This window comes from Condylostylus longicornis, unplaced genomic scaffold, assembly GCF_029603195.1.
Source record: "Condylostylus longicornis isolate FDR11 unplaced genomic scaffold, ASM2960319v2 ptg000048l, whole genome shotgun sequence".
Lineage (NCBI taxonomy): Eukaryota > Metazoa > Arthropoda > Insecta > Diptera > Dolichopodidae > Condylostylus > Condylostylus longicornis.
In genome coordinates, this window is record NW_026578017.1 from 8,767,078 (window position 1) to 9,016,977 (window position 249,900).

General features: G+C 25.0%; 8 protein-coding genes across 14 annotated transcripts; 3 read left to right on the top strand and 5 right to left on the bottom strand.

The window, feature by feature from the left end:
- Positions 1–8,573: 8,573 nt before the first annotated feature.
- Positions 8,574–19,812, bottom strand: LOC129610800 (nuclear pore membrane glycoprotein 210). Its single transcript, XM_055523523.1, has 22 exons — positions 19,655–19,812; positions 18,446–19,529; positions 17,877–18,393; positions 16,421–17,819; positions 16,267–16,363; positions 16,025–16,157; positions 15,651–15,857; positions 15,475–15,585; positions 15,286–15,414; positions 14,877–15,190; positions 14,542–14,808; positions 14,341–14,466; positions 14,140–14,245; positions 13,946–14,061; positions 13,785–13,883; positions 13,481–13,720; positions 13,187–13,333; positions 12,766–12,918; positions 10,392–10,533; positions 10,067–10,117; positions 9,452–9,580; positions 8,574–9,295 (listed from the first exon to the last, which is right to left on the bottom strand). Exons 1-22 carry the CDS (start codon positions 19,810–19,812, stop codon positions 9,177–9,179), a joined length of 5,844 nt encoding a protein of 1,947 aa, XP_055379498.1. The 3' UTR covers positions 8,574–9,176.
- Positions 19,813–20,867: 1,055 nt separating this feature from the next.
- On the top strand, positions 20,868–112,354 carry LOC129610950 (tyrosine-protein kinase Src42A). 2 transcript variants are annotated; one of them, XM_055523793.1, is made up of 11 exons: positions 20,868–21,851; positions 22,195–22,289; positions 98,801–98,922; positions 100,218–100,302; positions 100,371–100,449; positions 103,296–103,322; positions 109,414–109,582; positions 109,673–109,831; positions 110,576–110,744; positions 110,855–111,021; positions 111,119–112,354. In XM_055523793.1, exons 1-11 carry the CDS (start codon positions 21,585–21,587, stop codon positions 111,325–111,327), a joined length of 1,548 nt encoding a protein of 515 aa, XP_055379768.1. In that variant the 5' UTR covers positions 20,868–21,584; the 3' UTR covers positions 111,328–112,354. The 2 variants fall into 2 exon arrangements, with proteins under 2 accessions (XP_055379768.1, XP_055379769.1); XM_055523794.1 differs by lacking the exon at positions 103,296–103,322 and having other exon boundaries at positions 20,869–21,851; positions 111,119–112,351.
- Positions 112,355–118,267: 5,913 nt separating this feature from the next.
- LOC129610832 (GPI ethanolamine phosphate transferase 3) lies at positions 118,268–122,395 on the bottom strand. Its single transcript, XM_055523586.1, has 7 exons — positions 122,091–122,395; positions 121,676–122,038; positions 121,338–121,618; positions 121,068–121,251; positions 119,364–121,011; positions 118,751–119,298; positions 118,268–118,693 (listed from the first exon to the last, which is right to left on the bottom strand). Exons 1-7 carry the CDS (start codon positions 122,241–122,243, stop codon positions 118,499–118,501), a joined length of 3,372 nt encoding a protein of 1,123 aa, XP_055379561.1. The 5' UTR covers positions 122,244–122,395; the 3' UTR covers positions 118,268–118,498.
- A 6,938-nt stretch (positions 122,396–129,333) lies between these two features.
- Positions 129,334–131,109, bottom strand: LOC129611098 (CCHC-type zinc finger nucleic acid binding protein). 3 transcript variants are annotated; one of them, XM_055524046.1, is made up of 4 exons: positions 130,868–131,109; positions 130,411–130,629; positions 129,823–130,039; positions 129,334–129,770 (listed from the first exon to the last, which is right to left on the bottom strand). In XM_055524046.1, the coding sequence occupies exons 3-4, from the start codon at positions 130,034–130,036 to the stop codon at positions 129,520–129,522; spliced, it is 465 nt and encodes a 154-aa protein (XP_055380021.1). In that variant the 5' UTR covers positions 130,037–130,039; positions 130,411–130,629; positions 130,868–131,109; the 3' UTR covers positions 129,334–129,519. The 3 variants fall into 3 exon arrangements, with proteins under 3 accessions (XP_055380021.1, XP_055380022.1, XP_055380020.1); XM_055524047.1 differs by having other exon boundaries at positions 130,411–130,658; XM_055524045.1 differs by lacking the exon at positions 130,411–130,629 and having other exon boundaries at positions 130,868–131,108.
- Positions 131,110–136,305: 5,196 nt separating this feature from the next.
- LOC129611188 (titin) lies at positions 136,306–161,003 on the top strand. 4 transcript variants are annotated; one of them, XM_055524180.1, is made up of 6 exons: positions 136,306–136,326; positions 137,668–138,385; positions 148,469–148,624; positions 148,707–148,774; positions 149,480–149,544; positions 149,638–161,003. In XM_055524180.1, exons 2-6 carry the CDS (start codon positions 137,684–137,686, stop codon positions 160,851–160,853), a joined length of 12,207 nt encoding a protein of 4,068 aa, XP_055380155.1. In that variant the 5' UTR covers positions 136,306–136,326; positions 137,668–137,683; the 3' UTR covers positions 160,854–161,003. The 4 variants fall into 4 exon arrangements, with proteins under 4 accessions (XP_055380155.1, XP_055380158.1, XP_055380157.1 ...); XM_055524183.1 differs by lacking the exon at positions 136,306–136,326 and adding an exon at positions 137,330–137,347; XM_055524182.1 differs by lacking the exon at positions 136,306–136,326 and adding an exon at positions 137,340–137,368.
- A 13,681-nt stretch (positions 161,004–174,684) lies between these two features.
- On the top strand, positions 174,685–176,895 carry LOC129610836 (protein wech). Its single transcript, XM_055523590.1, has 3 exons — positions 174,685–176,433; positions 176,496–176,648; positions 176,725–176,895. Exons 1-3 carry the CDS (start codon positions 174,685–174,687, stop codon positions 176,893–176,895), a joined length of 2,073 nt encoding a protein of 690 aa, XP_055379565.1.
- Positions 176,896–180,539: 3,644 nt separating this feature from the next.
- On the bottom strand, positions 180,540–215,739 carry LOC129611001 (uncharacterized). The gene is made up of 7 exons (XM_055523898.1): positions 215,293–215,739; positions 184,942–185,062; positions 184,762–184,872; positions 183,741–184,680; positions 183,121–183,643; positions 181,832–183,045; positions 180,540–181,766 (listed from the first exon to the last, which is right to left on the bottom strand). The coding sequence occupies exons 2-6, from the start codon at positions 184,988–184,990 to the stop codon at positions 181,873–181,875; spliced, it is 2,796 nt and encodes a 931-aa protein (XP_055379873.1). The 5' UTR covers positions 184,991–185,062; positions 215,293–215,739; the 3' UTR covers positions 180,540–181,766; positions 181,832–181,872.
- A 14,775-nt stretch (positions 215,740–230,514) lies between these two features.
- On the bottom strand, positions 230,515–235,219 carry LOC129610999 (beta-1,4-glucuronyltransferase 1). The gene is made up of 4 exons (XM_055523896.1): positions 234,956–235,219; positions 232,828–233,966; positions 232,590–232,743; positions 230,515–231,057 (listed from the first exon to the last, which is right to left on the bottom strand). Exons 1-4 carry the CDS (start codon positions 234,956–234,958, stop codon positions 230,845–230,847), a joined length of 1,509 nt encoding a protein of 502 aa, XP_055379871.1. The 5' UTR covers positions 234,959–235,219; the 3' UTR covers positions 230,515–230,844.
- Between the last annotated feature and the right edge of the window lie 14,681 nt (positions 235,220–249,900).

Sequence of the window (249,900 nt, forward strand, 5' to 3'; positions counted from 1 at the left end):
AGTACATATAACTCGAATATCTGTGTATATATCCCAACAACAAAAACAAAAATTATTTTTTTTTGTCTAATCTCCCCACTTTACCTGGTTTTTTTTTTGTGTGCGATTGTTTTTAGATCCTTGTCCATGTTGGAAAATAATTAAATAACATTAATATTTTACGTGAAAACTGTGTATATATTGTTAAATGATAAATAACGTATAAATATAAATAAAATTTGTAAAAATGATTAACTTTGTCAACCAAGAGATATCTAGGTTATTTAACAGATAACCCACATATTTCAAATTTCATTTACAATACAAATTTCTTTGAAGCATTATACATTTTTGAATTATCTTGTTGTTTAAGAAACAAACTGGAAATTTTTTCAAGGATACAGAGACTTATTTTGTATTTTTTCAAATAGAACAATTTAATATTCCAGTTCCGTTTAGCACACGAAACTTTAAAAAACTTTTCATTTCAATTGAGTTCCAGAAACCAAACCACTATGAAGAATCAAGTTTTTGGGGGTAATAATAAGAGCTTATTGATTTTCTTAATATGCGAAATAAATATAAAAAAGAAATTTTCACAATTTCATGTAACCCTTTTGCTTAACTAATGGAAGTATATGGCATTTGTTGACATTTTATTTTTTTTATAAGAAAATATTCTACTTGCTCCGCATTGTTTTTGTAAATATCTGGCAAGTTTAGATATTATAATGAATTGGATTATTAAATGCATTTAAAATTAGGGTAAAAAGTTCGACTGATTTACAATTCCTTCTATTTTACATAGTGCATTGCATACAACAAGGAAGGTGTTATTTTGTTACCAAATTTCATATGTCAAAAATTTAACGTCTGATCGTCTATCTCGCTATTTTACTCGGAAAGTGAGAAGAAAGTGAGTAACTGTCATATACTTGTATAATGCAATTTTTGAGTGAGAAGAATCATACAATATTGCGTATCTCGTTTTTTTAAAAATTGTATACAAAAATTTTTCAATCTGTTTTTGAAAGTTAAACATTCAGTCAATAATTTGAGAAAAAGTGCTATAATCCAATTAAAAAAATGAATAATCTTATTGGAAAAGTTAAACACCCATTAGAAAATACTTATAATTCTGATTTGATAAATTTCCATTTTTTACATGTTAAGGGTTGATTACAATAATAATTACCAATCGGCTAATGCTGTCGTTTAAATTAAGAAAAACATATTAAAAATGTGAATATGTGAAAAATTTTATTGATTACGATATTACAATTTTAAAATCATTAATACATAGACCCAATTAATTAACAAAATAACTGATTACTTAATATAAGCAAAACTATTTCTAATATTATTTGATAAAGTGTGTATATTACAAACGAAATAAGGCATTACGATATTCATTAACTCACTATTTAAGGTAACTTTTTGTAAAGCAATTTTCTGCTGTCAGAATATATTTGAATTCTATTATGTTTTATATTCCAATTTTTTTTTACAACACAAGCATACATACATAGGTACTACCAATTCTTCTTATACCCATTTAATATTATAAAAATAAAGATCATGTGAAATTTTAGAAATTAAATAGTTTAATGTCATCGGACAACACACACAAACACATATAATAAACGAAAAGAGAGCATTTAACAAAAAAAAAGAAAGACAAAAGAGCAAAACAACAAAGACACAAAAAGGACCCACAACACGATATTATTTAAAAACATAATGAAATTCCATTCTAAGGCATTTTGTCAGCTTTAACTTGACAATAGTAATTTGTTTCTTGAATATTTTAGTATTTTTTCATGTTCATTCTTAATTTTTATATCTTTCTTTTCTTGTTCCTGTTATTTTTGCTATAATCTTTTTTTCATTTTATTCATTTTCATTTTATATTTATCGTTTCTTGTGCTTATTATAAAAAATTGCATATAATTTGGTGTGTATGTGTGTATGTTGGTAGGTAGAAAAACGTATAACAATATAAATTATGTCCTTTTAAAGTCTAGTAAAAAAATTTTTATGAAGCGGTCAAAATATTTTTCCGAAAGCTCTTAAATTCTACTTTTTTTGTTTTCTTTGTTTTTGCGTTTATTCTTCATAAACAAATTAAACAGAAACAAAAGACAAAACAAAAATAATTTTCATATATAAAAATAATCTATGTATGTATGTATATTTCAAAATTTTTATATCATTCAATAAGGATTTATTCCCGTAAAATATAATCTAAAAAAAAAAAATTGTCATTTTTATGTCAAAATGAGATAGAAAGTTGAAAATACGATATAGATAATTAGAAAAAGAAAGTACGTTTACTGAATTTTTTTTTGTACACTCATCCCCAATTGGCAAAATACGGAATTTTGTTAAAATGGCATAAAAATGATATGCGGCGAATTATTAATGTTTATTAATCAAAAAAAAGTTCTCTAATTTTTAAATTGTTAGTATAACAGTAAGTCTTCAATTTTTCCGGAAGCCTCGCTCCTCCAATTTTTTTATAATAGCAAAATACATATTCAGTAGCGCATTGTTTTTTACAATTTTTAACCTAATTATTTATTTTTTAAAAATTTAATTCAATTTATTAGTTTAATATATTATTATCGTATACTAAATATATTATTATCGTAACTGAAATCAAAATAATTTTGAAAAATTTTATGATTAAATAGAGAAAATTTTTTTTTTTTATTTAAGAAATCAAATAAGTCAGGGAATAAGTGTATTTATTGTATATTTTGAGCCAATTTATATTAATATTTTTCTTCTTAAAAATTATAATTTACATGCACACATATATTTTTATGTATAAAATAAGTATTGCTTGTTAATTTTGTATTCGATTACATGTACATATACACATACATACATAAGAAAACATGAAGTCGTTTATTGTAAATTTGGTTTCTCTGTCCGTAGGCTATTATATCTTGAATAATATACAAATTGCTATTTTGTATGCTTTCCAATCAGTTCAACAATAATTTTAAGCTGAAATAATAGGGCGTCTACCAAAATGCATTTCTAAAATCGTGTAACATTCTCAGTAATTAAATTTGTATTGATGAAAATAACATTAGGTCTGCACTTTGTTGGGCGCACATTATATTTTCCTTAAAAAAATATGACCACTCGAAAAATTATGGAATCTATCCAAAAATTTTGGAATCCATCCATTCAGCCCACTGGATCACTGTTTTAGAGTAATTCAATAGAACTGGATCTAAGATATTAACATCGATGTAAACCGTAAAATGTTTTTAAATCATTAATTATTAAAGGAAACTTAAGCAATACATATTACCAAAATATAAAATTCTGAAAATTCATATATTTACATTAGCATACTTATAGGGGTTTGATATGATACATGTGCTATGTGCAAATTATTCAATCAGTATTTTTGCTTTATGATTAGAATTTTTAATGTTATAAAGTTCCGAAAGCAATTTCATAAAAATGAGATTTTAATAAACAAACAAATATAATATGCAAAAATATTTTATATATTAAACAAATATAAAAAATTCTACAAATTAACGATTAAATTTTAAATATTAGAATTTTTGTGTTACGTAACAGAAATGAACTTTTTATACAAAAATTTGGAAAGTAAAGTAATGAAAAATATGTTTCAAAGATCCTTTATATGAAAAGATCCGACCTTATTTTATTAGACCACTTCATTAGATTGTATTAGAGTATAGAAATCGGTATAACATCAAGCACACCAAAGTTGCTACTAGATATAAAACTTTCTGTTATTAAATTAATTAACCCCCGTCTACTAAAATAAAAGATCTGTAGTCAATTTGATGTTCTTGGTTTTGGTACAATCTGAATTTTTAACGAAAGTAAGAATGTACTAAATTTACTTTGCACCATTATGTCGAAAGCAAGCAAAGTTGATGCCAACTTGACATATTTTTGGAGACAAAAATTTCAATATGCATTGAAAAAATAATAGGAGAGGAACATCAAAATGATATTTTTTTTTTGTAATTAAAGGTACACAGCTGAGTAGAATTGATATTCTACATTATATATTTGCTTACCAAAATGTTTAATAAAGAGTAGATTGCATATTCTGCGTAAAAATTTTGCAGTTTTGATAAACGTCCAACTTTTACGATGTAAATTAAGCTTGTACGCTGCGATATGAAACTTATAATTTTACTCTAACTTCAATGCTGAAAATCTTTTGTCCTATATTTGTACATATGCATATTATTTCTTTAACATATTTTAGATTATTACAAAACGTAGGTTTTCAAAGATTGAGAGTATTAATCTAAGATATATGTAAACATACTCGTAAACATCCATAAATATTCTTTTAAAAGCGAAAACAAATTTTTAACTAACATTTAATACGGCCTTTATTTTTAAGCATTGGTTTTTAAACAAAATAAGTAGGTATTTAAGATAAATTTTAAATTTTATACTTGAAAATTTTGGATAAAGCATTAATAACACATTTAACTCACAATACATACTGTGTATAACAGTTTTTATTTGTGTTTTATACAATGTGCGTTTAATTAAAATTCGGTTACACTTACATTACCACTCGCTACATTTCTAGTAGATTTCAAATTGAAAAACCAAAATTTCAATTGCATAGAAGCTTACCTGAAAAAGAATTAAATTGTATTTTCGTGTAAAATAATTATTTTGTTAATGATAGCATGATTCAAATGACATTCAACAATGTAAAACACAAACATTGATTTCCATAAATTCGTAATTCATACATGTATGGATATACTTAATATTTGTATAAACTAAACATGTAATGCGGTAAAGAAACTTTTCATAATTCCATTTGAGCTTTATTGCATAAAGTTTTTACTTCATTATAGCATTTGAGTGAATGGATTCTTCAACATATTACTCAATTTTACCGCAATTCTATTTCAAATAATTAATCTTTATTTGTAATCGACAACGTATACAACTTATATACAGGGTGATTCAGAAAGCTATACAACAACATATACAATTAGTTAGAAGATCGAAAATGGGTAAAACTTTTGTTCCAGATTGGGTGCCAAATTTCAAGGGCTTCCGAATTCCAGGGATTTTAACGAATTTTCACGAAATTTTTACTTATCCAAGTTTTTTTAAATTATAACTTCTATTCTGAAAAAGATAGGAACTTCAAACAAAGAATTTCTTAAAGGCCTTGTAAAGGGCTTAATAAAACATGCTGCTTGAGTCTATACTTTATGTACTTTCGGAATACCAAGCTTTCGAACTTTAGGAAAAATCAAATTTTTCCCTTGTTTTATTGTTTTAGTTTTTTCTAACAGGATAATTTCATAAGAAATTTTTTAAAACCTTGAAACTTTTTTATAGAATTTTGGCCAGCTGTTTAAGATTTAATTTAAGTGATCAAGCATTAAAATTTTTTTTATGGTACAGAACCTCATATAGCACAAAAATCACAAATATTATGAACCACAAATTCAATTAAAATTAAACCAGATGTTGATAAAACTAAAATTAAATTCAATTTAATATTCCTTTATCAAAAAATTTTACAAACACAATATAATTTATCAAAACAAACACAAAATTGCTCTATAAAATTCATCTATTTCATCAAAGTCAGTTCTTTTGTTTTTCTTCTTTCAAATTTATTTTCTTTTCACATCGCATATTTTAAATTAATTACTTTACTGAACCTCTTTAGTTGCATCAACCGTACATCAATTTTAGTTTTTCTAGAAATATGTTTAAAATTTATTAATCCCATTAACTATTTATTAGCTTAATAATGTTAATACCATTTCATTTACAAACTCCATTTTGATAAAAAAAAAAAAATTTTCCAATTGAAAAAAAAAAATTTTTCTATTATAATAAATGTCAAAATTTGTATGGCATGCCTTTAAAAATTTGCTCCAGCCAGATAATTTTAATAACTTCAGATGCCAAATGATGTCTAGATATTGAAAATATTTTTTTCAAATTTTTAAATTGCACCCAATCCGAGAAAAATGCATTTAAAAATTTTAAACCATATAGGTACCATTTCTTATAAAAATTGGCAAAAATAAAAAACCTATCAATTTTCTTTACCAAGAAAAGTTTCGAAAAAAATTTTTTGATTACTAGATTTTTTTTTTGTTTTTCGTAATACAAAATTCTAGTTTTTCTTTTCAAAAATTTCAAATTTTTCAAAATAAATTTTTGTTTTTCAAATTAAAAGTTTATATAAAATTTCGTTTCAATTTCTTTATTATTTGTTACATTTCAATAAAAATATTAAAATTCAGATTTTTTATCAAAACAACGGCTCTTCAAAATGTCAACTGTTTTTTCTAGTGAATCTTGTTACCAAAAATTAATTATAGTTGATAATTACTGCGCTTAAAATCAATAAAAATCAAAAATAGGGAAAAATAGGGCCTTTAAAATCTTGACATAGAAATGGTTTTTGTATAATATCTTCTGTACCATAAAAATTTTTTCATCTACCCTTGAGATCTGGCACCCAGTCCGAAATATTAAATTTAATATTTTTTACGTTTTGTTGAACTTTTTGCGCTTTCTTCTTGAAGTGCATTCATAAAATTTTATATTGCATTAATATCTGGGCTTTAGAATATGACAAGAAGCACTTTTTTTTTTGCAATTATGGAACAACCACATAAAATTTATGTTTTGGGTAATTACAATAAATGAAAATTATAAAACCCAATAAGACAAAACTAATTGATTCTCGACTCTTCAAAGAATTTATTTTTAAAAACTCAATTATTTGTTCTTACTTACATTCCCGCCAGTAATGGTTAAAACCTACCCAATAGAGTTGGCTCATCATTGTAATATAACATTATCTTACAATACAATTGCAATTATCTAAAGAAGCAAAGGTTCCATTTGTTCCAGGTTTGTAAGGAAAAGACATTTTTTTAACTTATCAATACAAATTAATTTTATTAATATTATTGTGATTTTTTTTTAATTTTAAACCAATTTACATTTTATAACTTATATAACATGTATATGAATTTATGTTATTGAAATTTATTTTATTCTATATGTACATAACTACACTGATTTAAATTTTATATTACATTGGGGTACAACAATTAATTATCGATGTAGAAATAGATTACTGATATGCTACCTTTAAGTACTAAGATATCTTTATTTCCTGATCAATTTGAAAATAATTTTTTCCTCAAAAACACTAGTTAATCTCAGTGATTCATTTTTAAATCCTAATCTTTCATTAATAAATTGAATTCTTCATTATATATCTATTATTCCAAATATGGCTGTTAAAAATAGTTATCTATAAGAAAGGCCTGCACATACCTAAATTAAGAATTGTTAAAAAAAATGTTTAAAATTTACATATATTTATTATTATGATTAATTTCTAAATTCTAATATTTTCGAACATTTTAATAAACGAAAAATTTACTTTAACAGAAATTTGTGCTGCTCTTTAAATTTTAATAAAACTTATGTGTTCTGACTAAAATTTACTACTCCAAAATTACTTTTAGAAATGTATCAAAAGATTTGAGAACTGAATTCAAAGCTACAAAAAACGCAAAAATAAATAAATTCTTGAAAAAATAATAAACAAATCAGTGAGAATTATAAATCAACAACATAAATTAACTAAAATTTTATTATAAACCATTCCTAAATTAATCACGACATGAATTGAGTCGTGTAAAAATACCAAAACAAATTGAATACTAAAATTAATTCTAATTCATTAAATTATTTTAAATACTAACTATTAAAAACAAAAAAGCAATTTAAGAATTCGTTTATAATAATTTAAAAAATTTCTTGATTTTTATTTTGCAAAAAAGAATAAAGCCTACATATACGAGTAGTAATGTAAGCGAGTAGTAATGTAGAGCTTACATATACGAGTAATTAAATTGAGTGCATATTATAGTGTAACCAAATATTAAACAATAAGTGTAAGATTGTGAAACTAAAAAATTATTTTATTTCAAAATTTATATTAATATTTTTAAAAAATTTTTGCAAAAATAAAACATTTTATAAACCAAATTACCAAAACGTACACGTTATTTTCAGATTTGATAAAACAATGTCAAAATTTTTATTATTAGTTAAATTAAGTAATCCCTTGAATATTTTTTAGTAGAGAAAAAAATAAGAATTGAACATTTTTTTGTTAGATATACAAATAGGAAAAGAAAAAACTAAACCGAACATCCTTAAAACTAAAGATTAAATACAATATCCAATCATTTTTAATAAACTATCGAAAATTAACTTAGCTTACTAATTAAATTTTGCATTTACTGGTTGTAACTATAGTTGTTCAAACAAATATAAAATAATATTTCCTTAATCACCTGTATACGTTATTTTGGTATCTTATTAATCCTTATTTTATTAACTTATACTAGTGTTAAGTATTCTTAATTATTATTATTACAATAAACGTTAATTTAGTATCTTGTATAAATATACCTATTAATATTTTTTTATTATAAAACACTTTAAATTTTAATTTGACTAATATCCTTTACTCAAAAGAAAAGCTGCAAACATGAAATTATTATTTTTTTTTTTGGAAATGATAATGTCCTATATTGTAATTTTATTTTAAAAGCTATTTCATCAATTTTATAATTTATTTTAATCAATTTTAATATCAAAAATGAAATTTTAATTAGTAATTTTTGTAAAATTATTGAGTGTTAAATGAGAATAGCAGAGGTTATATTTATTACAATTCTATTTTTTTTTATATTGAACATTTCTTAACATCAATTAAATCAAAATATAAATACTTAAACACAAAATAATATTTAATAGTAAATAGTAAATTGTCTAAACAGTCAAATAAGTATTGTCAGTCAGTTAAGTAAGGCAGTTCCGTATTTCGTTATGTGGTTTGAATTTATTTATTTTATTAATTTTTTTATTATATTAAGTAATATTGAGTCACGCATCATAAAGTTATAACTATTTAATATAATATTTAGTATGTTATAAACCGATGTTTTAAACTAAATTGTGGCACATCTTAAATTAATATAATTTTTAAAAAAAATATAATTTTCGTTAATATTATTAAAAAAATAAATTTTATATTTTATTTAATAGGAACGATTTGATGCAAGAAAATAGCTAATTTTTTGGCTCTTATTTTTAATTTCCTCATCCTATAAAATACGTGGATACAATCTTCTTTGTGGAGAAACTATTGATGTATCACCATAAACTGGTGATTCATTACCAGATGATAAACTTAAATTAGCACCTTCATTCCGGTATGGTGAATCTGTGAATGGATTTAAAAAATTAGATTAGTCAAGAAGACTATCAATCAACTGATTCAAAAATTTATATTTTAAAAAGTTATTGTCATTGACAAACAAACTACTGACCTCATTTTTCTACCAATATTATAATATGAGACAGTATTAAATTAACTTACCAAAATGAGAATAATAAGGACGCCTTTGACCGCTCATATTTGCTCCACTCTTATCAAACTGACTTTGATCTAACGCTGCACCACTAATATTCGTAACATTTGTATTATTTTTTGATGACGTTGAGAATACTGTAAAACAATAAACAATTTTATAATAAACGAAAATAATAATCAAACTAGCAAAAGTTTCAAATTTTAAACTTAATTGTAATTTAAAAAAAAAAGGAATCTGTCGCTGAAATCGATGCCGGAGGTTTTATATACGGAAACAAAAAATATCAGTTATTTGCAAACAAAATAATCTAGATTAGTAAAATTACATAATATCTAAAACCAGTTTACATATCCAAAACAAGAAATTGGTAGCCGACAGGATTTTTAATTAATAATTGTTAATTATTAATCATTTGGAAGCTTTGTTCGGACGTCAGTCTTTAGATTGTAAAATGGCAAACCGTATAGATTCAATTGGACCCAGTCGGTAAACCAAATGAAGATAATGAAACAAAACCAAGCAGCAAAAAAATCACCCATCTCAATTATGTGGTTGCATATGATTGATCCATTATTAAAGAGTTAAACTCTTTAAAATATTTCTTTTTTTCAAATACTTACCATCAGGGTTGATATCTGCTCTACTACGACCAGGAAATCCAAACATTGCAACTTAAAAAGACAATAAAAAAGTATTTTAGTTCATAGTACTAAAAAAAATTATTTTTATAGTCTACATAAATATCTAGTATTTAAAATCAATTAGTTATTTTGAATAATGTAATAAAACAGAGAAAAGCACTACCTTACAGCAGCAAGGATATACAAATAAATAAACGTCGAATAAATTATGGAATTTTTGAAATTAAAATATTGTTTTAATTTCAATTTAATTCAAAATTATGAAAATTAAATAAAAAAATTTCGAAAAAAATATGGTACTTACTCCAAACTATTGTTGCCACAAGAACAATTATTGATATAATAAAGCCAAGATTTGAAATAAAGTTCATCAAAAACACTGGCGTTGTTTTAAATGGTTGATTAGAACATGTTTGAATTAATGTACTGGGCTTAAGAATTGGTATCTGTAAATATTAAAAAAAATGTTACTAGTATACATATTAAGTACATACATATTAAGTATTCAATTTTTTTTAAATTTTATTACCGCAATTCTTAAAGTATATAAGTTGACTTCTTTGAATTCTAGATAAATGGAAACCAAATTTTAAATTCGAGAACAGCAAGCATGACATATAAACACTTTTACGTGCATACCCTAACAAAAATTTTTCACAAATGCTAAATATATTCTTTTATTAGAGCTTGTTTCCATTCATTTCATTGAATTCTTATTGAAAAACGTAAATAGATTTGGTGGGCCATCTAACATAATCATTTACTAAAAAACATAATTATTTGCATATGGTCACTGGCATACTAAATTTCTATAATACTGCTGAATTTTTTCTTATTGCTCTCTTTATTCTTATTTCAATGAACACATTTTAAAGAGAAAAGGGTTTGTATAACACAAAGCTAATATTCCATTATGCTAATGGAAATGGAAAACAATATTCTTTATAGCTTATCATTATGAAACTGAATTTATAATTTCCTTCGTTATCAGTTATTTCTATCGAATAATGTTGATATTGTCAACATTATTCAGATATTGTTTTTGCCATATTGCTTTATCAAAACTAAAAGAGCTTTTTTCCTTAGTCTTAGTATTTAATATATATGTATAAAGAGTAAGCTAACATATCTAGTTATCGTATTTTGGAAAAAACATTTATCAACAGTTTTTATATAAAATTTTCTACTCGATACCCCGATAAAAAGACAAAATCATTTTATAAACTGCCATAAAATGTCGTGCTAAAAATTAAAATTTCTATACCGCGGCAAGGAATTGGATTCAAGCCCTAATATAAAAAATACCTATGATTCTTTTTCGTTCCAAATTTACTGTTTTATAGTATATTCATTAATAATACGAAAATAAAACAATATTGAAATTCTTTCGGTAATAAGGAGGAATATCTCTTAAGCATAACTGAACAATGGTTTGGCTAATCATATGATTTAGCTAATTGAATATAAAATCAGAATAATATTAAAATTTAATTATCAAAACTAAATAACCTTCAGTTACTCTTTATTTGTAAATGTAAAACAATCAATTTTAGGAATTTATGCCTTACACCAACCACAAAATGTATTTTCTATTTAATATAGAGAAAAAATTAATATTGCAGATCAAAAAGCAAATATACACAAGTGAATTCAATCAATTTTCATTAATTTGTTAATTTTTTTTTTTCATTAAATTCAATTTATACATTAATTATATTAACACATACAAAATGTTAAAACAATTTCATTTATTAAACTAACGTATGTATACATTAAGTACACAGATATATGTTAAATAAAAAAAAATGATAAAGGAAAAATTATAGGAACTAATATGAAATTAATTTGATTATCATTAAGTTAAAAGGCCACCCCTTTATTAATCCAAATAATTTTATATTAAAACATTAATTTACACGTATCCTTTATTGATGTTCTCCTTGTTATCATCATTATAGCAAATTATTTTCAATATACAAACAAGTCATGTACATAATAAAGAAGGATTTCCTTTGGTTTCCTTAAAAGTTTTTCGATTATATCAAAGTAAAACAAATAAATTTTTTTGTTTCTTTATTATTTCTTTTCTCGTTGTGTCAATTTAAGACATTAAGCCTCATGACAGGCTGTGAATTTTATAAAAGTAATTTTATTTATTTTTGTTTTTATTTATATTAAAAAAATGCAAGTAAAAGGGAATTAATGTACTTTTGTATGTACATAATATATTTGTATATAAAAATGTGTAAATATGTACACATAGTATGTAGATTAACAAGATTTTTTTACAAAGGTGAATATAATATTAAGGTTCATATAAAACAAAAATTAATTGCGGTCGGTAATCAATGAAAGATAAACTGCTATAATTCTTAGCCTATAAACATTGGAATAGGTAAACTAGAGTTTTTGTACTCAAGGAATAATTTCTTTTAATAACTACATATGTACGTACATACAAATATGAAGAATATTTTATTTCCAATAGTAATATTGTAAGTGAAACAAACTAGAATCAGAGAAAACTATAATATTGAGCCTTCGAAATTTTATAACATTTTTTTAATTTATTCTCTGTTGTTTCTCATTACCGGACTTTTAGTCATACAAAAGAACTAGTAATACATACGAAAGAATTGTCTAAAAAATTATATGAAAACTGAAAAATTATGGCTTACCTCCAAATTTTGTAAAGTTAATGGTGATACTATATTAACAAAAACATTTTCATCTGCAGGAAATTCACTTAATAATTTTAACTTAAAGTGAATTGAACCATGTGCTTTAGCTTGTGGTGAAATTTCCAAAATTTCTTCATCGGATGATTTAATCTATTCAATAAAGAAAAAATGAATTGTTATTATATAAAATAATTTTAAGTTTTCTAATGCTATAAAAGGCATTTTCTACCAAATTTAAAAGTTTATGAATTATATCATGTTTACTTTGAATTAAATTTAAAAATTGTATTTTTACAACATTGAATTGCAAAAATTAATGCTTTAACAACATCTTAATATCTCGTAACATAAACAGAAGTTTTTCTTAAATAATCTTAAGTAACTAAAAAAATTTAACATTATTAATTTCTAAGCTTACCTCTATTTTTTGTAAAACTTTATCCAGTCCAGTTACTATAAGACCTTGATTGTGTATTTGATCAACAGTAATTACTTCTGGAGTTACTTTGATTCCCGGAACTATTTTTAGCGTAACGATATCATTAACACCATTTGATAATTGTGCCTAATTCAATAATGCACATTTTATATTTTCATTTAAATTAATGAGTGGTCGAGTGGAATAAAAATTAGTAATATTAACAAATTTATGATTACTTTATAAAACGCCTACTTGACATAGTTTATATTTAAAAATTTTACAAACTCTTACCTTCAATTCAATATTAATATCATTATTTTTTACAAAATTAACAACATCTGCTATTCCAGAAAGTAATTCAATTTCACACAAGTACATTCCTTGATTTATATCAAATTTCGGAGAAACCTTATAAAATTCTATAACTTGAGTTCCTAATTGTTGTTTCGATGATAAATGACAAGTGAAAAATTTTACTTCCGTAAATAATTGATCTGAATTACTTGAACATTTCGAAATATTTTTTGCAAACTGAAAATAAATAATAAGATATTTAATGTACAATTTAACAAAATTTTAAAAATTTCATTTTTACCATATTGGAATATTTGTCTGATTGCAAATGATTTTTGATGACTAAATATGCTTGATATGATGTGCCGCTAAATATATCGTATGTTTTTTGAAATTCAATCTTAAAAATAAAAATGAATTAATTTCAATTTAAAATTAACAATAATCAAAAACAGAACTTACCATATCAGATTCACGAATTTCTAAATCATATTTGATAAAATTTCCAGTAGATCCCATATTTGTTATTACAACTTTTTCATTGAATTTATTACGAACAGCAATCACTTTAGCAATTCCTTTACAAATTTAAAAATTATTATTATTCGATAAAAATTTTTAATTAGTTTTATAAGTAAGAAAAACATTGAACAAACCTGTAACAGAATCAATTTTTACTAAACGATCAGCTGAAGATGTCCAAAAAGTTTCCAAAGTTAAAGGTGATTCAAAACAAATTATATCGCCAGAAGAGAAAATTGTCTAAAAGTAGTATATTAAAAATATAATTATTTTAATCAAAAATTGAACCTCTTCTGTGTCTATTTATTAATTTCTATTTTGTTTATTTATTCTACCTTTGTTGGGTAAATATATTTTGATTCGGAAACAGATAATTTTATATAATCTTCCGCATATTTTACTCCAGTGTTATCTTTCAGTGATATAGAAAGCATGTTATTTGTCTCACGCAGAAGATTTATCTATGTTTATTAATAAAAGTAAATATTATTTCAGAGAAGTTTTAAAAAAAATTAAGCAGATAAAGCAAATCTTACTGCAAATGTTTGATTATTTCCAATTTGTATGTCGACCATATCTTTATGAGATAGTTCGTACTTAAAATTACTTATATCCTCAATATTGTGAGCAAATTCATTACCCAGGTTGTCATGAAGTGACACTTTCAATACAAGATTCATACCACGTGGTATTTTTTCTTCTGTTTGTTTCAATTTAAAAGATGGATTTTTTAGTGTAGCTAAGATATATTGAATGTTTTTCACCTCAATATCGATGGGTAATGTTTGTTCATATGTTTTCGCCTAAAAATAGGAGTAAATATAAATCATCAACATACAGCTTTTAAAAAATAAAACAAAATTGTACTTACAATAATCAAATCTCTTCCCAAAAGTTCACCTGATTTGACAATACCGTCAGGTGACACTTTAACAATTTTAATATTATTGATGCTATCTATATTTCCGAGTTTGTTGGTTGCAGAATTTTTCATAACTGAGCTTCTTGTTTTACCATTATTCCCATTACCACTACCAGCTCCATTGAATGTAGTGTCCAAAGAACTTTCAGATTTATATGTAACATCATCCAAATTCGCTTTCAATTGAATTGTTGAACGTGGCGCCATCAAAATTGAATCGATTCGAATTGGTTTTGGAGATTCCAATTCCAAAATTTTGAAAACTTAAAAAGAATTTTGATAAATTCATTGCATTTGATCCATAAAAATGGAATTTAAAATACTAAAAATATTTATATAAAAAAAAAGAATCTAATACCAAATATCTCCACAGATGCTGTCAATTTCTTGCCGCCGGACAAAATGACATTTGCTTGAATTTTAGCTTTTCCAGGATTTAAGGCACGTACTCGTACAGTAATTAAATCACGATCGCTATACTCAACTCCTATGGAATTATAAATAACATAAAATGTTGCTTTTTAATTGTGTTAAGTCAATTAATTACCTGTCTCAGCAAAAGCACCATATATATCAACAACATCTGGTTGGTTAGTAGACCAAATGATTCTCATATTTTCCAAAGTTCCTAAAATCATAGGGGACAATTCTGGTACACCTTTGAGAAAATTATAAAAAAGAAATCATTAAAATACATTTCTTATATGTATTTAAAATAAATACCCCATATAAAAGCAGGCATAACTGCTCCACTCTTAATTTTTAGAAGAGGTGTACGAATTTGTATCTTATCCAGAGGTACAACAAAAATTTCAATAGTATCCTCCGAATACACAACTTGTTTACCAGTTTTTGGGTTGATACCAACACATTTGCCTGTTATTTTAGTATCACCAAGTTTTGTACCAGAAACTATTGTGGAATCCATTGCTAAAAAAGTTAAAATATATTTTCAGTTGCAATAAGTTCTGGATGTGTATAAGACAAGGTTGGATGTTATTTAAAAAATTTTACAAAATAAACCAAAACTATTTATTGCACATGTTACGTATGTGCATATATGATTTATACATAACTTAAAGACTTTTTTTACTTACAAACTACATGTTGGTTATGAATTGTGTATACAACATTAACATCTGGATTCGGGCCACCATGATAATATATTTGTATACTTGATCCTATAACTATAGTAGAATTTCTTGGATATAATTTTAATGGAGGAAAAACCTAAAATTATTTTGCAAAGTTTTATTCATTTGATACAATAGTTCAAAACTTTAATAAAATAACTTCAATGCTAGTACATATTTATAAAAAAAAAATTAAAACTATTTACCTGAATACTTGCAGCTTCACTTGAAATTAATTGATCGCCATAGCCCGAACTGAATATTACTTTTGTTTCTCCTAGCTCATTCCCAGTCACAAGATAACTGAAATATTTGTAATATAATTAAGAACATTAGCAATAGTTTCTTATTTAAGAATACCTTATTTCACCAGGCTTCAAATCATTTTGATTATCATTTAACCTAACACTAAATATCGTTGGATTAAAAATATGCTCATGCAACTCATACTCATGTAAATTATTATGATCAATTGCAAGCACATTATCATTAGAATCATACAATTTAATTATAGCTTCTACAGTTTTAGTTTTTTGAACACGGTCTTGGACATCAACTAACACACGACCAACAGAAACAACAGACACAGATAATCGAGCCGCTTCCGACATTAAGCAGCGGTCTATTAACTCAATCGTAACATGTCCAATTTTCAAAGGTTTTATTAACAAATCTCCACTTTTACTATCAAATTCCATAGTCACAATTCCGTCATCACTTGGTTCAAATTCATAGAACCCACTACCTTGTGAAATATGAATACGTTCAACTTTATTTTTAGTTAAGAGCACTGATATGCTGTTAAATGGCAGAAGGGTTCGGTCTACTGCCATGAAATTTATTTCATTTTCAATTAATGGTTTAACAAGAGACCCACTTTTAATATGTGGAATTCCAAATTCTGGGTTTTCGGGAGATATTTTGTTTTTATTCAAAACATTGTTATCATACTTAGTAACGATCGATCTAATTTTGAAGTTATTTAATATCTCAGGAACTGGAGTCTTAAGAAAATCTTTCGATGGAAATCGTATTCCTTCAAATAATTCTTCTTCCGTTTCTTGTTTGTAGTTAATTTCTTTAGAATAAACTTTATTTCCTTGAGAGAATTCCCAAGAAATCACTAAAGAACTAATATTCATCAGTTTCCTGTTTTTAACATCCAAAACCTCTATTTCAATTTCAAGATTATCTTCGTTTTGATTTTTGACGTGCATTATTGAGTTTTTCATTTCCAACGGGCAGTTTTGTCTAATTTTTTCAGTGGGGTATAAGTTAATAAATCTGGGTTTCACACAATGTATTTCAGTCACCATTGTAGATACATAAGGGACAGCATTTTTATTTGACGGTAAATTATAAATTTTAAAATCTAGCTGTGTATCTCCTACTTCTTTACATAAAACTTGTAACCCATGCAATGGTTTTGAAGTGTCCATGTTAATTTGTGTAATTTCTGCAATACGGCTTGAATAGTGAATAATTTTAGTTAATTCTGCGTCTACATTAAAGATACGTTGTGGTCCATTATAATATAAAATGTTGCGAGATGATCCTATAGGTAACACTATTTCATTATTTACTGGATTTATTATTGATAAAGGATCAAAAACAAACAACTGAACTTCATCGAATAAAATTTTATCCATAATTCGATAAACTAATTTTAAGTTTGTTTGACCTAATTGTGTGCTCTTCAGGTACAACAAATGACAAGCGTTGTATTCTAGTTCATCGCTGATATGTTCTTGTATGGAACCTAAAAAAAATAATTATAAGAATTTTTTTCTCTACTACTATTAAATTTGCAATTTACCTCCTAGAGGATCCAGCTGGAATATAGGATTTGAAAATTCTAATTCAAAGTGTAAATTTTCGCAATTTGTAAAAGGTGTATAGCTTCCATTCACATACGCATATAATGCAATATGAGTTTTGACATAGTCTCTTAGAGAAGTTTCAAAATTATATTTGACGATCTCTAATTTTACTGGAGGTAATAAGAAAATTTCTGCTGAACGTACAATTTTTGTATTTCGGGACATAGCAACTTTTACATTTGTATGCTTAACCAGCTTGGTTTTCAATTTCTCATCATAATTATCTTGCGCAGAGAAACGGGCTTCTGTATCAAATTTTATTTCAGCTAAACCATTCTGATTAATGTTAACCAAGTTCGGGGAATGAGAAGACCAAATATAGCTTCCATCTCCACCTTTAGCCAAAAACTGAATTTTTTGGGTTTTTGGTGCATTAGGATCATAAGGAAGAATAACGAGTTTCGGTGACAACACCAATTCCTTATAAACTTGCAATTCAGCTTTTGCTGAAAGCTAAAAATTATATTAATTTTAAAATATATATTTCATATGAAAATATTTTTACTTGTTTATACGAGCCATGAACCAAACAGCTGCCCTCCTTTAGGGTTTGCCCAAAAATTCGACTTCCGTTTTTACTGGTTTTAAAAGGATAAAATAAAGATTCGTCAAATTCGGAATCAATAAAGTATTTCGGGCCCAACAGAATTTTTTGATCTTCGTTTGTATACAAGTCTATGGCTATTTCATGCTTTTCTCCTTCTACAGTAACCCAATTGTAATAAGGTAATAAGTTAACTGTAATTTTACGAGGTGTTGTAACAGTTAACGTTGCCCTAGGGACTGGTGATTTGTTTTGACTATTTTTATTTTGCACATCTCCTACAACATTTCTGTCCCGAAGTACAACTACGGTTTTACCCAAAGCTCTTCCCGTGGCAAATTTTTGGTCCATGTAAGCTATTTGAGAATCTAATATTTCTAAATAATATTGATCATTTAAAGATATTTCATGCAATTTTCCTTGCTTTAATTGTAAGATCCTAAACTCAATAGTGTCTCCAACTAAAATATTTACGTCGGTTGGATCTAGAATTATATTCGCCAAAACCATAATATCCACTTCAATCACGGGGACCACATCATACTCTGGATATGGAAGACGAACAGAAACTTTCGCGACTCCTGTGTTAATAGCTTCTAATAATACCATGTACCCTTGTATTCCCAAAGATTCAAATTTCGACAAAGAACTGGGTGTTTCATGATATTTACTTTCGCTAAATGTTAGGAATCTCAGAACTTGAGGCCAATTCCCATCTGGTTGGATAATTTGCCATTGAAACTCTACTCCTTCCAAAGTAGTGAATGCATTTCCTTGGGAATCTTGGGCCCATAACTCAAAGGTTTCTGGTGCTTCTTCTAAATATAATTCTCGAGTTGTCGTTAATACACCAAGCTCACCAATAATATCTAAAATTACATCGCAACGTAAAACTTCAGAATTAGATAAGTCCTCCGCCAATACAATAGCTGTATTCCTTCTTTTCTCTTTAGTCAAAACGGTAACTATTACTTTTGATGAACAATCGCTGTCATTATTTTCATATTGAGGTGAAATTTGAATTAAATCTTGACGAGATGATATCCTAAAAGTAAATTAATATGTTTCAGATGTATAAATAAAACTTTATCCATCTTCAACCGGTATTTGACCATAACAGACAGGTTATGTGGTCCCTAATGTTAATACCTAATGCATTACTTTACCTACCATTTAAAACAACCTTTTTCAATAACTTCCAATGTAAAATTGATAGAAATTTTTTCAAATATTGGTAATAACACACGTGGATAATTTAATTTAGATGATTGTGAAGATCTTAGCACACAAATCATTAACAAAATTATTAAAAATATTTTTTCCTTCATGATTAAAAGCGCGCTTTAACAAAACAATATACATATGAAATTTAAATATAAATTAAGAAGTGAATAAAATTTGACAATATACTTTGAGTCATTTAAGTGTTACCGTTGTGACCGAATTGGGACAAACTAAACCCATTTGGACGATACAAGGTTGAGGCCGAATGTATCACGGATGAAAATATCCAATTAAATTGTAAATAATTGAAGTTATCAGACTTATAAAATTGGCTCTATGATATTCAATATCCTAAAATTGTTTTGACTTAATTTTTTTTATTTTTGTACGAGTTTTAATTTACTTTTCTCAATTTCCTCTTTATTTTTACTTAAAAATTAGAAAACAAAGCTTTCAAAAAAACTTGAATTTTCACAATTTTTTCATGTGACTTTGTCACAATTATGTTCACATTAGCAAGATGCGACAACAAATTTGTTCTCACATTGTATTTTTGACAATATGAAATGATGTATTCAACAACTTTTAGAAGAAAAAATCATGATCAAATCAATCAATTTTAAAAGTTCTAAAAACAATTCTCTGAAAAGTTTATAGTATAAAGTACAACAGAAAATGATTTGCCTTATGGTATTAGAGTTTAAAAAAATTAAAATAAAATTTCCAAATGGATACCAAATTTCTTTTTTGAAATTTGCAAAAAGAATTCTATTAAAAAATTAAAGAACTAGAAAAGCGATTTTATTAATACACGTTTTAGTAATATTTTGATATGTTGAACGAGTATGACCACTTGATAGTTGTTGGACAATGTTAATTTATAGACAATTTTTGTTTTAAAAAATAAACTTTAAGGACAAAAAAAATTATATGGCATATTAACATATCTAATTTTCGAAGTGCGAAATATGCATAGTTTTGTACTCCAAAATTTTATCTGCTTACATGTCATGATGAAAAGTTTGTGTAAACTTTGTGTAAAACGTTGTTGAATGAATCAAAAAAATATTGTACTAGAGCGCTACATTCTTCAACATGCACATCCCTTTTATGGAATGTCAAACTAGTACAATTCTATATTAGACTGTCAAATTAGTAGAAAAATTTTTGAATACATAAAAATAGAAAAAATTTTCTTAAATATTTATTTATGTTTAATATAATTTTTAATGAGTTAATCTTGGGCTAATTAACTGCCATTTTTAGCAGTATTAAGTAGTTTAGTAAATTTTATGTGTTGTGAAAAAGTTTTTGCTTGAAACATCATTCATAAAATTTGTCGAAAACTAATTGACTGGGATGTAGTAAGTGGTGGTGGTGGCGAAGTGAAAATTTTTGTGTAAAAAACAAATCTGAAACAAAAAATAAAGAAAATGCAATAATCAATATAAAATAAGTAAAAATATTTATTCGGGATTTTCAACATCATTTTTTTTTTCTTAATTTTAGTATCTACAATGAATTTGTAATTTAATGTTTTCTATATTAGAAGTAATTAAAACAGTTTTCTAATTTTTAATTTTGCGTGCGTGTTTGTAAGTGTATTTCAGTGTTCGAAATAATAAACGCCCAATTTAATAAAATAGGAACATATTTTTATTAAGTCAAATACTCAAAAATAATAAACAATTCGGTTATTAAAAATTTTTTTATAAAAAAATAAAATCTTAAATTTTGTTAAAAATAAAATCATTGTTGATTTATTATTATTTGTATTGGAGAAAGTCTGCTGCCAGTTCAGAGTCAACACATTAATTATATTCCAAAATAATATACAATAAATTATTACACATTTTTTAAATAAACTCATTCAAAAATGGGAAATTGTTTACGTACACAGAAACAGGAGCCTGATAAGGACAAATTAGAACATAGACCTCCTTTACATGAAGAGATGCCTGTGCTAATGCCTCAGCAAACTCCACCACAAGAACAAATAAGACCAGTACCACAAATACCAGAAAATGAACCTTCAAATGCAAATGCAAAAATATTTGTAGCGCTATACGATTATGATGCAAGGACTGATGAAGATTTAAGTTTCCGTAAAGGTGAACATTTAGAAATTTTAAATGATACTCAGGTGAGTGAACCAATGTTAATTCAAAGCAATATATTGGTAAAATTTTATTTTATTCAATTTTAATTTGTTATTGATGATCAATATGTAGGTACGTAACAATCATGATTATGGTTTTTTTAAATAATTTGTTACTTATCAATCTAACTAGTTAATTAGAAGTAAAACTTCATTGCCTCTTATTTTTTTCATTCTATAAGACAAGGCAAGTCCTGAGTCACACCTATAAGAATACTTTTAATTTTAAAATTGTGGAAATGATAAGGCTAAAATACTACCCAAATATTATTCCTTTTAATTTGGTGCATATTAATTATTTATATTAATCAATGTTTGTAAATTTTAGGGTGATTGGTGGCTGGCACGAAGTAAGAAATCAAGACAAGAGGGTTATATACCATCAAATTATGTTGCTAAATTAAAATCAATCGAAGCTGAACCGTAAGTACAAATATTTTATAAATTTTTCAATAAATTCCAAATATTGATAGCAATGTTGCTTACTTAAAACGAATAATTAAGGCAATAACCAGATCACAAATTAAATTTAATACCAAAAATCCATTATGATGGTTTGTTACGATGAATGATGATCGTAATTTATTATTTGTAAATTATTGGTTAAAGTATGTTCATTTTTAAATTGCTATAAACAAATTAGACTTTTTCTTTTAAATTTAATTACTTTCAATTAATCTAATATAAATTTATTCGTGCAGAAAATCTTTCTGTTTAATTGCTTACATACTTTATTATTTGATAGTTGTATGCAACATGTTTTTATTACTAGACAATATCTGAATATACTAAATTTTACTTTTAACTTGAATATATAACTATGCGTTTTATTGAACTTAGCATCTAAATTTAATGTAGGTCCCTTATTTAGAAAATTGTTGAAACGATCATAGATTTTACTATAAAATAATGATAGATACTATGCAATTAAAATTCTTATTCCTTATGTTAAAGCGTATAAGTTGTACATGATTTTTGTACTATTGTTTTGTGGAGTATTTGTTTGAACTTTCTTGAACATTGATAGATAATTTAAATAAGGTGATTTTGTGGGTACATTTTCTGTTGAATTATAATAATAACTTTTCTATTGTCTCAGTCAAATTAGTTATTCGCGAATTATTGAAGTTTTTCGGCATTTTTGGAGTTATTATTAAAGTCACTCAAAGTAATAAGTTTTACTTGCTAAAGCTAAGAATGGCTTTGGAAGAGATCGCCTAATATGTTTCTTCATTAGGAAAAGAAGTGGAGTGGATTAATGAATATTTCTATTAATGTATTCACACAATTTTTAATAATAATAGAAATTTTTAAATATAATTTAATATAAGAATATAAATTACTGTCAAGAAAACAGCTAATTCACTTGAACTTTTGTAATTATCTCAAGCCTTATTTTATATTCAATTTTTTATTGTTTAATATATATATATACTCCTATCAAAGGTAATGCAACTCATAAGATATTATGCAACTTCCATAGTAATTGCAAGAACTTTTAAGAAAAATTTATTAGGCATCTAATAATATTCTTATTTAAAAGCCAAATTATAGGGGAAAAAAGTAGAATTCCAAAAAAATCTTAATCGACCCTGCATTTTATTTTTTGTGTATACGCATATCATTAGTTGGAAATTTTCATCTAAATGAATTTATTTAAGGTCTTTTTAATTTGTTTAAGACTGTGAATGAATTTTTTCTCTGAAATTCTAAAAAACATTTAGGGAAGATTAAAGAATTTTGCACCCCTTTAAATTTTTTTATTAGGAAATATTTTCCAGTGGGAGAAAAATTTAATAAATTCAAGTACATACATACATACATTTTTTTTCATTTTGTCCTAGTGATTCCGATATTAGTCATAGTACATTCCAGGAACAAATCATTTTTTGACTAGACGAAATCGTTTTGTGTGATGCTTTATTTTTGTTGATTTTTTTCTTGTTCTCTTTTTTTTTATAAATATTTCTAAACTATAAAAAAAATGTATTTTTAGAAACAGATTTCATTAATATTATTTAATGTTGTCCAAATATTTTGCAAAAATTTTAGTACTTAAATTTTAATATTCATGCAAAATTATGTTTTGTAGGTATTATAATTTTTCTATTCCATTTATACCATTTAAGAATGGATAAAAAGCAGAACTTAATATTTTTTCTGTATCAAATGTCGTTGAGATTTAAGAAAGCTGCAGAAAACTTCAATTCAAGGTAGATCTAACAAAAAATTTTTATATTTTTATTGAATAGTAACGAAATTTTTTACGATTGCCCTGATTGAAGTAGTGAGAAAAATATTATTTTGGTAATATTACCTTTGGTTAGAAATTCTAATTTTAGTAATATAGCTTGAGATTGGCAATAGCTTATGCTAAAATTGTTGAATAAATCGGTTTTTCGTTAAAAGATCTTTAACAAGAAATGTGGTTAATAAAGAATTAGCTTTTAAATTCTCCAAAAACGCAGTTATTTCTCCATCGAATAGGGCTAAAGCAGATTTAACAAATATTTTAAAAATGGACGGTGATTCTATCAGTCCCCGTTTTTTTTTTTTTTAATTTAAATCAAAATTTTACTTTAACAATAACTTTAATTTTGTATTCTCTTATTTACATTTTTACATTATACAAACCTTATTATGATTATTTACCGTTAAATAGTAGCAAAACAGATAATTTGCAACTATTTGATATTTAAAAAAAAATCTACTGGGAATATTTTTTATATGCTTAGGGATTTTTTATAGCACTTTTTTTTTAGTACTCATAAAATTGTAAGGCAAGATAAATAAATAAACAATTATACAATCTAGTATAGCCTAGCCAATGATTCATGAATATGAAAGTACTTTTAAGTACGAAAGTCACATGTTGTAGAGAAAATTATTTTATTATTAGAAATTTTGTGTACATATTGTAGTGTGATACAAATGTATGTACGTATGTAATATTTCCTTCTGATATTTTATACCCAATAAATTATGCAATATTAGATTTTAATGTTTCGTGCCAGTTTCAAGATGTTTATAATAAAAAGTTTAAAAATTTTAAATTATTGTTAGTTTTTTTTTTTGTTTCTTGGAAAAATTTCGATAGACCAATTTTTTTTTTCTTATCATGTTCATTTTCTATTGCAAGGCTTTTCTTTTTTTATGTTATTTTTTAAAATATAGATTTTTACAATATGCTTGTTATGATAGCCAAAAAATTGAAAGAACAACTTTACAAATGTTTTATTCTATTTTGCACATTTATTTCTTGTTCTTCTAAGTTTTTATTGCTACAAAAAAATATTCATATTGAGTATATTTTTTTTGTATCGATTTAAAATTGAAATTCAATTTTATTAGGAGTTTAGAAAAACTTTTGTTAGAAAAAACAATATTAAATACATACATACATATACGGGAATTTATGATGAAAAAAAAATCGCTTCCAAATTAATTTATAGGTTTGTTTTTCGATTCAATTTTGTATTGACATTAAAGTTGAAAGAAAGGGTTATGACACAGATTAAATAATATGGAACGATGAAAGATCAATATTTATATTTTGTAGATTAAAACTTTATACATTATACACTTATAAGTGAACAAAATATGAAAATGAACAAAAATGGATTACCATGAAAAGTGAAGAGGTAATTATGGTATTTGTATAGTTTCCTAATTGTTAAGGAATAAAACATAAGGTATTTTGTGCTGTGAATATTTCTAACACATTATTCTTCTATTAATTCGAGATAAGAAGGGACAAAATGAAATACTTATTAATTATACATTTTAATGAAAATGAGATTTTCGAAATACACAAACCATACACAATCGTGTGGTAATTTATGTAATTTTTAATTTATTAAGAAGCAAACATTTGGAATTTCAAAAAATTAAAATTGATATTTAATTAAATCAATTGAGCTTTTTTAGGATATTCATTGAAGTAAAATTTTAAAATTCTTGAAAATTATGTAATTTTTAATTAATGCACTTTATGTATTCTAATAATAGAAGAATATACACTAAGCATACATTGTGAGAGAACATTGGTAGCAATACACAATTAGTTAACTATTTAATATTTGTTGTGTAATTGCATCACAATTACTTTACTCATTAATATTATTAACTTTAGTCTCCTTTGATATTTTGTAGTATAAAGAATAACGTATAATAAAATCTAGCATAAAAATAAGGACTCAGTTTTAAAATGATTTTATCTTCTGTAAAATATTTGTTAAGGTCGTTAAATAACTGAAAATTATACTAACTTATATAATTTTAAATTACCAAAATTGTTACTTATATATATTATGAATAACATACGAGTATTATGGAAAATTCTATATAATAATTGTAATAATAGTAATTACACTCTATAGTAAAGTCTAGTCATTGTCTGTTTCATAAGTACTTACCTTTTAAAAATAAAATCCTCTATCAAAATATATGAAATTTTGAAGGACGTTAATAAACCAATATGTTGCTATACCAATATGAAGTTATTAAACCAATATATTTTATTTGATCTCTTCAATTTTTTTTTGCAATTTATACAGGGTGTTTCGCATAATATGGCAAATAATTTCAGGTTTTTGAAATTATTACTCGTTATTGAGCTAAACGAGCAGATGTACTCGTCGTCTACAGTCTGTTGAAAAAAAAGGTTCTTGATTTTTCCTGCATATAAATAAATACCTATAGATTCGAAACGATGCGCTGTAGAGTAACCATCGAGAGCTTGTTTTGTAGATAATTGGTAGCTCCCCTTCCACCAATACAATTTTTTGCTGGAAATTTATTAACGAATCACCCTTGAAATGATTATATGGAAATTCATAAAGATTATTAAAGATATTAAAATTGAAAGTCAATTACAATATAAGTATACCAATCACTCATTTTTGGCCTTTAAGTTCTATTTTGAATTTTCAATTATTGCCAAATAATACGCCAAATAATTACAATTTACAAGTAATAGAGAATTTATTTACTTATACTACTCGTACTTTTAATGCTATTATTCTAGAACTTTTACTTTTTTCCTCATCTACAACAGTTTTCAACATTTTTTATTTAATTTGAATCGCAATTGTGTTGTAATTTTCTCAAAGGATGGTCCGAACCTATAATTATTAATTACAGTATTGTTAAGAATAGTGATTTGAACGGAAACAATATAAGTTCACACACATATTATAGGTGTATATTTATATATGTACATACATATATGAGATTCATTTGTTTCTACAAACAACAATAATTATTGTTGTTTACCCACAAATTCACGTACAAAAAAAAAAAGAACAAAAATTAAATAAAAAATTTAATTATTTGATTTTCTTTGTATGCAATACAGATGATTAACTTCCGAATGCACGATATTAACTGAAAAGGTCGTTCTTTATCTTTTTTTTTAAATAAATAACAAAATAATAATAATAAAAAAATATTTATAATTCTTAATTTAAAAGAAAATTATTCTAAACATGTTTCTATTGGGGTCTTTTTTTTTTATTTTTCTTTATTAAACAATATTAAAAAAAATATATATTGCAAAAATAAAACTAATTTTAATAGAAACAACAATAAAAGAAAAAAAATAATAATTTAGCAAATTACGAAACAATAATTATAATATCGAACGATTTAGAATTTCTGCAAAAAGTTTTCATAACAAAAATTTGTCCATGAACTGCAGTTTTTGAAAATATTCTCACTTCATAAAACCCGATAACTATCTAGATTTTCTATACAGTGATAATTAGTCACATTTTATTAACGAACAAATATTTTTTGAATTAGAAAGTTGTTTTGTTGTTTAGGAAGATTTGTTTTAAATCGTAAATTAAAACCGAACATTTGAACACCATGTAAGGCTACTCTACATGATTTCAGTTTGAATGTAAATTAAATGTTATGTTTTTCATTAATAATGCTATATATGTTTTGTATTAGGAGACTAACTATGTCATCACGAACCCTACTATCTTAAATAACAAAATCCTTTTTAATGGTACTGAAACCTCAAGATAGTTCAATTTAGGAGATCTTAATTTTAATTTTCAAATTTCATTAATTTTGTCAGCTTTGCGTAATATTTAAATCATTGTTCAATATTTTTTAAACATGTATGTACTTAAACATGTATGTAAAATTTTTGGAACAAATCTGTGCTGCTCATAATATGTATTTACAGTATATTGCTGTGTTTCTCAACTAGTGTGACTTCTTGTCCAGTTATTCCGTCTAGTCTATTATTTATTATAGTTTAATATTTTTCCACAGAAACTTCAAAATAAATATATTGTATACAGTACAACAGTACTTACAAGTGTATGTTTTGACGATGCTAAACTGAAAAATATGTGAAAGTGTCTTTTATTTACTTTAAAGAAAACAATTCTTATTTTTAAATATGATAAATCAGATTTATAAGAAATTATGAGATGCATGAGAAAAATTGTTCATTATGTTTCATTTCACCAGAACCACAACCCAAAAATACAATTCTTCAATAAAATTTTAACAAAAAATTGCAATTGTTCTTTTAAATTGCATATTACAAATTTATATACGTTTTATCAGTGATAAACTGTTGAGATAATTGAGAGATTATTTTAAATTAGGGAGTAGAATCAAATTAAAATTAAAGAAAAGGATTTCATTAAATTCATATTTGAAATTGATCGCTATATATAACGTAAATTATTTCCTGACTTTTAAATTGATATTTTGCTCAAACGCACTACTTTACTCCTGGTAAATAGATTATAATGTCTTAACATTAAGAATTTAATGAATTTATCGTGATTTATGAAGGAATTATGAATATTGTATTTTCGAAATATTAAATTTTTTGCAACTTGCATGTTATGTGAACACATTTACTTTATACACCCTGTGCACAATTATACATTATCTTATACAGTTTCTTTTTTTTATATGTAAAATTTGCAATATAATTTTAATTGTTTAAAGTTTCAATTCATGCGATTGCCAATGTCAGATTAAATCATTTACAATTGAAATTTAATCGATGCTCAAAATTAGTTTATCACATTTTAATTTGAATATGAAGAAATGAAAGTGATTCTGATAGAAAACAATTCAATAAAATGATATGACTGATTCAAAATGTCGTTGATCAATTGATATCGAATACAAGAGTACTTAATAGTTTTTGAAAATATCACGTGAATAATTAATATTGATATGTAACTAAGTTTTTTAATTTACACGCTTCTATTACATGCCATAAATATAGAGTACCAATAATATATGCAAATTTGTGTATACAATGTAAAGGGTGTTTTTTTTTAATAGAAACATATGACTACGATTGAATCAAATGAAATGTAATGTAGAAAGTAGGTTTTCAACTAGTTTTATGATTATTTGATTGTCTTCTAAAATTTCAATGGAATTTTGTTTAGTTGCGCAGAAAGCACTAGTTTTATGTACAATAAATATATTTATATATATATATGAAATTCATCTTCATTTTAAAACAATTTTGTATTGACGAAAATTGATTCGATCACAAAACCGTGGTTCTGTTTGATTGAGAAGTCATAGACTAAAATATCCGGTTTCTACTGTGGTTACGGTTAGCTATAATATTTTTGGAAGCTTGATTTTTTAATATTAATCAATTTAACATCATTAATGAAAATAACATCGCTAGACATAATGAGCACAAAATCTAATATTTTTTGAATATATCTGAATTTTCTTCACTTGGTCGAATCAATTTTCCGCCTATTTCTTAAGCCATTGAACCAGAGCCTCTAATTGTTGTTTGTCTATTTATCCATTGTAAAAATGGTAAAGGAATCTGAAGCTATTTAACATCGTATTATCAAATTTGACAATTTTTATAACATTTCTTCTAATCAAATTTGAGAAATGGATGACAGTTTTGTTTCAGAGAGAAACTAATAAATAATTAAAACAAACACCCAGTAGAATTTTACATTTGTTAAAGTGTATGTAAATTAAGTTAAGATTAGATTTTTCAACTTCAACACAATCCACCATTAAAACACCATTGTTGTTGTTTTTTTTATGCACATTCAAATTATTTAATTGTTTTATTTCTGTTTTTGTTCTCTTTTTTTTTTGTTATTTTTTTGAATTAAAAAAATGAACTTTCAAGGAAAAATCGCGTTGTAACTGTTTAAAAGCTTTTGCGATAAATAAGAAAAACGTGTGAATGTGAACGCGCTAAATGTAACAATTTTTTATTTGCCTTTTTTTTTCTTTATTTTTAACATTTCGATTTCATATTATGTGTAATGGGTGAACAAACTTTTTCAATATTGCAAAAAAATAAGAAAAAAATTTAAAATAATATTTTTGCAAAAAAAATTTTTTTTTTTCTTTATGAATATTTGTTTTGTGTCCTTCAACTAACTATTTAAAAACTACGAGTATATGGTGATATTTAACACTAGCTGCGAATATTAAAATTAAATACATGCTCTTCATATTAATCCTGGCTATATTATTATTGCACATATGCATAAATATTCGCGTTCTTATTTAAAGTTAATGAACTTTCCAATTCATTTTTGAATTGATCATCGAGAAGCGCATATATTATTCATACATATACTTAACAGGTATTTGATTTGGTTTAAAAATAGCACGAGTGGGTGTTGAACTTCATAATATTGAAGAAAAGAATTTAAATTTTTTATTAATATTTTATTGATATTTGAAATTTGTTTAATAAAAATTTAATTATATATTATCGATTTTATGTTAAGGAGCAAAATTAAGAATATTTTTAGAAATAAGTGCTTTTCAATTTGCAAATATGAAAAGTAGAGTGATGGATTCAAAATTTCTATAATTTTTTTACGATAAACCATGAATTTTATAAGATTTAAACGGGTCCTTATGGTAATGGATTTTCAGGATTAAAAAGAAAATTTGTATAAAGCGCCAAATACTCCCAACTCTCAAATATAGGCAACAAGTGTTTAATAATATTATTTTTAAATAAAGTCTGTTATTAATTCGCGGAACAAAATTGTTAAATGTTATTAATTTAATTGTATCCATTTCCAGTTGTTCGTCTGCGTGCCAGTTCACAGAACTTCTACAACGTTTAAAATAAAAATTTGAAATTTTATTAACAAAAAAAAAAAACAAATCATATTCTTATTTCTCTAAAAAAACATTTCCAACTCAATTTCCGATGCCAAACAAATTTTAATTCCCATCAATACTGCTAAAAATATGTATAAACATTATTTATCGTGCGCTGACCTCATTCCGGTTTGTTATATAAATATATCTCGGATTGTTTCGGGACCTTAAAGAAATTCCTCAAAAAAAAAAAAACCTGGTGGCTTAGATTGATGATCTCCAATTCAACGTATGATTTCTCAAAATCTCAAAAATTCCTTTTTCTGGCAATTTATTGTGTCTTAACAGTTTTAAAGTTTTGTTAATCCAGAAAAATGGCAATTACATCGTTTTTCTCTTGAATGCTAAGGTGTAGAGGTTTTGATATTTTAACGGTTTCATATAAACATTAACAAAAAATTTGTTTTAGTGGAATAAATGTATTTTTATCTCCACAACACTGGAGCAATCGCCTTACAATATTAGAAAAATTTCAATTTTCGGCAATGATTTCCTTTAAACTATACAATCTACGCTTTCAAATTTTTATGGAAGCAAATAAATTTAGCAGTCAAGTGTCTTCTTATCAGAAAAAATAATTATGTAAATATTAAGTGAACCAATCGACTTTATATAAATCAATTTATTACGAATTTTAAAATTTTGTTCTCATCCTAAACGTATGCAATAAGAAATTATTATATGATTAGTTTTTTAAAAGACATTCTTCTTTGTAAGTTTTATACTTTACCAATGCAATAATTGCTTTCTAGTTTGATCCGAATTATTAAAATTAATTTTTAATTCTCAAGATGCATGATTTAAAATATCATGTGTCATCAAAAATCTTTATTAAATTCAAAAAAATTTATGTATATATTTCGCAAAATGCAAATTTTTTCTTGAACCCGTACAAAAAAATATTAATAATAGGTTGTGTAAACACTCGTATTTAATGCAAAACAAAATCCTACCACATGACCTTCATGTTTTGAAAATTAAAATACAATAACAACAAAACAAACAATTCGGTAGTTTAAATATTTAATTTCCTTATAGTAAAGCGTCTTACTTTATTTTAAAATTTCAAAATAATTCATTCATTAATTCTAGAATTCTCACACGATATTTTTTTTTGTATTTATTTTATTAATTGTAATTCAATTTCTCAATTTCGTGCATCGCATAAAAAAGTCGAAACCATAAGAAATAGTTAAAAAGGCACCCAAAATTTTATTTTAAAAACCATAATGAGATTTGTTTTTTTGCAAAAATTCTAAAGAATTTTCAACACATGTAATTTTTAATACGTTTAATAACTTATGAGATTTTTGAAATAATTTGCATAATTATTGTACTTGCTATACATATTTAATATTTTTCTAACTAAATTAATTGTAATTAATATACAAAACAGTTAGAGTAAAAAAAACTATTATAACAAATTTTTTTTTTATTATTTATTTCCGATGCTTATTTAAAGCGAATTTTAATATTTAATTTGAGAATTCAATAAATTAGTATTTTTTATTTTTAAATTATTCTAAGAACGTATAACAAAATATTGTATGTATTTTATGATTACAACAATTATTTTTATTATTATAGCAAAATTACGATATAAAATACCGCAAAGAACCGTCAAATTAAATCTTAAATAATATTCGATTTCAATTTGTAATCGAAAAATCCGGAAATTTATTAAATTTTTTGTTTTTTTGTATTTATTCTTTGCCTGTTTTATTTTTTATTTGGTCATAATTGAATTGATTTACAACATTTTCCGAATGTAATTTAAAATATATTATTAATATGTGTTTATATTATTAATATACACACATAAATGTGAAAATGTTTGTATGGATGTATATACCTAGGTTTTTACGTACGATCGACTATGATAATTGATTTCTTAAAAGTGCTTAACAGTCATGTTTAATAAAATACTTTAAAAATTAATGGAGACTTTTTGCAAGTGAATCTTCCAAAAACAAAATATAAATATGTACATATGTTTATAGTTATATTTTGAGTAATAAAAATTTGAGAATTAAAGATAATAAGAATAACATCGGAAATGCATCAGTGACGTTTCAAACACAGTGTGGAAGTTTAAATAAATCTAAGAAGTTAAATAATCACATTTTACATAATCTTATCACTGGGAACACATTAGTATAAGCATTATACGCGCATACCATAGTGTTTTTGAAATTCATACTTTGAAAATTTTTGTGTGCGAAATTTTGAATTTAATACCAAATATTGTGAATGACCCGATGTAAAACAAAATATTGTGAATAATTCTTTTTTTACTTGAAAGAGACACAATATGACATTGGAATTATTTCAAAGTACTTATTGATTTAAAATTGCCATACTTAACAATTAATTTTAGTTAAAATCTTGCCACTACAATTGTAACTTGAATTGCAACAAAAGAAATTGAGCAGTTCATATTATAAATTGGCGCGTAAGAGTAGCTTTTCCTTTCCGTGTTATGATTTCGGTTTGAATATTTGGTTATTAAAAAGCCAATTTGGTTATCAAAAAGTACTAAATTTCTTTATTTTATTTCCTAATTCCATTTTTGACAAGGAAAATTCCGAACAGGGAATTTTGCGTTTGTGAAAAAAAAACACTAAAATTTTAAAAAGTTTTGATTCACAATTTAACTTAAAATAACATTTTTTTAATTGCAGCAAAACAAGTGATGAATTTAAAAATTAAAACCAAAAATATTTTAGAATTGTAAGTTTTGCCTGCACTTACGAAATTATAAGAGATTTTTTCACGAATAGAAGTGATAAAATTAAGAAAAAACCTTGTGATTCATACAGAAAGTGCTGTTGCATCATATTCTTTAGTATTTTATATGTATATGTGTATGTACAAATGTATGTATGTATATGCATCACGCTTTATTTAACAAAAAATATACTAAATATTTCACAACATATTGTGTGAATATAAAAAAAAAGTTCGCCGTAAAATTTTTATCAAGAGATTAATTTCAAAATTCTTTTGTATTTTTAAATTATTTTTTTTTTTTTGAGAAATTTAAAATTTTTTAAGTTCAAATTACTTATTGTCATTTTACAAGGAAAATGAAAGCTATAGCTGATGACATTTTTGTTTTTCATCAAAACCGAAATTGCATATTTACAAGATATTGTTTTGTACAATAATATAGCTTTGTTTTCAACGAAAAACAAATTTCGCTTTAACTCCTCTGAAAATCGATATTATGTAATTTAATAATTCTCCTATTAAACCACATTATTGTAATGTAATATATTCGAATTGTATGTTATTAAACTTAAATATCTGTTTTTCATTTGGAAAACAATGATTTTAATTTATTTAATCAAATTCTTATTTCTTAAATGCATTTTAAATGCTCTTAAATAAATAAGGCATTTAAATTGAATATTTAATAAATTTTAGAATATTTTCATTTTTATCGGCCGTATTGCATACAAAAAGAGAGGTATTGTGATTGTAAAATTTTACATGTCAAGTTTTTAATATAAATGCAATTCGCCGTCACAGAAAAACGAAAATACATTATTTTTAGCGGAATGTCGAGTTTTCAGTCTTTCTATGCACCCAGTTTAAATGATTTTAATGAAAGTTCATACTTGATTTTTTGCCAAAATAACCAATTTTCCTATTATCTGATGTACTATAGCTTTTACTGGGCGCCAATTTTAAAATATTTGCCACTTCTGAGTTGATATTTAAGGAAATAATCAGCAGATTTTATTGAAATTTTGAGTTTCGAAGCTGGTTTACTGGACGTAAATTTTCAATTTCAATGGTAGCTAACAATGAGCTAACAAAAGCTGTTGAAAATATGAAGGTCCTAAAACATAACCTTTAACAAGGATCAACATTGTTAACAATATTTTAGGAAAGAATCACCGGAATTATTTGAAATATATTATTTGTGCTCTGTATGTATACGACATTAACTGAAGAATTTGTCTCCACAAACTGAACTTCTAATCAAATTTATACATTTTTGAGAGCACAATAACAAAAACGAAATTGTCTTACGTTTTGGCAAAAGTGTTAAAAACACATTCACAAAAGATGGTCACTAGCTATAAAAAGAATAAAATTAAATTGAAATTTTAAATATTATTCAAAAATTACACTATGTGGTCCAATTCTCGTCCGGTCTATGTTGATCACATCAGATTTTTTATTTCATCATTCTTCCTTTTTAAATTAAATATTTCATTCTTGTTTTAACAAAAAAAAAAATAATTGTATTTTTAAAGTTGTAATTTTCAAATAACAAGCAAATTTTAAATTACAAATTTTATATAATTCGTATACGTGTACCGTTGTATGTAAATATGTCCAAATGGGCACATAAAATAAATGCAAATTGAATTTCTTATATAGAAAAAGAATTATTAAATAATAAAATGAAGGCCATCCCAATATACGTTAAATAATGAAGATTAATACAAACCACTTGCATAAACCATTAATGTGTATAACATTGAAAAACAAGCAATTTCTATACAAAATTGTTATATAACTTTTATTTTACAATTATTTTATACTAAATAATAAAATTAACTATTTTATTGGTCATTTTCTAAGCGAGAGACAATAATTATCATGTTTTCTCTTCTCCTTCTTTGTTTTTATTTCAATCTTTCAGAAAGGATTTATATCCTGCTGATAGTTAGTATATTATTACTTCACGTTTGCAATGACAATAAAAAATAAAACCACGTAAATCAGTGCTAGTACACTGATGGAACTTTAATATCAAATTTATAATATCAAATTAAATTTGTATTTTATTGATTTTAAAAATATACAAGAATTTTTTAACAAAATTTTTTTTGTAAATAGCATCGCTTTTAAATGGACAAGTCTTTTATTAATATACATATTTATGTATTTGTACAGTAGAAGGAAAAATTTATGTAGGTTTGAAATTTTCAATTAAATACAAGAGTTTAAGCAAATCAAAATCAGTTTAACTTCAGTTTGAATTAAGAATTTACATTAGTTAAAAGACTAATATTTGAGAAGTACGAGTATTCAGGCTGTCTTTTGAAGTATTTTGAAAATACCTTGCAATTGTTATATTGAAATGGAATACGTTGGAAATATTGTTCTTATACATAAAATGAATTGAGTTAGTCGCAAAATTGTCAGTTAAGGAGAAAATTATTGGAACGCATGAACACTTGCCTCGTATATAATAGTGTGACTTTGCCCTCTTTATTTAATTTATACAAAATCCAAATAGTTTTGCAAATAATTATTGAGACACACAAATAGATTTTGCATATTTGATTGCTAGCTATTAAATTTTTTAAAAGTGTTTTAGTATTCGTTATTAGACTTAAAATGCAGCGTATTTTGATTTCAAACTAAGTATTTATAATATTTCGTTATAAATCATTGATCCAATTAAAATTATCTAATTCAAAGGAATTCGAAATGAGCACATTAAAGGCCAAGAATGAAATTTTTTTTTTACAAATTGGTATCAAATTTTCTAAATTATGAATAATTTATGCCCTCCCTCTTAAACTTTATTGCGATGTACATATATTCATGTTTTCCGATATAAAATGCGGTTGTAATATTCAAAATCAATTTACTAACAATTATTTCAAATTTCGTGCTTCTTTTTGTACAAATATTTATTTTCGCTTTAATTTTATACTTTATTAATTTTTACAAAAATATTAATGGACTTTGATTAAATTCAAATTACTTTAATATTACATTGTTGAAAGTATCCACTGCGGCAATTAAATAACCAATTAACATTAAAATATCAATAAATTGCAGAGTGAAATGTGTGAAAGTTTCATTAATCGTTAAAATTTTCACTCGAATTTATACAAAGTTTTTAATTTTTTTTCTTTTCATTTATATTTTGTGTAACTTTGTAATTATTAATGGTACTATTATAATGTGTCAACAATTCTTCTGGCAAATAATTCTTCTGGCAAATGTTCGAACGCATTTTTAATAGTTTAAGCATTTGGAGACTCTAGTTATTTATCGTCTATGATCTAATAATCAAATAAAAATATTTAGATTACATTGAAAAGAATAACGAAACTATAAGAAGATTGCAACTGTTTTTAATAGTCATATTTAGGTTATAATTTATAGGTCTGATTTCAAATAGATTTTTAATTTAAGTCTATAGGAATCAATTAAAATTTTATTTTTTTAATTTTTTTTTATAATGCAAGATAGCTAGCAAAATTTTTAATTTTGTTAATTGGTATTCGGAATACAATTATTGTAATTGATTGATGAGTTTTAACGTTCTACTAAGTATTGTTGACAAACAGTCAATTGTGGTTAAAATGTGAAATAATCTGTTTTCTCGTTTACAATATTGACCACAATTTTTTATATTTCTTGTGTTATGCACCTCTAAAACTAGATAGTGGTAAATTTAAATAAAAAAATTTTGAAAACATAAAAGAATTGATTTTCATCGTTTATTAGAATTAGGTTTATTTAAACTATAAAATATGGGGTAAAATAATTAGATATGAGTAATTTAAGTAGAACCGTAGATTTGCCTCATCCTTTATGTGTTCATGCGAAAAAGTAAAATCAAATAGATTTTGAATACTTGAAGTGAGTTCGGATAAATTATTAAATTTTTAGATGTTAATGCATTATTGTTAACTTTTGATTGAAAAACGAAAAAGTCCAAAATTTCAGTCACCTAAAATTATAAAAATTAAGTCACCTTACCTCCTGGAAGAAAGCGATGTCGAAAATTTGAAAAGAAAAAATTATAATTGAAAATTTGAAAAGAAAAAACTAATAATATACTTAGAAAATGGTTAATTTTAACGGCCATTCAGCAATTGAAATGTTTGACTAAACCACTTCATAGGAAGCCAGCCCCTACTAATTTTGTTACGTAATTTAAAAAAAATATTTTCTACCGTTTAAAATATTTTTAAAAAAAATATTTTCTGTCAATATAAATGGGATGATGGGGGGAACTATGAGGAACAATAAATTGTCCAAAATAAATTTGATTATTTTCAGTTCTAAAAAGTACTCTTGCAAGAGATATGCAATAGCATACTTGTAGGGGTATCATTTGCGAACCAATAAAATATTCTTGATTTGCTTTTTTTTTCTTTTTTTTTTTTTAAATAGGAAATATGCAGTTTAACAGTTATTTTTTTTTGCAAAATTTGGAATTAAATATTCTAGTAACGTTATTATTTGTTTTTTTTTTTTTTTAAATCAAAGCTCTTTACTGAATTGTTGTTGAAAATAGTTCTTTATTAAATTCAAAGTATACACACTTATATACATGATATGTGCACATGTACATATGTGTATGTGAACGTATTAATATATATTAGAGTACGTATATGTGTATAGCATATATTTTTTTTTTGAAATTAGCAAATAAGAATTCGATTTAAATGGAATTTCGTTAATGGAAATTCACTATTTATTTTTATGTTGCTTTAATGACATTGAATCTAATTTACAGTTCAGTCTAAAAAATAATTTTAATTGTCTGTTCGAAAAATTATTATTATTATTTTTTCGTGTGTGTTCTTTATAACAATTTTTTACGATTATAATTTAGTTTTTATAACAAATCAAATTAAATTTTAATATGAATGCAAAAAATAAGAGAAAAAAATTATTACCCCATTAAAATGAATGCCTTTATTATTGAAGCTTATAATTTTTTTTGTATATTAATAAAATTTATTTGGAAATTTTTATAATAATTTAAATTGTATATTTATTCAAAATAATTATAATGTAAATGAACTTGCATTGTTCTTAATTTTAAAACACAAAATATGCTTAATTTTATTTACAAAATGTTAATTATTTGGTAAATAGAATTTACCGATATCGCTAGGTTTATTGTGGGGAGTCCTAAAAATGCAATATCTTGTAATACTTAATAAGTTAATCACATTAAGAAAAGTCAGATTAAACTTCTGTTTATTATTTGATTATGATGATATATTGGATTTCTGATTCTCATCCACTTATTATTAATAATTCAAGTATTACTAAAAACCATTAAGGCAGTTAGGAATTTATTCACGATTTTATAATAAAATACCAACACTATTGTCAGAACAATTTTATTTTTCTATAGTCGGGTGTAATATTTATGTATCATCAAAATTATAGTTGATTTGTTTTTTCGTCTATATAGTATAAGATAAAAAATCTGATGTGGTCAGCACATAACCGACCGCATTGTATATTGTCTAGTTAAGTGAAAGTGTTACAGAATATTATAAAAATGTCTGTTAAATACTTCTTTCCAAATTTAGGACATTAGTAAGCTTATAGTTAACATACCTAGAAAAATGTAAATTTGGCTCTTACTAGAGTTTCGCTTTGTGCTACTCGAATTCCCTGAAATGCTCGCCAGTTAGTTTCGGTAACAACCAGAGCTCAAATATCAAATTTCAAGAAAGAAAAATGTAAAATCGGCCCGCAGATCAGTTTTCAAGCCCTGATCTTTCCAAAAAATTTACATGTTCATTGTTTCAATACGAGGAATTCAAATATTAAATTTCAATGAAATCGGTTGATTATTTCTCTTTATATACGCAAAAATATATATTTGGCCCGTAGTAAACGTCCAGTTGCTGATGCCTGATTTCTTCCAAAAGTTAGGAATTTTCGCACTATCACTTACCGATTCACTATCAGGATCATCAAAAACATAACGAAAGGGTTTAAAAACTCCTAAACAATATTTTTATATTGGATAGCAAATTTAAAAATAAGACGAATGGATGGAATTAACCCTGTCAACTCTGTAATACCCGTAAAAATGAAGTGTTGTATTCAACTAGTTTTATCAAATATAGCAGCCCTAATAACATACTTGTTTGACCGAATAACTTCAATAATTCCTGAGGTAATGCCAAATGAAATTGTATGACAGCTATCATAAGCGCTCATGATATCTCAACAGCTTTTACCAAAATTTTTACCATATACAAAATTTCAGTACTGTAGCTTAAGTAGATTCTAAGATATGATCAAGCAATTATTGAATTATATGGCAGCTACCACAAGGAGTCAAGAAATTTTAACAATTTTTATCTTATTAGAAGTCCCAAAAATATATTTGTTTGTGCAAAATTTTCAAATTAAAGCTTTAATAACTAAATTATAATAATAACTTTAAAAGTTGTAGAGCAGCTCCGAACATACGTTCGTTTGAGTATAAAAATCGCTTGAAGGCAAATTTTTAATAATTTAGAACAGTATAATAAGAGCATGCATATTTGTATTAGGACAAAATCTGTCTTTTGAACTTAGTTAAAGTGGTAGTGTCCTTTATTATAGCACTTTTCATTTAAAAAATATTAAATGAATAATTTTGTTGTTACGATAGCTTTAAAATTGCGCGAGATAGTGATAAAAAAAAATAGTTTTAATTTTGTAAAGGAATTTTAGTTAAATTCAAAATCGCCTGTTAAATAAAAATTTTTAATTCCCTCAGAATGAAATCCAATACTGTGAATTATTTAAAAAATTGTGAATACCCTTGTTTTATTAAAAAAATAAAATGCATTGGCATTTAATTCATTATATTAAAAATTAACGTATTACTTGATTAATGAAAATTTTACATTAATAGCAAAAACCACAAAATTAATGAAGTCAAATAATTTTCCATGTAATTCTAAGAATAATTAAATAATTTCAAAATTAATTACAAATAGGTATTTGCTTTGTGACAAACTTCATTATTACTTAATAATAAAAATTACTTAACATTTTTTGCTTTTGTTCATTTTACACATAACAGGAGAATTAATTATTATTTAATACAATAGAAATAAAAAAGTATAAGAATAAATTTTTACTTAGAATTTAATTTTTAAAATAAAATTAAAATTAAAATCATTGAAAATTTTTTTAATTATCACAAACAATGACAAAAGATAAAGTAAATTTTTTTTCTTTGCTTTTTCAATAGAAAACCCATTCTATACAATTTGTTCATTAATAAATATTAGAAAATGACGTCATTGACATTCCAATGTAGGCGTGTTACCATAATTGGAAAATGTGCTGCTTTTACAAATGTACATGCATGCATTTTTACACCTACAAGTATTTGAATGCATTTTTTTTTAAATTTTTCTTAAATTTTGCGAACCGGTATTAAATTTTTCTTCTGACATATTAACATGACATCTCAGGTTAATAACTTGAAAAATATTACAAATTTTTAAAAATTAAAAAGAAAAAGAGAGAAAAATTATTCAATCTAAAAAGATAAATTATTTAACAAAGAACACAATTTATCATAAAATTTACAATAAGAGTAAAAAAGAATTGAATTATTTCCATACATCCATACAAACTTGCGTATAAACATATTGTATATTGACATACGTGTATAATAAACCAGCTTAAATTAAGCATATGTAAATAAAATATGTTCTTATTAACACATACGGTACGAACAAACTGTTATATGTGCAAATAATATTTTACGTCACCAATATTTTTTGCATTTACTTTTCTTTTAATAAATCCTTGATAAACAAAAGAAAAAAACATAAAACTTCAATTATTCTTTTTAAAACGGGAACCAGTTTTTTTTTCTGCTACAAATTATTTTTTTTCCTAAATGCATTATGAATTTGCTACTCCATTACAAATGGACTCTTTATTAAAAAAAAAAATAACGGGGTGTTATGTCATTATATAGAGAACTATATTTAAAAATTAAATTTTGTAGCATTGAGGCAAGAAATTTCGAAAAAAATTCGGGCAAATCATACGCTTCAAAAGTTTTACTTTTAAAGTTTTATGATTTAAAATTTCAAGCAATTGATTAAATATAAGGTGTTTTACATACAAATATCATTGGTTTCTGTGTTTTCCCGTAACAGTTTCGGTTCAATATAATTTTGTTTTTTGATTTAATTGGGTTATTTATTTATTAATTAAAAAATTGGATGATACACAAATCTTTCATTTATTTGAAATTATCGAAAAATAGAACAATACAGCTCGTATCCGTGAATGACTTTAGAAATTGTGAAATATTGGCGTAGTTTGTTAGAGCACCCATTGTTATAAAGTTAACGATATTTACTTTCGTTCAGTATAGAATTTTGTAAAATTAATATTTATGTATGTTATGTCTACATATTAATACATACATGTAATTTGTTACTATATGTACGATAATAATATTAATTTTTTTTAGATTATATCGTAATGTGTACGATATTATCTAAAAAATATACACTTATATCACTTATAATACGAATATGCGTATTTATGCAACAAATTAAAATTTCATGACATTTGTATTTAGAATAATTGATTGTATTAAATATTAGTTTAAATATATATACATTATGTCGATCAGCATATTGTTTGTAAGTTAATATTCTTGATTCTTAATTTTATATTTACACTATTTTAAATATAAAATATAATCGTTCGCTAATATTGAATCGAATTTTCAATTTAAAATAAATGCATTTTTTTACCTCAAAGATACCTTAAAAGATATCTCCCAAAATTTCAACAACCTGCTCATTCATCATACTTTGTTTTAGAAGAAATTTTAATAGAAATCCATTTTGTTAAATAGAATCTTGCACTGTGTTTTGAGTAAATTCAATTCAAGTATATAACCAACAAAGTTTAGTTCATTTGAGCAACTTTTACGTTGATCTAAAATTTAATTGTATTCAAACTAAATTTAAATTGGAAATTGCTGTACTTGAATTATATAGCTTTTACTTACAACCACAGAAATATTAAAATATTTTATGATTTAATTCAAGTTCATCCTTAATAATTTTATAAAATAAATATTTTGCATAAAACTTATGCATATACATAATAAATTATATGAATATCCTTAAAATTGATTTATTAAAGAATGAATTGTTCAGGGAATTTTGATTTTAATTTTTATTGTTCATAAATTACTATTAGTATGTTAGAATTTTATCGAAATTGAACCTTCAAAAGTGACAATTTAATTAAAATTTAATAAGAAAAAAAAGTGTAAACCTGGGAGTAAGAATTTAGAAAAACAGAATAGATATAATAATTTCAAGTAGAATTAAATAGAATTAGTAGATTTGAAAGTAGAAGGTAAAACTAAGGCTAATTATTGCCATCACATAACCTACCTATTGTTTACACAATACAGTCGGTAAATATATGACACTCCAAACTACTCCGGTGTTGTTTTGAAAATTAAACACTGTTTAGTTCAATTCAAAGCATGGAACCTTTGAATTTATTAGTTTCTATATACAAATTTTACACGGCATATATAGAAATATTTTACGGTCTTAAATTCAACGCTGCAATCTAATTATAATCCAATTATGCACCTTCATGTTCATGAAATTTAGAAATATGTGTCTTAAATAAATCATCTTCCTTTCTCTTATAATTAATTTACAAATTCCATACAATTAGTAAGGAATCAATTGATTTTCATTTACAGATTTTCTTGAATAATAAGAAATTGTTCAGCCTTTAGGATAAGATGCTTTCAAAATATTTGATATGAAAAACTTGAATTTAAAAAGGTTTTTTTAAGGCTGCCAAATCACCTTTCTTAAAAAAATTACATTTTATTCGTATGCACAAAAAACATACTTAAATACGTAAGTTATTCTATTCTAGTCCTATTCAATCTAAGTGTTATTTTAGAATTTATTTTGAAAATTACTTACGCGCTCACTAAATTTACATTTAACAAATTTAGAAATTTTTTTAAACTGGGAAGTACCATTTTCATTCGTGATAAACAAGGTTGCTCTAAGAAAATAAAATTCAACGTCAAATTTGACGCATTATTTCGTCGTAACGTCAGTAATATTGGTGCTATACATGCATTAATTAAAATAACATTATAGTCCGAATTCATCGAATAAAAACTGATTTTTTTAAATTCATTTATAATAAATAAATAAATTAATAAATTTGCAAAAATAACAATAAATAATATGAAATTTTGTCTTGTTTCTTGGGAATTCATTTTTAATAAGGTAACCGATTTAGTATGTATTATTGTGTGTATATAACAATAATCTTGATAAACTAGTATTTTTTTCATAATTATTAAATCTTTCATTTATTTGTTTTTTTTTTTTTAATCTACTTCATTATTCATTCCGATTTTTTTAGAGAAAAACGTCTGTCACTTATTAAGTGAGATTTTTTTTTTTAAATTTAAAATACGTCACTGTTTTAATTTGTAAGATAATTTAATTTCGTTTGTAATTGGTACCAGTTTGTCTACATAATTACGTTATTAATATTAATTTTAATTTCACAATTTTGTTTTTGAGTAATTTTGAGTTCAAAGCTTTAAAATTGCTCGGTCACATGTGATAAAAAATTTTTTTTATTTATTTTTTTTTAAATACTGTTAAAAAATTTATCAGTGAAATATTTAAGATGATTCATTTAACAAAATTCCCTTTTGAATATTCATTTTTGGTATGAGCATTAATAATTTTATTGTAACGTATTAATGCACCTATTAATAAGGTTTGCCAGATGTTCCGTTTTCGTGATTATCAATAGTTCGAACGAAATTTATTCGTGTTCGTTTAATGTTGGGAATGAGATAAGAGAATGGAGTGTTTAATGCACCTGCATTCAAAACATGTGTTCCTTTTCTAGAAGCTCCATTATCTTTATTTCAATTGTGCTTTCAGAAATTGAAATACAATTGTATTCGCTTTTATTTCCTGCAATGAATACTAAAGAAAACTTAAATTAATTTTTAAAGAATGATTGTTTTATTTTAAAAGTAAAGCTGTTGTTTCGTATTTGTTGGCTCACTGAGTATTAATGCACTTCAATCTCAACTATATTACTTACCCAAAAACAACTACCTAATGGGCAAAAGTATTGCATAATAGGCACTGAGACTTTTACATATCGCGTTTTTAACAAAAAAACGTAAATATATTATTAGAACTAAGTAAATACATATTATTTTTAAGGACGGTCAACACTTTGCCTAAAGTGATTTTTTGTATCTCAAATTCCACCAGTGTTTTAGATTTGCAATTGAATTTTCTTTGTGATGGTTTTGATTCGGTGATATTTATCAATTTTTGGGGTGTGTTCTATATCTCAAAAACCTTAACTATTGGCCGGTTTTAAATTTCGAAAAGTGAACTCTTATTCTAAGAACGAAATTTGGGTTTTTATAGGATTAACTAGAAATTTCTTAATTTTCTAAAAATGTAAAATACGTCTACAAAGATTTTTGGTAAACTACTAAGATTAGACTTATATTAATTCATAAGAAAGTTAATATTGTTCACAAAATATTTCACTGTAACTAAATTTTTTAATCTGGCAATCTTTTTGTTAAACACATAATAAATAATATTGTTACTGTCGTACAATATTGTTTACATGCAACTTAAATGATGAATAATCGTGTCAAAAAATATGTTGAATGTATGTGTGTTGTAAACAATTTAAGCTCACGGAAGTGAACTAAAAAAAATTTTTTTTTTAAATAAAAACCCAAAATATTGATTAAACAAAACACAAAAGAAAAAAAATAGCTTGTATATTGCTTATATTTTTTTGGATAACCCGGTTTAAAGATTCATGCATAATTTCATCAGAAACCATTCAGATAATTACTAACCAATTATTACAAACAAAAAGTAGCATTTCTTCTTTATCTTTGAAATATTTAAAAATGTCTTTAGGTGTTAATTTAGTGGCGCCTAATTCGATATCACCGCCATCATTAAATTAAAATTGTTCTGCAATAAAAATGACAAAAAAGAAAAAATACAAAATAGCATAAAAGCCTGATCTCATCTCCGTTGTTTTTCATCTTTTTCCTTCTGTTATTTTTCTTTTTAAATTGATAATGCATCACGCATCATGCTATCGGCAAATTAAACTGAGTTATATATGTACTCTATGCAATATATATATATATATGCACTTATAAATATAAATGGATGTATGTAAGTATTCTGTTGAGGCAAAAACGCATTGATTTAATGCATCAAGATGTGCGTTTACAAGATATTTCTGTGAGAGTTTCATGGAAAAAATTTTATGAATTTATAAGTTGTGAAGCGCATTGTATTGGATCATTTTAATTGAACATTTCGTGTTCTTTTACGATTTTATTTAAGTTACGATTATACTGATCATTGAAACCCCCTATTTTTAAAAAAAAAATTCCTTAAAAATGCATTCTGGCCTGGTTCCCCGTAAAATACACTTGTTTTTGCAAATTTTTATGTTTTTTTTTTTATTGAAATTAGAAGAGTTTTAAATAAACTTACCAGATTTATTCAAAAGCAATACTCTTCGAAAATTCCCTTATGAGGCGTAATAATCAAATAGAATAATAGAATCTACAAATATTCAATTTAATTTTTCAAATTATTTAACAAAATCACTTATAAATTTCGGAGACACCTTATACACCTATATTTATTTCCATAAAATGATAATATGCCATAAAAACACAAATAGAAACACTATCGCAATTAAATTCAAGAAATGCGTTTCGTGATGCAGTTGCATCTTTTATTATTATTAATATCTTAGAAAAAAAAAAATAAGAGATATCAGAAGTTATTAATATAATAAAAGTTTAAATTAAATTGATATTAAATATTAAAATTTATTTTTAATGTTATAAATTTAACTTTAAGAGAAACAAACAAAAAACGAAGTAAAAACCCTGGAGCGCACCATAAATTGAATTATTATTTAAAATTTTCGTTCTAAAGGCACATATTTTAAAGGTGGGATGAAAATTAAATAAAAAGGCCAAAACGAAAAACAAAACAAAAGAAAAACATGAGCACATAAAACAATCTGAAAATACTGAGAAAAGAAGAGTGTTGCAAGAAACCTTTTCAAATTAATTTTCGAAAAAAAAAAAATTTTAAAAACACAGAACTTTCTTCGAAGGTATTTTTTGAATAAAAAAAAAAACAAGAAATTTTTTTTTTCGTTTTTTTTTTGTCAAAAAAAATTTCACCATCATTAATCCCTGTATATTCAACACGACATGTTCTAAAACAACAAAATAAAACTGTAATTAATTGTCATAGCTGGTAACATTTAAATACCGTTATAATGTTTAGGTTTACTAAAGAAAAAAAAAATCCAAAATGCAAATGCACTAAAATTTGATAGTAAAATTTTGACCTAATATTTTATAACTACTACAAAATATCTACCACTTGACCTAATTAAATGCATAATTAGAGATGGTGCTTTAGGGCAATTAATAAATGTGAATTTTCCATTAAGAAATTAATTAATTAATATAAATTTTAATAGGAGTTGGAGCAGAACATTGCATTTGTTGCTAGTTTTAATTTGGAAAACTTTCATTATATTTTGAAATTTATTAAATATCAAGAAATATTTAATAATTTTTAATTCGGTAAAAAAAGAACCACGATTTTGAGTTTTTCTTTGTGACATTTTAGCATTCAATTTTCTTTGAATGTGTCAACAACATTTTCATTTACGAAAACATTTTCATCTCCTAATGTTTTAATTTTTGCAGTAGTTTAGGGATATATTGCGAATAATTAGCAATAATAAACTTTGTTATTGCTGATCAATATGCCAGAAACAAAAGGCAAAATGTTAAAAACTAAATTACGTAACATATGAATGGTTTACGTAGCTTGCTTTGTTTCTCAAAATGTCTAAACATACCTTGTGGTATTTGTTTTTAAAAAAAAATTCCTAATATATTAAAATATTCAATATTAGAAATGAGATGAGATTAATTGAATAAATAATTAATATATCACAAAAATTTGAATTAAAGTGCCAAAGTTATGTGGTTCAGTTTTCTTTACATGAAAATAATTGCAAGAAAATATCAAAAATGTTACATTTGATTATGAAAAAATTACAAAAGATTGAAAAAAAATTGACTTATTGAGTAAAATGAATAATTCGTAATATTTTTTTCTTTATTACACTTTTTTTATACAGTCAAATCTGTATAAAAGATTCAGTTAAAATCTCTATATTCGCTGTCGCTAAATCTTCCTACAGGAAAATTTTTTTTAATCTTATAACTTCTGTTAATATTTTATAACTGTTATATTTTTATTCTTTAATAATTTAGCGCGACTCAAACATTAAATCCCTAATTTTAATGTCCTTAATAAGGAAACCATTGTTTTGGTATTTTCGTTCGAGCAAGTGTTACTTTTTTATAAATTTTGTTAGTGTTCCGTAGTAGCATAAATTTTGTTGTATTGACCAAACAAAATAATAATGTTGACGAAATTCGATAATTATACTCTATAATAAAACTTGTTACATCAGGTTTAAAATAACCCGAAACCCGACCACTACATTTCCGGTCAATTCTAATTAATAGTATTCATTAAACGCAAACTATTGAATTTTTATTATTTTAAAAGTGGGTAAGGATAGTTTTAAAACTTCTCTATTGAAAAAGCAAATTAAAGAACGTCCTGTATGTGCTCAAATTCAAAATTTTTAAATTGCCATACTGGAAAAGTTGTAGTTTTTACGATATCGGATTTCGGTCAACTTCTATAAAGAAATGTAGCAAATTTTTCGATCCTTTGGAGTTGAACTGTGTATTTTATTTTAATTGTTCACATTTTCTTTTACATCATCTTGTTCTCACTTTTGTATCTCCATTTGCCATTTATGAAATACGGGTAATATTTAGTATAAGTGTTTTTTCTTTTCTTATAATTTTTACAAATAAGTGCGTGTAATTGCACAAAAACCGTAACAAGTAAAAAAGAAATTATTTCAAAGAAAATGATTATAAAATATTTTAAACACAATTTTCTTTTGAAATAGAAATATAAATAACTAAAGTATAATTAACTTTAATCACTATAGCAAGGAAAATTATAAATAGAATACGTCATTTATGAGGTTATATTTAATTTCGAAAATGGGAAATGCTATATGAGAAGCTTAAAAATCAAAAATTTTTTATTATCATCACTAACATAAAATCAAAACATAAAATATTCGGGCGGGAATGGAAACCAAACTTAAAATTTTTATCAAATTTAGGAAATGTAGGAAATATAGAAGTTTGATATGAATTTTATGGTTATTTTAATAGGTTTAACCGCAGGATAAATCTAAATTGATGAAATGTATAGGCTTAAGGAGGAAAAATTAATGCATATTAAAAAAACACGATTCCGTAAATAAAAGGATAACATATTTTAATTTATCTTGAAATCACATGTATATCATAAATTTTAAAATGTTGACAGATCCACTGTATGTGGTATTATAGTATAAAAATTATTATTTGAAGATCATCATTAACTTGTTTGTCTGCTTATATAAATAACATTTTCTTTTTTATTTTCATAAATCTCTTATTTTGTATTTCCAAATAAGTATTTGTAATAATGGTAAAATTGCAGGTGGATTATAAAAATTTAATTTAATTTAATGTCAATCATTTTTATACAACTGGTTTCCTGTACTCTATATATAAAATTGAATTATATATTTGCAATACATTTCAATCAGAGTATATACGTACATACGAGTACATATACATATGTATTCATATGTCTATTATGTTAATTTAACTTGTCAACAAAACTAGTGTATCAGTTGATGATAATTGTAGAAATATTGTCGAAATTTCGAGAATTTATACATGAAATATTTGTTAAAGTACTATATGATCCGTATCAAGTTAGCAGTTTTTATATACAGTATTACGTATATGAGTAATTGATTTTATTAAGCGTTTGGCGTTTAAGTTATAAACTTAAATATAATTTTGAAACCTTGTTCAGGTGCCAGTTCATTTTCATGAAATTTTAAACTCAGTTGATTGATTACGTAGTTAATAACCATAACACCTAAGCGCTGATAATTACGACATTATCAATTAAACCAATAAACCATTGTAACATAGAAAATTTAAATTTGGCGAAAATTAACGCAATTAAACTTTTTAAAATAGCGCACATACATATTGTGCATGTTCAGTTTCAATATTTTTTGTATTAGGAATAGGTTGCAAATTTAATTTACTAAAAGAGTATCTCACTTTTTCAGTTTCCTTTGTTATTCATCTTCAAATTAGAATTCCCGTTTTTTTAATTGGATATGTCGGTTTTTTCAATAAGATCTACTATTTTTGCAACTAAATTTTCACTCACTTTCTTGTCATGCACGTTACTTTGTGAAAACAAAAGCGGAATGCATGATTATGAGCCTTAATAATTCTGGAAATGTAAGGGTACTTTGTTAATTCGATTGCATAAATAATTTCGTCTAAAAACCTGTAATTTTTTAACTATCATTTACAACATCAATTAATAATAGTTCTTATACAACATATTTTTCTTTCAATATTTAAATAACTTTTTACAAATAAAATTAATAAATTAATAAAATTAAAATTATTTTAATTAAATTATTAAATGTTTTATTATGGTTGTTACGAAAAATTATTTTTTTAACATTATTTACATAAATTCAAAAATATTTAATTTGCTTTTAACAACATAATATAGATTTCATGTTCATGATTTTGAAATTTTAAACATAACTATTATAATTATTATTCCTATATATAACAATGCAATTAATAGGAAATTTATTGTTAAAACTAAAATATATACATATGTACAAACGCATATACTATACAATTTTGTAATCCCAAAAATTAAATGAGTTACTCGTGTATTTCTACTCAAAATAATTATAATAATAGCAATACCATAATTCTTGAAAAATATTTTATCAAAAAATTTAAAGATTTTTGAAATCATAGTAGAATGTAGTAGTTTCCAAAATTTTCTAATTTCATTTTAATTTTACCATGCAGAACAATTTTCTCACAACAATTTCAATTTAAGTTTTCAAAAGAACATCATCGAAAATCTGCCAGTTAGAATAAAAATTCTCTAAAGCGCTGTTGTAACCTTTTTAGAATTGATAGAACTGAGTTACAGAACTCAATCTCAGTTTCCGTTTAAAATTTTTAATTTAAATATTCTTTAAAACTTGTACCCTTCTTTTTGTTACACCCAATTTACTATTTAAAATTAAACCCTTTATTGTTAATGCTTTGATATTATTTTTAATTAAATTTATTTTTTAAAGACTGCATAATAAAATCAGGATCAATTTAATTTTTACAATAAAATGAAAATTTTTCTATATATATAAAAATAAAATTTTCGAAAAAAGTGAATATTTATTCTTGTTCTGAGTAAAAAACATGCTATAAAATTCGCTTTCAACAAACAACAAGAAACCTAAAAATAAAGAAAAGAAACAAATCAAAAACAAAAGATTTATAGTTGCTTATTAATGATGTACTCAAAATGCATTTTGTTTGCATCTACAGTAAAATTTCTTAATAAATACATTTATATACTTATATATCAATATATTATATGTAAATATGTGTGTTCACAAATACATAAAATTTAAGAAGAAACAAATAAAAAAAATCAACACATCTTTATTCCAGTAACATGCTTTCCAAAGATTTTTCAATTTCTTATTAAACAACACTGAAATTAAGTTAATTTCAATCAATTACCACAGGTATAATATTTAATTAACAGGTAATGAATGTATATATTTTAGTATATGTATATGTATATATATATGTCATTTTTATTTATTTATCGATATGTTATTCAATATAAGTATTTATATATATATATGTGTATGTAAAATATTTATACATATTTATAAATATTTAATTACATGAATGCACATACATACATGTATAACGTTTACATTTAACCAACATGACAATCGAAAGAAAAAATAGAAAAACAGAAAATTTTAACTTGCATTTCATATGATAAGTATGTACCTTTACAAATATATACATAGTTACAAATATGCGCTTTGCATATATGCATACATATATGTACATATACTCATGCATAATTATAATATTGAATTGAATCAATTATTAGCCATGTGTCTCTCATTTCTGCACAATAATAAATAAAATAAAGGAAAAAACAAAAAGAAAATCAAAATAAAAATTTGTATTACAAACACAAAGATAATCTTAAAATCAAAATATTTTAACAAAATCAAATAAAAGGCTAATCATACTGAAGAAAATCTGTTTTTTATTTTGTTTAATTTTTTTATTTTTTTTTGCTTTATGCTTTAAATGTCTTTTCGTTTTAATGTTATGTCTTTGAAAAGAGCAAATACTTATGTTTAAAGATAAGATTATGTTCATACAGGCAATTTTGAATTATGTGCATTGTGTATAAACATGCATATTTTAACATTTCATCGATAAAAAGCTTGGTTCGCCCGGTAATATTAAAATGACCGTGTCAAATGTGTGAAACCGTAAAAACATAAATAATTCCAAAGAGAATTTATCCGAAATTGTAACTTTGCTTAATAAAATTTTTTATTTTCTTTAAAAAGTGACTTTATTATTCATGTAAATTGCAAATCGTGTTCAAATTAAGCACGGTAGCCTGTATATATTTTTAAAATGGTGTAAAACTTTTGACGTTGTGTGACAACTCTGTACTATATGAACTAATACAACTTCAACGATTTCTATATACTATCACTTTAGCTTTCGAATTTTTTGTAGAATTAAGTCGAATTAAGTTTGGAAGTGGTATGGCAACTGCCATTAATAATTTTAACTGAAAGTGGTGGTTATACTCGTATTAAGATACTCATATCTACTTAGGAAAAAATTTGATATTGAATAAATCATGAGATATTTTCAAATAATTTTTAAAATTTTATGGCAACTACCGCATGGCAGATTTTTACTCAAAGTGATGACCATGTTATCGTTTTTGTAATTGCAAAATTTCGACGGTGTATTTCGGTTCAACTATTTTTAATATATAATAATTTTTGAAATTGTATGGCAGGAAATCGAACAATTATATTCTATTAGGATTACATAGGGCTATGGATTACATCCAATTTTAGATCATACATTCATGAAGAAGTTCGAAATAAATAAGAAAAAGATCTGGGTGATATTGAGTAATTGTGTAAGGGGATAAAATGTAAGTGATATATGTAAAAGAAATGTATGGAGTATATCCATTATTAAAATTATACAACTTTTTAACACTGATATTGTTGTTCCTAAGATGATGTAGATATAGTGACGTTCTAATCATCAACATAATATAAATACTTACCCTTGGTATTCAAATTGTATAATATAAAAATCGGAGAGCTACTCTTCCAAATGAAAAACAAATCTAATAATTGAATTTATACTTGTTATACTTGTTATTTCGTTTTAATCAAACACAGTTTTCTTTAAAGCTAATGGATTTTCTGGCTGTCAATTGTAAATTATCTTAAAAATTTTTGTAGAACTAATCATATCTATAATTAAATTATATAACATTGTTTATTTATATATTTTCTAAATTTATTTCAATTATTATTGGCTTGCCAAATTTTAATTATTAATTCATATTTATTATTTCTTAAAAGTTTTATATAAATGATAGTCAAAGTTAAACTAAATTTCATATTTTTTCGAAAATAAAATTTTTTTAAGCTTTTAAAAATTGTATATGCGCCCACTGGAGTTCATTAAACTTTAATCGAACTGCTGATATGTAGATATATTTTATTAAAAACAGTATATACGTTATAATTAAAATAAATATTAATATAAAATAAGCATATATAAGCTTTATTAATTTATAGCTTTTTGAATTCGAGTCATAATTAAAATGAATCATATTGAAAATGATCAAGATTTACTTAAACTCTCTGTAGCTTTTTCCTAAAGTAAACTAGATACTTTTTTGTATTATAGTCGTCGTATATCTACTTTTTAATACGATTGACGTAAAAAATGGGCACTTAATTTTATTTTTACTACCCTATTTATAACACCATATTTAATTTATTAATAAATAATAAATTAGATTTTACTGCAATTCAGTTAAATAAATCGTGATCTGAAATATTTTAATATTTTTTATAATATAATTGTAAAAGCTCATTAAAATATAAGTAATTGAAAATTCACCACAATAAACATGTAGTTTGAAACCATATATATAAAACTCCCATTTAAGAGTATATACTTGTTTTTGAATTTTGCAATCACTTGCTAATCTGTTTTTGAATATTATTTAAGTGATCATTTATATACATTGAAAAAATTTTTATGGAAAGAATTTGCATATGAAACACGTTCACTTGAATGAGACAAATCAAATTTTTGTGATTTGAAACGTGTGATTTATGTCAATTTTTATTTTTTTTTTTACTATTTCCTCAAACTAATTAATTTCAATTAATTCATCTAGGAAAATATTTAAGAACTAATTATTTTCAGCTAGCTATTTTGCTTGTATTACAAGTATGAGGGTAATATAAAGTTTTGAATACTTGGTATGTATTGCGTCATACAGTATTAAAAAATATTTTAAACTAAATTATTTTAACTTAAATATTTTAGAAGGAGCTCATTATTTCTAAAAAAAATATAGTAATTGATAAGCATTATTATAAAAATTGGTTTACTTTCACCGTTTTATTAAGAATATAAATAGGCAGCTATTTAACCAAAACACACGACAGAAAATTCTTAAAGCTGATTTGGTCTTTTATTCTTGCTTAAAAGAGAAGTCTCTTAAAAATACAGGTTAGAAACTAATGCACACAAATTTTAATAGGACCAAAGTTAAGTAATGAGAGTGTTGTCCTATTGACATAATTCTCATATTACCACATTATATTGTATATGTATAGGGGAAATACAAACCATATATAATTTTTATTTACGCAGTCTACAAATTTTGAAATTTCTAAATAATCAGTCGTTCGAAAATAACAGAAATGACATTGTTTATGAAATTGTATCCCAATTCTTTTCGCCTTACAATTCGCTGCAAAACAAGGAAATTTTAACAAGATTTGAAGACTTAAAGAAAACTTACTTTAATAACCCTTCAATATCTAAATCTGCCATTTTGAAATTTAAAATTTTTTTGAATTTTAAATTAAAAAAAAAAAAGGAAATTTCATGAGGCAGCGAAAATATTTGAACTAGAGGTGTGCGCTACATTTTTGACATTTGTTTGTTGCAGATTGAATTCCCGAACGCACTTAATTACAGTCAGTAATTTCCGAAGAATTTTTTCAGTGTATGAAGCGTGAATTTTCGAACGTACTACAAACTAGAATTATTCTAGAACTGAATAATAAATTCATTTAAGGTAACTAGTTTTCAACAAAAAAAGGATACCTCGAACTATTGCCCCTTATTGTCGAAATACAAAAAAATGAAGAACTTATAGATATTTGCAATGCAAACAACTGTTGATAGATTTCTCTGAGATTTTCAGTAAGGAGAGTAGTCAAAAAATAAAAAAGGAAATTTAAAAATAAAAGAAAAATCATTTCTTTGTATGTAAACGCTTTGTATATACCATAATTTGAATTATGGTATATATAACAATATGCTTATGGTTTAAGTACAGTAGAATTCCAAAAAACTAAATTCAAGTACAGTAGAATTTCGAAACATTTTATTCAAGAGAAAGGTGTATAAAATTTCAGTTGAACGAAACAATCTCGTTCTTCCGAGTGGTTTTTAATATTTTTTTTAATAAAACTGTTAATAAAACTGCCGTCAACAGCCAGTGTAAACTGTTTTTTAACCAGTGTAAAACCCATGTAAAATATAATAAAACAAAAAAAAACTTTTTTTTGCACAAGAAAAATATAATAACAGTTATAACCAAAATGTATAAGTTACATTAACAGTAACACATACATCACGGTATATCTATGTAACCAACCATCTCAGGTTTAGTTATTGTACTCATTTTATAGGTATAATGTAATATTTGTATATAGGTACTTACTATGTATATATATGTATGTATGCATATTGAACGTTGGTTAACGCATTGTGAAAAATTTTTTTTGTTTGTGTATTTTTTTTCGATTTTTCATTTATTTTATTTTTCTGTTGTTTCTCAATCTCGTTTACTTCACCTCACCTTTTTTTTTTTTGCTATTTTTTTTTTGAATTGAAATTACAACAATAATAAAAATGAGGTTTATAATTTGTGTGCACATATTATACAAATGTTTGTATATTTGTTATACGGTATACCTATTATTTTTCATATTATGTTCACAATAATATTATAATCGTCATATGTACATCATTATAATGTAATGTAAATAAGTTAGTATGCAATATTAGAGTTGTGTATATACAATTGCAAGTTTTGTATCAAAAATAAATTTACATAAAATGTAGTAAACAACATTCTTTTCTGTTTCAAGAATAAATTTAAATAAAAATACGATTGTAACACAATTTTTTTAGAACATTTTTAGAGTGTTCGCTCAATAATATTTTTATATAACAAAATCTATGTAAAATTCGAAAATTAAAATTTTGTATGAACATTTTACATGAGTAAAAAAATGTCTTCACTAGTGCATATTATTATGCTCTCCGCAAGAACGTAGTGTAGAATTGTTTCTCGAACAAAATTTTAAAAGTGACATTCAAAACGAATGAAAATTTTAATATATTTTAAATCGATGTTGGAATTTGCCGTTGTCGATGTTAAAACTATATATCGTAGTATTTCAAAGCTTCTCACTATTTGCCCCAAGAAGTGTCCCGAATATTATTCTAATAGACGCATTTTCAAAGAATTTCACATTTTTTTGTCACATTTAAGATGAAGTATGACTAGAAACTTATTTTCTTCATCGTTTTTGTCCAAAAACCAAAAAAATCTGGCAACTCTGGTAACCGTATTTCTTTTCCTAATTTACTATTTGTTATTTGTATTTTGTCTGTCACTAGCTTATTTAAAAATATTTTTTTCATCAAAAAGTTTCGAGTCTCTCTTCTTCTGTCACTTCACATTTCGCATCTGGTAGAGTACCAAAAATATACATACATACAGCTATGGTCAAAATAATAGAAACACCTAATATTTTTGTTCATAACAATCCCGAATCATTATATTGCCGCCACCTTGTTTTACTGTTTTGAGCGTGAACCTGGGGTTTAATTCAGTATTTGGTGGACGTATAACGAATGTAGGAACATCTGGCCGAAATAAACTAATTTTTGTTTCGTCCGAACAAAGGATATTGCGCCACGTCTTTACACCCTCTGGCCCACTGCACTCCGAATGAGTTTTAGCAAAAATTATTCTATGTTTAATATTGTTTTTACTGACATAGGGAACTTTTCGAGCTTCGCGACCAAATAAATTATTTTTGTTCAATATTTTGCGTATGTTTCTACCACTCACATTAGCCTGACATTCTTTTAAAATTGCTTTTGAAGATTTGAATGGGTCTTTTTTACATATCATTACAATTTTTCTGTTCAGTTTTTCACTTGTTTATTGCTTTCTTCCTCGTGTTTCAGGTTTTTTATTACTTTTTAAAGCGTTAAAAACTAAATGTACTCAACGTTTAATAATTGTGGCAATTTCTTTTATACTTTTTCCTTGGTTTAAGTTTTTAATTATTTATTTTTCCTTAACACTACAATGATTCGATCGACCCATAATTCCGCAATATTTTTCCAATTTTTCAAAAAATTAAATTATTTTATTATTAAAATTTAAATATTGTTCAATATTTGCTTAAATAATTTTAAAAAAATTAGTTTTATTCATCAATAAAGCTACCTTCGCCGGGTGTTTCTATTATTTTGACCAGATGAAATACGGTATTTTTACTTTCAAATGCTGAATTCCTGCAGATTACAGTTTTTTAGTGACAATAAATATATTCACAATAGAACATAATATTATAGCAAAATAATTTTGCAAAAGATGGCATTTAATTCGAATATAATTTACAAAAGATATAAAAGAAATTAAAAACGTATATTAAGTGTTTCTATTATTTTGACCATAGCTGTATATTAATATATTTTGATACAATATAAAAATTTCGAATGTCACAACACTATCATAAAATTTTTTGTATATTTTTTTTACTCTCTTTTTAATAATATTTTTATTAATTTCTTTTTCGTTTTTTTTATTTTTTCTCTTTTATTTTTAACTTTTTTTTTTCTTTATAAATTTGTGTGCTAGTAAAGTAATCTCTTCTCTGTCAGTGCTCTTCTAAAATAAAACAATTTTTAAAGATCGAATCGATCAGTTGCTTTCGATATATTTAGCAATACAGACGTGTATAATTTCCGTGTTCGGATTCGAAAAAAATAAAATATATAGAGAAATTTACTGAAAAAAAATTTATTTTGAAAAAATGAGAAATGTAATTTTTATTTTTGCGTTATTTTTTTTTTAATTAAAAATTAAAAGTTCGTTTGGATTTATTTTTTTTTTGTTAATCTTACATTCTTCGTTTTCAAATGTATGTTTGTGTTTAAATTTTATTACAATGTAAAATAAAAAATTCAAGAATAAATTGAAAATGTTTAACTTTTGTTATATTTGAAACAAAACCATGAAGTGCATGGTGTCTTTAAGATTTTAAGAAAATTTTTTTCCTTTTATTTAAAGAAATTTTATTTGTTTTATTTTGAAATCAAATAAATCGTTTTTTTTTTATTTTTATTATCGATTGACTTTAACTAAAAACGGAAAACAAAAAAATAATAAGTTGTAAAAAGAAGTTAAAAAAATAATAATAATAAAAATAATAAGAAAAGAGTTAAAAAATAAAAAAAAGAAGAAAAAATCAAAAATTCATGTACTGATTTTTGTGTGTAATTTTCTTTTCTATAGAAATTTTATGTGATCGTATTTGATACCGTAATCATTTTTTATTTTTACATAAAAGAAAAAAAAAGTTACCGTGAATGGCATGTTCTGATTTTTTTTTCGCGTTTTTTTTACCTTTACCTTTATTTTTTCATATTATTTGTTTTATTTAAAAAAAAAAATTTGATTCAATAATAATAATGAAAAAAAGAAAAACAACAACAAATTAAACACATATTTTTATTTAACAAATTTTAAAAAAAAAGCAAAAAACAAATACACATAGTGTATGTATACATATGTACATACATAAAATGAAAGTAAAAAATAAAAACAGAAGAAATCAAAAACCTACCATTGCTTTATGCTTATATAAAAACGATAATAATGAAATATTATGCATGTACATAATATATGTACATTTATGTAAATATATATGTATATATACTTACATGTGCAAATAATATTACAAGCATAATATAATTGGTTTTAATAAACTTTATTTATACTTAGAGAATTTTCAACCTTTTGATAAAATTTCAAGAAAAATTTTAGGCTTTTTTTTTTAGAAGTTTTTCTAATTTTTTTTTTTTTTAATTTTTTAGGTTACCATAAAATTCTATGCAATACTATAGTATGCATACATACATTTACATAATATAATAAATTGAGTAATATTTGAAAAATTTTACGCTATGTACAAGTCATACTAATAATATAGAGTTTTATTACTAAATTGCGATCGAAATTGTTATACACATAGTGTTATTAAAAACTTTTTGTATGAATATACCCATTCACATATTTGTATACATGTATAAATATGTGTTTATCTAAATTGTTAAGCAATTTGGATTTTTTTTTTTTTGATAATTAAATGCAATTAAAAATTTATTTAATTAATAAATTTTCAATTATAATTACTATTATTACGCCAAAAAAAAAAAAAATTCGTAACATACAGAAATTTTTAATAATTTTAAAATTTTGCAGTATTTATTTTATTTTTTAATTAGTATTATTAGTCCAAAAGAAAATTACAATATCGATAAGAAATTATATTTTTTTGAAAAGTAGGTTATAACAAAAATTAAATTTAATAGGTTAAAATTTTTAATAGGTTTATTTATTAATAAATTTAAAAAAATGTAAGTGTTATATATTTTAGTTATAGGACTGTTATATTAAATGAAATAATACTTGTTTTTTTAAGAGTCTATCTATTAAATACAAAATTTTACACTATTATTCTGGATTAATTTAATTTTTGTAATACTCGTAGCATATGAAACGAGTAGTGTGCAAACTTTTATATAATGTTCCTCAAAATACATAATATTTAAGAAACTGAATATTTTTGGAAATAAATTCCATTTTTCTTGGCAATTATTATCACTATACAAATACGATGTATGATACCGTTGTAAATAAATATTGCACACCTGCATATCCTCGTGCAAATGCTGTTTTAATAAAAATATCAAATAACTAATTTTTGTTTTAAAGAATCACAAATAATTTTTGGATTACTTAATTCAAATTTAAATATGAGTACCTCTTATTCAGACAATTGGAAATCTTTATTAGAAAATTCAACTATCACATACTATAGTCACATAAATTATACAAATATAATTATTAAGTATATATTTTCCAGTTTGCATTGTTAACTAATTTTTCAAGCTAAAACATAATCTACGTTAAATTACTGCAATAATTTTTATTAATTATTAGAATCCCATTTAAATAAAATTTTGTAAATTTTTATAGTTTCAGACTAACTATAAACTGCTTAAACAAAATGTATAATATGCCCAAATACGTTTACGTAGTTCTTAAAAAAATCTGACTAAAGATTTTGTATACCGATTTAAACTAGTTATATAAAAAATTTCCCAATTCCGTGACGATACAACATTTTTCTCGGGAAATATAACAATAATACTGGTATATACGTACTTGTTATATAAGCTTGAATTTAAAAAATTTAATATGAAAAATCAATAAAATAAAGCAGCATCAATAATATAAATTAAAAATATTTTTTATTGCACTTCCTTATTTTAAAATTTTATTAAAAATATAAAATCTTGTTTGTTTCTTTAATAAAAATGATAATTAGAAATTAAAATTAAAAAGTTAAAGTTTTTTTTTTGAAAGACACTTTTTCGGTGTTTTCATTACCCAATTATATTGAGATCTATGTGTCTATCTACTTACTTTGAACACCTTTATATCAAAAAAATTTGAGTTTAAATCAAACAAATTTTAGTTAAGTGGATATAGTAATAACATTGGTAAGCTACCTCTGCTAAATATCTTGCAGTTTGACATATTTTTTAGAATTAATTAAATTAAACCCGTTTCTTATAATATTATGATTATATTATCTGTGGTCACAATTAATAACCACCTATAAATCGACTATAATATTCTTCAATTTTCAAATTCTTCATAGTTTCAATTATTTTCTGTATAAATTTTGTGTGTGTACAATTTAAAAATTCAATTTAAAATTGAATATGAAATTTTTATTTTAAGAATACATTCTGGGGCCATCAATATTATGCAGCTTTTTTCTTTTTTTACTGTGATTGCTAGAATTCTTTTTCTTTATGTGAGCATAGTAACACCATTCGGAATTTTTTATGTACATATTTACACTTATATATATATTGTTTTCTGTTTTTTTACGTAATGGTTGAACTTTAATCAATTGCGATATTGAAATTAAGAAATTTATTTAAATTAATTCTGTATTTAAAATTTTTTATTATGTTAAGTAAACGTGATTAAGTATAAGAAAATAAGAAATACTATATATGTACAGCTGTAAATAACTAAAGAATAATTCTTTTAGACTTAATCATTCAATTGAAAAATATTTCAGTTATTGCGTGCAATTATAAAGTAAAATCGAATTAACAGCTTGTAAAGTAGCACATTTCCTAGTGAAAATATTTTTTAAATGAAATACATATTGCTCTTTTAATATCATATTTATAAATGTATTTATGTCGTATTTAATACATACCTTATTGCAAAAAATCCAGGGATTTAAAATATTTTATATTGTTGTTTATTTTGTTTTTATGGACGTGTGGTAAAGCTTGTAGTTTGAAAGAAATGAGTTGCCGAACATTAAATATTTGCAAATTTTAATAAATTTGATATTAAAAACTTGAAAGAAATAATGGGGCTTAAGATAACAAATATATTTTTTGTGGCCATATTGTCATTGCAGTATTTGCCTATGTTCGAAATAAATTGTATAAAAATTGGCATTTTTATAATTGAAAATTTTAAAATTTTCGGCCAAGAAAATAAATTCCTCCACAAGTGTCATTTATGTATAAAATTTTAATATTTTGCCACAATGGATGTTTGAACTTTGTAAGGGACGCTACTGATAGAGCAAAATTAATAAGCCCATTTTTTTCTAATTTTTTTTAAAAATATTTAAGAATTTAAAATTTATTTTTTTTTTTAAAATACGGGTTAAATATACATACATATATGTATATATTTAAATACATAATTATATATTAACCCCTTAATTTATTTAATTTTCTATTAATATTGAATTGAAATTTCAGTTAGCAAAAATTACCTATTTCATAAAGACAAGGACTGAAATAGTATTTTGAAATACATAGGTTGACTGAAATGGAAGCTACTATTTTTTGTTTACTATATTTAAAATTGTATAAATCATAAAAACTTTTGGAATATCCCAAATTTTATACTTACCTATTTAAATTATTGCTTATATATTCCGTATAATAGGGAAACTGTAATTTGTTTAAGAATGTTTTGTCATATAATGCAAATATGCATAAGATAAAAGTCACATTAAGTACATAATAGGTCAATTTAACTATAATTTGTATATACATATAAATATTTATATATGTAAGTAAATAAGTATTCATTTTGAAATTTGTATGAGAATTCGTCAATTTATAATTTTCATAATAGGTAATAAATATATTTATGTATGTAAATAAATTACAATTACTTATGATTTTTAAATAAATAAAATGAGTGAGTTGTGTAAAACAGGTAGCAGTACAAAAAAAATTGTTGCTATAAAATTCAAAGCTCAAATAAATTATTGAATGGTAGAGTTAATTATAGTTAATTGGAATGGGTTTATAGATGTAAAAGCTTATTTTTAATAATATAAAAATTTATTGAAACAAATAAATATTAAAGTAATTGAACTACTAGAATTTTTTTTAATATTTTTTTACCATTTTAAATATGAAAGTGGGAATATGAATTTTTAACGTATAATTTTTAAATTATAATAGTTTGAAGAATAAGTTCTACTATAATTTAGCACTCGAACATTTAACTGTAGTATATGTTTAAAATTTCTTGACATTTTTATTCGAATCTTTAGCTACATAAATTTATCATCGAAGAGGTAAAAAATCACTTATATTATTCAACTCTTTTCAGCTTGTTGAGCCCATATTTGAACCCAAAATTTAAATTTCCTTTGAGTTAAATCCGTTTATATCGGAACAACTAGCTATGTACATATTTTAATTTTTCTTAAAATAAAATCATAAAAAATTGCATAAATTAAGGGGTAAATAAAAGTAAATTATAACTAACATTATTTTTTGTATGCATATGTAAACAACAAGTGTAATTAATCTTGAACTATTTAATGTTTATTTAAATTTCAATTAACAATTTTTTAATAAATTTCTAATGCCATTATTTAGATTGTAATATTAATAAGGGCGCATAAATACTCGTACTTTTGAAAAAAGCATTTTAAGTAAATATAAAATTAAAAGAGATGCATTTTACCTTAGTTTATTTATTTTTCTAATTTTTGGTTTATTTTCATGTTGACATATGTTTATAAGTTACAAAAATAATTTTCTTAGAATTTTTCAATATCTGATCATGAACTTTGTCATTGAATCGAGTAAAGTATTTGTTTCCACTGAAATATCGGTCGCCCCTGATATATTTATTTGTTTTTCTGTTTTTATTTCAAAATAGTACACATTATTATTTTTTTTTTACTTAAATTACCAAAATTAACAAGTTTATTGATTATTTTGTACTTGATTTTAAATTTCAATTGATTTTCTTTGACTAAATTTTAATTCAATTTGAATTTAATAAATTTTTAAACAGAAAAAAACTGTCAAATAGATGTTGGATATAAAAATTTATTAACCATTTTAATGTTTTTTTACTCTTAATTTAAATAGTTCACGTAAATGGTTGTACAAAATAAAAATCATTAGTACTTATATATAGCTAAAAAATGAAACTGATGTAGTCAGCAAATAATCGACCTCATTATATATTAAAAATATTTTTAACAACAGTGTCGGAATTATTCGTTCAAATGAAGCGTAGAAAAAATTGAGTAGAAGGAAAAATTTTATTTTAGTTCCATTTTTATTTCGGAATACAAGAATAATTTACAGAATGTTTATACAATAATTCGATGAACTACGAATTTAGGGTCTTTTACGAAAGCAGTGTCAGGCATCTGTTTCTAAAGCGACAACAGTATCTGGTTTACTTACACTTAGTAATTGTTCTATTGTTCACATTGTTTTTAAAATCAGGTATTGTTTAAATCAGTACAATTCAGCGGTGGTCAGTTAAAGGTTACGTCGTTTTTCTTCTAATTAAAATAAAGAGAATTGAATTAGCCGCACTATGTAATCAGTTGTGGTATCTAAGTAATAATAATAATATCTAACTAATAATAATAAAAAAACATATTAAATGCTGTTAAATGTTATTAAAGTGGGTATTTTTCAATTAGATTTCCACAGAAAATTTGCAACTTAATTCATCATATTCTCGAACGAAACTTACATATATAAATATATACATATAAAATTACAAGAAAATAGAAAATTTGGCAAAAGATAAAAAATTGGCCCGTAGTAAACATACAAAGCTTAATCACTTACAACATATTCTCATCAACTCCAAATATATTTTTTAACTTTTAATTAAAATTGCTTTAATTCAGTAATCGAAATTTTGCTAAGGACATGGGAAATTAGGTGCGATTACAATGCTTGTCATAATGTAGAAAATGCGATAGTAGAAGGTAATGGGGTTGTCAAAAAAATTTACTAACCATGTACATACATTTTCTCATACATATTTACAATATGTTAAATTTTTTCTTTACTTTAATCTAAATAATTATTCAATAGAGAGCTACTTTATTTTGCTAAATTTTCAAATTGAAATTTTATTTTTTCTTTTTTCTCTTAAAAAAATCATAATTGTTTTTAATGAATTGTTATACGATTTCAATTGTTTGCCAGAGTAAAATAAAAAAAATCAAAAAGAAAAAAATTAAATGACAGAAGAACTATTAAATAGATTGAAAATGTAAGAATGAATTGTTGTTATTGACTGCAAACAAAACTTAAAAAACAAAATTTTTTGTTAACCAGTTTTAGGGTTATGTATATAAATATACATGAGTATTGTTAAAAGTATGTGATAATGGAGGGAAAAGTGTATTGTACACAAGTATTTTACGTTTTCAATTTATATTAACAAAATTATTAGATAACAATCCAGATTGAACCCGTTATTTAATTTTTGCCGCTGTCTGTCAAAAAAAAAGTCTGATTTTTTTGCCAAAAGAAAAATTAAAGAAAATATTTTCTTTGTGTAATCTCAAATTTTTTAAAATCACAATATTATAGCGAAAAATTTGGACGTAACTTCATGCAGTTTCTTCTTGTTTGCCTTGAATTTCATGAAATTTAACAAAATTTTTATCAGTTAAAATAAATTTGATTTAAAACATGAAATTGAAAGCGTGTATATTGCAAATTTTAATACAAAATTTCTTTGAGTGTATTCATAAATAAATGCAATAAAACCTCTTTGACTAAACCTTACTATTCATGAATATTTTTAACGACTTTTAAAATGTTTTATTAATCCAATTAATTTCTATATTAAAATATTGTAGAAATAATTTTTTTAATGTGCATATTTAAAATTAAAGAATTTAAACGACAGCTTTTTATACAATTGTTTTTTATAATTATTGAAAAAAAAAAAAATTTTAATTTAATTTATAAAATTATAATAAATTTTTATAGTTTTTCGTTTTCAAAAATTTATGACTACAAGTATTGCAAAATACATACATACTTATAAAAGATATAAATATGTGCAAATGCAATTCAATTTCCGTACCACATATTTTCAGATCTTGACCAGAATTCTTTTCAAAGTTTTAATTTTTTTTTCTTGAACAAAAAAAAAAAAAATACAACGATTAATTTGACGGTCACACTACGGTTTTAATTATTTACGATAATATGCAAATTTTAGTGTTAAAAAATAGTTAAAAAACAAAATATTGAAAATTAACAAAAAAAGGTGTTTATAAGTTTTAAAAAAAATTTATAAAATTTCTAAATTTAAATATAGCGAAAGCAAAATTTTTTTTTCCAATTTTTATTGAACGAAATTATGAATTTTCATTGTATTGATGCAAGATTAATGAACATTTAAAAAATTTGTGTAAAACAGATTTGAATATAAGCTTTTTTCATAAAAGTTTAATTTTGTTACCGCCTCATACAAGTTAGATTTAATTTTTGCAAAATTAAAATTAAAATTCAATAAATTAATTTTTGCTCTAATACTAACCAAGAGAATTCAAACGATATGACAAAACTCTCATGATAATTCATAAGGTTTACATTTTAAAAGTATAAATTTTATTTAAGGTTTTAAGTAATTGAATTTCTCGATTCATAAACCCGAAAAATCAAAAAAATTCTTTTTCTTTTCATATTTAGAAATAGTAGCGAACTATACAGAAATGTTCAAATACCGAGTTTATTATTTCAAATTGCATTAAAATTTCTTCAATTCTAATACTACTATTACAATTTGAAGCTGTTGGTTCAAAAATTTTCTATTTTAATTCCGATCCCAACAAAATTTTTCTTTATTAAATTTCAAATTCAATTCTGATATTTTTGCGACTCCAAACCCGTTTCAAAAAATTAGATCCCTGAAACTACGATTACGAATGCCAGTTTTCCATTTTGAGCACCACGAAGTATATACAATAAACCTAGAACACTTTATTCGGGACCGTTTTAAAGATTTATTCCTTTCTCTTTTCAAAAGTTCCCTTTTTTTCAACTCTTTCCATTCTATTCCTTCACTTCAACAAATATCAGCTTTCCATTTTCACATGTTCCATTTTCATCCGTTCGCCCGACTTATTATAAAAATTTTAAAAATTTATTATTAAAAATTTTACACAATTTTAAAAAATAAAATAAGAACCCCATTTATTGAAAATGGCGAATTCTATATGAGCATGTAACAAATAAATGCTTTAAATTACTAAAATTAATAGCAGCATACTGTTTACATTTCGAAAAAAAATTCTTCATTTTGGTTTTTTTGTGTGTCAAGCAAAAAAAAAAAGTGATTTTTGTATATGTAATTTGTTTTTTTAAAGTTCAAGATTATCAGCCATAGAACCTATAGAACACAGAAATTACCTACCAATTTTTAATAAAAATCAAATAAATAAATAAAACTTATTGCAATGACCGGTTTAATTATAATACTTTTTTTTTACTACTATTATCGTTCCAAATAATTATTTTCGTAGAAATGTCACGAATCAGTGAACTGAAATTTTTGAAAGTGACATAATAATATTATAACATTAGTAAAAATTTTTATTTATTTGCTTTCATTTTTGAAATTAGTTCAAAAAATAATATACATTCAGATATACATATATGTATAGAAAAATATATATAAACGACATCAACATATTATAAGTAGTTAAATTTTGTAACAGTGTAGTTTAAACAATAAAAGTATTTTAGTATGGATAACATGATGATAAAATGAAGCTAGTTGTTGTGAACTCTATTAACTCTGATGGTGTATATATATATTGTAAATTTATGAAATTTTTCAATTTTGCGTAAATTGATTATGCGCCGAAGACGAGAAAGAACTTCTAATTTTTGATTTTAGATTTCGAATTTATTTAGAAGAAATAAGAAATATTTGTGATCTTCTTTCACAATATTTCAGAATTCTGCAATGGTAACACTTGAAATAGGTTTTTTTTTTCAATGGCTGCATTTGCGTAAATAGTTGAGTGCTGTCATCTGTGAATGATTCAAAAATTTTTAATTTATTCTGTCGATAATTCGAAGAGTGATCCGTGGCAAAGGTTAAAATTTTTAAATTTACTGTTATAAACTCGCTTCTGCCAACAGTACAGGCAATTACTTAAATGTAAATTTTGTTTTTTTTTTCAACTACACAATTTTTATTGCCGAATTATTTTAAACTTAGGTAAGTTTGCGTTTAAGAGTTTAAATGGTCATTTTCTAGTACTTACTGAGTATAAATGAAATTCAACTTAAAGATCTTAATTTTATATTATAAAAATTAAGTATGTAGAAATTATTCTATTTCAACCCTTTTTTTAATAATAACCCTTCCCAGCTTAGAACATTTAGTGAATAAACATCATTTGGAGTTCAGTACTTATTTTAAAGCAAATTTTCTATATAATTAATATTTTTAAATAAATTCCAAAATTAAAAATTTTTCTGCTAAAAAAATCCAAACCATTGAATTGAAAACAATTTAATTTTCATTTTTTACAAAATTATTGACTTATTGCAATATGCTTATTTACCTTCTTTTCATAAAAAATAAAAAAATAATGCACGTTGAAAACGCTTTGTTATTTGAATATTAAAAATTTGTGTATTTATTTTATATGTACATATACCATTTTAACCTTTTATTAGCAACCAAAATAGTGAATTATTCACATGAACCTTTAAAAAATTTTTTTTTTAAAAACCAGCAACTTTAAAAACGTTAGTTTAATTGTAACCATCTATGCAAGCTTACTATTATTTTTGTATTCAATATCAGTACTTGTTTATAATATTCATTAATATATATGTATGTTTGGATATGTATGTGTATAAACAAATTATTATAATTAGTTATTATGCATCAAGTCGGTGTAGATTTTGTTTTTCTTTTATAATTTTTAAATCACACCCGGTGGGTATCATAAATTCGTCATTGTTTATAATATTGGAATAGTAAGTAAGCATGTTAAATATTTATAATAAAATTTTGAAAAATTGCAATTTAAATACTGAACTTACTAAGTATAATGTCGTTCATGTCAACAATAAGTAACACTGAAAATTAAATAAGTTCTGAGTCGTAAAATTTTTAAAATATTTAAAAAAAATCGGAAGAATGCGGAGGTCATGTTACGATTTTCTTCTGCATATAAAAATGCTAGGATTTTAGGCTTGATGGCTCAAAAATAACTCCTTATGTCATATATAACTCCTTAATTCCATTGAATCCATTTCGAAAAGTACCCAGTCCAATTGAATTGAATTTTATTTAAAAATTAAAAGTTATATCTGATGAGGAAAAATTATAGAATTATCTGATGTGTAATTGGCAACTTAAGCTTAATATAATATTTATTGTGACCACAGAATTATTTTTAATACCAAGTTAAAATTTCAATTTAAAACATTTTATTGATATCACGTGTATCCTATAAGATTGACGATGGCAACTCTATTCATTCACGTTTTTCATTGTAGTTTTGTGCATTTAATTAAATTTTCACATTCAAAATAACTTTTAAAATGTTTTTCCTTTTATTTTTTAACTTCTTTTTTAAGTTTTAAAATATATAAATTTTGTCTTGCATTATATTTAACTATTATTTACTTATTTATTTTTTTTATCAATTTCTATTTTAACATTTTTATTAATTTTACTTTAAATTTTCGTAATTAAATTCGAATCACATTACCTTAACCGATTTTTTTAAGCAATTGAACTAGCATTAACCTCAAGTCATGTTTTAAGTAAATTAATATATGTATGTATATTTTAAAATTATTATCATAATAGCCGGTAGTTAAAAAATATACTATCTAATTACTATTTTATAATATTAACATCAAAGGAAAAACAAAAAAAAAATATATCGCGTTATTTGCATTTTATAATATTAATTAACAATTTTAAATGTTAATTAATATATATATATATTTAAAAGTAAGATTTATTTATAAATATATAAAATTTAAATTTAGATGAAATTTTATAGGTGCCAATTATATGTACATGGAGTTATGTTTAGACACACTTAAGAGAAAAATGAATTTTAAATTGTTAAACATTTTTACCATTTTCCCAATTTAAAATATATTTATTGCAATTTAATTTTATATTTTTTTAATTATTATAACTATTATATTAAATACTGTAATACCCTATTTAAATCTTATATTTTTTTAACAACAGAAAGTGTAAAACTTTCACGTTTTTCTCAACTGAAATAGTGGCCCGAATAACTTGTCATACTAAATATGTGAAGAAAAACTGTTATTAACTGGCAGAAATCTTTTTTTTTTCTCTATAACGCACTGCATATTAAAGTCAAAATAAAATTATTTTAGATTTGAAAAAAGAATAATGAAAATTAATTTAGATTAGCTCTAATATAAAATTTCACAATAAAATGCCAAATAATAAGGCCAATATAAGTTAGATGCCAATTTTAGACACTTTGAGTGCCACAGTATACATTTCAAAGATATAAGTAATTACATTATATTTTTGTTATACACAAAACTATTCTACTTTTTCTTTAAAATAACATTTTGTACTGTTATTTTAATTTAAATATTTTTATTTTAACTCTCTTCAGTTGAAATGCATAAAAAGCATAGAATAGTCAATTTATATAGTTTTAAAAAATTTGACTTTGTTTTTGGATTTTATTTATTCTAATTTTATTAAAATTTTTCTATAAATTTTAGTATTATTGCATTAATTGTTAATTTTAAATAAATTATTTAAAAATTAGAATCTAAATTTTGCGGAATATTCATCTATAAAATTTATTTCATAAAACATTAATGTTTAATAGAACTTACACATGCAAGAATGTTTAATAACTCATTTTCATTATTTTAAACCTGAACCCATATTAAATATTTACAAACACTATGCATACAAATATTATGTATTTACAAACACTATTTACTTGCAATTATTGTAATTAAAAAAAATAAAATGTTTAATTTATCATCTCTATATTATGCTGTAAATTAAATTAATTTTTAATTATGGAATAATATCGAATATGAATATTGTTATACAACAAAGAGAAGGTTACATAAATAATAAATTATTATAATAGTTAACACTTTTAATAATTCACATGAATTATACGAATTACATGAACATGCAATATGATTAAGCAATTAATATTGATTGAGAATATTATGTTATACTTGGTTGCTGCATTTACAAATTTAGAGAATGCTTATTAAAAGCCTGAAAATTTAAGATTTTAAATTAAGCTTATTAAGAAAGCTACTTCAAAGAAGTTCTTCTTCAATTTTATATTTATACATATAAATCTGAAAATAATACTATAGTGTACAAAATATGGGTATAGAAATTTGTATAGCAAATTGAATAATTTGTTGCTAAATTGAATGCATTTTTAAAAATAAATTAGAAAGTAAACAGAAACAGCGAATGATTTTGAGACTGATGATTAATTCAAAAACTTCACTTACTTAATTTCAACTTAGTTTTATTTCTAATTTTCCTCTTTAAATTAATTAATTAATTTTGATTGAAATAAACTATAGACCCAATATGCAACTATAATGGCATTTATATTTTCTTCTTTGGAATCTTTGATAAAAATTTAATATAAAATTGAGAAAAATGTAAAAATTTTCAATAAAAATCTATATTTAAAGAAGCAATTTTTTCGACTATTTTATTGTAACGAAACCACAAACATTTTTTCTAATTCCACCAACGCAGAAAGCTAGCGAAATGCTTTTTCTCTCGAAACTTATGAAATTTGAATTTTGAGAATTACAGACTCATCCAAATTTCTATTGAAACATAACGCTAACAGTACACGCAATTCCATCAAGAAATATAATTATTTATTAATAACGCACGCAATTTATCCTTGAATTCGATCTCTATGTTAACGTCTCTTTCAACTATTTTTCTTTTGCTCATCCTAAGTATATGCAATTTTTTAATCTTTTTAATAATTTCGTGAGAAAATTCTTTTAAAAAGCAATATTTTCACTTATTCAATGGAAAAGTGCTTCTTTATAAACCATTGGTTTGATCAAACTCTAGTTATGTACCATTTACTTACATTACTCATTTTTCAATTATGACTCGTGCTATCATAATACATTAAGTTGGCGCGTGTACATATACAAACATAAAACTAAGTACTATTAAACTCATAACTCTATTAATTGAAAAAACTTTTACAAAATTAAAAGAAATAAAAAATTTATAAAAAAAAAAATTGAGTTGATTTAAAGTTGAAACATGGATGGTTACTATAAAACACTTTAGTGCATTTCTATTTATTTTATTGCAGAATTAGTTTCTGCTCTTTTTGTTTTTTTTGTTTTTAATAGTACATAACTAGTAGATTTTGTTTTTGTTATTTTGTTTTGAAGGTAAATGAGGCATGAAGCAAGGTTGATCACTTTAATGCACTTAAAGGTGTGGTAATTTTTTGATTTTCATTTTTATGTTGGGTTTTTAACAATTATAATAAAAAAATAATAAATGTATAGATGGTATATCGCAATATTGAAAAATCTATCGAAATTTTTTTTCAATAAATTGAAATTATAATTTGAAAAATTAATAAAATTTTATATAAAATTTATTTTATACAATTTATAGTATTGTTGTTGTTTTAACATTATTTTATTATTGGTTTATCGAAAATATAAATGGATCACTAAGTTTAGTTTTTTTTTTTTATTAAAGAATAACTTTTAATTCTATATCCCCTCTTTTTACACTGCCAATTGATACTAAATGCAGTCTATTTTTAATTTTTATAAAGTTTATAACTTCAGTTGCTTATATAATTATCTCCATAATCATAAGTATGTCATTATTATTTTTGAAATGTTTAAACCAGTAATTAACCATCATGCAAACTAACATTGCACGAAATAGCAAAACTTATAATGTTCAGCTGTAAAAAAATTTGTTCAAGTATTACTCAAATTTGTTTGCTACTCAAAATCCAAAAAATTTTTAAGGGAATACTAAAATCTTGCAAATGATTAAGCATTACTTAATATACTTGTTTGATTTTACTTATTATAAGTCATGTAGCTTGACTTATTAAAATATCATAGATTTTTTTTAATTAGAATTAAGTTTAAGTAATTTAATTCACCTACATACACTCCAGTACTCACTTTAAATTATTTTCGAATAATTTGAAGCAATTATTTTGTTATATATAAATATTACGAATAATTTGCAATATCATATAATATTTATGATGCTGTAGATCATCCATTAATTTTATAGTTGAATACCAGTAAAATTTAATTCAAATATGCTGGAAAGGTTAAATGTAATAACATTTGCCTTCGTTGCCTATAGAGTAAAATACTTAATCCTAAAAAAGAGAAATTTTCCGCAACAATTCAAAAAAGAAAATTTTTAATTTTTTTAAAAACTTTCTACAAATTGAAAACTTTCATAATATAGAATTAGTCATTCTTTTCACTCAATATTTTCACTAAATAATTATAGATTTTTATATTATGATTTTGGACAATTTTCAATTTGTGATCTAATTTCGGATAAAATTTAAGAATATAGAATTTTCCAATGAAATAAGCAAAAAAAAAACATTTATTTTTTTTTTCATTCTCAATTGAATTTTACAACAATTAAAGTGATTCATTTTTTGGGTTTTAAATCCAACAATATATGGGAGACAAGAAAAAAAAAACGCCAACGATTTTAATTAGCATTTAAATTAAATTTTTATTAATATAAAAAGATACACGACATTTACAAATAATATTCGATTTAATAAAGTTTTTCAGTTAAATTTTAATTAAATGAAAATTAGTTGTGTTTTTTTTTCTGTTTTCTTTGTTGACCTTGTATTAGTAATTACCTTTTTCCTGTTTAATATTCTATACAATTTTTTTTTTTATTTAATCAATATTGTGCTCATTAACCGGAAGAATTTATATAATTCTTATTATTAAAATGATACAATTTATAAAATTTTTTTATTGTAGATTTAATTTGATAAAAAAAAATAGAAAATAAATAACACAATTTAGTAGTTAATTTTACCATTAAAAACCTGCCATTTTTACCTTTTCCACACATTTCTATATTTTAATTTTATATAAGATTTTAAAAATTTATTCAACCAATTATTAAATTTGTTTGTTTTTTTCATAATTTTCAATTATGAAATAAAAAAAAAAATTATACAGTCGAAGTATAATAAAATTGAAAGTTCAAAAATGGTTTCTGAAGACCATTGACTGAATTATTTTTAAATTAAATTTAATTGTACTAATTATTCGCAAAATTAAAATCATTTTATTTAATAAGACAAACAGTAAAAATAAAAAAAATATCCTAAATATATGCAATTATATTTTACTTTTTGCAATTAACAAATATTTTTGGTTATTTTTTTTTCAATATATTGAAATATTTTTCTGAGAAATTATTCTTAAATTAAACTTATAGACCACTCAACATTTTTGGCAATGCCTATAATAAAATTATAATCGCTCTATACCAGTGAATGTGCTATTAGATATCCGTTCCCTACAGATATTATGAATTATTATGAAATATGAAAATCTTTCAAAATTCCAAAATTGTCTTAGAAAGTTAGCAATCGAAAATCGTGTTATGTCATACTATTGACATTTTCCCGTTATGTCGTTGGCACATCATCTCCGTTTTGTCAACAATCATAATCAATTTATTAAACTTTCACTGTGTATTATGTTGTGAGAGTGAGTATGGTACTTAATTTATGAAAAAAATTAATTATATAGGTAATCTCTCTGAATAAATATTAATTAATTAATTTAATAAGCATTGGTGTACATAGAAAGTGTATTGAATGCATTATACTTAATTTTAAATTAAAATCAGCAACATATTTTTTTTCCTCAATTTTTTGTTGTCTTTATATAGTTTATAATCAATAAAATAATGTTTATGGTGATATTTATCAGTTTTCCACCCACTCAGTGTTTTTTTTAAACACATATACATATATATAAAAAAATGTTATATACGATGTGGTATACACCGTATTTTCTTAACTTATCATAGATATTTAATTTTTTATAATGCTAGAGAATAGAAGTCTAAGACAAATACATGTAAGTATATCATGTAACTCATAACTAGTTTTTACAATTTATAGTCTTAGAGCAGTTATCACTCAGCTCCTTAAACCCACCTTGGGAGTTTTATAGTGATTTTTTTTACTGCAGTCTATATATACTGCAGTTATTATATTTTTACTATAGAAAATAAATGGAAAATCATATTCCATATATTGCGGAATCGATATCGACTCCGAATCTAGCTTCATCATTAAAATTTGAAAGACCGGCTGTAAAACTGTGCGAATTATGAATTACTGTCCTAATTACGAACTATAGAATTCTCATAAACATAAATGTTTTAATATAAAACGCATAAACCATAAAATCATAACACTACAAATTATAAACGTGGGTTTTAAATTGGGCGTGCACAAATTTTGGAATTTTTTATTTTTTTTTAGAAGTTTAAGAATTAAAATTTATTTCGCCATTTTGAGAAATTTTCTACATACTATTAAATTAAAAATATTTCAACCACTGCAACCTTAAATAATATAGAAAAAAATTAAAATGGAATTTAATATTTTAAAATAACCCTAATTAATAATAAAAAAAAAACAATAATTTTGTCCTTCAAATTAAAAATTAAAATGATTTTAATTTTACCCTATTTTATTCAAGTTTAAACTTCCATAAATAAAAATAATTTCATAATTATATTTCACCTTCTTTAAAATTTAACTCTCAATTAAATTTAATAATTTGAAAACGATTTTGCAATTTAGTTGTTAATCATTTATTATTTAATAACTATAATATTATTTAACTTTTTAACACTGAGAAAAAAAATAACTAGTTATAGCTTTGTGACTAGTTGAATCACCTTAAAAGATAATTAGGGCCGACTATAATGCATTAAGGATTTTAAAATTAAACAACACAACCCTTTCATTAATAAAGTCATTATTTCTAGCACTTTTTAAAAAAAATTTGAAAAAAAAAATGCTTATTAATTTTACTCTATCCGTCTGTCCATTCGTGGACATGTTTACAAAACTTCTTCACTCTTGTACATAGAAAGCTGAAATATATACATAGATCCTTACTAGAAACTTATTTTTGTAGAATAAAATTTTTACCTATCTCCCCATGCACTAAAAGTTATAACCCCTCAAAATCCTAAAAATACAATTTTTTGACTAATAATTGTAATTAAACCATAAGAATTTTTGAAATTTTACAAACACAAAAAAGTGGCGGCTGGTTTTTTCTACCGCGGCATAGCATTAGCGAAACTTAAGAAAACAAAATGGCCGTGCTTTTTTTTTTCCAATTGTCGATATTCATTTCGTTAGAAAAATTTTTTTTTCCTTCTCCACCCCCTCTCAAGTTATCGCTTTCTCAATATTTATAAAATGTGAATTTTTGGCACCTTATATTTCCGAAATTTCTATAAACGAAAAAAAGTAACGGTAAATGTCATGCCATCAAAAAATATAACTAATTTTTTTAAATTGCGCATAATTTGACCATATTGTTAAAACCTGTTTAATTTTTTTTTCCCAAAATGTATGCAAATTTTTTTCGTAAATGAATGAAAGTAATTTTATTTTAGTAATGTAGTAAATAGATTGTTTTCAAAAGCAGTATTTTCACTCGTTGAAGGGAAAAGTGCTACATTATAAGGCATTAATTTGGTTCAGCTTTGTTTTTTTTAAATTCTAATTCGAAAATATTCTAGAAAAATTAGAAATTTTTAATTCTCATGCATATAATTAAAAATATTATGAAAGTTTTTATAATTGTAAAATTAAAAGAAAATTATTATTGCATAATTCACGTGATTGTTAAATTGCATTTAATTAAAAAAAAGGAAATTTTCCATATTGTTTACAATTTGTCTACATATAACGCAAAATACAAGTGTAAAAAACTCAGTAATTATAAAAAAAAACTGAATTAACAAATTTTAATTATTGCTTTTTTTTTAATTCTAATTTTTTATTATTTACGTAGTTAATTTTACAAAAAAAAATAAATAAATATTGATGAATTTTTTACAAAATCTTGCCATCTAAAAGAACACATGAAAAGCTTAAAAACAATTGTAATTTAAAATTTAAATTATTATTTACTTTTTTCTTTAACAAAAAAAAATTAATCAAATTAAAAGTGAAAATTTTATAATAGAAAACAGAATTAAATTACAAAATATAAACAGTAGTCAATTCTGTATTTTTTATTTTTTATCTTGAATTTAATTAACGTTCCTTATGAATAAACAATTCACAGCAGTTCTAAATGAATAGTTCGATTGTGAAAATTGAATTTTACATTCAATTTAATTTACACAAAAAAAAAATAATAATTACAATATATATTTTTTTTCTTTTATGTAATTTGATGATTCACTTATATACATGCGATTCATTATTATAGTATTGAATAAAAATTCAAAATAATAATAATTATATTCTAAACTTTTATACAAAAGAATAATTAAAACAATAAAAATAACAGTATACAATAAAAAAAAAAAGTAGAAAAAAAAACAAACAATAAAAAATAGAAAAACTTTTCAATAATGACAACTACTCCTGTTGTTTGGTGTTCCGATCCAAATTCAGTTAATACCAAACCGACTGCATTTGCGTTACACGGTATTCAGCTACAGGGAAATATTAGTGAAAAACAAATATTAGCATTACATGAATTAATAAAAGCAGCTGCAGAAGGACGTGTTATATTACCACCTGATGGTACATTTATGTTATTTGATAATGGTTTTAGTATTGATAATACATTATCTTCAACATCAAAATCACCCGCATTAACATCACCTATTGAGCAATTTAATAATAATAAAGAAAATTTATTAAGCAATAAAACAGATCATATTAAAAATGATAATATAAAAATTAATCCAGAAATAAAATCACCTGAAGAACAACATTATCCTCCTCAACAATTTAATATTGATATTCAAGAACAACAATTAAATCAACAAATACATCATCAACAGCAAAAAGAAAGTAGTAAGATACCTAAAATTTTCTATTTAAAAAATATTTCAAAACAAACACCACAAAATTGTAATTTTGACAGTATTTCAAATTGTTCAAATAATAATTTTGTTAACGTAAATGATAATAACAATCATAATAACAACAGTAATAGTAGCAATGATAATCATTCTAGTAAAATAAATTCAAATACCGAATTAAATAGTTATATATTAATGCCAGTAGAAAATATTTATAGTAATTTTGTAAATTCAAATTCAAATAGCATTGAAAATAAAAAGCAAATATGTTCAAATTTATTATTATTGAAAGAAAATCAACAGCAACAACTACAAGAAAAAGAGCAGCAACAAAATAAATGTAAAATTAGAAGAAAAATAAATTATAATATAGATGAAAATTCCAGTGAATTAATAAATAGTAATAGTGAAGAAAAAAATTCAACAAATATACAATTATTAAATATAAATAGTGAAAATTTAAATATTATAGAAAATTGTGAAGAAAATTCTTCAGTTATAGAATCAAAATATTTCATTAATACTAATAATTCTAAAGAAGATATTTTATATGAATTTTTATGTTGTGCAAAATGTTTAAATAATGAAAATCCAAAAAAATGTTGTCAATCAACAAAACATTTTAAAAATTTGGGTGATTGTTTGAAAACAAAAGAAAATGATTTAAAATATTTCTTAAAGACATCACAAATTTTTCACAATAATAAAGATTTAAAAATTGATCCAATATATAATATTGCCAATAAATATTGTAAAAATAATTGCATTTTAAATACAAATAATAATAATAATAATGCAACATCATCATCATCAACAACAACAAACAAAGAACAAAATGAATTACAATTAATTGAGAAACAACGGCAACATTTATTAAATACAAATTTTCAAACACAAAACATTAATAAAAACTTACGTCGCCGTAAATTAGGTATACCAGCACGTTATAATTGGAATTTTATTTTAGAAAACCACAAAACATATTCATTACCATTTTCATCTCCAATATCAATATTATCTGGAAAAGATTCTCATCATATAAATGAACAAAAAAGAACAAAATCTATAATACCAGTTTACGCAACAATTGTTAAAAGTTTACAAAACAATGAGGCCATTTGTAATAATAACGATAATAAAAATCAAATAATTATTAATTCTAATAATATTATAGACCAAAAAAATATCAATGATATTAATATATTCGATGAAAATAATTTAATACATTTTGAAATTAATACTACTGATAGTACAAATAATAAGAAACAATATATTGACTGTGAATATAATATAGAAAATATTATTAAATTAAATTATTTAAATTGGAAAGAAAAATTAAATTTATGTGAAAACTGTGATAAATTACTTAGTAATAATTTAAATGAAATAAAAAGTGATTTTAATAGTAATAATAATTATTTAATAAAACCAATTGAAACAACAATAGCAACACCAAGCATAAAAGAACAATCATCGTCATCATCATTATTATTATCATCAAAAACAGAAACGACAACACCAATATCAAATGATAATTTTCCCTCAAATTTATTCTCATATAAAATTGACCAAAGTATTAAAAATAAATTTTTAATTGATGAACAAAAGAATGATGTTTTTAAGACTATTAAAAATTCTAATGATAATTTATTAATATTATTTAATGATAAAAATAGTGAAATTATTAATAGAATTAATAATATTTTAATGAAAATTTTATGTATAAATTGTAAAGAAATTATTGCGAAAAAAATATCATATTTACATTCAAATTTATTACCAATTATTAACTCTTATAATAGTGAAAATAAAATTTTTAATTTTAATGATAATAAAAATTTAAATGAACAGAGTAGCAATAATAATAATAATGACAATAGTATTGATAATTATGACAATAATTCAATAATAAATATTTTAAATGATGATAATAAATTAAATGAAAATAAAAATTTAGATATTTCAATTAATATTGACGATTCTATTAATAACTCAGATTTAAATACTTTTAATAATATAAGCAATAATAATAATGATAATAGTAGTAATAATAATAACAGTTGTAATGATGATTCAAATTTAAATTATTCAAATAATGTTGAACAGAGTAGTAATTCATCTAGTCGAAAAACTAGTTTTGATTCAACATGTACTTTTAGTTCAATGGATTCAGGTTTTATCGAGATGCAAAGCTCTGTTATTGCACGTTTGGATTCACAAAATTTAAATGTAAGGCAATCTGAATTAAATAATATAAAAAGTGATATTGATAACCAAAATAATATTAAAACAACTGTATTATCATTGACATCATCATCATCATCAGAAATTGTTAACAATAATGATGATATAACGAAAGTAAATTTAAAAGATTGCTTAACAAAACAATCAAAGAGTCGAAGAAAATCATATGAGGAGTTCAAAAAATTATTTAAAGAAGAAAATTGCTGTTTAAATAATAATGAAATGAAATTATCACAAGACTCTATTGTGCCTAACACTGATTTACATAATAATATCAGTAATAATAAAATGAATTTAAATAAAGACAATATAAATTCTCCGGATGAAAGTATTACAAAATTAATATCCTCATCATCATCATCACCAGTAGAATCAAAAACACACAAGAGAAGAAAATCATATCAAGAATTTAAAAAATCTTGTGAATTCGATGTTTTATCGAATCAAATTCTTGAAGTAATTAATGAAAATCAACAAATACAATTAGAAAAGGATGATAAAACTCCGATTGATTTAACATTGAGTGTTATCGAAGAGCAACCAGACCTTAAGAAATCAAATGAATCATATGAACTTGAAAATAATTCCAATACAAATTCAGTGAATCAAAATGAACATATTCAAACGAAATATCGTTCTATATCATTACAATATCCAAATAAAAAATATTCATTAACTGATTCTGAAAAAGCAAAACATCGTCGTAAATCATATGAAGAATTTAAAAGGTCCATAAGTGATTCGAATGGAACAACAACTGCATCAGGAACACAAAATGTAACAACACCATTTAGTAAAAGACAAAATTCAAGATATCGTAAATCAAAACTATTCCTGAGTGGAAAAATAGATTTAAAAAATAAAAAAATTAAATCATCATCTACTGCTACCACCGCTTCATCAACAACATCATCACCATCTTTGAGTACAAGAATTCACGAACAAGATAAATTGTATTCAATAAAAAATGATTTAACATCATCCAATACATTTAAAGACTCTTTAAATTCTGTTTCCAATGATATTAAAATAAATAATTTTAAGAAAAAAGATAATAATAATAAAGATAATTTAATGATTAAAATGAATAATGACAATTTACAAAATGAAAATATTGAATTACATTCAATTATACAATGTAATACAGAACCGGAAAATATAAATTATAATAAAAATGAAATTTATAGAAGAAATTTAAAAATTTACGGTACGATTTATGATATTGTACATGGTAAAAATTCAATTTATTCAATTGATCATAATAAACATTACGATAAATATATGACATACGGTACGATATATGAAATATTACATCGTCATAAAAATATACCAGATACTGATAATAATAATACATTAAAATTAACAACCTCATTAAAAACCTTTATAAATTCTAATGAAAATAATAATAGTAATAACAGTAATTGTAGAGAATATTCAAATTTATTATTTATTAATAATCAAAATAATGGAACAATATATGATATTATACATAATAAGAAGAAATTATCAACATCATCAACAATATCATCTAATTTTGATTTAAATTTCGATATTAAATGTGATGAAACAAATAATTCTAAAAAAATTAATAAAAAATATGGTACAATTTACGATATTATACAAGATAATAAATTATCAAAATCATATTATAGTAATAGTTGCGACAATATTAATAAAAAATCATTAAATAATATTGAAAGTGATCATATTAATTTAAATAAAATAAAACATAGATTTATTGTAAATAAAATTGATGATATTAAAAATTCATTTAAGTCAGATAAAAATATAAGTGTAAATAATAATAACAGTAATAATAGTAAGTTAAATTATGATTTTAAAAAATCTACAAACGCAAATGATTCAAATTTAAAAAATTCTGATCAAAATTTATGTATTGATAATGAAAAAAATTCTTCTATAGTTAATAAAAATTATAATAATAGTATTAATAATGATAATAATAATATTACTAATTATAATAGTAATAGTAATAATAATTTAGATAATACAGTTGTTAAAAATTCTATTGGTGATCTTTATAGTGTATTAAGAATGCCAAAAATAAAGAAAAAATCAAAAATTCGTCGTTTTTCAAATATGCTATCATACAGTAGGCAAAATTCAATTCTATCAAATTTATCATCATCATCATTATCATTAACGAAAAATTCAACAACATCATTAAATGAACCATTAAAGGTAAATTCATATTTAAGAAATCAAAATAATATTAATAATAGCAATGATTTGATTAATTCAACAACATGTGAAACATTAAAAACAACAACAGCAATTTTACCATCATTAATAGAAAGTTTTTTATCAAATGCCAATAATAATAATGATGATGATAATAATGGTAATGTTTCCTATACGGATGAAATTTATTCTGAATACGAAAAACATAAACAATACAAAAGTAAAAGTAGAAAACTTTATAAATCAAATTCATTAGAAGCTATTTCTAATTCTAATACATTATCGACATCACCTTCAAAAACCGAAATAGTAAAAGTAACAAGTGAAAGAAGAAAATCCGATAGTGACACACATAATTGTAATAAAACAAAAAATGATCAATTTCAATTTAATTTAAATGCTTCAGGTGATTTATGCTTAACATTTGAGAATACAAATGATCAACATTTAGAAAAATATAATATTAATGAACAGCAACAACAATCACAACATCAAAGATCATCATTATCATCATCGGATCATTTATGTAAATGTTCTTCATATAAAGAAAGTGATAATCATATTATAAATAATGACAGTAATATACAAAATGATCTTTCAATGTCAATGAAACAAAAATTAAATTTAAATATAAATGAAAATTTTAATAATTTATCATCGTTACCATCACCATCTAATATTAATTCAATTAATTCTAATTTATTATTACGAAATTGTGTCAAATGTAGAAATTATGATATTAATAATAAAAATTCTACTGTAATAAATCAAGAAATTGATGAGAGTAATTGCCATAATAATAATAAATGTAAACAACAAGAAGAAATATCCAAATGTCAAAATAATAATAATAATAATTTTTCAAAATTTTCTAATTTAATTGATAATTCTGAATTATCAATTTCGACACCTAATATTATAGAAAATAATTCAAAAAAATTTACAAAAATTCAACAATCAAAAACAAAATCTAAATTGACATCAACAGTTTCAACACCACCATTGAAATTATTATCTTCACAAGAAAATAAAAATTCTGCTGTAACATCAAAAAACGTGATATCATTTCTAAAACAAGGAAAATTTGGTCGAAAATCTAATGTTAGCGAAAATAAAAAAATTAAAAAATTATTAAAAAATAAATCAGTTCCGAAAGAATCTTTAATATCAGCTAGCAATTCATGTAATGCAATCGATTTAAATTATAATTTATGTTCAACATCAAGAGCTTCAAAAGAAAATTGTCAAAATTTTATTAATAAAAATGATAAAATTTCTAATAATAATATTTTAAGTGATATTTTACGTAATCAATCAAATAATAATGATAAAATTATTAAAAATAAAACACGACGTCTATCTGAATTTACAGGAGGTCAATTTTTAAATGAAAAACCGTAAGTTGTTTTCTTTTTGTTTTTGATTTTGATTTCAGTTAATAATAACAAAATACATACATACGTATAATATCAGATATTTACTAACCTAATTTGTTTCATCCTTAATATTATGAGTACTAAGAAAAATATTCTCTAAACTTTCATTTTAAATTTATATTAAAAATTTGATATCAATCAAAATTTCAGGGGAACCTTCTTGCTTTTCAATTTCTTAGGAGTTTTCAATTCAAGCTTTTTATATTTTGATTTGAATGGATCATTTTTCCCAATTGTTTATTGTTAAATTTAGTCATTTTTGATAGAAAAATAACTTAATATTTAATTTAATTAATGTTAAAATTTTAGAATTTTAAAAGAGAGTTTTTCTCAGTATCAAAATGATGCTTACTCAAAGCTGATACTTATTGCTAAAATTTTTCCCAGAAAACCAGTAAAAAGAGCGTGTAGATTTTTGATTTTTACATATTTTGTGTCCACTAAACCTTTCAACCAGCTCACGTTTACTGTGTCCACTAAATCTATTAAACAGTTCACTTCAATCTCAATAAATAGTTCATATTTCATCGATTAATTTGTATGTTTCTTCTTTTAATTTTATAGAATAGGTAAAAATATGTAACATACAATTACTTCAGGTTTTTGCAGTATTGCATATATGAAAATCTCTAATATCTGCACTCAATTCGTTTTCGAAATTCAAATTATAAATTTAATTTAATAACTCTTTGCCCAATAATAAATTCTAATAACACAAAAAAATATTTATTCGCGAAAATTTGAATTTAAATTATCAAAATATTACCAACTGTTTGTTTGAATAATTGTAATGAATAATTAACAATATGTATGTACATATATTGATAATTGACGTCTACATATTCCTACACTTTTTTTGGAATATGAATTGATTATTGACATATAACAAATTTTTTATAAATATTGCATTAGAAACTGGGTATTTTTAATCTAATTTAATTACATAGTTTGACTCAGCGTGTACGAGTATTAGTTGTACCCCCATAAATTAAATAAATATTTTTTTTCTATTACCATTTTTGTTTAAAAGAAAGAAACTAGAATTATTGTAACTAATATTCTTGTGACACCTTAACTTAATTTGCATATGTATGAATCAGTAAAGCTACATTCCATAAATATTTATTAATTTGTTTTGTATTACGATAAAATTTTTAAATTACATTGAAATTATTTTTATTTGGGCTCAACAATAATTAATTCTTTTTCTTTATTACACACACGTACATGTTATTACTCACATTTATGCACTTTTTATGTATACTTTATGTGTCAAAATGTTTATTTCATTGTTATTATTTCTTTTAAACAAATCAATTCTCGAAAATCATAAAATTTTTAATCAATTAAAATTCTAATATTATTGTTTGCAGTGTTTTATTTATTTGTTTTGACAAACCATCATTATGAAGCTAATAATTGTGTATTTTAAAATAAGGTGACCATTAATTGTTAATTTTATGCCATTCATTCAACATTGTTACATATAATGTGTTATACGCGTATGTGCATGCACAATTAATATACGGTCTACAATAATGAAAAACAAGTCAATGTTCCATGTCATTTTTTCTTAACAATATTGTGCAGTACTATTGAAAAAGAAAACTAGTTAAAAGCCTATTTTATAAAAAAAAAAAAGGTAAAAAAATAGTTTAATTATTGTCATAATTATTTATTCGTCTTGTTTTTTTTTCTTTTCTTTTCTATTCAGTCAAGGTTTATAACACTAAATCTCTGTTAACATACATAAATATCAATTAAAGTTAACAATTATTTTCTCTTTTTTTGTATTTAATTAATAAATAATTAGTATTAATAATTTTGTTCTGCATTTCAATGACTAACTATACATACAAAATTAATTATATATATTTAATATTAAATGAATAGCGTGCCTTTTCTCAACTTTTAGACGCCATAAATTTTTTTTTTTTATAAGAAAGTTCAATAAATGTTTACTGAACTATATACGCACATAAATATATCAAATAATATTTATGTGTGCGTATAGTGGACATTTTAAAATGCATTCACACTTAAATGTTTAAATGCAAAGAAATGTAAAGAAAAAAAAATATGTGAAGCTTATTAAATATATATATATATATATTATATCCGCTATGAGTACCAAAGCTATTCAATTATTTTTATAAATATAACTGATATACCAAATTATTAGTTGTCTTGTGAAAAAGTATTATTTTCATCACAATTATCATATGTGAATAATGACCATTCATATTATGAGTGATTTTTCTTAAAATAATTAATTATTGTTTATGTATACATATACATATACTTATGTATGTATACAATATAACCTACTTATTTTGGTATTAATTTAATGTGGCATCTTCTATTAAAAGAAAATGAGACTTAAGAAAAGAAAAGTTAATAATACAAATTACAAATCAATCATTATTGCTTTGTAATATTGCGCTTCGAGACTTGAATTAATATTAAACGGAAGTATAATACTAATGAACGATTAAAATTAATAATGAACGGGGCCAGTTTTAAGCAGAATATTTTAATATTTAATAATTTTCAATTAACATTTAAGTTTATACGGCCATTAGAAAACATTTTTATAAATTTTAATTATAACATTGTATAAAATTTCTGTAACAATTGTTATAAATTTTCTAGCTATATTTAAATTAAAATAATTAATCAGTGAAAATTTAATTAATATTTAAAGCTATTAATTTAGAATTAAGTTTGCATTTTAATTTTACTATTAATTTGAATTCAAAAATGAATTGTATATTCTTCCAAATTTTTAGAAAATTCTATTAATTTTCATAATGTCTTACTTAACCCGTTAAGAAAAAGAGAGTCATTTATTATAACTCGCGAATATCAATTGTCATGTTCTTAAAAATAGTAATTAATACAAAATTATTTAAAAATAAGTAGATAATTTATGTGAAAATATCAAATATCTACTTGTAATATTCATAATGAGCATCGCTAGAATATAGCAACATTTTGTTTTACTATAGATACTCGTAATAAGAATTAACATTTTTTTAGATTGTTAATTGTTGATTAATTCAGTAAAGAGGAAAATATCTTACACATTTTTGTATGCAAAATGCTAATACAAAGAAGAGGGCCACATTTAAGCTCATTGTACATAAATCAAACGATGAAAGATATTTATATTTTAAGAGTGATAGAAATTTGTCTCACAAAAGGGAGAAAATCAATTAAGCGCAGCCTAATTAACTGACGAAAATTGCAATAACAAAATAAATTATATTTTATTTATAATATATACTCAAATAGAATCGAACCAGAAACAAATAAAATTAAATACTGTTCAGATAATTAAAAAATTAGAAAAAATATCTCTTTAATATTAAAAAAATTTTATATACATATGTACATATTTCATCCTTATAATTGAAATTAAAAAAAAAAAGTAAGGATACATGGCGACACTCAATAATATTCATATTAATTAATTAATAATATACTGTTACATACATTATGTATATCCAATAGATGTCGCCTTTCTTATACATGCATTCTTACAAATGACAATTGCTGTCTACATCCTCATCATCGCTTTAATGTCAATAACAATTATTTATGGTTCATTTTCTATAGGGTATTTTTCTATTTTTTCTTTTTTTTTTGATATTGTTAATTTCTTTAAATATTTTTCTTCTTGTCGATTAACTTATCAATATTATACAAATATATTTGCATGTATGTATATGTTTGTAAATTTATCGATATTATTACTTATATAAAAAAAAACTGAAAATATAAAATAATAGAAGAAAAAAATTAAAACACACACACAATTAATTTTATAGTTTGTTGTTTTAAAAATTTTGTTTTTTGATTTAACAATTTTTTTTTTTTTTTGATTCCACAATTTTTTCCTTTTTTCTAATCACAAAAGATAAACTCTTATATCAACTCTTAGTTATAGTTTGTAATTACAAAAAAGTGAAATATTGTTACAAATATAGATTGATGTGCTTCCATTTTGTTCTTCTTGTTTTTTACCATTTTACATGATATTACGTACTTACTTTATTAAAAAAGAAAAAAAAAATTACATATATTTTTACTTGATTTCCTCTTTTGTAATTAAAATCTATTTTTAAACTGGTTTAAACTATTTATTCTAAATTTATGCGCATTTATTACTTTTTAAAGAAAAAAGAAAAAATTGCTAGTTAATTTTTTTTTGTTTTAACAATTCGCACTGTTAAAAATAAAAAAATGGCAAATCAAAGACTAAAATAAAGACCATGTTTGTAAAGTTTCTATTAAAGAAATTTCTTTCTATAATTAAAAAAAGAAAAACAGTCGCCAGTTTAAAAACAAAAATAGAAAAATTGTTGAGAATTGGGTCCACCTATCTATACTAACTGCTAGCATATACGCATAGTTTGATGCGTTAAATTGCAAAAAAAAAAAAATAAGCAAAAATTTAATAGTTTTGTCTACCTTAAAAAACAAATTTATATGTAAGTAATGGGCATATACGCATTTTTATGTGTACATACATATACCTATATGTGTATATGATTAGAGCTTAACGATTAAAGTCAGACGTTATAAAAATAAAACTTAGCGAATTAAAAATAGATTTTTTTTTCATTTTTATGGTAAAAATATTTCAAAAAAAAAAAAAGACTGCATGCGCCAACTTTTTTTTTTCTATTTTTTATTTTTTATACAAACTTAGTTATACTAAAAAAATATAAATAACCATTAATAGAAGCTTAACTTGGTTGTTTGTTGAAAAACAGAAATTAAAAAAAAAATTGAATAGCCTCCAGATATGATACAATTACCTTTTGGATGTCCAAACTACCATAAAATATGTACATAAATAGTTAAAAATAGTATAAATGAAAAGAGTAACATAGTAGTTAGTAAATAATTGAAGTTTTTTTTTTCTTTTAACCATCTATTAAGTTATCAATGTATAGGCACCACATATTTATACACACTTAAATGGTTAACATCAAAACAAATTCGAAAACCAATAAAATATGACCATCTATATATATGTGCGACATGCTGATCTCCTATATATCCTATATATTTTAATTATACTCGTATATGCATATAGATATGTGTATGTGTACGAATATTTCTCTATACATAATTTATAAATTTATTTTTAAAATCTAAGAATAGATTATTTTCTTTTTATAGTATCTAGCATAGAGATTTATTCTTTTTTTTTTGTTTTTGTTGTTTTATTTTAGAACTATGTACATACGTTTACGTGTTATGTAGAAGAAAAAAAAAATTTTTTTTTTCATTAGGATTGCCATCAATTTATCATTTGAATTTATGTGATCCTTGTTCTGAATAATTCAAATTTTTCATTATTACTATACTCTTTTAAAATTAATGTTTGGCTATAGTGTATAAGTAAATATCTACGATTATTAAGCTGTATAGGCAAAGACAGAAATACGTATGCATATGTCAAATTTTGCGGTTCAAAATTTTATGTCAAATTCTGTAAAGTTTTTTTTCTATCTTTCTTTATTTGTCAAAACATTCTTATATGAAATTGTACCTAAATTAATTCCGAATTTATGAATCAAAATATAAAAAGTTACGATTTAAATTTAGTTAAAAAAGTATTAATCTTCTTTTTTAATAATCTATCAGAGAAGAAAACAAGAGTGCTGCTTTAAATAAATGAGCGTTACTCTCAATATTAGAGAAATTTTTATATGAATACCACTATACTATAAATATAATATTTTTAGAGATTTTCATAAACACAACACTCTGCAAAACAAAATCTGCAAAATGCAATATTGGAAAAATATAACGTGATGGATATGCAATATATTTTTTACTATTCTGTAAAATCAAAAAAGTTCATTTGAATTAACTGAGCTACTTATAATAATTTCCTTATATTACGAAAATTTGGCAATTTTTGTGAATATCTTAGTAAAATATAATATTCTCTTATTTCTCTTACTCTTATTACACCATCTCTCAACTGCAGTCATCACTTTTACTAAGTAATCAATGTTTTCTTTGGCTTTCATCAAAACCTAAACCAAATTTAAGTAAGAATGTACAATGCATAACTTACAGAATTTTTATGTAATTTTTCTGTAAGTTTTCCAATTGATGCTACTACAGGATTACAAAAATTTCTAAATCAAACTGTTCATTTATATAATGAACACATTAAAGGTTTTTTTACAAAAAATCGAATTTTATTTGACTCATTAATACTAACAATTACTATGTTTGCATTGGCAATAAAAACATTGGAACAATTGGAATGAAACGCAATAATCCTGAAAATATTTTGTTTTTTTTAAACTAGTGAGAGAAACGGAATCAAATTTCAGAATAAAAGATGAGAGAGACACAATTAATTTTATGAATACAAAAAAAAATGCTTAATCTAAATTTTCTAAAATTAATTTATTTTATACAGAAATTAAATATTTTAAAAATTCTAACCTTCAAAAACTGCAGCATTAATCAATAAATTCTTATTTCCAAATCAAATTGTTATATAAACAACTTTTAATCATTTGTATAATAATCTTTGTATAATATTTAAAAAAAAAAATATTTGGCAACTCTATTTTTTAGACATAAATATAATGCAGTTGTGCACATCTAAAGTGAAGTTTAAATTATGATTTGAAGAAAATATTTTACAAGAAAAAACTAAAAAAAATAATAAAAAAATTGCTTTGCACATAAAATATTTGCCTTGAAATCTGTTATACTACGCGCAAGTGGTGTTTAATTATTAGTATATTTTGACTTGTAAAATGAAATGTTATCAAAATTATTCTGGAATTTTCTTATAAGAAAAAATTTTCTTATTTTTCTTAATTTTGATTTTTCTTTTCTATTACAAAATTTTTGATTTGATTTTAAAGACATTTGCAATTAATTTAAACATTTTGCAATTTTAAATATTTAATTAAAAATAAAACAAGAATTCATGTAATTATACATACAAATACATATTAATTATATACTTAAGACATCGTTGTATAAATATATATAGATGTCCTATGCATTTCTAGTATAAGAGAATGAGGGAATAATAAAAACAATTCAAGTTGTATTTTTCAATAATTGCCTGTTCTTGGATAGTTACTAAGCCTTCTGTAAAAAATTTTTCTTCTTCACATTTTCAATTCTCTTTTCCACCATTTTAAAGGGTTTTTGTTCCTTTTTTATATTGTAATGTTTCAGAGAGAAAATATACTAATCAATTTTAGCATGGATCTTAATAATAAATATTTTCATAATTCTTTACATAGTTATTATTAATGCTATTAGTTCCTGTACATGAAACTATACAAATTATTAAATTGAATTCGAATTAAATTTTAATTTTAAAAGTATATGCTAGGCTTATGGGTTAATGATGTTCTAGTTTAGTATGTTAAGTATTTTGAAAATTAAATTAGATAAGAAAAATTTTAATATAACATTATTTTTTTTACTATGTATATTCTTTAATATTAAGAAATTGCCCCAAAATATATGCAAAATTCGCAATTTGTAATTTGCAAACAAATCAAATTTTGATTTTAATTTATGATACAAATCTTTGTTCTTAACATTCTTTATAGCTTAAATTCTTTATAGCTAATAAATTAATTTCTATAAAAGTTCTATTAGTTTAAATATTAATAGAACCTGAAATAAATATATGGCAAATACGAATTAATGGCAAAGTCATTTAATGTGAAAATGGTATTTGCTGCTCAATGCTAGCTGATTAATATTACATATTTTGTTCAAAGAGTAATGAATCACACTGTTTATTATCAAAATTATGGCGAAATTTTAAAAAGGGGAAAAAATTGCCTACCGTTAGGTGTTTCAGCAATATTTTCATAAAATTTAAGTATTGTACATCTAGATACATATTGTACTCTGATTTATCTAACTCGAAGTTACTTTAATGGTATTTAGCCAATAATATTATTTTGTACATCGAATTAAATTTTCATTCAAATTCTTTCTAAAAAAGTTTTCATCGTCTGAAATTTACAAAAAATTTTAATTAAATTTAATTTGTCAAGAAAGTGTATGCAAAGAAATAAATTATAAGAAAATGCTTATCTTAAACTAGTATGTTTAATTGAATTATAATTAAAATAAAAAAAAATTATATTAGCGTCTATACATAATTAGCTTATGACAAATTCAAATGGAAAGAAGTCAAAAATTTAATTTTATTGCCCTAAATTTCTAATCCTTATAAATTTTTTTTCCACAATTTAATTCACTGTTGATTAGTAATTAATTAATGCTAATAAAATGAATATAGCAAGTGCAAGAATTTAAAACTAGTTGTCAAAAAATAGATTTTATTCACATATATTTTATGAATTTATTATATACATATGTAATACTGAATATATACTTAATGTATTATGTTATGTAAATGAAATTTTATGTGCTAAATACAAAATTCGCCTAAAAAATTGAAAAATTTCCATTTCTATTTTTAATTTCAATGAAAATATAGTAAAATTATTATATAGAGTTACCTAAATAGCTTTTAACATGATTTAAATAAAAATTAAAAATTTAAGAAGAGAAATAGCAAAATAAATAAAAAAAAAAACAATATTCTTCTTCCGAAAATTTTCCATTTTAAAAATGGTGTAATTATTACTCACGAAATTCATAAAATATATATTTAATATATATAGGTATATAAAATTATATTTAAAGTTTTAAGGAAATGGAAAAAAAAAATGGCAATAAATGGAAAAATTTTGGTATTGTAAATTTTTAGCAACGTAACAAAACTGACTAAGTCCAATTCGAATGAAATCAGTGTAGATTGCAATATTTCAATTCTCTGTAATAAAATCTGTTATCTAAAAGTATTTGATTCAATTGAGAACATTTTGAAAAATAAAAAGTATTTTTACTCCTTAAAAATTTTAGCAAATATCAAACTATTTCAAAAATCTATCTTAATTATACCACGTTCTAATTCAGATAGAAATTAAGAGGTTTATTAATTATAATATTAACCTAAATTCGGTAAAATTCGATCTTATCACCATATTATTATTACCTAAATTGTTATCACCATAAAATATATCCAAAAATTTCTTTAAAATCACTCCAGACCTCCAACTCAGCCGTTTGTTTTTATTATTTCAAAAAAAAATTAGGAGCATTTCTCAACTTTGCTTCTTTTAAAAATTTATTGTTCAAATTTAGAATTATAGAAATTTGGACTTAAAACACAAAATATTTGCAAATTAATAATTTTTTTTTTTTTAAGTTTGTATAGAAAAAGTGATTTTCTAATTTTCAATATTCACCTACTATATTATTGTACAAGTGATTGTGAGTCTCGCATCAGTGAATTCAAAACAATTTGTTGGCTTTAAATTTTTTTTTTTTAAATGTATATGTAGATATTACAATAGTTATTTTTGCTATTTTTTTATTCTTTTATAATGGTAATGAAGGTTCAGTAATTTTCCACTAAAAAACATCTTTTTTTAGTTATCATTGTTTTTATTTTCTGTATTTATTTTATGATATTGAAATTTGATATTTTTATAATTGCAATAGCTCTTACAACAACTTCTATCAAATTATATTTATATAAAATTTCTAACACATTTAATGAAAAATATTTGGTTTTTCATAATAAAAAATGAAAAACACACATACACATTAGCACCATAGAATTTGTAAAAAAATTAGAATTAACCCTGGAATGCATATTGTGTTCAAAGAGTTCGAGTAAATATGTTTAAAAATATCAGCACTTTTGAATTGTAAACTAAGTTAAAACTTCCATCACATTAAGTAATAGCAATACATTAAGTTTTAAATTTGAATAGTTACCTTCAAAATAACATAAGAATTTTATGGTTTTAATTTAAATGGTAGCAATTGTTATATGTCTATCAAGCCTAGCTGTTAGAGTTTCTTGCCTAGACATCAGGAGGTCCCTAACTCACGTACAAATCGTTGAAGAAAAAATTTTTCTTTAAAATTTTCGATCTTGAGACTAATTTTATTATGCAACTAATTAATCAGCACTACGATTGGACTTGACATTATCTTTCATTCTTTACTTTAAAGGGAAATTTAAAATATTTCCTAAAATTTTGAAAAAAAAAATAAATTTCACAAAGAGTTAAAATATAAACAATTTTTTTAAATCATATCGCATGTGATCTATATATAAGATTTAGAAAACCACATAATATCATTTTTGTACTCATACATTCTAGGTGTATATAATTTACATTTATGTATGTAATATGTGCATTAATGTAATTTCAAACTTATATAAAAATTTGTTAATAAATTTAGAAAAGTAATTGAGAATTCTTATTAGAGTAACAAATATTAAAGTTATAAAATTAAATATAGTAACGTATTCTTAAAAAACTTAAGGTAATTAAATAATTTTTTTCACATTTTTTTATAATTTTGTTACGAATTTTAATAGAATTTGCAAATGAAATACGCCATCTTAACGTGACTCAATAAAACTTTTGATGCTCAATAGTTTGTCATAATAGTTTATATTTCCAGAAACGAAAGGAAATGTAATTTTATACACGAAAATGTTTAATTTCGATTATCTTTAAAATATAATTTTTTACCAAAGATGTACTCACCTTTGTTGCTACCCCCAATGCATATAAATATTCAAATAATAAATAAATAAAATTGAAAAATAATAATAATAGCTTATAAATTAATTTTCATTACACAATAATTTCTAATTCTAATTTTTAGAAAGTTTTCAAATTTTCCTATACATAGTTTAAGTCATGATTTATTGCATCTTGTTTAAAATTATAGTTTGTTTACTTAATAAGAAATAAATATATGCCGGATCTTTGAAATTCTCTATAATTACAACATACAAAATTGAAATTCTTAAATTGAAATTCGTGATCGTTAATCACTACCTAATTATTATTAATGTAAATAATTCTTTTACCTTATTATTATTATCGATGACACTTTATATACTAACACAATAAACAAAGAATTTTTCTTAGAAAATTTTTTAATAAATTGTATTTTAAATTTGTGATAAAAATGAGAAAAAAAAATTATTTGTAATTCTTTAAAAAAATAATATCAATTTCTAAGAACATATTTGCTTTTTTTTAATTTTTATAATTCAAAAGAGATGATTAATGGCCAAATCGGAGACATAAAATATCTTATTGTTTATTCTAACGAAAATTAGCCTTTAACTCCGGTTGGTTTCTGACATAAAAATTTACAATATTATTAAAATTTTTAAATGTTCAAATTTTTATGATTTGTCTAAAAATCAAAAAATGTTTACAAAAATTTTTAAAAATGTATTATGCAATCCCTATACACATTACATGTATATGTGATTATTTACAAAATTTTAAATTACAAGTGTTGAACTCTTGATATATTGTAGCAAACGTTGAGTTTAAATTGCAACTATAATTAAAATATATTAACGATAATAAGCTATTTAATATGCCTAAAGGCGTATATTTGAGTATTTTATATAAACTTTAATCACAGCTACTTACAAAATAAAAGGTTTTATTTTACTCCTAATAGTCGCATGCAACCTCATCATAATCCAACATGTATACGTTTTGTAATTTGATTTTTGAAAGATTTCTGTCAAGAAACAAATTAAAGAAGAAGTAGAAGTCAGTTATGATTTATTTACTAATTATTCATTCATTCCTTTTAAATATTATGCGATCAATTATAAAATTTTAATTTAAATCATACCATTCACATAGATTCATAAATAATTTAATAATAATCGCAGAATGGTCACTTTATTTCGAGTTCAGCATAACGTAATTTCATCTACTTCACTAGAGAGAAGTTAACAAAATAAACATATTTAAATAAATGCGTATGAATGCTCTTTTATTCTCAAATTTTAAATATTAATTTAATACTATATAATTATATCTATCAGGCTACCAAGCTTAAGAAAGTAATTCAAAATTAATATCCAAATTTGTATGAAAATCAAAGAGGTTGCTGAAAATTATTTTTGTGAAGGAAATTGTCTAATATTTAAAGAAAAATCGCTTAGTAGAGTCCCTAGAAAAACGCATTTAAAAACAAATTAATTGCAAATCTTCACGCATCCGAGCTTTCCTGTCTTCCAAATTTAATATTTTAAAATTAAAAAAAAAATAATACATTTTGGCAATACCGCAACTCAAAATTTAAAAAACTCAATTTACAATTTTTTGTTGTCAATATTTTGTGCCAATAACTTACCGGTGACATATTTCCTCTATTATATTAAAATTGACAGCTTATTTTATATGTCAATCGGAAGAAAAAAAAAATTTTCGTTGTTTATGTTTCAACTCTGGCAACATGAACGAAATTTGTTTATACGAAATTTCTTAAACTTTTACAATTAAAGAGAACAATTTTTTTGCTTCCTTCGCCATTTCTTCAAAACAAGAGAAAAATCATTCTAAAGAAAACGTTTTTGTACTTTTGGACGTGGCAAAATACAGAACCTTATACCTTTTCTTTTTTTTATTATCCTCTCTGTTGTAGCATATGAAATTGAATATTTCTTTTAGTTAAACTACCTTATTGATGTCTTCGGATAACAACTATCTTTACAATCATTTCCTTTTTCAGAATAAGCATTCATGTAAAACAAAACAAAATGTAAAAACCAACTTTGCAAAATTCTTAGCAACTTTGTAAGATCCAATTGAGTTTCTTGAGATTAAAAGATTCTTTATTGATAAAACATTTTACATGGACCATCGAAAACATTAAGAGATTCATAATAATTCTATTATAAAATTTGTACGTTTCCATGTATAGGCAAATTTAAGAAATAATAAGAAAGAAATTGTAGAAAAGCAAAAAAAAAATTTTCTATTCTATTTTTAGAATTTCATAGACACTCTATGAACATGTGTGGAAAATAACTTTTTTCTTAATAAATATGGTATTTAAAATATGCATAGAATTTCAGTAAAGTATTTTCACATTCTTGTCTATATTAATTAATTTTATAGTAAGAACTGAGAAGACGACAGTATGATTAAAATTTTAATTATAGTTTGTAAAAAAGGATTTTTTTTGTAGAGGAAGAAAATATTAATTCGAAATTTTCCAATATTTATTGGAATTTATTTTGAAATAAAATTATAAATTGCACTTTGCTCATATATTGGCAAATGATGTAGGCTTAAAATGATACAGTTTTATACTTAAACTGCAAATATTTTTATTTACCTTAGTGGTTATATTAACCAAATTTTATATGACATAAGCAGTAATTTATCATGAACATTTTATGATCATGCGATCAAAATTAAAGTATCTTAAATCTAAAATTATTGTATCATTACTTAAGTAAGTGAAAAAAAATAACTGTGGTTTCTCTGTGTTTTATTAACGTAAAAAGAATAATCTTTTTCTAAAAATATTTTTATTTTTATATTTACAAAATATTTTTATACGAATATGAATTTCTTTCCGCTTTTATCCACGTTTTTTTAATTGAACGTAACTGAGTTACAAAAAAACGATCAGTTTAGTAGCGTGTAACTATATAGCGTGTTTTTAACAAGAGATATGAAATTAATTTAATTTCTGTAATTACATATCAAATTATATGAACTTGTTATATAAGAAAAAATATTAATAAATTACAAAAAAAAAATGTATTTTTCACTCTCATACATTTATATTTTTCATAATTAATCAAATAGTCCACAATAACTTCTTTAAAATTCTAAAATAAGAAATTTAATGTTTAATAATAGTACAATTATGAATTGAAATAACATTCACATTTTCACTAATAGATAATTGTTATACATATTTGTTTCAACACAACCTTATCAAATATAATAAAGACAGTATACCTCGAATATATCTTTCTAAATAAAACTTCCCAGTCATATCTCCTCGCATTACCTTACGACCAACTCTAAAAATTAGAAAATTGAAATGGAACTATAATATAAAAAACACACTATAATTTAAAATCAATTTAACATACTGCGTTTTAACAAATATTGTTTAAATGATTGACCGTAAAATGGCAGCCTTGCTACTTGTTGGTCTCCTTAACTTTTCATTAAAACATATTAACAATATTTTTCCAGAATCTACTCCGATATTAAAATTAATCAACTTATTCATGCATGTAAACACTTTATATGTATACTGGTACTTAAATACCTTACATACCTAAATATATATATATAAATAATATTAACCATAAGTATTTACAAAAAAAAAAAGCAAAAATTTTTGCAAATTTTTTTAAATTTCTATTATTTTGATTGTCAACATTTGCCAATTATCGTAACTTTTCTCTTATTCGCGATTCAATTCCATTATCTTGTCTTCATTTATTTCCAATTGTGTGTATTTGGCGCATTCATACTTATTATTTTTTATTTATTTTTTCTCTTTTTTTTTAATATTATTTGCATTTTCTATAATACGAGTACAATAAATATTTCATTTATGTACAAAATCTGCTATGTATAAATATGTATAACAATTGAATTGCGATCGTAATTATGTTTAACACATAACAAATTTTTGTCAAAAAAAAGAAAGGCAAGCAAAGAAAGACAAAAAGTCAAAAATAATTGCGTAATATTTAAAAAAAAAAAAATTAATTTTAATACCCAATAGAATTAAAACTGGTATTTCGATTTTTTTCGTCTTTCCTCCGTTTATGTAAAATTTAAATTAAAGCATTCATATTTTCCATTTTTAAAATTTAAGCACACAAAAAAAAATTATATTTTAATTAAAGATTTTTTTATTTATGCACATTTTCCCTCCTTTAATTTAATTTCAGATGGTATTTCCGTAAAATAAAACGTATTGAGGCTGAAAAGAAATTATTACTTCCAGAAAATGAGCATGGTGCATTTTTAATTCGAGATTCTGAATCAAGACACAATGATTACTCATTATCAGGTATGTTATACGAAAATTTGTTATTGTTGTATTTGCCAAATTTACAAAATCAAATTATATAATTATTATACTCTACTACAAAGAATTAATTGAGGTTAAATACCCTACAGAACTATGAAATTTGACCAATATATTACATTGATACAGACTGTACATCTCAAGTTACACATTTTCTAATCTTATTTACATTTTCGCCCCGAAATTACGGGCAAAATTTTGATAGAATTTCAAATTTTTTTTAAATTTATGTAATATTCAAAATTTTTTCAGCTTAGAAATTTCAATTAAATTTTTCTTGAAAAATTTTTTAAACATTTTCATTGGTATTCTCCAAATAATTTTTTTTTTGCATATGTAATCAATAATTTTAAATAATTTATCATTAAAATATTAAACATGGGGTTTTTAAAAGAATAATTCTAATAATTGATTTGTTCACAGGGATGTACATTGGTGTACAAATATTTTATATTATGTTAACTGCAAGTTTCTTCCTTTATTTAATTTAAAATAAAAAGCATTCTTCCTTTATTTAATTTAAAATAAAAACAATTAACATAGCGTTCCATTTAAGGGCGTATGTATAATAAATCGTATAACAAAATTCGTGCATAACACCCATACCATTTTGTACAAAACTTTAGTTGGAAATATTAGTTATGCACATGGATTAAAATTTTTAAATAGGGTAGCGTGATTTACAAAGCAAAGTAATCGAATGCGTCTAGGCAATCAAAAAAAAAAATTTAAAAAAAAATTTTTTTTTTTGGAGTTTTAAAACAAGTACTTATACAAAATTGTTGGTTTTGGCTTATAATATTTCCCGAGTTGTCAGTAAAAATGTTTTAAGAAATTCCAACTTTGAGGCCTCGTAATTAAAAAAAAACAGGCCCAAAGGTCAAAGTTTCACAAGGTTTGTTTTTATTCATCTGAACGCATTTTATCATCCTATTTCTGGAATATCATCGAGTCTTGGAGACCCTGTGTAGAAAGTAAATGTTGAATTATCAATATATCAAATTTAAAAGTTAATTTTTAACCTTTATGTAAGAGGATTTTCATACTCAGAGCTCTACATTCTATAAACTTACACATACATAGGGCATTTTTACATAGAGTTACAATATGAATTCTATTCACAAACTACATTTCCATTTACTCTGAAACCTAATAAATTAAGAAATTTTGTTTCAAGACAAACATACATACATTAAAATTTACGATCAATTATTTGATTGTATATATGTGTGTACTTATTTAAAAATTTTTATTTATTTTTCTATTTTAATTTTTAGTTCGTGACGGTGATACTGTTAAACATTATCGTATCCGCCAATTGGACGAAGGAGGTTTTTTCATTGCAAGAAGAACAACTTTCAGGTAATTTTTTTCATTTTATTTTATTTTATTTCAATTTTTTTTTATTAAATATAAAATTTACGTTCCAGAACTTTACAAGAACTCGTTGAACATTATTCAAAAGATTCGGATGGATTATGTGTTAACTTATGTAAACCATGTGTTCAGGTAAATAATTTTAGTTGAATGAAAACTTTAAAAATATATTTTCTATGTATGTATGTTTATTTGATTTGTTTATATATATACTAACATAATATATAACTCAAAAATATTGAATGATTAAAATATTTAAATATATTAAATTTTAATATACGCGTGTATATACTTACATATTACAATAACGGATTTAAAATACCGTAATTTAACGTATTTTTACGTATAGCGGTTTTTTTTTATTTTCATATTGTTTATTTTTTTTTTAACATAATTAAAAATAATTGCCGTTATTTATTTCCTCACAATATATATATTTACGATATTATTAAAAATTAACCTTTTACAGGAACATGAACATTTTCGAAAAATATTTTAAAGTAAAAAAAAAAATAAAAAGAAAAAATGAGGAACAAAATATATACTAACATTACATTCACATTTACATAAATATTTTACATTTAAAACATGTTTTTGTTTGTTTTTTATTTTTTCATAAATTGCTTAAAAATCCAATGCTTACGAATATTTTTATGAGCCTGTAAATGGTTGTAAAACAAAAAAAATGCGTTATTGAAAAAAAAAATGGAATTGAATTTAATAAAAAATTAATTTAACAGTTATTCAAAGTGGTAAAAAACCCATAATAGATTTTAAAACCATAAAGTTTTTCATTTTTCTTAATTTGGTTTGTTTTTGTTTTTTTTGTTTTTATATAATATTATTCTATTATAATTTTTCTATTATATATAAAAAAATTTATTTCAATGTCAAGAATTAAAGGATCCTATTTATAAGAATAATTTTGAAGTAAGGAAATTGTTTTTTTTCTAAATTGAATAAACATGTATAGAGATTTAAAATTACGAGAGAGTTACGAAGTTCGAGGTTAAATTGAAATTTAATAATTTAAAATTCAATTTATATACAAATTTATTTTATTATTCTTAAAATTTTTTGTTAGTCTGCTAGGAAACATTGGGTTAATTTATATTGTAAAATTTAGGAGTTATTCGTGCAAATAATTAAATATTTTTTAATGAAATTATAATAAAGTTTTTTTATAATTAGAATCATGGTATTATAGGATTTATTCTGAGAAGTACTATTATAAGGGTGAAATAATATTAATCGTATAGCAGTAGATCTGTTAAGTAGCAAAAATTTTTCTTAGTAAAATCTGAATAAAAACACTAGAAAAAAACACAAAATTGGATCAAGCCAATGGTTTGTAATGTAGCACTTTTCCCTTCAACTACATTACTTTCATTTACATACGAAAATATTTCAAAGATTGCACTTCGGAATTTAATGAACCGTAAACGGGAGGGAAGTTTGATAAATTTTCTCTTATTTTCCCAAAATATCGATTGAATCGAGTATAAATTTTTGAAAAAGCTATGAAATTTCCGCTTTCTATCTCTAAGGGTGTAGAAGTTATAAAAAAAGCATGCCCAGGGTCAGATGCACAGAGTGAAATTAATGAGAAAATGATGTTCTGTATATTTACATTGTTTTCTTAATATCATATATTATGTATATCGGAACAATTGCATACTTTTAGGTTCAGAACAATATTAGAAAACAAATTGATTGAGTGGTACGGTTAGTTTTTATGCCATTTAATGATAATTTCAATTAAGAGGATTTATAATACACTATGTAAAATATTAGTAATTTCGAACAAAAATAAACTTGTAAGGTTCAAATAAAAAGATATTAATAACAATTGCTTGCGAGGGAAGTTTTGCCGAAATACAAAACTTTTAAATAAGAAGGTACTTGTGATTATTTTTCTCAGAATAATCTCATACGTGAGGTAATCTCATACGTGAGGTAATCTTAATGAATGGTTAAGTTATTTTTTAAGACGCAATTATATAACAATGCAAAAAATATATATGTATATTTGAAAGGTTTAAATATAAGAAAAAGATTAGAACAGTTAAATATAAATAAATTTGTACCTACATTTGCGAAATTAATTCACATATATAATATGCAGTTTTTGGAAGATAAAGCATATTAAGTTTCCTGCATATTAAAAATTCTGCAAATTTTTCAGTTTCAATTTAAATATTTATTATTCTTAATTATAAAAAATATTATTTAAAAATTATTAATTAATACAATCCTACCTAATCTTTATACCACAATTTAATTATGATTTAAATTGTGTTCTAGTTCAATAGTTTATTAAACGGTTTTTTAGGCATAATTACTACCACCATAATTGAATTTGAAATATTATCAAAATTTTTAAGTCCACGTGTATACTTACAACATTTTTCAGAAAAAATAAATAATTTTTTTTATTTACTTGTTTAGCAGTATTCAAGTCTTTATATTACCCCTAACCATGAGACCGGCGAGTTAAAATTATTTTAAAATACATATTTCGAATAATTTGACGACCACTTGTAACTCCTTAGCAACCTGCGATCTAAAAGTACTCATTAACAATTGATTTAGGTAAAGCTTTTCTTTTTTCCAGCAGCGTCTTTTTGAATAATCTCATTTTAGTTTTTGTTATAAACATTGTGAAAGTTTCCGAATCACATCACAAAATACAAATTTTTTTTTAACAATTTGGAAGTTAGCCATATTGTTTTTCTTTGTTTTTATATCACCGAATCATCATTTTAATTCATTAAAAATAATTGATATTCAAAAATATTTTGAACAACTGTTAATTTGCTAATATTTTTAATAATAATTTTATTAAAACCAAATAAAATTTTTTTTTATGAAACAAAAAACAAAATAAAAGAAAATAAATTTTTTTATTAAAAAAAAAAACTTTTATTTTTCTTTTTCAACTTGTTTTTTCTTTTATATTTTTTGCATTTTTATGTTAGGCTAACCAGTTTGCAGGTCTTTTTGAGGTAGGAAACAAAATTTTTTTACAAAAAAAAAAATAATTTAAAAAAAAAACAGAAAGAGCAAAAATTGTTTCACAAAAAAATTTTTTCACCTTTTCTAGCAAATTATTATTTTCATTTCATTTGTTTCTTTTTCATTTTTCTTTTTCAATAATAATAAAAAAAAATTTTTTAATTATTTAATTTAAAAAAATAAAAAAATCAAGTTTTTCTTTTCTTTTTTAAGAATTCTACACACGATTAAAATAATCAATGACAATTGATATGCGAGAACTTCAAATTTTAAATTAAAAATCGAATAAAGATTTGAATATTAATCAATTATAGTCTAAAACTAGAAAAAAAAAAAACAATTTAATTGCAAACATTTTCTTTTTTTTTCGGAAATACTCATAAAATTTTTTCAATTACTTCCGATTTCTTAATATTTTTATAAATAGACACATATACATAAGTATGCGAATATTTTAATTATTTAATTCGAATCCAAAATATCTTTATTAAAAATTTATTAGAGGATAAAGAAAAAAACATACTTATAGCAATGAGATTAAATTGAAAAATTAAACAAAAGTTAAGCAAGCAAATTGTTTTTAAAAAATGCTAAAATTTAAAAAATTTAGATTGTTATTCATTGTAGAGTGTATAATAATTTTTAGTTCAATATAAAATGTAGGGTAACTCTATAAATTGTATGCATGTACTTTAACAGGTAAAAAGGTACCACTTTCAAACACTTAAAATTGCATATATTTTGGGGCAGTTAATTAATTCCAATTGTTACCCCATATAATTTATATTCTATTTTTACAGCCTGATTATGTATCTCATCTTTCTAGTCATCTCTTTTATACATTTTCAAATCAGAACTGGATTTATCATTTTTACTATTGGATGACTCAATTTTTCAAATAAATTTTCTCATTTTTTAACAAACTAAGTAAAAAAACAAAATACGGAATACGAAACAGTTCTTCTAATACTTGAAAAATATGTTATACAAATACAATAATACAAATATATGTTTTACAAATTTGTATAACATATTTTATTCTCATTTTCTTTCGGTTATCCGGTTAATTAAAAGGTGATATGTCCTAAAATAATTTCCAAAATAAATTTTCTCTTACTAATTTCAAATTAGCTTATAAAAACAAATTTATTTTTAAATTTGAAAAATTTTTGTTATACTATTTCAATTATTGACAGTCGGGAAAAAAATGTACAATTGTGTAAAGCCAAAATTTGATATTTTCAATACTTATAATTTTTAAAATTATAGAAAAAAAAGGAGAAGTGAAAACTATAATTTAATGAAAATCAAACGAATTCTCTTCTAATTTCTTTTAATAAAATCGATTTTGAAATTTTTATGGCTTTAAAATTGCTTAAAAGATTTGTATTATCTAGCTATCACTAAAATATTCCACCAAATATTTTAATTTAAAAATATATAGTGAAAATTTTAAAGCACTTTTTAATACCGGTGCTTTAAAATTTTTAATTTTTGTTGCATAAAAAATAAGTTAACTGTTTCGAAACATACCCTTTTGGCTTTTTTTAAAGTAATTATATAATTAATTGGCAACAAATGAAACAATTGAATTGTGAGCGCCATTTTAAAAAATATAATTCCACTTGTTGATTTTATCACAAATGTCAAATTAAAATTTATTTATAAATTATTCATATTTCAATATAGAAACACGAATTTTGTTATCGTGATTTCAATTTCTTAGTTTATTAGATTATTTTTCTAAAATTAGACAAGTACTCAGAGTTTTAATTAAATTTCTGATATTATTCCAATTTAAATTTAACAAACATTTTTTGTTCCACATTTTTTTTTTACAATTTAATTCATTTTTATTACTTATGTATTTGGTTTAACTATGAATGTATTTATTATGTAAGCTTTGCAAAGAATATTTGCATAATAATATTTTATATTTCAATGCCGCTTTCAAAAGTACAAATGTATGTATAACTTCTTGAAATTCCATTATAAAGTCAGCATTCTACAACATTTTTATAACAGTATAACAAAGATTATTAAAAAAAAAAACAGATTGTCATTGGTCTGTTAAAAGTGTGTAGAAAAATTTTTGCAAAAAAAAAAATAATGTTTGCTTTATTTATAGTGTTACTGCTAGTTACTTCTTATTATTTAATAAAATCTTTATTTATTTCAATATTATGCGAATACATAGAGAACAGACACTTAATTTTTTTTTGTTTCTTTTAATTGATACCAAATGAATAATTATTTCTTTGTTAAAATCATAATATTTGAAGTAACAATTTTGAAGTTGGGAAAAGAAAATAGAAAAATATCAAAGAATATACAGTGTTAGTTAAAAATCTTACGACATTTTGCAAATTGAACTCTTCTAAAATTTTAAATGTTCTAAATAAATTCTGGTACAAATGGATGGTTTGCTGGTATATTACTCCGTTTGGGTTTAAAGGAAGAAAAAAATCTGTTAACTGATTATTTGCTTTGTCGTATATTTTCCTACCGAACAACATAAATTATAAGCAACTATTGGCATTTTCACTGCTTTGGAAATAGAAAAGTTTTGAAATTGCAAATGGGTTTAGGTTATTTTCAAAATAAACCATCCAAATACATTTAACGTATTCAAAAGTAAGTTCATTCTATTCTATTAAATGATAAAAATCTTAACAATTACCAGCTTAACTATTACTTCCTTCAATAATATTGCAGTAGAATTTGAATACAAATAAGTTAAATCGATCCTTTCATTTGATAGGTATCATTTAAGGGTATATAACACCCTACTTTCCAATTTCTATATAGCAGGATTTCTATATAAAACAGTTTTCTATTTACCGATTAGTCTCAAACTTAACCATTCCGGAATCCGGAATAATTTTGAGTCTTATATTTCTTGAATTTAATAATTTTCATATTAATAAAAATGGCAAGCTGTTTTTGAAATAAAGGAAAACGTAAAGAACTACTGCTAGAAGAAAAAATGCTTTGAAGCAACTATAAGCAGTAATTGCTATAGCTAAATAGGTAACTTACTGTATGTACATAATATTTTCTTTTTTTACATGTCACTTTTTTTTGCTGTGTTAAGCTTTAATATACCATTTTTATGCAAGACAAAAAAATAACAATGAAATATTTTCATATAGCAAATCCATAACATTTATGATTAGGGTTGCCGTTTTTGAATATTTTTTCTGAAATTGGATAATTTTTTTTTTGCTTGGAAGATTAGGAACAATCTTTCTTAATTTAGATTTTTTTGTAGTAAAATTTTTGTCTCTGTCATTTAATTCTTTTTCTAGGAGGTATATTTATTTTGGATACTAGATACCTATAAATACTTTATAAATGTATGTACATATATATCTAGTTCACAATAGGCATATAGGATAAAAGTGTTCATTCTGTTTACTGACGCTTAAATTGTCAAATATTTTATATGTCATCGACTCATTATGTTTATTCTCATAAGTCGTATATGCTGTTAATGTAAATTTTATGTTTATAAAATTGGATGCAGCAAATTTTCTGCGTTTCATTGTAGGTAATATGAAAACTTTAACTTCTTGTAAAATCGATTTTTTTCTTTGAAGCAATTTAAAAAATTTTATATATAAGTGGCAACCCTGATTATCTGTCATTAAATAATATATATTTAAGAAGTAATATTATTTGTTTTTTTTTTTAATTGTAAATTTTAATTTTTAAAATTTTTTCAGATTAAAAAATTTTAAAAAATATTACAGTTATTTCAATAGGGTTAACGTCAGTAATATATGTATGTATGTACTCGTATATTTGTAGCTGATGAAAATGTCATTATAATGCAAAAATATTTTGTTCCAAAACTCAAAACAAAAATGTAATTTTTTTACATTTTGTGTCAAATTCACAAAACTATGAAAAAAAAGGAAAACATAAATATATGCATAGAAGCATTTTACACTTTAACTTTTCAGTCCATGGTTCTTTGTATTTAATTGTAATTTTACTTTTATTCGCTTTATAAACTACATAAGAATTTGACATTTTTAAGAACGATATTTTATAATAAAATTTAATTCGAGTCAATTTTAACAACATTCGAGTCAATAAGCTAAAATTAAATACACCACACTTATTAAGCAACAATATTGCTAGAAAACAAACATTATTTAAAATGGCCACCAATGTCAAAAAACGTTCTGCAAATATCAAATTAATAATAATTCTAAATAAAATTTTAATATTATATTAATTATACTAAATTTAAAAATTATATTAACATGAAACATGAAAGTTATTGATATTATAAAATGTGAAAGTTATTTGATATAACAATATGGTTATCTAATTAACCTAGTAACAAATTATGGCTTCAAAAATAGTTAAATTTATTAGTAAAAATTATTTTATTAATAAATTTAACTATTACTCGTAATATTTATTTAAAAACTTTGATTTTTTAGTCATAAAGGTAAAATTAAAATTAAATACAAACTTGAATTGAAATTTACACCCTTATTGTGAATCTCACTCGTAGAATTCTACGAATTTCAAACTAAGTTACACACGTAAACTTTTGAGTAATTATAAATCTCACTTGTAAGGATTGTGAATCTGCAACGGCCACATTATTTTTCCGAGTGTCAAAATCGTTATTTTATTACAGCTGCCAAGTGACAACATTTGGATTTTTCAACATAGTAGATATTTAAAAAAGTAATACACATTTCAAAAAAACAGTAGGAATTAAAAGTTAAATTGAAATTTTATTTTTTTTTTCGATTTTGACAAAATCGTACAACTTTTATTTGAAGATTCCGAACAAACCCAAACAACCAAAAAAAAAACTTAATTAAAATGAACTCGTTTTCCTTCAAAAATATTTTTATATAACAAACATATGTACGTTAGATAAAATAAATTCCACTAAATACTTGCATTTTCCTCTTTACATAAAAAAAACATTTAACAAATAAAAAAACCTAAAAAAATTAACCTGCCACTCTTGAATACTGGCTTTCTACATTTGAAAATTTCATAAGTAGAATTTTGACACTTATTTTCATTACGAGTGTGATTCATAATTACACCATTACGAATTTCGTAATACATTTCTACTACTTGGGAATTCACAATATAAAATTCGTAATTTCTCCGAATTTCAGTGCTACGAGTAAGATTTACAATAAGAGTGTTAATGTTTCTATATGTGAAATTTCAATATTTTTTTATTTTAATTTCATTAACAAATGTAAGTTGCACCTAAGATGTTATTAATTTTTTTAAATGATTATATAGTGTTGTGATCAAATTGTGTTATACTCGTAAGGTGCCATAGCGGCAAGTGTTGATGTGTTGATAATACCAATAGAAATCTGCAATTAGTCAAAGAAAAGTTCTTTTCCCTGTACTATTTTGAACATTATGGCAACACTTTAATGACTTTTCATTTTTCAGAATTAGTCTTTCTAGAGAAAAAGAGAAAATTATTACACTAGTCCCATAATTTTGTTGTCCAATTAGATAGTTAACAAGATCTCCTACTTAACACGAAATCAATTGCACAAAACTATTTATAAAATTTGTAAATTATAATTTATAAAATAAGAAATTAATTTTTTATTTAAAACATTTTTATTTTTAAAGAACTTTTTTTTATTGTTTTTTTCATATTTCCATTACAAGAAATTCCGTTGTTTCTTTGATTTTCTTTTTATCTTAGAAATTTTTGTGATTAAGAAATTATTTTATTTTCACTTTATTATTTTCACACAACTTTGTGGTGTTTCAAAATAAAATAATTAAATTAAAAAAAAAAAAAATTAAAATTATGTACCTATAATTTTTTTTTCTATCGTGTCATATTTTTAATAAGAGCTTAAAATTTTTGTATACTAGTGCATAAATTTATTTTTTAGATTTAAACTTAAAAAAAGAATTAATTTTTAAGTATGATATTAATATATATATATATAAATTATGTATGTATTTAAATGTAGCTTATATAATAAAATGTTTGAAAAAATTCAATTAGAATTTAATACAAAATTTACTATTTAATTTTTACTATTCAATTTTTTTTTCAATTAGATTGAAAAACCAGTTACTGAAGGTTTATCACACCGTACACGTGATCAATGGGAAATTGACAGAAATTCATTAAAATTTGTACGAAAATTGGGATCGGGACAATTTGGTGAAGTATGGGAAGGATTATGGAATAATACGACTCCAGTTGCAATTAAAACATTAAAATCAGGTAAATTGGATTAAAAAAAAAAATTATTTTTTTGTTTTTCTTTTTACGTAATGATTGAAAATTTATAAATTTATAAATTTGTTTTTTTAGGAACAATGGATCCAAAAGATTTCTTGGCTGAAGCTCAAATTATGAAAAAATTACGACATATAAAATTAATTCAATTGTATGCAGTATGTACCATTGAAGAGCCAATATACATTATTACAGAATTAATGAAGCATGGATCTCTCTTGGAATATCTACAGGGTAATTAATTTTTTTTTTATGTAGACTTAACATTTTCATAACGAATGGATTAATTGAATTCACATTGTAAACTATCTAAGTCCTCGAGATACGACATTTTTTAATACGACATAAATTTGGACCAGTTTCAATCGGCTTGCGACATTGTTCCTGACATTAAAAATTAAAAAAAAAATTGTTTTTTTGACAGATTTTACTGTTTTTTTAAACCGAATTTAGTTATAAGACAAGACTAAAGCACATATTTCAATAATGAACTCTTTCTTGTTAAAAATACTAGTCAGTAGTTAAAAATATGAATTGGAGTGATATATCAACTTAATCAGATTTTATTTTATTTATTTTTGTCACAAAATTGAATTTCGTTATTATATTTTGCTGTTTTTTTATATTTTGTTGTTTGTTTATATTCTGTTAACTTTTTTTAACAGCTTTATTTGTTTCCAAAATTTTTTTATTCCTTAAACGACAGTTCGAGGTACGACATAAGTTTCTGGAACCAAAAATGTCGTATCTCGAGAACTTAGTACATGAAAATATGTATACAAAATTTATTTTTCCTTAACTCTTGAACTTGCTATGTAACTCAAAAATAACAGGCTTATATTCAAATATATTGTGATTATATTTAAAATTAAATTTCTATTAACTTTAATAACTTTTTCAACTCATTTTCCAATTCAATTTTTTTAAAATTTAAAAATTCATTTTTACCTTTGCGCTAACCTGAATATTATATTTTAGGTAAAGGCAGAAATCTCAAAATGCCAGTATTAATAGATATGGCTGCTCAAATAGCCGCTGGTATGGCTTATTTAGAATCCCAAAATTATATACATCGTGACTTGGCTGCAAGAAATGTATTGGTCGCTGATAATAATATTGTTAAGATAGCAGACTTTGGTTTGGCAAGGTAATAAAATTCTATATTTAAAACAAAATCTTGAAAAAATTTACAAAATTTAGTAATTAAGAACTTAAAATTTTCTTTTGTTTGCATAATATTTATTTTAATATTTACAGACTTATAAAAGAAGATGAATATGAAGCACGAGTTGGAGCGCGATTCCCAATAAAATGGACTGCACCAGAAGCAGCCAATTATAGTAAATTTTCAATTAAATCAGACGTATGGAGTTTTGGTATTCTCTTAACTGAGTTAGTAACATATGGACGTATTCCATATCCAGGTAAAAATTAAAATATTCAAAATTTTTTCATTTGCATATTATATTTTTTTTTTTTTTGTAATTGGTTTTAATTAAAATTTTTACTATTTTTTTTTAGGAATGACAAATGCTGAAGTATTAACACAAGTTGAACATGGTTATCGTATGCAATGTCCTGCTAATTGTGAACCAAGATTATATGAAATAATGTTAGAATGCTGGCATAAAGATCCTATGAGAAGACCAACATTTGAAACATTGCAATGGAAATTAGAAGATTTCTATACATTGGACCAAAGCGATTATAAAGAGGCACAACCTTTCTGATAAATGGCGATATTGTTTTAAGAGAGAAAAAAAAAGAAATATAAAAAAAAGAAAAATTTAAAAAAAATTTATATTACACATTTTTTTTATATATATATATGTATAAATATATATATAAAATGAGAAATTATTATTATTATTATAATTATTATTATCGTCTGATAAATAATAGATTTAAGAAAAGCATGGGTATACATATAATTATATATACATAAAACATTTATTAAGGACTTAGTTGACTTTTTTTTTTAGTAAAAATAAAAAAAAAAAAAAACAGAAAAAAAATTGGAATAAACAATTGAGATTCTATTTAATTTTTACATCAAAACTTTATTATAGACCCTGCATCATAATTTAAATGCAGGAAATAAATTCAAAATCACTTCGAAAAGAAACTTCATTCATTATAGTATCATAGAAAAATATAATATTACAATATTATAACGAACCGGGACATAAACTCATTTTCAATAAATTAAATCAATATCTTCGAAGTGATTATAATTTTGCATTCACTTACTTTGACTATGACAAGAATAAATAATAATGATGATGATTGCCAAAACACTTTATATATTATTATTTTATAACTTTTTTTGCACAAATAAAACCGAAATAAGAAACAAAAACTCGCTAAATATTTAATCATCATAATCATTTTTTATACAATTAAAAACAAAAAACGTGTTTGGTCGACTTATTCTGATTTTAATCAAAATACAAACTTATAAAATTGTTTGAAATTAAATCACAGTTTGATGTTACCAATTAATAATAATTACAAAAGAAAATAGAACAACAATTCATTAAATTAATTTCTTTTGTTTTATTAAAAGAATTCATTTAATAATTAATAAACAAATTAAAATTATAAAATAAGAAGCAAATTTAAATTTAATGAAATCTTTTGGATTAAAGAAAAAAAAATTGTTTCGAAACGAAATAAAAAATTTTTTATTTTAATTTCTTTTCAATTTGTTCATTTTATTAAATTACTTATGCATTTTAGAAATTGAAAACAAACAAAAATCTTTTAACAAAACACAACATTTTATACATAATATTTATTATCTTTTAATAAAAAAAAAAAACATACGTACCCGAGACATATTACAAATTACATGTTTTTATATACATATATACATATATATTTACTATATATATATAGATATATATAAACTTGAATTACATATATATATATATATATATATATATATATATAATATTGACTTCAAATATAAAATATTTTAATGTGATTTCAATTTAGTCCATGATTACAAAACAAAAATATTAAAAAAAAACAAATATATTAAAATATATAAAAAAAAATTAATTTCAATTTCTACTTTTTTTTTCAAATAGAGAGTACATTTAAAATGGAAAATTAAATAAAAAAATTAAAATTCCAATAATTGTTCTTTTATAAAGACTTAAGAAAATAAGAAAATCTTTACATTTCTCAAACAAAAATTAAAAAAAAAAAAAGAATAAATAAACCTAGATGGTATATAAAAAGCATGTACATACTTATACAGTTATCTATATATATATTACATAATAATTATATAAAAAAAAATATATATTTTTTTTCTTCTCACTTTTAACAGAAATATTATTTTTTTCAGTTTGAAAAAAAAAAAAAAAACAAACATTTTATTTACACAAAAAATTAAAAAATAAATTCTTTGTTGTTTTATTAAACAGAAAATACACTGAATATTTGAATATAATAATTAATATGAAGAAATCCATAATATTTTTGTATATTTGTATTTTTTTTGCGACATTTCATTTTGTGTTTCTGACAAAGATTATTAAATGTAAAAAAATTTTTTGTTCAAACTACAATATTTTCTAGCAATTAAAAATTTTTTTTAATCTTTCAGAAAATATGTAAATTTATCTTTTAATCTTTTAACAATTTTATGGAGTTTTTGTAATTTTTCATTTTAATGTAATTTAATAATTTATAAATTATAGAATTCAATTATATTTTTCAAAAAGCATTACTATTATTTATCTTTTAAAAATAAATGGAAATTATTAATTACCAAATTACTTCTAATTTTTAAAAGATCAGTTCATAAAATTCAATTGTTAAAAGAAATTAAATACATAATTTGTTTTTAGAAAAAAATTTATTTAATATTTTTTAATTCACTTTTTAATGTTTAATATAAATTACAATACTGAAGATTTTCGATGATTCATACATACACTGAAAGTTCTAAATTAAATCTTAAAAGTTTTTTCACATAGACTTACAAATCTACAGAAACTGAATTATTTTTCTTGTGCAGATTTCTAACATATTCGATTAATTTTTAAACATCCAACATTTTTCTATTATGCTTTTATTCTAATTATAATAAAAAAAGTTAAAAATTCTTTCAATACCTTAATCACACAATTGTCATTTTCGAACATGCTATTTTGGAAAATTTTGCAATTTTGAGTTACCTAATATGCTTTGTATTAAGATTTAAATTAGAACTAAATTATTGAAAATCCCCAATTTAAAAATCAATGATTTTCTAATCATATTTTCAGTAATGATAAAAATCAATGCATTTTTTTTTTCTTAATTAATAAAATCAAAACAAAATTATGCAAATTGTTACAATTTATAATTATAATTAAATTTGAACATTTTATTAACTTTTTAAATTGATATTAAAAAATTTCAAATATTACAAACCCCCAATTAAAAACTTTATAAAAATAATTATTAAAGGATGAACTTAAAAGCTACATAAGGATGATAATTCTAAAAATTGTTTACAATTTCCATTCATAATGCGATACCTTATTATATTCAAATAATTTAATGAAAATAAAAATTATAAAAAAATATCTGAAATATATTGAAACATTTTGCTTTTATTAAAAATTATAAAACCATTTATAAAATTTGCTTTTATTTTTTTTTTACTTTTTATTTTTCATTTAACTCTATAGTTTTACATTTAAAATATATTATATAAAAATATGTGTATTTTGTATTTTTATTAAAATTTTTAAATAATGTTAGTATAATGAAACTTATATAATGTACCAATTTACATATTATATTTTACGCACATAAACACTAAACTTTTTTTTTTGTTATATAAACGTACATAATATATACACATAAGAAGTAATATACACATATTATATATATATATATATATATATATATATATGTTTTTTTATATACATATATTATTATTAATTAATTAATTATTAAATCTTAAACGAAATATATTTAAAAGAAATATTATTATTATTATTATTTTTTAGTTTTATATAGTCTTTAAATATTTGCAATATTTTTAAAACGTACATAACACATATATACATACATACATATTTCAAAAATCAATATAAAAATCAAAATAATTTTAAATATTTAAAAAAAAAAACAAGATAAAATGAAAAAAAAAATTAAAAAAGTAAATGAATTAATGAAAAATAAATGATTCATGTTTTATTAAAAATAGAAAGGTACTAAAAAATAAAATATAATTTACGGGGATTTTATAAAATTGTTTGTCCAACATTCCTGAAATAAATTATTTTTTTAAAAAATTATATACAGCATTCTTTGTTATAGGTACATAAAATAGATAAAAATTTGGAAAATATTTACACAAAAATAAATTAAAACCTTGTAAAATACAGAAAAAAAAAATAATAAATCTAAAAAATTTACATCACACTAAATTAAATATTATTTCTAAATAAAAAAAAATTTAATTTTGTTGAATCAAATAAAATATATTTAAATATAAATTAAATATATTTTTAAAATAAAGAAAACCTGATGAAACAAATGAACTTTTAATAAAACAACAAGTATAATTTATTTTTATTTTATTTAAAATAACAAAATTAACAATGCAACGAAAATAAAATAATAAAATTATTAAATTTCATTGTAAAATACAAGTTTTTAAAAATTTATTACCTTTACATAATTTTTTTTAAGTTAAATATGAAATGAGTTTATAAAACCAATATTATTTAATTATTTTTAATTTTACATTTCGCAAATTTTATTATAAATTACCTAATTTTTTTATAATTGAGTAGAAGTTCAAAATTGTATTCAAATGCATTCGGTACAATTTTGATTATGTAAAATCTAATAAATTAATTAAAAATATTTAAAATTATTGAAAATATTTTATTTAGAAATAATATTTTTCCAGTGAGTATAAAAGATTTATTTCTACTTACACACTTTTAATTTTAAAATATTTTAACTTTATTTTTATTATAATTACTCTAATTTTTTGTACTAACACAAATTTTGAATAAATTTTTTTTTTCTTAGTAAATTTTATTTAGCTAATTTTTTTATAAAAAAAAAAAAAAGAAGAGTTAAGAAAGTTAATTTCTATTACGAGTACCTACCTATATTCTGTTGATCACCTCACTTGAAATGATTGGATATTATTAAAAAATATTTTGATTATCATTATCGAATTTCAAGTTTATTTATTTAATTTACAATCTATCATTGCAAGTGAAGTGTCTAACAAGAATATTTCAGGGTTGTTGACTTTTTATTTCTTTTTATTTAAAAAAAATATATTTTTAATGCATATTCTAGGCTCCATTGCACTTAACTAATCAATTTTTATTCAAATAATCAAAAAAATTGAAAAGTTTCTGTTGCATCAAATTTGAGAAAACTCTAATGATAATACAATTCATTGTAAAATGAAAAGTTAAAAAGCAATAGTAAAAGTAATTGGTGCAATAGGATCCTGGAAAACGAATTATTAATTTAAAAATCTAGAATATCACGTAAAATACAAAGTAATTATTAAAAAACAAAAGCTTTTTTCTAATTATATTAATTTTTTTTGTTTTAAACTGTGTAGTCCCTTTGGTTTTACTAATATCACTTTAATTTTCGAGGCTATATGTGTGCTACCTTAAAAATATTAATTTTATAAATATATATTTTTATTTTTTTTTTATATATATATACAAAATGTATAAAACACAATTTACTAAAATGTTTAAATAATAATTTTAGTATTTGAAAAAGAATGCTTTTATTTTTTTAAAAATGCTATTTGTTCTTTTAAAATTAAATAATTATTAATAAAAGTTAATTTTTACTTATTACGCATAAATATTTCTAATTATTTTTTTTTAAATATATAAATTAAAATAAGAAAAATAAATAAAATCAAATAAATATTAATTATCTAAAATTATGTTGTTTTTTTAATGCATTGTAAATTTTATAAAAAATAAAGCGAGAAAAAAATTAAAAATTTGAATTATTTTTTCTTTTAAAGAAGAAAAGAAATTATATAAGAATGAAAATAAGATTAATTTTCGGATTGATTCTCTTTTTTTTTATTTTATATTAGAAATAATTTTTTTTTAAAATATTACATAAGAAAAGAGGTTAATATTTATATTATGATGCATAATTAATAAGATATTTCATATAATTATAAATTCAAACACATACGAAATGTATCAAAATATTATTAATAATTTTTTTTTACATACATTTATTATATTTTATTAAAATATAAAAGAAAAAACAATAATTATATAATAAGATTTTTTTTTATTATTCACAACCATCTTAAATTTGATCAGTAAAAAAAAACAATTATGTATCTGTAAAAATAGCCTACCAATGAAGAGGAATAAAAAGTATTAAGATTTATTTCAAAAACTGAAATTGTTGTTTTTTTAATATTCTATTGAAAAAACAAGAGAAAGGAATTAAACTAATGAAGTTATTAGAAGTACAAACAAAAAAAAAACTCTAGTGACACATTTGCTCAGTTGTTTTTGGGTCCCCATTATATTTTTGTTGATAACTCGAATAATGCAAGGCAAAGACAATTTGTTTATTCATTTTGAAACTCATGAAATTTACCTTGAAGTGGTGTATTAATGGTGTAAATTTAGGAGCAAAGTTAAACTTTTTTTCCAAAAAATCTTCTTTAATTCTTCAGTAATGTATTCATAATTAATCGTTACTAACTTATCATTTGTTAAACGGGAAGTAGTGTCTTATATACAAGATCAATGTTTCAAGAATAATGTTTTTTACAAGAAAACATGGGGTTTCAAAACTCATTTATTACTCCGTATTATTAACATGTAACTTTTCTATTCCAAAGTGAAAGGTATTTGCTTTATCTTCATATCACTAACAAAAAATTTTAAAAAATATCAAAAATAACATTTTCACAACAAGTTATGTTAATTATTTTATTACATATTTTATTATTTTTCCAAAAATACAATTTTTGCACTCATATTGGCATCATTTAAGTTCTTTGCCACTGGTTTACATTGATCTAATGCTTAAACTTTGAATTTCATTTCTCAATGTGCTTCCTATAAAATTTATACATTTCCGGAGAAATATTGTAAAGAAGGGAGGGAAAAATTAAATGTTTTCAGTACATTATTATATAAAATGCTCCAGAAATTCTGGAAAATTTAGAAACATTCAGAAAATATTTACATGTTTTTGAGTGTTTTTCATAAATTAGTTCTAACGTAGTACTAAGTGCCTAACCCCTTTGATAATTTATGTTTGAATTGCCCAAGAAGTATGTATGTGTGTTTAGAAATATGGAAATATGGAATTTGCATCCATGATATTAGAAATTAAATACAATGATTTAATCCACGATAATCAGTGAAAGAAATATAAATAATTTATTAAACTAAAATTACTCGAAATCGTAATACATAATATGAATAATCCACACCACTTTTAATTATAAACAAGTATGACTGAAATATTTGTTCATAAAACTATTATTTAAAGATATTTTACTCAACATTTTTTAAGAAAATTCAAATTGTTCAAGCTTCAAATTTATAAGATAGTAGAGAAAGCTTCAGATTAAAAACTCATTAAACCATAAAGGAATTCGAATGTTATTGAACTAAATAACCATTTTTAAAACAAATTTAATTTATTAATAAATACAAATTTAAAACAAACTTCTTGAAAAATGTACAATATTGCTTTTTGCTTTTCTGCAAATTTTTTTTGTTTTTCTTATATTAAATATTTCGAATATTTACATACGTTATTTCATGTGCCCCTTCTGTTTCGGTGATTCTTTGGTTCTTCAACTATTAGGCTTTGTTTTTCTTTTTACAGATGATGTCAACTTTTTTTATTAAATATTTACTTAGTCTTATTGATTTGATTTATTAAACGGTGCACCGAAAAATGAATCCTTAATAAAATCAAATAACCAATTATAGCAGCTGGAAGTGTAACTAAAGTTGAAATTGCTTCATATATAAAACGTGGGGCAAATATTTTCCAAACCATAAGATGACGACAATGTATCGTGCAAGCCATCATTGAACAAAAAACCTAAAGAACAAATTTTAAATTGCTATAAAAAGCAAAAAAAAAACAGTATTTATTTACCTTTATTCCTTGTAACATAAATAACTGAATAGCTAATTTAAATAAACATCCAAAGTACATGGATTCATTTTCATATAAGACAAGCTCACCGCGAGTGATATCAAATTCATTTGCCAAATACACAAATGAACCCGTTTCTGCTTTTGATATTTTATTTACCGTAGTTTTACGTACATTTCCACTAAATTCTCGATCTACTTTCTTCTCATTATTACTATTTGAAAAATTAGAATTATTTTGCTGCAATGAACTGTTATTTGTTGGTCCAGTAATTGATTTTAAATGTGGAAAGAGTGCGTAAATTGAAAATGTTTCAGAACACAATAAACCTGATAAAATTGTGAAGAAAATTTGTCCACAGAATGTGTTTAATATTACTAATATAGCAGATAAAACATTTGAATGATCAAAATTTGCAGAACGCCCCACAAATGCAGCTCTCCAATCAATTTGCGATAATGTAGTTTGATGTGAAGTGGCAAAGAAACAATATTGTGCCAATATATACCACGTCACGACGCCGGTAAACGTTGGTTGCACGCAAGTTTCTAAAAAAAAATGTTTAAGTTTTCAAATTAACTAGTTAATTAAATAACTAAATTGTTAATCTTACCCAAACTGGTTGATGTTCTAAATCTTAATATGGAATGGATACTTAAAATAACAATAGCTGTAATTATGCAAATAACAATTCCGACAACAGCTTTGGGTTCTAATAATAGAATTATAGTTAAACAAAAGAAAACGGCAAAAGATATCAATATCGAAGAATAAACTGTAGCCAATCCGAATACAACAGGAATTTCATTATTTTTCTGTTCGCATTCACCTTCGTAAATTTTTTTCATTTTCTTGAATATTTCAGGTACAATACTGCTGTATGGATTGATAGCAATTGAATTTTGTCTTGGTGGTAGAACATGCGTCATTAAAGGACTAATACATAAAATTAAAATTTGCAGTACTAGTAAAAAGTAAACAACCCATGCCATTCCATCAATATGATACATTTTTACTGTTTTAACCGGACTATTCGATAAAAGTATGTGACCACTAGTACATATTGCAGCTACTGATGGACCATATCGAGCTAATAAAACATTAAGCGAGAATCCTGTAAGATTTCCGCAAGATTTTAAGTAAATTCTAGTTAAAGTAGTGTATAGAAGCAGCGTTACAATCGACACTAAATAGGTTTTAATTTTTAAATTATACTTGTTATACAAATTGGATGTATTTGGAGATACTGTGCTTTCATCACAATTTCCATGTTCTTCTCTACATTTGAACAGTGTCCAACTAAAGCGTATCAAAGTGATTGCGAAAATTCCCAATATTATTAATTTAAATATTACAGATTTAAAGAAAACCTTTAATTTAAATTTTGGCACTTTATTTGAAGAAACATTGTTCGCTAAATAATTTAATGCACCATCGAATCTATTACTTTCTCTTATCAAATCATACATAAGAATTAATAATAAACAAATTAACATGTATGATAAAATTTTTGCTTCCTGTATTATAAAACTATTTGAGAAATAAATACTAGTTGAAATGAGGAATATTATTCTAGTTGGAAAATTGACGAATCGTTTAACATGGCTCCAATTAGTAGCGATCTGCGGCCAATTATGTACAGTTAATAATGACAAGAAAAATGTACTAACTATTCCACTAAAAAATATAATACTGTGAAGTTCTGTTTTCATTTGCAAATCTTTGAAGTATCGATATGCGAACACTCCCGCAGCAAAGTTAAATAAATATATGTATAAAATTGTTTTGGTGTTAAAAACCCGAGCAATTTGAAACACCTTTAAATTGTTTATTAGCAAAAATGCAAAAAATATTGGTAAAAATGTTAATAATAGTCCTTGAGACATTTGATTGGCATCGAACTTCACCCAAATATTTCGACATGTGCTCAAAATTTCTCTTAAGTGTTGATTTAAATCTTTTATAAAATTTTTGTAAGCCGTTTCTGAATAAATAGTGTTAACACGATGTGTTAAAACTAGAAATTTATTTTGAACATCATCCATGTCATCGAATTGAAAAGTGTGCGCATTTTCAACAGCATATTGTGTAAAATAGTTATAAATTTGTTTTGCATTTTGCCAAGCGTGTAGTAAAAGGGTTTGATATTTTAACATATACGGTGTTTTTATATCAGGAACTAAGTTAAAATTTATAAGACCCAAATTGGAATATGGAATCGGAACTCCAAGTATAGTGGCTAATGTTGGAACTACATCGATCTAAAAGAATTTTTAGGTATTAATCAATTGTTTTAAAATGTACAGAAAAGATTTACCTGACGCATGGATGAATTACTCGACCCAAAGTCGCTCGTTATAAATTTATGACTTTTTGAATAGGCAAATAACAATGCTTCAATTTCATCAATTGATTCTCCTCCATGATCACCTGTTTTTGTCATTCCATGATCACCAATTACAAATAATGTTGTTTCATTATCCATTATTTCAATTGTTTTTCTTTTAAAGTAATATAAATTTGAGATTATTAATTATATAAAAATTATAAACGTACGCACAATTTTATATATATATGATTCGACTACCTTATAATATTATCCGCCTCCGTTAACTTTCTGGACATTTCAGGATGTAGTGGTCCATAACGATGACCACAATGATCTACTCCTAAAAAATGAGCAATTAATAAATCCCAGTCTCCCTGATTCAATTCCTTTGGTAAATATTTTTCAATTTTTCTATCAACGGTATCTAAATCAAAAATATCAAAACTTGGATATGAGTAGTGTCGTTTAAATCTTTTTGGGTATAGGTCAGTCCAAGTGCTGTCTCCTAGAAAAACGGCAGATAGTCCACTCCTTGTCACCTAACAATTAATTTAATATAATCACAAACAATTATAATGCAACTCAAAAAAAATCACTTGATCAATAATATTATCCTCATTTATTTCCGGTGTTGCAAAATTCGAACCTATGTCAACAAAAGTTGGCAAGCTCCCTGTAGTCATACCTTTCAAACGTTGTAATGTTGTCGTTGGTGGATCAGCTAAAAATTTTAATAAACGTGTTTGATCCGGTTCTTTAGTGAGTAGCTCTTCAAAAATAGTGAGTTTGTTTTGATATGGCAGTGGTTTTTCTAAATTTGGCTGATATAAGCCAAACTCATACTTTAAGGCATCAATTACTAAAATTATAACTTTTGACTTTTTTGGAAGACATAAGCTTGATGAAGCGTTTACATCTTTAAAAATTTCTTTCACAATTTCTTGGTTCAGATAATATTCCTACAACAAATTATTAGTTAACATCAAAAAAGTAAAATATTTACTAGTTTACTTCATTTGCATTAGTAGAAAGATGACGGCAGGTGCTTACGTCCTTTTTCGAGATTCTTGACAAGAGAAAACCTCGTGAGAACAAAATTACTCCAGAGCATATCAAATATGCAAACCAGATTAATATAAAAATGTATTTCCAAACAATTTTCATTTTCTAATTAAATTTAAATTTCATTTTATTACAAACCCGGACTAAACATTTTTTGTAATTAATTTTCATTTAACAATCAATAAAAGATAGTGTCACAAAAATGCTCACATACTTATTTTTGAGTAGAAATATTTTACAGTGTGTGTACTATATTCGGTTTGATAGTTTGATCATCCCCAGGGCTAACTAACTACATTTTTCGTTAAGTTTCATTCAATGTTTTGAATACATATCAACAATGTTAACATGTGTCATTGCCAGTTAGCCAACTTTTTCATAAAATATCGCAGCAAACAGTACCTGCGTTTACACAACGACTTTCGCATTGCCGATTGACATATGTATGTTTCATTCCCCTTGCACACTTCCATTGGAATCGGAAGTGAAACATTATATGTTATCTATTGAAGAAAAAATCGTCGAGCTCACATAATTGAAAATATATACCTATATTTCTTTTCAATTTATTCCACGTCCCTTTTATAACAAACCTATAATATATTATAATTTTCTAAATTTTTGATTATTTTCAAGGCGTTTACGCAGCAATTTTGCATCAACCAAGTTATATAAATTGGTAATATGTTAAAAAGTAACAGATACACTACTCGTATAATAATATACATAAATAGTCGTGCATAAAATTTAAATATAAAAAAGATGGATCTGTTTACCAACCTATACATGAGCATATGCACGGTTCTTCTTTGCATCACACAAATTTTATTTTTAATAGAGAATGTAGCTTACTCACTCTAATTCGCCGCCCCAGAATTGGAGTGAGTAACCTACACTTCGTCCGGGTGCAGCTCAAGCAGAATGCACAATTTGCATTGGAAAACCATCTCTCAAGGCACTAATGTTCACATTCCAACGTTAGCAACATCTCAAGAAAGAGACAACTGCAAAAAAATTGGATTCAATGATTTTACTTGCTCCCTATAGTATTTTTAATGCGATGATTCAGTCCCATAAGTGTAAAACGGAACCAAATCAGTGAACGGTTACGGCGGACGATTTCCGTTGATAACACAGAACAACAACGGAAGGTCAAAATGAGTTGTTCAGTATTTTACATGTGGAAATAGATTATTCCAAAAAAGCCAGCAACGATAGGATTTCAGGCTATTGAACCGCCTTAAGTTAAAAACAGCGGTAATTTCCCTGTATTCTGGACAGTTCCATTTACACACATATGCGTATTCTATATGATTTTTGGACATTTCAGCGCGGAAAATCGTCCTCTTTCTGTTTTCACGTCAATTTAAAAACAGAACCAAAACGATAAACGGAAACGACGGACGATTTGCATTGTTTACCCAAAATAACAGCGAAACGGCAAATAGATCTGTACAGTATTTTGCGTGTAATGTCACACAAACATGGAAACAGATATTTTCAAAAAAAAAAAAAAACACCAAAGGTAATATGGAAATTTAAGCTACTTTACAGGTAACGGTTAAATTCAAGGCTGTAATTTCGCTTGATTTTGGGCAGTCCCATAATATGTTCTACTCTATGTGAAAATATTCTACATTTTCTACATATTCTATGTAAATTCTGAAATTTCACCAAAATGTAGAATATACGAAAATCCTTCTGGTTCTGTTTTCAACTCACTAGGATTAGTGGCATTAATATTTGCATATCATATGTGTTTAAATCTATGAAAATAATCGTTACTTCTCTTTTAAATTTTGATTAATTTGATATTAGCCGAAAGTTAGACACTCTAACGATTTATTCGTCTTACTAATTTTTCGTTGAAATTTTAGAATAAGAATGCCATATAAGATTTAGATAAAGTAAAAAAATAATGAATAAAAATTAATTTTCTCTGTCAGACCCAAATCTATAACGTACAAAATGGTACAAAAGCATACTATACATAATTCACCATGCTCTTCTTCCTGGATTTCAAATAACTATATTCATATATAAAATTATTTATAAAAAAATACCCTAGTTCGATCTATGGAATTTTAAAATTACTCGTTTTAAAGTCTTAGTTTGAAATAAGGAATTACTTTCGAGGCATAAAGGGGAAAAGATCATATTCTAGCAAGTCATTTTATTGCGGAAACTCAATTATAGTTCTAGGTTTGTACTTACAAAATCAGTAATTAATAATGTCCCACTTTGAATAAAAGTTTTTATTATAAATTTATTTATTCCCATATGATACAAAGTTTTACAAATATAAATTTAAATATGTAGGAATAGATGTACATATGTACATATATTAATAAATAAATCACGTATAACATACATATTACAACTTCCTATACTTAACTAGTATTTAACTATTATTTTTAAACCAAAAACAATTTTCATACTTATCAAAAATATTTTCTTCGTGAGTTTCTGATAATTGAACGTTTACTTCAAACATAATGTCCATACATCAAAAAAATATTTGTCAATTTTAAATAATCTCCAATAACACCAAAAGAAAAGAAAAAACAGGATAAGCATAAAGGTACTTTTAAATTAAAATTGAGGAAAGATTTGTTTGGTTTTTAAATAGATGATAATTTTACTGTAATGCATATTTAAAATAATGAAGTTGGATCAATTAATTAACTTAAAATAAGGGAGTTATGACGTATAAATTAAACTAAGAATAAATTAGCAGTATATGTTATTTTGTACATTTTCATACGATATATAAAATTATTATTTAATTTTAAAGCGAAACTGAAAACTTAAGCTTTATAGCCAATAAATGGAATTATTTGTGACTTATTTAGGAAAAATATCGTAAGTTGTTACAAATAATCAATATACTTATTAATTTTCTCTTGAAGGGAAGAAGTTGACTAATATCAGAAATTCAGATAATTAATTTAATATTAAAATGAAAAATTAAATTTTTTAAGAATATCTGCTGCTATTAGTAACAATTTTTAAAAAATTTTAATAATTATATGTACATATGTATCTTAATAATCAAATTTGAATTTTAAAACTAATGCTAATATTATTCAATTTTATCAAAGGTAAAACTAATTGAACAAAATACTGAAAAAAACACATATATTCTCGTTCAAAATAAATGCCGAAACTTCTTATGTTTAAGTACCTAAATATACGGCTATTTACGAACAATATTAACAATTTACAGTCACAGAAAACATTGTCTTTTATTTTTTACAAGGAATATTTATTCATCCCCCGGTTTTGTAGCTCCAATTCAAGGGTTCGTTTTTAGATCTTATAACTTTTCTTTCTACAAAAAATTTTATAATTACAATTTTGAATATATGTACATGCCAAACATAAATACTTTTTACATGAGGCTGTATATTTGGTAATGGAATTGCAGGATCGAATATATCATCGTCGGAGCCCTCATATTCTACTTCTTCCATATCCGATGAATCATTCACAATTGGTCCACTCAATACAGATACTTCTTCTCTATTAATTATAGGCACAATTTGATTAGGTGATTCGTCAACCAATCTTGCAAGTCGTTCTCTATCTATTCAATTAATGCTCATTTTTAATTATTTAACCTATATGCGAGAATGAAGTTCTACCTGTAATTCTTGTTGTAACATTTGAGACTTTTGTCAGTTGCTTTACTTTTGCGCTATCCTGTTGTGACGGTTTGATAGAATGTACAATTGCCTTAGTCGTAACTTTAACTGGGTTAGTACCTGGTTTGTTTTTTTTAAAGAGAAATATATTAATATGTATGTATTAATATATATATTAATATATATGTATTAATCAGTTGTAAACATTTTATGCCACTTACTTGATGATGAGCTTACAATTAGTTCTTCAGATACTTCTCTCCTTGGTACTATAGGTAAAACTTTCTCTATATTTAATGTGGATTTTTTCGTCGGATCTATAAAAAGAACTACATATTTTTATCAAGAAATTATAAATAACTGAATCTAACATTTAGTTTGCTTTGGAACAATTAGGAGATTAGAACCATTTGAAGAGCTCAGCTTTTTTGGGACAGGATCAGACCCAACTAAAAACAGAAAAATATTTGCATCAAATTAATTATACAAGAAATTACGCTTTCGAAATTAATACAAACTTGATTCTGAACTAACAGAAAAGCTTTTAAACGATTTAAAGCCTTGAGTCTGTGATTCCGGTTCTTGACTAGACGCAATTGCAACTGGTAATTCAGGTGAACTAATCGTTTCAGTTGAATGTGAAGTTAAAGAATTAGAATCTCTCAATCGTTTCTTATATTCCTTAAATTTTTTATATCTATTTTCCAAACTAAGAAAGCACTTTTCGCAAAATATATCTTTTTCCTTGATTTAAAATTTTGTAATATTTTAGGATTTTCTTATTTATAAATCTTTAAAAAATTTTTTAACAAATACTACTCACCGTCACACTAGGAACCTTCAATTGAACAAATTTAAGCAATTGTTTATAAAGCTTTTTAAATGGTTTATTCGAAGTTTTGCAATATCGACATATTTGCATTTTTAAAAAATAGTCATGTAGATATAATTTCAATTTTTAAAAATAAACAAGCGCCAATCGACAATCGGTTAAAAACAAAACATGAATAAAAGTCAAAATACATATAAGTCAAAATTGAAATAACATCTGACAGGGCTGTCGTAAATTATGAAGAAGGTAAAAACGCCAATCTACATGAACATCAATCCTGATAATTTATTCTTATATCTTATCGTCTTATTAGGTAAATTCATTTTTTAATTTCAAGTTTGGCATAATTACAAGTTACCAGTAAAAATAACTTATTTTCTTAACTTAACAATTACAGCTAGGATTCTTAAAGTTTTGTAGTGTTTGTGCCGCTTATATCACAGCTTTGTATTTTTAGTTAACTTAGGTTTAATTGGTGTTTATATAATAGCTAAAATAATAGCAACTGCTTGAATTCGCGTTTGCAGTTCTAACAAAAATCTGCAAAGGCCGCACGTTTTTGTAGTTAGCTGCTTAGAACTGTAAAAGATCTACTGTCAAATCAACATCATAAAACTTTGTTCTGCTTTTATAGCCTTAACCTCAATTGGTTAGAAATAAAGGCTAATAAATCAAATTGTGTAACACCAGTTTTTATTGGCAGCGCTGCTTTAGGAGATAACATATCCGATTAAGGATTCAATCCGCAGATCATAGTTACAATCATGATATAAAAACGATATGATTACACTTACCATGATTAAATAAAGTTAACGAATTGTGAATATTATTGGGAATTTTATATTTTTAACAAAAAATTTAAAACTTTGCTGAATAAATTTGACAACGAGAAACTGACCTATCATTTCACCATTAGTTTAAAATTCTGACACTTTGAAATCCGTTAAAAGGGATAATAAAAAATTAATTGATTACTGTTAACATATCACGTAACGCTATTAGTGTTAAGTATTTTTATTCATTATATACAGCGAAAAATTAAACAAATCTTCGAACTTTACTGTCAAAGTGTCAAAACTATTTAAAATTTGGAAAACTTCTCGATTCCATAAATTTAATTAAATACAAATCCATCAATCATTAACTGAAATACTTTTGCTGATATAAATTATTTTGATATTTAAAGTTTATTTTTTCTTAGTGTGTTCGTGATTGCATTTTATGCTGATCAGTCAACAGTCATTTTATTTTAATTGGCCTTCTATTTCTCCCCCTATTTAACTTTTTTTTATCCATTCTTTTATCTCCCCTTTCGGTATGTAAGTGATGGCCCTAACTTGTTGCTTGTTAAACTAGTCCATATTATTTGCTTATTTTTGATTACATGAAGTTTGTTTCGTCTTTTTTGATAGTTGTTTGGTGCTTGATGTAAGCAGCATTTACCAGTCTGATTGTCTGCATTATCTACTTTTTTGTTAACTTTCAAATTAGAGCTTATATTTTCAACTAGATATGTCATTATGGACTTGTTAACTGTTATCTAAATTTTGGAAAAAACGAATCACGCGATACGAAAAAGTTCACCCTTTTAAATGTTAGGAAGTTTTTGAAGATGCACTTTTTTGGGTTAGAACTAGGCTTTTTAACCTTCATTTACAAACCAAATGAAATTTAAGAGCTGCATTATCAAAAGCACCCTTACATGAATAAACATGGTTAGGGGGTTTTCGATAATTCAGATATTATCACATTCTCTAAAATTTATAGAAACTGAATATACATATGTATGTACATATTTTTTTGCAGATTTGTGACATACTCAAGAAATTTTACAATATCCAATATTTTTCTATTATGCTTTTCTTCTAATTTATAATATTATTGTAGTACGTAGTTATAAAAAAACTTAAAAATTCCTTTAGAACTCAAGGTAAAACCATTCTCGAATGTGCTGCTCTAGAGGTTTTGCAGTTCGGATTAATCGAACGTGTTTCATATTGAACCCTAATATACAGTTGAATTATCAAAAATCCCCCCATTTTCCTCTTACATACTTAATCAGTTTAATTTGCGTTATATTGTTAATTTATGTAATTTACGTCATATTCCTTTAAATCCGGCATTAAAATTCAGTAAAATATAAAAGTAATTTACTTTGGAAATTCTACTGAAGGACTATTGAGATTAATACACAAACAATACAATTTTCTTGAGGAACAATATAAACATGCAGGTTAAACTTTAAATTTCCATAGTATTTGGGCGTCTATAAAATTAAAGATTTGGCGTAAAATTTACCTTATTTTTCATGCCAAATATTAAATATTTCAATTTTGATAGTTTGAAACTTCTCTATGCCTTGCCAAAACATGAAATTAAATTTTACAACAGTTAACACTCAAAATATCATTTAAGTTATTTAATAAATTTCGGAACTTAAAATTTACAAATAATAGTCATTTCTTCTGAAAAATGAAAAAAAAGAAAAACCAAATTTTATTTCAAAAAAACTCATTAAATTAGGAATTGAAAACTCGGAATATTTCTCTTTAATAAAAAATGCAACATAATTGCATTCCCCTTATTTCTTAAATGAATAAAAAATTTCTTCAACGTAACAAATTGGAACAAATAAGCAATCTTTTTGTTTTAACTTTACTTAGCAAAAATGATAAAGGCATAATGTTATTTATGTATTTAAAAAAACTCAAGGAAATAATTTATCACCACGTTCAGAAAATATATTAAGTATGTAATGTATATCTAGATCTTATTTCTTTAATATTTTAAATTATTTCATTGAATAGAAAACAATTTTTATTTCTAATTCCTATTTCTTAATAATTTCTTTTATAACGAAGTACGTTATGCATTGTGCAAAATTATTTTGCCATTTATGTATTTAACTTCTACCAGCTGTTTGAGCGCACTCACGACTTATATGTCCGGATTTCCCGCACGTATAACAATATTTAGTAGAATCTGGGCAATTTCGAGAAATATGACCATTTTTTTTGCAATTATAGCAAGTCAAATTCGATGAGCGATTTTCCTGATCTGGACAATTACGAGCTAAGTGGCCTGTTTTACGACATGTAAAACAGCATGGTTCATCAGCTGGTTGGTCACAATCCTTAGATATATGTCCAGTACCTGTTTAAAAGTGAAATAAATACTTTGAATGTTGCAATTGAAAAGGCCTTACCATTACAGCGATAGCACCGTTCAGCTTCTTCTTTACACATTTTTGCAAAGTGACCAAATTGGTTGCATTTGTAACACTTTTCCCGATTGCCGCCTCCACCACCACCACCTCTACGATTATCTCTTCCACCGCCGCCGCCACCACCGCCACTACTGCATTCCCTAGCAAAATGGCCAGCACTTTTACATTTAAAACATATAAAATTAGATGACATGCTCTAAAATAAAAGAACAATATTTTTTTTTGTAAATCATTGCAATTTAATACATATAGGTATGTTGTATATAGTTTTATTGGCGTTGTATGTGACATGTATTGGAATTGCAGCAGATATTTGGTGTTTCATTGGAAAACTCTAAAATTGTCTTTAATTTTATGAATTTAAAAATTTATACGGCTCAAGAATCTAGGAATTGAAACACTTCTTAAATTTTGAAGTAATGTCAAATAATAATTTATTTTTGGCCGTACATTCAATGAACGTATAGGCATATGAAAAAAAAATATAGATACGCATTAAATTATATGTATTTAAAAATATTAATGAATTTTAAACTGGTTTTTGAACATGTTTTGTATATAACCTACCTATCTATACGTATTACAATCAGTTTTTATATAAAAAAAATTATTCCTTCAGCAATTAGCATTATCCCATTTTATATACTTGTTCGCTTTAGTTATAAAATTAATGAAGAATTGATTATTCAAACATTTTTTTGATGCATTGACGACTAAAGTTGATGCTTGCCAGAAAACCAACAAGAACTTTAATCTTAATGAAATGCCCAGGAATAATTACCCAATCTGAAACAAATAAAAGTAATAACCACTTCCTGTAAGTTATGCACAAGAAAATAGTCAAAATTAGATGAATTCTAAGCATATTTTTTTTTTTGGTTTAAAACATGGAGTATTATTTTTGTAAGTCCATGCAAGTTAAGGATTCGTGATTAATTTTTTAGGATACTTTTATTTTTAAACGCCATCATATTATTAAAATTATTTTTTTTTTAATGTATTTGAAGATAAATTGCGTACTTACCACGTGCCCAATTTTTTGTTTTAACACACTGAAAATCTGCTGAAGGTATTTCGAAACTCAAAAACACATATATAATGTAATAATTACGTGTAGTAATTAAAGAAAATTACAAATTAAGTAAATGAAATTTATTTAAAAATCTATTGTAATAAAAACAAGTTTGTAAACGCTAAATTATCCCGGCAAATCTCACTTTGTAGTCGATTCAACCTCCATTTGGCCATACAAACAATATTGCCAAATGTTTTCAATTTTATTAACTGACTTTGTAAAATTAATTTGTAATCGGTTTTTGGCATTGGCGCTAAGTTGTTTTTAGCATTAATATTCTTGCTATTTAAAAAAGTAATATTGCTTACTGGTTTTCAACTACATATATGTTGTAAAATCCAATAAATATGTGTCTTATCAAATCGTTACCCCTTATATTCATAGTTAAAATTCAATTTTTGCCTGAAAAAAATGATGCTAATAAAATTTATAGGAAATAAAAATTTAAAAACAATATTGCTTAATTCTTCGATTCTTACGTTTCATTACATTTTTAATTGCATTTTAATATTATAACATCATATGATGTTATATGATATTATTACTTTATGTGTTATATGCCATATATTTGATATAGTATTATTTATTAAAATTGTTTTGGAATTTTTTTAGATGACATGCTCTAAAATATAAGATAAATATTTTTTTTTGTAAATCATTGCAATTTAATACAACACCGACAATTAATTGACCCGCAGGAAAACTGAAAATTTGTGAAAATTCATATTAATTGATTAAAATTTGTTTTGATTTAGTATTTAGTATTTGTTTGATTAGAGATCTAATATTACGAAATACGTGCTTATTGGATTTTATTGTCAATAATAACGAAAAAATACCTAAAGTCAGCTAAAGAACTTAGATTATAATATGGCAACACTACGCAAATTAAACATTTTTTATGACATTCAGTACCACCAACATTGAGAAAATACTAAGGCATTAAACTTGCAAATATTTTAAAGCAAACATGATTGGCAGTAAAAGGATTTTACGCACCCTAATGAACGCGGTGAGCGAATTGGAGCTGTACCGTGTTGCAATATTTATTGAGCGGTAGTTCCACGAATTATCAAAATATTTTATCAAAAATGATGTTATATTACTGCTAAATGCAACACCGACAGTCTCAAAATTTCGGAAAATTGAACATTTGTCGCTGCAACATGAATAGCAATTGAATGAAAAAGGTAATTTTTAATTTGGAAATAAAAATTTAATCGTCATTATATTACGATTTGAAAAGAAAAATTAAAAAGAAGTAAAAAGCAAAATAAAAATATAAATAAAAATCGATATTTTTAGACTACTTTTAATGTTAATTGTTGTCGCTGTCTCTGCCAATGTAAACTCAATTACGGCAATGAAATTTCTGCAACTTCCCGTACGATTCTTATGGACACGAAAAATTGTTTTATATGTAATGCCAATATTATTTAATAAAATAATATTGGCATTAGATATAAACCAATACTATTTAATAACTTTAAAAATTTGGAATAAATTGTATGAAATATTTCAAATTATTAATTTTCTTTATACATACATTTCTAAAGGAATATTCAAAAAAAAAATATATGTATTTCTGAAAGAAGGATGTGTGTCATTCAGTTTGTAATAAATGTTTATTATATCTATATTCTTCGATAGATGGCAGTGGTTACACTGAAATATCATGGCCAAAGTTAATACTTAATTTCACTTCAAATTTAATTTTATTTAGCTATGACTCTACAAAATAATTACATTTATAAATATTATTTTTTGTTATTAATTTTTTTTTATAAAAATTAATTCATGTTAGGTTTTTTTTTAATTTACTTTATTTTTTTCCAAATAGTACATTTTTTTATCAATTATGGTAAACGCAAAACTTCAAATTAAAGTGGTAACCTTGATCATGATTCATGGCATGTGTTTCTTTAAAGAAATTACATATAACGTTTAAAATAAAACAAAATCAATCAGAAAACAAAAAATTCTAAAATTGAGTTGAAAACAGAACAAGAAACAAGAGTGATTTTCGAAATGTCAGAATTCATATAAAATACATACACATATTTAAATGAGACTGCCTGGAATTAAGCGAAATTACCGCCGCGAGTTTCACCGTTTGCGCTGAAATTGCCAAAATTCCTATTTTACCGTCAGCGTTTTTTTGCCATTATATGTTTCCACGTGTGTGCGATATTATATGCAAAATAGTGTATAGATTTTGCCGTTCTGCTATTGTTCCGGGTTAACAACAAATAGTCCGACGTTGTCGCTCACCGCTTTGATTCTTACAATTATTTTAAATTTTTTATTTGAATTGTTTTTTATTTTGTTTTTTAAAGCTCAATTTTTTTTAATTAAAGTCAGAAATTTCTTATTTAATTCAATAAATTAACACACAAGTAATTTAACAGATTACTTTGTATTTATTTCAAGGTAATAGGTTTGTTCTGAACAGCTGATTCAAAATTAAACAAAAAAAAATTCTGAGTATCATTGAATTCCGCTTATAATGTTTTTATGGTATTTCATAATGTTATTTTCTAATAAATCTGTCACATATAGAAATTCTTTAAATTGAAATTTTTTTTGCTTTCATTTCGAAATTTTTGATAACGATAAATAAATCAGTGGATTTTAAAACTGCAAGAATAGTAGAAACAAAATTTTTCGCTACATTAGATCGCTGTCTCATCAATATATCCAGCGACTCAAACTCATATTTCGCCAATCCTATCTTCAATTCTCTGTCGATAAAAGAAATATTGAATAGTAGTTTAAGTTTAGAACTTATAGGAGACTGTGATAGGTTACTTAAAATAAAAATTATTTTTTTTAAGTTATTCTTATTGATAAACAATATATTTATAATTATCAAATTAGACTTTACCTTGATAGGCACTTTCCATCTACTGCAATCAAACATAAAACGAATGTTATTTTTGTACGTATCATAAAATATTCTTATTATGGCATAAGATAAAGTTTTCGCTTTTCAGTTTCAAATCAAACTGAAAAATAACAATTCGCGCGAAAAGAGGGAGAATGATAATTTAAGTGTGCTTGCTTCTTTTATCAGTCATCTGTTGTCATTACGTCATTTGACCATATGACTGTCAAACATTTAACTATTGATAAAAACAATAGTTGAATATTATTTTTGTGTGGAAATCTTGTGAAAGTTTAATTTTTTTTCAAGAAATTTTAGATTAATTCTGTACATTTAATGTAAATTTTCACAATGTAAAATACAACATACTTTTTTTTTTTTAGGGCAACCAATTAAAAGTAGTTATTTTGAGAATTTAACAAAATGTTGTATATGTATTTATACCGTTATTACTTAGTTTCGCGTTATATTAAATGCTATGTATGTATTGGCACGTGCATAATTGGGTTTTCAAAGTGTTAAATTTCTCAAAATTAAGGAATGTATACATGTGTAAATATTTATATACAGTAGACGAAGCTTTCATTCAAAATTTATAGCACAGATAAGTTATTTTTAAAACAAGATGAAAAATCTCATAAAAGAATTTTGTTCTAAGAGCTTTTAAAAAAAAGATTTTCATATCATCGCAGATTGTAGTATTTGTAATATACATATATATGTATGTATGAATGCATATACATTCATGCTTATGTTCTTATCATTGGACTTGAACATCATAGTTATGTTTAATTATAAACCTGCAAGCAATTATGACGTTTCGATATTAAATTTTTGCAAAATGTTATGACACATGCTCTTTTAATTTGTAAAATTTCGTTGGTGACGTCACGATATAGCCACTTTGGGGCAAACCAATGGTTTAACAAAAAAAGGATGAACTGTTTTCATATCTCAATATGTATATTCAATTCCGGTTTTTACGCAATGATGTCGTCACTCGTCGTATTTTTTAGCATAGTTTTTTTTTTTTCATTTTTGATTTTTTAGGCATTATGTAGGCTTTTTTAAGAAGGTTTGAAGCGGATCAATCAAAAAGAATCAAGGATTCAGCTATGGAATTTAGCAGCATAATGAAAGATTGCAGCATGTGTATGATGTAATCCTTTACTTTGAAATATTTTTCAATGCTATGTCGCGTTGCGAGTTTGTAAAAAAAGAGAAAAAAATTTAGAAAAGAGATGTCAAAATTCCCGAATGTCTCATTGTCTTATTACTTACTGGTTTATCCAAAAGATGTGCCAAACGGACTGATTCCTCAAAAAAAATAAGTTGAATAAAAGCAAATTATACCGTATTAGTACAAAATCTGAATCTGGGACAAGATTTCTTGCAGTCGTAAAAAAAAGAAAAAAATCTTGGTACGTATGCATGTACTTACTACTTAGGTGTATATTTATATGTATGTACATATGTGCTAACAAATATATGTATATAGCTATGTGCATAAATGATCTTAAGGACAAAATAAGGCTGGGTAGGTCTTACTAAACCTATGGTTGTACAATTGCAAGTTACCATAATTAGTGTAAATATATTGTAGACTGTAAAGCAACTAAATTTTTTGTAGTACAATGAATGTATGTGTGTAATATTTATACATCAAATTGAAAGTATACATATACTTACATACTTATGTGTGAATTTTTAGCTGGATAAAAAAATGGATTCCAAATTTAAATTGTTAAAATTAAATAATTTTAGTTTTACTGTAAAATAAAATTAAATACGAATTGAATAAACAGAGCAATATTTTTGTTTATTGCCTCTAATTTAATAAATTTTAATTTTTTTTAAATAGAAATACAATAGGCAAAAATTTTCTTCTGTAATTTAATTTAATAAAATTTTAATCAAAATAATATTATTTAATTAATGTTTTACATATCCACATTATTGAAATGTAGCAAATTGTCTCTGCCTCCTGGATCCTGGAACTAATCAAATCGATTGCAATCTATTTTTTGAGCTTAATTTTTTTTGAAGGAGTAAGTATAATCTTATATATAAATGTTTATGTAAATAATAGTAATCAAATATTAATAAAATAAACAAAATAATTAAGTTTATCAAATCTGTATTTTTTAGATACTATACATGTATATATGTATGTACATAATGTATATATATCGTAACTATTATTGTAGGTTATAGTCAACACTATTGGTGAAAATATAATAATTAACTTATGAACTGAAGTAAAACAAAAAATGACATCATCATTAACAAATCTAACAAAATATATGCGAAAAATAATGTCTTTAACACTAGATGTGATGAAGTTAATTAGCTACATAGGGAAAATTTTGTTCTTTTTAGAAGTGACTAAAAAAATAGTAAGATTAATCATTTTGTTTTATTTTATTCTTTGAAATTCATATTAATGAATACAATATTTAATATTCTTTTAATATACGAAATTTTTTATAATAGTTTTTTAAGAAAATGTCTGCAATTCTTAACGGTTGAGTTACTTTTAATATTATTGAATTTTTTACCTTTTCATAATACATTATATGTATGTATATTATTTATTATTTATATAACCAGTATATATATGTGTACATATATTTTTATATAATAACCTTAGTATGAAATGTTTCGATCACACTTGTTATTAAAATATAATGTGGTAATTCAAAAAGAAGTATTGAACTGTTCGTTGTTTAAAATCTAAAAACATTTCCATAAATGTAAAATAAAAATAATAAACCAATAAGTTTCAAACTACATATTCGTTTTACCAACATTTATGAAGATATCTAACTATACCTCTATAGATTATTTTCTATATAAGAATTCACGTAACCTGTTTGAGTTTACATTGAAAATGATAGAAAATGAGAAAGAAAAAAATAAATTTTTTTTTTATATTTTTTTATGGACCTAACCATATTATATACACAATATACGTATGATTAGATAAAAATAATGGTTAGAAGAAGTGATCGCATATTCCACAATAAATAATTAACGTTATATTGCTTATGTATATGCTATGTTCGATACAGTCAGACGAGTTCAAAGTGATATACACATGTAAATATAACAATTTAATTTTATATACATAAACAGAAAATAACGTTGAATGAAAATATAAGAGAGCAAAATATAGAGAGCTTTTTACTGTTTTTTTTCTTGTTTTTTTTTTTATATTTTAGCTTTGTAAAACAACAAACATTTTCTTTTTTTATTACATTCGTTTTCGTTCCCATATATACCGGTGTAAGGAAGCTTTTGATCTAGCTTAAATGTTTATAATTTGCTGTAGTTAATATATCAATATTTTAACTTATTTTTTTCCATTTCTCTTTTTATATATTTAAATAGAATCGTTTTTGTGTAGGTTGGGTTGAATCCTACATACATAATTCAAATAAGTTAGGAATTTAAAGTTAAGCTTTACCTTTCAGACTTGAATTTAAAGTCAGACAGTATAAATTTTAAAGTGACTGTATAAAGTACGACTTTGCGGATAAAAATACGTAAAAAATAAATTTTTATATGTATATATAATATATTTATAGGGCATATTACATTAGACCGAACGATTAAATAATAAAATTTTAATACTCTATTTTTAGAATAAGTAATGAGCTAATTTTAAAATTTTGCTTTTTTGATAAAAATTTTTAACATTTTGCTTTAGAGTTTTAAAAAATTTTGTAGAAAGAAAAGAATTTTTTTTAATTTTTTTTTCTTTTAATAATTTTTAACACGTAATCATATTCATAATAAATAAAAGACATTTTATTTTAAATTATAAATAACAAAAAAAAAATTTTTTTTCATAATTAAATAAAAGAAAGAAAGAGAAAAAAATGACAAAATCAACAATCAAAGTGGTCGAAAAAGATCGACAAAAAAGTGATAAAAAATTGAAATCTTCGACTTCTGAAATAGATAATAATTTAAAATTAACTAGCAATGGGAATAACAGCTATAGTAGTAATACTGTAAAAAGCACTACCGATTTTACGAAAATATCACCAGCAACTACATCATCATCATCATCATTAACATCTCAATTAAAAAATACAACAAGTAACATGAATATGAGTAGTTCAAGTACTAAACAAATGTCCTCATCATCATCAACATATGAATCTCGTAGTAGTAGCACTAAAGTTTCATCATCTTCATCTTATGCGAAAAGTTCAATTATAAAACCATCATATACGAAATATGTTAGCCAAAATGCTGATGGATCTTATAAAATTGTTTATAAGAAAAAGGTTTTAGATCAAAAAACTGGTAAATGGAAAATAATTGACGAGAAAATAATAAGCAATGCAAAAAACGTTGAAACTGATTTTGTTCCAAAATTATTGGATGATGTCACTGATTCAACAACAACAACCTACACAACGAAACTTTTTGATTCTAAAACAGGTAAATGGAAACTAGTAGACGAAAAATCATTTAGCGAAAATACTGTTGTTGTACCCAATGATATTATTAGAGAAATTGAAAGCGATAATGCAGATATAGCTAATGTAACAACAATAACTGAAGTAACTAAGGTGAGAAGAAAAATTAAATAAATTTGTTTTTTTTTTCCTAATTTAATATTTTTGTTTAAGTATAAAAAATATTCATATATTATTTTATACACATACATACATACATATACATATATATACTTGTATTATATTGAAACCTACATGAATTTGTCGGAAAAAAAAATTTTTTTGTGCAAATTTTTTTTTTTGCCAAACCATTGAAAATTTAGTTTCCAAAAATTTAGATTTGTACTTTTGTGATATAATAACAACAATTAATGAATGGGAATTATAAATTATTAGAGAGCTTTCATGCATTATACGTTGAGCACATAGCCTTATGTGTATTAGCAGTTTATGTACATACATTCTTAATTTACTGATCTTTAAACATAGATATGTTTATATTCGGGTCTCTATAGGTTTTTAATTTTATATAGCAAATACAATAATTGATTGAAAGCTTTAATGAAGGCCGGCTAATTTGGGTGAAAAACAGACAATTTTCAATAAAAATTTAAAGTTTAATTTTAACAATTTTTGTCTGTAATGTAACATTAATATTATTATTTCGAATTTAATACCCATAACAAGAATTTAAAGTATAAATAATATTTGTATGCATTTACGAAGGTAATTTAAAGTATAGGTGGTATCTGTTTTTCTATGGATTGTTTTAAATGATGTTGTCAACTTGATTCAAAAATTTGTAGCATGAAATTATTTTTTTGCAATGTTCACCATATAATTTTCTATTCATAAAAAAATTTCGCATTAATATCTAGTTAAAAAATATTTAATTAAAAATATAAAAAAAAACTTAAAATATAAAAGCTTATGTATAAAGTTGAATTATTTTCAATTAAATTAAATAATTTAAATATTATTTAATTGTGAGCGAGTAAATAAATTTAAAAAATGCATAACATATTTAAATTTTTCATATTACATATATGTATATTTGTATACCTATTATGTATCTATATTACATACATATATATATGTACATACATTATATACCAATTACGATTAAAAGTATGGTTGTAAGCTTTTGAATATGTTAATGCAGTGGTACACTTGCTTCCTAATCGATTATAAGTAAAATTGTTTTGTGATTCAGTAGAATTGGTTATTTTAAGACTTATATTTTATGAAACTTGTCAAACTTATTAATTTTTTTTTTAAAATATCAACTTAATCCAACCTCTAATTATTTAAGTCATCAGTTATAGCGTTAATTGAAATGTTTCCAGAAAAAATATTTTGTTGAAACCTTACATACATACATTTTTTTCGTAAATGCGAATACCTGTATGTGGAAATTTTTAACACTCAATAAGGCCATGTAAATATTTCGCATTTAAAATAATTCTTACATTTATATAAAGTAAAACTTTTCGCTTTTAATATTTAAATATTTAAGGTTATTGATAATTATTCTGCTTGTATTTAATATCGGATGTTAAGGAAATATGGTTATTAATTTAATTTATTATTGAATATAATTTTGTAAGCCGAAATTCTTATATGTGTTATGTTCAGTTCAGGAAAGAGATCTTTAGGGTTGATTCTTTTTAATAATAAAATAAAAAATAAAATTTATTCTCGCTCTTTTTTTTCTTTAATAGCTTTAATTGTTGTTCAACTGTCACTTAAATTTCAAAAGAATAGCGGTAAAGACATAAAACTTAAATTTGTATGGAATAGATCGAGTTCACCACTGAAGATGTTTTTACACAGTTTGTTTTTGTCAGTGAAAAATTTATTTTGTTTTTTTTTTTGAATTGTATTCCATTGCGTTCGACTATCTTACTAAATTTTCCTATTTTTAAAAATTCGAGAGTAATATTGTTATAATGCAGAGAGACTTTATAAATATAACAAAATATAAGAAAAATGAAAGAAAACAAAAATAATTTTGTTCTATTTTACTCAAGATCACGCAATTTTCTACTTTATATTAAGTATATATAATAGACTTAAAGCTTTTTTTGTAGTATTTATGTGTTATTGCTTGAAATATCTTTATCCCCTCTATTATGAACATCGGTATCGGCCGATATATTATCGGCAGTTCTCATCGGTTTTGGGTTTCTTCTGTATTATGAACCGATACCGATAAAAATATTTCAACCGATTAAAAGAAGCTTTTTCATACAAATTTTTGTTTTTGTAAATTGGAGAAAATGTTTTTTTTTCTAATGACATTTGTTTTCTTTCAAAAGTTATTTTCAAAAAATTTTTAAAACTATTTTGAATTTGGTTTTGATGTGCTAAAAAGTTGTTGTAAGAAAATTATTTTCTGTTAAATTTGTAAAATAAAAGTATACATATATCGGGAAAATGTCACGTGCATTATATTTTGAAAGTGAAGAAACGCAAGCTATTCAAAGACGACATATAAGAGATTCAACTAATCCATTGGATTTAGACAACAAAATGTATGTTTATGTACCTATTTTATTTTATTATTTATATAATATGTACACATTTTTTAGGTTTATCCAGAATTTCAGATTATCATTCCTTGCCAGGTTTAAGTCCTCTTCCATTTTTTCTACTAACCGCGCAATTTGTTTTTTGTTGCTTACGATTTTACTCCTAAATAAAATATATGAATAACATTTTGAAAGAAAATAATTTAGAAAAAATGCTTACATTTTAAAAAAGCAATTAATTACACCAGTTTCCTTGATAAAATGAAGATTTTACAAAAAAAAAATCTGTCGTCTAAAAATTTGTACCCGCTTTTAAATCGGTGAAAACCCGACAATTTATCGTTTTCATAATACCAGCTAATACGTTTCCTATACAGGGAAAAAAAGCTTTCCCGACTCCGATAAAATTTACCGATAAACAATGTTGGTAATACAAACACAAAATTTTGCCGATAAATTATCGTTTATCGGCCGATACCGATATACATAATAGAGGGGTATATTATGTATTTCACTTGTTTACTAGTTGTATTATCCGATAATACAAAATAGCAAAAACAAAAATAAGCAAAATATTTTTAGTTAAAGAAAAGAATATGATTACCTTCGATGATGAATAATTTTTACTATTTAATTAAAATTTCGGTTAAAATTATTAATATACAGGAACTGAATCATTTTCTAAAGTTAAATTTTTGCTAAGTGTGTAAATACATTTGTATAACTTCCATACATAAACAAGAAAGTTAATGTATTTTATTTTTTTTAATACAAAAATTTAAATTAACTTTTTTTAAGTAATAAATGTGTGTATGGTTTTACGTATAAGAAATGCAAAAAATTCATTTAAGATGATCGCCAGAAAAAAAAATGACATCATAAAATGAATTTTTGTGCTTATTATGTATTTTTCTTGTAGGTAGATGTAGGTTACGTAGATATATGTACATATACTATATACACTTTCATATACCTATGTATATAAGATTTTCTTCAAGATTTTTTAAGTGTTTGTATAAATGATGTGACATTGATAGCAAAACTCAAAAGATATCGAATGAATAATTTATAAAACTTTCTCAATTAATTCTGTTGTTCATTTGATATGTCTTCAATATCAAATATGGTTTTGATTTTTGAAATTAAAAAAAAAATACAACCTTTTTGTTATTTTGTTTTCTTACTACACAAAAAAGTTGTAAAAATTTGTCTATAGATCATAAACATTTCGTACATACATATACATACTTATATATTTACATATATATAAAAAATATACACTAGGGTTATTAATATTACAAATTTATTGTTTAACTTTTTTTTTTTAATAAAATTTAAATCGATCACCTTAAATAGTGTAGAACAATTAAATGTGGTTTTTCTTTTTTAAGAAAATGTAAAAGTAACTGGTTTAATTGTCCCTTTTTTTAGAAGGACACTTTTTAAAATAGAAAACAAAAGTAACTTGTTTTTTTGTTGATGATTTCATCACGCGATGCTAACAAAATTTTATTAGTATTGTTGGATTTCATTATTACTTTAATTTTATAAATGCTACGGGACCATTTTTTTGTGAAAAATTTATGAACTTTAAAAGATTCCAAAGCATGCTTGGGTAGCATTGCTTTGTATTTTCTTTGATTCTTTGATTTTCCTTCTTAAATGTCTGGGGACATTTTGCTTAATTTTCATAAAAATTGCACTTTCGGAAAATGTCAAATTTTTTCGCATGACTCGGAATAGAATAAATTTAGAAAACCATCTAGTCTTCGTTTTAATAAAAATCAAAAATTTATGATATTCGCTAGCGTTTTTAAAGTGCATTCAATAATATTGCTAATGTTAATAGATATTTTTGATGATTGCTTTAGTTCTATCTTCATTTCCAATTCTATTAATTACCAGGGTTAGAAATTAAATGCTTTTTTAGCACTTTTCCAAAAGGTTGTAGGAGCCTGAAATTTCAGCAGCTTTTAGATACTAATATATATTTTATTTTGTTAGAAGAATTTTTTTTCATCTCCACCTCCTCTCAAGTTATCGTCTCTTGAAATTTGCAAAATTTGAATTTCTGACGCCTTGTATTTCCGAAACCGCAAGTTTTTTCAAATTTCTATAAACCTATTTGCGTTTCGGACAATTCCGTGACATTAAAAAATATAATTATTTTTCTTAACTCACGGACTTAACTATTAAAATCGAACATTATGTTAACCCCTCTTTATATTAATATGCAATCCTAATACTTTCATTTATGAATGAAAATAATTTTAATAGTGCGGTAGGTGTACATAGAATGTATTTAAAAGCAATATTTTCACTTGTTGAAGGGAAAAGTACTACAATACAAGCCATTGGTTTGATCCAACTTTATTATTTTTTGATTAAATACATACATCATATCTTTTAACACGAAAAGCTAAAAATACTATAGTTAATCTAAGAATATCGCAAATTTTAAATGACATATTTCAAAGTTTAAATTATAAAGTATCTATATTAAGTATTTAATTAATAATTTCTATTTTTGTTGATATTCAACGTCAATAGTATATGCAATTTTGTATAAACATTAATGGTACCATACATATGTATATAGTGCAAGTTATGTTGATTCAATCATAGTATACTTACGTATAACACAGAGCCGTTTAAGACAAACTAAATGCCTGGCTATATTATAGTGTAAGTGGCAACTGATAAAATAATTTTTTTTCTCATATATCTTTATATATCATTATGTCAAAACTCAGATCATTTCTAAAAATGAAAATCTATATAATTTGAAATTTCAAGAGAATTTAAAATTTATTAAAATAAAAATTTGTTGAATACTTAACAATTCTTAAAAAATATATTGAATAAGAAAATATTTAGAAAGTTAATGACAAATAAAAGAATCGAGGTTAATAACTATGAAGATAAAATCTAGATAACTTGAAAATTCTACATATTTAGGTAATTAATCTAGGCGTCATAAAATCGAATGCTCTTTCATCTTCGACTAATATCTTAGCTTAAAAACGTTCTTAAATATCTGAAAATGATAACACCAAAACTAGATGTCTCCGTGGTAAATTATTTATTATTGCTATAATTAGACAATTTAACATGTTTAGTTTTTGCATTTTGAATGCTTGAAGACACATCTATTTTTGTCAATTTGCTTTATTACTTTTATTTTAATTCTGTTATTTTATTTAAATGGTTTTCTATTATTGATTGTATTTTTCCAATGTTCTGATAGGTTCTCAAATAATATTGTCGAATAATTTTATTTAACTGTTTTAAGTCTTCTATAAATTGAATTACTTAGTACTTTTTTTTATATATGGAAATATCAGGCATAAAAAACAACAACAACTAACATATATTGATTTTTGTGAACTTTTATATTTTTAATCAATAAATAGTTGAATATGTATAAAAAGTATCCGAAACTCGATTGTATTCAAGAAATACTTTGATATAAGTCCAGATGAGTAAAAACTAATAGGAGACATTTTTCTTTTCCTCCGATCCTTGCTAAGTTATCGTAAGATTTTCTAACATTTGTTTTTAGCACTTTTCCAAAAATTTTTTGAAAAAAAGTGCTTATTAGTTTCACTCTGTCCGTCCGTCCGTCCGTCCGTCCGTCCGTCCGTCCGTCCGTCCGTCTGTCCGTCCGTCCGTCCGTCCGTCCGTCCGTCCGTCTGTCCGTGTGTCTGTTTACAAAACTTCTACACCCTTGAAGATAGAAAGCTGAAATTTTATATGTACATAGATCTTTACTAGAAACTTATTTCTGTAGAACAAAATTTTTACCTATCTGCTCCCCTCTAGAAGTTATACCCCCCCAAAACCCTAAAAATGGCCTTTTTTAACTATTTGTTGCAATGAAACCATAAGCATTTTTGAAATTTTGCAAACGCAAAAAGCAGCGGCTTGCTTCCCCTAGCGCGGCATACTATATTTGAACTTTAGAAAAGCAAAATGGCCGTTCAAATTTACCGTTATCTAAAGTCCTTTTTTTGCAAATTTTTGATGTCGTTTTTTTTCCAAACTACAGCCTGTAGAAGCTTGAAATTTTAGGAGCTTTTAGACATTATCAAATAGTTCATTTCGCTAGAAGAAAATTTTTTTCCATCTCCACCCCCTCTCAAGTTATCGCCTCTTGAAATTTGTAAAATTTGAATTTTTGACACCTTATATTTCCGAAACCGCAAGCTTTTTCAAATTTCTATTAACGCAAAAAGTTAACGGTAAATTCCATGAAATTAAAAAATATAATTATTTTTCTTAACTCACAAAATTAAACCTTAAAATCGAGCATTATGTTAACCCCACTTTATATTAATTTTTGCTTTATTTCAAAGACTGCATAAATCATTCATCCTAAATATATGCAATCCTAGAAATAATTTTGTATATGAATGAAAATAATTTTAATAGTGTGATAGGTATAAATAGACTGTATTTAAAAGCAAGACTGTATTTTCATTTGTTGAAGGGAAAAGTGCTACAATACAAACCATTGGTTTGACCCAACTTTATTCATTTTCCTATTATCTGTATATTTTGCGTCATAATTCGGGAGAAGCATTCCTAACATTTTTACTTAATATTTACTATATTGAAAGTTATTGGGCTCACTTTGTAAGCTCGAATATCGTTCTTCAGCTTTTACAGCGTATTATCTTGGAAAAACAAAAACATTTTCATAACCCACTTCAAAATATAAAAGATGAAAATTCTTCATAAACTACTGTCTTTAACTAACGTAAAAGCAATTTGCAAGTTCCGTAACAGCAACGATCTGGGCGCTAGTTTTGAAAAATCCAGCTCTACCTTTATAGCAAAACAATTTCTTTAATTAAGTATCCATTCGTTATTTGCGTGTCTATTTCATACTCATATTAGGTGTATAGAATAAAAAACAAATTAATTTTATGCATTTATTATTTCAGAATTTTAAATTGTATCTAATATGGAAACAATTTGGAAATATATACATACATATATTTGTTTTTACCTACTCATATTGTTTAATATATTAATATTTTGATGGAAATCTTATCTATACTTTGAAAGTTTCACTAAATTTTGTACTTTAAAAGAAAAAAAATATGTATGTACTTTAAATAAGAAAAATATAATAAGTATTTAACTAATCGTTATCTCAACCAGATAATTTTAATAAATTTTGTAAAGAGTTTATTATTACATTTAAAAACCATGAGCTAAAGTTTGTTGTTGACTTAATGTTAGATTTTTTTATTGAATGTTGTTGCTTATTGAAAAAGATCAAAATTTTTGTCGAATCTTTAATAAAAGGAAGGAAATAGTTTGAGCTTCTTTTGAACTTTGTGTTGTAAATATGTTTGTATAGAACTTTTTAGTTTTCATGTATCCATCAATAAAAAGAAAATTGGCGAGAGGAAACGCTAAGAAAGAAGTTAATAGAAAAACATACAACAGTAATTTCGAATTCAAAAATATCTTGAAACTGTTTGAACAGCGGCACTTCAAATAATAAATTGTTTTGAGAATAGAAGCTCCTTTGGAATTATGTTAATATAAAACATAAAAATAAGAGACATTTTGAATTGGCTTAAAGGTCTTTTTCGGAACATTTTCAGAATTAAATATCAAAAAAAAAAATTAGAATAAAAATGTCTAGCCATTTTTAATTTTTATATTTCAATTAGATTTATGTACATATATTAAATATTGTTGCGATATTTCTAAGTTGAATCTCAGCATATTTCTCGAGCTATCAATAAAAATATAAAAATTAGACGGTTTTCAGAAATTCCAACTTTTAGGCCCTATAAATCGAAAAAGAGGGCCCAAAAAGCAAAAACTCATTTAGTGCTTTTTTTCGTCTGAAGTCATTCTATTACCCTGATTCGGGAGCTACATTGAGTCTCCGACCACCTGTATATGAATAACTCAAAAAAATAAAAATAAAATAAAAGAGGAATATACTACATAACTCATGGACGACAGGTAACTTATGTAAAAGCAAATGGAATATATAATATTGAAGTTTAAAATATAATTTGTTTCCAAATTTGGTAGCTTGATGATAAAAGTAAATAATTGCAATAGTGATGTCATTTTATTTTTCGTTTATGGCGAACCGGTTTGCTAAAAATTTTATTGCACGTACAACTTTATAACAGAAAAAATTAACTCACAAGTTTTATAGATAAATTTAAGATTTTAACACATATTTTTACTTATTTTTTATTGTGTAATGTGTTATGTCTGGTAATACATGCATAAGAAGGAAAATTTATAATACTAGGAAATTTTTCTTTAAGAAAAGAAAAATAAACTTTATTTTGCTTCTTTTCGAGAATTTTTACTGTGCAAAATTATAAAAACTTTAAATAATAATTTATTAAGTAGGTGGTTGTCTAAAAAAAAAATTATTATGAATTGCGTTGAAGTGTCTTAAAAAATCTAAATAACAAACTATTGTAAATATAAACATATACAAATATAAATTTTAGAGTATTATATTGGTTGATTAAAGCTCGTTATACAGTTTGAAATTAAAAGAACAAAGTTAGCTTTTTATCCAAAAAAAAATATGAACCATTGATTTTTAGTACTTCTTGGTTTATGAGTATCAATCCAATGATTGTATTATCAATATTTCAAAATATGTACATATCCATAAATTTTATTCGTATTAATATGTCAATATATTTATACATGCCTGTATAAATATATGTGCATATATAGAAGAAATGGCATTATGATATTAATCTTAATTTTGCGAATATGTTATTCATTTTTTCCATAAAAAGTGTTTTGGCTCCACAAAATTGATTTGTGGATCTCTTTAAATTTCATTGTTTATCAAATAATTGACTATATGGTGAATCATTATTAGGATATTAACATTTCGAAAAAGTGTTGGCGTAGAAATTGCGGGTACCATTTATGGTTGATTGAATTCTTTGTAAAATTCATTGGCATGAAATAAACACATTACAGTAAAAGTTTTTCATAAGCAAAAATTTTTAAGTTTTAAAAAATTTTTTCCTAAAAAATAAATTAAACTACGAGTATAATATATTTTTGGTACATTTGGTTAATTTTTACTTGCATGTTGTTATATACAAAAAATTAATATACATGGGTAGATCAATATTTACGATTGATATATATATATATGTACGTACATATGTAGGTTGAGCTACATATGTATGTCTTTTGAAAAAACTCATAAGTGTATTTAATTGTAATAAAATATTAAATATTTTTATTTTTTATCATACAACAACACAAAGATTTTATTTAAAGCTAATATTCCTGCTTTTGTTTAAATATATATATACATATGCATAATGTATGTAAAATTTCTGGCTTTGCAAAAATCGTTCCAAATTTTTAATTACTTCCCATGCGCAGACCATTTTCGCATAGCTAAAAAATTTAAAAAAAAAAGTTACAAGCTATCGTAGCGAAAATGTTTTTTTTGTTCAAAGTATTTAAATATAAATAATATCAAGGAATGATATTAGTTTATTTTACATTACATAAAAGACAAAAATGATTGTACTATATTAAGTAATTATTTTTATTTGATTTAAATAAATTTACCCAGCGAAAACTTAAAAAAAATATATTTTGGATATACATCTGTGACAAACGTTGTGTTATTAAATTTCAGGTTTTCGATGCTAAAAGTAACACTTGGAAAACTGTCAATGAGCAAACACACACAAACGTGGTGGAAAGAATTGTCGAGAGTCCGACACAAAATGTTGAAGTTTTGACTACTTTGAATGAATTAACTGATGAACGTTTTGAAAAATCAAAAACTTTGGTAAGAAATAGCTTTATTTTTCGTTTTAAAGAAAAATGAATAACAAAATCTTAAATTTAATTTTAAATTTAATTAATTTCAGATCCACGATGAAAGTGTAACTAACGTGAAAAGAGATTTGTATGATGAAACTAGAAGAATAACAAGTGGGTAAGTATAATTATTTCAAATGAAGAACTTGCAATTAATATCTTGAATAATAATTAATAGTTCTCACATAATTAAACAAATTTAAATTGCACATTTTTCAAATTTTCTAATTTCTGATAAAGACTTTATGTATCAATATGTGAAAATTTATGAAATTTATTAAAATTAATGAAAATTTTGAAATACTCGTGTGTATAAGAGTAATTAGTGACACTATTTAGAGTTAGATTTAGATATAGAGTAGTTAGTGGTACTATTTAGAATCGATAAATACTCAAAAGATTTAAAATCCACATTGGGATTACTTTACATGATCAGATATTAATTATGAAAATATTTGTACTTGACTAAATTAAAATAAATTGAAATTATTATATTGAAAAATTATACAAATTATGTCACATAACATTTGAAAAGATAAAATGACTTTAGTTAGGAAAAATAAAAAAATCAGTTTATTTTATGGTTTAAAGTAAGCGAATATAAGTTAAAAGTAAAATTGGAAAGTGCAAAAAAAAATTGGGAAACCATATCAATGAAAAATATTTGTTAATTTAGATCATACATTAATTTTTTCTACTATTTATTAAGTTTTCTGTTTAAATGTACAACCATTTCAAAAATAATTCTTTGAACATTAGTCAATAAAAAATTTTAATTGTAAAGATTTTAATTATAAGTATGAAAACATTGTTTCATTTTCAGTCTTCACCAAATAAAAGACGAAATCGATCACTCAAAATCTACAACCGATGTATTTTCGTCAACAGGTATAGAAAAAAACTTTTTATCTGTTATATTTCCAAAAACTAATAACTCTATTTTGTAAAAGATTTTTTAAATAATAAAATTTTTCACTTTAGATGAAAACCTTGAATCATCTTATACTCGTGTTAGATCTAATACGTGGACTAAAGATGATCTTTCAAAAATCGATAAAAAAATTGTTAATACAGAATATGACACAGTTGAAAAATATGGTAATTGTCAAATGTGCTTATTGGAACAGCAGGATACTGATTCTAAAATGAGAGAAATGCTATATGAAACTAAAGACATAAATAAATTTGCTAGACATGATGTTAAACATTCTACAGATATTATTAACACCCAAGAGTTTAAAAATTATCATGAAGGAGAAATTTACTTGGAAGACAACCAACAATACGTGATGGCTTCGAAGCAAGATATAATTAAACATTCCGACAATCTTTATCAGGAAGGTGACATTTACTTTCCACAAAAACCGAAATATAAGCCTGGCGAACGCCCTCAATATATTAAACCAAATGATAATTTAAAATCTGAAGGAATAATTGAGTTTCCTGAAAGCGAGGATTATAAACCAGGTGAACGATTTCCTCTAGTTCGTCCACATGACAATTTAAAACCAGAAGGTAATTTTTACATAGAAAAAAAACAGGAATTCATAGCTAGTGAAAGGCAAGAAATAATAAAACGCGCTGATAATTTGCATCCAGAGGGTGAACATTTTTATCCAGATAAAAATATATATAGGCCTGGAGAACGACCGCAGCAAATTAAACCTGTTGATAATTTAAAACCCGAAGGCAATTTTGAAATACCAGAAAAAACAAAATATGCGCCTGGCGAAAGATTTCCACAAACTCGTCCAAATGATAATTTGAAACCTGAAGGAGACTTTCATACACCAGAAAAAACTAAATACATTCCAGGAGAAATTCCGAAAGCTATTAAACCTAAAGATAATTTAAAACAAGAAGGGCAAATATATATTGAAGAAAAACATGCGTTTTTAGCTGCTGAACGACAAGAAATAATAAAACACATCGATAATTTGCATCCAGAAGGAACACTTTACTTTCCAGAACGGACTTCGTATAAACCAGGAGAACGGCCGCAGCAAATTAAACCTTTTGATAATTTAAAGCCTGAAGGCGATTTCTATTCCCCTGAAAAAGCAAAATACTTACCAGCCGAACGGCCTAAACAGATAAAACCTAGTGATAACTTGAAACCAGAAGGAAAAATTGAACTTCCCGATAAGCAACCATACATGCCTGGGGAGAGGTTCCCGCAAGTTCGTCCAAGTGATAATTTGCGACCAGAGGGCGATTTCCATACTCCTGAAAGGCCCGCATATATACCGGTGGAAATACCTAAGGCAGTAAAGCCAAAAGATAATTTAAAACAAGAAGGACACATCTACATAGAAGAAAAAAAAGAATTTGTAGCAGCTGAACGACAAGAAATTATAAAACACTCTGACAATTTGAGACCTGAAGGTGATGTTTATTATCCAGAAAAAACTTCATTTAGGCCAGGTGAGCGTCCACAACAAGTACGGCCAAGTGATAACCTCAAACCAGAAGGAGAATTTTATACTCCAGAAAAATCAGGTTACGAGCCGGCAGATAGACCAAAACAAATTAAACCATCGGACAATTTAAAACCTGAAGGAGATTTTTACTCGCCCGAAAAAGCAAAATACTTACCGTCCGAAAGACCAAAGCAGATTAAACCTAGCGATAATTTGAAACCAGAGGGTAAAATTGAAGTGCCTGAAAAACAATCATATATACCTGGAGAGAGATTTCCTCAAGTTCGCCCAAGCGACAACTTGCGATCTGAAGGGGACTTTCATGCTCCTGAAAAAACGGTTTATATGCCGGTGGAAATACCCAAGCCAGTCAAACCTAAAGATAATTTAAAACAAGAAGGACACATTTACATAGAAGAAAAAAAAGAGTTTGTAGCTGCTGAGCGACAAGAAATAATAAGGCATTTGGACAACTTGAGGCCAGAAGGTGATGTTTATTATCCAGAAAAGACTGCATATAAACCAGGGGAACGACCACAACAAGTACGACCAAATGACAATTTGAAACCAGAAGGTAAATTTTACACTCCTGAGAAATTAAGTTACGCACCAGGGGAACGACCTCAACAAATCAAGCCATCTGACAATTTAAAACCTGAAGGAGACTTTTATTCACCCGACAAAGCAAAATACTTACCAGCTGAACGGCCAAAACAAGTGAAACCTAGTGACAATTTAAAACCGGAAGGGAAAATTGAAGTACCCGACAAACAACCGTATATTCCTGGAGAAAGGTTCCCACAAGTTCGCCCAAATGATAATTTGCGACCGGAGGGAGATTTCCATACTCCTGAAAAACCTAGATACGTGCCGGTGGAGATACCTAAGCCAGTAAAACCAAAAGACAATTTAAAACCAGAAGGACACATATACATAGAGGAAAAACAAGAATTTGTGGCTGCCGAGCGTCAAGACATAATAAAGCATTTCGATAATTTGCGTCCAGAAGGCGATGTTTATTATCCTGAAAAGATTGCATTTAAACCAGGGGAACGTCCACAACAAATACGACCAAACGATAATTTAAAGCCAGAAGGTAAATTTTACACTCCTGAGAAATTAAGTTACGCACCAGGAGAACGACCTCAACAAATCAAGCCATCTGACAATTTAAAACCAGAAGGAGACTTTTATTCGCCCGACAAAGCAAAATATTTACCAGCTGAACGGCCAAAACAAGTGAAACCTAGCGACAATTTAAAACCGGAAGGCAAAATTGAAGTACCCGACAGACAACCTTATATGCCTGGAGAAAGGTTCCCACAAGTTAGACCCAATGATAATTTGCGACCAGAGGGCGATTTTCATACACCAGAGAAACCTAAATATACACCAGTAGAAATTCCTAAAGCAATCAAACCAAAGGATAACTTAAAACAAGAAGGACATATATACATAGAAGAAAAACAAGAATTCGTAGCTGCTGAACGTCAAGAAATAATAAGGCATTTGGATAACTTGAGGCCAGAAGGGGATGTTTATTATCCAGAGAAAAGTGCATTCAAACCAGGTGAGCGTCCACAACAAGTGCGGCCTAATGATAATCTAAAACCAGAAGGTAAGTTCTATACTCCAGAAAAGTCTTCCTATGCTCCAAGTGAACGACCTCAGCAAATCAAACCTTCAGACAATTTAAAACCAGAAGGAGATTTTTACTCTCCGGAAAAAGCAAAATATTTACCAGCTGAACGGCCAAAACAAGTGAAGCCTAGTGATAATTTAAAACCTGAGGGTAAAATTGAAATACCCGACAAACAGCCGTATATTCCTGGAGAACGATTTCCCCAAGTTCGCCCAAGTGATAACTTAAAGCCTGAGGGCGATTTCCATGCACCTGAGAAGGTTAAATATACCCCAGTGGAAATTCCTAAAGCAATAAAACCAAATGATAATTTAAAACCAGAAGGTGAATTTTACACTCCAGAGAAGACAGACTATGCACCGGGAGAACGTCCGCAGCAAATCAGGCCATCTGATAATTTAAAACCTGAAGGAGACTTTTACTCCCCGGAAAAAGCAAAATATTTACCAGCTGAACGGCCAAAACAAGTGAAGCCTAGCGACAATTTAAAACCAGAAGGCAAAATTGAAGTGCCTGACAAACTACCGTATATACCCGGAGAAAGATTTCCACAAGTTCGCCCAAATGACAATTTGCGACCTGAGGGAGATTTTCATACTCCCGAAAAACCTCAATATACGCCAGTAGAAATTCCCAAGGCAATTAGACCAAAAGATAATTTAAAACAAGAAGGACACATTTACATTGAAGAAAAAAAAGAATTTGTAGCAGCTGAGCGACAAGAAATAATAAAGCATTTGGACAATTTGCGCCCAGAAGGTGATGTTTATTATCCAGAGAAAACTGCATTCAAACCGGGTGAGCGTCCACAGCAAGTGCGCCCTAATGATAATTTGAAACCCGAAGGCCAATTTTATACCCCCGAGAAGCTGATCTATGCGCCAGGAGAACGACCTCAACAAATCAAACCGTCTGATAATTTGAAACCTGAAGGAGACTTTTATTCTCCCGAAAAAACAAAATATATGCCTGCTGAACGGCCAAAGCAAGTAAAGCCCAGTGACAATTTAAAACCAGAAGGAAAAATTGAAGTACCCGACAAACAGCCATACATTCCCGGAGAAAGATTTCCACAAGTTCGTCCGAGCGATAATTTACGGCCTGAAGGAGATTTCCATACTCCTGAGAAGACTAAATATACCCCAGTGGAAATTCCTAAAGCAATAAAACCAAATGATAATTTAAAACCAGAAGGTGAATTTTACACTCCCGAAAAGACAGGCTATGCACCGGGAGAACGCCCACAGCAAATCAGGCCCTCTGATAATTTAAAACCTGAAGGAGACTTTTACTCCCCGGAAAAAGCAAAATATTTACCAGCTGAAAGACCAAAACAAGTGAAGCCTAGCGACAATTTAAAACCAGAAGGCAAAATTGAAGTGCCTGACAAACTACCGTATATACCCGGAGAAAGATTTCCACAAGTTCGCCCAAATGACAATTTGCGACCTGAGGGAGATTTTCATACTCCCGAAAAACCTCAATATACGCCAGTAGAAATTCCCAAGGCAATTAGACCAAAAGATAATTTAAAACAAGAAGGACACATTTACATTGAAGAAAAAAAAGAATTTGTAGCAGCTGAGCGACAAGAAATAATAAAGCATTTGGACAATTTGCGTCCAGAAGGTGATGTCTATTATCCAGAGAAAACTGCGTTCAAACCGGGTGAGCGTCCACAGCAAGTGCGCCCTAATGATAATTTGAAACCCGAAGGCCAATTTTATACCCCCGAGAAGCTGATCTATGCGCCAGGAGAACGGCCTCAACAAATCAAACCGTCTGATAATTTGAAACCTGAAGGAGACTTTTATTCTCCCGAAAAAACAAAATATATGCCTGCTGAACGGCCAAAGCAAGTAAAACCTAGTGACAATTTAAAACCAGAAGGAAAAATTGAAGTACCCGACAAACAGCCATACATTCCCGGAGAAAGATATCCACAAGTTCGTCCAAATGATAATTTACGACCTGAAGGAGATTTCCACACTCCTGAGAAGACTAAATATACGCCAGTAGAAATTCCTAAAGCAATAAAACCAAATGATAATTTAAAACCAGAAGGTGAATTTTACACTCCTAAGAAGACAGACTATGCGCCGGCAGAACGTCCGCAGCAAATAAGACCCTCTGATAATTTAAAGCCTGAAGGAGATTTCCATACCCCAGAGAAACATAAATATACCCCAGTCGAAATTCCGAAAGCAATTAAACCAAAGGATAATTTAAAACAGGAGGGACACATCTACATTGAAGAAAAGCAAGAATTTGTAGCAGCTGAGCGGCAAGAAATAATTAAGCATTTGGATAATTTACGTCCGGAAGGTGATGTTTATTATCCAGAAAAGGTTACATTCAAACCAGGTGAGCGTCCACAACAAGTGCGACCAAGTGATAATTTAAAACCAGAGGGCAAATTTTACACTCCGGAAAAGTCTTTGTATGCTCCAGGAGAGCGGCCTCAACAAATTAAACCTTCTGATAATTTAAAACCTGAAGGAGACTTTTATTCTCCTGAAAAGGCTAAATATTTGCCTGCTGAACGGCCAAAACAAGTGAAACCTAGCGACAATTTAAAACCGGAAGGGAAAATTGAAGTACCCGATAAACAACCATATTTGCCCGGGGAAAGATTTCCACAAGTTCGTCCAAATGATAACTTGCGGCCTGAGGGAGATTTCCATACGCCGGAAAAACCTAAATATACACCAGTAGAAATTCCTAAGGCAATCAAACCAAAAGACAATTTAAAACAAGAAGGGCATATCTACATAGAAGAAAAACAAGAATTTGTAGCAGCTGAGCGGCAAGAAATAATAAAGCATTTGGACAATTTGCGCCCAGAAGGTGATGTTTATTATCCAGAAAAAGTTTCATTTAAACCGGGTGAGCGTCCACAGCAAGTCCGGCCTACCGATAATTTGAAACCAGAAGGCCAATTTTACACCCCCGAGAAGTTGAGTTATGCCCCAGGTGAACGACCTCAGCAAATCAAACCGTCTGATAATTTAAAACCTGAAGGAGATTTTTATTCGCCCGAAAAATCAAAGTATTTGCCTGCTGAACGGCCAAAACAGGTAAAGCCGAGTGATAACTTAAAACCGGAAGGTAAAATTGAAGTACCCGATAAACAACCATACATGCCCGGGGAAAGATTCCCACAAGTTCGTCCGAGCGATAATTTACGACCTGAGGGAGATTTCCATACTCCTGAAAAACCTAAATATACCCCGGTAGAAATTCCTAAAGCAATCAAACCAAAAGACAATTTAAAACAAGAAGGGCATATCTACATAGAAGAAAAACAAGAATTTGTAGCAGCTGAGCGGCAAGAAATAATTAAGCATTTGGACAATTTGCGCCCGGAAGGTGATGTTTATTATCCAGAAAAAGTTTCATTTAAACCGGGTGAGCGTCCACAGCAAGTGAGGCCCAATGATAATTTGAAACCAGAAGGTCAATTTTACACCCCCGAGAAGTTAAGTTACGCCCCAGGAGAACGACCTCAGCAAATCAAACCATCAGATAATTTAAAACCTGAAGGAGATTTTTATTCGCCCGAAAAATCAAAGTATTTGCCTGCTGAACGGCCAAAACAGGTAAAGCCGAGTGATAACTTAAAACCGGAAGGTAAAATTGAAGTACCCGATAAACAACCATACATGCCCGGAGAAAGATTCCCACAAGTTCGTCCAAACGATAATTTACGACCTGAGGGAGATTTCCATACTCCTGAAAAACCTAAATATACCCCGGTAGAAATTCCTAAAGCAATCAAACCAAAAGACAATTTAAAACAAGAAGGGCATATCTACATAGAAGAAAAACAAGAATTTGTAGCAGCTGAGCGGCAAGAAATAATAAAGCATTTGGACAATTTGCGCCCAGAAGGTGATGTGTACTATCCGGAAAAAGTTTCATTTAAACCGGGTGAGCGTCCACAGCAAGTGAGGCCCAATGATAATTTGAAACCAGAAGGTCAATTTTACACTCCCGAGAAGTTAAGTTACGCCCCAGGAGAACGACCTCAGCAAATCAAACCGTCGGATAATTTAAAACCTGAAGGAGATTTCTATTCGCCCGAAAAATCAAAATATTTGCCTGCAGAGCGGCCAAAACAGATTAAACCGAGTGATAACTTAAAACCGGAAGGTAAAATTGAAGTACCCGATAAACAACCATTCATGCCCGGCGAAAGATTCCCACAAGTTCGTCCGAGCGATAATTTACGACCTGAGGGCGATTTCCATACACCTGAAAAGCCAAAATATATTTTTAGTGAAAGACCGCAGCAAGTTAAACCTAGTGACAACTTAAAGCCAGAAGGAAAAATGGAAATTCCTGAAAAACCAAAGTACATTTCTGGAGAAATTCCTAAACCGGTTAAACCTGAAGATAATTTAAAACCAGAGGGAGCACTTTTTACCCCTGAGAAACAGAAATTTGTTCCTTCTACAAGACCAGAATTGGTGAAGCCTGTAGATAATTTACATCCCGAAGGTGAGATGTACACACCAGAAAAAGCAAAATATGCTCCTGGGCAACGTCCTCAGCAAATAAAGCCTACTGATAATTTAAAACCAGAAGGACAGTTCTATTGTCCAGAAAAATTAACATACGCGCCTGGAGAGAGGCCCCACCAAGTAAAACCAATAGACAATTTGAAACCGGAGGGAAAAATTGAAATACCTGACAAGCCCAAATATTTTTCTGGAGAAATACCGAAAGCCATTAAACCCGAAGATAATTTGAAACCCGAAGGTGAAATGTTTACTCCTGAGAAGCAAAGATTTGTTCCTTCAAAGCGACCAGAATTGGTCAAACCTGTAGATAATTTACATCCAGAAGGTGAAATCTTTACTCCAGAAAAAACCAAATTTGTTCCTTCTGAACGTCCTCAACAAATACGACCTAGCGACAATTTGAAATCAGAAGGGGATATTTTCACACCGGAAAAAACCGCGTTCATACCGTCTCAACGTCCGGAACTTGTGAAGCCAGTTGATAACCTTCGTCCTGAAGGAGAAATATATACTCCCGAAAAACCAAAGTATGAGCCAGGAGAAAGATTTCCACAAGTTAAGCCATGTGATAATTTAAAACCAGAAGGACAGATATATATTCCAGAAAAGCAAAAATTCATTTCAGGTGATATTCCTAAGGCTGTAAGGCCTGAAGATAATCTTAAACAAGAGGGTAAAATTTACATTGAAGAGAAACAGCAATACATTTCATCAAAACGTCAAGACATCGTGAAACAAGTCGACAACCTGTATCCAGAAGGAGAATTGTATTATCCGGAAAAAACAAAGTATACCCCAGGAGAACGTCCCGTTCAAATAAAACCGAGTGATAATTTAAAACCAGAAGGAAAATTTTATTCCCCTGAAAAATTAAAATACGCTCCAGGAGAACGTCCGCAACAAGTTAAACCAGTTGACAATCTAAAACCCGAAGGTAAAATGGAAATTCCAGAGAAGCCAGAATACGCCCCCGGAGAAAGATATCCACAGGTACGCCCTAATGATAATTTAAAGCCAGAAGGGAAATTTTATTCTCCAGAAAAATTAACATATGCTCCTGGAGAGCGACCTCAGCAAGTTAAACCTGTTGATAATTTGAAACCAGAAGGTCAAATGGAAATTCCCAAAAAACCAGAATACGCTCCTGGAGAAAGATACCCACAGACACGTCCAAGTGATAATTTAAAACCCGAAGGTCCATTTTATTCCCCTGAAAAACCGACATACGCCCCGGGAGAACGACCGCAACAAGTTAAACCAGTTGATAATCTGAAATCAGAGGGTAAAATGGAAATTCCTAAAAAGCCGGAATACACCCCTGGAGAAAGATATCCGCAGGTACGCCCCAGTGATAATTTAAAACCAGAAGGGCAGTTTTATTCTCCAGAAAGACTTACATATGCACCGGGAGAACGGCCGAAACAAGTCAAACCAGTTGATAATTTGAAACCTGAAGGAAAAATGGAAATGCCTAAAAAACCAAAGTATGTTTCCGGCGAAATACCTAAGCCTATTAAACCTGATGATAATCTAAAACCCGAAGGACAATTTTATTCTCCTTCAAAATCAACATATGCTCCAGGACAACGACCACAACAAATTAAACCAGTTGATAATTTGAAACCTGAAGGTAAAATGGAAATCCCTGATAAACCTGTATTTGCCCCTGGCGAAAGGTATCCACAAGTTCGGCCGGTTGACAATCTGAAGCCGGAGGGTGAAATAGAATTGCCTCAAAAACATAAATTTAAGCCGGCCAAAAAAGAAAAGCCAATTCGACCACAAGATAATTTGCATCAAGAAGGAGAAATGCATATTTTAGATAAACAACAATTCATTAGCACGAAACGCCAAGAAATTATAAAACATTCTGATAATCTTCGCATGGAAGGAAATTTTTATTATCCAGATAAAAAAGAATATACTTCCTCTGAAAGGCCGCAGCAAATAAAACCTATTAATAATCTCAAACCTGAAGGTAAAATTGAAATTTATGAAAGGAATAAAGATAATATAATGTCGGAAAAGAAAACATACATAAAGGGAAAAGCTATACATGTAACTTCTGAAAGACGTGAAAATATAAAGCCACTAGACAACTTACACCCAGAAGGTGAGTTTTACACACCAGAGAAAACCACATTTTCACCTGTTAAAAGACCTGGTCCTATAAAACCTAAAGATAATTTAACAAAAGATAGTTTGGTTTACATTGACAGTAGTACATTAATAGAAAACACAACAAGTAACAAAACAAAACAAACTTTGACCGTGTTTGAAAAATCTGGTAAACGTCCAGAACCAGTGAAGCCTGTTGATAATTTGCGAACAGGTGGTAAATTTTATGGGCGTGAAGAAAAAGTGTACATAAATGGAGAAAAACCTCAACCTATAAAACCAACCGATAATCTACATCCTCAAGGGAATATTGAAATTCCTAGCACACAAGCATATTCTCCAGGAGATAGGGCAAAGCCGGTTAAACCTGTCGATAACTTAAAAGTTGAAGGAGATGTTATTGTTAAAACAAGAAATGATTCCGAACTTATTAAAAGGCAAACTGTAAGCTCGACATTAGAAGAAAAATTGAGCAAAACACGTAGAAATATTAAGTCAGAGTCATCTATTTGCCTTGGTAATGATCAAACAGATATGAAAACATCTAATCAAATGGTATTTAAACAAACGGGGAAAACTATAAAAGAAGGAAAAACAACGCCTGAAGATGGTGCTATATTGGTGAGCACCAGAAAAATAACGACTGTTATAAATCCTAAAACTAAAAAAGATCACTCATCTGCAAACACATCTTTTCATCACAAAAAAAGTACTCTCCACTCAGAAGAAGACATTACAAACAGTTTTCTTTCTCGTAATATTACAAACAAAGCAGAACAGATCGCAACCGATGTCAACTCTTGTAAAATACATAAAAATGCAAATGTTTCAAGTCATAATTCTGGTGTGATTTCCACAGGGTTAATAACTCAAAGAACACATTCTTCTAATATAGCGTCGTCAAAAAATTATTCAAACTATTCTCATAGTGATACAAGACTAGCAAGCAATCAGAGCAATGTAAATGTTGACAATTTTCAGTTAGTTTCTTCCAATGTAGATTCAGGATATAGAACGTATAAAATACAACGGGACAAAAACTTTTCTAATTCATCATCGAATTTAGGCTTCACTCTCAATGAATCGAGCAATGCGGATATAAGAAAAAGTTCTAATTCTGGTCATCACACTGGTTTCTTCTTGTCAGAAAAAAGTAATGCAAGCGATGTTCAAAATAGAAAAAGTATTTCTGGCGTTTCAACAAATTTGAGCAATACCCATTCGTTAAGGGGAAACGGTGCATGTTTGTTACATTCTACAGGAAATAATTCTACTAATATGAAAACCCATCAGTCTTCTGCTTTTACTGAGAATATGCAACACTCCGGTACAGTGTCATACACAACAACGCAAAGACAAAGTTATAGTACTTTACACAAACAAAGTAAAGAGATGTCTCTCAAATCAGAGATTAGAAATTATGTTGCTAATAAGAATCAAGAAGGATACAATCAAAGAAGATTGAATAAATCTAGTATTATCTTAGGGGATTGAATACTACATCGAATTGCTTAAAATATTATAATGTTAATAATAATGTAATATGCTAAAAAATTATTGTTATGCATCCGTTTTCAATCTCTATTTAAAATTTAACTATATTTTTCCTACATACATATATTAATAAAATCGGTTGAAATATTATTTGTGTTATTTATTTTTCTTTAAGACAGGCTAGAAAATTGCGGTAATGCATAGTTAAAGAATTCACCTTTACATCAACAAGAAAACAGCATAAATTTGTATATAATTTTTATATATTTTGGATTTTTATGTCAAGAGACTAAATGTAGTAACTGAAGAACATGAGGGGTTTCTAATTTTTTATGCGTTTGTATATAGCTATCGAACTTATTTACATATATACATATATTACGTATATATATTTGCGAAACTATTACCTAATAATTGAAGTATTATTCAATGATATCATTTATAAGAACATCATAATTGTAAAAAAACTAAAATGAGACCGTTTCTGGAACAATTTATAAAAAATATTAAACCTGGATAAATGGGGTCTTCTAAAAATGTGGAATTTTATTTTATTTAAATTTTATTGTCAATAATAATAATAATTTTGCATATACAAGTTAACGAGGGATCAAATAGCGGGCATGTTAAAACAAGTTCAAACATGTTTCATCAGACATATTTCATCGTGAGAATTCTTCTACGCTGAATATTAATATTAAAACATGTTCAAATACGTTTCCAGCAAACATCATATTTCAGCATGAGAATTTCTTAACGCAAAAATATGTTCCCACAAAAAGTGCTGACGACATGTCTACGCTGTACTGTGAGAAATTTTTAGTTAGGAAAATAACATAAAATTAAATTTGCTAAATAAGCAAATTTTATACTATAAATTAGGTAACATTTAGATTAAGAATTTAGTCTTAGATAGTCTTAGACATTAATTGAACTAAGCATTAAAGTCTTAGAATAGTCTTGAAATTTAATTGTAAAGTTATATTAAATTTTAACCTAGTGTTGTGAAATAAAACGTATTGTAAAAGTAATCTTAAAGAAATAAAACGTATTATAAAAGTAATTTTAAAATCGAAATAAAATTATTTTTTTTTAAACGAATTTTGACACAAAATTCGTAACTGGCGCCCGAGCAGCAGGGACAGGTCGTAACAATAAGGTTCTACAAGTGAAGACAAGGTTAAATAACCCGTCATAAGTGAGCGTAACTCGTACCGCAGTAGGCCGATAGTAAATCTCGAACACTAACAGCCAAAAAGGAACAATACGGTGCCTCCAGTAGAAATCTGCGACCTGCGAACAAAGCACAACACAATCATCTGAGACTCCTGAAGTAACCTTCAGTAACACGGGAACAATAGGACATGCGAACCCGCGCTTTAATAGTCCTCATAATACTAAAGTAAGAAAATTTTTTTAAAAAAAGGAAAATTAAACAATTTAAAAGAAAAACGATTAACAATTCTAATTTAAATAAAAATTAATTAAATATAAAAACCAATAAAAAATTGAAATAAACTTAATAATTAAAAATTAAAAACTTAAATAAAAGTAAAAAAAAAAAAAAAAAAATTTAAATTAAATTAAAAAAAAAACTTAACCAAAAATTAAACTAAAATTAAATTAATATAAATAACGGTGAATTAAATAAATTAAGAAATCAAAATTAATTTGACTACTAAAATTTAAAACGAAAACTAATAAACGAAAAAAGTAAAGGTAGCAATACCACCAATACACGTAAAACATAGAAACCCTATTACTGGAGAACGAGAGTTGATACGAATAATCAAAATCGAACTATTGTTCAATAAAAAAATTTTTACAAATTCAAAGGCTTAAAAATAAAAAATATAAGAGTATAAAATGGAAGCTCTAACCACAGCAATCAATAATTTAACGGGAATAGTGAACCGGCAAATAGAACAAATCAAAAGTTTAGAACAACGTATCGTAAATCTGGAACATTCTGCAACGGGTAGTGACTTAACACAAGAGCAAGAAGGTTTTATGAAAAGGCTGGAGCAACGGATTCAACATTTAGAATTTTCTGGATCTAGTGGTAATCAAACACAAAGCCAACAAATTCTAGCAACGCCAAAAACCGTTGACGAACTCAAAGAAATAAGCAGACTCCCAGACAGAGTGAAGGAGCTCCAATATTTCGATGGTGATCCAGTACAATATATCTCTTGGGTGCACGCCGTAGAAAGCATACTAAAAGATTATGAAATCGTTAAAGAAAGACCCATATACCGGACTATTTTACAAAGCATCAGGCAGAAAATCAGAGGCAAGGCTGATCTGGCCTTGATATCGTATAACATCTATGACGAAGACTGGTTAACAATCAAGGAATGCTTGTCGATGCATTACGCCGATAAAAGAGATGTGCGTACCCTCGAGCACCAACTGTTCATGCTTAAACAAGGCGACTCTAGCATAGATTCATTTTACGCTACCGTCAATCATCAATTTTCACTCATCGTGAATAAATTAAAAACGGAAACCTACAATGCTGAAACAATTGCTGTGCTTGTCGAGACATACAGAAATAAAACATTGGACGTCTTTATACGAGGTTTAAATGGTGAATTAGCAAAAATGTTAATGATTCAGAGGCCTCAAACACTGCCAGAGGCGTATGCGTTTTGCCTGGAGATGCAGAATTTAAATCTTAGGAACATAACAGTGCACCAAAAAAATAACAATAATCGAGTTTCGGTACCTATCAATAACATAAGCAGCAAACCAAGAATCCCTATGCCGTTCAGACCATACCAAGATGGTTTACGTAATCCGTATCAGCAAAGTTTCCCACAACGTCACCCAATAGGTGGTAACCAACCCCAACAACAAAATTACCAACAAAATAATCGCTACGCACCTCCAAGACCAACATATCCGAAACCACCTACACCGATGGATGTTGATCCATCGCTACATAGCAAGAGAGTCAACTATATAAACCGGCCAAGAAACAACGAGCCTGAATCCAAGCAACGGCTATTCAACCTGGAGCAGGAAGAAAATGACGATTCTAATCAAGAAACACCAGAAGTAGATGAATATCAGGAATATGAAGTTGATGAAGAAAAAGAAGATGATCCGCAAGAGATAAATTTTACGAGCGGAGCCTCTCTAGCGTTCCTTACCTAGAGTACCATACCAGGAACAATGATATCCTAAAGTTCCTAGTTGATACGGGAGCCAATAAAAACTTCATCAGACCCGAGCTTGCTGTCGACACAAAACCAACCAACAAACCATTTAAAATTCGTTCTGCGGGAGGTGATGTTCAAATTACAGAAAAAATGAACGCCAAATTCTTCAAATGCATCGGTAATAATAGTACCTTGGAATTTTTCGTCCTGCCAGGATTAAAATCGTTCGACGGTATTTTGGGCGACGATACATTGAAAGCCTTGGAAGCCGTCATAGACAGAAAGAACAACCTAATTACGATAAAACCTGGTATTACTATACCTCTTAAGCAAAAAACATCAGTTCAAGTCAATAACATTGAAATCAAGGCAGACCATTTGTCTGAAGAACTAAAGGGACGAATCTCAGAAATTATCAGCAAGTATAGCAAGATTTTTGGGCCAATTAATGATAGCGAAATTATAGACACGGAAGTAAGGGCAGAGATCAAAACATCGAATGAAGAACCAATTTACACCAAACAATACCCGTATCCCAGCAACATGAGAGGAGAGGTCGAAGAGCAAATAGGGAATTTACTAAAAGATGGTATCATCCGACCATCAAAGAGTCCTTACAACTCTCCAATTTGGATAGTTTCCAAGAAACCAGATGCCTCAGGAACTAAGAAATACCGAATGGTGATCGACTTCAAAAGATTAAATGCTGTAACCATTCCAGACACGTACCCGATTCCCGACATCACCAACACGCTTTCAAGTTTGGGAAAAGCTAGGTTTTTTACAACTATTGACCTCACATCCGGGTTCCACCAAATCAAAATGTCGGAAAAAGATATACCCAAAACAGCATTCTCCACTATGAATGGGAAGTACGAGTTTACTCGACTACCCTTTGGCTTGAGGAATGCACCGGCCATATTCCAGCGAATGATAGACGACGTGCTAAAGCAACACATAGGAAAGCGCTGCTACGTCTATATAGACGATGTCATCATTTTTGGAGAAACCGAAGAACAACATCTAACAAATATCGAGGAAGTGTTCTCTACATTGGAAAAGGCAAATCTAAGGGTTAACCTGGAAAAAACCCATTTTTTCAAGACAGAAGTGGAATTTTTGGGACACCTGATTACTCACGAAGGAATAAAACCGGATCCCAAAAAGGTCGAAGCCATCAGACAAATTAAACCACCAACAAATCTTAAAGAACTCAAGTCATTCCTAGGACTAACATCTTACTACAGGCGATTCATCAAAGATTTTGCCAAAATTGCAAAACCTCTAACGAACTTGACAAGAGGTAACAATGCGCAAATAAAAGCCAATCAGTCCAAACGGGTGATAGTAAAACTAAACCAAGCAGAACTAAAAGCATTTGATAATTTGAAAAAGCTACTAATGTCATCTGAAGTTCTCATCTTTCCGGATTTCGAGAGCACATTTATACTGACCACAGATGCGTCGAATCAAGCGATTGGTGCTGTCTTATCTCAAGGCGAGATAGGAAAGGATAGGCCTATTACGTACATCTCTAGATCGTTAAACAAGACAGAAGAAGGCTACGCTACTAATGAGAAGGAGATGCTAGCCATCGTATGGGCACTTGATAACCTGCGCAACTATCTGTATGGGGCAAGAAAAATCAAAATACTGACAGACCATCAGCCTCTCACATTTGCTCTAGGCAACCGCAATTACAATGCGAAGCTCAAAAGATGGAAAGCTCGAATTGAAGAATATAATCACGAGCTAGTCTACCGGCCTGGTAAGACCAATGTAGTGGCCGACGCTCTATCAAGGCTGCCGACTGAAATCAATTCACTATCAACTAGCTCCACAGAGACAGCCCATAGTTGTGACGAAGACAGTAGTGATCTTATTCCACATTGCGAAGCTCCGATTAACGTCTTTAAAACTCAAATAATCATCAAACGCAGCAAAGATATCACAGCCTATGAGGAACCTCATCCAGGATATCGAAGATTCACCATTGGAATGCCAAACATAACACGCCAGGAACTCATAACTGCGCTGAAACAAGGGCTCAATCCTACCATTATTAATGGGATCAAGATACCCGAAGAATATCTAAGTATGCTTAATGAAATTTACAAGGAATGCTTCAGTAATTTTAAGATTAGAATTACACAAAGAATGGTAGAAGATGTCGCGAACGAAGAAAGACAGCTCAACATAATTGAAAAAGAACACAAAAGAGCACATAGGAGTTCTGTAGAAAACCGGGAACAGATAATGGAAAAATATTACTTCCCTTCCATGAACAGACTCATCAGGGAGTATATCAAGGTGTGTGAAATATGCAACTGTAATAAATATGATAGACATCCACTCCGCCCACAGCTTCAACCCACGCCCATTCCTGAGTATCCTACGCAGATACTTCATTTAGACATAATGGAAATACAGGGTGAAAAGTATATCACTTGTATAGACAAATTCTCCAAGTTTGTCAAATTCTTTGGAATTAAAGATAAATCAGCATTACATCTCAGAGACAAACTCACAAAGGTACTTCATTATTTCACCGTACCGGAAATAATTGTCACAGATAATGAAGGCGGAATAATCAGTCCTATTGTGTCAACTTACATCAAGGCACTAGGAATAAAAATGTACAATACTCCATCTCAGAAGAGTGAAGTAAATGGAACTATTGAAAGAGCTCACTCAACGATTTTGGAAATCATTAGGTGTCTACGAAAAGAGCATCCCCAACTGTCACATAAGGAGCTAATTACAATTGCAGTAGATCGATACAACAACACATACCACTCAGTAACAAAGAAGAAACCTGCCGATATATTCTACGGAAGAACTTCTCGCGTCAACTATCAGAATTTACTCAATATCAGAGAAAAAATACATAGCGATCTTACGCAGCAAATCCAACGCTCGCAGCAAATAAAGCTCAATCGGGAGAACAAAAAAATAAATGAACCCACTGACTACAAAAAGGGTCAAATGATCTATGTAAAAGATAAACAGATAAAATCTAAGCATAAACCTATATACAGAAAAGAAACAGTGTTGAAAAACAACAAAGCTACCATCACTACAATATCGGGAAAACGGATTCATAAATCCCACATCAAAAACACCCCTAACTAAAACCTTTTTTATTTCAGATGTTATATGACGGCAGCCTCACTCAAAATTTTCGAGGTTACAGACACAATAGCCACACTTAAATTGGGAGAAGCCCGCATACTAAATGGAAGTTTTAACCTGATCCACACAATAAACCTCAAAAATTACGATGAAATATTGCGAGAATTAATACCATTGGTGAATAACGTCAATGATTCTAGCACCATCAAGCCACAGCTGCAATATCAAGTTGACCAGATAATGGAATCTATAGCCAGAATTCGAGGAACTAAAAGATCTCGGAGATCCATCAATTGGATTGGAACAGCCTGGAAATGGTTAGCAGGCACACCAGACGCCACTGACTGGGAAACTATACTCCAAAACCAGAATCAGCTGACCTATAATAGCAACCAACAGTACAGAATAAACAGTGAAATAATGTCAGTGACAAACAAACTCATGGAACGGTACAATAAGATACTAAAACAACTGGGCAATACCAATGATCATAGATTCGAACAGATGGTATTTAACAAGCTTGTAATCATCAAGGAAGCTATTAACGAAATCATCCTTGCAATTGAACTCGCGAAGCAAAAAATCGTCAATACAAACTTGCTGAGTAGTGATGAAATTCTTAACATACTGAAGGAGGTTAACACTCTACCATATTCTAACGACATTGAAGCAATCGAATACGCTGAACCAAAAGTAATAACTAATGGTCTTACAATCCTTTACGTAATTTCACTACCAAAAGCAGACGAGCGTTTATACGACCACATTTTGATCAAACCAACTATTAGAAACGAGAGTCAGGTATATCTAGAGTACGAAGAACTGCTCGTTAACGAGGAAATCTATGGCGTAATAGGCAAGTGTGAAAACTTTAATGATGTTACCATTTGCAAGAAAAACAGACTGACAGCGTTGCAACCCGGACATTGCGTAACGCAACTCATCAGGGGATTTAATGCAAGATGTGATTTTCAATACAATGGGAAAGAAATAATAGAGGAAATTACCAAGAATATGATCTTCTTATCCAATTTCCATGGAGATGTTATAACCACCTCTACTGCAAGGAAGCTCTCAGGAAGTTTTCTCCTACAATATTCCAACGATACTATACGCATTAAGGGACTTACGTTCACCAACAACGAAGTAAGATCTCCAGAGGTACTACCAGCGTTCCTTCAAACAAATCTAACCCAGGCAAATAGGAAACTCAATTTGGAGTATCTTCATGATTTACAACAGAACAATATAAGAAAGGTGCAGCAACTAGCCACGTCAAACAATATCACAACATCAATCAACTCAGTTATCACCATTGCGGTAGTTCTAATTATAATAGCGATAATAATTTTCAAGAAGAAAAAGACACAAACAGAAAGGACATTCGTAGCAGAGATCACCCCTAAGGACTTAGCTACTAATCTTACCAAACTCAACGTTGATCTACGGGACGTAGATCTTTAGAGGGGGAAGAGTTAACGAGGGATCAAATAGCGGGCATGTTAAAACAAGTTCAAACATGTTTCATCAGACATATTTCATCGTGAGAATTCTTCTACGCTGAATATTAATATTAAAACATGTTCAAATACGTTTCCAGCAAACATCATATTTCAGCATGAGAATTTCTTAACGCAAAAATATGTTCCCACAAAAAGTGCTGACGACATGTCTACGCTGTACTGTGAGAAATTTTTAGTTAGGAAAATAACATAAAATTAAATTTGCTAAATAAGCAAATTTTATACTATAAATTAGGTAACATTTAGATTAAGAATTTAGTCTTAGATAGTCTTAGACATTAATTGAACTAAGCATTAAAGTCTTAGAATAGTCTTGAAATTTAATTGTAAAGTTATATTAAATTTTAACCTAGTGTTGTGAAATAAAACGTATTGTAAAAGTAATCTTAAAGAAATAAAACGTATTATAAAAGTAATTTTAAAATCGAAATAAAATTATTTTTTTTTAAACGAATTTTGACACAAAATTCGTAACTTACATATACATTTGAATTTAAATATTTACAGAGATATAGATTTTGATTTTATCTTTACAACTGCTAAATGGGAATTCAAAAAATTTATTTGAAATTTGTAAATATAATAAATTTTAAGGGAAAAGGACAAAAAAAAAAAAACCTTATTTGAATAGTTTTTAACTAAAACTTAGAACTAACTAATCTACTAACTTAATTTAACCTTATACTAATTTAATAAAGAAAAGAGAAAAGGAAATTCTTTAAATTAATTCTAATTTATTATAATATAATAACATAAAACAACAAACATTCAACATTGTAGTTAATACTGTAAAGTGAAAAAAGTTAATGCATTGAATCTTGTCAATGCCTTCATGTCATGATCAAAACTAATTGTATGATTAATTATTTGTATTAAATGTATTACCATTTGGCTCATAAAAATAGAACCGAGTGGAAGAGAGTTATTATCAATTTTGTTGTTTCATGTTATATTGTTTGTTACATATTTTAATTGTTGTGTATTAATTTTTTTTGTTTTTTTTTGTTTTTTTTTTTTTTTTTTTTGTATAGTTACATAATATGTACCTACATATTAATATTAAATGAATTTTTAAGTGAGTGTTTGAATTATTGGGTTTGTAGAATGCATGTTCTTTTCACAAAATTTATTATATATGCTTGTAATCTTATTATTAATGTAATCGATACCTGCTTTCATGTGAAGTTTTTGAGTTGAGAAATAGAACGGTAAATTAAAAATCATTTTTAGCAATTTATTTTGAGAAATTTGCAATTTGTTTTTGTGTGTTTTTGCACAGTCTTGCCATATCGCCGCACCATATAACATAATCGGAATGAAAATTGATTTAAAGATAAGTAGCTTATTTTCTATATTAAGTTGAGAATATCTATTTATGAATGGATATAGTATACTAGTTATTTTATTTATTTTATCTATTACTAGTGAAATATGGGATTTAAAAGTTAGTTTTTTATCAAAAGTTATACCTAAGTATTTAATACAGTCGGACCAAGGAATTTTTATTCCGTTTATTTGAATTTCATCCGCGGGTAAAAAACATTCTTTTCTCCTTTTTGTAAAGAATATAGCAACTGTTTTGTTGACATTTACAGTAATTTTCCATTTAGTAAAATATTCCATAAGTTTATCTATTGCCACTTGAAGATTAATTACAATATTTGTACAGTTTTTATGCGCTGAATAAATTGCTGTATCGTCTGCAAATATGGAAAGCAAACAGTTACCTAACCTTGGGATGTCTGCGGTGTAAACATTGTATAAGAGGGGTCCCAAGACGGAGCCCTGGGGTACACCTGCCGAAATGTGATGTAAATTTGAGTGAGTGGAGTTTATAAAAACATGAAAAGTACGTTTTTTAATAAAACTTTGAACAATTTTAGTTAGATATAAGGGGAAATTAGCTCTAACCATTTTGTGAATAAGACCTGCATGCCATACTTTGTCAAATGCAGCGTTCACATCCAAAGCCATCATACCTATTGAGTTTTTTCTTGACAAATTACTTTTTATGTATCTTTTAATCCTAAAAAGCGGATGTTGGGTATTGTGACCTGAACGAAAACCAAATTGTTCGTTAGGAATAAGATTTATGCTGTCCATGTGGTTTTGCAGTTTTATTTTCAAAATTTTTTCGAATATTTTAGAAATATTACTGAGGAGACTAATAGGCCTATAACTATCAGGAATATCACAATCTTTGTTGGGTTTGGGAATTGGAATTACCTTGGCTTCTTTCCAAATGGAAGGGAAATATGATAGTCTTTGGCATGCATTAAAAATAACACACAAATAACTAATAACATTTCTTGGAGGGTTTTTAATACTTAGATTGTTTATTTGATCTTTTCCTGGAGATTTTTTCTTTTTAAGCGACTGTATAATATTTTGAACCGTTTCCTCATCAATTAATTCTATTGTTTCCACGTTATTGGAATCTAATTCATCCAACGAGTTTTTAACCATTTCTTCCGTAACATTATCAGAACTTTCTGAAACCATAAATTTTTGTTCAAAATGGCTAGCTAAGGTTTCACATTTGTCAAATGTTGTGAGGATTATGTCATTTCCATTTTTGAGTGCAGGTATGGGTTTTTTCTTACTTTTTATAATCTTAGTGATATTCCAGAAAGGTTTAAACAATCTACCAATGATAACTCTATCTATATGCAGTAATGTGCGTTATCTAGTAGTATATTTAATTATATGGAGGGAATATGTGTTCCTTTGTTTTTCAACAGGCTGTAGCACGTGAACGAGTATATCTCACAACCCGCCTCAACCATACAATTTTTTGCTGGAAATTGATGAAAGAATCATACTTGTATACATACATGCGAGTATATATTCTTGCTTAACGTGAAATTTTGTGTTGATTTAGATATTTCGGTTTGTTTGTCGACTCTTCCGTTTCTAATAAAAGTAAAGAATGAAAAACCAAATATCACAAACCTTTTAGTAATTGTTTCTTTTCTTTAAAGGATGTCCGCTGTTATAATTGGGCTGCTAATTTAGCCTAATACCAGTAATTGAAACAATTGCATAGAAAAGTGCAGAAAGAATAGTAGCACCTTAACAAATTTTGTTCAGCTGGTTTTAATAATCATATCTTCATTTTTTATAGGCCCATAGGCTATACAGTCGGCTAAGTTTGACTGAAATATTTTTTATTGTTTTAAATGTGAATTCTACCTGCTTGGTTTTTGTTGAATTATATTTATATTTAGAATGTCCTCGTTTTTATTTTTGAAGCGTGATATTTATATACATAATGTATATATATACATATGTTACATTGCTTCCAAACTAAGATCATGGTCTGGTATGTTGGTTAAAATTTTGTCCTTAGGTTTGAAACTTGTAAAATTATGTGTATAAATTGTGTATATACTCGTATATATATGCATTCTATTTATGTACTATATTTCTTAAATTGAAAACACCATGCTGTTTTGTTATGACAAAGAAATATTAAAAGATATATTTTTATAATTATTTTCAATAAATGTTATATTATATAGACAAAATGGCCGAATCAATAGCACACTGTATTTATTGATTGAATGTCCTCTATTGAAATTGCAAGCCAATGATATTATATTAATTTAATATTTTATTAAATTTTTCTATAGTATTCATCGCATTAATGTTAAAAATTAAAAAATGAAATGAAATCGCAACTAAAAATGTAATAGTTTAAAAGTCATTATGCGTAGAAATTAATTTTTTTTACCTCTAGTAATGTATATATGAGGTATCTACAAATGTGCATACTTACATATTGTAAGTAGTAAATACATTTTGTAAAAATATTTGTCCTTTTTTCATTTGAATTGTAGTTTTATAATTTATAAGAAAGTTGTTTTATTATAAGCCGTGTAGGCTTTCTTTTTTTTGTTTCATTATCATTTTTATCCTACATAATGTAAACCTTTATATACACAAATAGAGAAAATTTTAAGAATATTACTAGGACAATCTGTGTATACAAAAATTTTATGTATGTACATTTATGAATGTATATGGTAATATACAATACAACCACAGTTATAAACTGAAAAATATTCTAGAATACGTTGTCAGGTCAGGATCCTTTTACAAGAGAATGTTATCAGTGCAGTTAATATTCATCTTTTGGGATAGTTGGTGCAGCAGCATCATTATATTTAATTAAAAAAACAACGCAAAATTTATACATATACCAATATATGTACAAATTTTTTTAATATAGTTTAATTTTATAATATAGATTATCATTTACAAAAATACATACATACATATATTCTTAGAAATAATATTTTAAAATTTAAGAAATAGTAAAGAAAAACATAGCACAAATTTTTTTTTATTTTTTTTGAAAAATAATTTACGATCCACCATTTTTAAATTAAAAGTTTTTATATTTGTTCGGAAAATTTCGTAAAATGCAATTGAGTATTTTTCAATTGAATATTTATTTTGGTAAGTACAGTGTTATATTGATAATTCTATAATTTTGAATTGATAGTTTTTAAATACTCTGGAAATTGCCTGATTTTTTAATTTCATTTAAAATTTGGAATGAATATGAATAATTCTGTTACAGTGCCGTATTCTATTGTGAATTTGTACGCATTTCTAATGTTATGCGTGTGTATAAAATTATTTGTATACAACTTATCTATGTTTTAAAAACAATATTTGTGAAACAATATATTTAGTACAAAAATCTTTAGATATATGTATATATTTAACTAATGTATTTTAATAATAATCGCTGGTTAATTTATAATTTAATGAGCAGATATTTTTTTCCGTGATTTAGAAAAAAATATCAACCACTATGGTTTTTTAACTATTTGATACATATACATATATAAATCTATATGTTATGTATGCATGCATAGCCATACAAATGTACATTTGATACATGCATATTTTGATATGCATGCATATGTATGCATGTATGTGTAGTTAGTTCGTACGTTTCTTCTTGTCGTTTACATTTTTCATAATTATTTTAATAAATTTTTTAATTTATACATTAAAAAAATTGTAAATATTTATTTGAAACTAAATAAAATAGTACATTTGAAAATTCTAGATGTAGAAAATATAAAAAGTTTGTTATAAAACTTCGATTCAATTCGATAGCCTTGTTTTGAGAAAGGATATTAAGCATTATTTTAAGTGTTTACTATGGTGAAGTAATCTTAAGAAATACCAGATAATAAGCATTTTCTTTATTGAAAATAAATTTATATTTCCCTTTTAATTTAAATTGTAGTTTAACATTTTTCATAATGTCGTACATTAGACACGAAACTACATATATGTATGTAACTGTATATGCATACCAATACAACCAAATGGCTTTCCTTTGATTTATTAATATATACATACATTTGTACATCTGCACATACGTACATTTGTTTTCTACCTGTACATTTTATATTCCTTGAATTTAAATCATCCTTTTCGTATATGTTATAAAATGAGTAAGGCGTTTGTTTATAATAATTTTTAAAGAAAAACTTTGTATATATTTTTATTATACTAAATTTTTACGAAACTCAGGCGAAATTAAAAATTAATTTTCGTTCGAAGATATTGTATTTTTTTTAAATTAAAATCCAAAGATTGTTCCTAATTATTTTGAAATCTGAATATAATTTACGAATTCCATTTTGGTATGTTTTTATGAAAAATTGTTAAGATGATATTAGTTTATGGTGTGGTAAAAATTATGAACCAACCTGTATGGTTTGTAAATTTGTAGTATGCTATATAAAATATTCTTTTTTAAAAATACTTAATAGATGTTTTTTAATTGACATTTAATATAAAAAAGTTTTGTTTTGGACATTTTCATGTGCTCATTTCATTTCAATACAAAAAGAAATTATTTAAAAAAAATTTATACTTAATTTTTTTTTACTTATTTAATTAAAACAAACTTTTTTTTAGATTCATGAATTTTTCAATATCCAACAAAATTAAGTAAGCAAAGATATTTAATTTTTTAAAAATAAAATGCTTCACGAAGTCGATGAACTGTTAGATTTATATGGTGTCGTTGGTTCTGGAGCTTCTTCAAAACAAATAATACAAGCACCACGAAACTCTTCAATATTTTGTGGATGGTGTAATACCGGAGCATCATTGAAATGTTTGGATTGTAATGAATTTATGTGTTCAGATTGTTTAAAAAATCATAGAAGCAGTCCATTTTCGACTAATCATTCTGTAATTGCAGCAAGAGAACCATCTACAACACCATCGCTTACAGAAGTTGCATTCTCAATTTCAACGTCAGTTCGAAAAAAATGTGATGTTCATGATAAAGTTTTACAATTTGTTTGTGAATTTTGTAAAAAATTGATTTGTCAATGTTGCACATTAAATGAACACGAAAATCATAATATAATTCAAATACGTTCATTTGCTGAAAAATCTCATGAGAAAATCAATGATGCTTTAGAAAGTATTAGTATTGGTAACAAATGTATTCGAAGAAGTATTGATAAAACACTAGCATTTATACGATTATTGGATCGAAACAGTAGTGATGTCTCTGATAATGTACGTAAAACATTTCGTCAACTTACTTTGGCACTTGAAGATCGAGAAAAATTACTTTTAGATATGGTTGAAAAATTAAAAATCCGTCGATTAAATATATTAAATGATCAAATGGCTGGTTTGAAAAGTGCTCTAAGTGGTTTAGCTGAAACAGCTGACACATTGCAGAGGTTAATGCACGAAGTTAGTTACATGGATAGTATTGATATTGTATTGAAAATAATAAATGGTGAAAGACAGTTGGAACAGTTTGCGTCAATATATAAAGATTTGCAGCCAAAACAAGAAACGATTGTATTTAATCCTCCTGATTTTAATTTATTGACAAGCATGAAAATGTGCGGAAGAGTTGTGTTAGCCGGAGAGAATGCTTCAAGCATTAATCCTTATGAATCACCAACTCCTGGAAATCTTGACGTACTAATTAAGCGGCACACATTACAAGATTCTATTGCAGCAGCTCCAAATTTAGCTGGTGCTAGCGCCAATTTTGACACAACATCCGATTGGTATTTGCATACTTCGAAGTTATCACAATATGGTTTTACATTAAGTTCAACACGTATTACTCAGTGTATTCCAGGTGCTCTGGCTCCAGTACATGTAAAGGTATTTGGCGAAAATGATCTTCCAAGTTTATCATTTGGGTTGGAAGGACACGAAGATGGCCAAGTAAGTCGTCCATGGGGTTTGTGTATTGACAAGTATGGAAATATTTATATATCTGACAGAAGAAATAACCGAGTACAAGTTTTCCGTTCTGATGGAACTCTAATGTTTAAGTTTGGTCGGAAAGGCGTAGGTAATGGTGAATTTGATTTGCCAGCTGGGATATGTGTTGATGTTGACAATCGGATAATTGTTGTTGATAAAGATAATCACAGAGTACAAATATTTTCGTCAACTGGAATGTTTTTATTAAAATTTGGCAGTTGCGGCAAAGAGTACGGCCAATTTCAATACCCTTGGGATGTAGCTGTAAACTCTCGTAGACAAATTGTTGTCACTGATTCAAGAAATCATAAAATTCAACAATTTGATTCCGAAGGTCGATTCATAAGGCAAATTGTTTTTGAAAATTTTAAACAAAATCGGGGAATAGTATCACCACGTGGTGTATGCTATACGCCTCAAGGAAATATAATAGTCTCAGATTTTGATAATCACTGTTTATACTTGATTGATCCTGATATAAATGAGGTTAAATTTTAGTAAAGTCGTATATGTAGAATAAAAAAAAATAAAAATTTTTAATGTCTTAGATTTTAGCTGTTAAGGGCCAAGAAGGATCTGGTCATCAAGAATTTAATCGCCCTTCTGGATTATGTTGCGATGATACCGGAAATATTATTGTTGCTGATTCTAAAAATCAAAGAATTATTGTGTTCAATCAAAATTTGGAATTTCAGTGGGATGTAAGTAAAAAATTATTTATTTATAATTTATTCGTTTGTTAAATATGCTTCTTTAACTTTTATATTTTACTCGTAGGTTGAAGTTCGTCCATCTCAAAACCCCCGAATGCCTTCAACATTAGATGAAAAGGATAGAACATGTAATGTTGCTTTAATGCCTGACGGACGGATAACATTTCTGATTGAATTATCCCCTGACGCAAAGGAGGGTTCTAATCCTCAAAAGCGTTTCGTTCATGTTTTATAAAAAAAACATGCAATTAAAATGTGTTCATTTTTTTTCCCTACAAAAATATTTTTTTCCATTAGGTTAAGAATATGAGGCAACATAGAATTATTAGATATAAAATATAAAAATTTGCATGATTTATTTATGCTGTGAGCGTAAGACTGAAAAGCTTATACATACAAATAAAAAAAAAAATAAAATATATAGTTACTTCAAAAGGTACCTTCAAATACACTACTAATAATGTGTTCAAATATTTTATAGTAACTAAATGCTTTGAATCTTTTAAAATAATTTTTTTTTAAATAAATAGATCTAATAGTAATTATAAGTTTTTGCTATGCGTAACTTATAACTCATAAATAATGGTGAAAATTTAATTTAATTTTATTTTAAAATAATGGTCACTTTTAAATTATATGTATTTGAAATGATTAAAATTTTTGTTTACATGCAAAACATCTACAAAATTGTAATGGAAATATTTTGCAAAGTTTACTTATTTTTCATTAATAGCAAGTATCCATAAAATACCGAACCATTGACTTAAAATAAACATAAAAAGATGCACAATATTAAATCAATATTTTATAAGAATTAACTAATTTAATTTTTAAAAATAATATTTTTTAAATTGAAACTATACGAGTTTGTTAATTTTATTTCTAAAATGGTTTGTTTGATTTGTTTGGCAACAAAAGAATAGTTACTTTTAAAAATCTTTTAATTACTATTATTTTCGTGTCATACGCTTTTAAAGCATTCATTTAACAACTATAATAAAAATATTTTTAGAAAATTGTAGATAAGCATACTTGTAATACTTATTGTTATTTCTCAAAAGGCGACTTCCAAAACTATTTTCAAATATATAATAGTGTCAAATATTATAACGTTAAAATTATAGCAAAACACTTTATTAATTTGATTTTAATATGAAAAGTATTTTTCACAAAATATTTAACTAAAAAAAATAGAATTGTGAAAAGATGTATTTACCATATTTTGTTAGTCGGATCATTTCAAGTGATGGGATATTATTTTGGCTAAAGTAAAAAATTTAAAATTTTAGAATTGTTTTTATTTAGAAAATTAGAACATTTTTGAACAAACCGTTGACGTCAGGTAATGCGACTAACAGAATATTGGTTATAATGAATTTCGGTTTTGCTGGTTGTAATAAAGTTTGCCATAAAACGATGTATGAATTTTAGATTAAATGTCAATTTAATTGACAAAGTATTTGTCAGAAACTACACCAAAATAAATTTTATTTAAAAATTTTTTTACAATATTTTAAAAGATTCAAAGTATTATTTTAACAATTATTTTTTTTATAACAAAATACATAAAGTTTGATATATTATCAAATAAATCAATTTTTATAGCAATAATTTATAAATTATAACTAAGAAAGTACAAATTTGCGTACAACATTTTTAAAATAAAATTTATATACAAATATTATAATGTGTGAAGTTATAAAAAAAAAAAATTTTCCTAATAGCAAAATTATTATTTTTTTTTATATATATATATGAAAGCTATATATATTAAGAATAAGGATGATAAAATCAAACTTATATAATAATTTTTTTTTATATATTAAATAAAAATAAAACTGAGCAATAAAATATCATCCGGATTTCTATTAAATAATTAATTAAATACAATTAAATAATTTTTTACTTTAATTTTCATGTTTTTATGGTTTAAATGCAAAATTAATTAACATTTAATACAATAATTCCAAAAATAATTATTAAATAAAACGGTTCAGTTAATTTTTGAAATGAAATTGAATCTATTTGCGATTAACATATGGTTTTATTTTTTTTAATCTTTGTTCAATTTTTACTATTTCAAATGAGCGCTACATTTTATTTTAACTCAGTTTTATTGTTTTTATTTTTTCTTTGATAATTTGTGAGAGCTTAGAGATTCTAATTATACTTATATACTAATATAGTATTTTAATCGTATTTAATGGTTTATACTTATAAATAAAATTATTTTAATAATATTAAATAATTAAAAAAAAATTAAAAAAAAATACAAAAAAAAATTAAAAATGAAATACGCGTCTAACGAATAAAGCTATGAGCTAATAATATATATAAAAAAAATGAAATTTATTAAAAAAAAAGGAAAAAAATATATATAAACAAAATTGACAGCTGTCATTAAATTATTTGTATTAAAAAAATTGTGACAGCGCTTTGTGGCGCGTTAATTCAATAAAACAAAAATATAATTTTAAAATTAAAAAAGCAAAAATAAATTGAAAACAAAAAAAAAATAAATTTTAAATAAAATTTGAAAAATACCTTTTTAAGGTATAAAATTTACTTTTCTATAAAAAATTAAGATTAAGAAACAAAAATTATAAATGCATACATATTTTATTTCGAAAAATTAAAAATTATTTGATATTCTTAAAAATAAAATTATATAATTGGTATTTTTTTATTACGTAAAAGTTTTGTTTTATTTTGTGAAAGAAAATTAATAATCTAAGAAATTTTTATAAACCCAAAATTGCAAAAAAATAAAGTCATGAGCGTTCAAATACTTATGACTATTCAACAAAATTAAAACGGTTCATATGATTCAACTGTGCTAGTCATACTTATTCTGCAATATTGCGAAAATTTAATAATAACTAGAAACAAATTAAATTCGCATAACCTTTGTTTATGAAAAAAATTAAGCACATTTTTCATTATATATCGTAATATACTACTTTTATGAAAAGGTCTATTAGTTTAATCATGGAAATAAGAAAAAAAATTCTAAAAGTTTCATTACTAAGAGTGTTATATGAATCCTTTAAAATATTTGCAAAATTTTGAGTTGTAGTGTATTAAGGTTTAGCATATTGTGAAACATTATAAGGGGTTTATAGTGAGTATTAAGTTTTTAAATTTAAAACAGCGTTACTCAAAAATAGTAGTTCTATTGTGTAATAACAAAAATTGTCTTCTGTATAGCATAAACTGTATAAACAATGGTGATACAGCTGTGTATCATCCACTAATTTTTTTTTGGGGAAAAGTAGTTTTTGCCTTTCATTCACTTTTCGTGATAATAATGACAGAGGCCAATATCAAAAAATAGGTTTAAAATATATAAAAATTAATATCAACCGCGATCTTTTAGATTGCTTTCTTCGCGATAGAACCATAACCAACAAGTCGTTTTTCTTTTAGAGCAAGTTGATTTTAACACAACAAATTTTCTAAATTATTAATAAGCCACAAGTATTAACGCGAGAGCTAGGAAAACTTTTTTATTCTGAAAAGTAGACCTACATGTGTATTTGCTTACAAAAATTTTAACTCTATGTCTTAAATGGTGTGGAAAATTTCAAACCTGACAGTTCTTCCACCTCATTTCGAAAGCTCGTCGGACGTTCACATATTCTTCCAACTTTGTTAGAAATATGCTAACAATATGGTTGTAAAATAAACGTGAGTAATTAATAAAACAACGAATTTTGGAGTATTTTTATAATATATATACAGTGTACACATATATTTACATATAATATATTTGCACATACATATATATCACATATATTTTATCTGTTTTTTTCTTAAATTTTTTTACATACATATTCCATACATATACATTTATACAAATATACAAATTGGTGTAAAAAAAAATCTTAAAATATTATACATTTACTTTTTATTAATTATGTTACTTAAAATTAAACGAAAAGTGATGAAGAATCATGTATAATAAGAAAACATTATGATACAAGAGAGAATATTCGTATAGACAATATGTAAGAAATTAAAATATTTAATTTTATAAATTATGCTTAATTTATCAATATTATAAAATAAAATGGATTTTGAATTAAAATTATCGAAAAATAAAAAGTAATTTATTATAAATTTTATGGATGAGTAATATGAAAATTGAGCTATCAAATAGTAGAAAACTATACAAGTACGGAAAATTTCCGAAAATTTAATTTTTTCTTTAAATAATTTTTTTTTAACACTGGGTTATCGAAAGTGGAATATTTATTGAAATTTGTATAATGGTAGTACTTATTTTAGAGTGTTGCCATTAGACAAAATGTTTTTGAATTTACATCATTTTAACTAAAAGCACATTATATGAACCTGCTAAATAATGGATAGTTTTGTCTAATCATCAATGAGTTTACATAAAATTAAATTTATTAGAAATTTATCAGAAGAATTTTGCAATTAACTTAAAGTAATTTTTGTTTTAAAAGATTTTAGAAAGTTTAAACTGAATTTTCCTACCAGATTCTAATATTTTAAAAAATTATAAATTTATGGTTTGTGAATTCAATGCTTTACAGATTAAATGGATTTTGCTTTAATAATTAATTATATATACATATATATAATATATTATAATATACATAAATGAATATTATGTTTTCTTCGAATTAACAATAATTATTTACATTTGAATAAAAAATAAAAAAGAAATTAAATATTTGTGATCCTTCAAATTACTAGTGTGTAAGTATAATTTTGTAAAAGATAAGTAAATCCATTGTCACTTTTTTAATTTTCTAAATAATTATTTTATTTATTTTTTATAGCACAAAAATCATGGTTGAAAAACGATTCTGGGTTAACAATTGATTCTGGGTTAACAATTTGTTATCGTTTTTTTGCTCATTTTATTTTTTTTTCCATCTTCAAGTTACGGATTCACTGTAAGGCTATAATTTATTTGATACATAAGTATGTGTAAAATTTTTCAGTAAAACTTAAATTTTCTCGATTGCATTTAGAATACAATGGATTTAATGATGACCAAGGCAAGATTTCATATAATTAAATTAAGTAAACATTAAGTCAATCTTATATTAATATAAGATTTCGCTGCCATAATGCCTATTAAATTAAATAAAAATAAAGAAAATTGTAATTAAAGTTATTTTCAAATTAATTTCAACTACCATTTCAACACCGTGCGTTTGTTGTTTTATTCATAGTTTTTTTAGCCCACATAGGGGTAAGGAGCAAATGGAGCTGGAAAATATCCAGGGAATGCAGCTGCAGTAGGCTGCACAGGAATCGTTGTTGTAACGAAAGTTGTTAATACTGTTGGTACAACATTTGTAGAGAATAATGTTGTGTAAGCTGTTTTGGCGCCAAATGTAAGTTTTAATACTTTACTTTCAGTTTGTGTTACGACAGTTTGCGTTACCATTGGTGCACTAGTTATATGGAATTGTGGTTGTTGTTGTGGGAATAACGGATTAATAGGGTTTATTGGATTGAGTGGTACCGGCGGTATCGGTAATGGATTAATTGTGGATGTGCCATATTCTAATTCAGTTTTTGTAACAGTACCAATGGCTTTTGAAATTGTACTATATGCAGTTGATTGCCCATTGATAATTGGAATCACATGTGATTCATATAGTGTTTGTAATCTTAAAACTGGTTTAGATGTCGTTACAACTTGAGGTATTTGAGCAGCTGGATTTAAAAGTTTTAATAAAGCTAATTGTTGTAATTGTTCAGGTGATAAATTATTTTGTATTGGATCTTTATTTTGATTTTTATGTGTTTGGCGGGCTGGTTTTGATCTTCTTTCATGTTGTTCACCTTGACGTACATCAATCAAATCAAAATCAGCACCAATCATACCAATATCTAATTCAGGAGGTAAACGTTTAACTGCACCAGCATCTTCATCATTATCATTATCATCACCAAAATCTAATTCCAAGTTTATTTCCGAACCAGCTTCTTCAAGTTTACCATTAAAGTCCTTGTATTTATGATAAACTTCCAATGGTGCTAATGTTTTGGTTGCTGTTGTTAATCTTGTAATGTGATATGTTTGAACCAAAGTAACTGTTGACGTTCTTGTTTCATTTGTAACTACGGGCAATATCTGCGTTCTTAATATTTCCTGTGTTGTACTGAATGTTTCAATAGTGGTTTCTAAAGCTGGAGTTTCTTCGTCATTTGATAAATGCAATGGAGATAGTGTAATTATGCTTGATTCTAATAAACTTTGGTCTAAATATCGATTCGATGATGTTAAAATATTTTCCATTAAAGGTTCTGTAAGAGTTGCTGTTGCTGTTGGTTCAGGATCTAGTGTTTTTTCCATTGTTGACGTTACTGTTATATATCTGGTATTTTTCACAGTACCAACCTAAAATAAAAAGTTAATAAAATTAAAAAGTAATATTTAGAAAATACCATAACATATATATTTTTAATTAGATACCTGGAAAGTGAATGGAGTTTTAATTGTGGCTATTTCGTAATAGGTATCTTTAAAATTCACTGGCGTTGAAATTTCAACATTCAAAGTTTCTATTAGTAATTTTTTTTCCCTTTTACCATCACTTTTTTCATTTTTATCTAAGTCATTTAAAACACCACTATTTATTGATCCTGATGAATCTAAATCAGTGTCATCATTTCTTGTATTGGCATTGCCTATTGGTATATCATTTGAAAGAACCTCTGTGTTGCCATTGTTTTCTACTGGATCATCCAAGTTTGATTTTCTAATTGCAACTCTCGGTTTTGGTGATGTTTTATATTGCCACCTGCCAGGAGATCGGTTTAATTTGAATTTATATAAGCTTGTCGATTCTTGCTGAGAAGGTTCAACAGCGGATGCTTGTATTCTTGGTTTGAATGCACGTCTTGAATAAGAATTTTCAGCCGGAACAACGGAGGCAGCTGAAGCTGCCACTATTGTGGCTGACTTATGAGAAGTTCGCGTGGATTTATTTCTGCGGCTATTTACATGTAATTAAAATAAAGTTAATTAAGATTTTTTTTCTATAAACATAGAAAATAAACCTAAAGTGGATAATAAAAAATCAAAATGCTTACTGTTTGGACTTATGCCGATTCCTACCAGGTTTGGATGAAGGAGGAGGAACCGTGCCAGCATTAACTGTAGTTACATTTTCATGATCATCTCGTGCAGGTTTTCTGGGCCTAGATTTGAAATTTCCTGATGTACTTGTTCGCCTTTGACTTGTACGCGAACTGACATTTTCATCATCATGTTCTTGTTGCGCTGGTTCCGCCCGATATTTTACTGGAGGCGGAGGTGCTGGTGCAGCTGTCTTCAATATTCTTAGAGTAGGAGTAGTTGAAAGCTTAGGTGGGGGTTTTTTAAAAACTTTTGAGGAACTTTGCAAAACTTGAGCATATTTTCCAGATATATATGTTCCAATAACACTAGTTTCATGAACAGTTGTAGCACCATCCTTTACTATTGTTCCACCTAATTTAGTAACTAATCCAGTAGGGTGAATAACATCTTTCGACTGACTCTGTTGACGTTTTTTATCATGGCTATCTTTAGCTCGATGAGATGGTTTTAAATTTGTAACTTTGTAGGTCTCTTCAGCAAATTCTGATGGTTCTCTAGATAGAAAATCATATTCTGGTTCGACAAGATCATTAGCAACAGCAATTGCAGGGCTACTATCAGCTTCAATTAAAACATTACTTTCAATTTGCGTATGGATTTCAATTTTTGGAGTTTGAGGTAGTACTGGTTTGTTTGTTTCTTTTACAACAACAACTTCCACTTTTGATGATAACTTTTTCTTTTCAGATATTTTAGGTTTTGGTTCTTTTTTAGGTGCAACTTCAAAAGATTGTACAACGGTTGAGACCACATGTTTTGGTTTATTTTCTTGTGTTACCACTGTTATTGTTTTTGATGGTTTTATTTCAGGAACATGATTTTGATTAGGTATTGAAGATTCTGTTTTAATTACAACACTTTTTTCGGGCTTTGATGGAGGAGCCGGTGTAGCTTTTTGGAATAAAAAGTTAAATATATTGTTTTTTTTTAATTTTCATATCTAATATTGAATAAAATTTTGAATTAACTTACTTTCAGGCGCAGAACTTTGTGGTGAAAACACCATCACTGTGTTACCGATTGTTGTTGTAAAATCTAAAAATCCATATACTGTTTGTGTTACATACTGTTGTCCCCATGTTGCTACAATAAATTGAATTTTTTTTTTAAGATTTATTCTTAATATGTATTTTTGCTTTTTCTTTTACTAACCATTGAAAGTGAATATAAATAAATAACAAATTAAGAAATATTTCGTCATAATGGGTTTTCTTATTCTGCACTTTTTCTAATAATATCGAATAGCAATTATTTCAGCATCGTCCAGTCGTCTCTGTGGATATAAATTTCAAGTTTAATTTAAATTATATTAATAAATACACATAAACAAACATATAAAATACAAATATGCACAAGTATATAAAATATTGGTAAAAATATTTAAAAATTTAATTGCATTTTAAAATTTAATCTATTTTAAATAGTAGTTCCTTTTACTATTGCTGTATTAGATCAGTATAACTAATTAAAATCAAAAATAAGCTTTCAGTAATAAACAGAAAACAATTTTTTGTTCACTGACTACGAGTACGAGTATTAAACATAAAAATTTTCAAATATTTTCTGCGCTATTTGTTTATTTGTTCTGCTATAAAAATTGATTGGCCATTTTAAGTTATTCTTGTTTAATCGTAGATTTGAATGGACATTTTAAGAGAAGTAGAGCAATAAAAAAGTTGTTGAAATAATTTTCCATATCAGTAAGTACTTGTTATTTTGTTTAACTATTTTAAATAAATTAACATTTTTTTAAAATAAAACCATCAATAGAAATACGATTTATTAGAGAATATCAAAATTAAAAAGTTTTTAAGTTTAAGAGCGGTTATTGTACTCTTTACAAAATTGGTGCGATTTTCAAGTTCCGGTTTTTATTTTTTTAACAGTAAAAAATGTTTCCTAAAACATGAAAATATTTTTGTTTCTCAAAAAGGAAAAATTTTTAAGAACTCAAATCTTATTTAAGAAATTTTAGAGTTTTTTTAAATACCATTCCAAAACAATTTAAAATATTGAAGTACTTATATATTTGTTTTTAATTTTAGATTTTTCGGAAAGTGCTGTTATTTAAATTTTTAAATTCTTCCTACATATAAATAATCAATTTAATTTTGAATAAAAACTTTGAGAAAATAAGATTGTAGCATATAAAGTAGACTTTCGAATTCAACACATAAAAATTTGGGTTTATTCTCCGTATTTCGAAATGCATGTTAATTATTTTATTGCAAACTCTCGAAATTCTTAGTGTCAACTGTAACTTTACTGAGTTTCTAAAAAGACTGAATAGGAAAATCGACTTAAATTTATGTGATTTTCAAATTTAAAAATAAAACTTTATCAACTTCATAATAGGTATATGTTGCGTTTTAGAGAAATTTTTTTGACGGAATTGTTTATATCAAACGTAAAAATATTTTTTACGGTACAGAAAATTGGAAAAAAAAACTAAGGTTTAAAATGTTAAAAAAATTAAGTTTTTTTTAAAAATATAAACCCAAATTTTTGTTGCTATTTTGTTGCCAACGACATGCTATTCTAAGAATAGTTATTTAGATTTAGAAAAATTATATTAACCTGATAACAGGCTTAAATTCTTTTGAAATATTGATTTAAATTCTATAAATTTGAAGAAAACAGTTGTTCAAATACTCGTACTTCCAAAACTAGTTGTAAATATTTAATTCGATTAAATCGTAACTACAAATTTTGACTATTCTCTTTTCGTTATTGTCCAGAATTGTTTCATAAATACTATTATAACATTTATTAATGTCATATTAACATTTTGAAATCAATTGTAAAAAATTAAAATATAAAAATGTAAAAATAATGCCGCCGCTGCCCACTTTTTTTGTATCATTGCATTATTTAATTTAAAAAAAACGTGGACTTGAAAAATCAATGATGCTTGTTAAAATAATTTGATTACTTTTACTAATAAACGAATGATCTTCACCTAAAAATAGACCATAACATTATAAAATTTTAATTCAAAAGCAAAGAAGAAAAAAAGCTTAACAAATATTTTTCGACACTCGACTACGCGTTATAAAAGTAAATAATTTACTTTTGTAATCTTACGTGCTTGCAATACTAAAATTCAATATTATGTTGGTTTGTTTTTAAATTTGCAACATTTTTTAACAAAATACGAAAAAAAAAAATAACACAAAAATTACATTCTAGCCTATAGATGGCATACTTATGTTTAAATTGAGGTTGAAATTTTATTAAGTAATTTGTAATAAATGCACATTTATAAAAATTTTAGATATATTTAATTTTTTTAAAGTAAAAATCTTGTAACAATTTTGTATATACCTTGAGGGTGCGCAGTTTTTAAAGTACAATTGATTTTAATAAATCAACTTGTGTTTTTTTATACAATATTTTTTTGTAAAAAAAAAATTAAGTGCCATTCGTCATTGAAATACGTATATAAAAAAAATCTAATACACAACTTTATGTCTTGTCACTTAAGGGTATTTGAGTACGTACTTATATTAAGAAATTTTACGTAATTGTCATTTTAATTAAGTTTCAAAAAAAATTGTAATTTTAAGGTGTTCAAACTATGTAATAAATTAAAAATCAATTAACTTTAAATAAAATCAAAAGAAAGTACGAAAATTTAGTAAAAGTTGCTTGATTCAAAGTTCTCACTTTTTTGATACGACAATGTCAAAAGTGTATGTTGCCATCCAATCCAAAGTTTCGATCAGTTCGAAAGTCAAAAAGCCGTACATTTCAAATCGATAAGTTGCATTGCAAATCAAAAAAATATGAACAAAACAATAAAACAGTTCATTTAAAATATTTACATATGTATGTATATACAAATATAAAATTCCGTGTCAAATTCCGTGTATGTATATATACATAAGGTACGTAAACACCAGTTAAAAACGAAATTGTTTGTAATCATGCCTTCAATATTTGATAGGTAAATGTATAGAATCAATTTAATATGTGTTTTAATATAAGGCACGGATTTGAAAAGCTGCAAGTGATAGGTTTTGAACTGCAATAGGTAAATTTAATAAAAACCATACTTGAAATTATTTTACACAGAATTTATCATAGTGAAGGCAGAACAAATGTGTTGCGAATAATAAAATTTTATTAATAACGTGGTGAGTTTTTTCTTATTTTGTTGCATAAAAATTAAATTTGCACCGTATACATATATACATACATAGTTTAAATGTAATGTTCTGAAATAGTTTTTTTTTTGTTTATTCTAACGTTTAATAATTTTTCGCAATAATTTTGAAATAAAGAAGGAATCTGCTGATTTGTTTTTTATTTCTGATTTAAAAAAAATATAATGTATGCTTATGTGTTTGAAAAATCTACAATAACAGTAACAAATGATTTTTATGTCATCATGATTAGTGATTACGATATTTTTTCAATAAAAAAAAAATCTAACATTTTTAACTGTTAATAAGAAACTATACAAATTTACCGATATTAAACGCAAAAATTAATGGAAAATAGTGAAGATTTTTGTTCAGATAATTATAGCGGTCCAAAATTCAGGAAATAAATAAAAAACTATACAGACTTTTAAAATTAACTTTTGTCAAAATACATGATGGATTACGTGATTAAAAAAGTAATAAAAATAAAATTTAATAAATTAATTATAAATTTTTTTGGGAATTAAGAGATTCATACAATATGTATATACATATGTGTATGTGTATGTATATTATGCGACGGAATAACATTTAAATCATTATATAGAGGTGAAATTAACGATCCATTGGAAATTTAATGAGCGCCATAAATATAATGACGGTGAATTGGTAAAATAATTGTATGTATAGGGTCATATATTTTAAATAAGCCTTATACAATTATAAAATTTTAAATTTTTTTATTAGTACACAAGTGTATTTTATTTAAAAGATGACATTTGATTTGAAAAAATTAGATTCTTTAATTAAACAACATACATTTATACAAATACATATGTACGTAAGTTTTTGTATGAAGGTAAACGGCATTAAATGGCCAATTTTGATTGATTTTACCTCATGTCGGGAACTATATATGGGTAAATTAAAATTGAAATCTTTATAATCATAATTCTGATTACAATAATATTGAAGAATTTATATAAAAATTTCAGATTTAAATAGTCGTCTAATTAAAATATTTAAAAATTCTTAATTAAATTTTACCTGTCTGACTTTTGACATTTTTAATAATGATTTTTCAATATCAATTAAAATTTGGAAATTAATTAGCTACAGATGTACATACATACATATATCAATTTATAAGAATATTTTTTTAAAAATAAGATTCCCTATTTATATGTATGTATATGTATACATATACGATATTATTCTATGGTTTAATGATTTGGGAATATACGGCAATCCTTGGCTTAAAGTCGTATTTCTGTTATAAAATGTACGAATTTCAGCGAAATGACTCAAAACATAATTTGTATAGGGTGTCCCAGTATTAAAGCCCTTAAGTGATTCGTAAAATTTTTTTAGAAAAAAAAAATCAGGGGGGGGGGGCAACTCGGACGTCTACGGTTAATTTAGAAGGGTTAAAAAAATCAGATTTAAAAAATTCTTTCCGACGAATATTCATTATAGCTTCAAAGCTTTTGTAGTTAGAGTTCTAGTTTCACTTTTTTTTTCTCAATTCGCTACGTGATCATTTACAGCTTTGCTATATATATAGCTTTCATGGCAAACGTGCCGTGCCGTATCTCAGGCAAGTTATAATTTATGTAAATGATGTTTTCGATTCCTGTAAAAAGGGCGACTATACTAAACAAAAATCCAGGACTCAGATGTTTACTTGTATTTATTTTTTGTCAAAATATCATATGTCAGGTATCAAAAAATTCAGAAGAACATACATATTTTATTCCAAATTTATTGTTTTAATTTATTATAATTTAACGGAAGAACATCTTATTCCAAATCTGAATAGTATAGTATAAAACAGGCGTTTTACTTTAGATGCATTAGGGGCTTTTAGCAGTACTAAGCACCAAAATAGTGTTACACAAATTACCTTAACAACATAACACCCTTAACACCGTTAATTTCGAGATTTCATCACTTCATAATCCACTTCATTCAATTTTATTATTTAGAAAAATTGCCATATAATCAAACATACAAATTACAGTCTTTTTTACAATTTTCTATATAGAAAAACATAAAGCAGAAAAAAAATTAAAACATTGCGTAATTTTGTAATAGTTATGTAATCTTCACAACATAATATTGTAAAATATTTTCCCACATTAAATCATAATAATATCATATTTGAAAAGTATAATTTTAATTGATGGTAATTTTACGTACATACTTACATATTTTTCATTCATTTTTTGTGCTTTAATACACTTTAATATACATTTTTATTAATAATAAAATTTTTTTATTAAACCTGATTTGGTTACAAAAGATAAAAAGGTATGCGAGATACGTTACAATCTTCATACATAAATGTACCTACATATAGAAACTTGAGTAATCTCGATACAATGGTAGATAAATATAAGATTTTTTTTTCTATTGCTCATTAATTTTTAATTTTTTTTCTTTTTTGCAATTAATTTCATTATAAGTACACAACTACAGGCAAAAATTGATTATTTTTAAATTAAACACCTACAGGGGAGTTGATTTAAGAGTAACTTATCCAAAACCATATGATTCAAACCAAAAACATATGATTAATTACTTTTATTTTAGCTAATACCGTATTAATAATCTGAAATTACTGTTATCTCTTTTACATATACAGGTTATGCGTGACTCGCGTAATGATATTTAATGTTTTAAGGTAATAAATAAATAAAGTAAATAAGTAAAAGTATTATCAGGTACTACTATGAAATTTTATATATATAAAATGGGCGTTTATTGCAATTCTAAATTAAAAGTTGTAAATTAAATTACCGTAAGTAATATATTGGAATGCAAGAGATTGACCAAAATCTTGTATTTTTCATTATGGGCAACACAATTTTTTATAAGCCATTGAAAAATGAATATTAAAATAATTTATGATCAAATAAGAAAATATCAAACAGTAGACAATTTTCTTAACTTCATGACTTCTACAGACCTGTAAATAAATTCTTCAGGTTTTTCAAAATGAAAACGTGGAAGTATAATTTTACTAAAAATTGAGATTAAAGAAAAGAATTATTAAAATATTCTCCAAAAATAATTTAGAAAATGGTAAACCGGTGGAAAATTTAAAAGCAATTTCTTTCTTGCTTCCTTTTGAAGTTTTCAATAATTTTTAATAATCAAATTGAATATATTTTAACTAGACAGCAGTAAATAAGAATCCCCCTCAATAAAATTGGATCAAACCAGTGGTATGTAAAAAAGCACGTTTTCCGTTAAACAAGTGAAAATAAGAAATAAAGTGTTTTTAAGAACCGTCTACAATATTATTTAAATTATTTTTATTCATATACCAAAATATATCAATTTATTGCATACGTTTAGGATGAACAATAGAAAAAAATTGAAAGAAGCTTTAACATAATGGTTTGATTGGACGGCTAATTTAGTAAGTTAAGATAAATAATTATACTTTTTGATAACATGGAATTTACCGTTACCTTTTTATTTAAATAGGAAATGGAAGACACTAAAAATTCAAATTTTACGAACTTAACGAGACTATCACTTGGCATGGGTGGAGGTGGAAAAATCTTTTCTTCTAATGAAATAAACTGCTAGAGAAATATATAAGTGCACATAAAATTGGAATTGCATAAAATTTTGTGATCAGGTACACAAAAAAGAATGGAACCAAATTACGTTGTCAGACTCAAAGATGGGAATTACGTATTTTACAAATTTCTTTGAACCATTGTTAAAAATGTGAAATGGAGGGATTAATTAAAATTGCTTAAAAATTTTGTTGGAACTTCTGGTTCAATTTCAATACACCGTCATTGCCAATAATATTTATGCAAATTTTAGAATTAATAATATTAAACACAACAAATTAATTTGCATTTTTTTAATATACGAAAACGCATCCTACAAGATTAAAGATGAGTGAGTGACCTTTGTCCTTCTAAAGTTTAATTTTTATTTTTTATTTTGCAAGTAAAATTTACATTTTGGACAATTTCATATTATTCAAACCAGATTTAACACGGAAAGGCGAAAAATAATAAAAATAAAAAATAATAAGATTCCTCCTCCAATTATAGGTATACCAATTTCCTAATTAATTGCTTGAATAAGTGTTAAACCGGTTACATTTTTAATGAACACAACATACCTATATATATACTAAATTATAAACTTAAATAATTTTACCGGCAAATTTATTATAACTTTGTAACTTAAATTTTATTTCAACTGATATTGTGTTATTTTCAACTGATATTGTGTTAATTTCAATTATATTTTCCGAAGACGAACGACTCTTTAAAATAAAATTAAATAAACAAAAGCGATAATGAAAAAATTTATAAGTCAAATTATATGAATGAGTTCATTATAAAATTAACGCATTTGCCTTTAAAGGGTAAAGCGACATTGCATTAGTTTTATAGCCGTACGTAAAACTATACATATATTAACTGTGTTAAACCATGTATTAATCGAGTTAAATGAACTTCTTCAAAACTAGACCAATTGTTTATTTCTTATATTAATAAAAATTAAAAACAGCTTATTAAAGTTCATAACTCGTTTTCATTTTTTTTACTTTGTTGCCATTAATTTTAGAAGTTAGTTGTAGTTGATATAAGTATATAGAAAAAATAAAGCTAGTTGCTTAATATTCTGGAAATAGTCATGGAAACAAAATACTCGTATATGACACAGTAGTGTGAAAAAGATTTTTTTTTTTGACTTGAACATAAGAATTTTTAAATTTGAATATTTTGGTTTTTTTTTTTTGAAATTTAATGCTCCATACGCGTTTAGGAAGATTTTAAATTTTTAATAAATGATATAAAAAATTAAATATTGCTAAATTAATAAAATTTATAACCATGTTTTCGTTTTAACTCCTGCGTTCCTATAATTCAATCAGAAAATTTTTAATTCAAGTATATTGATATTTAAAAGAATAAATATATTTATAGATAGGTACATATATACATACATAAATCCCATAGAATTTGTTATAGAATTTTATGAATGTATGGTATAAGGTTAAAATAAATAATTTTGATATTATGGTCGAGTTAGTGTGGTGATCATTTTCAGACCAATGTGTAAATTGACCAATCAAATGTAATAGAAAATAAAAAGTGTCACCAAAATCTATTATTATCTCACTTTTAATTGAATCACTGTTGTTACATAATTGCTTAATATATTATTGTTCATAATACCCGCATTATGCACTTATGATTTACGATAATGTCGTAGGTTTGCCATAATGACAGTATTTTATGAAAGTTTTTGGTTTAATGAATTCTTATTTATATAATTTTTATTTTTGAATTTTTGTCTGTGTAAATAAGAACAAAAGTTAAACAAAAATGGTTTTAAAATCAGGAAATTTAAAATTTTTTTTTTGAATCCAAACCAAAAATGTTTTGTTGTGTTGCTGCTCAGTTTTTGTTTTTTCTTCATATGAATAATTTTGAATTTATAATAGCACAGGATAGGCTTCCAAAGAAATATTAAATATATTTAAGAAGTCATAAATTCATATGGAAATTATGGTTTTGGGTTTTGTATAATTAAAACTTGTCAATCATTTTTAAGTTACGGGCCCGCTTTGTAGTACTGTAAGGTATTAAATGCAAAAAAACTTATTGCATACCCGGAATGAATATGTCAAAAATTAAAAAAGATTAAAAATGCATTATTAATACTGTAATACGTGACTCAAAAAAAAATAATTTTGTGTAGTTTCCATTATTATTGTGTAGTTATTGTAATTATTTTAAGTAACTTGCTGCTTGTTGTTATTTTAACATCGCTTTATGTTAGTGGGCGAAATGTTTGCATCATCTTGCAGAAAAAAACTTCCACATTTAAAGTTGTACCAAAAAAGCTTTTCAGAATTATTTTGCGTTGTTTTTGTTATAGACCAAGAAAACGGACAAAGTTTTCACAGTCTAAATGCTGTGGTGCTTGTTTTTGAAATTCTAATAATCATAGCGCTGAAAGGTGGAGTACTGGCTTCATTGCTTTTGTATAGCCGCATACAGTCATAAAAGGAAATGCTGCTTTTTCATTTTTCACATAAAAATTTAAAGTGAATTTCTAATCTGAAGAACATAATCACAACATATAACTGATCACAATGTTATAAATGAGATTTTGTTTATACTTCTAAATTAACAAAAGAATTCATATACTTAACATTCGGGCAATATAAATTTGTACTAAATTGTACTCTTAGAAACGGTTTTATTTTTAACTGAAATTTTATATAAAATATTTAATAATATTTTTTAAAGCAATGAAAATTCTTTGATTTATATAAGGAATCTATAAATTATAAAATCTTATCTATTATAAAATAAAATAATTGAAAAGTCCACTTATTTCATTCACACATACTGAAGAAATATTTGAGTAGTAGTTTAAGTACTTTATTTAAAATGTGATTGCTAGAGTATTCCAGATTTTTATTATACCTATACACTTTTATAACAGTAAACATACTTAATATTTACGTACGTACTTAAGTTTTTATAAAAATGTAAACAATATTTTAATTTTTCTGATAATAATTCTTAGCATTTACGCTAGGTATGCTGGTACATTAGTGATTCTTTCTCTTATTCATAACAAGAGCAGAATAATATTGAAGTTCACACAGAATTTAAGTTTGATCAGTTTTCGTTCGTTTAATTAATAAATTTTTATAAAATTTACTGACTGAAATAAGTTTTGATTTGAAGCTTAGATGTATTAAAATAATCATATTAAACATATAAGTATATGCGTAATTTTTTTATCCATAATATTCGAATTTCCAATGAGTGATCGATTAAGTTTCGATTGATCTCGTCCAATTGAACAAATTTCATATAAATAACATTATAAGTCAAATTCTAATTTGATTTTGTTTTAAATGTTATCAAATTTGAACTTGCAGTTTCCTCTTCCAAATAAAATGTAATTTTTGACTCTTTTCCTATACAAAAGTGTGGAACTAGTCTTTGTACTTATTATTACTGAATGTTGATTCAACTATTAAAATTGAAATAGTCGAGTTTTGTTTAATACCATTGAATTCTATAATTGTAATAAATATGAATTTAAAAATTACAAAAGAAAAATGCAATAATTCGAATATGTAAATGTGAGTATATAAGCACAAACTCAATTCTTTGAGTGCTGCAAATGAACACAAATGTGTATATATGAGCATTCTATATGCAAATGTTCATAGAATGCGCACTTATCAGAAGAGAACAACATACTTACTACATACATATTTGAGTGAATGGCATTTGGGAATAATAGAATCAAAATATATATGTAATTATTACATGGGTTTTAAATTATTTATATTATTGTGCATATGGATGTTATTTATGTATGCGAATATATATACTTATATACATATGTAAGTCACTTTAGTGGACTCAATTTAGTAGACAATAAATTGCAAATGGTGTGATAAAGTTTTAATTTTTTTATAATTTTCAATTCTCTTTCGTTTGTTGTTTAGTTTATTTATTTTTTTACTGTCTCAAATTTTCAAAGTCAACCATAAGGTCAAATAATTAAAAGAATTAAATATAAAAATTTTTATTGTTATAAAATTTATTTTTTGTTCTACACAAATTAGAAATGTTTAGTTTTTTTTTGACTTTATAATTTATTCAATAACATTTTCGTTGTCAGTTTTTTTTTATTTTTGGATGAGAGTTGAATGAGAGTCTGTGAATAAATTCTAAAAAATCATTCAAATTTGGTGAAATTTCTTCCGAAAATCTTATTACAATAATAAATCTTTCTCGTAACAATAATATAGAAAATTATTGTTGTCTTGAGAAAATATTTTTTTTAAAAGAAATTAAATTTTTTTAAAACAAATGAAAAAAACCTTTAAAGGAACACACAAGTAGTTGTTCTTACAATTTTGTTCATTATTAATTCTTACTATTGATTACGTTTATAATAACACAAGGATGACTAATAGCATTGGGATATTTTCAATAGCGTTGTGTTTAAGGGGACATACCATCAAAAAATTTTAAATTCTTTAAGATTTTTATAAAAGAAAATAAGTATTTATTTTGTACGTGCTAGAATTTCAATATTATAAAAAATATTTTTTATTACAAAAAGTAATGTAAAATTAAAAATATGAGAGTAAATTTAAATAAAACTAAAAAAATACATTGCATTGCAGATGTTTGAACAAATAAAAATTTTTTATAACTTCATAAGTTTTAGTCTTATAAGAACTGCAGAGGGAAAATAGTAAATTTGAATTGGAAGTTAAAAATGAACTCTTTCTGGAAGCAATAAGCAATATGTAATATATACAATGTTGAATTACAGATTTAATAAAAATTAAGGCTTTTAAACACCTTACATTAGTAAATGAATTTCATAATGTAATCGGGCATATTGAATATTCAGTGATAATATAATGGGGTAAATTGAGTTGAATTAATTTAATTCCATACTAATAACTAAATTTTGTAATGAATAAAAATTGTGGCTAAAATTTTCCAAGCTATTAACTACAAAATGTAATGAGTAACTTACTACAGTTAATGATTACTTAATAATTATTTAAATTAACTTCGAAGCCTAGAAATAATCTTTTGAAACAAAGCCTTTTGAGCCCTTTTCTAAATTTTTATCCGCAATATCCAAGTTGAATAATTTACTTGTAGGAAGTTTCTTTTGGAAAAAATACAGCCGGCTACGAAACGGGAATTTAACAAAAATTGCCTGCAATTTGAATGCAAAGTTAATTTTAAGTTAATTTTAAAAAACTAATAAAATCAAAATATTATAGAAATAATATCTAAAATATTATAGAAAATATTATAGAAAATATATAGTCTTGAAACATTTTTTGCCGGATGCATTTTACTGAGCTTCGTACTCTACAAGTATAAAAAGGGGCATTAAAAAGCATTAAAAATAGTTTGTGCGGTGTAGAAAATTTCTTCTGCACAAAACAAATGCTAGTTCTAAAGTGTGGGTTCGATCCTGTTCAATCATTTAATAAATAACAAATGTTATAGGATCATAATATAATAAATATATTAAATTCTTGTTTTAAAAAATGATCTATTTATTGGTTTTTTTGTTTTTTGTTTGCTATTTCAAATTCAATGAAAAACTTTATACAATAAATATAAAAAAAATATATGAAATCATGTTATATTTGTTTGTTGGACTTAATACAATTGAAATAATTAACATAAATTCAAAGATATGTACATGTATAAATAAAATGTGTATAAACAAGTAGCTAAGTATATCCATAAATATATTTTATAAGATCAACTAGTTTTAAAATACTTTGCATATTTTCTGATGATTTTTGTATTAAAAAGTTAAAAAGACATTTTGCTGTGTTCTATTTGAAACGTTTATTGAATTAATAAAATATTTTGCATATACATAAGTATATAATATTTCACGTACATGCGAAATATTCACATACTCAGATACTACACATAAAGGGTGATTCAATAATCAGTACTTTAACTTATATACCATAGTTTGGGTTACGGCATCAAAAAAGGAGGAAAATATTGTTTGTACGTCAATTTCAAGCTCTTTAATTTTTAGAACTTTCAAAAAATACCTTTGTTTAAAGCTTCTATGAAAGGTTCATGTATGTCGAAAATTATTAAGATTTTGAATACCTAGTTTCAAATAAAAATTCCATTTATTTTTGATACTGTAAAGGATAGTACCTATTAAAGCATTGATTACTGAATCAACCTGTATAAATACGTACACATATATTTACAGGTATTTATAAAGTAGACATAAGATGGAACAAAAAAAAAAATTTTATAATAAAATATTAAATAAAGCCGAAGTATATTCAAAGTTATTATAAACTCATATTGGATCATTAAAATTAATGAGAGAAATTCTTTCAGGCTCTATATAATTTAAAAAATATTGAAAGTACATACATACATATTATACATATAAAATAAATGTATAAACGGTATTAAAAATGATAATTTCTATAGTTTATTTTCTTTATTATTATCGTTTTTTCGCAAAATTAATTTATATATCGTAGAATAATTTAAAAATATGCAAAACTTTTAGAATAAAATAATTATAACAATACATGGTAAGTAAGTACTGCATAATATATGACTATATAATATGACTACATATTTATAATGTCACTTTTTTCGCCGAAATACATCAAATAAAATTAATAAACCAAGCGGAACATTTGAACGCATTCAGAATTTTTTAAAAAAATTTTCATACTCAGTAAGTATAAAATAAAATTAAAAAATCATTTAACGTAAAATTTACTATGCTATATATACATTTGTTATATTATGGCTAAATTTTATTATACATACATACATATTTTAGTACACATGGTAGTATAATTGTACTTTTAAATTAAATATCATGTTTTTAGGCTTTCCATTCATGTATAATAAAATTTTGGAGCGTGTTAAATTCTCATATGTGAAATTTTTAAATGAATATATGTGAAATTTTTAAATGAATAATTATATGCTTAATCATATATTATATAGCGATTCTCCACATAATTTTTTCTTAATTAAGTACATACATATACGTAGTTATTAAGGATGTATGGGTATAATTAATCGATAACGCGTACTAATATATGGATGTAGCAAATTATTATATTGAATTTCTAAATTAGAATTAAAACCAATATTAAAAAAAAAGGATAATTATATTATGTAGAAAAGGTCATTAGCATTTATTGGTATATAAATTGGAAAATTTGATATTATATTGGTAAGCTCTATAGATATTTATAGAATATAATTATAGATATTTATAAGCTTTGGTAGACAGGTAAATGGCGATGACGAATTTGTAAAGGAAATTTTGATTTGCTCAAGGTATCTACGATATTATTCCATATAGCATTACTTTAATTTTAATGTGAGCCGTTGATAAATAGAACTACTCAATAGTTTCTCTAAATTCAATCGATATAGCTTTAATTTTTATTAAAATGAATTTATTTTTATTGAAAAAATTTTTGTTTATTAAGAACTTTGGGTAAATAAATACAAAATACTCGTATTAAGGTGTGTATTTATTTTCTAACAATTTCACTTTCTTACATATAAAATTCCCAATCAATGCCATTTAAAATGACTATCAGTAAAAACGTCTAATATAACAATGAAAAGTATGTACTTAGTCATACGATATATAGAACGCTGTTAAATCAACGTTAAATTTGGTATATAAGTATGTGTTTCTTGATAAGAATGTTGATCTTCTGGTTGTGTAGCTTTTTTGCTTTTTATTTTATTTGTTGATTGAAAAATAAAAAAAAAGTGTTAATTTTAAAAAGAAAAAATCGCAAATAAATTTTTATAGTTTTATTGATAAATTTGACTATGGCATTATGTTTACCAACACATAACCAATATTTCGTATGTGTATAGGTAAATGTTTTATGATTTTTCACAAAAATATCGATATTAAAATTTAATATATATGTATGTATATATATATACACAGAAAATGAAAGTTTTTAAGAAAGTTTTTGAAGAAATGAAATTATATAAAAAATTAATTTTAGTATAATTAAGAAATTCAAAGAAAATAATTGTTTATTCCGGACACCAATTATATATTGATTATTTATACAATTAAGTTTTAATCTTGGATAATATGGAAGGTAGCTGAATTTTTTTTCAAAGAATTTAATTTACCGTATAAGCTAATCATATTCAATAATTTAAAGTATTGGAATTGCAAAACCAAAATAGTTCTTTTTAATTTTGATAAGTATGTGGAATTTATGAAGTAAATACTGCAATTATACACATATTATTTATCTACTCTATACATTCATCCCCAAAAACTGTTTGTGCGCAGACAATCTCTATTTTATGTACTGTTTTCAATAATCAGCTGTAATTTTGTAAGAAGAGAAAAATGTAATTCCAAATATATTAAATTAATAGAAAAGCAAGAATTACAACAACAAAAAAAGAAGAAGAAAGTAATATTTAAATTATAAGCAAAAACAAAATTTCAAAAATTATTTCTACATTCTTTTTAATCTCAAAAATGATTTAGACAAAACCCACTTAATGTTTCGAATACAGTAATAATTGGGCGAATACAGTAATCAATAAAAATTGCTTTTTAACCATAAATTTCATTAAATGAAATTATCAAATTAGTATCATTCTCACATAGGAATTCGAAGGTAAACGACTATAAATTGTGCATAGCTATAAAATGTGCAGGTAGTATGTGTTGATGTGTCGGATTTCGAAGCAGTTGAAGAAAAACAAAATTTTCAACATTAATAACCATTAAGAATTTTTTAATATTTTTAATTTAATAAAAGCTTGTGGCTTACAACTGACATTCTTAATAAAATAACTAAAATTAAAGGGGACAAAAAAACTTAAGTCAAATATAGCCAAACAAAACTAAACAAGAATGTTAAACAAATATTTAATTTATTTAATAATATTAAGCACCCTTTTATACCAATTAAGGCATAAATTTTTTCCAAAAAAAAAATATTTTAAAAGTAAGTATGTATATTTTTAAAAAAGAAAAAAAATTTTTTATGTTTTTTAATATAAAAGGCTTGGCTTTAAACAATTCGTTTTAATATTTTTTTATTTAATTTCAATCGAAAATCACCTTGATTGGCGCAAACTATATTATCTACATTATTACGCTTGCATATATTATGGACCTTTAAATACACATAATAAAACAGGTACACATACACTCAGACTATATACGCGCATAATATGATTAAAAGGTATCTTATATAATAGTTATCAACTCCTTATAAATGGAATGCCATTTAAATTTAATTATTATGTTTAAATCACCTTTGAGAATTTTTTTTTAAATAAAAATTTGATTATTTTGTATTTTTTCTTGTGGAGTATGCGAAAAACGTTTATGAAAAGTGAATTAAATGTAAGTAAGCTGAAAAAATATTGTAAGAAAAATTTATTTTTTTACTTATTTTTATTGTTGTATTGAGCTGTACAAGTTATTATGGTACAATAATTCAAGGTGAGCGCATTATTTTTTTCAATTTAATTTCGAAAAGCTTAAAAAATTACTTTACTTTATTTCAGTTCTTTACATTTATTTTTTTTTTGTCGTCATACCCAATTGTTAATTTACATTTCTGCTGGTTCTTTTTTGAAAAGGAACCTATAAGATATGGGTATAATTTATTATTATCAATAAGGTGGGCTTTAAAAAACATTTTTGAACATAAATAATATGTATAACACTGTATGTTTTTAGTGTAAAAATTTTTTGATAATTAAAATCTAATTTTGGGTACTAGTTGAATTTGGAGACAAAAATTGAAATAAATTGCTACAATATAAGAGTAAGGTTTGTTGATAATTTTTTGTAACTTTAATCATTTTTCAAAATATTTTCAAAAATAAGGGGGTTGTACTATAAAATAGACAAATTGCGGTGGGTGATATTGAGGTTATTATGCAGGGTGTTCCATATTAAAACGGTTTGGGAGGAACTCTTAAAGGCGAAAAAAAATTTTGGCTTTCTTTATTGAAAGTAGGCTACTTTGACTGTTTTAGTTACAACGGCACTTTGATTCATGCGCGCACTATTAATTTTGGGGTCAACCATTTAAAATATGAATTCTTGAAAATTATAACCGTATTTTTCTAGGTCGTGTAAAATAGCAGGTTTGATAATTTACTAAGATTCAGAAAGCTCGAGACAAAAATGAATATGAATTTTTGAAAAATAATTGAATTAACAATAAAATTGTAGAATGCAATCTGTTCTTTTGTAGTTTTTTTTATAATTTATGATCTTTCAGTATTCCATTTACCAATTCATTTTTTTTCAAAGGGTCAAGTCACTGAAGCTCATCAAGATGGAACGCATAGGGAAGGCATGAATTACATTTTAGTAGCGATTGGTTTTCCAAAAATTTTAACTGGGAATATAAAAACGAAAGTTGGTAAGAAAAAAATTGATTTCGTGCTATACAACACTCTGCATATCTGCACTCGACATACAAAAATCTTCAATCACAAGTATAAAAAAATTAAAACTTACTCTTAAAATAATAGTTACTTTACTTAAGTACTCAAAATTGACAACTTTGACAAGATTTTACCACATGTTTGGAATATTAACTTAAAAAATTTTTGAAAGTGACATTTTATTATTTTTTAATAAGTGCGTCAAAATACAGTTATAGGTATACTAAATCTAAAATTAACTTGATAAACTTTGAAAAAATTCCATTTTTAAACTTCTCCATTCATAATCAGAAAATCATTGATTTGCTGATGTTTTAATCGAATTTTTTATGTGGCCATTAAAATTTAATATTATTTCGAAAAATTCTAACATAAACTTTCAATTTTTTTAAAATAAATCGATTAAAATTGAGAAATTCGAATTTTTAATGTATTTTTAATGAACAAATTTTTATGTTGCAAAAAAAAGTGGTTTTATTCAATTCCAGTTTTTTTTAATTAATATTTTATTGAAAAAAAAAAATATTTTAGTATAAAAAATAAAAGTTACAATTTTAAAAAATTAATTTAGAATTTATATTGATTTTGTGAGTTTTTAGCATTTTTTCAAAACATTTTTTATTAGTTTTATTCTATCTGTCCGTCCGTCCACCCGTGTGCCTGTTTTATACCCTTCTACAAAAGTTTTGTACCCTTTCTTCATTATAAATTACTTATTATTGCTAAATGTATAAAAGTCAATATCTCTAAAGCAATAATTGTGAGTTATCTAGTTAAAGCATTAACCTCACTATATAATTAGATCTTTACAAGAAACTTATCTCTGTAGAAAAAAATCTTCCAAACTATAAAATAGTATTTACATATCGTCAATGAATGTAAATATATTAAAGATACTATAACTTTTGTTATAGCCATTCAAAAGTCCCAAAATGTCATTTTTGACTATTTATTATCAACCCACCAAAATCTTTTTAATTCTGCAAACGGGGTAATGTAGAAATTTATTTTTAAGTTTGTTCACTTGTTGAAGAGAAAAGTGCTATTTTATAATCCATTGGTTTTTTAATGAGTTTACAAAATTCAATAGAAGGAAATTGAAATATTTTTCAATGTTTTTGTAATGCTATTTCGGTGATAATTACTGTTATAAAAGTAGTACATATTTTGACTGCAAAAATCTAAGTAAATCAAATTGAAAATCGCATGTATTTATGTATGTATGCATAAATTATTATAATTGCACAGAATATTATATAATTTTATTTGTATGTATGTAAGTGTGGTATGATAATTATTGCTTTGATTTTAATTTGTGATTTAATCGAGGTAACTGTGAATTTATTAATTTTTCTTTATGGTTTATAACTGGTTTTTGATATTGAATATTTCATAATTTAACACAAACAATATTTATACTTAATTTACAATCTAACAAGTAATAATAAACTTATAAAATTATCCATATAGGTGCACATTTAAATGATCTAATGTTAAAATTTAAAAAAAAATATTCGACACTAATAAATATTGCAGCAAAAACATTGATTTATAAAATTTTACACCACCATTTATTTGTGTTGTATTTCAATTTGTTGTGTTACAACATCATACCTGAATTAAGATTAAAGTGAGAAACTTTTATTAAACAGGTATGTAAAAATCTATTATGTTTATTAAAAAATGTATTACCGAATAACTCAACAGTCAACTTGAATGACGTACTATACATAGCGCACGATAAACACGCTTATTTTATTTGAATACATTTAAATTTTTCTTGAAATTCTAAAGATTGAAACCAATTACTTAATTTCCAAATCCTTTTTTCTAGTTGTGCATAATTTTTCTACTTAATTACGATTTTAATTTACACTAGCCTAAAATAGACGCGACACTTAAGTGATATTTTTACGCAGATGCGTAACATGAAGTGTCAAATTAACTTGCCAATTTTTAATGTTCATTTACTGTCATTTAATTTTTACTGATGAAATCAGTGAAGATTTATGAAAAAAACCTATAAGAAATTAGTTGAATAGTTAGCTTGGTTTTCTTTTGTTCACTTCTAGGGGGAGCATAAAGCTAGTGCATGATATCATGCCCTAATTTTATTGCGTCATAGAGTTTAATAGTTGTAAGCAGTACATGTTAAATTTACAGTAATTCAAGTTCATAATTAACTAGATTTTTTATTTGTTTAATAAAATTGGAAGGTTCTCTAGAAATTTTAAAAATGATTTTAAAATTGTTTGATGGGATATTTTTTAACTTATGTAATAGCAATGTATCAATTTCAAAATTAATCCTAACAATTTAATAAAAAAGTTTACAATCAATTTGCAAAGCATTACCAAAAATAGTGGAAATGTTAAGCCTATACATATAAGAAATAATAAGTAGGGTTTTGAATTTATTATTTTAATTTTTGTGTAATTATAATTTAATTAAAAATTTCTATTTATATTGTTAATGCCAAATTTATATAGATTATACAGCTCATTATGGGTATATTATTTATGAAGCTAGTAATTTAGAATTACACATTATAATGAACCTTATCTAGTAAGTCATTGTGGGTGCAACATCTTGTATTTATTTTAAGCTGAAAGTATATGGCATACAGAATTGTTATTAAAATTTAATAATTAATATGAAAAACAATTCATATTTTATAGTAAAAGAATAAAAATATTTCTCACAATAGTTAAGACTTTAATAATTTTCGAGGTAATATGAAATTTCCTATTTAACGGCAAATATGATATAGTATTCATGTGAAATTCTTTTCTCTGATAATTTCACTGTAAACTGTTAAGTCAATTGTTGGTAAATGGTAAATGATTTTAATAGCATTAATTTTAAAACCTTGTATATGATCAATGATAAATTTTATTTCTAAAATTTTCTTAAGAAAATTTTATTTGATTCATATCTGATTAATTTGACAACTTATACAGTATATTTCCAAAATGTGGGACATATTCAAGGACAATGAGATTTTAGGTGCCACACAAACAATATGCTGAAGATATTTCAGGGAAAAATTTAGGTAATTAATGTCGTATGCATGTAAGTATGCGTTTTTTTGTACAATTTTTGCGTTTTGATATTATTGTTAGGTATACTTAGATTGCGCCCGGAATTAAGTTTGACTGTTGGTTTAAAGGTTTGCTTTTATACAAGACGATACAAAATCTCACATGGTGTTGAAGCAATCAATGTTTTAATGAAGATATTTTCTGAGCACTTGTAAAATGAATAATTTTTTGAAGAGGAAAAATCTGACCATAAAAATGAATAATTTTTTTTTTAAATCTACTTATAAATCATTAAAAATAACTAGATTACATTAATGCAAGTGGCAGATGTCTCATATTTGACATCGGAGACGAGGATAATGGAAATTTTTCGAAACTTTGATATATAATTATGGTCTCCCTTTGCATTTACCAAAAAAATCAATCTACAAATCGATTTAATTATAATATTTTGTTTAAAAACAAACTGAAAATACAAATGGTACTGTTACAAACATTCTCATAAAAGAATTAGATATTTTTTGATTAAGAAGTAAACAAACATTAACGCGTCACGATTATCTGACATTTTTAGCAGCTTCACAAAGTTAATCAAGAAAAATTTAAATTGTTTTGTTTAAAAAAATGCATTGTTTAAAATACAAAAAATAACATTTTTATTTTATATTTTTATACCATTTTTATTTTTATATAAACAAATATAAAAATGGTATATAAATAAAGCATTATAAAAATTTTATCATTGAAGTCTGAAAAAATGGTTTTACCTCAGTTAAATTGCCTTTAAATTCGCGTAATTTTATAAAATAATTTCTATATATGTGTGTGTGAATATTATACAGATCGTAATTATCCCATTATTTTTAGAGGTAAAAACGAAAGAGATTTATTTGTGTTCTTGTGTTATAATTGCTTGATGGTCATATATATACATATATATACCATATGGTAGTTAGGTAGCTCAAAACTAAGCATATTGTGTGTGGGAGATGAAAATATAGAAAAAAAATTAATTTAAAGGTAAAAAAAATCATATTTCTTTTTCATATACGTATATACATAATAACTTAAAAATTGCTACACGTAAATTTGCCATTTAAATACAAAATTTATAATATTATGTTTAATTTTTTTAGAAATATTTTAGTTCCTTATATTCTTCAATTATTAATAATATGTTTAGTGAGCGTGTACAAAAATGTCATTATACTTATACTATAGTCTAAATCTGAAATGTAAAAGTCGGAAACACAATGAAAAACCATTCGATTAAATTTAATATCGCAAGTTAAGTATGCGGTAAGAATATAATGTGATAAAAAATATTGTATGAAACACAATGTGTGAACACAAAAGTACTTAAGAGAAACACTTTAATAAAATTAATAGAATCTGTGGCATTATAGCAATTATGCTTTAAACTTTTACGATTTTTGAGAAACAAACAACGAAATTTTCGATTTTGATCAGTGATGGGTCAACTGTCACCATCAATACGATTTCTGTGTATAATACAAGAGGGTTTTAATACAATAATTTGCAATTCGAAATAAAAACATCCTAAATTTATATTCAGTTTTTCCAAAGTTTGGGGTTGCAGATTTGAGTCAGCGAAATTGCTATTGTTATGGTTAATATTGTTGTCGACTGGTGCTAATTTAAGGTTCTGTGTTTTTTTACATTTAACTAAAGACATTCTTGATTTCCCGTCTTATAATACCACATCATGTAATAAAATTAGGTTAAATTACAGATCTTTGCGACTATGCTGATAACACACAGATATGAAAGGAAAACTAAACAAGCTTTCAAAGTATTTGCAAATCTATTTGAAAATTTGAAATCTACGCAAATATCCAGGCGAACTAAAGTAAGAGTTTTCAATGCCCATGTTAAGTGCGTTGCCAAATACAATATCAAACAATAACTTGTGGTCAGTATTCGAACAGGAGTCAATAAAGAAACAAATTAAGAAAAGAAATTACAGGTGGCTCGGACACATTCTAAGAAGACCAGAACACTCCGTAGCAAGAAATAAGTACTTGGAATAGAAGTGTGTTGAAAGAAATTGCACAAGTAGGAAAAACAAGGGACCAGGTTACAGCGCTTGCCCAAAATAGAGAATGATGGAGATGCTTTGTGAAAACCTTATGCTTCTAATAGGAGTGATAAAGGAAAAGAGCTTCGCGTAACTTTGAAATACACAAATTAAGATCAAATGAGCGATTAACTTAATTAATTATGAAACTAATATTTTAAAATAAACCAATTTGTTTTTCACAAAAATAAATTTTGAAAGCCAGAAATGCATTAAAATTCAATTCAGAAATTTTATTAGAACAACAATTCATTCAATAGTTTTGCTTCACGGAAGCGTATTTTATTATAAAACCTGTTATGACTGCCTATGAAATTTTAGAACCTTTAAAATAAATGGTAATTTTTGTTGCAAAATTAAAGGCAATTTAATATTTTTCAAAGGCGTTTTTAAAGATTTTCGTAGTAAGATAGTGAAATATGTAAGATGAGTATGTGATATAACATTTTATAATTTTTACATATTCACAATTCTGTTAATAATAAACTTATTCAATGCTTTTGCAGTTTCAAGTTTAAAATTTCTTATTAAGCTCATAATGTATACTCGGACATTTTTTTCAATATCACAATGTGGCTGCAATCGATTATAATTCCAGAATTATTACTAAATTTCATATAAGAACATAAAATTTTGTATATTATGGAGGAAAACGAGATATAAAAGTTATTTTTAGATTATGATTTTTGTAAAAAAAAATTTTATTGTCTGGCTCCTGCTGTGCTGTACAATAATTGAATAAGTAACTATAATAATAAAATTTTAAGTATAAAATTTTATTAAATTAATAAAAGAAAAAATTCTCTGAATTTTAATTTAACCCACAAGTTATTTCATTGTTACAAATTTTACATAACAGATTTAAATATTTAGTATAAGAACATTTGAATTTAGAGAAATAAAAAAAGATTAAATTGAATGTAATTTATTTGGATTTGTTAAATTTGAATATTTTTCGGAAATCGGAAACTACTAGCCTTAAAATTTTTAAAAATATTGAAATTTTTTTTTGAAAACAGTACTGTTTCAGTTCTAAATTTGCATTTTATGTCTTTTTCAACAATAATAATTATACTTAAATAATTAATGTAATTATATTTTAATATTATAAAAAATTTAAAACTATTTGTTTACAATCAAATGTCCTAGGGTACATATGTCCTAGGTTATAGATAACCCCATTGTGATACCACTATATCTCTATATCCCCACCCTTATTTGTGCCAGGCCGAATCCTCTATAAATTTTTTGTATCGTATAAGTATAGAAGTAAAATTAAATTTATAACAGAGTTAGTCACGAAATATAATCTTAATAACTTGCTTTTATTAATTCCATTAAAATTTTATTTTAATTCCATTAAAATTTTCTATAAGTATAGTTGTAGTATTAACCTCGCGAATGATGGTGAATTTTTGTTCTGTTTCAGGAATAAGTAAGTTATTTTTTTTGTATACGTACTAATTGTCTTTTGAGAACCCTAATTTTCTCAAAAGCAATTCGTTTATTGAAACTAGTTTACCTTGATCTCCAATTTTGTATTCCAGAAAATATTTGGTGAATAAATCATAAATGAAAGATTTTAGGATTATGATCAAAGAATAAATTTTAAATGTCATAGAATTTTTGATATGTATATATACTCATAAGGCGGTTAATATGATATTCGCATGATTAATATGATATTCGGATGTACCAAAAATTTTTATTTACGGTGTTAATGTATAGTTTAGTGACTAAAGTAGAGGGAAGTACCAATGAATTTAACAGAAGTATCTTTCTATTCTATTTAATATTTGTCTTCAACACAGTATTGAATGTATCTCTACTTTTGATTATTGTAATTTAATGTTACTTTAAAAACTCTCATTTGACGTGCAAGGGAACATTTGTTTATGAATCAGTATTTGAATATTTGGTTTGGGTTGTCTATAGGTGCGTGTTCAATTGGTTCATCTAATGAGAAGTCCCGCCATTTGGAAAGACTGAAACATAATATCGGTTGGAATCCGAAAAGCTGATTTGCTTCCAAAATTTTTTTAAAGCATATTTATATTCTAAAAATTTAATATCAAAAATTAGTATTATTTATAATAAATTTATGATAGCACCTGCCCCACTTGTTACTTATCCGATTGTTCATTATCGTTTATTAAACTTTCAAGTATTTGTAAAAGGTAAGCTATTTTTGTATATTTCTTTTATATTAATTTATGGCATTATAATATATGACCTATTAAGGTAACATACGTTTATAAATTTATTCATATATATATATTAAATTTCATCTTTAATCTAAGATAAATTTTTAATATTACCCAGACTAAAAGTTGAATGGTAACTTTTTCTTGATTTTTTTGACTATTTTTGTTATAGTGTGCATGACCATATAAAAATTTTGTTTTTGCATTGATTTTCTTTATATACTGGCGTTCACCTTTTTCACTGCAACATTTATATACATTTTTGTATCTATCATGTGTTTTAATAATATATTTATACATACATATATAAATTTATTCATAATTTATTAAAAATGATTTGAATATTTTAAGTTTTTGGTTAAAATCAAAGAAAAAAAAAATTGATATTAAAATTTTAATAACCCGGAAGTATGCATTGATTGTAATGTACCAAAAAAATTTGAAAAAAAAGAAAGGAAACTATTTTCGAAAAGTCGGAAGAGACCTAGTTTTTGTTTTTTTTGTTTTCATTTTTGTTTATTATAAAAATTGTATAAATTTATTAATTAATTTATTTAAATTATACTGACAAAATTTTAATATTCACACCAGAAATACACCCAGAAGTAATTTTTTACAATTCATTTTGTTTATCTCATTAATATTAAGTTAGAAAAACATTTATACTGCTAATTGAAATCTATATTAGACAAAGTTTCTGATTATATTTATTAATTAACAAAATATTTTTAATAATTATTAAGTAGTATGTAGCACATTAATTATATTAAGAAATTTCTTTGTTAAAATTAATAAATAAAATGTTAATGTTAATTTAATGTTAAAATAATCGCATGAATAATGAAAATTTTTAATTTGTTTATGAAAAATTGTTATATTCGAAAAAAAAAAATTAAAAATTAACATTATTTCATGTATTATTACAGTCAAACTTCAAGAATCCTTGACATACTAAAATTTATACAAAATTTAACTACGTAAATATTTTCACTCTTCTTTCAAAAACAAAAAAAATACAGCAGAATTAAAAATTCAAAGAAGATTTCAAAATTTCAAGTATAATTTCTTCAAGTGCGGTTGTGAAGCATCTGCAAAGTTTTTAACAATGAAAAAAAAAATTTGAATTCAATGAATTATTGCGCCTTTTTTTTTTATAAAAAATTTAAATTTGTTTTTTAAAACTTTATAAGATTTTAAGCTAAAAAATTTCATTTCGATTCTAAGAAATATTAAAACATGTAATTGAAACAAAAGCAGTTTAAATCTTCACCTGCTTCATAAATTAAAGTTTAATTTAATAAATTCAAATATATTGAAATATATTTAAATTTGTTATTGCAGGCTAGTCACCTTTGAAGTTAACCCTATGACACTATGAAACTAGGGCATGATATCATGCACTAGGAGTGGAGAAGGAAAATAAAAATATTTAAATTTGTAAATTTTGAAAAATATGAGTGAATCCTAGGAAAAAATTAGATTCTTTCTATAAAGGAACTAAAAGATCTAAAAATCAGATATTTGGTAAAATGACTAATATGTAAAATCTTATGGAATTCGTAATGACAAAATCTTATCGAAATTTATGAGCGTTAACATTGGATATTATTGAGAACGAATAAGGTGTTACGAGTTATAAAAGGATTTTGTTTTTGTCTTAAATTTAATTTTTATATATTATACTTCGGTATAAAGTTTATTTATTACAAATCATAAGAATTTCCTAAAAATTGAATCATTAAGAATTATTAAGCAAAAATAAGTTGTGTCACATGTGATGATTGAAATACGCTTACAATTTTTTTTATGACTCATTTTTATTAAATCTGCAAATTCTCATTCGAATATTTTTTTATAATAAAAAATTCTAAAATAAGGAGCTTAAAATTTATTATGTAAAAGTTTACTTGTAAGATTTTGACAGTGAAACAATTTAATTTTAAAATTTTGAAGAAAATCACTGTAAAATTGAAAATGTTTAATTTTAAATGTTAAACTGAATATTTAATTTTAATTTTGAATAATAATGTTCCCATTTTTCAATGTAATTTCGTTTTAGGGTAAACCACAATGTAGTTATTATAATATATACTTGAAACGTAATCCATTGAGCCAGTTCTTTGTAGAATGTCGGACGGAATATCACAGATGGTAATGTAGCTAATGGCAATAAACAATATTTTCCAAAACTGCAATTTATACCGGATATCAAATCAATAAAGACGTCCGACGAAGAAATAATCCGCAAAAGAAAATAATCTATGAATGAGTCCAATTACATAATCATTGAGCGCAATTTATTTCATATTTTTTAATAGTCCAATACTTAATTTAAAAGTCTGGTGCTCAGGAATCATTTGCTAAATAATGAAATGACAAACAAAACTGAATGACAACTGTATTTGATTGAAATGTAAAATGTTAAATATAAAAATAAGAAAAATTTAACAGTAAAAGAATATCCGTTATTATATTTAGTAAAATTTTATATATATATTTTTTTTAAAACTTTCATTCCATTTCCAATAATGCTGAAAATTATTTTATCACCCCATTCATGTAAAAATTGTTTTCTTTTTCTCTTTTTTTCATGCAATCTTCGTGTACTATTAATTTTACTTTAATATATGGTTAAATTGTACAAAAATTGAGCAATTAATTAAATTGCACTTGAAAATTTTGATTATTGTACATATTTCCTGCTATAACAATTAAAAATCCGGGAAGTAGCTACTTTGACACGCAAAATATCATTTGAGAAACACTGTTATGTTAAATGTTAATGTTATTAAAATATTTATGCAAAACTAATTTTTATAAAATATTATTTGTTTATATATAGTTTTAAAATATTATATTTTTTAAGTATTTAACTTTAAAATTTATTTAAAAAAATTATTTGAATTATTTATTTATTATTATTAATAGTTTTCAGAGTGTTACGCTTTATGAAAATTTAATATTAAATCAAATAATTATTATGAAAATTATTCATTTGCAAACTGTGAAATGTTTATGAATTAATCATATATACTTTATGTATTATTTTTAAAATTAAAATTTTTATTATTTGTTCTTATAATAATTTTAATTTATTTACTTATTTTTAATTTATATAATTACCGCTTTGTATTCTTAATATTCTTAAGTAAATTTAATTTGTTTTTATTTGTAAACACACGTTTTTTCAAAATTATCTAATTTTTTCAATTTTATTTTTATAAATTATTAAAATTAGTTTAGGAATTTTCGAAAATTATCCATTGTAGTTACCTATACATATAAATTTTAAGTATATTTTGACAAACTTTCGATTACGTTTATAAAATAACCTTGTCTTTTTGATTTATTTTTTTCTTGTATAATTTTTTATTTTTTTTTTTCTTAAATATAATTTATGATTTTTGAGTTTTTATGTTGAATGAATAATAATTATTATTGCCATCAAATTCGAATAAGGTGATAAAAAGTATACCGTTAATAGCACTTTCTGTCAATCAAATACAATTATATAAAAAAATATTTATGTTGAACGAACGACATAACGAACATTTTTTTTTATAATTTATATTTAAGAGGTTTTTTACACGTTTGTTTTTTTTTCACAAAATATACAAAAAAAGGAGGAAAACAAAAAATAAAATAAGAAACAAAAGAATTTTGACTTTTGATTTCAAATATAAAAAAAAAAGAAAAATAGACAAAGCTAAAAATAAAAAATGACAAAAACAAAATAAAAGCGAAAACACAATGCATAACTTAAGGCGATTTCAAAAATATTATAAAACAAAATTTTCCATTAATAAAAACAAAAAATTAAAGTAGGTATGTACGAATGTTCAATGAACTACAAAAAGTTTAGCAGCAACAAAAATATTTTGCGCAAACTATTTTATTGTAAATACAATTTTAACCGTAATTTTGTTGTTTTTGTATTCTTTCTTAATGCTGTTTAGTTAGCCGAGGTGTTGCAAAACAAACGCAGTTAATTTTGCCCATAATTTTCAAATGAAAGAGGAACTAATTACCTATTTACCCATAAAACATTTTAATATTGGAAAGAAAAAATAAATTAATTATTATTTCATATAAGGGTTAAATGGAATGCTGAATGGAAAGTATGCAGATAACGTTTTACATTCATATACTAGTATATTGCATGGATATGTATGTATGTAATTAAATTTGTTGTGCTTTATAGACAATAATAAATATAATGACAATCACACGTACTTGCATTATTCTACGTTCTTGTTCTGTTCTTTTATTTTACTCCATGCTATATATGTACACACATAAAGGTGGGTTAATTTATGTGGGTAACAAAAAATATGAAAAAAATGATCGATTACAAACAGATGTTTTAATATATTTCTAAATTCAAACGCGCATACATTCATTCATACATAACTATACATAATTATACACAAGTATTTCTAATACTTTAATTTTCCCATTACGTATGTGTGCCTGCAATTGAAAACAAAATTTATAATAAAAATTTTATTTTTGATGGTGTTACCAGCGCGCTGTTATAAGACAGAATAGAGGAAAATATTCGATTCAATTATAGTTGCTAGTTTTTGTTTTCTTTTTTTCTTGTTTTTACAATATTTTCTTTTACCTACATATTTATACATATATATTGCAATCAATTTTCATTTTTATATACTTGTATATATATATCTATATTGATAAATACATTTTATATATACATATACGTATATACAAATTAAGTTGTATTTACTTTCACTGCTTAGATTCTCTATACATATTATTTATATATGCTCGCAAAATTATGTAGGTAAGTATGTATATGTTATGTGGAATTCATGTAGCGATATAACAAAATTTATATACGATCAATGATCATTATATTTATCCATATAAAATATATGTATACATGCATACTGCGTACATACATATATGTATAATATGCAAAACATAAAATGAAATTTTTTAAAATTCATATGTAATAAGTATAGCTGCTTATCAAGTTTTTATTGCGAAATAAATTCTGTGCCTACAATCCAAAACGTCTTATGTTTTTTTAAGTCAAAATCGAGTTAAACACATTCTTATAATAGTAATACAAATGCATCAGTGTGTGTTTAATATATTCTCTTTGAGTAAATGTTATCACAAGTTACAATATCATAAATTGTATTAAGTGATTTTCTGTTAGGTACGGTTTACATAATATATGGAAAAATCTAAGACTTAATCTGAGTCTGATAAAAGTTCTATATGTAAACATTTTTCAATATCAGGCTTTGCCGGACAATAATTACACTTTTATTAAACTCTCCTTTCGAAAATAGTGGAAATTAATCTTTTTTCATCATATCTACTGTCAAATTTTTTAAAGATAAAATGACGAGAATCAATTTTTTATTTTGAGTTTTAAAGAGCGATCAGCTGATTTTTATGATTGGTAACAATTTTTGTAGCAAATTATAAAATTTTGACTTAAAGTCTGAACTCCATCAGATAATTTTAATCGGACATGTAAACAGAACATGTGTAGAATTTGTTGTAAATTTAGTCTCATATTTTGTCATATTCGTAAACGACATCCGATTTAAGATTAAGTCAATTGTATGTTATATTAATTATTCATTTTAGATTTAGTACTCAAAATATTTTAGTTTGTAGGTACAGAATTTTTATACGTCTACATACTTATATGAACATATACATTATACATATATAGCTATATACATACAATAATATTATCGATTGTTTTATATAGCTAGAGGAGAGTTATTGAATTTAAAGTGTTTTGTCATTGAAAAATTAACTCATATTTATAATAGTGATGTGGTGATGTAGTAAGAAAATTGCACGAGCAGTTTTGTTGCTAAATTATTTTTTTTTTTTAAAACTCTCAATAGAAATTCACAGCAAAAAATCTTTTAAGATATTTTTTTTTTAAAAGAATAAAAAATCAAAAAAAACAAAAAAAGCACATTTTTTTAAAACGTTACTCACTTCTAATTTATTTTTTTATTACGTTTCTTTTTTTCTCTTTTCTTATATTTTTTTATTATTTTTTTTATATTTTTTTTCTTTTATTTCGTTTTAATAAGAACCGTGTAATACCGACCAACTTCAAGTCGGTTAAACACACTCCAATATTAACTTTTTTTTTTTTTTTAATAAACTAAAAAAAAAACTCTTAATTATTTTTTTCGTATTTAATTTTTTTTCTTTTCTTTTTATTTTATTTATTTTACTCTCATATTTTTCTTATAATTTTCGCTATAAATTTTTCTGTTTTTTATTAAATTGTAGGTAAAAAAAAATTTATAAAATAAAAAATTGGAAAAAAAAGTCTGTATTGTTTTTTTTCCTTCAAATAAAACGCGAAAAAAAAAATTAATTCCACACCTTACGACGTTTCTTAGCCAAAATTTCGTCGACAACTACAAAACTGGATTTAAAATAAACAAGCTCACCAAAACCAATTGATCAAAGTTATTTTACCACCTCTTTTTCAACATTTTCTATAAAAAAAAAATATGTGTACATAACAAAAAAACAAAAAAAAAGCAAGACAAGAAATATTTAAGTTTTTCTTATTAGAGAGGGATTACCAGTTTAAATGGTAAAAAAAAATTTGTGAGAAAACAGAAATGAAAACGAAAAGTTAAAAATGAAAATAAAAGCAACAAAAACAATCAACAACAACAATTAATGGTAAATGGTAAATTTTATAACAATGCAAATTTAAAATAAACATGAAAAAATATAGTCAAAGAGCTAAGATAAGATTTGTCATTTTGGTTTTAAAATTTGATTTGAAAGTGACTATAACGACAGATTTTAGATTCTTCTCGTATGCACGTGTGGTCGATTAAACTTAAACTAATGAATTATTCAAAATTAAGAATTTAATTATTTTGGCTCCATTTATTAATTTAATGAATTATTATATTAATAAAGTTGGGTCAAACCAATGGTTTGTATTGTAGCACTTCTCCCTTCAACAAGTGAAAATTCTGTTTTTAAATACAGTCTAGGTACATTTAGAATCACACTACTAAAATTATTTTCATTCATATACAAAACTATTTCTAGGATTGCATATATTTAGGATGAACGATTTATGCAGTCTGAAGAGGGTCTAACAAAATGCTCGATTTTAAAGGTTAATTGTGTGAGTTAAGAAAAATAATTATATTTTTTAATGTCATGGAATTTACCGTTAGCTTTTAGTGCTTATAGAAATTTGAAACAGTTTGCGGTTTCGGAAATATAAGGTGTCAAAAATTCAAATTTTACAAATTTCAAGAGGCGATAACTTGAGCGGGGTGGAGATGGAAAAAAATTTTCTTCTAACGAAATTAACTATTTATTAGTGTCAAAGAGTGCCTAAAATTTCAAGCTTCTACAGGCTGGTGTCTAGAAGAAAAACGAAATCAAAAATTTGGAAAAAAAAGACTTTAGATAACGGTAAATTTGAATGGCCATTTTGTTTTTCTAAAGTTTAACTATAGTATACCGCGCTAGGGGAAGCAAGCTGCTGCCTTTCTGCGTTTGCAAAATTTCAAAAATGCTTATGGTTTCATTGCAACAAATAGTTAAAAAAGGCCATTTTTAGGATTTTGGGGGGGTATAACTTCTAGAGGGGGGAGATAGGTAAAAATTTTGTTCTACGAAAATAAGCTTCTAGTAAAATTTCAGCTTTCTATCTTCAAGGGTGTGGAAGTTTTGTAAACAGACACAGAGAGACAGACAGACGGACGGACGGATAGGGTGAAACTAATAAGCACTTTTTTTCAAAATTTTTTTGGAAAAGTGCTAAAAAAAGAAAAATTAACTTTTGAAGACCTTGATGAGAAATAACTCAGGAGTTGGAGTAAAAACAAAGAAAGTTATTAAAAAATTAGGAAAAAACTAAAAGATTAGCTGGATTAGGATGACGATTAATTTCAAGAATCACTTCGGCAGTCTATTTATTTATTTACAGTTTTTTATGATAGAAGAAATACGTCCTCTTTCTTTCATTTCCTGACTCTTAGGTATGCGTTGAAATAATTTACAACCTGTTTTTAATTTAAAGTAGTTTGTCAAAAACATGCATTTTCAGACTTTGAAAAGGGGTTTAAATTTTAGCGGAAAGGGAATACACTATAGTTTTAATAATAGCCTTTCATATGATTCGCTAAAATGAATGCTGCCACATTTTGTATTAAAATTTTTTTTTCTACAATATTTCAAGTTACTGCTATAATGATGTCATCTTAAATTAAAGTTAGTAACTAGATTTACTCCTAATAATAGTAAATTTTGAATTTAAAAACCTGGAAACTTAGATATTTTTTAATGCGGGATTTTATTCAGTATTAAATGCAATTTATTCGTCTTTTTATAAATTAAAATTTAAATACCACCTCTAGGACTATATACAAATATCTTAATGCAGTCAAACAGTGTAATGGATTGAGAGAACTTTATTAAATATTTTTTTTGTTTTACTTTATTCATTATTGCTCTATTGGTAAAAAAAAAGCAATAAAAAGAATCAAAAGTTATCTTAGAAAGCTCTGAAAATCTTATAACTCTACTTGTTTAATGTATAACAGAATAATTGGTAAAACACTTAAAATATATGTATGTACATATATTTAAGAGTTACTGGTAATTATATTAAAATATAGCTCGGGTGTTATTTCTGGATCTTTGTTGTACATTTTTGTATGGGTACATGAATGTGTATATTCTGAAAAGACAATATAAAACAAAGCAAAATAAGATAAACAATACGCTATGGGGTTCAGCTATATAATAGACTAAAACGATTACGCTGAATGCTGAAAATGAATTTTTAATTTAATGTTATTTATTCAATTTTTTATTTCATTATTTTTTCAGCTCAATAATAATATTTCATATTACGAAATTACACATTGCAAGGAATTTGTTTTTCTTAGTTATTGTTTTCTATATAATGTACTAGTGTACTATAAGCTTAAATCTAATGCTATATATAGAGGAGAGAGAATATTGTGTGATTATGCTGTAATTATAATGTAAAAATATGCATATAGACATTTACAAGAGCTTACAAGTTAAACTTAATTGACAGATTTAGATTTAAATTTTTTGCTTGCTATTTTGTTATTTACAATCTGGCATTTTGGTATTAGGAGTTTCAACAAAAATGAAAAATATAAGGAAAAATAAAAAAAAATATTTGCTTTTTAACATTCGCCTTTTTATTTTCAGGTCATTATAATATGTATAGGTTAGATAAATGAACATAAGGGTGGGCTATTCTAACAAGTTTTTCATAAATAATCTACAATTTATGACGCATAAAGGCAACACTTAATATAATATGTTATTTTGTTTTTGATAGAACGACAACTTGTTTCCTCTGATATAATGGGAGTATGTCAATAAGTTTCTTTTTTTTCGAAAATTGAAAGTTTGGAATCCAACTGGAATTTGATTTCGAGAGAATTGTCCTTTGTATTGTACATATCGATAAGAAACTATTTGAACAGCAACAATTAAATAATTGCTCACAGATATCGAAATTCTTGCAAATTCGAATTCTTGAAAATAATTGTAAATAAAGGATGGCAAATAGGATTTTATTGTACAATAATAGGACTTCAGAATACCAACCTTTTGAATAAAATTTTGAGTAATTGTTTGTTTCAATTTAAAGCACTTTCAAAATAAAAAGGAAATCATAGATGACCCACCCAATAAAATGTGTACTTTTCATTAAATGTATATTAAAAAATGTAAGTGAATGTTCAAATTTGCAATTATATAGATTGTAAAGTAGTGGGAAAATTGTTATTTATTTTTTTCGTTATAAATTTTACAAATAGAACGAGTTATAGTAATTATATTTTGGTAACTATAAGTTAACATACGTATGTGTGTATGTATATTATATAAATATACATATGCAATTCATGTATAGCCATAAATTATTTATATAAATTTTTTGATATTATTAAACCGGTTTTGAAAATTTTCACAGACCACCAACTTATTAAGAGCAACTAAAATAACAGTTAAAATCATAAGTATAGATTAGAGAAGGTAAAACACATACATATATACAAATTTTTTATTGTTCAAATTGCATTCAAAATAAATTAGAATTTATTTGGTATTTATAGTTCCAGTTCCTTTATTATTGTAAGTATATACACATTAGAGTATATTTGTGTACATAAAATACTTAGCAAAAAATTAAAATAATTAAGTACACACAATGAAAATTTGCAAAAAAGTGGAAAGGAACTAAAATATAGTAAATGACCTGTAGTTAAAAATGTTAAAATTGTTATTGCAGTATGCTCTCAATAAAAGCAACTTTCCCTTAAATTTTTTAATGATAAGATTATTATATGAACAAGCACACAATAATAAAATTTCTAAAATTTTAGTTTTAAAGTGTATGAAAATTTTATCACAATTGTATTATACATATTACATACAAATACACGCAATATGTATAAATTGAATTTTGAAAATATTTTAATTATCTTATAGCCGTACAGTTGGGGATATTAATTTTATTTAAAGAAAATTTTTGTGCAAAATGAATTAGAGTATTGGAAATGTCTTATACACCGGTGAAGCAAACTTTAATTTTGAATATCGAGACGATTTGTTGATTGTTAAACCAGTGGTTGTCTGAGCTGTGATCAACTATCGCAGTGATTCTACTATAATAATTGTTAATTTACAGAGCGATAGTTTGTACATGTAGGGCAATTGCGGCCTCTGTCTAGCAATAGCCTAGCGTTCTTAAAAATTAATATATTTTAAGGAATAGTAATAGAAACCTTAATTTTGCCTCAAATACGGGAATTTTCAAATTTATTAAGAAAATATAAAGGTTAAAGTAAAATGTTATTGATTAAACAAACGTGTTAAACGTTGTCAATTATTTTGTAACAAAAAAACTGTTATAGTAAGCTTTCAAACCAAAAATCTGGAATTGTAAGCTTTTACTATATGAAAAAATTATTCAATACGTTGAAATATCCTATATAATACAGGCGATAACCTTAACTTTCCTAAATCTACAGATTATTTGACTTCATTTGATATCTGTGTTATAAAAAATTACTTAATAGTAAAAATTAAAATTTCGCGTCTCAATAAATTAAAACTGCTAATTTCTATTTCAACTTATTAATTACACATATTTCGTTAAGTTATTAACAAAAATTAAATCAGTTTAAAATTTGCAATTTTTCTTCAAACATAAATTTCTTCAAAAAATGTGTTAAATAACATCATTAGTATTTTCTATTCGTTTTCACTCATCACATTATATTGAAGATTGTTGAGCAATATTGAGAAACTCCTACGTCGTCGTAATTAAAGCTTTTAGATGAGAAATTTTTCGCTCTTATATTAAAAATTCGTTACCAAATTCAATCTTCCTTTTGTTTTTTTATGTATCTAGGTACCTAATGTTTTATGTTTTCCTTTGTAAAGCTACTATACAAATTTTTGAAATTATTTAACCTGTACATAAATTTCAATTTCTAATCATGACAGCTGGTGATGTAAAAAAAAAAACGAAAAATTAAAGATGCTTTTTTAATATTGATGATAAGAGTTGCGAATAGTTTCCATAGATTTCATTATTGCCATTTTCCAAGAAGTTTAAAATTTCATTTTTCATAAGTTTCTTTTACCCAAATACATACATAATAACATTTCGTGTTAGATATATGTACATGGAAATCATATTATATATTATGCTTGTATATTTTCTGATTTTAACGCCATCTTCACTATTACGAATGGTATATTGCGTAAATTTATAGTCGATTGTAAAATAAAACTGGCATTGGTGTAAAATAAATAAGAAGGAAAATTTTAAAAACAAAAAAAAAAAAATGTGGAAAAATAATAATAAAATAATTGTGAGAGAAAACTTTGTAGCATAGAAGTCTTTTGTTTAAAATGGGCATCATTAATGAATGTTATAGTCCACACGTTTAAATAGGTTGTTTGATAAGTTTTTATGTCAAAATTAGAATGAAGTTTTGCGGAAATATTAATAGAAAAATTTTCTTGTTAGACTGAATTTAAATGACTTTTCTCTGCCTCTATTAAGTCTAGCTGAACGTTAGGTACCAATCTATAATTCGAAAAAAAAACATGCATAGAGATGGAAGTGGTGGCACAGTCAATTTTAATTTATTGATAAAATACGTATGAGTAAACTGTATTTTATAGTCCTTAAAAATAATAGTTAAAAACTTGGATGATTTGTACAATAAGATTTCTTCTTATATCGTCTACAATATTGCTTATATCTACTAGGGTACATGAAAATTTGTGGTTTCGGCATGATTGTGCAACATCTACTGTTGCAGCAAGTCAGCCGTTTTTGTTGAGATTTTGATGTAACTGCAGTTTATTTCCAAAGAATTAAAAATTTTTTGTTTTTAAATGTGAAATGGACATGGGAAATTGAAAATTTTCAAAATAAAACTTTTGGTTAACCAAATTTATTAAGTTCGAACATGAAATTTGAGAAACTCACTTATTTACAAGATTTCACTTGTCAGGATTTGGAATATCAATCAATTATTGAAGTCTACAGCATACAATTTACTTATATTAAATTCCAAATTTCTTCTTTCTTTTAAAATACTTGTTTTGCTGTTCATTTCATTGTATAAATTTTTTAAGTTATTACAGGAAAATTTTTAAATTTCACATATTATTTAAGTATTTAAGGACGTGTTTTTTGTTCCCTTTTATTTGTAACTATGTTTGATAGTTTTCACTTAATTTATAACTGGTTCGCATAATTTTCATTACACAAATTCAAATTAATTCACTGATCATTCGAAATCTCTACGATTTCTCTACATCAATTACCATATTATCATTACATAATTATAATGCTACTTTTGAAACGGTCTACTTACATATATTTGGTAAATATAGAAGTAAATATATGTAAAAGGAAAATGTGTTTTTGCAAATATGTAAAATGCTTATGTAAAATTGGAAAATTTCATATGTGAGCTTGTTTTTATAATAAAATCTTTTCCAAATAGCAATTTTCATCTTGTATTTGTATTTGTAGAATCAACAAGTAAACTACTACATTCATGTATTTTTTTACCATATTAATATATTTTTACATCGTGTGTCTGTAATAAACTTCTAATAATGTTTTGTTTTAATTTCAGTTTCATTTACAAGCGATTTTATTAGCATAGTTTTTTACTCAGAGCATTGTATACAATCATTTACATTTCGATCTGCGAGTTTGTGAATTTTGAATACGGCTGAACCAATTTTAAAATTTTTGTGTGAGTTTTATATATAGAATGTTACGAATTTCTTAAATTAATTAGGATAGATTTATTGAACTAAAGAAAAATAATCTAGTCAAAGACAACAGAGTCAGCAATGTGTTAGAATCAGGTATGTCAGGTTTCGGGAACTCGATTTTTAATATAGGCCATTTTACATTTTTGATAATTTTTCAGAAAATATTCAATACGTCAGAATCGAGCTTTTGCTACGGGCCATATTTGCAAGTTCTTTCATATACGGTAAAATAATCAACCGGTTCCATTGAAATTTAATATTTAAATTTAAGGTATCATAACGATGAACTGTTAAATCCATAGTGATACAATGATTTTTTTGAGAATTTTTTCGTAACTCAGAAATTAAACTTTCACTTATTTTTTACAATATCAAAGGACCTAATTGACGCAATTTTTTGAAATCTAGTGACGAACTCTTGAGGGAATAAGGTTGAAACAAAACCTCTACTAAGAACCAAAATAACATTTTTCTAGTTATATTAAGTAAAGGTTGCGTCGTTAAAATTTGAAAGAAGGGTTTAAAGAACGTTTTTATGATTTTAAGTAACACTTTCGCTAAACTAGACGGCATACTCTGTAGTCGCTTATGTGCTGTTCACATCAGATTTTGTTTTTATAGTTTAAATAAACTGGAATATTGTAAACGTTTTCAATAAATTTCCGTATATCTATTGGAATGTTTACGATTTTCCACGTATACACTTGCACTGATAAAGTATTTGTGTACCTAAATCTATTTCAAATCTATTAAAGATTTGAATTTTTTGTTTCTCCACTTTAATTTTTTTTAGATTATTTTTAACAAATTGTACGCCTCAAGGTTTATTTCTGATTTTTTTTTTCTTTAAAGTTTTTCATGAAACGAGTTTTTAATATTTCATTATTTCTGGTAAGGAGACTGCAAATATACAGATGTAAAAAAATAAAAATCAAATCCAGGTTATTACAATTGATCGATGCTTTAATATAGAGTAATTAATTAAGTAAGTAAATGTGAGATTATTATTCGTTTTCTTTAACATCAATTAAGATGCAATTTTATTTATTTTTTTTCAGTTTTATTTATAGGCTTCTAAAATTTTCTAAGAGATATTTTCCGGTTTCATTATGAAAATTCTTTTATATAAAAAGGAAAAGTTAAATTATCTTTTATACCGAAGTAGAAGAAATAGTTATCATTTAAGTCACGAGAGCAGGTTTTCTTTAAGGTTAATTTACACTAATGATGCGTAGAGGAAGATTTAAATTTAAGAGATTTTCTATGATTGTACGCGAATTATGCTTATCCGAATGAGTTGAAAAAATGAAGATATATAGATGGCATTTTGATGATATGCTATGTATTTAGAAAAGTTTGACATTTTTATATGTTTAAAAGGAACAGAAAATGAAATTCATGAAATAATTATTGCTTTTAATTGAACATAACAATGTCAATATAGAAAGTAGATGTAAATTAGTGATTTTACATCTACTATTAATTTTTTATATTTTATTTCAGGAAAGTTATAAACAGGGAGTTAATTGAAGTAGATATATCTAGAATTACAAGGTCATATAGCCGTTCCCATGAGGTGAAGATAACATATAGTATAAGGGTAGTATATAGATGTTTTTGTTGAATTAGAACTTCTACAGAAAATAAAATGACATTACGGCAACAATGGACAGCTGTGTGAGGAATGAATTTTTACTAATTGGTATTCTAAAACGGTAACAGAAATTCTTCTTTAATATTTTGCCATGGAAACCTAGAAATTTTCTACTTAGAATAAATTAGAAAAGAAGTTAATATATCTTCTTAATTAAAAGCCGAAAAGAATATTATAGCTTGGAGTGTTTTGAATATTTGTGGAATTAGATTGAATTTTCCTGCTTAGAAAGCATCAATTTATCTCCCATACAATTAAAATACAAATGATATTCTTACATTTAGGGAATGTATCAAACGCCTTTTTAAAAAAAAAGATGATTTTTTCATAAAAAGGTAGTCATATGAATGAAGTATGTATACACTAGAACAACTCTAAAAGTAGGAAAATTTAAAATTTTTTTCCTGGTAAAGGCAAAAAGTTCAACGCATTCCTCCAACAAACCCACTATTTTTAGTGAATTTCTTAGTGAACGTTGTTTGAATTGCAATTTAAGAAAATAAACAAATTCATTTCTTGGCTTCAAATTAATTTTTGGGGCAAATTCAATCCAATAAACACTATAAAAAACTCTAAACTTAATGAGCAATAAATCGAACTTTCATAGCGTGTAATTAATTTTTTTCTATTCAACTTTAATTATTTTTTGGATATTAAATTACAATTAAAGTTTTAACGTATAATCATTATTACATGCTGAGTTTTTTAGGTTTTATGTTTAAAAAAAAACTAAACAAAACGTTTATTAACTTAACCTTTAAGTGTCAAATTATAGATCACTTAAAATTTATTATTTTGTACGTTTCCACTATATTTTTTTTCCTCTTACGGGGGCATAAATTTTTTGAAACATATTTTTGGTAAAGCTCAAAAAAAAAATAATAGTAAAAAAATTTAAAGTGTATAAGAAAAATAATAACAAAAAAAAAATAATCGTGAATTTTTTTTAATGAGCAACGCTCGAATTCTTTTATTCATGACACACGTAGTATGGCATGTTGTGGTCCAAAATGAAAACTTCATAAACCTAGATAATTATGTAAGTAAATACGAGTATGCCATACTTATACTAATTCCATTCGGTACATATATGACGTTTGTATAGAGGTTACTTAATTATACACAAGAGTTTTTTTTGATGATTACTTTTTTGACAGTTCATTCTGGTGGATTTACTTTGAAAATAGCATAAGATTGATAAAATCATATAATTTTAATTTTGTTATTACTGTTTTTCTTCATTTTTCTAGTTTGTAAAATGAACTTTATAATTTAAAAAAGTGAAGACAGTATAGAAATCAAGAGATTAAATAAAATTATAGATTCGCCAGCATTATTATATGCCGAATTATAATTTTAATCTCACGCTATACACTTGAATTACAATCAAAATTAATGGTTACAAACTTTGCAATGGTGTTTTATGATTTAGTTTTGCATTTTTATTTGTAATTCATTTCAGTACGTACGAATCTAATTTAAAATTATGTAAAAAATTTTTTTTTGTAAATATAGAAAAAGTGGCGTTACTTTTTACCTAAATTGTTTAACAAAATAGTAAAACATTAATTTTTATTTTAATTTATTTTATATATGGGTCAAAAGTTAATTAACAAAAAAAAAATTATTTTAATTGAGTAAAAATAAGGAAAAAAATAAACTTGGATTTAACAAATTTTTAAGTAATTGATTAGATTGTAAAGTAGCACATTTCCCTTGCGTAAATAGGAGTACTCTTTTTGAAAAATAATCGTTTAACTATTTTAATTGCTATACTTGTATTATGCAATAAATAATAATTGCATACCATCGGGGGAGAACAAATATTAAAAAAAGCATTAACATAATAGTATATTTCTACGGTTAATTAGAATATTTTTTGTTGGAGAGATGTTTAGCCTTAAATCAGTAGCGTTACATTACCGTTCCATTAGTAAGAAGAAAAATCGAGAGCGCCGAAAATCTTTTGTAATTTTGGGAGTGGATAATTTTTAAGGGGATCAGGGAGGTTAGAAATAAATTTTCTCCTAATGGTATCTGGAGGGTGTTAAAATTCTACACTCTAACAGCTAAAAGCCAAAGAGAAAATTCATGCAAGTCTCTAATTAAAAAAATTTTTTTGGTTTGCAAAATAAAAGTGGATATTGTAATTAAATAAATGGTGAAGGAGTTGACAACTCTAGGGCTTTAAGAAGAGGCCATTACTTTCAGAGACAGATGTAGGTAAAAAGTTTCATATAGAGAAATATATTTCTATGTCTAAGACAGCATAAAGTTTTGTAAAACGAGGAATAGATTGATAGACAGAGTAAAACTAATGACCATATATCAATTCAGGAAAATGGAAAATTTAAATTGTTATTTGTTGACTATTTCAATTGTTTAAATGTAAAAATAAACTTAAAAATTAAAAAAAAGTTGTGATTTTAAGAAACATTTAAATTTGGTTATAGAAATTATAGTTGGCTTGTTTCTTGCAAGACAAAAATTAGAGTTGCTGCTTCAAAATTGAATTTTGAATTTTATAAACGGTAGAATTCACAATTTATCGTGGGACACGTAAAAAGATAACTTAACTTAAATTTTAATAAGTCAAAATTTCATTGAATAGATTAAACTTCACGTTAACCATCTATCACTGAAATCTATATGTTACACATACATATACATACACCATAACAATTTATAATTTATATAAAATTTTTTTTGTTCCTAATTCTTAGATATACTTACCAATTAATTAGCACTTCCGAACAACTTGTAATTTAAGATGAAATGAAAAAGTAAAATTTAATCTTTTCATTTAGGATTAAATTTGTTACATAAGGTACCTCTTACCTTTTTGGAAAATTTCGAATACTACTTAAACTTGTTAATTTATGCCAAAAATCTGAAAATTTCGTTGAAAATATTATGTTAAACATACAAAGTAAAAATTTAAGGAAAGTAACTTGAATTTTAATTATTAACTAATATTTCCAGAAATTATCAGGAAATAATTTAAAAATAAATTGAATCTAGAAATATTTTTTGCTATATAAACGCATATGTCCTTATAATTACAATATTTTTCTTTGCTCCATAATAAAACATCATCATAAAATAGAAAGCAGGTGCTTAACTAAAGCGTTGAGCGCGTTTATCATCATTTACCTGTGAAATAAAATATCAAATGGTTTTTGTTTTTAACAATTTCTTATTCAACTATTTGTAAAGTAAGCAATATACTTTTTTTTCTTTTGCGGTTGTTTTGTAAAAAATTTAAATTTAGCAAAATAAACCGCAATATATCATGATTTTAAATATGGAATTTTAAAAAATTTATTACCATTCATCACCTTTTGCGTTATTAATCGGAGATTGGTTATCTTTATGCTACGACCATAATTTTAATTACCATTTAGGAATGGATGAAAATTTAAACATGCACTTAAACTTATTGATTATAATATTATGTATGTAGATAACGAAATGCGGTTGCAGACAAATATGTCAGAAATTGTGTACAATTAATGTCAAATAAAATAGTTTATACCAAAAACAAAAAAAAAACAATGGAATGGTTAAAAGAACTAAGGTGCCAGTTTATAAATTATTTTATTTTTCATAACAATATCGGTTTTGTTATCGGTATTAAACTTTTGCGTTTAAATATTAAATAGTGTACTTTAAAGTTGTACAGATTCCTTGCAATTAATCTGTTTAGTTCATAATTTTAAGTGTCCATGACATCCAAAACAAAGTATAAAAGGTTTTACTTCACTGTGTTCCGAAATTCACAGTATATGTACATAAGATGTTATAGGGAAACACTTTAATTTTAATATTTTTGCATGCTTTTAAAGTGTATACTCAAAGGCGTCCCTGTAACGAATTAGAAATGAATAAAAAATTATCGACATTAAATTCTAATTATTTTCTTTCTTTACTTATGTTACAATTTAGTGGTTATTTTTGATTTTTCTTCAAAAAGTTGGCTAATCTAAGAGTTTGCAGCATGTAGTAAAATTAAAGTTTTCTAATTGTTATTCGTGGATAATGAAATATGGATAGCATATTTATGACATAGACATAAGTGTATGTTTTTGATCCGCGTCGAATTCTTTGTTCATTTAACCATGTTTGCCAGACTAATCATCTATTCGTCCGTCCGTTTTAGCGACAACTCAAATACCAATTAAGCAAAGGTCACGAAATTTTGTGATTCTATTTTACTTTATTTTAATATTTTTTAAACTATATAATCGTTTAAAATGTTTAAATTGTAATTTAAAAATCTTTTAAAATAAAATTTTAGGCCCTTGTGTTATAAAATTTTTAAAATTTTTTTCCTATTAATCACAAGGAAAAACCTATTAAATCACAATAATTTAATAATTCTTTTCAGTTTCTTGTTTTAAATATAATCATAATTTTATAAAAATTTTTATTATTAATTAAAAATTTTATGAACATTTATAATAGTGGTAATACTTTTTTTAATTTCATTTGAAATTTATTGTATGATATTTTTAACACCGCAGGTTCTACGCATGAAATATTTTTATGATCGAAAATTCAATATTCAAAAGATTTAAGATTAAAACAATAGAAATGAAAGATTATATAGAAGATAAATACAGAAGGTAACACCTAGGTAAAAATTAATGCAAAGACAGTTTTCCAGAATGAAAATACCAACAAAAAAATTTTTCAATAATTTTTAAAAATCATTTAGGAAAAAATATTTTCAAGTGTATTAGCAAACATTTAGGTTTCTGCTTTTAACTATACAGCTACCAAAATAATTCTGGATGTCAAGGTTTTTAGTTGGAATCAACTATAAATAAAATTTTTGTCTATTAATTACATACTATTCCTCTTTGTATTTAGTTTGTATAATTTGTAAAATAAAGTACTCAAAAAATTTTGTATGAATGAATAATTTATTAAGTTTAGACGGTAGATCAACATTTTTTAATTATAAAAAATCAAAAGATTTTATTTCAATATTAATTGAGTTTATGGTAATAATTTTAAATTGTATAGGTTTAAGGTATAATTGAAGATTTTATAGTTGAAAATTGGTTTCTGGATTACCTTGTCAAATTGTGTTAATAAAAGCAAATTTCCTACTATGTTTAGTAATTAACAGAGAATTTCCTCCTCTGTTTCATTAAAATTCAATATATTGATCGTTCTTTATGCATTTCAGAAGACAATTGTGTTGTTTTGTGAAAAATTAGATTTTCCAATATTGTTCTTAACTTGCAATAAATTTCTCGCAATAATCCTAGAAAAATAAATGTGATTAGTAAATATTATAGAAATATTGGGAAGCAAAGCTTCTAACTTCTATAAATGACCATATTTCTATTTAATTCATTAATAGGTCATAATAATAAAATTATAAATATATAAAATTGTTTTAAAATTTTATACATATATATTTTAATAATTTCTAAATAACTCTACAAAGTTTGAAATTATTGAAATTGTTACAAAAACTGTGCGAAATTTGTAATCGGGACGTAAGTTCGAAATACCGGGTCAATAAATAAATATATATAAATTCATAAGATACGGCCATATAAAAAAGAAAATACGAAAGATATAAAAAAGATTTTGGCCATAGTTTTCGAAAGTTTAAATTAAATATAATTAAAGTGTTGAGATTAAAATTAGACATAGTCGCGATACGATTTAATACAAATATTATATGCTGAAAACCCTAGTGGTAGGACCGGTACACAAAAAAAATTATTAATGTAGTTTGAATCGAATGTATTCATCCATGTAAATTTTAGATGCGTGTAATTATTCAATGTTGAATAACATCGTAGAGCGCTGCAGTTCCAAAACTGGTAAAAATTGGTGACTCTACAACCGATATTTAAATATGTTGTGTTCGACTTAAATATTATACTTTGAAAATATTGAAATTCAATAAGTATGTAAATATGTATATCTGGCACAGAGATTTTAAATTGGTTAAATATATGAGCCTCTTTGTATTTAATTAAATAAAATATTGTTAATTTTAAAATTTATTCAACAGTTTTTCAATTTTTATTTCGATATTTACAATTTTTAATTTAAAATTTTTCATTTTTTTTTTACTTTGATATACGAGCATAATATCAAAAACACAAACTATATATAATAGCTAGTTTATAATTTAAAATTTCGTTATTCTAAATTTTTCACTAAAAAATTATTTTCACTCATTAAATATTTTCTTTAAATATTTTTTTTTTATTAGCTTATAATAACTTGCTTTTTTTATATTTTTTTATAAAATTTTCGTAAAATTTATTTGAATTCTTTTTTTTTTAAATAATATCAGAAATATTTGTAAGATAATCTTACAATTTAATTTATATTATTGTTGTGGAAGAGAGCCTAAATTTTTCAATTTCAAAATTTTTATTAGCACAAAATTCATAGCGTTTCACTATATTCAAAAAAAAAAACAAAAAAACTTATTATTAATTATTAGTTTTTCTATATATATATATATATAGTTTTTTTTTACACAAAATATTAGCGAGTGTTCATGGAGTATATCCTTAAGTTTTTTTTCCTTTTGATTTTTGATCTTTTTCTTTTTTTCTATATCGCACTGAGATTTCATCATTAAATATTTCAAATTTTTTTCTATTTATATTATTTTGTTGTTCACGCCACGCCGGACGTACTTTCTTCCTTTGAAGACCCCAGTGACATGTAAAGGCCGGTATTAAAACTTGAAATTGATAACCTGCCAAATACATTTCATATACCTAAAATTTATTAAAATAGTGTCACTATGAATGCATTATTGCAGTATAATAATATTATATAATATTGTAATAATTATTTTATGTATAAATAATAATTAGAAAAAATATGTTTTTTGTGTTATATAATTATTCAATTAAATATTTTTTAATTAACCTTGAATTATATTTCTTTTATGAATTGATTAAGATGTTAATGTCGCACCAGAATAAGAAAAACAATTTGCTAGAGTTAAACACAATAATGATGCGATGCGATTATTGAAGAGAAGCTGAGTGGGTTTTTCATAATTATGACAATTGTGTGAAAAATTTTTTGAAAATCTTAATCATTTAATTTTTTTTTTATTTAAAAACAAATTATAATTAATTTTGATTTTTTAAGATAAAAGTAAAACAGGCGTATATGTATATGCCTATATATACTCGTACAATTGCAAATTTTAATATTGAAAATTTTTGTGTCTTAAATGACGGAAAACTAAATTGAAAACAATTACTGTTTGCGTACCTAATTTTAGTATGAATGAAATTATTACAAATTTATACAATAATATTGTTATAACAAGATGACTGCCATACCAAAAAATTTTATTCTAAAGTAGGTAGTTTATTATCTATTATTCTATATAGTTATGTTTTTTAATATACATACATATATTGGTACAATAAATCATTAACATAAATCATAATATGTGATTAATAATTTTTCTGAGTGTTATTTTTCTTAATCAATGATGAGTCGTTTTGAAATTGACTTATAACAGTTTCACTTGTAAGGTTGATTATACGATATAAATTTTAATTCATTTGGAACTTGTTTTGCAAATTAAAATATTATTATTTAAATAATTACTTTATAATAAATTAGAAATTGATAATTAGTTGTAGTTATATACAAGATGTCTCATATCTAAATGCACTATTATATATCATTTGATACACCCTCATGAGTAGAAAGCATTGTACGGGGCTGTTGGGCTGCAACTATTGTGCTTTTAAAAATTTTAAGTATAACTTCGTTCCTGTGTCAGATTACATTATTAAATGCGGTTTGTAAATTAACTTAAAATTTCGAAATATGTATATTCAAATTACGGAATCACGTGGCTTTAAAGTTCGGAAAATTTGAATTTTTTATTCATTTTTAAAAAATGTTATTTCTTTAAGTGACGTAACATTCCAACATTCTCCAACTTTAGTACAGCTGGCAGCTCTGGAAACTGAGTTTTAACCTGGTATGGAACGCCTCTTTCTACCTGTTATGGTCTAGGATCTATTGATAAAAATATAGCAGTGCAAATATTTTTCATACCAAATTTTTGTCTTCAATAACTCAAAAAAAATCTGCAAAGCAGTTCAAAATGCGGACTCTCTCAGTTTCAATTATATTTACAAAAAAATCTTGCGTAGACCAAAATAATGACAATAAATATATTCATGAAAGTGTATGCAATGGCATGTAGAACTGCGTTTTGATACGAGATATCCTGTATACATCACATTAGCAATTTTAAATTGAATGACGTTGTTACCTGAGAATTCCTCGTAAATCCATAACCAAGAAATCGTTCATCAAACATTGGAGCTGTATTGTCAGCTATATAAAAAGGTTCATACAGAAATTCAAAATTTGTCACATTATGGCTAATAACAATGTCACCATCCATTTTATCATTTTGGATCCATCTAAAATATAAAAATATTATTTGTGATTTCATATATTATACAAGTATATAAATATAATTATGTATATTCTCTATGTATGTATACTTTGAAAAATTTGTTGCAAATTGATTGTATATAAAAACTTTTTCATGAAATGGTCTCGCTAAACCCTTTTTAACTAATCTTAATAATTCTGCACGATTTTGTGGAAATTTTGTTCGTACATCTAATTCAAATGTTGGTATCACATAAGCACATAAACCTTTACATGTTTGCTTTTCAAAAAATGTTTCTAATTGATTTGCTAAATTAATATTTGGTATTATATCAACATCCGTTAATAAAACTTTTTTACTTTGACATCCTTTACGTGCTAAATTTCTTAAATGATTTTGTGGGTATGCTGTTCTAAGTCTATATTTAATTGTATCAACTGTACGTATTTTTAATAATTTTTGTAGCATTGCTTCAGCTGATATTTTACAACTTGAAAATAAATCCAAATATTTTGATAAATCTGTTATAAATTTATATGGTATTCGATCTTTTGGTACTGCTAAATGTATATTAACATTATCACGTATATTTTCATAACAATTTTCTAAATATGTTAAATAATACTGCAAAATATTAAATTCTTCATTACCGGAAACATATATTGCCAATGATATTGCACCATTCCAATTTGCAGCGACTTGAGCTATAAAATGTAAACGTTCAATTGAACTTTGTGTTGCTAAACATATTTTATCTTCAATATTATAATCATATCTTCGTCCAATTGATACAAAATCATAATATTTATATAAATTTTGATTATCAAAACGGCCTAAATGGAAGTTAACATTACTTAATGGTATACTGTCTATATCCTGTAAATCAGGTCTTCTAATTGAATCTAAATGCATTAATTGTGATAATGATATTTCATTTTGTGGAGGTTCATTTAATTTATTAATGGACAGTTCATTGTTATTTAAAGCTGCTTGTTGCTTTTGTGGTTGCTGTTGTGATTGATGTTGTTGTTGTTGTTGATGTGGTTGCGATTGCTGTTGTTGTACTTGTTTCTGTGGTTTTTGAGATTTTTGTAGTTGATTTGAAGCAATTTTAGTTAAAGTTTTTGTATTTGAGCCAATTGTATTCGAGCATTTTGAAATAGAGATTAAACGATGCGTTATAAAAATATTAAATATTGCCAAAATTGTAATACATAAAATATAAACATTTTTTCGACAGTAAATTATCTGAAATGATAATAAAAGAGACATCAGTTAAATAAGTATGTAGCGATGAATTTAAAAAAAAATTCAGATTAATTTATTTTTGTTATATAATCCAGAATTTTTAAATAATTAAAGTCATCAACACTCATATTATGACATTGAAAATATTGTCAACAATATTTTGGGACAATTAATCTTATTAAAAAATTTCAGCATACATTTAGGACAATGATTTTCCTATATTTTCAAAAGTCACAACCCTTATAAAATTTTGCATATATTTAGGAGAAAATGCAAAATGTGAATATTTAATAAACAGTGGAATGGAGTGTGTACCCAATATTCATTCGTTCATACACATATAATGTCGTGTTCTTAAACTTCTCAAAACATAATTATAAATATATTGCATGTTAGTATATACATATATGCACATCTATGTAAGAATATTTAATTCAATTAATGACAACAACTAGATATACATACAATAATACACGTGTTGTAAAAACTATTATAATATTGTACTCCATGTTATTATGTCGATGTTCCGTAATCAGCTTATACTCTCTATATCAATATTATTATGGTGACTTAAGGTTCAATATTATTGTTTATTAGATATGTATTGATAGTTCTATTGATAATTCTGTTAAAGCTTCCGTATGATGATAGGGTAACGAATGTATTTAAAATTAAATCCTTGGAAACAGTTGTTTTATTTCCTTATTATAGATAAAATAAACAATAATTGGCGACAATTTATAATACATATGTATGTACATATGTATGTAATTTAATATTAATACATTGAACTCTTGTCACTTTTAAAATGTGTATGTATTCATGTATAATAACATAGATATTTAACATTTGTATGTGCGTATATGTAAGTAGTTAAATATAACTTGGATATTGAGTTTTAAAATTAGATTTCGATTAAAACATAAAAAAACTTATTTTGAATTTTATGGCAATGCTAAAAATAGAAAATTTTTTTAAATATTTTTTACCATTGTTACGTTGTTAATATTGCTATGATTTCCTTTTTTTTTGGATTCACTCTTCCAAAGTGCAAAAAACAAAAACAAAAAAAAAACAAAACAAAATTATCAGATCCTTAGAAAGGATTTATTTTAACACATTGAAATTTAATAAAAATTTTCTTTTTCCGTCTTATCAACATTTTTTATTCAATTTTTCATAAATTTTTTTAGTTTAAACTTCATAATTAAATCACCAAAATTATTCGTTTGACAAATGGGCACATATTAACACTTCACTTTCTAAATGAAAACAAAATAGACAGCTCACTGAGAAAGTATAGGTAGGTATTTGGAAAATATTGGAGAGCATTGAGATTATTAAATAAAAAAAAAGTATGAGTGTTATCAGTAAATGTCAAAAAAAAAACAAATTTGTTTATTTATTATGAAACAAGCATGCGCTAATTTTTTCCGGAGTGTTTCCAATTTTAAAAGAGAAAGTTATTTATGAATTTTATTATGAGTTTACTAATCGATTATTTAGAAAATCGATTCTAGTATAGAGTTAATAAAGCTTCTAAAATTAATTATTTGTTATTCTCAAGAAATGTTTTTAATTTTTCACTAAAATCTTAGTACGCGTTTAAAATTTTTATATTGATAAGGATGTGTTTTAATGTATATTTATTTTTATTATATCAATTTTTATTATAACTACATAATATGTACATGTTTGCACATTTAACATCACTGATCGCAGCCTGAATGATGTCAGATGACACAGATGTCAGATGAAGTGACAATAGTGAATGTTTAGTAATGGATGTGTAAACACGTTATAATAATAACGGTATTTTAATTTAATGAAGTACCATGCATATCACATTTGAATGAAATGTTGGGGTAAACATTATAAATGTACAGGATTTTAATTTAACTTATTGCAGTAGTTATTAATAGCAGCTTTGCTTTTAAATTACTAATAGTATTTATAAGTTCTAGTTCTTTTTTAAGGATAGATACTAAGAAACTTAGCATAAATACTTATTCAAGTTTTGTTCTTATACTATTTGATGAAACTGTTTTTTTAACAATAAAATATAAAAGGTAAAAATTAATTGCATTTCGTTCTGGACTTGTATAAAAATATTTCAAAAAAAACAATATATTTCAAGTAGACTTTGTCAGTTAATATGATTTGGGGGGAAAAAGACTCAGATAAATAATTTTGTTATTGGAAAACAAACTTATATTTTGTAAAACTGATTAAACTTTTATTTTTATACATAACGCACATACCCGCATGTTTAGTTATAATGCAATATTTCACATGGAATAATGCATAAAAATATGTGATGTAGCTCTTATACTCGTGCAAAGGAATTTGTTCAAAGCTGGCCGTTGTAGATTTACCACTACTTTTGCAATACCACGCAGTTTCTAGAGTAGAAAACTCTTAAAATGCATAAAGACATTATATCTTATTACATAGTAAAGATTCTTATTTCCCGAAATGTTTCAGAGGTTATAGGTTTTTACTCAAACGTTATATAGCTATGTAAAATTTAAGTGAACGTTGCATTTCGTGCCTTTCATTCTAATGTCATTAACCGAAAAAAATTTTTAACAGGGGAACGTTTAACAAATTTTTTTATAATTCATTAATTTTGTATTTGCCTTTTAGATACAAAGTTGTTCTAGTGATAAAGATAAATGATGGAAAATCGGTTGCGCTTGTAGAAAATTATTAGGCTTCATTGAATTTACAATGTAAACTTAGAACTCTCGGAAAAATAGGAAAGTGCAAATTGTGAGTGACAATAACTAAAATAAATGCTGGATCTAAAAAGGAGAAGTTATAGACAGGAAACGCTTTTCGTAATTATCTTTTTAAATCTTCTTTAGTTCTATATTGATATGTCAAATTGCAATAATGCATAAATGGAGAAGCGTTTTCTGATTCAATATAAGAATAATAATACACTAGTTACTATAATCATTACAAAATAAGAACAACTTTCAATACTTATTTGCTTTGACTAGAAACTGAAATAAAGTTAGATCACTAGAATTCATAAATAAAGTTGGATCAAAAGAATTGTTTCCAAAGTAGCACTTTTAGATGCGCAACAAAAATAAGTTAAAAGAAGGGTTTTAATGGTCGAATTCGGCGGCTATTGTAGAAATTTGGAGAAACTTGCAGTTTTGGAATCGTGTCGACAATTCAAATTATTATAAGTTTCGAAAAGAGATGATTCGGGAGTGAATTGAGTTAGAAAAAAATTTCTTAAAAATTAATAATAAATGTCTAAAAGCTGCTAAAATTTGAAAGTCCTACAATTTACAATCTGAAAGAAGAACAATGTTAAAACAATTAATTTCGATATTGTCATATTTGCCTGTGCTATTTAGAGATCTACTTCTCTGGGTTTGAGAAAATTTGGAAAACTTTGCTTGTCTCAATACAATAAACTTTTAAAAAAAAATTTTGGTGAGTTTAGGGAAATTAGTTTCTTGCGAAGATGTACTTGTATATAAAATTTCAGCTTTATATCTTAAAGGGTGTAGAAATTTTGCAACCAGATAAACGAACAGATAGACTGGCAGAGTGAAACTAATAAACATTAATAACTTTTTATAATTTTATTGAAAAAGTTCTAAACATCGCTTGCTACAAAAATATGATCATAAGAGTTAACAAATTTTCGTTTTTTGAACTCTTCTTCAATTTATAAAATAATTTTCAAAATGGGTACAAAAAAACCAACAAAATTTAGTTTTAATTTTTTTATTCATTTATTTTATGATGTAAAAAAATTATTATTCCTTATTTATTTGTATATTTCACTAAATCTAATTTACATAAGAGCCATGGAAAGGAGCATCACAATATCCGCACTTCATGTTCTTATATAAATGGCTCATAACTTCAAATTGTATAGTAAGCCCTTCTCTTATTTTACAATATTCCTTTTCAGTTTTCTTTATCTTACCATTGATTCTTCGAGCATCTTTAACACGCTCTTGACTTCACTACACCTTTTAAATATTTTCATAATTTCTTACCCTTTCTTATTTCATCCTTAATATTTATAATTGTGTTGTGATACACGGAGATGATAAATTATGTGTGTACTCTGCTGGTGTGCGCTGACGTAAGTTGATTGCTATATATACATAGTTCAAATGAAAATTTTAAAATTTATATGAAATTGGATCTGTTTGTTTTTGGTCCTTTGTTCTTCCTCCTTTTTTTTCTGATGTAATGATATAATTTCTTTAATTTTATTTTTATTTAATAAAAACGAATTGAAAATTTTTGTTGCAAAATTTTTTTTTACAGTAATAGCAAAAAATTCCCAAAAACTTATAAATCTTTCGTCCCTTTTTTCATATTGTGTGAATATATTCGTAAAGCCAGATACCACATTAGGGAATGTGTGTATCCTTGTTGTAATTACAATATTTTTTATTAAAAAAAATGAATTGATCCGAATAGCACAATCTATTTTTGTACGCTCATCTACTTGCTCTCATATACAAAAGTAATTTGAATTCATTTTTGATGTAGTTAAGCAAAGTGTTTTGTTGGAAAATTATTGAAAACAAAACAACAATAAATAAAAGAACAAAGAATAGTAAAAATGACAAAACAAAGCAACACGTCGTGTGCAATTGTGCATACTCCTGTGGGAATATATTTGTAATCGTTGTAATTCTACATTGCGTGTGTGCACTTGTACATTTTGCGTACATTCATTGAAGAAAAATCAAGAATGAAAAAAGAAACAGAGAAATAAATTGAAAATAAATTGTTGATCAGAAGCTGGTGCTATGCGAGATGGTTGAAAAAGGACATTTTTATCCCCATTGATGGCTGGAAAAAAATTGAAATTATAAAAGAATAATAACAAAAAAAACTCTCAATTTACTAATTGAAAAACAACAAAAAACAATAATATAAAAATTTTTTTTTTTTGATTTTTTTTGTAATTTTCCCTGTAGTCTTTGCATAACAAACCTTTAAATACCATACTCACCCGAATAATCTACATGCAGTAGAAGTCTTGAATATCTTTCTGTCCTATTTGATTGTCATCTCTCTTGTTATGATAGTTACTGTGTGTGTGTGTATAAAAAACCGCAACACGAGCGACAATTGATACAGTAAAAATTTTTTTAATGGTTAAAGTGGCTGTCGAATGAGAAAATAAAAATAATTTAGAATTTATTTATATTGTCTGTTTGTACGTAGGTAATGTTAGGTATGTAATGCGTAATTGTAGTATGTATAGCTTTATACATATGCTTTCAATGATTTTTCATTTCGATTATTATGTAAGTATTTTCATTTTTATTTTTATACAATTAAAGCGATAATTGGGATTACAAAGTTGATTATTAAACAAGAAGATTTAACAACAACAAAACGATTATTGTAATAGACATATAGAGAGTTTGACATACTAGACTTAAAATTTATATAAAGAAAATTTTTTTGAGAACATCTCATTTATTGTAATATTAGATTAGAATTGAGTTGAATATTAGGCTTGAATTTAAACCTAAATGTATTTCTATAATGTTTCTTGAATCTAGTACTCGAGTATCGCATAAGCAAGTTGATCATTTTTTTAAGGCAAGTGTTTTAAATTATAACCTTTTGCATTATTTACTTACAGTACTAGAAAATCTTTAGTTTATGTTTAGATATGAAAAACAACAACGAAACTAAGCTATACCTAAAATCATGAATGAATTTGCCCGTTTATTAAATAGAAAAGTTTTTAATAATGCATACGAGAAATATATACATATATGTATATGTAATTTGGGAAAATAGGGAAAATCTATATCTAGTTTTGTGCTATCCGAATTCGTTAAAATGTGACTTTAGGTATCAACCAAAACAAAAATATTAAATTTCAAAAAATTCCGTCATTCAGTTCCTTAGATATGATAAAAACGCAAAATCGGCCCGTAATAAGAATTTGGTTTGCAAGCTCTGATATTTCCAAAAAAATTATAAGTTCATTGTTTTCACATCCCAAATTCAAATATTAAATTTTAAGGAAATTGGTTGATTATATCTCTTTATATGCGTAAAAATGTAAATTTGACCAATATTAAAAAAATAATTGCTGACCCCAGATTTTTTCCAAAAGGTTTACGTGGTTTTTTGTACTGTCAAGCGAGGCCTATATATAAAAATTCAATTAAATCGGTTGAATATTTTTAAAAAATAATATGAAAGGTAAAATCGACCCGTAGTAAAAATCCAGTTCCCGAGTCCTGAGATATCCGAAAAGTTGATCAAACCTTCTCAAAGTAAGGCTCTTAAAGTAAACTCATATAAAAATTTTTATCAAAATCGGTTTCGCCGATTTTGAAATCCTTATCTGCACAGACAGGCTGACAGACAGAGAGACATACAGACAGGCAGATAGACGGACAACTCTCCAAAATAATGTATTTTCGCTTCCCCAGCACGAAGAAACACATTTCGTGAACCATATGTCCTATTTTTGGAATATATTTCCTATTTTGGAATACGACGTAATAGAAAACAAAGAACTGGAACAAATGTTTCCATTTGAAATTAGTGTTTGGGTTTAATGTTAAGGCTTGAAAATTCAAAAATTAATCCTTTATATACTTATTTCTTAAATAGAATATTGTCGTATAAATTTATTTTGCAATAAGAAAGATGTTACAAACGTATGCTTTTATTTACTCAGGCTCACATTTTGCATTTTAAAATATAAATGTAAGAAAAACCTATATGTACGTAATAAAATGGGCGGTACATAAATTATTGGAGTCAGTAAAAAGTTTTATTTGCATTTCTTTAAATTTTTTATGAGCATACACATTACGTATACACATAATTTTATTACCACAACAAAAGTCTTAAGGAAATACAGGATTCTATATTAAAAAACATGTATACACTAAATGTATATAACAATACTCTTAGATTTATGGCACATAAAGACAAAAATAGAAGCTCTTATAATGTGGACGTACGTACATTATCAAGGATATTTTATATAATTTAAATGATATATTTACATAATAATTATTTCACACATGTATACACGTAATACAAATGTATTTCATATATATAAATTATATGGGCATATTATAATTTTTGGAATGACTCCAATGCATATTCGCAATGACAGGTAATTGTTGTTGTCTGTTTCAATTAACAAATTGGACACACACAAGTCATATATAATATGAGTCCATTTTAAAAGAATATTTTGTTTTCATATTTTTTTTTTTGATTTATATTTTTAATTTTTTATTGGTTTTAGAATTCTCTTGCATAATTTTTCATATATTTTATGCAAACAATAAACATGGCAAAATGTACTTGTGCAAAATGTATGAGTGTGTATTGGATAATTTCTTGTGTAAAGTACAATTTCAATAAACTAAAACTGACAAGGACATTTTATTATTTTCATATACAGACTAAATAGATTTGTTTAAAATAATTCTATATATATGTATAAATATCATACAGCAGCAGCGAGGATGAATCTAAGGATATTTTAAGAGTATGTATAATTGGTATACTTTGAATTAAAGTCTTAAAAATTTACTCAAATTTAAGATCTGAAAATCTCGATTTCAAATATAATTTTAGTATTTTATGAATTTATGTATGAAATTAATATTAGTTAATAATATTGCAAATCTTCTAAGAATTTATATCTTGTTCAATTAAAACAGTCACTATGAAAAATAACAATTAATTAGCGTAATTTTCTATTTTCACAAATTAATTTATTCTTATTTTATGGGTTAATTGGTTAAGCACTCCGAGTTATGCGAATTATTTATAATTATCCTTAATTTTATTACGTAAATCTTTATTTCAAAAGATCTTAGTGTAAAATTTTTATGCTTTTCAGTGCTTTTCAGGGCTTAATATTTCATGAGCGTTAGTAGCAAACAATTAAGCGTTACCTTGTGGTATAAAGAAATATAGACCTCTGAAATGTAAACTAATATTTGTATAAATGTTTTTGATCCGGGCCAAATTCTGTCTGTTCTTCTGTTTGTCTCTCTCATTTCTCATTTGAGCCAAGCAAATCATTTGAGCCAAGCAAACTAAATTTTCACAAAACACTTAAAAATTTTATCGCACGAATCCGATTTAATTTATTTTCGATCAATGCTCTGATACAAGCAACTGTTATAAAACTCTAAAAATAACTTACTGTTTAAAATAATTGAATGTTGGAGACTTAAATTTCTGCAGGAATCAAACTTTTACAATAGCTATCATATAACTTCAAAAAATTTAGCCATATCTTAGAAACTATAAAGGTCAACGCTTTCAAATATAGTAAAATTTTGATTTTGGATTGTAAAAGTCTTTACGATAGCCACAGAGGCTTTATGAACTTTTTTGTCAGACATTATATAAATTTTGTAAGGCTTTCGTAAGGGTATCAGAGAGTTTACGCGATAAATTTTATATTTTCTTGATTTAAACCTTTATAAATAAATAATAGATATAGCTTTTTGAATCTATAAGTTTTAAGGATATCATTAAAATTTTGCAGATATACAATAAATGTTTGTATACGAATTTAAATGCCTCAAATTTAAATTTGTAGCAGATCAACACTTTATTTGTAGCAGATCAACACTTTGTTTAAATAGAGTGATGACTCTTCAAAATAGTATAGCTGTCAAACACTTTGGCTTTCAACTTGAAGTTAATTTTAAGATTTTCGTACTTTATACACTCGCAAAATCAAAAATTTCATTCTAATTTCATCATTGTATTAAATCTTAAAAGAATTGTACGATACCGTTCTGAAGGTATATTGTACAGTTTCTGATTACTGGTCTATTGTAATATGAAATTATAATTGCACAAAATTATGTGCAATATTTTTGAATGATTTTTATTAATGGATCTGGTTCTTGTCAAGGTCAAAATATTTACTAAGACAATAGTAAATTATTTGCAATGACATTTCGTTTTTGAGGGTTAAATGCAATCTTAACATGGATTATAAATTAAATTAAGGGAACTAATATTGTCTTCTATAACAAGTATTTTATGAAATTACTTTGATAAATTATATTCAAAAATAAAACCATGGAACGTGAATTATAAATAACTTTGTTTTGAGGAATGAGATTAATCCTCATCAGAATTTTACGTGTACAGAATATTTTTAACAGAAAAGAATGTTAATTAAATAAAAATGCAAATATTTTGTTGCATCAAATTGCAATGTAACGTGTTAAGTGTAAGTAGGCACTTTGAATTTCAAATAGTGGCAATATTCAATACTTAGATTGTCTTTTACTTGTATTTGCACATGCACGTGTAATACGTTTATCAATAGTCAAATGATTTTTTTATAACTTTTCATAATTTTCTATTTTTTTAAATATATGAATTCGGAAATGCACTCTACATTTTTTATTTGATAAAAGAGTTTTAATTAAGTTTGTAAATTTTTTGTTAAAATGCCTAGAAAAATATTAATTTGTCTCTTAGTAGAGTTCCGCTTTGTGCTACCCGAATTCCCTGATATGTTTGCATACAAATATCAAATTTCAAGAAATTTCACCAATTATTTCCGTAAATATGGTAAAAATGTAAAATCGCCCACTAGTTTGCTTTCAGAGTCCTAGTCTTTCCAAAATTTTCAGGTTAATTGTTTTAGCACCCCACATTCAAATATTAAAATTCAATTTGGTTGTTTCAATTTTCCGAGGCCTGATATATCCTAAAAGTTGATCAATTCGTGACAAAACCAAAATAAACCCACATATATAAATTTAATTTGTTTTTTCTTAAAGTTCAAACGCTAGGTATTCCAAAAATACACAAAATAGTAAATCAAGTAATGTGTTTATCTCAAGTTCCTTATTAAGCCTTTTAGAAACTGTTCATGTGAAGGTCTTATCTTTTTCTGAAGGGAAGTTAGAGCAAAAAAGGTTGTACAAAAAGAAATTATGTGAAAAATCTTTAAAATCTCTCTGTATCTCGGAAACCGTTGAGATTTGACAACTTATTCTGAACAATGATTTTACTCATTCTTGATTCCTTAAATGATGGTATATGTTATGACACTGATTACTGAATCACCCTGTATTTTTATAGCTGATAAGTATTTTTAAGTAACGGGTGAATTTTAGAAAATATTAAAAAATAACAATGAATTTTAATAAAATCCAATTTCTCCCTTCTTTACATTTGTGGCTGGCATATATGCAATCATTTCTTTTCAATCAGGTACTTTTAATATGGCACAATGATGCTGACGGATAGTTTTGGGTAAAATTTTTCATATATTTGAAATATGATGAAGAATGCAGATTTAATTTGTTTTTTAGTTTTATCAATTTTCATTTACAAAATCCTTGTAATTATCAATTTAAAATTTTACCTGCCTTGTTTATTTTAACCCCACCAGCATTCAATCAAGAGATCGAATATCAATTTTAAAAAACAAGAATCATTCTAAATTCAAAAAAGCTGGATTTAACCTCTTTTTAGGAATAATATTAAGTTTTAAAAAAATCCGGAAATAAAAACTTTTGACTGGATGTAGAAGCTTGTAAACAAAAAAGATTAATATTTTATGTTCCGTTCCGTTCATGAACGGTCTGAATTTTTTCGTTCGTTATTGCAACGATAAAACCAACATTGTTTTGGCAATTGCATATATACTTAACTAAAAAATTAACTTGATTTTATTATGATTTTACAATGGTATTAGTGATTCAGGTATAGAGGACTGTTTTAAGTAGTACCCCATGCTTACTAACCACTTTTTTCTGTTCGCAATTCGAAATCAAAAGTTCAGTTTGCATTTACATAACAATTCTCAATTCATTATTTAAAATGGTCAAAAAGCTTTAAAAAAATATATCAGCCTGAATATATGCAATTTTCACTTGGTATTTAAATAAAAAACTCATACTACATAATATTTATACCCTGCACATTCATGGAGGGTATATCCACTTTGGTGTGGAGTTTGTTACCACGTGAAGGAGTCGTCTCCGGTATGGAAGTATAGAGAGTGATCAGAAAGTTATACAGCAACAAATATCATTGGTTAGAAGATCGAGAAAGGGTAAAACTTTTATTCCGAACTGGGTGCCAAATCTCAAGCGTTTCCAAGTTCCATGGATTTTAACGAATTTTCACGAAATTTTTACTTATCCAGGTTTTTTAATTATAACTTCGGTGCTAAAAAAGATAGGAATTTCAAAGAAACAATTTCAGAAAGGCCTAGTAAAGGATTTAAAATAGAAATACTGCGTGATTCTGTATTTTATGTACCTTCGGAATACCAGGCATTATAGAATTTTTGCCAGCTGCTTAAGCTTTAATTTCAATCCTCAAATATTAAAAATTTTTATGTTACAGAAAATTTAGCGCAAAAACCATTTCTATGTCAAAATTTTAAAGGCCCTATATTTCACTATTTTTGATTTTTATTGATTTTAGGCGCTGTAATTATCAACTATCACTAACTTTGGACGACGAGAACCCCTTGAAAAAACAGTTCATATTTTTATGAGCCGTTATTTTTATAGACAAATACGTTAATAATAAAATTGAAACGAAATTTTATACAAAGTTTTTAATTTGAAAAAAAACAAAAATTGACTTTGAAAAATTTTAAATTTTTGAAAAGAAAAACTAGAATTTTGTATTACGAAAAACAAAAAAAAAATCTAGTAATCAAAAAATTTTTTTCGAAACTTTTCTTGGTAAAGAAAATTGATAGGTTTTTTATTTTTGCCAATTTTCATAAGAAATGGTACCTATATGGTTTGAAATTTTTAATTGCATTTTTCTCACGTTGGGTGCAATTTAAAAATTTGAAAAAAATATTTTCGGAATCTAAACACCATTTGGCATCTGAAGTTACTAAAATTATCTAGCTGGAGCAAATTTTTGAAGATATGCCATACAAATTTTGACATTTATTCTAATAGAAAATTTTTATTTTCAATAGGAGGAAAATTTTTTTGAACAAAATGGAGTTTGTAAATGAAATGGTATTAACATTATGAAGCTAATAAACAATTAATAAATAATTTAATGGGATTTGTGTACGGTCGATGAAACTAAGGAGGTGTTCCAGTAAAATAATTAATTTAATATACGTATATGCGATTGAATAGAAATAGATTTAAAAGAAGAAAAACATAAATTTTTGCAGAATTAGGTGAGTTTCATAGGAAAATTTTGTGTCTGTTTTGAGAAAATTGTGAAAATTTTTGGATAAAGGAATATTAAATTCAATTTAATTTTAGTTTTAGCAACATCTGGTTTGATTTTAATTAAAATTTTGGCTTACAATATTGACGATTTAAATTAAACAAAATTGGCTGGACAAAATTCTATAAAAAAAGTTTCAAGGTTTCAAAAAGTTTCTTACGAAATTATCGAGTTAGAAAAAACTGAAAAAATAAAACAAGGGAAAAATTTGATTTTACCTAAAGTTCGAAAGCTTAGTATTCTGAAGGTACATAAAATATGGAATCACGCAGCATGTCTATTTTAAATCCTTTACTAGGCCTTTTAGAAACTGTTTGTTTGAAGTATTTTTCTATCTTTTTCAGAATAGAAGTTATAATTCAAAAACCTTGAATTGAAGTTATAATTCAAAAACCTTTGAGATTTGGCACCCAGTCCCGAACAAAAGTTTTATCCATTTTCGATCTTCTAACCAATGATATATGTTGTTGTTTAACTTTTGAATCAACCTGTATGTATATGTTTCTCAGCGTAAAATTCTGCGTTGATTTACACATGTACGTCCGTCCGATCGTCAAGGACGGACCCTATTGTTATTGCACCGATTCGAATAACGGGTTCAGATAGTTGTCATAGAACTCAAAAAGTTTTTTTTAATTATTTCAAAAACTAATAAGGATATTAATAAAAAATTTTGCAAAGATGTGTCCAATTACACTCTACATATGTTCTGAAAACTTAAATGTAATGACTGCAATAATTCGGGTAGCTGCCATACAACTCCAAAAGCAAATTTAAAATATTCGAAAAAGTCATAAAGTAAGGTTCATGAAACTTGGCCGTTGTGTGTCCAATTATAGATCAGACACATCCGTTCAGTTTGTATAGAGTGGTTTGACGAGTTCGAGTACTTAGTATACAACAATTAAAGCTAGGTATTTCAAATTTTAAATTAAGATGCCAAAGTGTAGGGTATAATTCGGTTGGTTTATACCGACTAAAACGTTTTTTCTTGTTTAATTTAAATTGGCACAATTTCTTTTTAATTAATTTATAATTGGCACAATTTCTTTTAAGATTTACACACTTGATTAAAAACATTATTATTTTGGTGATTAATCACGTATTTGCATAACATGAGTATAGTCACAAACAAAGAAACTTTACAAATAAGTAAAGCCAATGGAAACTCTATGGAAAATCTATGTCGTATGCCATTTTAATGGCCAGCGAAAGCTTTTTCCTATATGTAATTTTCTTCCTAAAGCTATTAGCAACTTTTAATGGTGTTCTTCGCACATCTGGTATTACCTGTGATATTAGCATTCCAAATTATATAAAAATAGACATTGATTTATTTTGCATGCCTATTAATTAAATAGGTGCTTTTAAAATATTAATTTAGAAAAAAATTGTACATGACCGGCTCTTTGAATTTTATAAGAGAACTTAAAATTATTAATTACATGGTCCATGAGGCAAATTGGTCCTAATCACAAATTGTCGATTTTGAGATAATTTCATGAAACTATTAGCAAATATATTACTTCATATAAAACTGCTCATTTAAGGCAAACAAAATTATTAACTTTTATTTGCTTCTAAAATCAGATTAGACTTAGACCAGTTTGCTTCGTTGTTTATTTTTATTTTCTGATTCCAATATAAATTTATTTAATATTGAATTTTTATATGTGCTATTAAATTAAGATTTCTTTAAAGTTTTTCCAATATTGTCCATATGAGAAATCAATTTTTGGAGATCGTATTAAAATGCTTTCACTTGCCAAATAAAGTAGTTTTTTAGTTGTAAATTAAATTCTTGTGACTTTAAAAATTATTTGTGCAGTTTCAGTATTTCAAGTTTTATGCTAGATAGTTAGTAATAAGAAACTAAAATAGCACTGTTCATTTACTATTACTTATTTTCAATATTATGTCTTGATCTCCCAATTCAACACACAATTAATTGCCATGGTCTGGCATTATTTCTACATTATTTATAGTTTTGATTGTTCGATTTTTAAACACTTTTTTTTTTTAAAATAAATTCTTTGTGATAATAGAAGCTAAGTGATAATAGTTTACCGCCCATGAACATAAAGTTTGTCGCACCTGCAGCACAATATTTTAAATATTTGCATTAGAAAAATTTTAATTTTAAAAATTTATTAATATTTGCAAATATTTTGCTCTTTCTAGGTTGCTTATTATTGAAACATTGTGAGCTTCAAAAGAGTTTTGTTTTTTATACAAACAGAAGGACTAAACATTTTTCATAATATTCGCTAGTACTACGTTAGAAAGACTGAAAGATGCTAAAAAATTTACAAAAATACAAATCAAAAACTCGACAAAACCAAGTCCAAATTTTATAGAATTGAAATTTTTACCTTATTTGCAACGTTAATCCATTGATGTAGTTTACAATTCTTTTATATGAACATTTATATTACTTTATATTCATAAAATTACGATATAGGTGGCTTTATTGTTCTTTGTAAATGTAAATTTGGCCCACAAATTCTATTAATGTTTATATTTAAAGTCACTTACACATTTTACTTATAATTCATTATTAATGTGAAATTGTAAAATTTAATTTATTTTTTAATTTAATTTTATAATATTTAAATTTAAAAATTATTCTCATATTTGTTTTTCCATTTAAATTGTCCAAATAATTTTATCAATATCATTTCAACTGTTTTCAACTATTATAATATAGAAGCTACTTGTTTTACTGTTTTTCTTTAGTTTGTAATTTAGCTTTAACTTTTCAGTCACACTAAATAAAATTTAAATAAAAAATTCCTTTTTTCTTTTTAATTATTTAATTAATATCCAAATAAAACACAATTTGCAATTACAATATAAATGTAATTATTATTCGTATGTATAGCATACCTTTAATTGTAGGTGCATGTAAAATTTTCCATAATAAAAATATAATAGTATAACACTGTAAATATAAAATGAACAATATAATGTACAAGTGTATGTGTGATAAAAACACAATATTTAAGAAAGATTAAAACAAAAATTTTTTTTTTTGGTTTTTTGTATATGAAAATGTTAAATATCAAATTCTCTCTTAAATGACTTGAACCGAATGAACTGAACACAAAATATTTTCCAAAAAAGAAAATCTTCTTATCATGGAAAAAGAAACTACAAAAAAAAAATAATCAAAACAAAAAATCAAAAATTTTTTTTCATTTTCTTTTTGCTTTTTCTTTTTTACCGTTCAAAAAAAAATTGTCTAATCAAGAATGTGTACTTTATTTTTCAACAAAAAAAAACAAACAAACAAACAAAAGCTAAGTTATCCTTGTTACAGTTCAAAGTAACTAACAAAAAAAAAAAAGATGTACGGTCTTTCCATCAGGCTCAATGTTTTTGATTATTTTGTTAATGTTAACCTATATACAAGGTATGTGTGCATGTTTGTATATATATATATATATAACACCTCAGTATATATTGATTAAATTCCAACAAGTTCAAAATATTTTTTTTATTATTTTGTGTTTTCTTCCCGTTTCTTGTCCTTTTTTATTTTTTATATTATAATTTTATTTTATTTTATTTTATGTATATGTGAAACTGAATAAATTATTACCATAAATTTATAATACACATTGAATGTACATACATATATGTATGTTTGTATATGACACGAAAATAACCATCATCACATCATTCTAGACCCATT

Coding starts and splice junctions, on each gene's coding strand:
- LOC129611001 (XM_055523898.1), bottom strand. CDS start 184,990: ATGACGAAATATTTCTTAATTTGTTATTTATTTATATTCACTTTCAAT. Junction 184,873..184,941: donor ATTTATATTCACTTTCAATG/GTTAGTAAAAGA, acceptor AATTTATTGTAG/CAACATGGGGACAACAGTAT. Junction 183,046..183,120: donor AAACTCCATTCACTTTCCAG/GTATCTAATTAA, acceptor TTTTTATTTTAG/GTTGGTACTGTGAAAAATAC.
- LOC129611098 (XM_055524046.1), bottom strand. CDS start 130,036: ATGTCATCTAATTTTATATGTTTTAAATGTAAAAGTGCTGGCCATTTT. Junction 129,771..129,822: donor ACGGTGCTATCGCTGTAATG/GTAAGGCCTTTT, acceptor ACTTTTAAACAG/GTACTGGACATATATCTAAG.
- LOC129611188 (XM_055524180.1), top strand. CDS start 137,684: ATGACAAAATCAACAATCAAAGTGGTCGAAAAAGATCGACAAAAAAGT. Junction 138,386..148,468: donor CAATAACTGAAGTAACTAAG/GTGAGAAGAAAA, acceptor ATTAAATTTCAG/GTTTTCGATGCTAAAAGTAA. Junction 149,545..149,637: donor CGATGTATTTTCGTCAACAG/GTATAGAAAAAA, acceptor TTTTCACTTTAG/ATGAAAACCTTGAATCATCT.
- LOC129610999 (XM_055523896.1), bottom strand. Junction 232,744..232,827: donor TTTGCAACAAATTTTTCAAA/GTATACATACAT, acceptor TTTATATTTTAG/ATGGATCCAAAATGATAAAA. Junction 231,058..232,589: donor GATTTACGAGGAATTCTCAG/GTAACAACGTCA, acceptor AATAAATTTTAG/GTATATGAAATGTATTTGGC.
- LOC129610836 (XM_055523590.1), top strand. CDS start 174,685: ATGCTTCACGAAGTCGATGAACTGTTAGATTTATATGGTGTCGTTGGT. Junction 176,434..176,495: donor TTGATCCTGATATAAATGAG/GTTAAATTTTAG, acceptor TTAATGTCTTAG/ATTTTAGCTGTTAAGGGCCA. Junction 176,649..176,724: donor ATTTGGAATTTCAGTGGGAT/GTAAGTAAAAAA, acceptor TTTTACTCGTAG/GTTGAAGTTCGTCCATCTCA.
- LOC129610950 (XM_055523793.1), top strand. CDS start 21,585: ATGGGAAATTGTTTACGTACACAGAAACAGGAGCCTGATAAGGACAAA. Junction 100,450..103,295: donor TATGTAAACCATGTGTTCAG/GTAAATAATTTT, acceptor TTTTTATGTTAG/GCTAACCAGTTTGCAGGTCT. Junction 109,583..109,672: donor AATTAAAACATTAAAATCAG/GTAAATTGGATT, acceptor TTGTTTTTTTAG/GAACAATGGATCCAAAAGAT.
- LOC129610800 (XM_055523523.1), bottom strand. CDS start 19,812: ATGAAGGAAAAAATATTTTTAATAATTTTGTTAATGATTTGTGTGCTA. Junction 15,415..15,474: donor TGGTGCTTTTGCTGAGACAG/GTAATTAATTGA, acceptor ATAATTCCATAG/GAGTTGAGTATAGCGATCGT. Junction 12,919..13,186: donor AAGTTTTACAAAAAATAGAG/GTAAGCTTAGAA, acceptor TTTATTGAATAG/ATTAAATCATCCGATGAAGA.
- LOC129610832 (XM_055523586.1), bottom strand. CDS start 122,243: ATGAAAATTGTTTGGAAATACATTTTTATATTAATCTGGTTTGCATAT. Junction 121,619..121,675: donor AGGATAATATTATTGATCAA/GTGATTTTTTTT, acceptor ATTAATTGTTAG/GTGACAAGGAGTGGACTATC. Junction 119,299..119,363: donor TAGAACATCAACCAGTTTGG/GTAAGATTAACA, acceptor ATTTTTTTTTAG/AAACTTGCGTGCAACCAACG.